The sequence below is a fragment of the Lycorma delicatula genome, chromosome 4 (genome assembly GCF_047948215.1).
Source record: "Lycorma delicatula isolate Av1 chromosome 4, ASM4794821v1, whole genome shotgun sequence".
NCBI classification, from domain to species: Eukaryota; Metazoa; Arthropoda; class Insecta; order Hemiptera; family Fulgoridae; genus Lycorma; species Lycorma delicatula.
In genome coordinates this window covers 153,337,674-153,626,031 of record NC_134458.1, presented here as the reverse complement: position 1 = coordinate 153,626,031, position 288,358 = coordinate 153,337,674, and the positions used below count along the sequence as shown (strand labels likewise).

Genomic DNA, 288,358 nt, shown 5'->3' with positions numbered 1-288,358 from the left:
GTTTCATTATTGTGTTGTTATTACTAAATGAGATACAGTAACTGAATATAAAAATATTTGAATTATTAGTTTTTATAAATAGATTATTAATTTTATTTATTATATTTTATTAATAATTATGTTAATTAATTTTTTATATGTTTTATTGGTTTAATAATAACTGATGTATAATAGTTATATTAAGTGAAATATTAAAAACAGATATCTGGGATGAAATGTGTTATACAAAATAATTATACTGCAGTGATATTTCAAAAGTTTAAAATAAAAATATAATCGTTTTAATATGTCTTGTTAAATAATAAAAGTGTAAATTATTGTGGATTGTGGATTTGTTTATATATTTTCTGTAATTGGATTATTAATTTTCTTTAATTGAACTTTAAATTTTTATTTTAAATGTGTTTAAAATAATTGTTGTTAGTTATGAGCTTTTAACTAAGTCAAGAAGTTGTAGTTTTATTAAAGGAGTCAATAGTTTTGTAGTAAAGAAAAAAGGCTGAAATATATCCTAAAAAAAATATAATGTATAAAATAAAAATACCATAAATTAAAATATCATTAGAATAAAAACTAATAAAAAAATATCAGAAAACAAAAATTTACTGAATAATGGTTTTTTTTAAATTTATTCTCTGAGCTTTGATGTTTCAATGAATGAATTGCACCTGTCTTTTGTTACTATATAAAATACAAACATTTCTATTATATAAATAAATTTTAATGTATTCTTTTTTTAACAACAAATGCAAGTTAGTACTTGTAGAATAAAAATTAAGGAATGTTTGAAAGTTAACAATACAGCTGCTGAAAATACACGTTGTTTAATTTATTGAGTACAATTCAATCTTGAGTACACTGTTTCTTATTGGCTCTGATGAAAAAAAAAAAACATGTAGCAAAACTGAACCTGTATTCTGAACTGTTAACTGAAAACTGTATTTATTTTGGTGTTGGTTTTCTTACAGTAAAAACTGGGTTTTTAGTATTGATGTGTGTATGGTAGATGTTTTTATTTTATTAGCAAATCGTATGTACCATCAATAACATAGCACATAGTATTTGCTAATAAAATATATTTTTTTAGATTGACAAACAATTTCAGATACAATTAAGTGATAAAATCACTTAATTGTATTGTGATAAAATCAAGTGATAATAATAAAGAATGTAAAAAAGTTTAAACTTTATTTGACCATAACATATTAAGATTATGGTAAAGAACCATAGATTAATAGATTTTTTCTATAACTAGATCCTCGTCATCACATTTCCATTTTTTAATTATTTTCAGTTACAATACATATTATTATTGTTTTCCTTGACATGATGCAGTACGTGTGAAATTGTCTACTTCAGCACAAGAGTTTTATTCACAAATCGGTAATGTTGGATGGTTAGCTATTTTATTGTAATTAATGACGTGTTCAGGTGATTTGATTTAATTAATTAGCATGTTAATAGGTGAACAAAATAGATATAAAATTATTAATTGCAATAACACTCCAACTAAACAGATGTCGAAGATTTGATTTGAAACAAATTACTTTCATAAGTATTTTTTTCCATACTTGTTAGAGAAGTGTAAAGTGAAGTGATTTCCTTTTCCTTCATTAAAATGAATAAATATTTTGTTTCACATCAGGCTTGTCACTGTAGGCTTGTCTGTTTTACATCACTCATGTACTACTACACAGGCTTGAAATGAAAATGTTATTCAGTTGTATGAACACTTTTACTCTTCTTCACATGAACTAATTGCATCAAGAATATCACTATTTCTAAACTCTAACAGAGTTTAGATGTAAAGTACCCCTTTTTGTTGGTAAGTTTTATGCGCTGTATTTACACAGGAAAGTTACAAATTGAACTTAAAAAACCAAATTTTATTAGTTATTGAATCATTTTACACACACTCAACCTATTATTTGAACTGAAATAACCAAATCAACTAAGTCAATGATTTAATTAATGGTGAAAGTTAATATGAGTAAGTAGATAAAAACAATGATTGTATGTTACTTACAGGCAGTTTTATAATTATAAACACAAATTATGATTATATAACTATTCATTACGCAAATTATGCAAAGCAAATTTTTGTTTAAAGTCAGTTATTTTTATTTTTGAGTAATACTTTAACCAGATTATCCAACTAGCCAGGGACATTTCAATTTACTTTATAATTTTTGAAAAAAAAAAGATATATTCTGATTATTTTGGAGTTTTCATATTGAGTTCTATACTCAGAATTTGTGTAATGGAGGTATTCTGCAGTTTTTAAACATAAACATTTTTTTAAACAGGTGCATGGAATGAGATGGCATCAAATCCAGGTGCTTATAGAGATCTGGTTGATCAATCTCTTGGTAAACATTCCACTGCAAATGATGAAATTGAAAGAGATTTACATAGATCGTTACCAGAACATCCTGCATTCCAGTCAGATGTTGGTATTTGTGCTTTAAGACGAGTGTTAACAGCTTATGCTGCTCGAAACCCTCAGATAGGTGAGTAGAAGTGATGTAATGCATTGTTGGTTGTATTACTGTTAAAAAATCCAACATTGGTTCATTTACATAATATTTCATTGATTTACCATGAATTTTAATATCATTGAACTTCCTTTTTCTAGATTTTTTTTTGAAACAGTTTTTGAAGGAAGTTATAATTCATTCTTTAATTTTATTTTTTTTTTAAGTAATCCTTTCACCATAATTCTGTTATGTTAGTAAGTATTGATTTAGATTAAAATTTTTATTTCTTATTTTATGAAATCACTGGTTATTAAGCCTGTCTGTTACAATAATATCACAATTGCTTTTATATATACTTGTTAGTGAATTACATTTTTAATTTCATTTCCACGACATCATTTGGAAATATTTAGTTACTCATCATGACACTACAATACGTTTTGGACCGTGGCCTTCTTCACAATTTGCTTCCAGTAAAGTCGAGGGTTATTGTTTGACTTTACATCAATGTTTTTTTTATAGGCTGGAGCTGTTGACACCACACCTATCCCTCAACCTGGAGGGCCAGGATTTTCTGTTGGGTTGCTTCTCTTTGTCAATAATGTGCTGTTTTGAGGTGCTGGAAATTTGTCTTTACACTGCTGCAAAGAATAGAATGCTGATGGTGAAAAACCTTTTTCTGTGCTTTCCTTGGAATTTTCTGTTAACATCATATTAGCACCAGTGTTAATTCTGGGAAATCCAGCCAGCCCTTTTCCTTACTTTACAGTCTAGTGGTTGCAGGCTGCTACTTTTTGAGGAGATATTTCAATTTTAAAGGAATCATCAGGTAGTGGGGGATAAAGTTTACCTTCTTACCAAAGATCATTTAGAAATATTGCATTTGATGATTAATTTTTGATACTGAATAACTTTGAAACATTAAATCGTCAAAAATGTTAAGACTGTCATAAACAAATGGTGAAATAATGTTCAATGGGGTCATCATTGTAATAATTAATTAATGGGTATGTGAAAAGAATTTTTGTGAATGTTCTGATTAAATTTATTTTGTGATTTCTATTATTTTGAAGTCTATACTTTTTCATGGAGTATATTAATAATATTCCGATTTCCTTGGCAGAGTGGTAGCATCTCAGCCTTTCATCTGGAGGTCCTGGGTTCGAATCCCAGTCAAACATTTCCATATTCCCATGTACAAGCTTCTGTTGTGAATTAATTCATCCAGTAAAACAAAAAATTGTCTATATAATCAATCATTTACTATTTTCTTTTACATGATGAGAATGTATTTCATTTCAAACACCAAACATATTGAAATATTAAATTTTTTAAAGATTTATTATTAATTAATAGTAATTAAAAGTTGATCTTGAAAAAAATATTTTGAAATCTAAAACTCAGAAATCAGTAACAATGGAAATGACCTTAGAATTTGTGGGTTGCTTAGCTCTTGAGAGTCAAATCTAAGAGATATGGTAATGATTTGAACTCTGTTCTGACAACTTTGATTTTCCATAAGACAGTAGATGGTAAATTTTCTGAATAGTATTTTTCAAATTTACATGTGCAAAATAATGCCATTTCCATTATTTATACAATTACAGTCAAACCTCTTTACACCAAACTTATTCGTCCAAAACATTTAATGTTTCTGAAAGTAAGAATTTTATTGGGCAAACACTTGAAAAAACACTAGTTTCATCCTTGTTAAATATATTGTTGGGGCTCATGTTTTTTTAAAAATGGTTTTCGGAAATGTTTTACCATTGAGAACATTGCTTGTCCAAACACAGTTACTTTAACCCGATATTATCTTTTCTTGAATGTCATGTCGCTTTTCAAATTTATTGAGCCATCCAGAGCTGGCTTGGAAGTTGGAAATTGCCAAATTTGCAGCATGTTCAGTTGCTTTATCCTTAATGAGTGGCATATTCTTCTCGTATCATTTTTACACTTTTCAGTACTGCATCATCAATCTTGTCAAATTTGAAGGATTTAAATAGTTTCTAATCTCCTCCACCACTTTCAAAGGTTTTAATAATTAAATTACAATTTTTCAAAATTGTTGATACTGTATTTGTCAAAATTTCATACATTGTTACCACGTCTTTATTTCTATCCCTCTAAGAATGAAGAACATATTGTATAAAAAAATCTAATTATTAAATTTCTAAAATCTACACTATAAAATGTTAAAAATAGTGTTCTAAATGATAATTAATTTTTAGATAAAAATATTGAAATTCTCATTAGTTGGAATGAAATTTTTTTTGTCTGTCACATTTATTCAGTGATATGTAGTAAGATTTTGATTAATTAAAACAAAAACGGGAAGGTAGTATTGTAATCAGAAGTAGTTTAGTGCTGTTACCTACTGAATAAAAATTGATTGAACATTATTAAAACAGTAGCTAAAAGTTTTGTGAATTTTTGTTATTTAGAGATGGAATAGTATACTGAAATGAAACGACCAGCACTATATAGGGAATCTTGGAGAGCTGCATCAAACCAGTCAAATGACTGAAGACAAAAAAAAAGAGATGGAATTGTGTCTTAAATTTGTTTATACATCAGAAGAGTATGTGCTTATGCTACTGGTAACATTTTATTGAGTTTTGTTTACAGGAAAAGTTTTATTAGCCAGAACATAAAAGTGCTTTAAGATTTTATATTGTAGATTAGGTATTTGAAGTATTAGATTTTTATGAACTCCACCTATTATGTTTTTATATCTATTTGTATTTTTTTTATTTTAGGTTACTGTCAGGCAATGAATATAGTTGCATCTGTGTTGTTAATATATTGTGGTGAAGAAGAAGCCTTTTGGCAGTTGGTCTGTGTTTGTGAAAATCTTTTACCTGATTATTATAATACAAAAGTTGTTGGTGCACTTGTTGATCAAGGTGTTCTTGATGATCTTGTTAAAGAACATTTACCTAATCTTTATACATTTTTACAATCACTTGGTATGATACAGATGATATCACTGTCATGGTTCTTAACTATATTTTTAAGGTGTGTAAATTTTGCATTAATATTAAAAAAAATTATTTAATTATTATTTTTCTTCACGATTACCAGGTGTTAATGACATGCTGTAGATATATAGACATACAATTTACATAATTCATTATTCAGTGCTATATAAAGTGACAATTGTTGCAACAATCCCTTTTATGAAATGTAGAGTTTTCAGAACAGTTAAATTTCTTTCTGCGGTTTTAAACATGTGCTACAAACAGGATTGCTTCTATTTTGTTTTAAAATCGCTAATCAAAGCAACAGCTGAACTCTATTTATTGCACCATTCAATTGGTGAGTTTTTCAGTTTTAGTGACTTTTTAAATGTATTAGTAAAAAAATTCCAAACCCTAAATAAAAAATTATATAAAAGTAAAAAGAAAAGGTTTGTTTAATATGAAAATATTCCTCTTCTTGAATCAATGCTACCAATTACTACATACTAAAAAGTGTGATAGTTATTAAAGCGTAAAGATTGTCTTTTTATTTGCAACATACAGCCTAAAATCATTCGCTCCTTTCCAAATCAACAGATTTCTTGAAAATACCTTCATCGGATAGTCTTTTCCTTTCCATACCTAAATATATATATATCAACCTTCACTTGTAGATCTTCAAAATGTTCTACTTCAATTTGGAGTGCATTCCTAATTCTTTGGTATTCTCTCTAAAATTTCTATAATTGCTGTTTTTGATTTTTAAGTACAATCCAGTACTGACTACTTCAAAAGACTTTATCTCAAAGTTAATCTGTGATTTTAAGGCAACATACTCCTTCAAAAAACCGTTTGTGTAGATTTGATCCTTTGTTTCATTTTAGATCATGAGTTTCAGGCTAATGGACATTATTATATGAATGTTTCAAACAACCAAGTTTTTGCTTCTGAAGATATTTCTTTTATTAAAAAGAACAAAGGACCATTACCTTTTTGGTAATCATCCTTTTTGTGTGCAGTGTAATGTTTAGTGAAAATATTGCATCCACTGATCCATCAGAAGTTGAGATAATGCTAAGGTATTTGTACTTCTTGAAAAACTTTACAATTCCATTTTTTTGCTAAGATGCCGTATTTATCATTTTTGAAAAAGGTGATTGTGACCTGATAGTTTTGTCTAGTGTGTAATGAAGTCAGTTATTTTTCATTGGTAGTAAATGATTTAATTGACTCATGTCTGTTGCAGATAAATAAGTTTGCAAATAATTTACATGTATAACATTCATCTAATGTTTCATAAATTGTTTTGTATATGTACTTTTGTTTCATGCAATAAAATTGATTTGAATAAAAATTAAGTCAACTATCTGCAATCTGGCATGCTAGTTATTCATGAAAAGATGTTCTTAATGGGTTGAGTCTGTATTTTGTCTAGAAGAAATTCATCATATTCTGTGTGATATTCTGTGGGTTCAGAAGGGCTCTGTGTTATTCTGACACATGAAGAAAGGGAGGTTTTAAAAATTAAAAAGTAAGATATAAACATGTATTTTATATATATATATATATATATATATATATATATATTGTTTTTGTATGTTAGCTAAGTATTTTCTTGTTAATCTGGTACTTATAGTGGTACAAGGAATCAATTGTAATAGACTGTAAGTAAAGACTTACTTTAGACTTACAAAAGAATTACTTTATAATTACAAAAGAATTATAAGTAAGTTGAGTCTGTACTGGATTCTTTATCTACTACCATTATGACATCCTCTGGAGGATTTATCTGTAAGCATGTTGATTAGATTGTATGTTGCTATTAATTATTAATTTATTGTTTAAATTAGTAGAAAGAATCATTTATAACTTTTGATTTTGAAATCTGAATATTGTGTTTTTTTTCACATTTTTTAAAGTAAATTTTATTTTGTTTGCAGTGTAATGCCATATACCAGTGCTGTAAATATTATAGACTGCTTTTTTTATGATGGAGCTAAAGTTATATTTCAGGTTAGTTGTGCTTTTTGAACATTTTTACGTAAATAGTGTTTTTATTTAAAAAAATAAAACCTATGAAGTTAATGTACGCTAGAAATTTTTTGATTACTTCTTATTTTATTCTTGCTTTTATTATAGAAATGTACTATGTTTAGAGAGCAAATTGTTTTTTTTTTTATGATTCTGATGCAGTATTCTCCTGAACAAAAGATTGGATACTTTCAAAGCTGTTTGGTGTTGAGGAACAGATCTGTTTGTGCTTTGCAAGATTGCAGCATGAACATTTTCATCCATTTCTGATGTCTTGTCTTTCGCTCCCTCTTGGTTTACAATTACAAGCGAATTCTTTAATTTAAAAGAATTTACCCACTTTGTAAAGGTGTGATCATCATTACAAAGTCATGGGAATATATCAGAATTCCCATGACTTCCCAAGTTAGCCTTAATATACGCTACATAGCAACCATAAAATCGTTATTTCTGTACAGTTTCCAGATGATTCTTTGGTTTTTGCATTTAATTTCTAACTTTCTCAACATGGGAATATTTTGTTCCTTTTAACACTATCAAATATATATTTTTTGTCTATTTTTATTTTTCCTCAGTATCTTCCAAGTAAGTCATGTTAGTGCTAGTCTGGGTTCTTGTGAAATCTTTTTCTAAAGCTAAATGGACCCTTATTTACTTAAGACTTTTGTATTCTTTATTATATTGTTGTTGAGGTCTACAATTCATAGAAAAGTTAAGCATGTGTGCAAGTAGTTTTTATGTTCATCTTAGTGTGCGCCTACTGTCTTTAATATTACAACTACCGTACACTTCTTAGAACCTTCTGATGTTTCCCCTGCCTAATATACTAAAGAAGCAAGATTTGTATAAGAAATATTTTAGTTCCTGCTGGAGTTTTCCATCTCTTTGATTTTTACCTTCTTACTGAATTTCCCTCTGGAGGACTTAGCATTTTCTTTTGCTTTATTACCTTTTTATAGTGCTAAGTGTTTTGAACTGCTTTTGTACTTCGTACACTTCTGATGTATACTTTCTTTTTCTTTGGCACAATTTTCGTGTTCAGACAGTAGATTTCCATCCTTATTTTAATGGCATGGCTTTAGTTTTTCATTCACCCAAGAAAGTTCTCATTATTTCATTTACGTTACCTGATTTTCTCTTCTTTATATATTTTTCAATGTATAATTTTTGTTTTATATTAATTGATTTTTCTTCTAGAAGTGCTTAATTGTTTGTATCTAGTGGTAATAATGTTATTGTTTTGTATTATCATTTATTTACAGGTTGCACTTATGATATTAGAAGAGAATGAAACAGATCTTCTTAATTGTAGAGATGACGGTGAAGCAATGCAACAATTAGCTACTTATCTTTCTGGTGTTTACAATGAAGATGATTTGGCTACTTCTTATATTAAAGATGGTCTTCCTATTAAAAAAGTAAGCTTGCACAATTTATTGTAGTAAAATTAAAAATAGTTATTAGATATTTTTAGAATAAAAGATTTAAAATTAAATAAAAGAAAATAAAATTAAATTAAATTAAATAAATAAAAAAATATTATTAAATAAATTAAATTAAATAAAAAATTTAAAATTATTATAAAAGATTTAAAATTAAGACTTAACTTAACTTTATTACTTAAGATTTAACTTTTTTACTTTATTTCTACTTTAAGGTTCCCTAATCCAAAAATGGTAAAATATTATTTGCTACAGTCTTTATGTTCGTGCACACCTATATCTTTTGTATATTTGTGCATTGATCTACATTGGTTGTATCATATTAATGGTTTAACTTTTAATGATAAAATTGATATTTTTTATATTTGGAAGATCAGTTCAGTCAAAGTTTTGAAAAAATAGAAAATGGAGTAGGAAGATATGTGGTGATGGGAGGGTACTGTAGTTTATATTATTGTGAGACTACAAGAAAACTCTTGCATGATTTTAACTTATAAAATTAAGTTATCAAATGTATTTTTGAAAATATATTTGGGCTTTTAAAATTTAAAAGCCCACTCGATAATTCAATTTCAATCATTTTTTTAATTTTAAACTATTTTAGCTTACCAACAAATATTAATTATTTTTCTCTTACTGTGACATTATTAAGCAGAAAAAATGTTCAGTTCTTATGAGAGGGTTAGGGAGTAACAGACCATCCCTAAAAATAGGAGTTCTCTGATTGTCTTGACTTGTCAATCAGTTACTTTTCACTCTTTCCTACTGACATGAAAACTTTTATTATTTTCCTTTAAATTAGTCTACCTCATCAAGAACTGATAAGGTAAAAGGTGAATTATTTTCTTAAAAATTAATTTTTAAGAAGATATCCCAGAATTTAGTTAACAATTTTTTTGTCTTATGGTTTTTAAGGAAATTACATCTATTTGAATTTTTGTACCACTTTATTTCTGCTTTACAATTGAGTAATTGTACACAAGGATAATAATAATATTCAATTTTGTCAGGGAAAAATCAGCAACGTTACTGACAGGTTTTTATTCTTCTAATTACCCTAAAGTGCCGTAGTTAATAATAAATGCTACGTAGTATCCGTGAGTGTGTGTGTGCATGCACGCCCACACATACACACATACCCACTTCTTTTTTGAAAATTCAAATAATTGATTAACTTATTGATATATTAATATAATATTTCCTGTGATTTTCATTGGCTCCCATATCTTCATTTGGTATTGAATTCTGTAACTCCATTAAAATACATTATTTTAATAGTTTGTCATTTTATTCTAAAATGTTTTCTGTTTTAAAATTTTGAATTATATTATGAATGTATATATAAATTTTGATGTTCAGTACTGAATGATTTAATCTTTAAAAGTAATATTTTCCTTTGTTGTATTGTCATTATTGCATTTTTTTAAAAGAATATAGAACATTTTAATAAAATGATAAATTATTAGAAGAATATATTATTTTAATTTAGTTGCAGAATTCAATACCAACTGAAGATGTGGGTTACTATGAAAATCAACTATTGGAGATTAATATATAAGTTTATCTTATGTAATTACTGTGTTTTGGTGGTTTATATCTCATATAATATATACATATATATATATATATATATATATATATATATATATATATGTATATTATTAATCATCGTAAAATTTTTACATTATTTTTTAGAAAAGTTTTCTCCTAAACTGAGATTCAAAACATTTTACCTGAAACAAAAAATGTGAAAAGGGAATTTATAAGCTTTAATTTTCAAAAATGCTAATTTGTTGTTGCCGCATATAAACACATTTGCATACTTACCTTTTTGAATGTATTTGTAACTGTCTAATGAAATTTAATTTTTTTATGAATATTTAAAATTTATAGGAGAAAAGTCAGTAAAAAATAATTTCCAAACGAAAAAAAATGATATTACATCTGCTGTGTGAAGTAGCTAGAAAGAAAGAAAGAAGTTCATTTGTTTCCTCTATAACAAATCTTTATATAGCATTGAATTCCTATAGTATTCCTCCTATGTAGTGTTTGTTAGAATAGCTATGTAGTATTGCATTACATTTATGTTATATTAATCTACTTTCCAGAGTATTTCAGTGCAGAAACTTTTGTATAATGCATACAGCAATTATGGAAAATTGACAGCTGGTGAGATTGAAAGGCTGCGTATAAAACATCGTCTTAAAGTGGTACAATCATTAGAAGATGGGATGGGAAAGAATGTGGTTCGAAGTGTTGTTAATGATGGATTTTTTAATTCTGATCAGCTCATGGTAAAATAATTTATTTTTAATATTATAGTTTTCTTAAATTAAGTTTTGTGTGTGTTGTTTTATTCCATAACATGAATGCCCATTGTTATTTGTTTGAAGTAAATAATTGCATAAAGATCTTTTTACAGTAGATTTAAAAAAAGAGTAAAACATATGACTGTGTATATAGAGAATCATTTTTTTAAATATTAGAAGTTGGAATAGATAGGACAACACTAAAGGACACTAACAAAAGTCTCAGAATTTAAATTCTTAGGAATTGTTAAAAGCATTTAAAATTGGGACAGGTGTTAGACAAGGTGATGGACTTTCACAGCTTTTATTCAGCTGTGTCCTGGAAAAAGTTATCCAAGAATGGAGAAAAGAGCTGGAGGAAAAGGTATGAAACATCTGCTCAATTACAAAAATAGGAAGATAGAAGTTGCTAAAAAGAAGGTTGCTGAAAAAGTTGGTCTAAAAATGTCCTTTATTGGCAGTTCATCGAAAAAAAAAAGATGTAAGGAGAACAGGAAGTTAAAAACAAAATTTGGAATGAAAAAAAAATTCAAATTCTTAGGAGAATGGATCTGACCGAATGACTCAGAAAAAGAATTGCTACAGAACAAGAAACATAGATTGCCACATAAACTGTCAAAAAACATTTTCAACAAAAAATCAATTTTGATCATACCAAAAATAAGAAATTATTGCACAGTAGTGAGACCAGAAGTATTGTACACAATAAAATGCCATTCTCTGAATGGCATTAGACATATTCAAAGGATTAAGAATATAAAGAGAATTCTAAGAATACTTCTGAAAGTTAAAGCAAATGAAAAGGGAACAGTAGAGATTGAGGCCTACAAAAAAATTATATAAAATAGGAGTGGACAAAATAGAAGATGCAATGAGAAAAGGAAACTCAACTACTTTGGAAACTTATATTAGACGGATGAAGGAAGGTTTCAACTACTTTTGTAACAAAAAAATAATCAATAAATAAAAAAAATAAAATCACTGGATGGAGAGAATGGTTAAGGATATTGAAGAGATGGACATTGATGAATAGTTAATAGGTTTATTCAGCTCTAATAAAAATAATAATTGTTATATTTTGTTATAAGGATCTTTGATACAATGGGATTTATTTTTGTTTATTACAAGAGATCCTTTCGTAAATAACGAAATGTAAATGCTTTATAAAGAGTGAAATGTAGTTTAAAAGTATTATTTTGTGAACCTAAGGTACTTAACTTGGGTAACTGTTTATATATGTAGTAATATATATAATGCATGTGTGTGTATATATATATATATATATATTTATTTTTTTTTCATATACTTTATTACATTTATTTTCTCAGAATTAAATTCTCTACCAGTTTTAATGATAGAATTTAAGCATTTATAAGTCATTTAACAAAGTTATTATACTGCAAACGTAAAAAAATTATTTTTCATCACCAGATTTTTCAGTTTTATGTTGAATATCGTGAAAATTACAGGAGATAAAGTTCTGGGACCTGTTTTATTCAAATTTTCAAGTCAAGAAATATAATAAACCATCAAGTTTATCCCTTATATAATGCCCTAAAAATTTCAGTACGACCTCATTTCATGGGAAGTAAAATTCGGTTGAAATTTTTCACTAGCCGTAACTCTATAACAAAGCATTTTTGGATGCAAGTTTGTATAAACTTTGTCCCTTATTTCAAGCTCTAAGATCAGTTCCTAAATGATTTCCCTTTCTTCCTGAATCATCTGTGTTCATAATATACACAGATATGTTATTGACATAAATATTTAAATCCACCAGATACAATTCAATATAAGTTGGAACACTTACTTATAAATGTATGTAATGGCTTTCTGTCTGTAACTGCTGATGTTTGAGTTAAGGCTCTGAGAGTGCTGCAGACAGATAGGATTGGTCTGCTGATGATGAAGTTAAAGATCTGAAAGCATCGCAGACAGATAAGCCAGTGTTCTTATATTTTATTGAACTTTTTCTGATGGATTTAAACTTTTATTTGTTAATAATTATTTGATACAGTGATGTATAATTTTCAAGAAAGAAAAATTAATCTGGACATTGGTGAGAAAAGATTATATTTTTACATTACATCATCTTCTAGAATTGGAATGATTACATTCCATCGTGCTGTTATTCACAGGAAAGGCTTGGCTAGGGATGTTATTAATCTTGAGAATTACTATACTAATTCTGGAAGTGTGTTGTGTCTTATTTCAGATCACCTTTATTACATCTCTTTCTTTTTCATTAAATCTTTGTATTATTTAGAAATAAAAAAATTCTGCTGCTGTGATTTTTATTGTTTGCTTATCACATACAAACAATTAACTAGTTTTTAAACATCTAGCATGATAAGCTTAAATCCTGATTATAATATTTAGGTTTCTATCTAAAACTATAATATTAAATATGATGCAGTCCTTGAATTAATTTACTCATAACAAGATAAAAATAAAATTCTGTAGAAATCTCTAATGAACAGAAAAACTACATGAATATTTTTTTGTTCAATAAAACTGTTGAATTCATATTTATAGTAAGTAATTAAGATATTTAATATAATCTTATGAAAATAAATGTAGTGAAACATTCATTTCAGTAATCTGTTACTTATGAGCTACATTTTATAAAGTTTTACTGTAAGCTTTATATTTAAAGTGAAATTGTTCATAGACAAATGGAAAAAGTAGCATTATTATTTAGATTGTTATAATAAACAGGTTCTTCTTCCTTTTTAATAGAGATATAGTATATAATTAATGTATTTGAGGGAAGGGGTATATTAATTTATTGTTTTACACTGCTTGTCACAGCCATCTTACAGGTGTGAAAAATATAAAGTATTTGAGAGGCACTAGTCAAGACTGTTGTATCTGAGAATAATAATGTTATACTACATGTTCCTATGCCGAACAGAATGAAAGTCTCTCTTGTAAGTTGAAAATCAGTGGGTTTGGCTTGCTTATATGTAACAATATGTTTGACTCGTTGAAGAGAAGAGCAAGAAGTCACTTTGCATCCCACTTTCCTTATTAATCGTCAGAATTGCTATACCAGTCCTGGAAGTAACTTAGGTCTTATTTTGGCTCACATACAACCTTTTTGTTTACGGCGCAGATATACAATAGTTATTTTTCCATCTGAATGGAAGGTAGTTTATAAACACACAGATTTTTCAACAGGGTTTCAATTAACTACACATCTCAGGAATGTTTGAACCGAGATTGTACAAGACTACACTTCATTTACACTCGTACATATATCATCCTCATTCATCCTTTGAAGTATTATCTGAAAGGTAATTACCGGAGGCTAAACAAGAAAAAATAAAACGAAAGATGATTTTTCAACAAAAAATATTGTATATTTATTGTTACTTTGTATTATATCTTCAAATCTGTTCTTTTAATACTTGCAAAGCATCTAAGGTACAAGCAACACTAGCTACAATAACTTTCTTTGAAAGTAATGATGTGTCTTTGTAGTCATTCCCATGGTGCAGTGAAGGTGTTATTACCTATAGGATTGAATATTACTTTTATTCCAGTAGGCATAAAAATTGTGTGTAATAGTATATTTGATTTGTGAGAAATAGTGACATGAAATTCTTTTCTCTAAATTGTCTCTAGTAAGCCATTTTTGGGTTGTTATTTTTAAAATACCTGAAAAAATTTTGGGATTGATTTTTGTGATGTGTACAGTTGCCTAAAACCATTTTTTTCTTGTATTCACAGATAAACATATTACTTACCCATAATCTATTGAAATATCCATTTTTCCTTTTGCAGACTTCAAAATTAGCAATATTATATAAGATATATTATAGTACCCTTTTTTTATATCTCTGGAACCACCATTAGGTATTGCTTCTGAGAATGTGATGAAATGGCAATTTTGTGTGAAAATATAGTAGTCATGTAATTTTACTTGCTTGTTGCTTTATTTCCATAATCATAAAATAGCACATTGAAATGTATAGCAGTCTTTGCAGACACCGTTCCTAGCATGTGCCAGCTCATCAGTTGATTGTGTTTATTTTATTTAAGGATTTTTTTCAGCATGTGATTAAAATGTGTGCTTTGTAAAACATATGTTTCTTGAAAACTATAATTTTAAATTGTATAGTTATTTATTAAAACTTTTTTTGTATATTAAGAAAAAAATACATTGCATTAAATTTATATTTTTAATGTTGTATTCATAACATAAAATATTTTTGGTTATTAATTTTTACTAATGAATTATTCATTTATTATTTTTCATGGTTTTATATTTTTTAAATTGCTTTAAGTTACAATGAAATTGAAAATTTTTATGTAATTCCTTACTTTTTACTCATACCACCCAATTAAGGACTACTCTAAAAAAAGTGAATGCTACAAATAATAATAATCTTTGTAAAAAAGTGACAATGTAGAAAATAGACTAATCATGAAAGACACACAGATGAAACAAAAACAATAGAGTATAGAAAATTATTAAATGTTATGTGTTCAATACTGATAATTTTTTTTATAATTTTGGGTATAAGAACAAATGTAATACATTTCAAGAAAATGAAAGAAGTAAATGGAAAATAGGTAAGGTTTAATAAAGTTAGGTGATATATAATAGACCCACCGGGTTGGTCTAGTGGTGAACGCGTCTTCCCAAATCAGCTGATTTGGAAGTCGAGAGTTCCAGCGTTCAAGTCCTAGTAAAGCCAGCTATTTTTACACGGACTTGAATACTAGATCGTGGATACCGGTGTTCTTTGGTGGTTGGGTTTCAATTAACCACACATCTCAGGTATGGTCGAACTGAGAATGTACAAGACTACACTTCATTCACACTCATACATATCATCCTCATTCATCCTCTGAAGTATTATCTAAACGGTAGTTACCGGAGGCTAAACAGGAAAAAAAAAAAGGTGATATATAATAACCCACCAGGTTGTTCTAGTGGTGAACGCGTCTTTGCAAATCAGCTGATTTGGAAGTTGAGAGTTCCAACATTCCTGGTACAGGCAGTTACTTTTATACAGATTTGAATACTAGATTGTGGATACCATTGTTCTTTGGTGGTTGGGTTTTAATTAACCACACACCTCAGGAATGGTTGACCTGAGACTGTACAAGATTACACTTCATTTACATTCATATATATCATCCTCTGAAGTAATACCTTATGGTGGTTCCAGAAGGTACCACCTAAACAGAAAACGAAGAAGGTGATTCTTCTTTTTCTGATTGAAATGAGATTATAATTACATTATAATCTCATTTTTTATACATCTTATATCATATGAGGAGAAAAATAGAATAAAAATTTCAAAGTTTAATTTTTGACCAAAAACTGAAATCTATACATGACCAGTATTATATGTAGAGGTTTTGCATTTTTTTCATGTGGTGAAAAATTCATCTCTCATTGTACAATAAAAGTATGGTGATTTTAATTTTGTATCAACCTGTGTAATTGTGAGCATAAACAAATAATTGTATAATAAATTAGTGCTTAAAAGGATAAAGTAAATTAAATTTGAAATGACCTTCTTCAAAGAATATTTTTGAAAATTTGAAGTGGAGTTTTCTCTTTGGTAATAGATAAAAAATAAGAACTGGTTTAACACTAGGTGACCCATCTTTTATGTAATAAAAACCCATCTCTTATAGTTGTATATATATATTTTTTTTTTTGTTGCAGGATTTGCTAAATTTTGTGAGAGAAGAAATACTGAGAAACACCCAACATAATAATAAGCCTCAGAGTTATGATCAATCAATGCCTTATTATGAAGCATATAAAGTCGATTATGATTTATTTTTGATGTTATTCAATGGCATATCACCTTGGGGAAAGGGAGAACATGCTGAAGACTTAGCTGCTCGATTATTTCGGGTAATTGTATCTTTTTATATAATTATCTTAATTGATTGTTGAAATGTTTATATTTTGTTAATATGGTTAAATTTCTCCTTTCAAAATGAATGAAATTTATATAGTTCATGTTTTACGAAAAAGATTATTTAATTTGCACTTGTGGTTATTTAAATAGTTTTTATTCAATTTGTATTACAACTAGATTTCTAGCTAAACTAATAAAGGACTAATAATAATAGTAATAAAATTGCATTTTAGTTTATTGTTGTTTCCCATATTGTTATCCCATACTATTGGTATATATTTTTACAGTTTGACATGTATAATTTTAGTGTTTTGATCAGGAATGATCAGTCTGCTCAATGTCGTCTCTGATCTTGACTTATACAGAGTGTTTTGAAAATGGTGGGCTAGCTATACTTTTTCAGATTCTACTTGTAAAATTAAACAAAAAGTATCCTAGGGAAAAATGGCGATTTCTCCTTCGTTCTCCTCCTGTTCGCCATTTTGTTATTTTTATATAAAAATTTATATCTCAAGTTTGGATGGACAAATCACATTAATATTTGGTAAGCATCTTGGTAATAAATTTTTAAAATTAGCAAAAAATCAGGAATTAAATACCTTTGCAAGTTAACAAAATGGCAGCCATGTTTATTTTTAAATCTATTATATCTCCGTCAGTATTAGTTTTATAAAAATTTATGTTTGCTAAAATATTAAGCCCTTTATTTTGAACAAAATGACATTTTATTTTTAAAATCAGTTTACAAATAGCTGAGTTATGGCAGAAAATTGATGTAATTTTGTGTCCATTTTCATGTCCACTATACATTCAATTCGATTAAATAGTAATTGTTTTTATTTATTGTTAAATATCAATTTTCTGCCATAACTCGACTATTTGTTAACCAATTTAAAAAAATAAAATGCCATTTTGTTCAAAATAAAAGACTTAATATTTTAGCAAATAACAAATTTTTATAAAACTAATATTTACAGAGATATAATGGATTAAAAATAAACGTGGCTCCCATTTTGTAACGTGTGAAGGTATTTAATTCCTGATTTTAAAACTTTATTACCAAGACGCTTACCAAATATTAATGTGATTCATCTATCCGAACTTGAGATATAAATTTTTATATAAAAATAACAAAATGACGGACAGGGTGAGAATGAAGGAGAAATCGCCGCTTTTCCTAATGATATTTTTTATTTAGTTTTATAAGTAGAATCCGAAAAAGTATAGCGAGCCCACCATTTTAGAAACATTCTGTATAATGACTAATTGTTAATATAAACGTAGGTATTTGTAAAGAGGTATTCTTGACAGAGTTTATAAATTAATGTCTGTTTCTTTTCTATTTGTTTGTATAACAAAGCAGTGATTACTGTTAATACTGATATATGATTATTTGATATATGCTAGATGTAGATGTAGATATTGCAAAATCATTCTTTGACAATTATCCTTGTAAGAATGTAAAATAGATTTTTTACATTCACAGTTTTACTGCAAATAGTAGTAGATAGATAATAGGTTGAGGTCTGAATAAAATTTTGGAATAGAGATCTGTTTGAGTGACAAGCTGTTGTGTGAGCTACAAGTGGCATAACTGCAATAATTGGGCTGGATTATATCTGGCTGCTGCCTCATAACTTGTGACCTTGTACATGATGTCATTTTTGTATACACAGGTAAAACAACTGGTAGTAATATTGGTGAGCTTTAAACTTTGTGTACAGACAGAGAAGTGCATAATGTCACATAATTTAAGGAAATGTTTTAAGAATTTTTAAGTAATTTCTCTTGACGTCTTTTTTTTAAGCTTATGGATCGTAATGCAGATGGTTATTTAAATTTTAAAGAATTAGTGACAGCTCTTGGTTTAACTTCTTATGCTGAATGTACACAGAGATTACGTTTATTTTATGCTCTTCATCTTCCTCCACTTCTTCCATCATCTGAAATTGAATCTATCTTCAAATCTGGTTTGTATTGTTATATTAATACTATATTTTTAATTTTTTCAGTAATTAATTCAGTTGAAATTGTATTGATTATTATCATCTGTTGATTATTATCATTCAGTTTTTAATTTGTTATACACAATTGGGATAGAGAACTCCATTTAATGTCAAATGAGTGCATTAGCTTTGCGCTACTGGTATTCTAAAGCAACATTGTCTTTTGAAAGGACATAGTTTTTTAATGTTATTATTAAAAATCTATCTTATATTTGATAATAGAACTGTTTCTGTATAAGTATAGATTACAGATTTTAAAATGGTACTTCATGATAAATAGTTGAATTACATGTACGAGGTGTGATCAAAAAATACGGTGAATGAATTTTTATAGCGGCAACTGCCAACGCTACATCCATATGCTGTAATTTGTCCAATAGCGTGATCAACTGAGACCTGCAAGGACAAGTTGTAACACGTTTGAGCTTGCCAGTCAGCTGCCAGAGCCACTAGAGTGAGGTTGTGTTTATCGTGTCTGTCGCGCTACATGGATTTTGAACAACGCATTAACAGTAAGTTTTGTTTTAAGTTGCAAAAGAGTGCCAAAGAAGCTCACGAAATGTTAGAATTGGTGTACGGCGATAATGTGGTAACTTTGAAGACTGTGTACCAGTGGTATGACCGATTTAAAAACGGAAATTAGTCTGTTGAAGACGAGCAGCATGCGGGACGTCCAGTAATCTCAAAAACAGTTGAAAATGTGCAAAAGGTGGAAACAATGGTTCGTTCAAACAGGCGAATCACTATTCGAGAGCTATCAGAAGACCTTAACATCTCGTACGGATCCATTCAAAGCGAAACGACATACGAAGAAAGCGACCAGAAAAATGGACTAATTGCTTCCTTCTTCACCACGACAACACGCCGTGTCACACCTCGCTTCTCATTCGCGAGTTGTTGGCCGAAAAAAGTGTTCCTGTCTGTCCACATCCGCCATACTCACCAGATTTAGCACCATGCGACTTTTGGCTCTTCCCAAAAATTAAAACTGTGCTTGAAGGAAAACGTTTTGACACCATTGCTGACATTGAGAGGGCCACGACTGAGCAGCTGAAAGCCCTTCCGAAAGACGCCTTCCAGAAATACCTCCAGTCATGGAGTCAACGTTGGGATAAGTGCATTCATAGCCAAGGACAGTATTTGAAGGAGATTAAATCGAATTCTATGTAACCTTATTACGTTTTTTAATAAAAAATTATTCACCATATTTTTTGATCACACCTCGTAACATTTTGAAAAAATAGTTTATATTTTGCTTAGTAAATTTAACGTATTAAATACTGTTGTGTAGTAATTACAGTAATAAATAAATACAATGAAATTCATTACAATAGCATTAAAGAGATTATCAATTTTTGTTGCTATAACAAAAGCCTCCTTATTTTATATATATATATATATATATATATATATATATATAGAGAGAGAGAGAGAGTTAAATTTGACAAAAAATTGCTGAATCTTTTTACTTATTTTGTACATTGGGATGTTTTACAATTTTAATATAAAGAAACTCAAATAAAGATTTTCATTATGCAAATAAAATTCATTACATAAAGAAAAGAAATTTATACTTACTCTTAGAAAAAGGATATCAGCTTCTAAAAAATTTCTTTTAATAGTATAATTTTAAACTTTAGCCAATAGCATTTAATGTTTGTTTATTTGATGGTGACACTATTTCTGGTTCGGTTTCACAATTTCCTTCACTTCCTTACTCTTTTTTATTCTGCAAGAGAATGCTTTCAATGAGAGCATCATCACCAAAAGCTGCCAAAGTAGCTAATTCATCATCAACCCTTACTTAAAGACCCAAATCTATTTTCAGAAGAAACTACAGAATATTGATCCAATCACTCAGTGGAAGGTTGTCTTCTTCAACATATATATTGTTAGTTTCTGGGTTCAGAACAAGGGCGGCATGTTCTGAACATGCAGCCCTGCACTGAATTTTTTTACTATTGTTGCAGTTATATTTTCCCATGCTTTTTACAGTAGGCATACTGCAATGTATAAATTTTTTTTTTCTTTTTTAAGAATGATTTTTTACCAAGATAAAGCTTCAATAATTATTTACTGAAATTAATATTAAGATTCATATTATTTTTCTTTACTGTAAAATTATATTTAAATTCTACTAAATGAACCGTCTACTTCAAAATATTGAGATAAGACATATCTTACCTTAATTTTTCATGAAATGAAAATTAAATCATCAAATCTTCAATTATATTTTATTCATTCAAATGACGCTCTAGTTCACTACCTGTAGAATACTTGTAATATTGACTGAGAAGAGTAAAATTTTAATTTTTCTCACTGCAGAGATATAAGTATGTACTGTTATAGTTATACATTGGTAACAGTTTTCCAATTGACCTTTCTTAACTCATTATCATATAAATGAGTTTACTGGTTGACTGTTTTTTAAACATGACAGGTTCTTTGACTTTCTGATTACTAAGATGTTTTTCCATTCCTAACATACTGGTATAGACTAAATTGCTTCTTTGATATTTTTCTACTACCACTGCCTTTAAATTTTAAGTTTTATATAAAAGGAATTTATGAAATATTCATGTTTCATCAACATTGAAAATGTCATCTTCCTTAAACCTATTACTTACGCAAGCTCTTGTAGTCTTTCTTCACAGACAACATCCTTATCTTTATTATTTATTTTCCATATGAAATGTGTTGCTTAAATTTTCCATCCAGTCATTAGAACATTAAAAAGTAAGACAGAAAATATTTTACAAAAATTTCAGTTTTTGATTTCATTAATATTTTGGTGTTTTTATTAATAATATGCACTTGAATATTTAAACTCCTCATTTGCCAAAACTACTGCAGAACAAACTGATCAATTTGCTTGAATTCTTGTCTGTGAATTTTTTTGAAGTTACTCCTTTCATTAAAGCTGTTTGAAGCGTTTTCCTATATTGTGCCTAAGCAAGTTAACTTTTAGTGATGTCAACTCTTGTTCAACATCCTGTTCTGGTTCACAAATTAATATTTTCATTCAAAGGTAAAATTTTTCTTTTGGAAGACTTTTGTAAAAAAATATTTATTTAACTACTAATATAAATGATAACTACAAACAACAATTCTGAAATTACTAAAAACACGGTAGGCTAATGCACAGAAGTAATTTATCTGTGTGAAGCTTATTTTATGCCAAAAATTGGGAAAAAAGCAGTTATCAGGGATAAAAAATATGGCCACTCATGGTATAAAAGAAAACTGAATTATATGCTGCAGTTTACAATTTTTTTTTTAAATTATGTGGTTTTCAGATTATTTTATTATTTAAAACAGGATGTTAATCAATATTTATTTGGTATAATACAGAAGAAGGAGCTGAAATAGCTTCAGAAGCTACTGAAGAAAGCCTTGCTTCTCTTGGTGTAATAGCCACATCGGAAACACCTACGTTAGAACGATCAAGCAGTACCAGTAGTGGTCATACGCCTAGCGGTAAGAGTATTATTCTCTTTATTATTTTATGAATGTTTTTACTTATCCTATCAATTAGACATTTAAATACAGGAAAAAACAAAGTATCAGTAAATAATACTTAAACTGTTTTTATGGAGTTTGTTTTCATAAAAAATAAAGTTATTTGGTTACTTTTCAAGAAGACACCCCCAGCTGATCTGTAGTTAGTCAGTTATCATTGCAGTTAGTCAGTTAGTTGTTGGATGGCGTCACTGAAAGGAAGAAATAAATAGTATATATGTTTTCTTTTAAAATATGTATATTGTACTGTAATATCATTAAAATAATACAATGATATTGTAATAATAATATAAAGTACAGTATTTTTTGAGTATAGTAATTTGCTGTATAACTTAACCTGTATTTCTGTATTAAATGCGAGTCTCAATTTATGTGATTTTATTATACACAGAAATTTTCTGGAGCGCAACACCTGCGTAAATTGAAGGTGCACTGTATAATAAATTTATATAAATAACTAAATAAATAAATGTTTATATAGATTTATATAATAAATAAATCTAAAAGTATAAATATAATTGAACCAAACTTGACCTACGCTTGCTTCGTTTGCTAGTCAAAGTTAGCAAGCGAAGTGAGCATAGGTTAAGTTTGGTTAAATTATATTTATTTATTATATAGAGTTAGATTATAATTTTAATTTATTTATTTTCGTGTTTCAGTGGCGCCATCTAGCTACTAAATGACTAACTACAATGACAATTGACTAACTAGAGATTGGGTGCAGGCATGTTCTTGAAAAGTACCATCATTTGACGCAACTATGATAAAAAAAATTGCTTTATTGGAACTAATGTTTCTAAAAATATTGATAAAAATTTTAATTTATGTATTTGTATAATTTTAGTTGAAACATATATTTTTATAATATTTATGAACAATTTTAGGTGGTGATGACATCCCTTGGGAAGTACGTAGTATGAGTTCATTAAGATCATTAGTAACCTGTGGTAACAATAAAATTGATAAAAGATCTTTACCGCATATGACTCAGCCACACTTTATTGCTTTATGGCGAACACTTCATGATATGCTTAGTTGTCAACCTGAAGATCAAGAAATGTATCATGCAATTGCATCGATTGGTAAGTTATTCTTTTACTTAGTGATAATTGTTATTAATTTTCCTTTAAATGATTCCTTACAGCACAATATAGTTTATTAAAAAAAGTATCAATTTTATTTTGACCTTACAAGATTGAGCTAGCCAATATTAGGAAGAATGAGAGTAAATATTTACAGCATATTAAAGAATATAAAATTTTATTTTAATATTATGTTTTATTTTTATTTTCATGTTTATAATTTAGATATAAATTTTTTTTTTTAGTTAGCATAATGATTAATTTGTATACTATATTATTTATTTTATATTTATTAAACTAATTTTTATTTAGCACACATTTTATTTACTGTTGGAAAAAATTTTCATTTGTATTAATGATGGTAAACATGCCACATATTTTTTTTTTCAAAGTTTGTTGTTCTAGGATTGTAAAACACTCATTAGCAATTCATCCAACAAAAAAACTGCTATTTACTGTAGAAAATACTTCTCTGTGGAGAAGTTATTCAGCTCTAATTATGTATTTTTTAATGTTTGTTATGTTTAATGAAATCATTGTATCTGTGCAAAATAAATACTTGTAGTTACCAAAAATAGGTTACTATAAAAAAAAAGATCAGCAGCTGGAAGTAATGATGATAAATGATGATACTCAAGTAAATTACATTGGTAGAAAATCAGTCTACTTATTGTGTAGTTTATAATATCAAAGATCACTGTCACTATTTTTGTCTAAGATAGTGATCAGTAGAAATTAACTCTCTAAATGTTAGATTAATAAATTGTACATTAAAAAAAATAAAATTCTCTTTCATCCCATCTTTCTTGGTTAGATACCATGGGAATTGTCTCAACTGCTTCCCTAGCTCTATATTGGCTTAATTTGCGGTATCATGTTGATACATTGTGTACAACTGCTCAGGGGAACCTCTACCCTTTATATCAGGCAATTCTACCAATGGATCTGCCTGGGCACTATGTTCTTATACGGGAATTTCATTTCATAAAAAGCTAAACTATACTCCTGAGATCATTTTGAAGCTAACATGTCATAATAATTGTAAAAATTCAAGGAAAGTCTTATTTTATTCCTCCATTCATATTAACTTTTCTATTAACGTATATAATTTCATTTTATTATTGTAACTTGTTTTTAAAAAAATAAAATTTTTCTTTAAAAAATTTTTTTAATCAAAAATTAATCTTGTGATCTTAAGCTTATGTAAAGGACATAAACAATAATTTTAAAATATACCCTAATAACACTGTCCTTGTCTAATTTGAGTGTTTTTAAACGTATACTTTTCTAGTTATCATCTTTGATAAGTAAACTGCTACAGGTTTTTTAAAAAAAATGAAAAAAAAAATACCAGTTTAGTTGACAAACTGAGTAAGTAAATTTATGAATAATTAAAGGTAATTGCAATTAGTACAGGGACAAAATGGTATTAGATAAATTAAAAAAATAAAATAATAACGTTTACATTAACTGTAAAGAGGAAAGAAAGTTTTGTAGAAATCATTATTATATAGCTTTGAAACTGTTTTTATACTGCTTATTAGACAATTTGTCAGTTTAATCATTTTCTTTCAAAAGATACTATACATTGTTTGCTTTTCTTTAAAAGCAAGTTAAAATTATAACTTTCAAAATGATCAGAGAAGATGTGTCTGGTAAAGTGTCTGAGGTGTCATTTGGTAAATTCAGACCTCTTATCTGTGCTTATTTCTAAATCTTTTTCAGTGATGTAAATTAATAATTTCTTAAGTTGTTTTGATATTATAGTTTTATAATTGTTGCAAATGAATGATTATGGATAAATTTATTTAAATACATTTTAATACTGTAAAATGGGTCAAAGTTGATGTATATGGTAATTTGATGCTTGAAAAATCAGAATTTTACAATAAAGTTTGTCAGCTTTGTTTCCCCAAATAGTATTTTCTCTCTGCTATCACTATTTTAATGTAGTATATACTATAATGGAGCTCAAAGTTATATATAGAGTATTCTACTCGCTAAATAAGTTATTTTATTTCAGGTACACTCTTACTTCAGTTAGGTGATGTTGGTAAACGATTTTATTCGATGAAGAGTGAGACAAACGAAAGCCTTTCTAGTTTATCTGATCCTACTAATGCTGATGCGGTAATTTCATATATTGGATTTCTATTTATTTATTTTTTGGTTAAGTTTAATGATTAGAAATTATAAATTTGATCATTAATATATTTTTTATTTTGAATTAAAACATTGTTACCCAAAAATAACTTCAGAAGAACAAAAAATAAGAGACTTAAGAAAAATCTGCATCAGACAAACACATCATTTGATATAATAACTAGATCTATCTTCTGTTAATTATAAGAAATACATTGAAATTAAATTTTGAAAGCCATAAATGTTTTGGTACTGTTTATTTGCTTGGTAGACCACCAAATAATGATGATTCAAAATTCTGAATTTTTAAAATTAAGGTTATTTTACAATCAGAAGTTTTAAATGAAATAAAAAATATTTATTTTCTATTGTCAAATTAGGATTTACATCAGATTGTAAATTCTTAGGAAGTAAAAAAATAAAAATGGATATTCGAAAATAAAAAACTGTAATTAGTGAAAAGTCAGTCATGTTATTTTATTTAATTAAAATTGTCTTCATTTTTATTTTAAGATTTAACATATTTACTAATGAAAATGATGATAGGTGGTACTTACACTTTAGGTGGTTGTGTGTAAAAGTGCCATGTGTAGTTCAATTTACATCATAGTATTTATTACATAATAATTGATGTCCTTATTGAAAGAATTTGCTGATTAGGTAAAGTTATTGCCATATACTTTATTTTTGTAAAATACTTTTAACAACGAATATTAATTTTATTCTTAACAAGTAGTTAAAGTAGTTATACGAAGTGTGACAATAAAGTAATGAGACTGATGTGAAAAAAAATGTTGCTTACCGTTTTAGTCATGTTTAGTGTTGTCTCCTTCAAAGTAGTTCCCCTCTGATTGCACACACTTATTCCAGCGCTTCTACCATTGCGTAAAATTTCTGGAACTTATCTTCTGTAATATCCTCCAAGACCCTCGTCACAGCTTTTTGGACATCTTGTGTTTGAAAATGGTGTCCCTTGACCGCCATTTTGACTCTTGGAAATAGAAAAAAGTCGCACGGAGCGATATCTGGTGAATAAGGTGGCTGTGGTAGTACTGAAATTTGTTTTGAGGTTAAAAATTGCTGTACTGACAGAGCAGTATTGGATGGTGCATTATCTTGATGCAGAATCCAATTATCAGCAATGTTGGCACAGACACGAAGAACTCGTTTACGAAGTCTTTCTAAAATTTCTTTGTAGAAATATTGGTTAACTGTTTGTCCAGGAGACACCCACTCTTTATGAACAATTCCCTTGGAATCGAAGAAGCACACAAGCATGCATTTCACTTTTGACGCGAGCTTTTTTTGGTCTGGGTGATCCCTTTGAGCACCATTGTGAACTTTGGCGTTTTGTCTCTGGATCGTATTGAAAAAACCAACCTTCATCACCAGTGATAACACGGCTCAACAAATCTGGATTGATTTCTGTTTGCTCTAACAGATCGGCTGCCAAATTTTTCTGTGTTTCTCGCTGTTGTGAGTTTTTTGCGGACCATTTTTGCACAAATCTTTCTCATACGAGTACCAAGATCTTCAGTTAATATTAGACGAACTGTTTCTCAATTGATGTTGAGTTCTTCTGCAATCATTTTTACGGATAATCTTCAATCAGATCATACAATTTCATGCACCCTGGTCAAGTTGACATCTGTCCGTGAGGTTGATGGTCGTCCACTGCGGTCTTCATATCTTCAACATTCGTTCTGCCTTCACTAAAACTTTTATGCCACCGAAAAACTTCACATAACCTCTAAAAACTCTTCACATAACCTCCTCTCCAAAAGCCTTCTGAAGCTTCCCATAAGTTGTCGTCCCGTTTTCACCCAATTTAACGCAAAAAGAAATGGCATACCGTTGTGCAATATTTTGCGGTTTCATTTCTGTGACGAGAGACACAAACACGTGTTCACTTATTACAGCACAACTCACGACTGAGCAGTTACATCAATGTGCCGCTTGGACTAGAAGTAGCTTACAGACAAAGGTCAAAGATGGTACGCCTATGCAAGCTGCAGGGTTGCCACATATTGCAAAGAAAAATCAGTCTCATTACTTTATTGTCACACCTCGTATGTTACTTAGTTTCGTATGTTATTTTGTATTGCACTCATAAATATATTATGATACAAATTATTAAATTCTTTAAGGTTACAATAGTTTTTAGAAGATCTATAGATTTTTAGGAAAAAATGCATTTATTTTATAACAATATCAGACCTGTCATAGTTTTTTAAAAATAAAAATTGGGGGTTTGAAAGAACTAAAGAAGTGATTATCAGTTAGTTGACTTCAGAAAAAACAATGCACAAGGAGCATGTTGGTTTAAAAAGAGTTAAGCATTTTTAAAAGTTTTAATAGTAATATCTTTGTTTTATTGGTTTTTTAAATAGATAAATAAATAAGCACTAATTTTATTGGGAGAGAATTGGTTTTAAAAGCTTATTAAAATTAGCTACACTTTTTATTAAAAAAAAAGAAAAATGTTACATGTAGCAGAATCGGCTGTTTAAAGTATATACAGGTTTTTTTCTGTAACTCATCGGGTTGGTCTAGTGGTGAACACATCTTCCCAAATCAGCTTATTTGGAAGTCAAGAGTTCCAGCGTTCAAGTCCTAATAAAGTCAGTTATTTTTATACAGATTTGAATACTAGATCATGGAAATCTGTGTTGTTTGGGGTTGGGTTTCAATTAACCACACATTTCAGGAATGTTTTAAATTAGACTGTACAACACTACACTTCATCTACACTCATACATATCATCCTCATTCATCCTTTGAAGTAACACCTAAACAGTAATTCCCGAAGGCTTAACAGGAAAAAGAAAAAAAGGTTTTTTTCTCTATTTTTTAAGGGGACAGTGATGTTAAATTGTAGTTTTTATTATTTTGTTATGTAATAATAAGTATGTTGCATATAATAATAAGTATAAGGAAAGACATGTTGCTGTAAGATGTGCTGCTCCTTAGGTCAGCATTATGCACAAACTGCCTCTACAACTCGGTTCCTCATTTATATTTGAGTATTATTCATTATATCTTTTTATGTTTCTTAAATAATATATTGCAGTTTTTCAATGATCTCTTTGGAATTATGAGAAATTACTGTATGCTAGAACCCATTCCCTTTATGACACTTTTCAGTAGATGTAGCCAATTAATGTTCTTTTCTTATGGTCTATTGGAATAAATTTTTCATATGTATTCTGACTATATATTGATTATGAGTGTGAATTAAATATAAACCAGAATATTTGATGTCATTGATGCATAGCTAATGGAGAGGGGTGTGGCTTCTCAGTGTTGTACATAGGGATGTGTGGAGGTGATTCCACTCTTAGAAAGCCAGCTCACTACATTTTTGTCGCCAGTATCACAATGTAAAAACAGGAGGTATCATCGTGCGTTGCACAACGTATTATCATTATTATTATTATTATTATTATTAAATTTCTCATGGCAGAGGGTGTGAAACCATCCAAAATTTTGAGAAGACTTCAGGGACAACACACTTAAAAAGACTCAAGTGTATGATAGGCATAAGCAGTTTTCGGAAGGATGAGAACCAGTTGAAAGTGAAGGTCACCATCACCCAATGATAAGTGCTACTGCTGAAAACGTTCTCATGGTTTGTCACCTTGTCGAGGACGACTGTTGATTAACAATTGCAGAAATTGCTTCTGAGATCAGAGTAAGCTACGGCAGTGCTCAGGCAATCATTACTGGCAATCTTGGATTTAAAAAAGTGACAGCATGTTGGATCCCTCGTTTTCTCACCAAAGGTCAGAAGCTCTATCACATACAGGTGTGCCAGCGGTTGTTGAGTCGTTACAAAGTTGAAGGAAATTTTTTTTTATCAAATCATGACTTGATGAAACTTGGATGCACCATTACACCCCAGAATCAAAACAGGCAACTATGGAGTGGCAAAAAAAGGGAGAAATTGCACCCATTTAAGCCAAAACTTGACTGTCAGCTGGAAAGGTTCTGATCACAGTATTTTTTGTTTTCAAAGGAGTTTTTCATGTTGATTTTCTCCATGAATGTCATACAGTGAATTCTGCGTATTACTACCAACTTTTAGATGAAGAAAAACTTGCATATCATCAAAAAAGATGTCAATTTCCAATCCAAAACAATATTCTGCTTCATGAACGCTCAGCCCATACTGCAGTTCAAACTCAGGAAAAAATTACATCCTTATTCTGGACTACAATGGAGCACCCTCCATACACCCCGGACTTGTTTCAAACAACATCGTTTGTTTGGGCCACTAAAAGAAGCACTTGGAGGACCGAAATTTGAAAACGATGTTGCTATTGAAGCATTCATGATTCAGTTGACATCATGCCGACCTTCATTTTATGATGGTGGGATCAAAAAGCTACCTGTCCACTGGGAAAAATTTATTTCAAAAAATAATATTGTGAGTATGTATTTTTATTATCCTTCAATTAATTGTAAAACAAAAATTCCGGTTTATATTTGATTTACCCTCGTATTTTATCCCAGAGATTTTTCAGTAGTTAAAAAACTAGTAATTGATAATTCCAGATTGCATTTGCATTTACTTTCTTTAATACAGTTTATTTATAAATGAATTTTGCAAAAAAAAATATCTCATTTCCTTTTTTATTTACATTCTTTGTATTTCATATATCTAAAAAAAAAAAATTAAAAAAAATATGGTCATAATGCCCTCTCCTCTTAATTTGTACATTGTGCGTTAACTAAATTTTTAACTTTTGGCTGTTTCAACTTATCAAGATGAAATTATTTTATTACAAAAAAAATTTAAGAATTAATTTTTTTTTCAAATGGCTAATGCCATTTGAGTGTTTTAAAATACATTTTTATTATCTTAACATTGAGTGGAGCTAATATACATATAATGCATTGTTTCTCATAGGAAATTCAATAATTTATTGTTTTAACATTTGTCCTAGTCTTTTTTTTTATGGCTATGAAACATGTAAAGCATTGAAGTATAAATAGTGCTAATCAGAGGTTTTTGATGCTTACATGTAGGGCTGAATATCTATCTGATTTCAGATGGCTTGATGTGCTGATATATGAATACTACAGTTCACAAAGAAGGCAACAGGAAACCACTTTACTCTCTATTTTACTTAATAAGCCTGGCTTGAGATACTTATTATCCCTGAGAATGGGTGTAACCATTTTTAAGGGTATCTCATGTCTGGTCATCTACAATCATTATGGTTAAGACACCTACCATAAATTTTGAGTTTCTCCACGAGTGAAATGGGTGCTAATTTATATAGTTTATTAGTGGTTTAACAGATTAATGAAAGATTTTTCTTTTTGGTTTGATTAGTTGAGAAGTAAGTAAATAATGTTATAAAGGTAGTAATAATAACGTCAATTTTAAGGTACATCTAAATGCTGGAAAATATTGATAAGCATGTATATTCAGTTTTATTAGAAATGACTTTGACCTAACTTAATAATTTTGCACTTTACAATGGTTAAAAATGGCTTGGTAATTGACATACAATCACTAGAAAAAGTGATGCCAGAGAAAAACAAATTAATAAAAAAGTAGCTTGTGCCCGGATCCTGTAATAATTCAGTTCAACAGTCTGTCATTTTATTAACTGAACTGTTAAGATGAATAAAAAGAATTCTTGTTTAATTCCTTTTTGTGTTTTTTTCAGGGTTCAGATCGTAATGGAAATCCAGAGGAACCTGTTTCACAGCTATCTTCATCTGATGGTTCAGGTGATAATTGGGCGATTGCATTAGAGCAGTTTGTTGCTACTGCTTTAACTGGTGATCCGATTGTTAAATTTTTTAGCCAGAAAGTTGATTTATCTGAAGCCGTTTCTAAACTGAGAAAACAAAGATTTACTACTTTACACTGTTTTTCTGATTATCAGTGACATTGAGCCTTTCTTTTATATTAAGGTAAGTTTCCTTAGAAACTTTAAAATTTTTTATCTTTTGTGTACTGACAGTGTTTTTTGTCTCCAGATGCTTATTGTTAGATATTATAACAAAATATTGTACTTTCTCATCCTTAATTATATGCTTAATTTATTCTAATTCTTAGTCTCCCAGTAAAGTTTTTATCTTACTGTTATTTAAGCCTATATGTTTTAAAATATAATCTATTAACATATTTACCCTTTTTACCAGATTTTACTACAGGCTTGTCTTGTATAATTCATCACAAGCTAAAATGACTTGAACTTTATCAAAGTTTTCATCATTGTCTTATAACAACACCACTTTCAGACTTTCTCCTCTCCCTTTATGATTTTGGTGTTAAGTCCTCAGTAAACTTTGTTTATTTGTTATTCTTCGCTTTCATTTCCCTAATTATCATTCCTCTATTACTTCCCCTTCCTGATACATAGTCCAACCAACTTGTTCTTGTCTTTTTAGTCTTCTTGTTCTCTTTTGCCTCTATTATTCTTAAAAATGTCGAAGAAAAATAACTGAATTTCTTCTAAATTTCCTTTTTTTATAGCAGTCCTGCTTTAAATATCTAATTTAAGAATTACTTTCCTTATCATAGAGTTTGCTATTCTCCTTAAATACATCATTTTTGCTACTATTACTTGGAATGCTGTGTTAGTTATTACTGGTCAGCTTTCTTTTCTGAACAAGAATGTAGGTTAGTATTGGGTTCTGTGGACCTCTGATTTTGTTTCATTTAATAGACATTTTTCAAAAATCTTTATTTTTTCTTTCAGGCATTGTTATTGGTTTTGTTACGTGCCAAAATTGTGCAGAAATAAAATATTATGATTATATTATTGTAAACTGGATATTATTTTACAATTTAGATTATTTACAATCATTTTACTGTTAAAAATTATAATCATTTTCAATTCGGTTTGTTAACCTGTTTCCTTGTTTTGGTGAGTAGGTTTATGGTAATTTTGAAAACAAAGTCTGGTATATTCTTCTTTGTTCAACAATGTAGCTCTAAATATTGTGTCAGGAAATAAATATATTTCCTGATATTTTTCTCTTTTTGCATCATTTCAAACTTTGTAAATATTTTAAGTCTTTCTACTATTAATTTTGTAGTAATATTAAATTAATTTACACCAATCATACAGTGGTGATTGATAATATATGCATTATATAACACGTAATGTAATCATGTGGTATGACAATGTATCTTAACATCAGTTGCTCAGAAGTAATTGATATTTTGTTTCTTCATTTATTGTGAAACTAAGTAAGTTTTATTATTTTGATTTTCTTGTAACTTGATAAATAAATTAAAAGTTTATAATTCTGTGGATTTTATGTTAATTATTTTTAAAAAAATAATTTGTTAAGAATTTCAAAATATTATTTGTTATTAGATTGCTCTAACAATTGTCCTGATCTATTCAAGAAACATTGTAAAATAAGATAACAATTTGCAATAGTAAGTTTTAATGTGTGGAGGAGGATTATTACCAATAAAAAACATACCATTATAGGTATATGTTTTTGGTAAAATAATGTGACAAACTCATGGTGTATAAGAAAAATTCTTGAGCAAATGGATTAAACATATAACTCACAATATGTTGTTACATTCCTCTTTAATATTCCTGAGAATTAGAAGGCGTAAAGGTGATGGTTATATATGAAAATCTATAGTTCATTGAAGAAAGAAATTAATTATGAGTATTAATGTATTTATAGAGATTATATGCTAACCAGGTGAGTACTTCACACCTTTTTTGGTATGTGGTGTGCTGTCTTGCCCTAGAACTGATAGGTATAAATATTAAAATGATAGACCATTTTTGTGTAATGGAATAAGATTTTTTTTTAAATCGCTAAAAAAATTAATTAGGAAATAATGTTTTGTTACATATCAATTTAAACAGAAAATTCTATATTTTATATTAGTTGGAAAATATTTATAGACTTACCTACATATAAATGAAAATCCAGATGATGAATTGAAAAAAAATTTAAAACAATTTTTTTCTAATTTTATTAGCATATAATGAAATCTAAAAATAGGTTGTAAAAAAATTATTATATACAAATGTCATGTTTTTTTTACTGTTAAATTCATTTAAAAAAAATACTAATTACACTGGGGAACAAAAAAGAATTTTTTTTGTCTCTGATTCTCCTGTTCAGAATATCTGATTCTGATAGTACTTTTTCTCCTGAATTCAAATTTGATGTCGATTTTCCCCCATCACGCAAGGTTTTCAAGAGACAGGTATTTGTAATTTCAAACATTTTAGTACTTCCTACATTTTAACTACACAATATTCAAACATTTAAATCACCTAGAAAGTAAGAAATGATGATTTTCTTCTATAATTCGCCTGTGGAGCATTCCTCTTGATGGCCCGACAATAATTGGCCAGCATATTAGGATTCCATTTGCCTTGATACCTCTTTTCCATAGCTGAAATCTCCTGATGAAAGTGTTCCCCGTGCCCATTGCTCACTGCTTGCAAAATTTGGTGTTATCTAGGTGTGAGTGCAGGAAGTGTACTTTTAAGGACATATTACAACCCAAATTTTTATAAGATGTTATAATATCGTTGACAGTATCACGATAATTTTCAGCGTTTCGATTTCTCAAAAAATTCTGAGTAACATTTTTTAATGCTTGCCAAACTGTTTTCTCTAGTAGATTCAATAGTTCCTCAGACTTTTCATCATGTATTAGTGATCGTATTTGTGGACCCACAAATATTCCTTCTTTAATTTTTACATCACCAATTTTAGGAAACTTCTGTTTTAAGTACATGACAGAAGTATTGTCCATGGCCTTGACAAAATTCTTCATTAATTCTAGTTTGATATGTAACGAAGGTAGATACACATTTTTAGGATTACGATATGGGTCATGTTTCACATTTTTCTGTTCAGGAATGAGTGATTTGTGTTTAGGCCATTCTTTTTTAATGAATTGTTTTTTCTGTCCCTAGTATCCCATTTACACAAAAAACAGTACTTTGTGTAACCAAGCTGCAGACCAAGAATAAGTGCAATTACCTTCAAATCACCACAAATATTCCATTCATACACCGCATATTGGTAGTTTTTCCAATATAAATTTAAAGTTTTCATATGTTTCTATCATACTAGCAGAGTGAGCCACAAGCACTGATGAGAATTTATTGTCATTGTGCAGAAGCACAGCTTTTAAAATAACTTTAGAGGAATCGATGAACAAGCGCCATTCTGTTGGGTTATGTTCATTACAAAGTGTCTCCATAACAGAAGAAATGTCATTACAAAACACTAAGCGATTTTCTTCAGAAAAATAGTCTTTAAATTCAGAATGACAATTATGATAAGTACATATCTGTATTTTTTTGAAGAGGATTCCATCCTTTTAGCCGGGAAGCAAGCATTTCAGACTGTTTTTGGATAACTTTAAATCTCATATGAGATCGTGAAGAATTTATTGAGTCGGTAAGTGAGGCTCAGATGAACTGCTTTGTTGAAAAGTTGTGTCACCAGAATCTGTTCCTTTTTCTTCGTTACTTCCATCAAACTGTGAGCTCTCTTCAAACGTCAGATGTTCTGGAGGCTTTGGTATGGGCAATTCTTTGCAGTGTGGAACTGGTCTCATTGCAGATTGCAAGTTAGAGTACACCACTGTATGTTCTGATTTTGATGTAATCTCTTTACTGTTTGTTAAGCAGAAATAACAGTCAGAAGAGTGATTTTTGGTTTTTCTCCAAATCATAGGGATATGAAATGGTATGTGGTATATGTCATTTTTCCATGCAGTGAGAAGCCTAGAACATGATAAACAACAGATATGTGGGGCCTGCGCCCTTGTTTGGTCCCTGATTTTACACCCAAAATAAAGTTCATAACACTTTTTTACTAATGGGGTAAGACTTGAGTGTCACTTCACCACATACATAACAAAAATTGTTAGGATAATTGAAACAAACTCTAGGCATTGTAACCGATGACTAATTAAAAAAAAAAAAAAAAGTTGTAAATATGTAATACACAATAATTCAGACACACAAAGCACTCACAATGATGTATTTGCTGGTTCGCTACTATTTCACAACTGGCATCGTTCTGATGAATATGTGTGCTACACTAGATCATGTTTGTACATGTCTATACACATCTGAATCTGCACAACAGCAGCAACGTTACTCTTTGAGTGTTAGCTCATTTGGTTCCATCATATTTACAATGTTCTAGGAGCTTTTACTTGACAATGGACGTAGGATGAAAAAATGTTTTAAAATATTTAAAAAAATAAAAATAACAAAACACTATGGGTGATGGAGAAATTCCAAATACATATTTGAAAACAGGATAAAAAACTGCATTAATACACCTATTGGTACTCATGAGACAAAAATCATGTTGACCATTGTATCAAAACAAAAATTTTAAATGTAATACAACTTAATTTATATATATATATAATTAATAACGTACGATTATATTGATATAACATTATATATATATATATTTTTTTTTTGTCGCCAAATGGCTTTGACGGCATGTAATTCATAACCTTTTGGTGACGTTGGTCGTCCTTCACCGACGTAGCCGAGGTGGTTGTCCCTGAGTGATCCCACACTGGGTCGGCTCCTGCTGGTGATGAGTCTGGCCAGGGTGATTGAAGCCCGGCGAGCAGGAGTGGGTAGGTAGCATCTGCATCCAGTGGCTCCCTCAGCAGGCCAGCCAGGGCGACTAAAGCCCAGTGAGCTGGAGCTGGAGCGGGAAGGTAGTGTCCGCATCCAGCAACTCCCTCGGCGGGCTGGCCAGGCCTGTTGCTCCAGCGGGGATGTTGGCATCCGCTGGGAGGTCCCATGTTAAGCCAGCCCGGGAACTTCTGTCTTCTTCTTCTTGGTCTTCTCCAGGTGGTGGTCAATGATGAATTGCCAATTTGTATCAGCGCGTCCGTATACTGTGAGCCAGTTCATATCTCGTATTCTGGCCGCTGATATTAAATTAGGCATATACGTGATAACAATACATATATATTATACTTCTAATGGTACAATAGACTTTAAATCTAACTTTATATATTTTACATTGATTAACTATCATTATAATTTAAATGACTATGATAGCCACCATAAAAATGAGAACAAAAAACAAAAGAAAGAAAGAATGAGAATGTGTTAGTTCAAAAGAGAAACGATTTCAACCAATTCTAGTGATTTTTCCAGTATGTTACAATAATATTTTCGGAAAAAATTTATTAGAATTATTCAGTATTACAGTCGTAATTTTGGCTGAAAATTCTATAATGGAAGGAAAAAGTACAATAAAAATTAAAATAATTGCCATTTACATCTAGTGTACTCAGTTTTCTTTTCTTTTTTTTTCTTCTTTTTTTTTTAGTAGGGTTTAAATTCCTCTCTGTATAAGTGTGAAGAGGATGAAAAATTTCTTCAATCTAATAAGATTGTGTTAACTCAGATTATATTTTTTCAACTAGTTTCGAGCTGTATGGGAATCTGCTGTGGTATTTCAGTCTATCACTGATTCTACTCTCAGATATTAGAATCTACAGATTTTAAGTAGGTGCAGTGATAGAGTTTTCCCCAGGACCTTTTGTAGTATATTTTGTTGCATTATTAATTTAATGTTTTTCTCTATTTTAATTTCAGGTTTTCGAGTCTACTTATATTAGTAAAACATTATGAAAAAAAATCATGTACAATAATTAGACAATATAGTAATATTTTAATTGAGTTGATTTAAATTTATTGAATTGGCAGGAATAATAGAAATACTATATATATATATATATATATATATAGTTTACAATGTGCAATTTTTTCAATAATTTATGAAAGATAAGTTATAATACTAATGTGTTTCATCTCCTGTTTTTTATTTGTTTTAGTTAATAATGTAGTGTTATTAGTTGTAAGAAAAAAATCAACATTGGTTTATTATTATTGTTATTAGTATAGTGTTTATTTGTAACACATTTTAATTAATTGATTATTATTGTATATTATAAATATGTGATTATTAATAAATTAAATGTTTTGATTTTTTTGTTACTTTAAAAATAATAATTTGAAATAAGGTATGTTACTTAAGTTCTGTGAATTGTATGCTACTCTGAATTCAAAATTACATCACCGCGTCTTATTTCTTTATACATTGATTTTTTGCAGTGGCTAGAATGCTGACAGCCTAGAATTGTTATTTATTTATTCATTTAACCTTACTGTCAACAACAGACTGATGTGCAATTACTGTTACCTTACATTTTTTTAACAAAAGATCAATTATTATAATGTATGAAAACTGTGTCCAGCCTGACTGGGATTTGAACCCAGAAACATCTAGCTGAAAGGTAGTGATGCTACTGTTATGTTATGAGGGTTGACAGTTTGTCTCTATTAGGATGGCAAATAGAAAATGTATATATTTAAAGTAATTTAATGCTAATTTTCAACTCCTGAATAATTACATTTTTACAGGAGCTCATGTTATTTGGTTATGCAGTAAATTTTTATTTTATTAATTTTTGTTGAAATTTATCTTGCAACCTGCTAGATTAGGTTGCTTGTATTGTGTTTCTTCCTGGAAACTAGTCAGTAAAATCTGATTAAGTTAATTTGTAAATATCCAGTTATCATTCAATAAATTTGAAAAATTTATTAGGGTTTGATAATGACAAAATTTACTTTTTCTTACAAAAAAGATCAGTGAATATTAAAAAAAAAAAAAGTCGTTTATCTGAATTTACATTGTTATTATAAATGCTGAAGTAATGTAACAGTTAAAAATCCATACAAAAGTTTCTTAAGAAATAACATAATCTCCACTAAAACTTTTTATTCAGTCACAAACCTTGTTTGTGTTATTTCCAAAATAAAAGTAATAAAAAAATCTCTGCCTTATTAAACATGTATTTTCAGATGCTAATAACAAAAAGGTAAAAGCACAATTAGTTACCCTGGAGTGGAATTAAACTGCCCCAGTCATATTCGGTGGGTTAATGTTTAATAGTTAATATTCAGTGTCTTGATGTTCTCATTAAAAATTACTGAGAAATGTCTATTTCATTCATCTGCTTGTTTGTTTATTCACAAAGTAGCGACAGGCTGTTATCCAATTACCATTACTTGTTTTCCTTAGATTAGGAATGAATTTTCAGCTTGTAAAAAATGTCATACCTGACTTACTTAAAAATTAGAATATTTCAGTTTTTAACTGTTGAAAATAAATTCTTTTATCTGATGAGGTCTGTTAAGTGATAAAAATTTGTTGTTGACAGGTGACATTAATTCTTTAGTCATGACTGCAGTCTGAATGCAAATTTCAAAAATGTTTTGTCCACTGAAAGTTATTTGGTCTGGGTTCATAAGGTTGCAGTAATAATTGGATATGTAGATATGTACATTTCAAATAGAATTGTATTCAGTGTTTTTTAACATTCACCATGTGTGATGACTTTATGCAATTTATTCAAAACAGGAGACACTAGTTTGAAATGTTATATAATTTTTTGAATGTAAATGAATGAAAATTGTGCCTATCATGTAAGATCAAATATTTGTTGCATTATTTTTTTTTTCTAAATATATTTCATAGTTGATGCCTGTTTCAGATCTGTCATCAGTTTTTTTCTGGTATATCTACTCTTTATTAAGTCAATTAATTGAAAAATATTGTTATTATAAATACAACTAAGAAGACTGACATGGGTGTATATTGATATATCAGTAGAATTGTTTAGACTTTGCAAGATTGAAAAAGATAGTGATAAATCTTCTTGTACTCGACTTCTATTAAATGATTGTTACATGCAATAAAAAATTTCAAAAAAATAGTCAAAGTAGTTTGCTTGGTTTTTATTTAGACTTTTCCGAGTGTTATTGACATGTTCAAAGCAATCTTGTGAATATTATTTTTGTAATGAGAAAATATTATACACTCCAGATAGGAGTCCAAATTTATGCCTGTCCTCAAATGGACATTTTGTTTCCTGGTAGAAATAAATGATCCCAATATTTTTTACAAAATGTTACTGTTATTTTTTACACTTCAGAATTAGTCATTGAAATGAACTAAGATCACTCAAAAGCTGAGTTAACATTTAAATTTTTTGGAGTTTTTGTTATGACTCAAAGTCTTGAGACACATGTAATTTAATAAACCTTGCTGGCATACCTCAGAATGAACATGTAGAATTTCATTGACCTCCCTATCTGTATTTTGATTTCTTTTTACTTAACTCTTTTTTTGTGAAATAAATGTACAGATTTAAGTTAAAATAAGCAATCTCAGGTAGATTGATACCATACTGCATATATTTCATAGTTGATGGAATGCTTATTTGTGTGCAATGTGAAACCATTAACTAGATTAGCATGTTAAAACCTGTTTTATGAATGATTATAAATCAATCAGTAACACTTTTTTTTAATGGAGCAGAATTCCCAGATTTTTTTTAACATTCCTCATTTTATATATATTTCATACAAAACAATAATTATTTTGTGTTAATTCTTTTAAGTTTTTGATCATAATGTTTGTTGTTTATTTGTGTATTTTAGAAATTTTTTTAATATCTAAATAAAATTAATATATATATATTATTTTTGTTTTATTTTATTTTATTTTTTAAGTCAATACTTATAAGACCCATATTCGTCTGTACCAATATATTGTATTTGTTATAATCAAAAACCAACTTGAACAACCCAAGTACAGAATTACAAAGTAAATGAAATGACACTTACCTTATTTTTCTTTTCTTTATTCCAATAGCACTTTAGCAGGATCCCGCATCAGTTGTATATAAATTATATAAAATTATATATCAAAACAACAATTTTTTTTAGAAAAAATTAAAAGATAGAAAGCATGAAGTTAATTAAATAAAATTATTACATATATTTAAATATGATGTTAATTAAGAATTAAAAATTAAAATTAACTTTAAAAATAAAATAATTAGAAGATTTATACCATTTAACCTGGCTGTAGTGTAACATTGGTTGGCCGGGTTACATGGTATAAATCTTCTAATTATTTAATTTTTAAAGTTAATTTTAATTTTTAATTGACGTCATATTTAAATATATGTAATTATTTTATTTAATGACTTCACGTTTTCTATGTATGATAATAATTCTAATATATTAATTTTTTTCTAAAAAAAATTGTTATGTCTTGATATGTAATTTTATATCATTTATATATAACTGATAATGCAGGATCTAGCAAAAGTGCTATCGGAATAAAGAAAAGAAAAATAAGGTAAGTGTCATTTCATTTATTTTGTAATTCTGTACTTGGGTTGTTCAAGTTGGTTTTTGATTATAAAAAATACAATATATATATATATATTTATATTTATATTTAAATTCTATTAAATAATCCACTTAGTACAGAATATTGAGATAAGACATATCTTACCTTAATTTTTCATGAAATTACTTTCGCGGGATCCTGTATCCTGAGTCATGATTGAAATAATTTTGTTATTTTATAATAAACATTTAAAATAAAAATACTAAAATAATGAAAATTGTATATTAATTTACACGAGTGTTTCTGTCTATTGCATTTGTAAGACCATCTCCCTGAAACACTCTGATGGTTTATCAAATTGAAATTTTGCTTGTATTTATATGTATAATATTTTTCTAATATATTTAATGTTTTGTCAACTTTATTAATTTCTAATATTTCTAAATTTGTTTTGTATTAAAAGCTGATCTTATAAGAACTGAAAAAGATAGCAGCTCTACTCATGTAAAATTAATATGTAATTTTTATTATTTTAGTATTTTTATTTTAAATTTTCAATATCCAATAACAGAATTATTTCAATCTTGATTGAAGATGCAGGATCCTGTTAAAGTACTTTAATTAAAAATTAAGGTAAGACATATCTTATATCAATATTCTGTACTAGGTGGTTTATTTAATAAAATTTAAATATAATTTAACAGTGCAGAGGAATAATATGAATCTTAAAAAAATTAATTTCAGTAAAATAAATAAATAAATATATATATATATATATATATATATATATATTTATTTATTTTTTAAATTAAAACAATTTATCAACATATTGACCACTATGCTAATTAAATTCAATATTAACTGACTTAATCACCAAAACAATAAAAAGATAAGTAACCATACCAAATTCATACGAATAATCAATTTTTGCAGATCATGCATAATCAGTCGGTATTCAATATTACAGTTACATCAATAATTATTTAAAAAAAATTATTTTGATGTAATTGTAGAATGGAATACCAACTGATGGTGCAGAATCCCATAAAAATAGATTATTGATGTTAATTTGATAAGATTATTTATCTGTTTGTTGTGTCCTGGTGGTTAAGTTTCAGTAAAAAAAAATATATGTATATATTATACATTTAAGAACGAGCTAAAAATTGTAGCTTTTTATATTGTAAATAGCTTTTTATAAATAGATCTTGTGTATAGTTGCAGCTTTTTAATCATGTAGTATATAAATGGAAACGTACATGTTTGCATCACACTTAATCATGTTTTCCACATACTTAATTACTTGTATATCCTTTATATATATTGTATTCATAATTTTATTGCATTTAATGTAATTTTTATTTTTTAATTCAAATATATATTCACTGTTTATTATTTGTTTATTTTGTTAAAATTATTTTAATGTGTTAATTTGGAGATTTTATTTTATTAAAAAAAAATATCTTTACTAACTGCAAGATAAAAATAAAATCGTAATCATAAATAATAATTAAGTAACAATCATTAATTTAATATAATGCTATGTTGTTAAGCAAGTGTCACATTATATAATAATACTGTGTCAGTAGAAAGCAAATAATTTATAAGTACAATAGCAGTTTTAATATTTTTTTATAAGTATGGATATGTGCACTTATAAAATAATATTCTTCCTGTGTTACTCAAATTCCTCATAATATTTTCTAATTGTTCACTATTATACTATGGCCTGCTCTCATTAATATTTTAAGGAGTTGAAAAATTTTGCTGTCATATAATGTGATGATATAAAACCTGATAATCAAATTAAATCCATTGAAAAGTGCCACAGTATTACTCTGTTATACCGAAGCCAAAAAGGTATGCCTTTAAAAAAAAAAGTATGTAATAAGCATTATTGTGGAAAATATTATTGTTACATTTTTATATTAATGTAGAATTCGTGGTTCGTGTTGCAGTTGTACTAATACATTTTTAAGTACTTCACTTCTTATATATCGAAAAAACTTCAAAAATCTATTGAAAAAAGGATATATAAAAATTTGTTTAAAGAAAATACCTATAAGAATTGGTACTCGCACTTATACTTTAGACATACATACAGATATTTCACACCCAAAGAAGATCTTCCCAACTGTTATGCAAAACTACTTGTTCTTCTTTAATCGATGCTTTCAAGAAGTTTATAGTTTGATGATTCTAAGATTACCTGTAGTTACTCTCTTATCTAAAGATAGTGGCCATACATAAATATTAATGCTTTTCTGCACAGTTTTAAGTTACTAAAAAGTAATATCATTACAGATGGGTGTATATTCAAATTAAAATGTGGGCAGGTCTTATGTATATTCTAACCTGGTATAACTACATTATATAGGGGAAAATGTAGAAAAATTTGTATATAAGTTGTTTAGGATTTTTATTGTTATTTCATTAGTGGTAATCAAAAACATCTTTTTTCTGTGTTCAATATGATATGCTTGTTTATATAGATTTTATAATTGAAAATAAAATTATGTGCATATATTTTTACATATTGATGTAATTCACATATCTGGAATACTGTAATTCCTATTCGCAATATTTTTTTGGTATTTTACTATATTTAAAATTATAAAATTACAAAACATAAGTTTAGTTATATAAAATAATTATTGCTTCCTTAGTATGCATAATCCACCTTCATCATGAGATGTAAAGTAGCACCGTCCCACCTAATTTATTTTAAATAGTAAACTAATATTTTAAATTATATACAGATTGTATATAATTTGTATATTTTATGTTAATTAGATGAGGTTAGCGAATGTTAGGTTTAGTTTGGAGAGATAACGTCATTTCCATGTACTGATCTTCATGCAGTATCAACATGTTCATATTGCATGTACTGTAGTGGTGGACCTCGTGGTGATGGTAGACCGCATACTAAAGTAGCACCAAATAATTTCCGTAATAATAATATGTGACTGATTTATCTTAAATGTATTAAACTTTTTTTGTATAAAGGTGTTAAATCTGTTGTTATGTTATAAATAGAGGTATAAATTATATGATGAATATTTATTTATTATTATAGAATTTTTTAAATATTTACAGAAATGCTATTTTAAACATATATTATTGTTTTATATTTTATGCATCTGCATTATTAGTAGTTAGATAATGTTTGAACATTTTATGTGAATATGATTAACCACTTCAAGATATAAGAAATAACGAGCATTCGATTTACATCTAAGTGAATGAATGAGCTGCAAGAAGAAAACAGTTCTTTAATACGAATTTGATTATTGAGCATTTTATTTTTCATTTTCTTGTACATTTACATTGTAATTTCCTGAAATGTTTAAATTATAATTGATTGTAAAGATGAATATTGTTAACTGTAGGCATGCAATGAGCTTCAAATTACCACTTACGTGTTGTATTACATTAAATAAATGCATAAGTTTTATCAAAATTTCTCCCTGTTCTTTTCTCTTAAAGTAACAGTATTCTTTTCATTTTAGAAATTAATGATTTTTTTGTAAATTTTTATGAGGAAAAATCATAAAATATGTTGTATCCTGTCTACTGAATGTTTTTAGTCATTTATTTTTACTTAAAAATTTACATATCAAAAAGATTCAGCCTGATTTCTAAAATACGTGCTTTTTTTATACACTTGCCTAGACGGGAAATCCATGAACCCTGTTAAAGGTGTGATTCTTAATGGTACAGCTGTTTTTACACTTTAGGCTTGAAATTATTGTCCATTTGGAATTGCGTTTCCCTAGTGAAGATGTAGAAAAATACATCTAGAGAAGATGATTTCATTTCTGGATAGTAATGTGAAGGTAGAGTATCAGGACTGTGAACTGCAGCTAAGTTTCTTGTGAATCTCTAATAGTTGTCAGAGAATCCACTTACTGCATACTTTTTGGTATTCTAAACAGATGTGTAATTCCATCTGAAAGATTAAATGATTCTTCTAATTTTTAAATGTTTTTGTTGCACTTAAGATACACACTCTCCAATTTCAAGGTCAAGATCAGCTGATATAAAGGATAACCCTTTTTTGTTTCATGAACTCAGTCATTATAAAATCAATGATACAATTTTTACCCATTCTTTACATTATTAGGGCTCATTAAAAATCACATTATTGTTATTAACAGTTTCTTTTGTACCTTTTGCCTACAAAAACTTCTTTAAATCTTATAATCAGACACAAGTATAGTAACCATTTTTAAACTGCCTTGTTCAAGAGATAAGCAGAGCTGGGTGTTGATTAGTAATCGTGGGCTTAACTATGTATCATGTAAGAATCATCTAAGTGTAATGTGTCAACAACTAAATTAAGAATGATTTTTCTCACATTCGTTATAATGTTTTTCACATCATATTATGATTTTACCTTTTTGATTTTTTTTTGGTGGGATTTCTTACTTATACTTATCTTTTATTTGTTTTGTATCTCCTAGTATTTTCTTTGGTAATTCATTAGAACTTTCTGCCCTGAAAACATCATGTCACAGTGTTTTATGTTATGTACAGATGTCTATACTTATTATAATAAATTATTTTTTTCTTTTTATAACCATAGTAAAAATGAAATTCATTCTTCCTCACATTTTTTCATCCCTATGATTTTTCTATTTTCTTATGTTTTTACTAAAATCTTTAAAATCAGACCATTTTTTTGATAATATTAGAGTGAACTTAGAATCAGTATGTAAAACAATGATGAATTATTAAATTATTTTCAGAACAAAAATGACATATTGACTATTAGGCATCCACTTCCTTTACTGGTACCAGCAATTAGATAATTGGATTTTTTTTTAAAGTTTTAAGTTGTATTGAACTAGTCATAATTCTATGATTATTTTCTTTTATTTGATGGGAATTAATTTTAATGAAAATTAAAAAAAGACTAATTAAAAATACTCTAATGTATAATCTGTATGAAATATTATGTTTAAAAAAGTACAACTATTTATTATTATTATTTACAACCATTTGTGTATCAGTTATCTTAATTGTTGTACTTCAGATAGTATTTTATTATGTTTTAGGTTTGTAAATAATTTCTTCTTAAAAAAAGGTGTATATGTATACAGATGCTATGTATATACAGATGTCAGTTGTTAGAATGCACATTAAGTAGAAAGAGATAGATATGGCTGAGTGAGGTAATAGTTGTAATGGGCTGATCAGTAAAAGCTTATGACTTATTTGCTTTTACTTGCATGTAAATGTGTGAACTAATGAGTTTATACTACTTGGTGTTTTTAACTTGTAACAAATAATGTTGAATATTTACATTCATTTAACACTCTTAGTGCCATTATAATTTCATGTATCATTTCATTCTGGCCATAACTGTTTTTGTTGAAAAATTATGACATTTGATCATATAATTAGTAATAATAAATGGTTTTATGTGTTTTTTGTTGTATCAATGGAATTAAAACATGAGTCAAGATTTGGTACACCTTTTGTAGAGGCTTATAAGCCAATCACAAATTTGTGTAGGCCTTGTGTACCATATGATGATACAGACGAAGGTGTATTATAGGTCATGTAAAATTCCTTAATATAAAAATCAAAACAAGTTTATTAGTTTATTACATAACATTACATAACTAATTATCTATCAGTCATAAACCTACATAAACTACATTGTGAGTATCTACAAAAATATTAAAAACTACAAATGAATAAAAATAAAAAGTTAGATATGTTTAGAAAATTAGAGTTCATCAAGCTACATTAAAAATTACATTTAAAATTTCATTTTGAATGTGTTTTGCAAAAAACATTTATAGCACATGTAATTTTCTGGGCAACCACTACACTTTAGCAGAACTCTTGGGCATTTTTTGACAGCATAGTTCCTACTGAACGTGCAAGTCATAACATGATCTTCCGCTGCTATCCTTATAAATGACAATATGCAGAGAAGGAACAAAATTATCTTGTCTTCCAGTGTTTTCAGCCTCAGAAAGGGACCCAATATTAACTACTGTGCATAAATTTCTCTAAATTCAGTAATGTGGAGTTTTTTCCAAGAATACAAATTGTATAATTCATGGGCATTAATCACAGCAGTTGTCAAGCAATTCTGTGGCAAACATTCAATACCATTTCAAACGTAGCTGTAAGATCCTATTTGATCAGAGTGGTCTATGAACTCCTTTGCTGTATTATAATCTAGAAGTATACTTGGTTTTTTAACCAGAGTCCCTCTTCTTGTCTGTACATCAACAAGGTCTGGAATGGATTTTATTGAAAGAAACTTAACTTCTTGCTTATCCTTCTATTTTTTCTACAACTACCTTTGTTTCACTTTGAAGAACAAACATGTCTCCTTTATTAAGTTCTGTCATGATTAACTGTTTTGGATTTAACTTCCTATTCATTCTAAGAGTACCAACAAGGTGAGTTTGCCTAGCATTTGTGTGCAAGACTGATACTTGTATAAAAATTGTCAGTATAAACTGTTCTTCCAGAATCTAACAAAGGTTCTGCTAAGTTCAGTATAACTGAAGTCGCCACATTACCGACCGTTCCATTTGGCGTATCCTTCTTCCCAGCATACATAATGATGTTCCACATGAACCCCCATTCACTACATAATTTAAATAGTTTTACACCATATTTATGTCGTTTTCCTGGAATACATTGTTTAAAGTTCAAACGACCTCGAAAAGGAATTATTGTTTTATCAGTCGTGATCTTTTTACCAGGAGTTAAAATATACTGAAATCTGTTGTTATTCAATGTGATACCAGATTATTGATTTTGAACAATTTGTTATTCCCTAGATCCTCTTCATTATCAGAGAAATGTAGACAATTCAAAAGAAGTTGAAATCTATTTCGGGACTTAACTTTACTGACATTATTTCTATATAAAGTATTTTTGCTCCAGTAATCCTTGATAATAGGTTTTTTATTAAGTCCCATCCACATTAATATGCCAAGAAATTTTTTATTTTCATCTTCAGAAGTCTCTTGCCAATTACTTAAACGACTAGAGTTAGATATAGACTCATCAAGAATTGCCGCAACAATTTTTTTTAAGATGTATTTGTTGGTTTCTTACATAATAGTATTTACAAAGCCACTGGTCACAAATAATTTATAATAATCAATAAGATTGTTTAACTCACCTGTATTTATTTCTTGATTTATACCTTCTCCTACTATATTACATGGGAAATTGTTTATCAGCCTTGGTGTTGGCAAAAACCACATCAAATCATTATTATGAGCAGGCCTTGCTGCTACATGTTGATTCCATGCAGCAGGAATTATGTGAATTGGTTGATCATCTTCTCTTGGGTTTAGTGGATTAGCTTCTACTGTAATATTATCATTGGGAGGTTGTAGATTTTCCTAAACCTCAACAACAGCTCCATCTGGTGAATTGAGATTATTTTCCATTGCATCTTGATCTTGTTAATTGGCTAAAGTTATTGGAAGAAATTTATATGATCCTTCTACTGGTGTTGGTAATATAACCTGTGTGCTTGTGTAATGTTCTTCATCACTTGAACACTATTGCCTGATTCACATGAACTTGATGATTCTGTTTCAGAAGAGCTTAGTTCCCATTCTGAATCACTTTCGAACAAAAATATTTCAGTCTTGTCAATGTCTATAATTTCAGTTGAAGATAATTTTCTTTTGGGCAAGAATCTGTCCAAAAAAATTCAATTCAAGAATATTGAAAATTTTAATGTAATAGAATATTAGCAAATATTAATAACAAAAAAAAAGTTAAAAAAACAGGCTTTGTATGACTACAACTAAAAAAAATACAAAATGTTTTTATGCATAATTAACATTAAAATCACGCAAAATTACACACATTAAACAAAAAAAGTAAATTTTTCACACCATATAATATATTTCAAACAAAAAATAACATAAGATACCATAACATAAGATCACAACAAACCAACCACAATCATATGCGTTGTATAACCTCAAAAAAGGTTAGTTTTCACTTACATTTAGAAAGCTACAGTGCTGCAATCTACAAGTCAACAAATGAATGCTACTAATTCATCAGGGCCATCAGCTGTTATAAATATATTCAGTTTCATTGAAAATGTGTGCCAGAGTTGTACACAGAGCATGAAACGAAGTTATAAATCATGTACAATAATGGTATACATGGCCTCACTGGAATGTTGTTTTGTGATCACATTTGGTACACATGGCACTAAGAGTGTTAATCCATTTACATTTTAGACTTCCTCTTGCTTTTCATAATTGGTTCAGTGCCATGTCAGTTAACTTTTAAAGAATTTGTTTGATCACCTAGTCAAGTTTCTGAGAACAATGAAATAAAAAATAAGACAATATACAATGAACCACACAAACACACACATCTCGATTCCCCCCCGATGGGAGAAGATCCTGCCTCGTAGCGTGTCCGGTCGCTATACCACCCCCTCCGTTCCTAGCCAGTAGTGGCATTAACGGAGGACACAAACACACACAGAGGTAATCATGATCAGTATTTCTAAGAATATAAATTAATATCAGTACTGATCGATACATCATTCCCAAATGTAACCACTCCACAGCCTAATTGTGACCATTAACTGTTTATTTTTAAGTGATCACTAATGTATGTAACTTTTTTGCTTTTCTACATCAAACAAGAGGTAAATTTGGTGTTAAAAGTCAGTAATTAATTTTCATTTCAGAAAATTAATTTTATTGGTTTTAAGTTATGTAAATTATCTTGTAGGTCTAGGAGGAATAGATGTTTAAGATGCTGTGTTGACTTGGGTCAATAATTTTTTTAAAAGTTTTGTGGTGTTATCAAGTGACTTATCTATGTTATTAATCTATTATGTTTTTCTATCTAAGATAACTACCAATGTTATTTTTTTAAATTTTATTCCTACCTTTCAGGGCTGGATCCGCTTATCCAGCATAACACGGTCTGAAAGGTGCCTGTGCCTCAAACCCCGTGGGCAGTTACATTGAGCCTGGCTATGCTATTGCCAGCATCACACTCCAGGGGGCCGGGTCTCGGTCTTTTACTTCTCGTGCCTCACTTCAAACCATCTGAATGACACGTCAGGTACAAACCAATTACACTTATCACAACAGGCTCATCCAGATAGCTGGGTCTCGGTCTTTCTTTCTTAACATCCCCATTCATCCGCAACCCATCAGGCCCAGCAATGACATCCCCAGCAGAATCACCTAGGTGGCTGGGAACTCTCCACCTTGCTGATCAACCCCAATCCATCCTAGGACGTTAGACCCTCTTCTTCTTCTTCCTCTTGTACAAAGAGTCTTTCTTATATCGCCTTCACCTTAATAATACCCATCCCCCCAATCATACCCATGATGATATCTCAATTTCTTGTTCCATGTAATATGGCTTCAACTATGTTCTCGGGCCTAACATTTCCTACCACCACGTGAACCTCTCTTCTGTTTTCCTCCCACCTACTACAATAGAACACAGCATGCTCCGCTGTGTCACTATCTCCACAATAAAAACACTGCTCTGTTTGCCTCAGCTACCTTTCACAGAGGTATTTATTAAAACAACCGTGGTTGGACAAGGATTGAGTTAGCTCATAAGTCAACTCTCCATGCTGGCTTGCCAGCCATGGCTTCAAAACAGGAATTAATTTCCACGTCCATCTCCCGACTTGGGCATTATTCCACATTGTCTGCCATTTCTCCAGTAATGACTGTTTGGATTGGCTCTTATCCAATCATTCTGCTCTACTAATATTTCTTCTGCAGCAATTGAAGGGTGGTACCGCCGCAATCACAAATGCTGCCTCTGTCGACACTGTGCGATACGCCCTGCATACTCCCAGTACAAGCAGTCGCTGCAGTCTAACAAGGCTATTTCTAACCATCTTCTCAAGCACTCTTTTCCATGACTGTACCGCATAGAGTACTACTTTTCTTGTTACTGCCACCAATAGACACCTCTTTGAAGAGCTGGGGTCACCAACTCTCACCATTAAGCTCATGACTGCCATTACCATTCTCTTTGCCTTACATACCACCTCTCTTACATGCGGCATAAAGGATATCTTGCTATCTAAGTAGACTCCTAAATACTTTGCCGTAGGCACTGGTGTGATTTCAATATCCCCCACCGTAAGTGAAATAGGCCCTATGTGTCTTCTTCCCACCATTATTAACAGCTGTGTTTTTCCAACTGCCAAACTTAGGCTCCTCTCACTGAGCCATTCATTTAGTTGACGCATGGCAGCATTACCCCTGGCGATAACCTCCTCTTCCATTTTACCTGCTACAGCCAATGATATGTAATCAGCAAATCTGGTGGGATACACCTCTTCTGGATAACAGAGCCACAGCAGTCCATCATACGCTATGTTCCACAGGACTAGCGTTAATACCGAGCCCTGTGGAACTCCGGCCTCCATAACCACCTCCAACTGTCTACCTTCGGTGTTCCCCACCACCAACCTCCCCTCAAGATAGTCCACCAACAGTCTGGTCAAGTACGGACTTATCTTATGTCTTTGTAACTCCTGACTGATCCCCCTGAATGGGAGTGCATTAAATGCTTTATTGATGTCCAGCAGCACCACTGCCAGGGTGGACCTCTTAGACCCCGGGGTATAACCCACCCCACCCAACGGTGGTGGGCTCAACCCCAGGGGTTGTACCTGCTGCCTCTCTGTCCACCAGATACATGACTATCTACAGCCATTGCTGTAGTACAACCTTTCCGAAAACCATACTGGAATCGGCTAAAGCCCTCACCGCTTTCAAGTTCCTCAAGAAGCCTCTCCTTCAGCAATTTTTCAAACAACTTTGTAACACTGCTAAGCAAACAGAGAGGCCAAACCCCCCTGGATCATCAACCTCTCTCCCCGGTTTCCGCAGGTGTACCAACCTCCCCCACTTCCACTTTTGGGAAATAACACCCTTCAATAGAATAATATTAAATGCTGAAAGCAGCTGATTTGGTATCACCCTCGCCGCCAGCAACATTACTTCATCCGGTATCCCTTCCAAGCCAGGACTGTTTATAAGTCTCACTTTGGATGCTGCCTGCAACAACTCATTTTGAGTAAACAGTGGTATATCTACCGCCAGTAACTCATCTCTCTCCATTCCAGGCATCCTTGGGAACAACTGAGCCATACACCGTTCAAAGAGCTCCACGGAAAGTGCCGGCAGTGCTCCCAAATTTGCCACACACAATCCTTTATGCATTGCCCCACATATCATTGTTCAGGCGCTTGCACAACTCTATCCATTTCATCCTCTTAACTTAAAAAATTACATGCTTATACTCTTTCCTGTATTTTTGCAGCTTCTGACATGCCATCAATACCTCCTCAGCAGTGCCTCTCCTATTTGCCCGTTACTAAACATTCCTTCCTCTTCTCTGCCACTCATTCTGTCCACCAACAAACTTTCTGTAGACTACTAGATAGTTTCATCTCATATATCCTTGATAGCTCCTCCATTAGAAACCCAGGAGATATCACATGCAGATGCCCTAGCCTTTCTCTCATCATTTTTTCACTTTCACAAGTCCTTCTATATTAACAATCTTTCTACTGGGTCCTGCCACTCCCAGTTGTCATGAAGCACCTGTTTCATAACTAATTGCCTCATGGTCACTGATTTTCTTTCAACAAATCATAGTAGCATCAAGTAACAATGCCGTTACACAAATCAATCGTTTACTCTAAAGCCATGCCTTTTGTAGTAAAACAAATCATCTGGGACTGAGGTTAGTCATCTTATATATATATATATATATATATATATATATATATATATATATATATATATATATATTTAAAATAAAAATAAAAATCCATATATATATGGATTTTTTTTTTAAAATTAATCGCCGAAAATTTAAAAGTATTAAAGAAAAATGAACTTTTTACTAATTTAAATAAATATTAAAAATTAAAAAATACGACTGCAAAAAAAATTGGTTTTTAATATAGAATAATTAAAGAGCACATGTGGTCCTGACAATTTTGTATATAGTATAATTTTTTTAATTTATTTAAACATATATATATATATATATAGTCTATGAACTCCCAGTAATGTATGGATTACAATGTGGGGTCATACATCTGAATCAGTTCAGTCATTGAGCTGCTATGGTGGAACAAATATACACCCTAAATACATTACACTCCTTTTAGGGCAGTCGTGTAAAAATTAGTTAACTTTTCACATAACAGCAACTTCAGCAAAACTGTTACAGGAAGCAGTTGCATGCAAATTAATGATCTATTTTGAAGTAAAATGTGCAATTTGAAGATATTTAACATCAAGCTTTGTTGCAAATAACTTTATTAACAGGAAAGTAGGCTAGAAGGAAATTTTGTTGTAAATGTCTGTGTTTGTATTATAAAGAGAAAAATTTTGTTTGCTCTTTGAGGCAAATTCGTTAATTAGTAAGTTATAGAATATATCATTTATAATGTACACCTTACGAATGGAATATAGACTTAACTAAATTTATGATTATGCCCAAGTTAAATAATTTTGGTTTCAATTAATGTAAAATAAAAAGTGTACTAATTAATAATCTATATCACTTGTGAATTTATTATTAGTTATTTAACACTAATCTCCTTAAAATGGAGATAGTTTTTCTAAATAAAATGGCTACTGCTTTTTGTAAATTATGCAATATAATTTTTTAAACTTAAAGTTACAAAATGTTTGTATACAATATATCAAAACAAATTGTCAAATTATCACTAGAAAAAAAGATGTTTAGTCTTCACTATCTTTTTATTTTTATTTTATTTTTTTTTTAGATGTAAATAAGTAATATTTTGTCATAAATGATCTGATTAATACATAGTTTTTATTATTAAATTATTATTATTGTTATTATTTTATTTGATTTTATTGTATTAGTAGCATAGAATTTAGTTTAAAATTAATAAAAATTTAATGTAAAGTGAATTTAGTATGAAAATAATAATTACATTATGGTTAATCTTTATTAGATTTAAAAATTGTATATCATTATAAATATCAACATTGATTGTAATTATCATAAAATTAAACTGTAATACGTGTATTGTTCAAGAAAAATATTATTTCATAAATAAATTTCTTTTTTTTATCATTGTAGTGAAGATTGCATTTATATTTTATCACTTTGTATTTCACTTATTTAAAATTGAGTGCTTCATTATTTATAATAGTTATAAGCATTGATTTTGACCGAGTTGTAACATTTATTAATTAACTCTTATTGTACCTTATATTTTGCAATGTAAAAATTTGTTTAATTATGGTTAATGCTGTTAACCATTGGTTAAATGATTAATGGGTGGGCCAAAAATAGCGCTGGTTTTAAATTGCCCACCGTTATCGTCTAGAGGGGTTGTCAGCTTTGAATGTCTTACTTATATTATTTTCATTAGTTTCGATTAGTAGCCATGAATTGCTATACAAAGGAGAATCACATTGTTATTAAAACTCACTATAAATTTGGTGAGTATTTTGCGGAAACAGATTGTAAAGTTTGGGAAATATTTGGTAAAAAAAAGCACACTGAATGAGCCAACAGTTGGTGATTGGTAAGAAAATTTGAAGAAATTGGTGCTGTTTTAAACATAAAACAATCTGATCATCCTTGCACTGGCTGGTCTCTTGATGACATTGAGTCAGCTTGCAAAGTGCTGCAGCAAACCGAAGAGCATCGACTTGCTATTGTTCACAAGAACTTGGGATAACTATAACAGCTTAATGCACCTGTACAAAATACAGTTTACGCAACACCTTATCCTAAGGAATCTTAAGCGCAAAGAGTTTGCTAATGTGATACAGCGTTAACCAGTAAACATTGATTTTGCAAACAGGATAATTTTTAGTGAGAAGCACACTTCCATCTTGATGGGTATGTCAACATGTAAAACTGTTGAATTTGGGGCCGTTTAGTTTGTGAGTTAATTTTAAATTATTTATTTGTTTATTATACAAGTATTATATCCGAACACTGATGATGACACTTTGTTGTGTGCCCAGGTAAAACTTTTCATGTGGTTCAGTTATATCCACTGAAGTTTACAGTTTATGTGTGGTTTTTAGTCTGGTGGAGTTAGTGGCCCATTCATTTTTGAGTATGAGGTCAGAAATGAAGTTAATTGTGAACAATACCGTTATATGGTGACTGAATTTCTTTTCCCATAATCAGACTCAATTGATGGCAATAACTTGTAGTTTCAACGTGATGGTGCAACATGCACACTACAGGAGAAACACTCAATTTTTTGCATGAGAAATTCCCAGGCCACAGCCTGGGAAAAAAAGCACAGCCTGGTTTGAAATTACACATAATTTCAAACCATGCTAACCAAGTGCAGCCACCTAGATCATGAGATCTGTCACTATGTGACTAATTTCTTTTGGGATTTTTAAGTTAAAGGTTTATGAAGACTTTCCACAAACAATTCCCGAGCTAAAGGGGGAGATTCAATGAATTGACTGCAGAAATTGAACCAGACCTATCTGTGAAAGTGATGGAAGACTTCAGGAAAAGACTGACGATTATGCCTTCAGAGCCTTAAAGGACATTTGTCTGACATTATATTCCAATGTAAAAATAATGTTGATTTTAAAATAAATTTTGTGTTTGGTTAAAGTTTTAAAACCAATGTTATTTTTGGCCCACCTGTATATTATTTCAAATTTCACAATCATTTTAAGGTGTTTTTAGCCACATACATAATCATGGTCTTCAGTTTAACCTCATAATTTTTCTATTTATTTATTCATTATACTTAATCATATGTATAAAGGTATATACTATGTATATAATATATGATTATATCAGACAAATATTTTTTTCTTCTCGGGCTTTTTATATATAACATTTTAATTATTTCTTGTGTGCAGGTTATGAATGAAATGAGGGTGAAGTAAATGAAAATTGAAGAAATGTAGCTTTTTAGAAAAATTTAATTTACTAATGAATTTATGAGAAAAGAAGTATTCAACAGTAAAATTTTAAGAACGCATTGTTATTTTAAATGATTTTCATTTCTAGTTTTTATACTGCTGGAACATTTTCGGTTTGTTCTTCACAAATACTGATTGTATAGTAAACATTATTACTATTGTTCCTTGTTTGCACGCATCATGTATTTTAATAAAATAACAGTGACTGAGTAATTTAGTAAGTGTCCGCACCTGAATTAGAGGCTGCCAATTTGTTCCATTAATAAACATCATGGCTTCATAACAGAGGCAAGATCTCATTCGAAAACCTGTATGTTTGAATTTTTGTCTAAATAAATTAGAAAAATTAATCCAAATCAAAATTAATATTGAACATTCATTTGGATGAGTAACTTGATGGATATTAAAAAGAAACAATTTTGGAATATTTTATGATATATCACAGGAACTGGCTGTCCTAAAGAATATCTTTTAGTACTGAGAATGTAAGAAAATTGTTTCCATTAATTATTGAACAACGTTAGAAATAGCATACAGTGATCAGATTCAATGATGGAGGAAGCCAATTCTGGCTAAAGTTTCCATTTCTTGGATGATTGATGAACAAACTGGTTAGCATATCTGTTTGTTTTTATATGACATGGTGCAAATTCCCAAAAAATATTACTTAATTTATTCTACAACAAATTTCTTACTAATATCTTGTAACCACCTTATCATTTTAGTTCATTCAAAAATAAAAATACAAGGCATATTTTTTTTAAATAAGGTTCATTTGAAATAAAAACGAAACTGAAAAATAAAAACCACACTTATTTATTATTTTTCTACATGCTTCCTTCAACTTATACACACATTTCATAGTTTCATTAGCTTCTTCATTCCCTCTTCAAAAATTCCACCACCAGTGACTTAACACAGTAACCCTATTTTTTAATTCATTGTCATCATTAAAACTATGGATTTAGTCACTGTTAAAGTAAAGAAAAAGAAAATAATCACTGAGAACTGTCAGGGCTGCAGGGTGGATGATATTGCAACAATTATTTTCAAATTTCCCCACTTTCTGATTTTGTTAAGAAAAAAAACCTACAGGATAGCATCCCGTGGTTATTTTTTCTATTCTAAGATTTTTTAACATTTTTCAGTACATATCCGTATTCACAACCATCTCAAAATTTGTCAACTATGAATAGTTCTATGATCTTAAATTTGATCAACATAACAACCTTTTTGTCCCAAAAAACAGTATTAATAAAATAAGTTTCTTTACAGAACATTCTTGTTTGAATTTTATCAGAAGATGATGAAAAATTTTGTCAAATGATGAATGCTGCCATTGCATTAACTGCTGCTTTGTCTTGACATTTGAATAAAGAAATCCAGGTTTCATCTATGGTAGCAGGTATCGTCAAATAATTCATCACTTTCATTTTCAAATTCATATGTTGCAGCAAGACTTTTTCTTTTGTGTGTTAAGATTTTTGACATCCATATGACTCAATTTTTTTTACAGCCCAATTTTTCAGTCATAACTTCGTAAGTCAAATGAAACAGTTGAAACAAATGAGACAATTGAAACAGGTGAAACTCCAGTTTTCCTGAATCTTTGAATCTGTTCAATTTTTTCAATTAATACATCTGTTATCACAATGATCAGCTTTCTCATAAATGTCACAGATTTGTCCATCAGTTGGATTTCTCCTCATACTCTATGAATTGTAGCACTCAAAATTGGATGAACAACTACAAAATGGCTAAATTATTGTTCTTAACAGCTGGCTATTGATTAAAATAACTGAATTACGCAAGCATAATCCTGTTTATATTCTGTATGTAGGTGGCAAATTCAAGTCGAACCGTACTTTAAAAATGACATAGTTTATTTAGGATCACAATTTTCAACAACTTTCAGAAGGTAACAATCCAGTACTCATTCTTCTTACTAATATACTATCTAATGTTTTCCAGTTAGGTAAGTAAGTAACACCATGATTCTGCTAAATCAGTCTGTCCGAACAAGTCAAGTGGATGAGTGAAGTAAAGGTTCTTCTCTTTACAACATGCATTTAAATCGCTTGAATAATAAAATTACTAAGCTACTGTATTAAAATAATTTGATGCATGCAAACAAGGCATTACACGAAGTAACTTTTCATTATTGCTTATATTGTCTTTTTATGTCTTGCAAAAATAAGAAAGATGAATTGTATGTGTGTAAAACCTATCACTTTTCTTTTTGTGAACAATGAATAATTTGTATAATATAATGAATAATATGTTATATTCAGTATAGGGAGCCATTACCAGTTTATTAGCTATCATTATACATTAAAACTAATAATAAATTAAAATATTGAAATAATATTAATAAATAATATATATATAATAAATATTGAAAATAATTATATAAACACTGAGGAATTTAACTCATAAAATTTTAAGTGTGAAACATTTCAGAAAATTAATGTGTAAAATTACAATTGTCTGGTAACATTCAGAACAATGTGATTCATTGATATCTTATATAAAGTATTTGTTACCAATATATCCGAGCTGTGTTATTTCAATTGAGTTAAGAATAGTTCTAGTGTCTTTATTTAAAAGCTGTAAAATGTAGTGTAAAAAACGAAAATAGAAAATATATTTTAATATTTTATTTATTAATTGATAAAATTACATCCAATATAGTATCACGATTTTAATACTACTAAATTCATTCTATTTAGTTTTCAGTTATTGCATTTATATATTTGTCGCACTTTTTCAAAATCTCCATCAACAGCACCATCACGTTGACCAAATAATTCTTTTGAATTTTTCTAAAACATACAACCATAAATTTTCATTAACCAATTTAAAAGAAAACAATTCACTTTTTTACATATTAAACAGTTAAAGCCAGTAATAATACCCAATCAATGATAAAATAAATTATGAATGGATAGAATGATAAAATGATTTTAAAAATTTCTTTTAATGAGTTGTTTTAATCTCTTCAACAAGTAAATTAGTCTCATTTACTTTCGTGAAGTGATTCATCATGTTCCAGTATTTTTTGCCATTGTATGAAATGACAGCAAATCATCTTTGAATGTTTGTTTTTATTTCAAATTTTCTTATCGCATTACTTCCATCACAGCATGTTTATGAATATATGCAAGTTTATTTTTTTATCAAGTGCTAAAGAATTTTTCAAAATGACTGACATCTGGAAGCATAGTTGTTAGATTTAGTTATCTTGGGACAGATAGCAGGCGATGATGCATTACTCTACATAGCGGCAAGTAATTATATTTTTTTATGTTAAAATATGAATCGCACTTAAATTATCAGTGGTTATTTTTGTGGTAGTCACTGCTTTTTTTCATGTTTGTAGTTGATTTGTAGCCATGGTGATATAACGTAGGTGATGTAACATCTTTGAAGACAAATGAAAATAAATTATTTGTATATATTTGTTTTTATAAATAAGATTAGTCCTGCAGGAGGTATTATTTACTTGTTTGCAGACATAATTGAAATTACAAACTTAAACTTGCATATATCTAACTTAAAACTAAATGTTCACAACCATATCCCTGTTAATAATTGTCTGCTTACATTATTTACAATTTTTGTAGTTATCTTAAATTTACATTTTATCATGTATCCCCTTTTTTAACTTGACAGTTTCATTTTCTGTTTCAAATTCTTAAGAGTTACTGGTAGCTCGTTAAAATATTATGGCATTGAATAGAATCTTTTTTGCCTACATTTAAGTCTTCTTTTGGTGTAGATTAAAATGGTTTTCTTTCAGTGTTTATTTTGTATTTTTCCATATTAATTTAACAAGTCTATTTTGTAAATTTAATAAAGCCATAAGTACGTTTTTAAACTTTGATCCCCATTCCACGATCCCACAGTTTTCTCTGCTATTAAACAATTAATAATATATAGATAATAAAGTCAACATTTAAAAATTTAGTGAATTTGTAAGAACAAAGTAAAACTCTTAGTTTCTGTGTTATATTTTCAATATACTGGTTTTAATTCATATGCATATCAGTAGCTATCCCTAGGTACTTCCTATTAGTCACCCTTTTTGTTCTAGAAGATTTTCAATTATAACATTGTTATGTGTAATAATGGTAATTTCGTTGCTAGTTTTTTTTTTGTGCGCTAGTACATAATTTATAAAAATGATTGTATTTTTGAAAGATTTTTAATCTACATAATGAAGAAATTAAATTAGAAGTAAATTCCTAGTGGGAGAAAATTAAAAGACAATATAAAAAAAGATTTTTTTTTTATATATTAGAATTAAGAGCCTCATGTGATTTTTCAATTTTTTAATGGAAGCCATACTTATTAGCCATTTTTAGTATTTTTCTTGAAGTTTGTAAATAAAATATAAGATTAAAAGATATGGGGATACAGCTTTTCGAGAATAGTGTAAAACTATCACCTTATCAGAGATGTTCATTGTGGTATTTATGTAGATGTTATGTGGACTATGTCTTATTATGGAGTTAGAAATATGATTCATAAAAAGCAAAATAGATGTACTAGTTTTAATTTTTGTATCCTAATAGAAATTATTTGGATAGAAGAGTCGCTGTAGCAGTGATCAGTATGCTTTTGTGGTATGTCTCTGTTTTTGTCATATTTGTAGTTGATTTATGGGCATATTAACAATATTGTAAAAACTATGATACTAAGTTAATAAACGTTTTTTCAATAATGATCTTCATATGCTTTCATTCTTCTTAATTAAAAATAATTATAAAACAGTTAGATAAAAAATAACTTACTTTGGATATCATTGTAGGTTTACCATTTTTAGAGAAAGCCATATTTGGATAATGCATAACACTATTTAAATTGTATGAAACATTATATGTTGACACAAATGTGCTTGGAGCTTTACTGAAATCTCTTCTGTGCCCTAAAATGTAATAGTTATAAATGGAATTAAATTATGAACATAATTAAAATAAATTTACCATATAAAAATTTAATATGAATTAATTGAAAAATTAAATACCACAAAACTTGCATAATATTACATAACATTTAAGAAAAACTCGCTTTAAGGAAGAAATAAATAATTTAATTGATATAAAAATTATTTGTTCTTTTGAGTGATAAATTAATGTTTATTCGTTATATGAAAAATTAATAGTTTAGCAACAGAATAATACTATACTTTATAAACTTAACTCTGAATGTGAATGAAATCAGTTATGTGAAAATGAAAACTATTTTGATTTTATTAGAAAGTTTAATCACAAAAGCCTGGCTATGAGACTTCCATTATTATCAATATATACAAAATATACTGTGCGTAGCCTATCATAACCATCATGATTTCAGGCAATGTTACATCAGTCACAAATCATTCCAAAAGTAGTATAGTGATTCTCAAGAACTACAAAATCCTATGCCAAGTTTACATAGGATGGTAAGGAATAAAGTGGTTTCCCATTGTATTCTTTACCAGTGCAAACATGTATTTGCTTATCAGAATGTGAAACCCACAAAATGCAAGTGATATACACATCTACAAGTGATCACTTCACTCTGTTCACCAAAGGAAGAACTGATGTCTAGTGAGTATAATTTACTCTCAAAGAAAGAAAATCTTACTAGTCACGTGTTCGTCAGGTGTTATTTATGCAAAACAGCTGTTGAGGGGGGGGGGGGGCAGATACGACTATCAAATTTATATACTTATTCTGTTATGAAACAGTACGCTAAATACACTGCTTCAGCTCAACAGGGAATAGAAATTATATTACATAAAATTATAAGTTAAAAAATTAATATTAATTACATAAAATGCCATAAAATTAATGTTAATTACAGTCACAAGATAAAAATATACCTCTTTATGTTATGAAAACAATGTATTATGTATATCACTTCAGCTTAATAGAGGATAGAAATTATATCACATGAAATTATTTTTAGTGTTAACTGTCTAATTAACTTAACAAATTGCTTTGTAGTAGCAGTATGTAATAATTTTGTTAAAATTAATATAAAATATATTAAGATTATGAACAGGAATAAATCTTTCTAATTTTTTCAATGAAAGGCCAGGGTCTGTTGTAAAGTAGAATACAGAAAACAACATTTAAAAATATTACACATTGGAATGATAGCCAGAAACATTTTCCAGGGACATTTATAAATGTAAGAATACAATTGGCAAGAAATTTAATTACAGTGATTATTATAAGGAAAATCAAATCTAGAAAATGTCAATTTTAAAAATCAGTATTAACAAATTTAAATCTTGCACTTGAAAAAATACATGTTAATAAAAACAATGATAAAAGTGAATCAACAAGTAAAATTTGAAAATGATGGCATACAAAAATTATAAGTTTTATTTAAATTTTTGAAAAATTTAAATTTTTATTTGATATTTGAGTATGATATCAAAACCATAGTTTCATCAACATCTGCAGATTGTTATAACAGAGTTATTAATTTTATCTCAATAATTGAGGTAGAAAATGTATTTTTCTGTAGTTTTCAAGTTTTAATTGTTTTTAATTTCTTTTTTTTTTTAATAAAAAATCCATCCTAAAGCGGCTCAGATCTCTATATAAAAGTATTTATTGGAAATTATTTAAAAAACAGTAAATGAAAACCCAAAAAGGAAGCTATTAGAAATTTAGTTACAGGATGTATCACATGTAATTAAAATTGTCACATTAATGAAAGCGTTAGGGTGACATTTTATTTTTAATTAAAGAAATAAATTTGTTCACAAAAAAACTTAAATTTTCATATAAAAAAATAGAAACTTTTGACGATGCCAAGACTGAAACAGATTTTTCCAGAAAACATGAAACTTACTTATATTTTACATACTGTTCTCATAAAAAGCCTATTGTGGTTATACTCATCCTTATTTGCTGAACTGAAATCAACTCTTCAATGGCAGCGAAAATCTTTTTTATTTAGAATTTAAAGTATTTATTTAACTTGTTTTTTTATAGATTCTTTGTTAGACTTTTAACATACAAAATATTAACATTGAAAAATTAAATTCAACAGTGTGAAATTCTAAGCAATGAAATTTTTTTTGTTTTGGGTCTCGCCACCCTATCTCACTTCAGTTAACTGAATTTTTATATGAAATATATGTTACTCTGATACTGTATTAATAATGGGGTTGTGCTTCTTGTAGATGTATATTGTTGCATTTTGATTAGATTAAAATATTAATGTTTATATAATTTTCTTATATAGTATAAGGTATACAATGTTATGAAAGGTCTATGATTCATAACTCTGTGTATGAATAGTATAGAATAGAAGGTACCTGTTACAAATATCACTGTTTTGTCTTACCTGACTGCAGTTTTTTTATAATGCTTACATTCAGGCGTACTATTGAATGACAAGTAATTGCACTGTTGTAGCAAACACATCCCTGAGTTCATTTTTTAATTTGTATAGTCAGTTAATTTGCAACTGATAAATACTGAAGACTTTTGAAGGGTTTGTTCCGTTTTGTTAGTATGAAGTATGAAAGTGAATTATAATATAAAACTTTTTTTTTTTTTTTTTTTTTTTGTCTTCAGTCATTTGACTGGTTTGATGCAGCTCTCCAAGATTCCCTATCTAGTGCTAGTCGTTTCATTTCAGTATACCCTCTACATCCTACATCCCTAACAATTTGTTTTACATATTCCAAACGTGGCCTGCCTACACAATTTTTCCCTTCTACCTGTCCTTCCAAAATTAAAGCGACTATTCCAGGATGCCTTAGTATGTGGCCTATAAGTCTGTCTCTTCTTTTAACTATATTTTTCCAAATGCTTCTTTCTTCATCTATTTGCCGCAATACCTCCTCATTTGTCACTTTATCCACCCATCTGATTTTTAACATTCTCCTATAGCACCACATTTCAAAAGCTTCTAACCTTTTCTTCTCAGATACTCCGATTGTCCAAGTTTCACTTCCATATAAAGCGACACTCCAAACATACACTTTCAAAAATCTTTTCCTGACAATTAAATTAATTTTTGATGTAAACAACTTATATTTCTTACTGAAGGCTCGTTTAGCTTGTGCTATGCGGCATTTTATATCGCTCCTGCTTCGTCCATCTTTAGTAATTCTACTTCCCAAATAACAAAATTCTTCTACCTCCATAATCTTTTCTCCTCCTATTTTCACATTCAGCGGTCCATCTTTGTTATTTCTACTACATTTCATTACTTTTGTTTTGTTCTTGTTTATTTTCATGCGATAGTTCTTGCGTAGGACTTCATCTATGCCGTTCATTGTTTCTTCTAAGTCCTTTTTATTCTCGGCTAGAATTACTATATCATCAGCAAATCGTAGCATCTTTATCTTTTCACCTTGTACTGTTACTCCGAATCTAAATTGTTCTTTAACATCATTAACTGCTAGTTCCATGTAAAGATTAAAAAGTAACGGAGATAGAGAACATCCTTGTCGGACTCCCTTTCTTATTATGGCTTCTTTCTTATGTTCTTCAATTGCTACTGTTGCTGTTTGGTTCCTGTACATGTTAGCAATTGTTCTTCTATCTCTGTATTTGAACCCTAATTTTTTTAAAATGCTGAACATTTTATTCCAGTCTACGTTATCGAATGCCTTTTCTAGGTCTATAAACGCCAAGTATGTTGGTTTGTTTTTCTTTAATCTTCCTTCTACTATTAATCTGAGGCCTAAAATTGCTTCCCTTGTCCCTATACTTTTCCTGAAACCAAATTGGTCTTCTCCTAACACTTCCTCCACTCTCCTCTCAATTCTTCTGTATAGAATTCTAGTTAAGATTTTTGATGCATGACTAGTTAAACTAATTGTTCTGTATTCTTCACATTTATCTGCCCCTGATTTCTTTGGTATCATTACTATAACACTTTTTTTGAAGTCTGACGGAAATTCCCCTTTTTCATAAATATTACACACCAGTTTGTATAATCTATCAATCGCCTCCTCCCCTGCATTGCGCAGTAATTCTACAGGTATTCCGTCTATTCCAGGAGCCTTTCTGCCATTTAAATCTTTTAATGCTCTCTTAAATTCAGATCTCAGTATTGTTTCTCCCATTTCATCCTCCTCAACTTCCTCTTCTTCCTCTATAACACCATTTTCTAATTCATTTCCTCCGTATAACTCTTCAATATATTCCACCCATCTATCGACTTTACCTTTCGTATTATATATAGGTGTACCATCTTTGTTTAACACATTATTACATTTTAATTTATGTACCCCAAAATTTTCCTTAACTTTCCTGTATGCTCCGTCTATTTTACCAATGTTCATTTCTCTTTCCACTTCTGAACACTTTTCTTTAATCCACTCTTCTTTCGCCAGTTTGCACTTCCTGTTTATAGCATTTCTTAATTGCCGATAGTTCCTTTTACTTTCTTCATCACTAGCATTCTTATATTTTCTACGTTCATCCATCAGCTGCAATATATCGTCTGAAACCCAAGGTTTTCTACCAGTTCTCTTTATTCCGCCTAAGTTTGCTTCTGCTGATTTAAGAATTTCCTTTTTAACATTCTCCCATTCTTCTTCTACATTTTCTACCTTATCTTTTTTACTCAGACCTCTTGCGATGTCCTCCTCAAAAATCTTCTTTACCTCCTCTTCCTCAAGCTTCTCTAAATTCCACCGATTCATCTGACACCTTTTCTTCAGGTTTTTAAACCCCAATCTACATTTCATTATCACCAAATTATGGTCGCTATCAATGTCTGCTCCAGGGTAAGTTTTGCAGTCAACGAGTTGATTTCTAAATCTTTGCTTAACCATGATATAATCTATCTGATACCTTGCAGTATCGCCTGGCTTTTTCCAAGTGTATATTCTTCTATTATGATTTTTAAATTGGGTGTTGGCAATTACTAAATTATACTTCGTGCAAAACTCTATAAGTCGGTCCCCTCTTTCATTCCTTTTGCCCAGCCCGTATTCACCCACTATATTTCCTTCCTTGCCTTTTCCAATGCTTGCATTCCAATCTCCAACTATTATTAAATTTTCATCTCCTTTTACGTGTTTAATTGCTTCATCAATCTCTTCGTATACACATTCTACCTCATCATCATCATGGGCGCTTGTAGGCATATAGACGTTAACAATCGTTGTCGGTTTAGGTTTTGAATTTATCCTTATTACAATGACTCTATCGCTATGCGTCTTGAAATACTCCACTCTCCTCCCTATTTTCTTGTTCATCACGAAACCTACTCCTGCCTGCCCATTATTTGACGCTGAGTTAATTACTCTAAAGTCACCCGACCAAAAGTCGCCTTCCTCTTCCCACCGAACCTCACTAATTCCTACTATATCCACGTTTACCCTATCCATTTCCCTTTTTAAATTCTCTAGCCTACCAACCTTTTTTAAGCTTCTAACATTCCACGCTCCGACTCGTAGAATGTTATTTTTTACTTTTCTGGTGACCCCTTCCTTAGTAGTCCCCACCCGGAGATCCGAACGGGGGACTATTTTACCTCCGGAATATTTTACCAAGGAAGGCGCCTCCATTATTGCTTTTGAAAATGCAGAGCCACATTTTCTTGGAAAAAAAAAACAGCTGTAGTTTTCCATTGCTCTCAGCTGCGCAGTACTCAGAGGACTGAGTGATGTTGATATGGCCGTTTAAGTCGTTGTGACTTACGCCCCTAACAACTACCGAAAGAGCTGCTGCCCTCTTTCAGGAATCAATCCTTAGTCTGGCTCTCAACAGATACCTCTCCGATATGGTTGCACCTTCGGTCCAGCTGCTCTGTATCCCTGAGCACTCAAGCCCCCTCACCAATGGCAAGGTCTCATGATTCATAGAGGAGGAAATATAAAACTAACTATATAAATTACAGTGAAACAATTAAACTCAATAAGTAGTTACAGAACATAATGGTAGGAGGGGTCCCTATTTTTAATCCAAAATGGCAGCTTTTTAAATTATGACCATCTAAAATCTAATAAAGTTTAAGATCCTTTTCTTAAAATTGTAACCTTTCTGTGTAATATGCTCTGGAACCTTCCAGATGTCATACAAACAATCTAATATTCAAGAAATTAAAAATAAATAATGTAATTAGTTATTCATAAACAAACTAAATACTTACGTTCATCAACATTTTGCCACAAAACTTGAACATATTCATCTCTATCCGGTCTAGCTTGTTCATGAAGTAATCCTAGAACATGTAATAATTCATGCTGAATTGTACCATTGCTTTTAAAACATTCTGGTGACATAAAATTCACTGGAATTGGACTGATATCTGATCTATAACCAACAACAGCATAACAACCACGATTCTGTATCTTGTTTATCAGAATATAATTATCATCATGCTCATTATCATGAACATCAGCCGTGTAATCTGTATAAGGAATAAATTTTATACATGTTTGAGATTCAATTATGTTCATATTTTCTCTAACTTTATCAATTTCATCATTACCTGTGAAAAATAATAAATGAATGAGTACTTATAAAAAAAATTGATTTAATACATTTATTAATATGTGCGACAATAAACACTGCCAAAGAACTAATATAGAGACATGTCATAGGTGCTCTAACAAACACCATTGCCACCAACTTGTGAAAACAGCAGGTGCAACCAACAACTGTATTGATGCTCTACTTTTAACTGGTTTATAGGCAACTAACACAGGCATATGGTTAGGTTACAACAGAGTTTATTGATGCCCTTTTGCAGAATGGTAGGAGAGGTCCCTATTTTAATCCAAAATGGCAGCTTTTTAAATTCGCTCCAGTTTGGAGTGAACACTATTTAAAGATTTTTGAGTGATTCAAGTAGGTTATATATATATATATATGTACAGCAGTTATATCAGCAACATTAGCGGATTGGTAAGTATTCCATTCTGATAATCAATGTTGCTTTATTCTCAAAATTTACTTTTAGTTTCTTTTATTGCTTACAATGTGAATGACAGCCATTTAAATATTTGCCTTTATTTTTATATTTGTATGTCTTTATAGATAAAGACATTCCAACAGCCATCTAAAAACTTATGTAGCTTAAACTGGATAAAACAGGTTGAAATAAATTGTAGCTGTTTTTTTTAGTATATCTTGTCTGTTGGTATATTTTATATGCTTTTAAGATGTGATCCTTTTTTGTATATGTGTAGAATATCAATGTTGGATTTTTCACTATGAGATTGTTAGCAAATTGTAGTGTTGGTAAGTCAAATATTGATAACTCATGTACACCAATATATACCTTTTCCCTGTATCTTAGAAATCCATGAAAAATGTAGTATTTCAGAATTTACTTTCATAAAAATTCAGCTTACTGCAAAATTGTGGTGTGACATATATACTTATTTTTAGAAATTCTCCCAACGCAGATATGATTGAATTAATTATATAGTTCAGTTGGATAACTACATAAGCCATATAATCCAGAAGTGGGGGAGGGTTTTTTTTAAGAAAGCCTAGACCTGCCTCAGTTGATTATACCTAAGCTGATCTACTTTATCACCAAATCTGATGCTTCCTTCCTGAGGAAAGGATGTTTACTGCCTGAGGGGTCCTGGATACTCTGTTGTGTGGATCTCTATAAGTTACTATGTCCTTGATATATGTGTTGTTTGATTGTAGGAATACTTCCAATATACCTACTTTGGGATTCATTTTTCTACCTGGTTCCTGTACAAAAGAGCCTGACTCAGGGATCAGGTGTTGTCATAAAATGCAAGGCTTCCTAATGCTTTCTAATAAAGTACAACTCAAAACAGTGCTTCCCTACTCTTGGTTAAACAATAAAACTATGGATGTAATAATTATTTATTATATAATTATTTTTTGTTTTTAAAAAAGTATAGCTGGAGAAAGGTTTAATACAGAGTTACCTCAACATTATTATCAATAAACTGTAAGTAATAAAAGAGGAAAAAATACATAATAAACTTACTATAATTAGATGTAAATTTATAAGGAACAGTTCTGTTTGGCCATTTATATTTATCCAGTGTTATAGCATTTCTTGTTTCCATTTCAAGTGGTAAAAAAATATCACCTTGGAATAATCCTGATGATAATTCTGGGTAATATCCTTTTCCTGCAAAAGAAATAAGAAAAGATCTTACTGTGGAAATAAAAAAGTAATTTTTGTCAATGATATTAATTTTCATAAAACAATACTTTAAAAAAAATTTTCAAACGTGGCTACCACTTTTAAAGTATGTCCTTAATAAAATGAACTAATACAAAAATGTTATATTAAAACTATATGGAATTATTTATTACCAATCTTTCATCAAATATATTTTTTATAATTTATTAATTTTTTAATATTTTATATAAAACAATGGCATAATTAAATTTATGGATGATTTATTAAATGATATTTAAATTTATTTTCTTCCTGTAAGGATAAAAATTAAATGGTGAAAATTTCTTAATGATTTATTTTTATGCTCCCTAATCCACTAACCATTAACGTAGTCAAAATCTGCAGACATTTTTATGGGTTGCACATGCACTTGAATAGATAACTGAATTTTTGTTATGATAGCTGATTAGGGCAAAGCTTATGATAGAATTTCTTTAAAGCACCATGCTCTGACTGATGTAATTTATTTTCAAGTAGTACTATCTGTTAAAGAAAGTTAAAGTTTTCATATTTTTCAAGATTGTTCTTTCTTACAATATATCATATAAATCATTCAATTACAAAACTGTTTAATTGAACCCATTGCTATTAATTAAACTGAGCTGCTAAAGTAAACTGGAAACACGAGAATTCAAATCTAATTTAAGTATTGTAATATAGATTTAATTTAATTAAAACCATTATAGGATACATTGCAATAGGTAATCAGTGCGATTATTTTAAAGAAACATGTATGTTTATCTTTATCATATATGTCTATCTTTTATATTAAAAAGAATTTTATTTTTTTTAATTTAAAGGTAAAAACATTTTACACACAAACTGTAACATAATATAGCAGTCTAAAAAAAATTTTTACTTTTTTTCAGTCTGTATAAAATAATTTCATTCTGGATCTGTCATAGTCAATAGTACTTACGGATTGAAGATTTTTTTTGTAAAATGAAACTTAATACATCCATTGAAAAATTTATGACTGTAAATGTTATTAAAAATCTCTTTGTTGGTATCATTTTTGTAATTAAATTGTCTACAGTAGATTAGTGGGTAGTAAAAATAATATACTCGCTTTTATAATTTAAACAATTTAAAAAGTAATGGTGTAAATGCTTTAATTTTTTATCAGTGGATAAAATTAAGTGGTAATGTTAGTATGTAAATTTGACAGGAAGTAAATATTTCACTTTTGACAAATGTATGACAAAATGTAGCTGGTTAGGTATGATTGAGATAAGTAAAAAATTTTAATGTGTATCTGTTGCATAATTAACAAATAATTATACATTTTATAATTGATTTTCTTTTTACAGTGATAAAACATTATGAAATATACAAATTCATTAAAACTTATTTAAATAGCCACTTTTAATGAAACAGTTAGCCATTCAAAAAATTAGATAAATCTAAAGTACATTTTTTGGAATTCAGAAATTAGTTTAAAAATCATTTCTAAATCGTACATTAATCTAATATGATTTAATTTGATTTTTACCCATATTAATTTAATATGTAAACACTTATACAAACACCTATCCATAAGTAAAAGTAAATAAAAAAAGAACAATGATTTTTTATATTACAAATTCTTCATTACATATTTACAAATTTCTTTAAAATTATTAATAATAAAAAAAAATTATTAATATTATTACACTTTTTTTTCCCATTATTTATAATATAAATTTCTTCATTGCAAATTTATAAGGCTTTAGTTTTTTAACTTCAAAAAAGATGGTTCTGAATTTGACTAGCATGTATTTGTTATGTCTTCTTAATCGTGAACAAGGTGCAAATTTGGATGATCTCTTTTTCATTTTGTTGAAAAAATTTCTCTGGTGGTTCTGTAGTATGTTTTAAGTTAACACAATTGTAAGTTATAAACTGAAAGCCACACACTATTTATTTAAGCAATTTGAAGATTTGTTTTTCCTATTACCTTTAATATAGTATTAGATTCTTATAAGATAATAATGTATAAGCTGAAAATCATTCTGATATTCAAAGCATTTTTTTTCATGAAATTTCAAGAAAATTAATTAGAAAGCTTGCGGTATAGAAAATAGTTCATGTTTCCTGCATTACAGACAACTTCACGTCACACTCTGTAGTACTTATTTTATATTGTTTCTCTGCATTCTTTTTTTTAATTTTTATAAGCACAAAGTTTTCTCTTTTCTTTTACTACTTGTGAAGTACTCATTCCTCATTGGCAGTCTTAGACACATTTTAAATAAATGTTTAACAAGAAAATTGAAAATAAAAACTTTTGTTAATAAACTAATACGTACACCAGACTGTCTCAGTTCTGTCTGGAGAGTGGTAGAACCAATACTGCTAGCTTGTTTTTATACAAGATAATTTACATTACCCTATGTGATGTCAGGACTGGATTAATGCTTGGTAGATTATCATGATGGCTCTTTTATTTTTCTGAAATCATAGAACTGGGCTATGTGTGTGTATAATCTCAAGTCACAGACCTTGACAGTTGAGTCTGCTATAAAAGCGTTTCTAAGTTGTAGTTGGTTGGTATGTTTGATTGATTTTAATGTTTATAGTTTTTTAAAGTCATAATGTTTTTTATAAAATTATTATTAATTTTATCATGCATTTATTAATTATAAAGGCAGAATAAATGACAAGGAATTAATAAAAATTCTAAGGCAGAAAGGGTTACTCCATTCTATACTCCCAACAATATGTTGAAAGAATATTATGACATGGAAATATCCACAGAATTTTCTTTCATTGTTGAATGATTAAAAAGTGAATTGGCTACAAGATTGTGGCCTCAAAAATACACCAAATTATTTTTTTTCAAGAATAGCCATAACATTTGTTTTTATGCCATTTAATCATATAAATTAACTTTTGTTTATTTCTTATTTATTATGGATATTACTTAAATTATTAAGTTCAGTTTATTTTTTAGTGTTATTATAGTATTTGAAAGAATCGTGTGTTATAACTCTGCTAGAGTTTTGTTGAAATTTGTTAACAGGAAAGGGATAAAATTTTAATTCAAGTTAACTGTTAAATTTATGAAAGAAGAGGCCAAAAGAAAATGCAGTTTCGTAACTTCCAGAAATACATATTGAATCTATTCAGAATTATGATTTCTTAATAATTAGTTTTTATGATGAACAGTCTTAATAATGAATCTTACACAAAATAAAAACATCTTTCTATGCCTGCTTCACTTAAATAATATTTAAATGAAAAAATTTGGTTCAAGTTACCAAGAAATGTGTAAATTGAATATTTATGTGTAATAGAGCAATGAATACATTATTTTCAGAACTTTTTAAGTTATCAAAATGGATGTAGACTTATTATACATAGATGAAACGTGTTTTGTAGTCAGTTAAATAGTGGTTAGTTGACAGCAAATATTATCCAATCTGGTATCAGAAGAAGAGTCTGATTATCATTAGTGGAAGGAAAGTTTTATATCAGATGCAGACCAAGTGACAAAGTACATTAAGTGGCTTAAAAAAAATATAGCAAATCTCGATACTAGATCAGATTTAATTTTAGAAAATGCTTTGCTACACAAAAATCATATGTGGTAACTAAAGTAATAAAAAGACTTTCAAGTTGAGTAAACAACTGTAGAAGTAAAAAAAAAAAAAAATTGTTCAGATATAATTAAAGATAGCCAACAAAGCATTCAATTCAGTAGACTAATTTTTTCTCTCACAATACTATATGTATGCATTAGATTATTAAACTGTTGTAATTTGTAACAGTAATAACCATATAAATTATTTTATTATGAGTATACTTTAATTGTATTGATGCATGTTACTATACGTTTTCAAAATTATTTCTTTAAGGCCTCATAGTTTGCTTAAAAATATAAATAAATGTTCATTATTATTATTATTTGAAATAGGTTTTGTCTGCAAATATGAAGTTGTACAATTTTTAGGCCTATGTTTATTTAAACAACTAATATACGTACTGATCTATTTCTTTTCATCTTATAACTAGAGTGGTTTAAACTGTCAACTAGTATAAATTAAATACCGATGGGAATAAAGATTTATTTCAGTTTGTACATGTTAAAATTCACCTAAGGAGTTACGCTTGATGCTAATTTTATCCTTTAAAACTGCGGTAATCAATTTCACCCCATCCGAAGTCGAAGTTGAGTGGCTATCCATTGGATTCCGAACTGACACAAACTCATTAAATAAATCTGACGAATCTTTTGAACTGCTTATTATTATTTTTTAATAATGTTCTAATTACTTCTGCTGTAACGTTAAGAGTTTCTTGTAACCAAATTTAACAAGAAACTTTTGTATACTCGTATCAGCTGTTGCGTTATGCACATGTTTATTGCGAACTATTAAACTGCAATAACACAAATGAGATAAAAGTTTTGAGTTCATTGAGGGAAAAACAAAAGTATCACTTTAAACTTTTATGATGGAAATACTTAAACTTATTTCTCGTAATGATTTGAGTGGAAGTATAGTCTGTGCTATTGTAATTGCCGGTTGTATAAGAATTGTTAGTTTTTTTTAGTTCTTGTTCGTGTACGTTGAGATGAACGAGTCATTTATGATGAATTAACATGTGATTACAGATAACCTCATTTCCTTATCTTGTTACTTGCATAAATTTGTGTTTAGTATGCAGTGACTTTATTGGCTTGCAAGTCTATGTAACTCAATATAAAAAAAACGAAAACATTGTGTTTGATTTTTATTTTATTAACGTCATATTTTTTCAAAATGGTAAAAATATACACGGTTGAAGGTTATGAAAACTTCACAGAAAAAGTAAGAGAACTTGAAAATTTAATGGGTGAAGATGAAAAAATCATAATACTTTTCAGCGGTTCACGCAGTGATGAAGGTGTTAGTTGGTGTCCCGACTGTGTCAAAGGTAAGTTAATATTAATTTATTTGCTAGAAAATTATTGAAATTAGAGAATTTTATATGAAGTATCATTTTGTAAACCAAATCAGCGTATGCGTAAGTCTAAACTATTATTGTATTTATTTGCACTTATGTTAAACTGGTTTTTACCATTTCTGTAATCATTCTGCCCACTTAAATGTTTGTGATTGGACTATTTTACAGTAATATTGATTTTTAGAATCGCGTTGATTGACAATCTGTACTTTTAACTTTATATAGTAACCACGACCTTTAGAATGTCAGGAATATTATTTGAAAAACACTTAAGTCAGATTGAAAACAAATGTTATTCTTGATTTTTACAGACTTATAATTGTTACTTGATGTCAAAAAAAAGTAAAAACAACATATCTCACCTTGTAGTGGAGTGCCATAGATTTGAAAGTTACATTGTTTTAACTTAATTTTTAATAGAATATTTATTTGATAAAAGTATGTCTAAACAGAATTATATGTATAAAAAAAATTTGGGGTCTTTTCTGTTTCTCTCCCACAATGGGTTTTTTCCTTACGTATTAGTAATTGCTCCTGTTTAAACCCAAGAAATACTTAACAGTAGATACTGGTGTACTTTGGTGGCTGGGGTTCAATTAATTGCTCGCCTCAGGATTGGTCAGCCTGAGTCTGTACAAGATTATACCTCATTTTCATATCATACGTGTCATCCTCTTTTCACTGGATCTTAGGGGGTGCTTATTGTTCACTCGTTGAACGGATTGCTGTGTACATATTAGGAAAATAATTTATTAGACGTTTTATTTTCTTATCATTAGACAAAAACACATGCCAGATTACAAATGGAATAACTTTTGATCCTAAAAGTACTGCAAATTTAGAAAAAAATGTATGGTATTTCGGTGGAAAATGGGCCGATATAGAGTTTAACATAGATTCAAAACAGTCTCTTTATTAATTTTAATAAATGGTTATTTATATTTATTTATTTTATAAATATAATTTAATTAAACTTAACCTACGCTTGCTAACCTTGACTAATTAACAGGAGTGTTTTGATTATTTAAATAATAAATAATTGCAATAATTACTGAATTTATTAAATAAATACTCACAAAATTACGGTATTAATTAGTCAAAGTTAGCGAGCGTAGGTTAAGTTTGGTTAAATTATATTTATAAAATAAATAAATATAAATAACCACTTATTATAATTAATAAAGAGACTGTTCATTTTCCACTGAAATCCGATTGACTACTTTGTTTTTAAATAAAGCTGTAGCTGCAGTGGCGTTAATACGTAAATATATTATAAATTGAAATAGATATGATTCCAGATTGAGATATTTTTTCTTTTTTTCTGAACACCAGTGTCCATTGTTACTCGCACAAAATAGAGCCGCAATTAAAGTATCACAAAATTTTTCACTCAACTTAGTTCACATTTCTTTATTGCTATATTTATGTTATTACTGTATTCTATTTAGCATTATACAAATTTTAAGTGTATTGTTTTTCATTACCCTAAACAACAATTTTTAATTATAAATTAACTGTTTTGTAATGTTTTAATTATAAATTACTTTCTGTCCTTAAAAGATCAACATATGGTTATGAAACTTCATTTTATCCTTAATTTTAAACAGGATTTTTAGTATTTATGATAATGAAACAAGAAAGATGGAAAATAGTAAGTAAAGATTTCATCCTGGCCTTGCACTTAGTTGGAAGTAATTTTGTATACTACTCAATTAACATCAAAAGAGTAACGTTATTGTTTTTCCAGCACAAATTTAGATTTTTTTTTTCAGAATGAAACCTGTAGCCAGGATTTTGTAATTAAAAGTTTGTTTTTAATATTACAGTTATAAAAAATTACTTCTAATTGTATAAGTTACTTTACTTATATCGGTTTCAATAATATTGATCTTAAACCTTATATCATTAGATAAATCGTGATTATTAAAGCAGGCGAGGTTGTGAAGGACATTATGTTGTACCCAGTGTTAGCTGGGTTCATTATACCCATTGTGACAGCTATATTTCTGGATAAACTTGTTACAAGCATATTAATAATACTGTCTATTGAAGATTGATGATACTAGTAAGAGAAAACCTTTTAAAGTTTTTGATGTTCAACTTTCGTTCTTGTTGTCACAGTTGAGAATTTATTGTTATAAGGTTTGTTTTTAGCTCCTGTTAAAAAAATTTAAAAATTGGAACAAATTGCAGCGATTAAATTTTGTATAAAGGCAGGGCAAATGGTTATCAAAATATTTAAAGTGTTTAAAGTTACGTAAGATGAAGAATATTTATTAGGAACATTAACTTATGAACTCAACTTAAGTACTTAACTTCCTGAACTCAAAAATTACCAGAACTGATTCAAAACCTTTGGACTGGTAATCAGATTTTGAATATTAGGATTCTAGAAGAAATGACAGGGATTATTGTACATTACGTATAGTAGATAAGACATTAGACAAAGATTTGAAAAAGAAAATGTTTGAATTTAAAAATCAGAAGCTCAAAAAAATGGTAGAGCAATAATTATTAGTGAAAATAATACTGATTGCATGTTTTGATACCAAACATATCATTAATCATGAATTTATACTGGAAAGAGTAGACTGTAAATTTTATTAAAAAAAAACATGACAGCATAATTCATGCAGTACTATGCCAGAGTTTGCGTAAAATGAGCCATGGTTTCTTCTGCATGACAATTCATCAGTGCATTGTTTGATTGTTGTATTCTCATTTTTGGCAAAACAAGGATCTCATCCATCCTTGTCATCATACTTTGTACCGACCAACTTTGTTTCCCAAAATAAAAAATGGTGATAAAAGGAATGAAATTTGAAGATGTCTCATTGATCTAGAACACTGATACTCAACCGTGTTATAGCTTCACGAACCCAAAAAATAAAAAAAATATATAATGAATATTTCGCGACCCCAACCCAATGAAACCTAGTTAAAACTATTAGCTGCGTTGATAGCGACGAGTGTGAACATGCATGTATCAAGTGTACAAACAGGCGCAATTTACAGGTTCCAACTTTGTGTGTACGTTATCCGTGTAATTTGGAATGCTTGCATTATATTCGCTGTGAGTGCGTCATGTTCGAACATGCATATGATACGTTTGTATACGTCGTGTTCTCAGCAGTATAAAAGAGGCGTAAGGAACTGCAGAGAGTCTGTAATTTCGAATGCGAAGCGTGCGACTATTACCTTTATTTAAGTTTTTAAAAGTTTAGTTTCACTGAAAACAACAGTAATTGAGGTTTCGGTTTTTTAGTGTGCAAACAATCTGTGAAACTGTTTTTTTTTTCAATTAGATTCCTATGCAAAATTTATAAATTTGGGAAAAAACGAAGGGAGCCAGTGAATGACCCGCCCGTTTGGGCGCATAGGTTGGATATGAATAGAGCACTTGTTCAAAATTTAAGGAGTGCCCAGCGCAGAGCCTTAATTGTATGCACTGGTGTTTTTAAAACAACTTCCTACGAGGATACCACCGTATTGGGAAAGGCTCTCCCAATCGATTTACTGGTGAAAGTTCGGGCAGCCATGTGGAGATTGCGAAGAGGCAGGGAGGCCGAGGTATTTGGGATGCGGTTTCGGGCCGGGCCAGTAGCGGAACAGAACGATGATCACAATGCAGCAGATCTAAATTGAGGGATGGTATGCTTCGAGTTCGTTTTTAAGGAGGATAACGGGGGGCCCAGGTGCTCACCAACCATGTTAATTTGAACCAATATCTGTTTTGGTTCCGCCTGACAGCTGATGAGCTGTGCGTCTGCGGGGAGGTCCAGTCAAATGAACACCTGATGTTTGACTGCCCTGCTCTCAGTCTCAGGGCGGGGGGGACAAATTTATTCGTCGCTTGGAAACTAAACATCCGGATCATAAAAGCAAACTTATGGAATTTCTCGAAAGAAAGTTACATACTTTGAAAAATCAAAAAGCTTCTATTTGTAAATCAAGCCTCATAAAAGTAATTGAAGCATCTTATCTGGTAGCATTAAGAGTAGCTAACAGGTCCAAACCCCATAAAATCGCAGAAAACATCATATTGTCTGCTGAAACTGATATGTTCTGTGTTTCAGTAGGTGTGGAAGAAGCAAAAAAATTCTGCTTTCTAACTACACAGTATAAAGGCGAATCGATGACATGTCTGCCGATGTCCGCGATCAGATAATTCAGCGAGCGAGTTCAGGTGAATTTTTTAGTATTCGATTTCATTAATCAATAGATGTGGCAAAAATTTCTCAGTTCTTATGTTTTGTGTGGTATGAATGCGATAGGGACAGATCAGTCAAAGGAAATATGTTGTTTTGCAAATACGTGGTTATGCAGGAGAACAATGTCTTTGATGTTTTTATGAAGCTACTAAAAACTATAACTTAGGTTGGACAAAATGTATTGCAGTATCTAGTGGTGGCAAAGGCGATAACATGAAACAATGGATTTCTGAAAAAAAAAAGTTAAAAGATCGTCTTATACGAAGGGCGGAATGGACGCACCGCACTGCTTCCTTCACAGATATGTTCTTGCCACAAAAAATATGTCAGAAAATCTCAAACAAATTCTTTGTAAAGCTGTAAAAATGGTTAATTATATTAAAAGTTGATCCTTACAGAATTGGCTGTTTGCGAAACTAAACGATGAAATGGGCGAAAAGAAAAAATCTCTTGTTTTCCATACAGAAGTCCGGTTTCGAGGATAAACAAACGCCATTCCCAATGCTTTTATAGAATAATGAGTATTTGTTGCTGTTGGCTTACTTAATTGATGTATTTTCGCATTAAAAAGGCATGAATGTGAATTTACAAGGACGTGATAAAAATATTTTGTTAATGACAGATGAAGCTTGATATCTGGATTATTCGCCGTCGTAGCAAAAATTTTGATATGTTTCCACTCGCTTCAGATTACATTGAGAAAAATTTGGATGAAGAAGACAGTATTATTCACCACAGTTGGCTAGCGTGAAATTGCATTTGTGTGAACTAAAAATTCAGCCGGCGGAATATTTCCTGTAAGATAAAAATGATTCTCGAAGAGATGGGTACTGAATCCACGTTAAGTGAGAACGTTGTTGCAGTAGCTAAGTTACCATTTGAGATTCATCGAAATGTCTGCTGACACAGAAGAATTGGAAATATTAATCCCTTTCGCCACGTCTTAGGTTTGTGAAAAGGGTTTTTCGTTTATGGCTGCGCTAAAAATTAATTACAGAAATCTTCTTTTGAAAACCTAACCTGGGAGTCACGACCCCCAGGTTGAGAAATGTTGATCAAGAAAATTATTCTCGAAGAAAGATTTCTTGGGCATTTGATTTATATGTGTTTTGTAAATGCTGTGTAGACGTATGTGGGGATTATTGAGTGAAGGTAAAGATTCATGATCTTTCTTTGAGTACTTAGTTTTTGTACTGTTTTAACATTGATATAGCAAATGACATAAACATGATTAAAAGCAGGTAAATTATTTTGTGTTTGTGTATTTTTTTTTAAGTAATTCGGTTTAGCATAATTCATAAAGAGACATTGTATTTTTGACTATGTTCATCTTTCTTTTTTTTTAAGTGATTGATGTAGTACTATCTATAATGTTTACCATTATTTTCAGTTATATTAGACACGTAGTTCTAATTTGGCAGCCGAATAATAGGACGTATTTTATTGAAAGTGGCGATTTATTTTGTTTGCAACAAAAAGTTAGCATTAATTTTAGCGTTAAAAATACAGTCTAGTGAACTAGTGAAGATTTTAGAGTAGGCTTTTAGCGAGGATGTTATGTTGATACCAAGGGTTTACGAATTATACAAACTGTTTTAAAAGGCCATGAAGGTGGCAGAATGGTTGGACGTCCTAACACATCAATAATTAACGAAAATATCAGTAGAATAAAGGACATTGTGATCGATAATCGTCAAGTCACTATAGAGAAGTTGGGGAAGAGCTGGGAATCTCTTATGAAACAATTTTGACTAAGATTTTGGGCTTGAAACAAGTAGCGGCAAAAATGTCTTCAAAAACTGTGATTAAATAATTCTTATATTTTGGTCCACGATAACACTCCAGCCCAACAATTCACTATTAGTTCTTGATTATTTAGCCAAAAATAATACTACTGATGTCGGAGCTTCCACATTCTTCAGACACAGAACCCTGCGACATTTATTGTTCCCATTGATTAAGATAACATTAAACAAACAACCATTTGCGACGATAGTTGAAATAAAAAAAATCGCCTAATGAACCATAATGCTGCACAAAAAAAATTATTTCCAAAAATGTTTTGACGATTGGAAAAAACGCTAGTATAAGTGTGTCACATCTCTGGGGACTACTTTGAAGGGTACGGTATTATTGTAGAATAAGAAATAAATTGTTTTTGATAAAAATTAGAATTCCTGTTATTTTTTTATCACATCTCATGTTTTTATTCTTTTTTACTTGTACGTAGTAAAGGAAGTATTGTGATAGCGAAAAATTTCGGTTTTCAGATTTCTACGGAAATATCCATTTTGACCATCCTTGAATCCATTTTGACTAGATTTGGCGTCACGTCTTTACGTACGTGAGAATATATGTACGTACTTACGTATTTATCTCGCGTAACTCAAAAACGATTAGTCGAAGGATGTTGAAATTTTGGATATAGGACTGTTGTAACAACTAGTTGTGCACCTTCCTTTTTGATTGTACTCGACTGCAGTAACAAGCTCTCATTTAGAGCTCTTCAACGATGTATCATAGCTGGTACTTATTTTCATTGGTTCCAGAGTTATAGCCAAATGAAATTTTAATTAATGAAATATTTGGATCTTAGAATGGGAAGAAAGACAATCGGTCTTAATCTCCTTTTTTAACATTTTTTTTAATTTAAATATATTGATTTATTAATGAAAACTAATCTCTGATTGTAAAAAAAAACTGAGAAAATATCTGTAGTTATTAATGAAATAAAATTTTATTTACTTTCCATTTAAAAAAAAAAAAATGTGTACATGTAATTTAATAGGCGTACAAAGAATTCAAGTGATGTCCACATCATATTTTTTAAAAGTAAAATATTGAATGCCACCAAAACAGAGAATTGAAAAATGGATTCACTTTATGAACAAAAAAAATATTTTCACTAGTATCCAGCATCAATTACCATTAAATAAAAGAATTTGGCATTTGTTTATGATATATTACTTTTTAATAATTTAATGGTATTTAATTTGTTAGTTTTGAGATAAGTTATTTTTGTGAAAAAATAATTTGTGGGACTATACTTTTCTTTCAGCATCAATTACCATTAAATAAAAGAATTTGGCATTTGTTTATGATATATTACTTTTTAATAATTTAATGGTATTCAATTTGTTAGTTTTGAGATAGTTATTTTTGTGAAAAAATAATTTGTGGGACTACTATATTTTTCTTTTAATGGCAGTTTAGCTTACTAGTGTTATTGATTAATATCATAATAGTACTTGTACGTTTGTTAAAAACTAATCAGTAAGTTTATGTTTGATTGGTTTGGTGTGCAATTAAAAAGCCATAATTTTGTATAATTTCCTTGATAATTTTGATTGATTTTAAATGTATTGTTTTAATTCATAATTTCATATTTTGTTGTCTGATGAATTTTTGAAATTTTTTAGCTGAGCCTGTTATTGAAACAATATTAAAAAAGTATGAAGATAATGAGTCCATTTATTTTTTGCATGTTTCTGTTGGTGAGAGAACAGTGTAAGTTTTTAAAATTATTGTATTTTATTATTTTTAATTTAATTAAACATCGTAATATTGCAGTCCATTTTAGTTACTGAGTATTTATAAGTTTACAGCAGTTATACGTAGGAGAATTTAAATTTAAATATTTATATTTAACATATTTATACTGACATTGATGGATTTGTTTAATATTCTGAAAGCTGGGAATTTAGTGGAGATTACTGAATTGGATTCTTTAGTAGCTACATTCTTTGATGTAATGAGAATACCTTTAATTTATTATATCCAAGAATCATTAGATCAGACTTTTAAATTAGAACCCATCAACGAAATTGTAGTAGTTCTGAATGGACAGTATTGAGGGACAGGTAAGGTTAAAATATAACTGGTCTGGTCAGCTCTTGAATGGTTGATGTTCCATTAGAAAGGAATATGCTAAACTACAAAGGTGTTGAATATGCATAGAGGTGATGCAATGCCTTTGCACCATCTTTGTGCATAGTCAAAAAAATTTAGACTGAGATTACAAAAAATTCTTATTTATATAATTTATTTCTAGAATAGAAGAATTTTTCTTGAATACCTTACCAGAAAGGTAAGGTACCTTACTTTTCAGGTACCTTACCAGAAATAATGACTGAGAATTAGTCAGGACAGAACAGGGAAGACAATAAATTATTAAAGTGCAACATCATTATTCCATTTGATAAATGGATATTGCCTGCATCTTTTTGATACTCAGTGTGCTTCATTTAGAAATCCCACTTTCACACTATTTGATTGCAAAATTGAAATTATAGTAATGCAAAAACGTAGGGCTGGTAATTCTGCAGTGAAAAATTGTTTACTACTCATTTATTTTTTGTAGTGTTTTACAAATTCATACATTTTTTATTAATTTCAAATCTGTCTATTACATTAGTCTAGTATAAGCTGGGTTTATTTTAACATATATTAGGATAGAATAAAAATTAAAAAAAAAAAACAAAAACATTCATTGCTTCTCTATGTAATTTCTTAGTAGAGGTTGAGACCTTGCATTCAACTCCTGGTTTGTGATAATGGAATGGGGACTTCGATGACCTGATACTGAATTTCATGGACCCTAAGCAATTTATGGACTCTAAGATGCAGATTGTCATTGGTGAGGCCACAAATCAGTGAAATGTTTCATCCATTACACTTGTTCTTGAATGCTCATTGTGACTCATTTTCTACAGCTTCATGGCTTTCTTTAAATTTGCCAGCCTGACCTACACTGGGATAAATGACAATATCATATCTCCGAATAGTACAGATAATATGGTCAAAATTTTGGAGTGTTTGATACCTTCATTCATAAGAAATTTGACAATAATATGTTTTCAATTGATGGCGAAACATCTTGCCCTAACATGATATTACTGACCAGAGAGACATGTATGTTGAGGCAGCTGAAGCATCCATCTTCTCACATTTATGTTGCTATTATTCCTCTACATTAGTCCACCTGTGTTTGAAAGACAGAAGTATGGTTTATATTTGACTAACTCTTGTATTATTTAAGGATTTCATTAATTTTCAGTTATATGAAACCAACTAAAATACCTCACCGTTAAATATGTAGTATTCAAAATATCTAAATCATTGCCTATAGAAGATATATTCTCTACAATAGTTGTAATTATTCACAATATTTGTGTATGCTAAAATATTTAATTTAAAACTTTAGTTCCTCATTTAACAAACAAATGTACCAAAACCCAATTGAACAGTTATGTGGTGGTTGTGATGATTTGTTTACATCTTTAAACAGTCATATGCAATTATTTTCTGCCTTCTATTCTTGACTTCAGTTGTTGCAGCTTCATGATAATATTTGATGAGATCATGTACAAACATTTTTTAAGGTTTACATTGTTAATTAATTGAGCTCAAAAAAATTTCTCACCTTTATTTGTATAATTTATTTGTAAATAAATTTATAGAAGTGTGTCCTTGAAGTTCTTGTTATAAACTTATGGTTGAAAAACCTTGTATGGTGATTTATTATTCCTTATCTGAAAGTTTAGTAATTAGGAGGTGCAGAGTCGTGATCCAGCAACTTGCTTTTAATACTTTTGTTTTTAATATTTTTACATCTCACCTCAATAAATCATTAAATTGCAAGTACAGGTATATTTTTTTGCACCCAATATAAAATATAATATACAGTTTTCCCTGATTATTTGTAATCTAAAGAGGGACTTATTGAACCTGCAGTTGTAATATAACAGGGGACCTTTTCACCAATCAGCTGTATCTATTATATTAAATCAATCAGTAGTTTTCAAAAGTTAAAAAGTGTGTAGTTTTTAGCTAGTTTTACTTTTCTGAAATATGCCAGCTAATAAAAATAAAACTAGGAAATCCATATTTTTTTTACAAAGAAATATGCATACTTTAAAAAAAATAATGCCTGTCTTTTTGTTTACAAGTGTTTATTTGCTTGCATCAGAATTTTTTTAAAACATTCTTGAAAAAATATTATTTATATGAGTGCTGCAGTATAAATACAATTTAAATCCGTATGGAATGAATATCTCTAACCAATATCACTTAAAACAGCTTTAATGTGAAGTGATATAAACTGAGAAAAGTTATTTCATTTCTAACACTTGAAATTGGTAAAAATATATGTAAAATAGACATATTCAAATTTTGTAACGAAAATTATTAACCTTTTTTTAGTAAGCTTTAAAATGTAATATTTTAAGACATTCAAGAAATAATTATTCAGTGATTTTTTTTACAAAATTTTTGTAGGCATTAATAGTATGTTTAAACATAATTACCATTTTACAGAACTAGCAAAGATTTAGGGTTTGAATAAATTTATATAATTAAATGAAAGCCCAGTTTTCATATCACCGTTTTGGTTATTTGAATCTGCATTCCAGACCATTTTTTTGACAAATTTATTAGTTTTTTCTTAATAGGAAAAAAAATTTAATTGTGAAATTCTCATTTATTGATAAAATTATTTTATTGCAGAATTATTTTCTATTCTGTAAGAATTGGGTTGGCAATGATGTTAACTTCTTCTCTGGCTTAAATAAGTAGCAGCTATAAGAATCTATGATTTGAATTACATTATATTTTCTGTGTTGTCTATGATTTAATATGATTCTTCTCATCTATTTGTTCTTTTATATATGCAAAATGTAGGTTTTCTATGTTCTATAGGTTTTGGATTATAAGATTTACAAGATAGTATATGAAATGATAGTTAGAAATGTTATAATGAAGTAAAACTTCCTATGATCACATTAATAATAAATTAATTAAACATTTTAAATGATTACTGGAAAATAAGATTACTTGTTCATTGTATTTTGTCAAATAGTACAAATATGTAACATTTGTATTTAGTAATATACAAACAGTAGTTATTCAGGATTATAGATTACAGATTTTATATATGATTATTACATTTTTTTTTGCTTTTTACAGCTGGAAAAACCCGCATTGTGAATTTCGTACTGACCCTAAACTTCGTTTGACTAGTATTCCAGCATTGGTTCGTTGGAAGGGAGGCCAAAGATTAATTGAAGAAGAATGCAGTGATGAATCACTTGTTGAACTTCTGTTTGAAGAAGAATAATCTTATTATCATTGTTATTACTGATATTATTTAAAAATTATATCTTTAAATAATACTGAATTTAGTTTTTTTATGTATCTTTTATTATTTTAATTATAAAGAATTATATTTCTGATGTAATTAATGATTTTTTTTTGTATCAAAAACTAAAACAAGCAAGTGGTTTTAGCTGAGTTTGTGTTGTGAAAACCACCCTAAACATATCTTTTGCTCATCACAGATTTTTTTCTCAATTATTAAGTGTTTCTTTTGCATTTTTTCTAAAAACTTGAAGGCTCTGCATTGCTTATAATTTTCAGCTACTGTGTTTTCACTGAAATCAGAAAATAATTCGGCATTAAAAATTCACTGTGCTTCTGTATACCTCTCCATATGGTGTTGCCTTGCATACTAACTTGAAAGGAATCTTCCAGTGGTAGAAGCATGAATACAACTTTGCTTCCTCTCCCACAATACAGTTCTTGTTATTTTTGAGTCCCTCCCTCATATATCTAAATTAGTATTTGCTGGTAAATATATATTTTTTTCCTGATAGGGCAAAAAAAACAAGCATCAAATATATTAATGTTTGGGTTAAGGAATTGGTAATACAAAATAAGTGTTGGTTCTTGGAGTGAAAAAAAGGTGCAAGTAAATATTAATATTTTTCAGACTTAGAGCAGGTAAAGTTATTTAGTTACATTGTTTCTTTAGTTAGCACTAGTGTTAAGTTAAAAGAAGATATTAACATCATGTAGAAGCATTTATTTTGCTATAAGCAGTCTTTACTAGGAGAAAAAAAATCTAAAAATATCAGTAGGTGTTTACTCACATATTATTATAAAGTGTGGATCCTATCAGTGAAGTTTTAGGGAAAAATTCAGATGCAGGAAGAGTGAGTGAGATGTGGTTTATAATGACGGTTACATTCGTAGCTATCATGAAAGAAAGTACGATGTACTTTTTATGTTCGTTATCATTAGTTGAAAGAGTTTTCTTTGTTTCTGACTGAACAAGGCCTTTTCTTATATCCGGTAGAGAATTCTTTAATTTATAAATGTATATTCAATTGTTTTATTAGTGTCATATTCTGATTTTGGTATTTATTTATTTAATTAATTTTTGCTGAAAGGTACATTTTATCGAAAAAATGATAATGTTGAAGATTACAAACTCTTCAAAGGGTTCAAGTGTTAAGGGCAAAAACTTCCTTGAAGCTGTTTTTTTTTGCTATCTTTATGTTCTTGGGTTCTAATTAATAATACATCATAACGTGACATTAAACTACAAGTACTCTTGCTTTATGAACAAAGGACACAGATGTCTCTAGACTCTGAATCACCTTGAACTAAGAAACAGTTATGTATCCTATGCTCGTTGGCTATGCTTGTTGGAATAAATGAAGCTAAAAAAAGAATGAAATTTGATTTTTGGTTAAAAAATGTTACTTATGCAAAATAATAAATTATTGACAAACCGGACTAAATCTTAAAGTGAATTGATTTTTATATTTGTTTTTTTCAATTTTTTCAGTGACATTTGTTGTCATCAGCCCACCTGGCTGGTGGGCTGATTTTCAAAGTCAAAGGTTCTGAGGTTCAAATCCTAGTAAAAGCTAGTTGCTTTTATACAGATATGAATATTAGACAGTGGATACCAGTGTACTTTGGTGCTTGGGGTTCAATTAACCACACATCTCAGGAATGGTTGGTTTGAGTGCGTACCAGACTACACATCATACATATCATCCTCATCTCATTGAGCTGTGGGAGGGGTTGCTTATTATTCACTAATTGAACAGATTAACATACACATTAGTAAAATAAAACATTTGTTGTCAATGGCGTTAGATGCAGAAATAAACATATTTCATAATATATTTACTTATGAGAAATACAACATACATTGATGTTTTTTATGGGTGTAACATTCAAATTGAATGCAGTCTTTAAAGGTATCCTTATTCCTTTTTTTCCATTAAAAAAATTCCAAAAATAATGAAATTGAAATTGAAGTAAACTTCCATTGAAATTGCAGTGTAACAAAATATTGTCAGTAATTGTTGCTATAGAGGATATTGATTACATTGACCAAAGTAAATAGATTATGAAGTTAAAAATTTAATTTTTGTTAGTAATCAATCATTTCATGTAATATTCACCCTTGATTAGGATGGGGAAAAACATAAAAATAAATACACATCATTAAAAACTATAAATCATTTTTATTTTTATTTTATCCAACATTAAAAAAATACATAAATATTTTTTTATAAACTATAAATCATTTTTTATGTATTTTATGCAACAATAAAAAAATATAAATATTTTTTTTTAATTTACTAGTAGGAAAATGGGTCTACTAATGTAGAAAAAAGAGATTTTTTATATTTTTTGTGTAAGTTCAGAAGTAGGTTTAATCGTAACATTTTGTAAATCTTTTATTCTTAAATACAATGAAATTAAAATATGTTTGCCTATCATGTTTATTTTATTTTATTAACATTTAATTGACTATAAAGACTAGGATATAAAAATACAATATTTAAATCGATATCATTACAGCAATAATGGATGTTTTCAAAGAGCAAACAAAACAATTATGATGCATTTTAATAACAGAAAATAAAAGATAAAGAAAAAGAGTTGTTTTTATTACATATTTAATGGGTAATAATTAATTTCTAGTACAAATTGATTTGCTAATTAGACACACTTGATAGTCATATTCTGTTCCCATAAATAAATTGTCATCTTTTTGATAAGAACTAATTTAATTTTTGCTGAGTAATGACAGAATTATACATATGGAATTACTGTAAAATATAACTAATTAAAATGGAAATATACTCGGTGATAAAATTTTACATTAATTAGTACTGATATTAAAAAACAAACTATTATCTTGAAATTTTTATATGATTTTATTTATGAACTTATGTAATATATTTATCTTAATTAGGAACATTTATTAATTTTTTTTAATTTTTGTCTTTTATCTCTGTTTTAATAATTATTTACCATATTTTTTTTTGCTTTTATATATATATATATATAAACTAAGCTTTTTTTGCCTATTAAAAAAATATATATATATATATCACTAAAATAAGTTATCAATTATTAATAAACTTAACACTATTGGCTGATTTCAATGGCATAAAAAGGGGAGGGGTCATATCAAATTATATACGTTGAGCTAAACATAAATGTACATACATATACTAGCCTACATTATATTTTAAATACATTTTGTTCATTTTAAACACAGATTAATATGTAATTATCTATTTCATTTAAATTTAGAAGAATTATACTTGTACTTTATTTAGTAAATATTAACAGTTTATTTTAAATGGCTCTGTTTCTGTTAGGAAATTTAATATTAGACTATTGTACATTATAGTAATGCTACCATAGGATTAATAGATTGATCTTTTTAAAAAATTATAAATTAAATACTGTGTTTTTTCACAATATTATTTTTATTATGTTAATGAAGTATTGTGATCACAGTAAATGGTTCCTGTAGAAATACTTTTTTTGTGTTTTTACAATGATATATATATATATATATATATATATATATATATATATATATAAATCGTGTCATGATGTATGTCTGGGATAAACTGCGAAACTATTGAACCGATTTTGATAAAATTTCGTAACTATCTGTAATTTGGCCCAACTTAAAAGATAGGATAGTTTCTATTTCAATTATTGACCTCAATATTTGTTGTTGCAAATTAAATGTTTATTATACGACAATATTGTGTATTTATTGGCTAGTTCTATGAATTCCTAATAGATGGCGGTGTAAGTTAATTCATCGATACAATTCTTTAACATCATTTGACATCTAGGTTGTGTAGACATCCGGTAGATGGCGTTGTTTCGATTTCTAGATAATACATTTTATGCACGTCGTATTTGTTTATGTTGACGACATAACCGTACGATTTTAATTTCTCGTGAATGATTTTTATAATTATACTGTGTATTGTGTTATAATTGTGCAGTGTATCGTTTGGATATTATTATAATTTTTAACAGAAAAATAATGACATAAAACTCTATAGATAACTTTTTTTGTCTGTTAATCTTCATACTACCTCAAAAACGTGTAAGTATTTCTTGCTTGCATTTTATTTTGATCTTTTTATCTGTTAATTGTTAATTAATTCATTCATTCATTTTGATCTAATTTATTTAAATAATAAATATTATCAATTTTTTTTCAATTTCAGTGTAATGCCGCAGAAAAAATCTAACCTTAACAATGCGTGTAGCAAAGATGCACGACGCATGCTTGTTAAGAGAGCTCATGAATCGGAAGAACAAATTGCAGCAAGAAACGCAGCTCAACGAATCAGAACAGCACAAATTCGTAGACAAGAATCTCGAGAACAGCATTATGAGCGTCTGTGACAAAATATCTAAAAACCGTGTTCGGGTTTTACTGGGTTTTAATTTTTTAAGAAGGGCGACAATGACTCTACCAACACAGCCCCTGCCATTATTACTGTATATGTGACACGACTGGCTGGACCAACCTCTGGGTTACTAAACTAAAAAACATAAAATAAAAAAACAATTGACTGCGACGGGAAAGGCAAGCAAACATATTTAGCGAGCGAAGCCGCTACGGGGATGCTGGTATATATATCTTTTCTTTTATAAAAAAGAAAGTAGTATTTATAGTATTAATATAGTAGTAGAGTATTTAATATGAAATATAAGATATTTAAATCTATAATAAAAAATGTTTAATATCAATTAAAACTGAACACATATTTTATAAGTTCTTTTCTTTAGTTTTTAATATCAGTTGAAAAAAGGTTTGATGATTCCTTTTTGTTTAATTAAATTAATAAACAAGAAACTATTTTTCTTAGTAAACTTAGATGTGGTAATAAAATGCTAGATTAAAACTATAGTTATTAATAACGAAAGAGATAAAGAAAATATAACATTTTAGATTAATATGAGTAAATAATGATGAAAATAAAAAATTATTTTTAGTAAAAACAATTTATATTAAAACTTACTAAGATATAATAACATTAAGGAAAGCAGTTCCTATAATATTAGTTGGGTTATAAGTTAAGCTGATCAACATCATGAAAACAGGGAAGTTCGGGTGTTGATAAGCTCTCAAAAATATTCTGCAACTTGTTTAAAATGTTAAAAATTTAATTAATGGTACAATATATCAAATATCTTCCTCTAGGAATAGGCTTTGCCAATGTTTAAATAACTTCGTGTCTGTAAGAAGTAGATGTATCTAGATGTTACTGAAACAGATAAATGCTAGTAGACAGGTTGGATAAAGGAAAGGTTCCTGAGTGAGGTCAATAACACTTTCTATAGTTTTTAGGGTGTTAACTGGTTGAAACAACTTAAAGTAATGGAAACCTGCATGTGTAATTTTAGAGGAAATGTTCTCATTCAATTATCTTTTATAAAATATGATGTTCTCTCAAGTAAATCAATGTAAATATAAAATAAAATATTCAATTCCTTGGAATATTTTACAACTGGATCTCAATGAGAATTAATTAAATAAAGGTGGGAAATAATACTTGTGTACTTATATTTTTCAAGGCTTGGAGTGCCAGAACCTTAAGTACATAAATAGCAAATTAGAGAAGTAGGATCTAACAGTTATGTTGAAATAAAATTATTGTCGTAGAACAGAACGTTATGGAGAATAAATTAACTAATGACAAAAACCCAACAGAGTATATCAAATCCTGTATTACACCTGTAGTTACATATAACTACATACAATGTGAATAAAATATTGTAATATTTTATTTAATCAAATTAAGTTTTTAACTGATTTGCAAGTGTAGATTTTTAAAAAAATGATAGAATTTTATCAACCAAAAAAATATTGGATAATGGAATAAAAATGTTTGTGTTAAATTATAATATCCAAAATGGTATAAATAAAAAAATGTGTGGTAAACAGGTTGTTAAACAGAAATCATTAACCTTTATAAGAATTATGTGAAAAACATAATTACATTCTTATTAAAACAAATAAATTCTGAATAAGATTTTAAACAAATGGTTTTAAAGAAAAAATTCAAATATTTAAGCCATGACTCAGTTTCATTAATGTAAATTTTTTATTTGTTATTATTTTTTTATTGTGCATTAAGATATTTGACTAATTTGTTACAATTTCATTTGTTAATTAAATCTCTTTATTTGTCAGACATTAGATTAAAATTTTTTAATTTTTCTACAATACTGTATTACTTGAATTGAATGTAGTAGTTCTATTTAAGTTAATTAGAGCAGGTGTGAATTAAAAATTGAGTGCCAAAATGGACTAAAATTATTAATAAAACAGCTAAGATTCAAATTTTAACTTTTTTTGTAGTTTTGAAATAAAAAAAAGAAGAAAATTTTATTTAATTTCATTTATTGTTCTTATCATGGATAACAGATATAAAAAATACTTTAGCTATAGTAAAAAAGTCGCCACTGTAATCAATTTGTACCTCATTAATTTCCTAACATACATGACCCATTTGCCTAACCTTTATTAACTAATTGGAGCTTCTTTTATTTAGTACAAGATATTAGATGTTAATTCTACATAAATCAAATTTATATGTAAAATAAGTTTTACTATTTTTTAAATACTGATTAATTGGTGTTTATATTTTTCATGAGCTGTTTAGGCTATGTATATATACAGGCGTAAATCATAATTTAAACTTTTATTAACTAATAAAATATAAACTTAAACTTATGAGTATTTAAAAATAAACAACAGTTACAAAATAACAATAATTATAATGAAAAACATAATTTTTACATAATTTATTCCTCAATCGCATTATGGAATTTATCTTCACTACTAGTGCTACTATTGTTATTTGTTATTGATTTACTAAGTGGTGGACTTAATGTAATTGAATAATGTAACTTTTTACTACGAAGGTAACTATAACTGTTGTCAAATATTATGGTATCTGAAACATAAAAAGTAAAACTATAAATAAATACTAATACACATTTTAAAAAAAGCAATTTAATCGTACATATTTCTATAAGTTTGGACCAATATGCATTCAGGGTTTTATGTTATCGGCTTTTTTTAAAAATTAATTGGCAGAGTAACATTGTTTTTGTAAAAGAAAATCTTTTTAATTGTATTTTAAATAAATTAATGGGGAAAATTACTTAAATGGGGGTTCAGTAATTTTATTAAAAATGGCAATGAAACATAATAATTCCCTTCTGTAAGCTGAAGTAATGTGTTAACATTATGAATGTGTTGTTTGGTTTGATAGTGGTGGATGATATTGTTATTTTTTATAAGAATAAGTGACTGCTATTTTTAGCAAAAATTTCACATTCTTAAACAAGGATAAGTTAACATTTAAAATTTGTTAAATATTTGTTGTAATTCATATTTACGGGTGCCAAACAATGATTTGATTACATGTTTTTTATCTAGAAAACTCATTTTGAGGAAACTCCAAGAGATGACATACATTTTAGATGGGAATATATGTAAGCGTAACAAATATTTAATAATAATGACTAGCTTAGCATTTTATTAAGGTGATTCAAAGCAAAACAGTACGGTTTGAGTGTGTTGCAAATGTAATAAATTTGAACATCCCAAGAGAATTTGTCATTAATGAATTCCCAGAATGTTGCTTTACGGAGAGTAGAAATACTATTATCATTAATGGGAAACTTATAGGGGTGGAGAGTTGGCAAGTTTGTCCAATGGTGGAGGTTGAGGTAATGTTTATTCCACCACTGTTATGAATTAGCTAATTCAATATATTAATCGCATCACAAAAATGTAAGTCAAGTGCCAACTAGTAGCAGCTTTCTTTATCTGTATATTGATTATAGAGGTGGTTGAAAATCTCTTGCTTGAAAAAATGTATAAGTAAAGCTCTACTGTATGACTCCATATTACATTCAAAAAGGGGTGTATGGATGTGTACCCTTTTAAATGACTGCCACAAAGTGCTTGTAGTGCTGTCACTTATAATATTATTAGCATAAACACAATTGATAGATCTCATTAGCATTGTGTGAACTGAAAAATTAAATATTATCATGCATTTCATTGTTGGTGGAAGCAACAATGAGATTGTTTGCTGATTGCTGCTGACAAACACTCAACTGGTATGTTTTTATCATTTATTCCAGACAATTTTTGGACTAGGCCTCATATGGATTTATAGGTAATTTGACTGTAACTAAATTGAATTCAATAAAAAAATTTATATGATTTTCGCTTTCAATTTTATCTTTGATTCAAAAACCAGTAAAAATTATAGTGATATAAATTGGTTTTAAATTTTACAATTTGTTGAAGAAATATTAGTCGATAGATTTAACAAAGAACGTATTTGTGGCTGATCTGGTAGATTAGGAAAAAATTTAATAGATTATCCTTTTTTTTAAGAATAGTTTTGTGATTATTTTAGTTCGTTCTTCTGTGTGTTAAATCTGTTGTTATAGTTATAACCATCTAATTTACAATTACATGACATTGTATTTCATTCAGCATTATTGTAAGCATCCAGGTATTATATCTCTTCTGAAAGGTTGTGAATGAAAATTGTTCCTGAAAAATGTTTGTTTCCATTAATATTTTGTAATGGTTTTTTACTAACCAAACTGAGTGAACAAGATATAATTATGCTATTATAAGTTATTAATGACAATGATGAAGGCATTGATGCAGTAATTAAGATAAGCTGAGTTGCAGTTAAGTGGCAAAAAATTTAAGTACATAGCTTGAAAGTGAACAATAGTAGGAGGCTAATGTTGCGAGTGCTTTGTTCAAACCATACTAGTGTGACATAGCTATCTAGCTAGTCTTATCTAAGTATCTAGAAACAATTTATTTAAAGCAAAACAAATTTATGTAAGATTTCAGTGACAAGATTACTACAGTTGAATGTACGATTGTGTAAGTACAGAGCGTACAATGAAAATAAAAGCTTGTGTTGGAAGTCAATACTGCATTAGTACCAAACCTGAACACATTTACACCCTTCTAATAGGGCAACAATAATAATCATTGTACTCTTATTTATGCACGTTTTAATTTATTACCATTTTCATGTTTTATTAGTTATAATTTATTATTACATAATTGTTAATAATTCAATAAATGAAGATTGCAAAAAAAGAATTTTAATTTCGGTGTATTTTTAAATTAAAAAAATCTTAACTAATGCTTGAATATATTTTGTATTCATAATTATACCAAATTAGATGTACAATATTTAGGATTTTTAAAATTTGTTTTTTCATTGTTGGTATTATTAACACTTATTGAAATTTGCATTGTATGTCCAGTTCCTGTGCAAGTTCACCATTTTCTCTGTCTTCATCAGAACAGTTACTTTCATTACCTCTGTCTATGTATGATAGATTTATTTATCATTTCATCAATTAGCGGTTCCATCTTCTTATATCAGTTTCAGCTTATTTTTCGTGTTTGCAAATGGTTTCCAATCATCCTTATTCATTTTTTTCATATTTTCCTCAGCTAACTTTTTAATATATGACATTAAAATGTTGTGTTATTACCAACATATCTTTTCAAAGTTGACCGTACCATCTTAATTGGATTTAAATCAGGATGGTAAGGTGAAAGTCACAGAACCTGATGCCCTTTTTTTTAATAGCTTATCAAAATTGTACTTTATTTTTGAATTTGTATATGATTTAATTATGTCATACAATTATGATTTTAATACTGCTTTAGTAAATGGAAATTTTTCTTTTCTAACCAATTAATCATGCCATTTTTCTTATCATTTGAATTCAGAGGCTTCTTTAGAAGTGAACTGTGGTATGGTGCATTATCGATAACAAACACTGACTGGTGGGGAAGGGCAGGAATTAATTTTTCAGATGCCCACTTATGAAGTTGTTGTAACATCACTGTAAGTGTAACATCACTTGTAAGTGGTAACATCACAACAGTGATGTTACCACTTTTTGAACTCGTTTTCCAAGTTAACACTGAGTTGATGTGAATCCTATTTCTCCTCCAGCGTAGATTATGATTAATTGACAACTTTATTAATCGGGACTGTTACTCTACACTATCATCTGACCATGATTTTGTCATCAAATGGAATGTTAAAATATACAATTGGTCAAAATAAACAATCAAAGAATTTTCTTTTTTGAGATTGGTAATTTTTCTTAAATATTCTATCCTCTTTCACCAGATGTCTTCTTTCTCAATCAAAGGTTTCCTATTATCATCATTGTTACACCACTTAAACTCTAACTCTTTCATGATAGCTGCTATTGTAGTTCTAGAACCCTTGGATTGAATACTCTTTTGAAGTTCTTCACGTAATTTATTTAATCTAGGCAGTTCATTATGTTTTGTGTGAAACTCATTAATTGCTCTCCTTACAGCACCTTGATCAAGATTGTATAATCCACTGCCTAGTTTTGAATGTTGTTTATACTTTTTTGGTATGCTGAATGAGCATGACTGTGATTTAGATTTAAGGAGATCCTTCTTTTCTTTTTCGAGTTATTGAACTGTGATCTTGAAATCCCGCAAGTTGTAATGGTTCTTTCTTCACATTTTTCAATACATCAAATTGAAGTAAATCAATTTATTGAAAATAAAAAGTAAACATTATTGTTAAATATTAGTAAACAATGTGATACAAAAATTTCTTAGCTATTCCATGAATATTTACAAAATGACTAAGCTATTAATAAATTATTATAACATGTAGGGTAAACAAAATGATAATAAATTTTAGTTGTGGAAAGAATCTTTACTATTTATTAAAATAGTTAAACACAATATATGGCATGATACTCAGTTTCTGAATGAGCCTGATGTTACTAGAAAAGAGAAATATAATGCTTGCACAATGACTGTCTGCCTCGTGCAAGCAAGCTTTTATATTTATCATATGCACTATATATACATATATATATATATATAACATTATTTTTCTAAAATCAATCCTTTCAAGACCCATTTCATCTCTGTACTAATAAATATATAATGTAAATCAACTTGCATGTTATCCAGTTGACTGCATATTCCTTGAATTTGTTTGTATTTTAATCTTTTAATATTAATATTTTATATGTTTAATGTGTAATTATACAAAAAGTTTTTTGCATACAACTGATGATGCATGAACCCTTGTAGTACTCTTGTAGAAAAATAACAAAATAAGGTAAGATGTTTCTTAATTCTGTACTTGGGTGGATCAAGTTGATTTACATTATAAACATATATATATATATATTTCTTTTGTCCGTGTGTAAGTCACTGAACTCCTCCTAAACGGCTGGACTGATTTTGATGAAATTTTGTGTGTGTGATTAAGTTGATTCGAGAATGGTTTAGATTCACAATTTGATCCGATATAAAATGTTTTTTTTTAATTAATTTATTTATGTGTTGATCTTGGGATGGTTAAGGTTCACAATTGGATTCGGTAGGCAGCACTGCGATCGCGTTTTAGAAATTTTTTTATTTATTTTTGGCATATCAGTCAGACCCGGTAGTTGGTGGTGCGATTGGATTCTAGGAAAATATTTTATTTTGTTGCTTTTTCGCATATCTGTTACTTGCGTCGTAGCTTAGTGTTGTTATTACATTAAAATTCGTATTTTTAACGGACTACTGTGTTGATTAGTTTGAATTAAATCCGATAGGTAGTGCTGTTATGACAATTGGATTTATTTACATTTCGACTTTTATAAAGTGAAAGGTTAAATTTTATGATGTTCCGTAATGTTTTGTAAGTTTCTTAATGTTCAGTATTAATTGTAATGATTTTGCAGCCACAACCATTTTCGTTAAAAAATTATTTTCCACCGAATACTGAGAGTGGTGTGAATTAAATCTGATAGGTGGTGCTGTTGTTTTGCCATTTGGATTTGTTTACATTCTGATTTTATAAAGTGAGCGGTTAAATTTTGTGAAGTTCCTAATATTCAGTTTTTTAAGGTTTTATGAAACTTTCAATTGTGTTCATTTAATCTGTATGTATACTCAACTCTAGCAATAGCGAAGCATTGCAGAGTCTGCTAGAATTGCGCGCTGATTGAGAATATTATATTATTATTTATTGAAATAACGTTTTAAAGTGTAATTAAAAAAACATACATTGTGCAAATTTGTAAGGTGCAGTATTGAAGTGAGTATTTTACATGATTTTTCATGAATTTTAATGATGTACACACGTGCATTCAATAATAATCAACTTAACCTACAAATTTAAATTGTCAGTTCTCATTTGATTCTCTGCAACTTAGGAAGTATTGAACGGTTCTTTGAAAATAAAAATTAAGTTTGTAAAATAAATTATAACATTTATAAAATTAAAATATAAGTTACTTATAATAATTATAATTTAAAGTATATTTAAAAAAATTGAAGTTATAATTTTTATAGCTGATTAATTTTATAAAAAATTTTCTATAATTGTTCTTAATTTACAATTTTCAAAAATTTAGTAAAATAGATGTTAAAATAAAGAATGAGAAAAATGACAAAAATTTCTACTAAAATTTTAAGTGTGTTGCTTTTTTTCTAGTGCTGTAATTTTTTTATTAATTGATTAAGCTATCACATGGTTATGAAACTTCAAAATTATTAAATAAAAAAAATTACACTAATTATTAATTTTACAACGTTTCGATTTTTTAATTCAATTTTCATCAGACATCTCAATATTTAGTGAAAATAAATATTAACCGTACTACACATAATTAATCAATAATACAACAATCACAAACTGATAATAGTCATATTAATGAAATTTCATCCACATTCCTGCTAATTTTAATTTAAATAAGTTACCTATATTTATGTGTTGTGCATTTATTACAGAACAATGCCACGTCAGAACAACGTCTGTCCACTAGTATATATATATATATAGGTAATTCATCTGTACTCCCTCTTAAAAGACGACAGTACACATTACAAGAGAGAATTTCTAATCGCTGTGGACATTTGCATTAGGGAAGGGATGTCACAGTATGTGGAGTTCAAGTATATAAATAATTCTTCTCACTCGTACTCTTCTGAATTTGTTCCATAATTATGGCATAGATTTGGTAAACAGATTGGAAAACACAAGCGGATGTAGGGAATGAAAAAAATTTCAAATTAATTCCTTTCTTCCAGAAGATCCTAGGTTCAAATCCCAGTCAAGCATGGCATGTGTTTTCATATGCTAAAAAGTTTTCATTCTATATTCTCATATACAAGCTTCAAGCTTATGTAGTGAATAAAAAAAAAAAATGAAGTGCTGGCAACTTTATGAACCAATAAGAAAATGAGGTTGTGCTATTTACTTCATGAGGACACATCACCAAGTTGCTCTATGTTTGTGAGGTGAAGGTTCAAAGATTTCATGTAATGGAAAGAATTTCACAAATAAATTTTAACCCACTTTTAAAAATATAATTGTTCTAATTTTAAGTTCAGAACCTTATGTAATAAAGGTGGGTATTAGTAATCATTAACTAATTATTAATGTATCCTTTTAGATGTTTGTTATGTTCTTGTTGTAATTACAGTGCTGGTAATTTTAGTTCCATTATTCATCTAGAAAAATTAAAATTTCTTTTTTCTAAACTAGTTTCAAAAGTATTGATGTTTTTAATAATGGTTTAAAATACTTTATAATTAGAGTTTATTTATTATAGTATTACTTTCTATTCACATGATTTTAAAATTGATACTAATTAAAAATCCATTATGAAGTTCAAAAATTAAAATACAGAGAAGATAATATTACTATGTAATTCCATTTTCAGGGTAAAAAAATTGTTTAAATGTGTGACTTATGTGGAGAACTCTACTATTGTAAAGTAGAACTTGAGTAAATAATTTACCTAATTAATTTCTTATAAATCATAATTCCATTCATATTTTAAACAAAAAAAATATTCTGACTGTATTTCACGTACTTTTTATACTTAAGCACTACCTTTGAATAAAGGGATAGCAAGTGATGTGATTTTTTTGATCAAATCTCCATAATAACAGCCGTTTTTGGTCCCTCTTCACCACTGTTTTTTCAAGTGATTTAATCTAATATAACCTTACATAATAGTTTGTATGAGCTAAGTTGTATAAATTGCCAGTTTATTTTTTTTGTCTTCAGTCATTTGACTAGTTTGATGCAGCTCTCCAAGATTCCCTGTCTAGTGCCAGTCGTTTCATTTCGGTATACCCCCATGCTATATCACTGACAATTTATTTGACATATTCCAAATGTTGTCTGCCTGCACAATTTTTCCCATCTACCTATCCCTCCAGTATCCAAGTGTCTATTCCAGGATGCCTTAAGATGTGACTTAAGTCTGTCTCTACTTTTAACTATATTTTTCCAAATGGTTCTTTCTTCATCAATTTGCCACAACACCTCTTCATTTGTCACTTATGCACCTGTCTGATCCTACGGCACCACATTTCAAAAGCTCCTGATCTTTTCTTTTCAGGTACTCCGATCATTCAAGTTTCACTTACATATAAAGCTACGCTCCAAACATATACTTTCAAAAATGTTTTCCTGATGTTTAAATTAATTTTTGATGGAAGCAAGTTATATTTGTGACTGAAAGCTCATTTTGCCTGTGTGATTTGGCATCGTATATCGCTCCTGCTTCGTCCATCTTTAGTAATTCTACTTCCCAAATAACAAAATTCTTCAACTTCCATAATCTTTTCTCGTCCTTATATTCAGTGGGCCCATCTTCTTTATTTTTACTACATTTCATTACTTTCATTTTGTTTTTGTTTATTTTCATGTGGTAGTTCTTTGCATAGAACTTCATCCATGCCATTGCAAATCCATGCCATGCAAGCCCAAATGTACGAATATCTTGTTTAGAATAATCAGGATTGGGAAAATTTACAGTCATTGTTCAACGTTTTTTTTGTCTTTCTTCACCTCCTTTCAAGTTCGAATTTAAAAAAAAAATAGAGATTGGGTTTTTTATTAATATGAAGATTACACTCACCAAAAATCAGGTTGATTTCTTGATTTGTTACTGAGAAATTAAAAAAATAGCAGGGTTTCAAAAAAAATTCAAAAATTTATTTTAACCCTTGAAACTTGGAATTTCAAAAAATCTAGAAATTGTTTATTAGGTACTCACATAAAGATTACACACACAAAACAATCAAGCTGATATCTTCATTTGTTACTGAGAAATTAAAAAATTAGTAAATTTCATTATTACTCCATTTTACCCCTTTAAACTTGGAATTACAAAAAATCCATTGTTAGTGTGTAGTTACTCTGTAAGAAGAACATGTATACAAATTTTCATCAATTTATCTTTAGTTTTTGCTTGATGTTGATTATGAACAACTTATGTTGTTATAACAACAATATGTTATCTTCAGTATTAATAAGACCTCTATTGAAAAAATATCTTGGGTGCAGTTCACTGTAAGAAAGGCGCATGAGAATTTAGCGGACCGCCACCTAGCGGTCTGAATGAGGAGTGCAGCACCATAATGGATTATTTATTATTTATACATTTTAATTAATAATTTTTCAGTTTTAGATAACATTTCCAAATAACTGTGAACTGTTATATCGAGTGTGTACCTGATACATGCAAAAGTTAGCCTTCAGTCAACTAACAAATACCCCATTTGGATTTTGAAAATTGGACGATTGTTTGCAGAGATATTGTAAGAGCACCCCATTGCACCTCCCAAAACAGCACCCCGTTTGTTACCAGCTGATGGTGATGATTGGTCTAGCATCCCATGTGGTGCTTGCATACCTCACCACTTTAGCCTCAAACTCAAACCCAGCTTACACAGTGATTGAAGCTCACAGTTCATTAAAGTTTGTGCTTCAACTGGCAAATCTCCACTACTACATATATATTTATTATCTTTTTTTTTTTGTGGAATATCCAAAAACCTTGTCAGTTATGATAAGAAACATGGGTAAAAATTTAGTTGCGACTGATCGAGTAGTTTTTTTGTTTATCCCACACAAAGAAACAAAAACCCTCTTCCTCTTTATATAAGTATAGATTACCTTATCACATTTGACTTCTATTTAAACTTTGAATGACAATTGGATGATAAAAATCATACAAAACTTATAACTGTTGTATGTTTGTAATATAATTACATATGAATAATTATAATCATTTTTAACAGTAATTATATTTGAGATTGCACAGAAAATTTTCTTATACTACTGAATTTATCAAAAAACCATCTTTTGCTTCAAAAAAGTGTACACAAAAAAAAATTAACAATATTTTATGATAATAAATGAATGAATACTTACATGTAGCAGGCTGTGGACATGTTATTACTCCAACTTCTTCAGCTTGGTGGCTAGGAACCCTATGTATTGGAATTATCACAGTTTCTTTACCATTTTCATCTTTGCTAACTACTCCAAATTTTATATCATGTCCATCTGAATAAAATCCCCATCTGAAAATTATGAAGGTCAAATATTTGTTGAATTAATATCTAAAAAAATCAATCTTTTGGCCAGATTTGGAATTTTTCATACAGTATAAAAATAAATTTATTATTAAGAAGCTGTAATTTAATGTGATGCTGTTTCTTATTATGAAAATAAATATATCAGTGGGTGAAAAGAAGAGTAGTTTACTTGAAAGTGAATATGCATTTAGTAAATACAATTATGTTAGAATTTGTGAAATTCAATTAAATAAACTTACTTTTAGCAACAGAAAACGGATTTTGGATTAAGTATCTCTACATTTAGATATAGGATAAGGTTACATCAAATAATTTATTTGTCCACCAGGGACAATAGTAGTCACCTCACCAAGGGCAATGCAGTTACAATCACTTGCTGATAGATAAGAATTTTAGCATGTGAAAGCTGCCATCTGGGATTTGAACCTAGAACCTTCTTGATGAAAGGGTAAGATACTACTGCTCAGAGTAATAAAACTGTTTTGAGAATAATTTCTGGTTTTTCCGATTACTTTCTAACCTGTAATTATATAATTAGGTACATATTATAAGAATAAAAAAATAAAGGACATTATTATTAATTAATAATAATAATAAATAGTGTTAAATGCCTTAAAAGTTAAATATAATGCTCCATAAAATAAAAGGATTTGGGGCAGGTAATAAAACACTGGAAATAACTTGACAAACACCAACAAATATGATTAAAGTTAAAATTTATGGGAAATCTTTCAAAACTGTAACTGAATTTAGAAAAAGAGATGAAGTACTTCCACTTCTTTTTGACTGTGCTTTAGGAAAAAGTTGAAAGAGCATAATGTCAGTAAATATATAACACTGGGAAGATTAAGGAATCTGTAGGGTGTCTAGCTTTTGCAGACGACTTAGTTATAACAGATCTAGACTTATAAACCACTAAAATGGGATTAGAACTTCTCAAAGAAAAAGTGGAAACAGCAGGTCTGTAGGTTTCATTAAAAAAAAAAAAAAAACAGAATATGTGCCCAATGATAAAAGTGCACCAGAAGTACTCAAAATAAGTTAGAGAAACATTAAGAAAACTAAAAACTTTAAATACCTTGAAGAAAACATCAATCTCAAAAATGAAAAAGAGGCAGTTAAGGTAAGAGCAGAAAACTGAAAAAAGCTTTTATGAAAGATAGAGTTTTTATAACAAAAAATGTTTGTCTAAAAGGAGTAAATTAAAAGCATTATAATGCAGTACTAAAATCAGAAATTCTTTACAGCTCAGACACAATTACTTTTAATGGGATAAAAGAGTTACAATAGAAGATTTAGAAAAGAAAGAAAAAATGCTGAAGAAAATATTAGGTACAATCTGAAAAGTTAGTAATTATAGAATAAGATCAAACTGTACAGTTTTTATTGAAAAACAACAAATTAAATTACGAAAAGAAGCGTTATTTTTTATGTTCAGAGAATGGATAAGAGATTATCAAAAAAAATTTACAACTTTTTTGAAAATAGGAAAACTGACCAAAGTTTGAGTAGATAAACTAGAAAAGATCTAGAAGAAATATTAATTAAAGATTTAATATTTTACAGACCTAACTTCAGAAATAAAACTAAAGAATTTAAAAGTTTTGAGTAAGAAAAACTTTTAAATAGTTTTTAATTTTTATCTTTTAAAAAAAGTTCCAGGAAGAAAAAAAGAACATCTAAAGAGAATTAATGGTCAGAAGAAAGGAAAAATGCCTTCGAATGCACGAGAGAACACTGGAGAAAAATTAAAGAGAAATAAGAAATAAATTTCATTTTGAGATACAGAGCTGATTGGGAAAAATAAAACAATATGTTTATGTAAGAGTTTGAAAATGAGCATGAGAGAGTTATATAATATTTTTTTTTATAATATATTTTATTATAGAAGATATTAAGAGGCATAGCTTTAAGCAATTGCCATCTCAGTTATTATGCTTATTTTGTAGCCAGTAGACATAAAATTTTGAGTTTTCAGATTCACAGCCAGCTTCCAACAGATTCATACAGTGTAACAAAGTAAATTCATACTTTTATTCTTATCCATTTGAATAATTATTATAAGCAAGTAAATTAAATTAAATTTATTTCTGTATTTATAACAGTACAAACAAAAATAAATCAGTATATTTGAAATGATTGTTATTATATGCTGATGGTTTTTTATTATTATTAAATTGTTAGGTTCTATGCAAGACAATAAACTAATTGAATGCAGGTTCCCTGTGGGTTGTTCATCTCCTTCTGCTTTCCTTATCTGTCATTCCTGTTTTCTTAGATGAGTACCACAGTATTTGGATAAATTGCTGCTGTGGTTTAATCTGCAGTGTCATGCTAATACTTTTCAGTATTAGCATCTATTTCTAACGTAGCACATATTGGTGGAGATACTTTGTGCTTATAGAACTGTCAAAGGACTCTGTTTTCTATCAGAAGCTATTCAGAAAGTAAAAGTAATGATTAGTTTCTATTGAATAAATCCAGGCCTCCTGTTCTTTGTAAAACCTATCTCATCTAATGTAATGCTGATTTATTTTTCTTACTTTAGAAAACTTCCTTCTTCTGCAGCAAGGTAATCTATACACAATTTGTCTCCCTTCTTTACTGTAGTGGCTGTATAACTTTCTTTTGTATCTAATGCTAACTTTTCCATTCTTTTTTTCATGTAAAATGTCTTAGGAATTTTACCACCTTGAGGAATCTGAAAAAATAGAAATAAAAAAATTTAATATTTTTTAATTATAACATTACTTTATTTAATAATGAAGATTATCTGCCCATGTACTCTAATGAAAACCTAACTCTACAGTAATTTTTCACAACACTCTATAAACTTTTAACTGGATATATTTTACAGTTTATCAGATTTTAACATATGATAAATTATTATTCAAGGCAATCCAGGACTTGCATTCTAAGTAAATTTTACTGTAACAAATCCTGCAAAGGAAAGTATTATTTCAACATTTAATTATAACAAAATGACAGAAATTGTCTTGACAACTTTTTTATTCATAAATCAGTTAATACTCATGAATGTATTTCAAAAGTGTAACAGATCACTAATAACAAGTAAATAATACAGTATATTTGATAACATATGAAAAAGATGTTTTTCACTTAAAATTTTAGCATTACATTTACTGAGAGCAAAGAGTAGGTGAACAACACAAGAAAATAATTAATGTACCATCAATTAATGTTTATGCTAAAAGAAGATTTAAATTTAAGTATTATAAACTAACTATAAGTCTATATGTAAATATTTTTTTGATGATTCCTAATAATAATAATAAATATAAAAAAAAAATGTTCCTATTCTATTATTACTATAGTAGAACTATTATGAATTATTTTTGATTTAATTAGTAAAGGAATTGAAAACGGGCATGAACTTGTCAGACTGCATAAGTTTTCTATCAACTTTAATAATTTCAGCCATATCTCAGCTGATTTGAACAAATGAGATATCCTTTTGTTCACAATGAAAGGCTTAAAATTTATGTTATAAAATATGTGATAAAAATAATATTTACAGAACTATTACTGATTACAATATATTAATCCCTTCCATTTTGGAATTTTTGAACTTATTTATTTTTTAGACATTGGTCGGGTAGATGTGCATCAAATTTCATTAAAATATTTTGGTACTTTCTGATTAAACAGAGGCCATTCTAACACAGCACGCTGCAACTGTTTGGTTGAGGATATAAATAAAGGCCTATACTGTGTGTACATGTTTGAGTTTTTTTATATAATAAATAAATAAAATTATAAATATAATCTAACCTCAATCGAGGCAACGTCTTTTAGGCGGTTATTGGTTGACCTGGTGCAGTTAAAAAAAGATAGCAAAAAAAAAAATAATCTAACCAAATGTTGGAGTTTTTTTAAAAAAATATCATTCTTCCATCTGGAAACAGGTGGCCTCTGTTTAATCAGAAAGTACCAATATTTTAATCTATTTTGAAGATATACATTTTTATTGAAAAGATATAAAATGGAGGACAGAAAGAAAATGAAACAAACCCACATTAACTTTTTTTTATAAATTTGATGTGCTGAATCAGTCCTATGAATTTGGCCACATCCCGGATACTCTTTATTTAGTTGTGGCTAATGATCATAGAAAAAGAAAAAAAAATTATTGTGAAGATTAATTAAAAGTAAATTTTGAAAGTATACTCTTTATTTCAATGTATTTTTTACCTGGTAATTGCTGTGAATAGTAGTTGAAAGAGAAATTAGAAAAGGGATCAGAACACTTAAAAAATTAAATGGATGATAAACTGTTGGAATAAGTCCCCATTTTTTTTATAAAATAATTGTAAATTAAAACATATTACACAAGCTCTTAATAATCAGTAACTAAATACCACTTAAACCTTTTTAATTTACAGATTAACTGGTTCTCAAAATCCTTCAGTAAGTCATCTAATGCAGTAGTGCTGAAATAAAGTTTTATGTTAATAAAAAAATTTTGTAAAATCTGTACTTGCCTTCGAAGGACACCGTGGATCACCATCTGGATCTACCATTGTACCACCAAAATGCGCAGGTAATTGATCAGCAGGAATTTGGTTTAAGAGTACTGGTTGCCATTTAGATGGATCTGCTTTAAATATTTGTATTTTACTGATTGTATATTCATTCAAAAATGTCTTTACTACAGAAAATGCTAATGCAAAAACTTTAGGTGCTGAAAAAAAAGAAACTTTATTATAAATAATAAAAAAATGGATAATATGGATCTGAACTGAGTAATCTAAATCTCCTAGATATTGGGACTGGGACTTAAATTTTTTTTAATTAGTGAACAGCTTTACCTAATATTTTATTTTAATTTATTTTGTGTTAATTATCTTAAATTTAAGTATATTATGTATTATTTTTTTATTGTTATTAGGGTATCAACTATTAAAGTGTGACCAGACACTAATAAAAGCCAGCAGCAAATAAGTAAACTGTACTCATCATTGTATAACTTAGATAGCCTGTGGAATCTGACTTATGAAGCGTGGCTAATTGCTGGGATTTTATCCTTACGTTGTAATTTTACTGGATGATACTTGCTGTGATGTTTCAGGAGGTGTGAAAAATAATGTAGAGAATATAGTTTTCAATCTTACTCTGGATCTTTCTTTAATATATTATTATTATTATTGATATTATTTAATCTTGTAACAGGATTACTGTGGCCACATTGCCTAGTAGTCTTAATGATGCGATAATCTCTTCAAAGCCCCTACTCTACTCTCTCTGCTCTGGGTTTTTTTATACAGCATTTTTTCAGTTCCAACATTTTTAAAATGAATAGAACTACGGATGTTCAAATGTTCTAGCCATCTGTCACAAACAGACATACATGGATACCTTAAGGATTCAGCCCCTCTATTGTACTATGAAATATATGGTAATCCTTCTCAACATTGAAATAAAAATGGCCAAAAAAAAAAAGATAGAATTTTAGACTACAATCATAATTTTGAAATGGAAATATACAATCCCAGTTTTCAAAGCATTTACAAGTATTATCTGTGAAAGGGATTGAATTAATTGAGGCAATCAAGAAATACAGGCATTTGTTATTTTGCTCTATTGGAGATGAAAAGAAAAACAGGGGATGTCAAGAGGTAGGCTGTATTCTATTCTGTAGTGGACTAAAGTACCTGAAAGTAAGAGAGCAGCAGCTGGAATGGCTGAATTAATACATCCAGGGATAAAATAAAATAAAAAAAGATGAAATTTCACAAATGAGTAGTTAATGTCAAGGAAAAGGCTTGTACAACTGACTGAGGTGTGTAAAAATGACTGTGGAGAATGTGCTTTGACATTCAAAGATAGTGATGATATTCCCTACAATAATTTGGAGAATATGCTGTGAAAAACGACATTATTTGATTTGATTGATCCAATCAGAACACGTAATTGATTTTTCAACGATCATACTACCTCCATGGTTGTGTCCATTGAGAATCTATAGAATAACTTTAGTGTTTAGAGAAGGGCTAAGTTGATTAATTTAGTCAGAAGACTTTACCAAGTCTTGAACAAAGAGTTCAAAGAAAACAAAATGCGAAAATAAAATAAAAATATGAGTATTTTGTTCAGTTTTTATTTCCACTTCAATAGAATAGATCCTAACATTACAGCATTGATGCAGTTTGCAGGCCATGAAAAGGAACCAGGCAATAAACTGAAAAAGTGGTTTTGGAAGAAGTATATAAAAAATATATACATTTTTAGGTCATTACGCAAAAAAAAAGATAAAATGAACAACCATTTTTGAAGTATCAGAAAACAACAAAAACTGAACTAACCGAAGTGAAATGATACTGAAATGAAAGTGCACATTAAGAGATTTCATTACAGAATGCATTAACAAAGAGAAAAAAAGATAGGGATGATTTAGGATCATGGCACAGAACCAGGAGGAATACGATATTCTACACTATTATACCTTTTGGTAAAAGAAGAATGGAATTAAAAGTAAATAAAAAAGCTAGACTTTATGTACACATACATAAGCAAATTGAGATTATTATTCAATTGGTTGTCACTGGGCAAGCGGACTTCAAATGGTTGGCCTACATTTCAAGAAATTTATGTTTAATAGCCAGAGCCCTATATGTTCTCTTTGTCGTATAGTAATCTGCACACTTCATTGATCTTCATTTGAGTCAAGAGGTTATGAGTTCAGAATCAATTTCGTGATATGAATAGTTTTATTTAATAAAAAAAATAATCACTTGTTTTTTAAATTAACATTTTATTTCATCATTTTCTGATATTCTAAATCCTTAGCTGGCTAACCAGCCTATAACAAAGAAGTATAAAAAGTGTGATTTTTGCATATAATTATAAAAATACCACACATTAAAATTATAACACTATTGTAATATAGAGGGAGTAAAACATATCTCTGATCATAAGATAAAATAATATAACATTACCTTATAGTGGAAAAAACATAAATAGAAGTAGTCTACTAATAATTTTAGTTGATTTACATCTTGGCAAAAAAAAAACGAAGTATATAAAACATATGTTGGACAACAAAACTTTTTTTAATAACAATTGTCAAGTAAATGCAATCAAAATAACAATATAATGAACTTACCGTTAATAATGTAGCAATTTTTTAATATTTCTGGATAATTTGCTTCATACATTTGAACTAAACTCAATACTACTTCACCAGCTGCAAACACAAGAATAAAAAAAATAAAATAAAATAAAAAACCAGTTATTATATTAACAAATCGTTTGATAAGTAAACATTAATATTTTATGCAGCCCCTCGGTTCATAATTGCGTCTAATATAGAGCGTGTCAGAAATGGGTAGATGAGATACGCTTTTGATAAAAGGTACACTAATCTAGCAATTCTGCAAAAGGATCAAGGAATACCATGATTATAAGTTTTACAAAATATAAAAAGTTAAAAAACGTTTAGTTTGATACATAAAAATAAGCATTTTAATTAATCCAGTGAAATCAAAAATAAATTTCAGGTATAAAATACAAATGTATGAAAATATTTTACAGACTATTGTGATATCCTTTTCATAAAGCTTTAATATTATTATATAAAGGATTATATTTTAATATTGATCATTACAAGAAATTAAATTCATTCTTTTACAGCTGTACATCTTTGTTGAGACCACAACTAATACTTGATCTGGATAGCCCATTGGTTAAATAATGTTTTTTCAATCAAAGGATTAAATTCAAGCTCAGAAAAATTAAGATTTGTTATTTTATATATGAATCTTTAGCCACAAAGCTGTAAGGAATACCTCATCTTTATGATAGGGAAAGTTACAAGTAGCTATACCACAGTGGTTGCTGTGATGTTAGGCAACCGTACTACTTCAGCCTTGTTTTATGGAATGAGCATTTAATTCAGAACAATTTTAATTTTAAAAACTAATCATACAAACCCATATCACGTTTTTAATTAGACAAATAGACCAATTTATAATTATTTTATAATAAGGTGATTTACGGTGCTACAGAGTTAAGGTTCAAATCAGTTAAGTGAATATTTTTTCTCAGATCACAACATAATTATACATTAATTAAATTACTTAAGGCACAGTAGTGAACTATTTCATGGATAACGAAAGAAATTACTCCAGCATTTACTTGGAAAGATCAAGGAAAACTTTGATCAGCAGCGTTATGAGGAACAAAATTACTAAATAAAAAAGAGCAGTGGTTATTATATGTATAATTAATAAATAGAAAAAGATAATAATAATCATATGAAATAATAGTGATGCAACTATATGAATATAATAAATGCATAAAACAGAAATTGGAGGTTGACCTGCTTGGCTAGACTTGAATCTTCAGATAAGAAATCCATTGAGCTACCCTAATCCATTAGTCATTATCAAGGTCATTGGAAATGTATAATTGGTGGAAGATAAATATTACATTGCTTTGGTCTTTCTTCTTTATTAATAATGTAAATAATATTTAATTTCAAATAAATTTTTGGAAAATTTTTCAATTATAAAAAAGTTTGTTTTATAATTTTCTTACTCAGTCCTCTTACAGTGTACAAACAAACTGACTTAAATCAAAATAATGGATTAGTTCATCAATTTTGTATAAAATAAAGGAAAAAACAAACAAACTGTTTTAATTATTAAACAATGTAGAGACAAAATTTCCATTTTATATGAATATTTAATAATCAATAAAGTAATAAATTAACTAATTAAAACAATAATTTATTATATATATTTAAAATAAATTATTTATATAAATATATATAACATTTATATCACTTATATATATAGTTTTATATATAAAACTACATCAGACATCCCAGGTAGAACAATTAGGCATTTATTTGTGTATGTTTCCTAAACTGTAACAAATAATACATTATTTTTTCTGAGAACTCTAATTGAGTAAAGATTACTTTAAATAGAGGTATATCATTCATTTTTATCTAGCTAATACATGACGTACAACACTATAAATCTTTTACTATTTCACATTAATTTATTCAATAAATGATATCAAATAATAATATTGTTAACTGGTTTTCGTATTTATGCCAGTTAACTCTGAACAAAAGTAAAAAAAAAAAAACATAAAAAAAATGTTGACAAAAGATTAATTGATAGAAGTTTAGTAAATAAATAAAAAAAATATTAAAAATGTTAAACTAGAATAGTTGTAAAACTGGTATATTTCACCTTTACAATTAATTACCTTGTGACTTTTATCTAAACTATTTTATATTTAAACTTGAAAAGTAATAATTACATTAGATTTTATTACAATACCAACTAGATTACTTTTTTAACTTTATAAAAGTTTATTGAATAAATTAATAAATTCTTAGTCCAGTTTATGAAAATGGTAATTATAGACTGAGATATAATGAAGAAATTTACCAACACTCAGAAAATTTAATAACAACATTAAAAAAAAGATTATTTTTCTTTGGACACCTTTTTAGAATGGCCAATAATCATGTTGCAAAACAAATATTTAATTACTTTTATAAAGGGAAAACTGAAATTAATGGACGAAGAGGACTGTATTAAATATGTTTTTGCACAGTACTCCTGGCATTATTGTGTAAACCAGTTATTTGTAAGGGACATACTATTTTTTTTTTAATGGGTCACACATTCATGTTAAATTTCAGTTTGTATGCATGCAGTTTTAATTACAATTTTTTTATATCTGTTAAATGCAGAATGTTATTTGGTCACAAAGTTTTAGTTTTTCTAATTCTGTGGAAAATGGTAATTGCAGCCACTAAAGGGTGACGTTTTGTCTAGTTTTTGCATGAATCACATTAATTGGCAAATTATTATTTGCTTTGTTATTGATTATATTCTTGTAATCACTACTTTTATGTGTTAATAAGTTTTATATTACTTTTATTATTTATTCATGTGATAAATTACACGTTAGTGGTTCATATTAAATGTTGAGGCACTGTAGGGCTTTACAGCTTGTAGTAAGTTGGTAAAATCTTAAACAAAGATTTTTACATTCCTAGATCAGGCTCCTGGTTGATTACTAATAAATCTTAAGTTGGTGAAGGTTTATTTATTTCTTCATGAATAGATTTGTTTAATTAATATTTTTAAATTATGTGACTGAAAAGGAAAGGTCTTGTCCCAGTATTTTTGGACTAATCCATTCCAAGTGCTGTTTAGTCTTTGTGTAATAGTTTCTTGGTGGTAATATTAGTTCATTCATACATATGTAATTCATTTTTACTATAAAATTATTTATTTATTGTATATTTGTTAAAGAATTAATAATTAATATAATAAAATTTATATCTTTTCTTGAAAGTTTTTTCTTTTAAACATTTTTCATTGTTCCATTTATATTTTTTTCCAACTTTATTACTTTTTTTTTTTTTTTATTGAATTTTTGGTCCTTCTTATTTCTATTTTTATTCATGAATTTAAATTATTAGTCAAACATAACACCTATGTTATTTTTTTAATTTGCACATGTTCACTTAAACAAGATTATCATTTTTATTTCTAGCTCTATCTATTCATGTTTTTATTAAATAAATATATTAGTAATTTTTGAAACAGAAATTTCACAAATATATGTATAATAAAATATAAATTGAAGTTTGTTATAAGTACATGTATATGTATTTCTCATAAATTTAATTACTAAGAAATATGAAAGTTTTCTAATTTTACAAGAAAAATAAAATCTAGGAAACATACTAACCAGGTCTCCATGCATACTGACGAAGATTAAAATCTGTCATATCAATGACTGCTACCAATTGGGCAGCTTGTGGGCCGTGTAATTCAGCTTGACGCCTTGCAATAGACAAATATTCTTCTAATTTTCTTATTGTTACTTTCATAAAATCACTTTTACTAACTGAATGCATAAATCCCCACATATCTAATCCAGCAAATGGTAATACTATTACTGGTGCACCTTCCTTATCGTAACCACAAATTCCACTTGGAAAATACTTTGAAAAAACTTCTGGTGGTTCGTATGATTCCAAACAATCAGAATCCCACTCTTGACGCCATTTCATTGACTGCAACATATAGGTTAAACTAAATTATTAAAGTTTTTTAATATCTATTAAGGCACCCATTATTACATACAGTAGAAGTTAATGACTACTTAATATTAAGAATAATTGAAGAACACTTCCTTAACATCCATTTTTTAATTTTATTATGCATAAAAACAGTGTAGAAATAATTTAAATTTATTTAATTACAGAGGTTGGTAAATTATTTTTAAAATCCATTAAAAGGCTTAAAAATGAGATGCATCAAAATAAATTTACATTAATATTAAATTTTTTTTAACACATTCTTCATTTTATTATAAATTTAGTAGGTGTGTTGTAACAAAATATTTAAATTTAAAATTATTAAAGGTTGGGAAAAATGTTTCTTTGCATTTTAAAGCAAAACTAAAACAAGGTTTTTTATATTTTTTAAATTAAGTTGATTAAGCCAAATATGAGTTATTTTGATTGACCATGTTTTGCCATTTTTGAGGTAAAATCATAATACCATCACTATATAAAGCTTTTGTGTTTTCTGGACGAAAATCTGTGATAAGTGATTTTCATGGGTCTCTTTTGAAGCTAATTTTATACTGTTGAGAGAGATCTGTAGAGACTGAAACAAATAATAGTCTGATGGTGCAAGATCAGCAATATAACGGTAGATGTTCAAAACTTCTCAGCCAAGGTCTATCAGTTTTTGAGGGGTCTGGTGTTGTGATGGAAGACTACATCTTTCCTACTGATCAATTCTAGTGCTTCATTTCAATTACTTGGTGTAATCTTTCTTATTGTTGTCAGTACAGGTTAGAATCAATTGTTTCACTCCAACGGCTCATTGTGAACAATTCCTTTCCAATCCCACCACATACTCACACAGCATCACTTTTCTTGGGGGTTAGTCTTGGCTTTGCCACTGTTTGTGGACCTTCACCTTGCTTCCACCACAGTTTTTTCTGTATTTTTGATTGTGATCTTGTTTTCGTTGCCTATAATGAGCTTTTTTAAAAATTGTTCGATTCTGTTACATTTTAATAACAATTCGCAGATGTTTTAATCCATTTAACTTTTCATTATAAAATTAAATGGCCCTCGAACATTGAGTTTTTCTCTGTAACCAGCTTTCTTCATACAGTTTAAAATTTATTTGTGTTTGATGTTTAGTTCATTACTGATATCACAATTACAGTCTTACTTAATTTTTTCCATTATTTTATCGACTTTTTCAGTCATTGGATGTCCAGAGATGCATCATTGACATAAAAATTTCCAGATTAAGAATGTTTGAACCAAGCTTTGTGCTACATGTACTGACACTGCATTATGTCCATAAACATTACAAATTTTTTAAGCAGTCTAAGTCGTATTCTTCTCTTTTTTGTAATAAAATTTTAAAATATACAGAATTTCTTCTTTATTTTCACTCATTTTCAAGATGCAGTAACTTTTAAATAAATAAACTAATATAATCGTAACCTTTCTAAAATTAGTCACTGATATGTATCTTACAAAAGCACATAAGCGTTGCCAGATTTGATTAATATTACTAGAGTTATGCAGTCCTAAAACCATCTACTGGGAGAATATGAAGAAACTTCTTCTCCAACTCCAGTATTATGATACATTTATTTTTGTCATTGAAACAAATTTTATTATTAATATTCTATGCAGTACATTATTAATCCAATTAATAATCATGCAATGTGAACAAAAGTTTCCATCAATCACTTATCTTTTTTAAACAGGCGATCAGATCTCATGTTAGATTATTAATGTGAAGTTTGTTATTGTATAAAGTAATCTCAGATTAAAAAAAAAACTTTCAGCTATGTACTATGATATTTTATCAATAAAAGAATTGCATACTGACGTAAAAAAATGAGGAAAAGCAATTTATATGACGGGCAATGTGTTAATGAATTTGTCTCAAGTTGTCTTCATTTAGGCATAGTATAACTGGGAAGCATTGTATTTATTTTAATAATTCATAGTATTACTTGCTTTGAACTTTGCTTGAGTGCCCTTGAGTGGTTTTTTTTTTAGAAGTTTCAAAACTATTATCTCAGAAAACTAAAAAGTTATTATGCCTCTTGATCAGATCCAAAGGATTTGTGTAGATAAACAAATATTTTATTTTGATTAGTAATATATTATGTAGATAATATCTGGAAGAGGTAAACAAGATAGATATAAAAGAAACTATTCCATCATTTGCCTGAATGGATTGTAGGTAGTAAAATACCATAGTAAATAGTGCCTTAATCAGAGCACTGTCACAAAACAGCTGATTAATTTATATTTTAAGAAAAAATAGTTTTTCTTTTAATTAATGGAAATTTTTTCACGTAAAAAAATAAAAAAATAAAAGTAAAAAGAAATTGTGTTAATAAATTTGTTATTATTGTTAATATCTGTTAATATTGTTTGATTATTGTATTTATAATATTGAATAAATAAATCTGTTATTTTGATTGTTACACAATAATATATTATGTTGTAGATCAAGTCATATATTTGCCTAGATGAATCAAGTGATAACATGGTAAAACCTTGATCATAGTAACATCACAAAATACATAATTATAAAAATAAAAGTGGTTAAACTCAGTCTAGAAGACATTAATGCTAATGATTTAAGCACATATTAAATATAGAGATGCAAAACATTTTTATTAAATTGTTTTTATCAGAATAATTAAAAAATCATCAAAAAGAAATATTGTTTTCTCTTAAAGAAAAATATTTTAATTTTATTTTAAATAAATTGGTGGGAAAATCTTTTAGATGGGTCAGTAATTTCTTAAGTAATGCAATGGATGGATAATAAGACCCTTTCTCCCTCCTAGGTTGCTACTCCCAGAAATATTGAAGTTCTTTTATAAAATTAATGTTATTAGAAATACAATTTATCTTGGGTCCAAAATATAGTATTAGTTAGTACAGCATATTCAGGTTGAATTATTTAAAAGAAATTATTATTTATTAAGATACTTATGTAAATAAGTTCATATAGATATAAATTTATGCATAATAATAAGAAAGTTTAAGGACAGACTGAGGAGAAGCAGCTCTCTTATCTTTCAGTAATAAATGATAAAAGAGAATTAATTGTAATTATTCAGAATCAGTCAGTTAATACAAAAACAGTTTTGTTTGGTGGCATCCTGACAGAGGTCAAACTGATGACCTTCTTGATGATGACCTTTGTTAAAGCCTATCAGGACTAGGAATGGAGGGGGAGGTGTGGCAACCACCTCTGTTCCCAGATCAAATCATCCTCACCACCATGGTGTGGTGGGGTCAGGAAGATCTGATCTAGTAGACATAGATGTTTTTTTCTTACAAATAAGTGAATATAATATTTGTACATTAGTTAGTAGTTTTACTGTACTTAATTATTATACAAATTCTGCACTTCTTACTTTATTAATTTATATTTTTTTTGTTTAAGATTTTATATTTTATAACTTCATTGAAATAATATATGCTCTTATTTTGTTAACTGTAATGGCAATTGGGTCAGAGATTGATACAATTGTCAAAATATTGTTGGCAGACGTATTAAATGTTAAGAAACATATTGTTGGAAATTTTAAATAATAAGTCAGTATGAAGTAATGCAGCAATTGTACATTCTCTGTATCACTAATAACAAATAACACTTTTCAGCAATCATCACTGGAAGAAATAATAATAAATAAAAAATTTAATTTGTCGCTACTAATTAATTATACAAATGTTTTATCACTTTAGAAAAAATAGATACAAAATGGCAAAGTTGTAACAGAGATCTTAGTTTAATTATGAGGGATATTTCTAAAGTAATGACCGCTGGGAAATTTCTCTCATGGCCACACTAGTAATGCACATACTGCATTGTTGTCTGTAAGTTGTCAAGTTGTAGTATCTTTGATTACGTGTGAGTTATTATGTTATAAAATGAATAGGAAAATCGATGTTGCCACCAAATGTGAAATACCTGGAATCATACGCTTTTTAAACCATCAAAACGTTAATCTGGCTGAAATTCATAGGCAGTTGGTTGCTGTGTATGGTGATACATGTTCATGACCATTTATTCCTCAGAAAGGCTTGTGCACATTAGGTGCCGCACGACTTAACGGGACGTCACAAAAAAATCCGAATGGGATCTGCTTTGGAATTTTTGATGCGGTACACAGAAAAAGGTGATGAGTTCCTTAATGCAATTGTTACCGGCGATGAAACATGGATCTCGTATTACACTGCAGTCAAGTGAATGGCATCATCCTCAATTACCAACCAGACCAACAAAGGTCAAGCCACAGCCATTTGAATGCAAACTGATGCCCACAGTCTGTTGGGATCGTTTTGGCATACTGCTGATTGATTTCATGCTACGTGGAACGACTATAAATGCAAAAGCCTTCTACGAAATGCTATGTAAGTTACGGCGCACCATTCAAAATTGGTGATGTGGGCGGCTGACCAACGACGTCGTCCAGCACAGTATGATGTGCTGAAGGTGTTAGATGTTGTACACCATGCTTTTCTTCATCTTGCTATAGGTGCTTGTAGATCGAGCCCTGTCTTAAGCATACTTGTTGAGTGCGGTAAACCATCACTTTGGGATAGATGGAACCAACTTCTAGCATCTTACATTGCATGTCTTAAAGGGCAACCAAATCACCTGGCTTTTAATGCAGTCCTTGTGAATCCTAATTTACAAAGATATGAAGACCGATCTATGTTATGCTGCACCTATGGGTGGTTATACCCGGTGTTTACTACACCTTTTAAATGTTGACACACCTATTTTTTCAACGTATCTCTGTTCATATCCTCCATGGAGAATCAACCTTATAAATTTTATTTTTAACTTTATGATATACAATAAAGAATCAACACTACCTATCGTTTTGAGCAAATGTTTCACCATATTCTCTCCCAAGATAAACCCAGATGCAATAGTATACACAGATGGATCAAAACAGAATGATACTGTTGGATGTGCACTTATTGTTAGTAGTAGAACCTATATGTTTGGTCTACCTAATACAAGTGTATTTACTGTTAAACTGTATACTATTAATAAGGCTTTGAATATTGTTAATCCAAAATACAGTCGTATCCTTTTTTGTAGTGACTTATGAAGTGCACTCCAAGCTTTAGAAGATTTGTGTTCTAGACATCCTACGGTCACTGAAATCTATAATACCATCACTGAGTTGAACCTTCGTAACACACATTAGACTTTAATAATCGAATCCAGATTATTAAAGTCTAATGATGAATTTACAAAAACAGAAAAATATTTCACGAAGTATTAAAAAGTGAAGATTATGTTTTTACAGATACATTATTTCAATGAATAATAATAGATTAATTAAAAAATTTTTGATTTTTATAGCAGCAAAAAGTTAACCAAACTGGCTGATGGAAACAGAAAAAAATTATAGAAGAATTAATTATTTCTGCTGATGGTATTTTTGAAAGAGACTTATTTAGGAAAAGTTTATAATTTTAATTTTAGAAAAATTGAAAGAAAGAAATTAACATCATAGAAAAACTGAAAATTAGAATGTTAGCAATGCACTGAATGCACTGGAATAAGGTATCTAAAAGTCCATAGTTGGCCATAAAAAAACGGAGTGGTTACTGAATGTAGTCTTCCCTGGATAACAAAGGAGAATGTTATATAAAAGGTAAATGTTGATGTATCAAATGGACCTCATAAGGCAATGTGTCTGTAAAAAAAATATGTTCAAAGAATGAAAAATCTATATTCATTAAATTATTGCTTGAATAATTTTCATGTAAATTTTGTTATTTCTCTATGTTTTAGAGTCCATAAATTGTTTTGCAGAGACAATTTCTAAAAAAAAAAATGTAAATTTCATTCGGAAACTAATGTGATGATATCCTTAAAGTTTACATGATTAATAAGTAATCTGACAATGATTTGGATTGTTTAGTTTTTGCCATAGTATGTTTCTCCAAATTTCTGAAAATATTTAAGATTTTTTTAATAGAGTAAAATGGAATGTCATGAATCAGAGCTAATTAGGATTGAAGTATAGCAATGTTTCAAACTGAAAGATAACATGTATGTATAATACTTTGTTATGCATAGAAAGGAATATATAGATTTGTTGCTTTAGCACTCAGGTGTTAGGTGCCACCCATTATGTTACTTTATAATTAAAGGTAAACAGTAATACTACATAACTGCTCTGCAGCAAGCAAGAATTTAATATTTATATAGCTCATTAGTATTTATTTAGTACTCAACGTATAACTTTTTCATAAAAGTTTTATTAGAAAAAATTAAGCTTTGATCAATTTTTATGTTCCATTAATAACTTACAAGTTGATAAAAGTTGAATTACAGTATTTTGCACATTTTAAAGCAGTAAATTAAATATGATAGGAGGAGGTTCACCTTACCCAACTTTAGCTGAATACTCTTTTGAAACTCATGCGGGAAATTAAGCCTTAGCACAATCCATAAAGTTTCAATAAGAAAAAGAATCGGCTTTATTGGCTTCTACCTCCCCAGCCCCAGAGAGAGATCTTCCAGAAGTTAAATCAGAGAGAACTGACCTAACTTCTAGGTATAGAAGAAAAGAATAAGTATATAAAAAAGGAGAGAGAAGAAAAAGGATATGATCAAATCATGCAATTACTGTGAGCAGCCAGCCTTCATGGCGTGAGTGGTAGCATCTTGGACTTTTATCTGGAGGTCCTGGGTTCAAATCCTGGTCAGCCATAGCATTTTCAACACTACAAAATTGTCATTTCATCTTATCTTCTTAAGCAGTACCTAGTATTGTGAGCATGATTGAGGTTGTTTACTGTTTTGCCTAAGGCTAAAAGCTATTCTACTTTTGTTTGAAACTGAAATAAAGAAACACTATATTGGTTATCAGTGGCTTTGTTCTTGAGCTCAAATGCTTAGTGTGCCACATGCCAATAAATTAAAATTATATAATTGTTAATGATATTACTGAAATATTAAATTGTTGATTAAATTTATTAGTTGATTAAATTTATTTTATCATTGTTGACAGTGATAAGTTGTATTAGAAGACAGATAATATATACAGAAGTTTGTTGGTCCAAGTCTCACGTCTGTTGGCAGAAGGAAAAGTTTTACAAGTCCAACTTGTAGTGGAACCATTTGTTTATGTCAGTGCAACTGTAAGTGAAATAAATTATATTCTAAGATTTAATTTTGTAACCTAATGACTTGTCAGATTAAAAACACGATATTGATAACACCTTTCTAATAGATAATACAAGGACTAAAATATTTTTTTTTTTTAGATACATTTCTCTGTTAAACTTAATTTTAGGCACAGTAACCTTTTTCTTGTATGTTTAGCCCTTAAACCCCTCCAATTGGTGGATGATATCTTTTGTATTTCTACGATGTGTTAATAGACAATTTCTTACGCAGTATTTAATTATGATGATAAAAATAGTCACTGTGAAATTACATCTTCTACATACATGAGAACTAATACATGTGATTTTAGATGTGAACTGATATAACAGTTTTTTACTAATAAAACATATTTTATGATTTAAACTTATAAATTTGCCTATAATTTGTATTTTCAGATTTTCCTTATATTGTAAAAACTAAAAACAAAATACAAATGTGAAATTTAAAAAATACAAAATAAACAAATGTACAAATACGAAATATACAAAATTAAAAAAAAAACAAAATGAAAATTATTACTTAGACAGTTGGAGTGATAACAATGGAGTGATACAAATATAATTATGACATTCATTACAAGTAAACAGACAAGTAAACTTGTACATTAAGTACATTACAGGTAAACTTCATTATGGTTCACTTTTGTCATTTGCAATTTTTTCAAAGTTGGATAGGAATATTGAGGCTCACAAGTTAAAAGAAGAAAACATTTTGAATCCCTGAAAACAAATTAGTAGAGATTGGAACATTAGAAAAGAAGAAAATAAATTTGTTGATTAATACCTCTCGAAGCATTTTTTCAGCAGCAGCTGGATCAAAATTTCTGGCTGAAACAAATGAAAGGAAATATTAGATTTTTGGAATAATTATTATCACTTATGATTATTAAGCAAAATACAATTTATCCATTTTTAAATTTTTTTTAAATACCACTACATTAAACTAAAGATAAAATTTTAAGTTAAGCTTAATTTTGGTTTTTTTTTAATCTTTAGCAGTACAATTCATCTCTCTTTTGTCTTGAAGTTAATTATTACAAGTACAAAAATTACCACAAAAATACATTTGGTAGGGATCATTAGCAAATAAACTGGGTCTCTAGGTCTAACTTTGATTAAATTCTAAGATAAAGCTTTTTAGTAACTGGAGGCAGTAATGTAGAAAAATTGAAGTTGAATTGAAATTGAAGTGGAGTCCTGTCAGGTCTCCACTACCATTAAAAATTCTAAGCTTTTATAATCTGGTGCAAATTTTGAAAAATAGATCAATGATGTATTAAAAAAAATTTAAACATGGTTCTTAGAATAATGCAATGTACTGGTAAATCTTGAATATCTATCCCACCAATACAAAATTAGATTAGCTCAATTTTAATTTTGTAAAATTAATTCAGTTAACATGATATTAATAATTTAAAATAGGAATATTTGTCCCGTTAGTATTTTTTGTCTTTTGAAATGGAAGTAAATGTTTATTTGTCCCTATAACTTATACAGATGAAATTAACGGCAACAATTTACCCTTGGAATTGAAATTGTTGCTAAGTTTGTAGTTGATGACTAAACTTGATAATATTTTTAAATTATTAATTGAAAATAATAAACAGCTCACTTTCTTAATGAAACTACTGTTAGTTAATGTGAGTCATTCAGTATAATTAGATAAGGCATTTATATTTTTTAATTCAGTAATACGAGTATTATAAAGTGGATAATCTGTTGCTCTAATATTCATCATAAAAGAAAAATCATACCTTTGAAAAACCTTTGGAAAAAATTGAATTTTATACTGTATTAAGACTTATTCTTTGCTTCACATTGGTGTGATTAATTTTATTTAAGAAAGCCTTTAGGAATTATGGAAAATCAAACGTAAAATGTACCTCATTTTCGTCTTGTTTCCCAACAGGCTAAATTCATTGGTCTAAAACTTTGTAGAAAGATTACCTAAAATCAGTTAATATTTAAATATATGTAAAAAAAATGTTACTATTAAGAACATGTCATTTATAAGTTTAAAAAAATGGTGGTTTGAAGTTGAAACAATCCTTTTTTAATATATATATTAATAATATTTTATATTTATTAATTATTATTAATATATTTATTATTTTATATATTTAAGTTCTCGGTAGAAATTGATAATTTTTTTGAACTGGACAATGTTTTAAACACATTGTTATATGTGCATAGTTTTACAGTTTACTGATAACGTGTTGAGAAGAGATATTTTAACAAATATAAATATTATTTTGTTAATTTTAAATACCCTTATTTTATCTTCTAATGATTTATTTGATAATTACATAGTTGATTATTTTCACTTGGATACTTCATGGAGATTTCTTTTTTCATTTTTTGCAGGATCAAAGTCAGATAGTGATTTGCATAAAAAATACTCATTCATTAAATCAGTTCATAATTACCATGGAACACACATAAAAACAAACAAATGAACTGATTTAATGCCAATTAATAAAATTAAAACAATCCAATTTAGCAATTTTTTCAAGTGCTGTAAATGATATGATTTAAGGGATCGTTTCAGTTTTCCATTGAAATAGTGGATTTTACTCTTTAACCGTTACAAATTTGTATGATTTTTTAATGAAAATTTAAACTTACCCTAATCACTATTGATACAGTTCTTAATGAAATATCTCTTACATTTTTAATTTATAAAAATATAACAAAGTAAGCTAATTCTTGCAGCTATTAATGAGTTTAATTATTGCACTTTTATTCTGTTTGGATTGTTCATTTTGAAAACCGCATCAACTGTGTTAAAACAAAATTTGATTACTAGTAGAATTTTAAAGTAAATATAAAAAAAAAAGAAAAATCATATAAACACTTTACAGAAGTAGCAAAACATCATTGTTTATTTCAGTGGTATGATGTTATTGGTGCACCCATTAAAGCCTTCATGAAATTAAATTGACAGTTTTTTTAGAGCAAAAATTTTTTCTCATTTCATACTCACCAAAAATTTGTAAAAAATTACAACTTATTTGTTCACTTAAAATAATTATCTTACTAGCTAAAATGCCAAACAGCTATTAGTTAGAGACTTAGTAGATAGACTGATATGAAATAACAGTAAAAAACAATCCATAATGCAATATTATCTACTAATATTAAACAAGTACACTGCCGCTGAAAAAATTAGAGTGAGATACAGATCTGCAAGTTTTTGGAAAATCAAACAACTCATTCTTACTTAATAACAACATAAATATATTTTAACATCACATTAGTGAAAATGACATAGTTTTACAAGTCTTTGGACAGAAATGGCTCTTTCTCATTCAGAGATCTATATCTTCGTCTGAAAACAAAAGTGAGGGAAGGCATTTTTGATAGCCTGCACATTCACTAGCTCATTAAGTATACTGGATTTAGAAACATTATGAGTAATTTAAGACTTCAGAAATAAGAATCAGACAAGGATGTTATTAAGAAGTTTTAATGTTAGATAAAGATGTCAAATGTTTAAAGATGATCAAATTGATTAGATTGTAAAATCCGTGCTTGAAAAGTTATAAAAACTTGGATATAATGAGCCTGAGGTTACATTTTGCACTCTTTCATCTAGACTAGACTATTTCTCAGAAAACATGTTGGCATTAAGTAAAGAATAGGGAAACAAATTTAGCATAACATAAAAAGTAGATATCAGGGTGTAAGGATCTATTGGATATCTCCATGATGGCAAACTAATGCTGCTATTTGAAAGAGATAATTTTCATCAGGACCACGGATGAAAGTCCACTAAACATCATATACAATGAAGTAAAAAAGAAAATAATTTGCTTAAAGTATGTTTTAAATTTTTTAGGCATTTATGATTTATTTTAATATTTGATACCTGCATCACTGAAATTAAATTACACAGGCCAAAAAATCAGATTTTTATTTTTTCATATGCGTTTTTACCAATCTCCCATATCGCATAAAGATTTTATAAAAAATGAAAAAAGTATATTTAAAATCTTCTAATTCATATTCCATAGAATTTACACTACACAATGAATGAAATTTTAAAATAAGGGAAAATTTCAGGATTTAGTCAGGTCCTGCAGGTTTGAGAATTCTTACCAGGAGCTAAGTAATTGTAATTACTTTAAAAAAAATGTAATTGTAAAAATGTAATTCCTTTTAAAATGATAATTACAAAAAAAGGGGGTTTTAGAGAGGTCTCATCAACAGAAGAAAAAAACAAACCAAGATTGGTACAAAAATTGTCATTCAGAAAAATTAACTAACAAAGAGTTACAAGAAATAAATGTAAAATGTGTATGTATGTGTGCATATGCACAAGTAGTAAGGCTGATGATTTGGACAAGCAGGCAGGAGAGCTTTAATCAGATTCACAAGCACACTTGCTAGTGAGTAAATTTATTTATTATTATATCCTGTTCTGTGAAATTACTTCAGAATCCTTTACATGAAATTTAAACTTATGTTAATATAGAGACACGTAGGTTATGAAGTAACCTGTAACTGAATTTTTTTGTGATACTATAGGTTTATCTGTTTCATAATTAATGATTGCTGTTACTTTATAACACTACAGATTTTATATCATATAAGTAATTAAATGTTGGATTAATAAAAATGTATGTTTACAAGCATGAAACTGTTGGTAAATAAAACTGAAAAAATCTAGTTTTAATGATTTTCTCTTACTACTCTTTATTATCTATATATACTTTTTTTAAATTATAATTATAATAAAATGAATACTTAACTATACTAGCTGAAATGTAATGTACTTACTGATGACAATAATTAATTATTTTAAAAACTGAACTTCGTTAAAGATAAAGCACAATGGTTTGAATAAAATAGGTTTAGTAAAAAATGTGTAATAATCTGCTCTTAAATATAGTCATTACTATAGTATGGCCTGTATTGATTTTCATTGTTGCATTTTATCTTATCTTTTGTAGTACATAGTTCACGCACAAGTACTTTTTTAAAATCTTAATTACCATATCTAATTAATTGTAATGTTTTACATATAATAATGTTAGATTCTTTTTTTCTTCATTTTATTTTCTTTGTTTCATTTATGCAGAGATACTAAACAACCTTTGTTTGTTTAGTATCATATCTGTTCTTTATAAGTTAATATTTTCTTTACTAAAGAAAAACAGAGTCGATGATGGATGCCTGAGATTCACAACATAAAGTTGTGCACTAAAAGTATCTATATTTATATATATATATGTATGTAAAAAAACCTTTGAAGAGAATGGTATAAGTAAAAATTATTTAATTATGACAAAACAATGAAAAAAAGTGGGGTTGTAGAGAGGTCCCATCAAAAGAATAAAAAAGAAGATACAAACAAACCAAGATTGGTGCAAAACTGTCATTCAGAAAAATTAACTAACAAAAAGGATTATAAGAAGCAAATGTTAAATGTGTATATGTGTGTGTGTGCACACATGTGTGCACACACATCCAGAAGTTGATGCTGATGATCTGGAGAACAAGTGAGTTTCAAATGAAAAATAATTATCACTTTTAATTCACTATAAAATAATTTCCACTTGAGTTTCTGTATAAAATAATTTTGACTTTGAATTCTCTTAAGATAATTTCTAGATAACTTTATCTTAAAATTATTCTCACTGGATTTTTTCTTAAATTAATTATAACTTTGAAAAATCTTAAAATAATTTCCACTTTGGTTTTAATGAACCACAACCCATTCAAAGCATTATGCCCTTATTAATAGCATACAGCTCCACAACAAAAATACTGGCAATGCTGGGAAGGCCAAACATGTATGTTCTGTTGCAAACCAAAAAAGCACAAGCAACAGAGTTAACGTTTCTAGAGCCATCCGTATAAACTATTGCATCAGGATTCATGTTATTTATAATACTATAAAATTTGTTTCATAAGATAACCGAATCTGTGTTCTTTTTATGATACTGACAAAGACCAAAGCACTAATTTATGAGAGAAGGCCACCAAGGGGGGTAATAACATGGAACAACACTAAGGATTGAAGGTAATTGTATATTTAGAGCTGAAGCCTGATGCTTAGCAGAACAGTATATCTCGGCTGTTCCTGGTATTGATTAACATGTTGGCTGGAGAATACCTCATCAAAGGTTGGATGATTTGGTTGTGCTTTAGTGCGAGCCACATAGGAGCATATCTGTTTTTCAGAATGAGACTATCAGTAGGGGTGTACTGAGGTTATAACCACATCAAAATATTTCCAGCTATTCATAGCTTTTATCAGTGACTGATTGTGTTAAGTGTTGCATTGTGTTTCCAAAAGTAGAAGTTGTGTCTGGAGTTTGACTTACAAAAGAAGACATCTGATTTTGCATCATAATAGTTTTGTGACAAACAGTAAAAGTAAAAGAATAAAATTAAACTGATAATTTAGGATGACAGAAAATAAAATTGATTTTGATCAAAATAATATGCACTGAAATCAATCCAGAGGACAAAAAGTAAAATTGTGTAGATTCACAGATGTTATTTTTATTTTGGCAAAAATTAATAAGTTAGAAAAATCTATTGAAAGATGAGGGACCTATGATCAGGTAAAATTTAAATTTGAGTGAATACTAGTAAAGAGTAAAAGAAAGATAATAAGTTGCAGGAAGAATGATACTGTTGAGAAATATTAAGGCAGGAGAAGAAAATACATTAAAATAAAAAAAAAAGAATACAACATACCAAGTTAAAGTCTTTATGTAATTCTATTAAGAACTTGTTTAAGTATCACTTACATCAAACAACTCAGGGAAATGTGGTTTTTACTTTTTTTTTTGGTAGCAGTTTTAAATTTTATAATTTTGACATAATATATATACCGAACATTTCTTAAATTATGGATTTTTGTCTTTATACTCATCTAAATTCTGGTCAATTTGGTGGTAATGAGTGTTTAAAAATAAAATATCTTTCTTATTAACAGCTCATTTTTTGCTGTTTAAATGAGTTTTTAGGAAAATAATGTAAAATAAATATGGAATGAAACAATTTAATGTAAAATTCAGTACATGTTATGTATTTGTTTTTTGTATCTGTTGTTACAAAATTAGAACAGCTCAAATGCTAATCTTCTGTTGTTAGATCAGCCTGTAAGATCTATCCATTGGAAGGTCAGACTATGTTGTGTTTTTCATCCGATAAAAATTGATTAGATTTGAACTGAGTTTGCCTATTTATATATTAGTAACTAAGCACTGGTTGAGGTGTATTTTTTTTATACATCAAATTTCAGGTTAATGTTATTATATTTACAACCTACAACATTAATACGTTTATTAATGTTGTTAATATGTTTATTAGATTCTAAATTTATTCAGATAGTAGTCTATTCTGAAAATGAAACAAACGTGTAAATTTTTTTGGTCTAAGTTAATTTCTTGATAATTAGTGAGAGAATGGTGAATAATTTTTCTCTTTAGTTTTCCTAATTTGTTTAAAAATGTTCACAGTAAATCTGATCTAGTGAAACAAAGTTTTTACTTTTATAACTAATCAGTAGCAGGAGATGAAAAACTCCGGTCACACTATAAACACATTAAAATTGTTATAAAAAATGAAATGTTACACCCATCTACCTAAGGCTGACTCATAGGAATTAATAAAGTATTGTTTTGTAATCAAAGGAACATAGAATGCAAGTCTTCATAATAATTATATTTGGAGGATTGAAATTACAGTGCCTAAACAAATGTTGAAATGATTAACAGAAGTAGGAGGAGAATTTAATTTCAACAACAGATCAATTTTAAAACTGATGGGGTGATTTGGTGTCTCATTCTCCTCTTCCAGGAAGGAAACAAGTATTTTAAGTTATAGAAAAGACCATAAATGAAAATGGAAAGCATTACCAGTAGTCAGATAAATTAAAAAAAAATTAATATATAAAAAAATTTAAATATAGTAAAAATAGAGAAATAAGTTGTTACTAATGGATCAGGGCAGTTGTCTTTGTATAGCAAAAGGAAAAAAATAGCAGTAAACCTATTTTAATATTTCCTGAAAAAGAATAATTTTATCACATAAGAAAAATTGTATTCTTAGATCTATGACACCTAGTTTTTTTTTAACTTTCATAAAACTTTGCATGTTATATATTAATAGAAGCTTCCAAATTTAATATTTCAATAATTTTTAGGGTAATCATAATAATAAGTTTTGCTATAATTGCATGATTATTCTTAAACAAAATTAGCTGCTTTTTTAATGTTATAATACTCAATAATTAATTCTAAGTTAGTTTTTAACAGTTATAATTAATAAATAAATTAGAATTAGTTTTAAGGTATTATCAAGACAAGTAATTTTCTTATGTGTTTTCACCCCTAATAACCATTTAGTAGTAAGGGTGGACATTATTTAAGATATTTGATATAAGGAGATATTAAAGATCTTCTTCAAAGATTTTATTCATAGTGATTAAAAAAAAACAAGTCATTATTATTCAGTTTAAGCCAAAAGTAGACACCTGTAAAAAATTTTAAATTTGTATCAATATTTTCTATGTATGTCATAATACATGGTTTGGTTATCGGTTGCTTTATCTGTTTTCTTCTTTAGCTGTAATTATGCTGAAGAATGTATCAATATATTATTAATCCACATTATTTCTTATAACAGTAACATAATGTAAACCTCTATGGCAGTGTTACCATTTCTACTTTCATCTGAAAAGCCCAGTTATGAGTACGAAAATATGTCAGGCATAGCTCATTTAATGTGCTATAAAATTAATTTTTTTTCAAAATAAAAAAAGTTGTCATTATATTTGGTTGTCAGTATGTTGTTACTGGAAGAAATAAATAAATAACATACTTCCATGCTCTAAAGCTTGAAACTTGTTCGTGGGATGTGGAAATGGAATTTTGTAGCATGTGAAAAATGCCATGCCTTACTGGGATTTGAATCTGGTTTATTTAAGAAAGAACTTTATGTAATGAATCATTTGGTATTTTTTAAAAAAGATGATCCTACACTCTTGATTCATTACAATAATGACTTAATACTAATCAGTTTTAAGGTACTCAGTTTTTTTAAAATTATTTTATTATGCATCTATTTAAATAAGCTTCCACTATTTGCCTTATTATCAGATATTTTCATGAAATTTTTTGTACATCATCCATTTCATGGTAGGCCTAATAATAGTTTGATCATCTATTTCTAGTTTCTATATTGGTAAAGATGTAGGAGAGGATTTTAACTAAATTTAGAATTTTCATTTATCTTAGACCAAGAAAGGATGTAATCTTTCTTTTAAAATTTTGTCCAAGGAGGTTGTGTTTTATCTCTTGGATAAAAATAATACTGCTTAAAAATGTGTCAGTCTAATAATTATAATATATTAATTATAAAAAAAGTAATTAATCTTTATAAAATTAATTAAAACATTTGTGTCAAAATGTTTTTTTTAATTTGACACTTTTGTTTGATAGGGAGTTCAAAGAAAAGCAAGGAGGTTCCAGAAGTACCATCCTGATTTTTTCTTTTTTTTGATAAATTACTTACTAATTATTTTATTTTAAAAAAGTTTATAATAATAATATTAATGTCTTAATAAGATCATATTTTCTTAGCCAGTATGTCTATTGAAGCACATATTTTTAAACATATTATTTATTTTGAAAAAAATTTACATATTTATCATTTTCTACTATGATTGCCTTCCTTCATGATGTAAGGCAGCATTTTTGCTTTTCACCTGACAGGTTCTGGGTTCGAATCCCAATCAGACTTGGAAATTTTCATACACTATAAAATTTATCAATCATTAAAAGACTAAAATTGGATGTAGCCAGTTGTTGCTGGATAATAAATAAATAATAACTACATTAAAATTAAAAATTATTAATTGATATTTACCTTCTGTTTCATCAGAAGAAAATTTTTCTTCATTGTAAAATTCTTCCAACAACTTGTACACCATTTTAATATTTTGTAATCCAATTATTAAGCTAAACATCTGTTCTGAATTAATTTTATTTTATCAAACTATTTTATAAGATTCTTAGATTGATTTTATATCATTAAATATCTAGTTAACAGCTAGTTTTGTCAGCAATTAAACAGAATGACGTTCTATATACTGACAGAAAGTTTGTGCATATGTTTGAGTTTTATGTATCGTACTCATTTAATATTCTTTAATAAAACAGGTTAATTAGTAATTTGTGTTTAATATATTACTTGTGAATTGGTTGAATTTTATTTTTATTATATGTTTCTATTTCTGATTGTTTGTTTTTACTTTTTATTGTTACACAGATTACATAAAAACCAGTTTTTATTCCCTTATGTAATCTCAAAGTGTACCATCACACAGTACTTACATTTACACACATTTTGATTCACTATTTTTTTATTGACGTGTTCATGATATAATGAATCACTTGTTTTTTACTGTGGTACACCTTGATTTTTTTAAGTAGTGTTATATGTTAACAATGGTGCATACCTTCTCTTAGTTAAGTATATCATTTATGCATCACACTTTATTAAATGATGGGGAAATTTTAATTAGGTATTCATAGTATTATTAATTCAATGTCAATAAATAATTTAGCAATTGAATTCTAGAAGCAGAATAAGATTATATTCTTAAAATTTATTTTTTCCCTACTGGGCTTTTTTTGTTAAGTACTTTTGTAGAGGTCTAGAAATTTTCTAGAGAAGATTTTTTTCAAATAAATAATTAAAACATAAGATATATACTGAAATAGAATTAATTGTTCTGATGTATTCACAGATAGATAATAAAACTACTGTTTTGATACCGTAATTAAATATATTTTTAAATTTCAGTTATAATTTTGTTAATAATTAAAATGAAATATGTTGTATCTCTAAGACAATCATTGTATTTGAATTTTACTTGATCAAAATATTTCATGTGCTGTTTTTATTATGTGCATTTTTTAAAAATCTTATCTGGTTTAAATTTGTTACTATTGATTTCTAATATTGACATATTCTGTAATTATGCTTTAAATTTGTGTTATTTATTTTATTGTGTTTATTTTCCTTAATATTATCAGAAAACTTTCTCATTTATTGAATTTAAATGCTTATATATTTTCCTGAAAGTGGGTTTTTAAATTTTGTTATTTCTATATAAAATTTTTATTGTTTTGCTCTTCACATTATTATTGTTATTATATATATATAATACTATATATATAATAATACATTACTATATATATATATAATAACACATCGTATTCATCTTATATATATATATATATTTATTTATTTATTTATATACACATCTTATTTTTAAATCCTTTTATTTAAAGTCACATCAATAATTAAAGTCATTAGTGACTTATCAATGTAATGCAACCGTACCAGTAAATTTGTAGTTTTGAACAATCTCAGAATGGCTATTGCTGAGACGTGTGGTTAATTGAAACCTAACCACCAAAGAACATTGATATCCACAATCTATCATTCTATTTTATATATACTTACTTATAAATACTAAAATTAAATCTGTTTTTATCAATTATTTTATTACATTTTTTTATATTGGTTTTAAAATCAATTTTATAGTTAAATGTTTCTGAAAAATTGATATGTCAGTATTACAATTTAAAAGAGTAAACAACTATTTTTTCTTTCATTTAATTTTGTGAATTTGTTTATTGTATCTTTTAAACTGAAATTTATTTATATCTTTTATTTTACAACAATTTACGATTGTTATGAATTTTATTAAATTCTTCATTTAATATTACCATCTGTCTAGTTTAAGGTTCTATTAATCATAACTGTTTATTACTTTATGATGCTGCAGGTGCATAGAAGGTTTATTGTTAATTTTTATTATTATCAAAATGTTTGGTTGAGCCAGTATTAACGTTTTATGTTAACATCTAAAAATTGAAATGTATTGTTTTTTATTTTTAAATATGAACAATATTATTATGAAAATTATTTATTTATGCTTATATCCGTTTATCTCAAGAATTTAAAAATTTTAATTATGCAGTTTAGTAATTTACTTATAATAAATCTGTTCTAAAGGAGCAGAGATCTTCGTAAAAGTACTAAACACAGATAACAAATAAAGCAGTTAACAAAAATTTTTTTTAACAAAATAAAAGTTTTTTATTAACGCACAGTGTCCTCTGTATAATATTAAAGACACTGTACTGATTTGGTGGCAGAAATATCATACTATGATTGCTTAGCAATAAGCATACTTGGTAACATTTAATGAATGTTATCAGTTCTAGTTGATGGTGTGACTAAAGATGTCATTAAATGTAAAAGAATATGCTATTTCAATATTAAGGGCATAAGCTGAATAAAATTTAAAGTTCTTAGCAAAATTACAAAATTTAATAACTTCGATTTAATTCATGTTCAGGAAATTTGTATCAAAAATGAAACTAGTTACTATCTTAAAGAGAAAAAACTTAATATAATTGAAATAACCATTTAAATCACAATAATTACAGAATTATAATGCATGCTAAACATTATTTAATATTAAGATTGTGTTGAATAGTTGTGAAAATGATATTTTCATATCTGTAATGACAATTCAAAACCCGATTATTCTCAATTTATGCCCCTGTCAAAAATTTGGCAATCTACAGTATTGGCAAATTTCCCACATCTAACAGAATATATATTTCCTGATAGAGATATTATTACAATTAACTTTTAAGAAATATCATTTCATTAAATAATATTTTTATTAATCATTATTTATGATACTTTTATGATGGAGGGTGTATAATTCTGTTTTTATGTTCATTGTTAAGTGTATTTCTACTTTTTTCAAACAACAAAAAAAATTACATTATTTTATACATGAAATTAATATGTTTATTAATGCTATAATATAAATATTTGACTGCCTTTGTGTTTAAAAAATTATTAATAAAAATACCTCTTAGCCACCGTAGCAAGAACTGATCGTTGTGGTATGGGAGTGTACAGATATCAGCTACATTTCTTTTTAACTGCAAAAAAAATGAAAGAAAATATTAACTATAAATTAAAATTTCATTAAGCGATATCTTTTCATTAATATACCATTATAACTATTACATAATCTTACATAAAAATTGTTTTATAATTATACTACTGATAACTGGAAAGATAATCAAAATAAAACATTTTATATATATAAAACTTTTATACATAAAATTATATTTACTTTATACAAATTATTCATTTCATGGTTATTAAAATTACAAAAAATAGTAGTGAATTAATAATTGGTTGTAGAAAAAAATAATCTAGCCTTATATAATGAAAAATAAAAAGCCATCCATACTGTAAAAAAAATCTAGCTTATAACTTAATGATTTATTGAGGAATTAATTATATTAAAGATTCAGTATTATTAAAAGAAAATGGATTCAATGTTATTAAATGTACAGAAAAAAATGAATATACAGAAATGTCGTATATTGATAAACAAATTACTAACGTGAAAGATTCAGAATCACATTTTTATGTGTCATTAACTAATGTTAGAAAAAGAAATGAAGATAAATAGAATTTATGTATTACTCATGATAAAAATTATTGCCACAAGATCAGCAAATATATTTAGAAAAAAAATAATTAGAAAAAAAACTAATAAATAAAACTTACAATACTAACTACAATAAAAAAAAAAAAAAAATTGGAATATACTTAAAGAAATAAGTACACCTAAGTAAAAAATTCATAAGATTGTATCTGAATTTATCTATCTTTTCACCCAGTACTGGATACAGAGTTGCATGTTTGTCTATAACAAAATTCAAGATTATAAAACTTTAACAATTACGGTAATTTTCAAAATTTTCTAAAAAACAATTGATTTTAATGTAATTATAGAAATAAATACCAATTGAAGATGTGGGATCTCGCAAGGTCTTAATATGGTAAGTTTAACTTATCTGTTTTCTGTATTTTGTGGTTTAAGTTTCATTTAATATTATATACATGTTTTGGTAAAGGTACATTTAGTGTTAAACCAGCTTGCCAATCAGCTGAAGCTTACTAGAACTTCTCCCTAAAATAATTGTTTCCCTGGTGATAGGATAAGAAGTCTGATGAAGTTTACGTTTACAATTCTGGGTATGATAATTGCAAGGACATTACTATATTCTAAAAGAATGCTCACCTTTCAATGAATGTAATATGTTAAAGAATGTAATTTTTAATTTCTATTATCCATCATATAAGTAAAGCTCTTATTACTTAGTTCCGCAAATCATTTATTATATTTTGTTTTTTAGTATTAGAATGTAATTAATGCATCATATTATATTGTGTAATTTAAAGAAAAATAATAGAGTAATTTGAATATATGAATAATCTTCAAAACACGTGTAACTTAGTAATAATGGAAGGTCAACTGTTATATAATGAAACTTAATGATATATTTTAATAATGCTATTATTCTATTTATATATTATTTTTATTTTTTGTTAGTTGAAGGTTATACTTTTCATTTTGATATTTAATTCTAAATCTTGCTTTGTATTATTTTATATTGTTAATAGGACTCTGTGTGTATAACAAGAGGTATACAATTATGTTTACACAAGCAGGAATATGAATGGATTTCATCATAATTCATACTTTCTGAAATGGATTTAATCATAACGATTTAAAATAGAACAAACAAGTAATCTGTTAATAACAGGGTTCACTCTTCGTGTATTAAATTTAACATATTGAAATTTACAATAAATTGAATTAATAAGGTAAAAAGATTAAGATAAAGTATGAAACTGAATTGTTGATTATGGTTATCGAAGGTTTAGCTAATGCCAAAAGAAGTCTTTCTGTACCAGCAATATTGTAAATACTGTTCAAACAGATAACAGATATCAGTGACTAATGATTGTTGAGGAAGTGTTTTCATTCTATCTGCTCTTCATTTCATTTTTAAAAATACTTTTCAATTATTATTTTTAAATATTACAATCTAATCATGTAACAAAGTTAGTATTCAAAAAATAGTATGCAGAAACAGCACGTACGACTCAAGTAGTGATTCAGTGAGTAAAAATTAACAGTCGGTACTCTTTCTAACAGCTGTACTGGTTATCATATTCAAACAAAATTTTATGAAAAATTATTTCAAATACATTGTTCTGCCTAATATCCAAAGACTTTATTCCAAAAGTTCTGTAATAATTTTACTGCATTAAAAATTGAAAATGTTGTCCCATGTTTGTGGTTCAGTCTGGATATTGAGAGATTGACAATTGAAAATGATTATATAATTACAATTTATTGGTTTAAAAACATAATTAAAACAAGACAAATCAATAATAATAATGACAATAGTAATAATAATAATAATAGTAAATGACAATAATAAAACAAATAATAAAAATAGTAATCACAACCACAATAATAACATTAGAATAATAATAATGACAATAGCAAATAATAATAATAATAATATTATAATAATAAAAAACAGAGATTGCATACAAAACAGAGTTTAAAGTAATAGTCAGGATTTATTTAGACGTACTTAAATATAATTCCCATTGACAAAATACATTAGCCTGATCGTTAGTCTTAATACTTTTAACCACTAGTCTTGTATTGACAACAGTAGTACAATAGATAAGACAAGTATAAAGTTCTTTAACTGCAAATACCTTTGCTTTCACAAATAAAACTACCCTAACAATATTTATGATTGAAATTTAGTATATTATCTCTTTCACTTATAGTCTAACAGTAACTCACTGAACCATTTCTTGTTTTCATGTACTGGAATTACTTGTAATGTCACCCTAATCGCATTGAACTTAATTCACTAGGAATTTATTCCTTCACTGACCTCTTGCGTAGTAACTCATCATAGCATTCTCTCGCAGACTCGCATCTCACAGACTGACGTCATAATGTCTTGCTTAGACTGATTGTCAAGTGGTCTTCCCCCGGAGTATTTATACTCTTATCCTCTTTAGCTACTGGACCGGACCCAACTCGAAGCGTGAGAATGATCGTTCACCCTCACACATTCCCATGAAATTCCAAATATGGGTTCGATAACTCTTCTCACAGAACATCTGTTTAGGTGTATCAGTGGGGAGTATTATAAAAAATGATTGTTAAACGGATCTGTTACTTTTACTAAAAGGGTTTATTCTAGCCCCTTTCTGGATTCCCTCCCATTATTATATTTTCTATTACTTTCTTCTTAAGTGGCAGGAATTCGTTACTGAGGTCCGTTATACTGGTCTTGGTACAAATTGCAACTACAAATCGCCAAACGTTTGACTAAAAATAGGACCTTGTTTCATTCAATTGTATAATAAATATAAATATGTAATAAGTAAGGTATTAGGCTTCAACAAAAAGTAATGTATTAATCCTTTCATTATTTTACTTTTACAATGAGATCAAACTCTCTTTATATTCTCCTGATGAAAGTTGTAAGAAAATCACTTGAAAAACAGTAAAACCTTTGCCGCCGAATGGCTTCGACGGCACGTGGCACTTAATAACCTTATAGTAGCCCTAAGAAGGGCTGTTGTTGTTGTTGTCGATTGGCTTTGACGGCTCGTTGTAATTAACAACCTTATGTTAGCCCTGAGAAGGGCTGTTGTCGTCCCTGTGCTATGTGTGGTGACCCTGATAAGTCGTCCTGTGTGGTGACCCTGAAAAGGGCCGTTTTTTGTGTTAGCTCTGAGAAGACTGTTGGGTCGGGAAGCTGGTCTCCGGCGAAGTTGGGGAATTGCGGCTCATCCATTGAAATGAGATCGCTCTTCCCCTCAGCAGCAGTTGGGTCCCCAACTATTAAGGTAGTTAAAATAGTTTTGTAAATTTGTTTTTATTTCTTCTTTTCTATGAGATTTAATGATTTCTTTGAGGTACCCAAACAAAAAGAACAAAGTCAAGCATTAAGGTTAATTTAACAGAACCTCCCAGGTTAACTTTTGATCGGTTTTAAAGTTTGAATGGGCATGAATATGTATCCATGAGAGTCGTCTTATGGATCTCCCCGACTAGTATATGACTCAGTTACTTTTGGGGCATAGCACATTTCAGGACAGGCTGGCTCAATTTGGCTTGACTGACTTGTGTCAGTGTCCTCAATACTTAGTAGTGGTTAATACATATCATGTGCTGTGCGTCTGCTCAAAATATGAGTTTAGGCAGGCAGAGGTGGTCAGGGAGCTTGAGGGTATTGGTTTGAGTCTAGATCTGCAGGCTAAATAGAAAAGTTAAGAGACGAGTGGCACATTGTTCAAAGATTTTTAAGGTTTCTGGCGCTCAAAAGGACTGTAGAGGGTGTTTAGAGTAAAATAGTAGCCTGGGTGACTAGGAACTTGCTTGGGTGTTTTTCTGTCAGAGTAGACACATTCAGTAATTGTGTGCCTGGTTGTTTAGTATGTTCATGTGCTAATTGGTCATTTTAGTTGCTTTAGTATGGTAGGTTAAAACTGTGATGTTGCGAACAGTTTTTGAGGGTATGAGATTAATGCTTTGTTGTAGCTCACTTTGTAAATTTTTATTGGTTACCAGTTTTTAGATTAGTTTAGGTGAGTTTGGAAAATATCTTTTGTTAGTTGATCGGTTTTAACAGTGATGGAAATTTCTTTTGAGGCATTTGCATCGGTGCCATCCTGATAGAGGCTGTACTGATAACTATAACATGTAATCAGGTGTTAAGGATCTACAAGATGATCTCTAGTAAAGCCCATCTGGGCTAGGAACAGAGAGGTGGTATGGTGATCAGGTTCATCACAAGGCAGGCGTCTTCCCTGAGGTCAGGATTGGTATGGATAGATTAGGATTATCCTTAAGGCAAAGCACTTTTTTTCTGTGTAAGCCATAATCTTTTTTAGTTTACAGGCTTCTCTTAAACTTAGAAATATAGAATATTTCTATAGAATTGATTATTGAGTGTATGCTAGCTTAAAAAGTCACAGAAAACTGGATTTTAATATCCAATATTGGTATATATACCAATAATAATCATTAGTGTCATTAGTGTTTTATCGGCTAATGGCCCTGACTGAATGTAACAAATGTCTTTAATTCTTTTCTGACTGAAGAATCACTGCATGCTTTATCATATAGATTACAACAATTAATGGTGAACCTAGGTCTAAAAATAAATCACTGTTCTTTCCAAAATTTTACCCACTTCAGTGAAATAGTTTTGACTTGAGTTCTTTATTTATACAGAGTCTAATTTTATTTATGATTATCGGAACACTGAAACCGATGTTGTATGTATAAAATCCAAATTTGTAATGAATAATTTATATTGCCATACCAACGGTTTTCAGCTTTCAGCAATTAACTTGTCTGTCTCCTTAATAAGTTATATATATATTAAAAATCCATAGCAAGATTCCAGATCCATATATATATATATAAAATAGAGCCATATTTAATTCAGGTAAGTTTCTTTTCTACAGGAAAGTTCTGCTTTTTTATCCCAGTCTACTTTTGATGTCTGTCTTACTTTCATGTATTTCCTTGTCCTAATATTTAATCATTGATTATCATCCTTTCTGTTATATTTCATTACCTTTATTATTTTCAGACTTAATTTCTCTCCTTGCAATATATCCATCAGAATCTGATAGAGGTGTAAATATAAGTTGCAAATAACTGGGACACTATAATTCTGGCCAACGTCAAATACCCACGTTTGGTTATTGGCACTCTATAATAATATTTTTAAAAACAAAATGTTTATTTAATTTGTATCATTTCTGAAAAATATTTCTTTCTAAACAGAACAATATTTCTAATGGTAAGTTCTCTAACTATTTTATTATAAAAATGTATGTAAAAGAATCTAACTTTTCTTAAAATTTCTGTTTTTAATGAATATTCTAAAAAAAAAAATAAATTTATCCTTGATGATTCAGTACTTATTATAGAATAAATTGAAAGATTAATTTAAATTTAATGATAACTATAAAGCTGCAGTACCTAAAGTGTTAATTTATGTGGAGGAGAGACTCTTCAACGGATTAAAAACTACTTTGGTCTTTGTATAATTTTTTTATTCTCACTGGTAGTAAAATCGTTTGGTAATTTTTTTATAAACCTTTACTTTTTAACCTACATAAAATACATAAAATAGTTAACTATCACGTAACATAGGCGTGTGATAATAATCTAATTACATTCTGTTTTTTTTTAATATAATTTTGTCTTTTGCATTATAATCTTTCATTAAAATAAAACTAGAGATGTATTAAATCGTACATTGAACTGTTCTCTTGGTGTAAGAGATGATGTGACAAAATAAGTGACAAATGAATTTTACTTAAAAAAAAGTAAATTGAAATTATGTATAATAACATGATAATACCAGAATAAGAAATTCTTTTAAAATATTTAATAGAGAATTAATATAATTTTTCTGAAAATTCTATATTTTTTCAGGTAAAAAAGCCACCCTAACCCATCGGCTTGGTCTAGTGGTGAATGCGTCTTCCTAAATCAGCTGATTTGGAAGTCGAAAGTTTCAGAGTTCAAGTCCTAGTAAAGTCAGTTATTTTTGCACGGATTTTCTGAGACTATTCAAGACTAGACTTCATTTACACTCAAACATAATCATACTCATTCATCCTCTGAAGTATTATCTGAATGGTAATTACCAGAACCTAAACACCAAAGAAAGAAAAAGGTAAAAAAGCCAATCATTTATTTCATTTTGCTTATATTATGTAAGTTCTTATAAACATTCAGAATATTTAAAAAAACATTTTAGGTAAAAAAATTGTATGGGAGATATAGACTTAAATATGCACAGAATTGATCAATTTATTCCATGACCCAGTTCTTGTACAAATAATTAATCTAACCAGTTAGACGGGGTTAAAACTATAATGTATATATTTATTTAATTTACTAATTATTAATCAGTAATGTATTTTACATAGGAAGGAAATGAACCTATTATTTTCCTATAATTCTTAGTTGGAGACACCTATAGATGGTTAGACTATAGAACTAGTACTGTATAAGAGAGTTCATGGGAGCACTGGATTATAGACTAACTAATTAAAGAAGAAAACTAAGTTTGAGCTTTTACACAGTTTTATAACCAATAAGCCAAGAAAAAAGAAAAAATCTAAATCTGTTCATTTCTGTGTTATTCAGTTTAGAACTCATTTACTTAGCAAGAAACATATAGATTAAACTTAAATGTAGGAAAATGCAGGTTTTATGTCCTTATTTTGTTATATGCAAATTCCAATGCCAATAAATCCATAAAACATGTCTATAAAACATGAATTTTTATCCTCATTAAATTTCAATTAAATTTCACATTATGATCTTTTTAATAAATCTTGATTCTGATTAGAATATACAAATATGTTATATATATGACCACAGAATAAGATAAATTGTAAAATAAAAATAGCTTTGATTAAAGGCCTTATTATTTCTTTAAAGATAAACACATGATATAATATTAAGGTATATTAAATATAAAAAACACTACAAAATAATTCACGATTCAGAAGTAGCTATTGAAAATTATTTTGATATTCATATTTATGTTCGTGTTAAACAGGATGCAAATAAATAATTAAAAAAAAATTTTTGTAGTTGGTATTATCTAAAAACTCATTGTTAGAGTATATTTCTGTTAAGAAAATTTTTTTTATCATATTTTAAATACACTGGCTGTACGATCTTTTAAATAGTTCGGTACTTTATTAAAAATGACAGCAGTAGCGTAATAAGGCTCTTTCTTGTAATCCGAAGTATTACGTTAAGTTGAACGAAAACAGTTCATTCATTGTCTTATTTGATATTGTTATTTTTAAAAAAAATAAATAATTATTCTTATTAACAAAGATTACACACTCATAAAATATAAACATAAGGGTAAGTTGATATATTTAATCCTCTAATTATAGGTTGTATAATTCGTAATTATGGGCACTAGATAATGATCTGACAGCCCATTTTTAAATCTTTTAATATTTTTTAAATTGTTATTAATCAAATGTAAGAAGAATAAATTGAGTTATGTACATGTGTTCTTTGTATTATAGGTATATAGTAGTTTACTGAAATTTGCTTAGTACTTACAACAGGTTTATCAATTTTCTTTCAACTGTTTCTGAATATGAATTATCTTGTCAATCTTATAATTCATCTGGATAGATAAGAGAAAAAACTTAATTTTTTCTTTATAGTTTAACAATTTTGAACTTAATTTAGTTGTCTACATCAAACAAAAATTCCACGGTATATTATTATTTTTTAAATTTAATAATAGCTATTTTTATAATGAAATACATTTTTAAAAAAAATATATGAAAGCATTATTTTATGTGATCCTGTTACTTAGAGATATTTTACAAAATACAAGAAGTACACAGTATTCTAATTTTACTCTACTTTCCATAGTTCTGTGTCATATTGAGAATGTTACACCATGAAGGTAGAATCACCAGGCCTTCTTCATAGTGATATCAGTAGGCAATTGTCATTCATTTTCTTTTCTTCTGTAAACCATCTTGTGATACATATTGAACTTCCTATTCTCTATCCTATTTTTTTTTTTTTTTTGCTTATGTGATTCTTTCTTCATATTTATTAAATGTTTTTCTTTTGTGATGTTTTGTAGGATTTCAAATCTTCCTTACTTCTTTTTATTTCAATTGTTTGATCCATTTGATGGTAGCGGCTGTTTAAACCAAACAAAAAACTTTCTTGATTTTTTTCCTGTCCATCTATTTCATTCTGTATTTTTTTTTAAATCAAAACTTTCCGAGTGCTTTTTTTATTTAAAAAATTTATTCTATGATTTTTCTTCAAATTTTGTGTAATTTTTGTTAATTTTATATCCAAGAATGTTGAGATTTTTGTTTTTATGTACTAAATGTAAAATTTACATGTTGTCATTGTTGTTAATGCTTCTGTTAAATAAGCATCTAGTCCATTCAAATTATTATTTAGTGTGTTTACTGTATTTTAATTTGTATATTCTTTGGTTCCTGTCTGTGACTGATAGCCATTAACAATGATATTACTACTATCTAGATTGAAGAAGATCTTGCTAATTATCTTTATAAAAGAAAAATCCAGTGTCTTGAAAGTGTTATCGTAGTGTTTAAAACAAATTAAAAATAACATTACTGTATTTATTTTATTTTTTAATGGTAGAGCATATTTTTACAAGGAATTATTATTTTTTTCATTAGTTAAAGAGGATAAGGGTCTTGGGGGAAATGGTTCTGAAATTATGATATAATTTTTTTCTTAATTTATCCTTGAAGATAAAACTACATTGGAAAAGGAGTAGAGTATCACAGTATTCTATCTTTCTTTAAGTGAAGATCAAGGATGCCCCCAACCTTTTTGACATCATTATGTGCCTTTGAAAATAATATATATGTGAAAAAAAAGTGGTTCTAATATCGCAGTATATAAATTTTTCAAGTTAATTATTGAGTTCATGAGGAGTCCAATATTGTTATATCATATGTAAAAATCTACTACATTTTTTTTAGGTTTATTGTGATGTAATCAAAAATATTTGCTCTCAATTTTTCAAATATACAGGAGTTTATTTTGAACATGTATTTGTTTGTACAGCACTGAAAATATTAATCCCTTTCGCCACGTCTTACCTCTGTGAAAAGAGTTTTTCATCTATGGTTGCACTAAAAACTAAATATAGGAATCATCTATTATCATTTAAAAACAATTTGCTTTTGTGTTTCTAACATGGAACCACGTATGGAGAAAACGTTTAAATGAAAAACAAACGCAACCATCTCATTAATTTATTTTCTTTACTTGTGTACTTTACTTATAAATGTAAATAAAATGTTTATAATAAATCATTTCTTTTCTCATATTATGATTTCATTGTTGTAAGCTAATTTCATGATCCCCGTGGGGTTGGCGACCTCCAGGTTGAGGATCATCGAACGGCTAAATATCAAGGTCAATGAACAAGTAATAGCAGAAACAGATAGATTAAAGTACTTGGGGGTCACCTTTCAGAGAAATGGTGCATTTACGGAACACATACATGAGGTTTGCAATAGGGCTGATAAGATGACTAAATCTCTCAATATTATTATGACTTCTCAAAGAGCACCTAAAGCGTCTAAAAGGAAGGTTGTTGCGTCCTCGGTTATGTCGTCGATATTATATGCTGTCCTGGTATGGTGGCGTTCAGTACGGATAAAGAAGAACTTGGCACGCTTAGTTAGGACCCATAGGAGACTGTTGCTTGGCGTGGTTTCCGCGTACAGGACAGTCTCCTATGAGGCGTTATGCGTTTTATCAGGAGTGCCTCCAATCGACCTTATGGCTCATTTCAGAGTCGAAAGAGATCAAGGTGTTGAAGTTCATGAAGCGAGGCATAGGCTAATAGAGAGATGGCAGGAGAGATGGAGCACAGCAGGCCCTGGAGACAGGACCAGAAGGCTAATCCCCAATCTAAGGAACTGGATATATAGAAAACACGGGGAAATAAACTTTTACACGTCACAGTATTTTACAGGACACGGTAGTTTTAATTACTATCTGCATAGAGTTGGTAGAAGGGAAACTGCAGCCTGTATGTACTGTGACTGTGATGATGATGTTGAACATACTTTCACTGTATGTCATAAATGGAGGGAAGAGACAGACGGTATTGACCTGTCATCTGATGGAACTGGCAGACTAATCAATAGCATGTTAAACAGTGAAGAAACTTGGAAAAAAGTTGAATTGGTCATCAAAAGAATACTTATGCAGAAAAACAACGATGAGAAAAGACTAGGATTTTAAACTTTAGCATAGGGCAGGGTGGACAGCCTCAGTAGTGAGGGCTGACATGCCGAGGTGTGTCAGTTCCGACGATCCACTGGGGACTCCTAAGGGTTTTTTCGTTAGGTTAATATCAAGATCTGAGAAGTCCCAATCGCCACGTCACGACAATACATGGCATTGACGTGGCGATATACGGATGGGGCAAAAGAACTCAAAAGAACTGACCGGTGGGCCGACCTGCCATGGCGGACTTATAGCCGGTAGGTAGGAAGGCCCATTAGAGTAGAACAGGCACTCCCCTGGGTGGCGCAATACCAACCAGTCGGACCGGCCCAGGAGAGTAGAGTTCAAAAAATCAAAAAAAAAAAAAAGGTTGAGAAATGCATGTCAAGGACCTGCTGTACGATACTACAGAAAGAGAAATCAAGGAGGCGATCGAAAAAGTACTTGGAGTTGGTGAAGGTTTTCAAATCACATCCATAAGAGAAGCGTATGGCAATACAAAAAATGTCACTGTGGTCACTAACCAAAGAAACGCTACTAAGCTAATTGCATCAAGGCTGAGGGTTGGCTGGGTGTGCTGTAGAGCATAAATACGCACAGAAGTCAAGAAATGCTATCGTTGCTGGAATACAGGGCATGGCAGGAGAGAATGTAGAGGTCCGGATCGTTCTGAATTATGTTTCAATTGCAGCAGACCGGGACACGTTATTAAAGATTGCAAAGAAGCAACGAGATGCCTTGACTGTGGATCTACGTCACATAGAACTGCTAATACAAGTTGTAACAAAAATCATGTGTAAGATATTTCTAATCAATAATAATAGGAGCAGGCTATCGGTGGATCTGTCGGTAGAGATGGCCACAGAGGCAATTTCAATTTTCTGGTGGCCACAGAACCCAACATGTACTCGGTGGCCAGGGGTCATTGGTTGCCCGACAGAAACGGGGACGTGGCCATTAGGAGAATCGTAGGCAACGTGGATCATAGTTTATACCATAGAGAAGATGGCATTGTAGCCATAGAACTAAATGATATAATAATTATCGGAATATATATCAGTCCGAATTGCGACATGGAGTTTTTTCAGCAGAAATTACTTAGCTTACAACAACTTATGATACGCTCCCGTAAAAGAACAGTCGTGTTGGGAGATTTTAACTGTAGGACTGCATTGGCTGGAGCCACCACCTCCAATGCTAGGGGACGAGTTCTTGAGGAACTACTGGAGGCCACCGGGGCGTCCTGCATGAATGAAGGGACTGCCACGTACTGTGCGAGAGGACATGAATCGATCTTAGACTTAGTTTTAGTTGACGGCAGGTTGAATATTAATACAATTGATTTCGCAGTGAGGAAATCGGCAGCGACCATAAGGCCATTTCAGTCACTATTGGAGATTACCCTATAGGAACAAGACAGATACACATCAACCACCGATTGACCGACTTCCAGATCCACCGCGTAATCAGAAATGTGGCAAATAAAATCATGAACTGCGCACAAATAGACCCGGTGATATTTCAAGACATCATCAAGGAAGAAATGGCCAAGATACCGCAAAACAACAATAGACACCTTCCGGTATACTGGTGGTCACCGGAAATAGAAGACCAAAGGAAGATAATGCAACGGTGTAAAAGAATTGCACAACGTTTACGAGCTAGAAACGGCATGATAGAGGAAGGCAATCTAGCTGTAGAAAACTACAGACAAGCCAGAAAGAAATTGAACTTTCTTATAAAGCAAGCGAAAAGAAATAAATGGCTGGAACTGTGCCATGAACTTAATGCTGACCCCGGGGCAAGGCATTTAAAATCATCACTAAACGTCTGGGCAGGCATGTGCCGACATTGAGTAATGAAACGTCGGCACAACTAGTAAGAACATTATTCCCCAGAGCGGAAAATCCTAACAGATCAGTGATTGGTTGCGAAGGAGGCAGGTTTACTCAGCAAGAGGTAATGGAGGCTATCGGCAAATCTAAGAATAAAAAAAGCCCAGGGCCTGATGGCATAACAGCTGCCATCATTAAAGTTCTTGCAAAAATAATACCCTGGGAAATGGTGGACATTGCCAGCTTTGGCCTACAAAACAGGTGTTTTCCTGACTGCTGGAAGGCAGCCAGGACGGTCTTTCTCCCCAAGGCAGGACCAGCCAATGAAACAGGAGGTTATAGATCAATTACGCTAATTAACAATATGGGGAAGGTCGTAGAAAGACTTATTGAAACCAGGCTTAGGAAAGAAATTGAGGAGAGGCAATGCTTACACCCAGAACAGTACGGGTTTAGGAGAGGATGCTCTATTATAAGTGCTATTGAAAGAGTTAAAAGAAGAAGTTAAGAGAAGTGGATCCTGGAGAGTCAGAAAAATTCCCCTCATGATTATGCTCGATATCAAAAACGCTTTCGGCACAGTACCGTGGATAGCTATAATAGAGGCCCTACAAAATATGCACATAAGTGACTATCTGATTAATCAGATTAATCATTACCTCCATCTTAGGTTTATCGAAGTTAAAAAGGCTTGAAGGTAAAGCTATATATCAGGTGTTTGAAGGCGTTCCTCAGGGATCCGTGCCTGGACCTACCCTGTGGAACGTCTTCTATGACGGGATTTTTAGATTAAATTACCCGGAAGGGGTATCAGTGGTCGGCTATGCGGACGACATAGCGGTTCTAGTGGAAGATAGAAATGTAGATATCGTAGAGGACAAAGCCAATCGAGGCGCTATGTCTAATTGACGAGTGGCTGGAAAGAAATCAGTTGCAGATTTCCCTTAGGAAATCTTGTTGCATGGTTCTTGCAGGTAGAAGACCCATCAGAAACATAAATATAAACATCAGAGGAGAAAGAGTCATCGAAGTCAATGAAGCAAAATACCTTGGTGTTCTGCTAGACAAAAGCTTAAAATTTAGTAAACATGTCGATATGATTTGCAACAGGGTTACCCCCACCATTAAGGCCTTAAGGGGGCTTTTTCAAAATCATGGCACAACTACGATGGAAATCAGGAGGCTGATAACGGCGGCCACCACATCGGCGCTATTGTATGCGGCCCCGGTATGGGGAAATGCAATAAATACACAGAGAAATAAAACTAAACTAAAATGTGTTCATAGACTCGCTCTACTTAGGGTGGCTGCAGGCTACAGAACAGTGTCGTATGATGCGTTGTGTATAATAACAGAAGTTCCCCCTACAGATTTGCAAATTAGAGACAGGACATTAAGAGCCACGAGACTTCCCAGAGGCGAGACCATAGAGCTAATACAGCAAGAGTGGCAGAGTGCGTGGGCGCACTCAAGAGTTGGGGATTGGACGAGAAGGCTAATCCCCAACATAAATACATGGCTTGGTAAGAGACTGGGTAACGTGAACTTCAATAGCACGCAACTATTGACAGGCCATGGTTGTTTTGGTCAATATTTATTCAGAATTGGGAAGAGGGCCACCCCACTATGCGTTTATTGTCAGGAGATCGACAATGTAGAACACACCATCTTCGCATGTCCCAGATGGGTTGATAATAGAAGGGAAATTTTAATTAATAGACTGACCCCTGACAATTTAATTAATTGGATGGTGTATAGTCAGGAAAATTGAGACTGGTTCAAGAAGTTCGCGGGGGAAATTCTCCGTATTAAAGAAGACGAAGACAGAAGACGGGGGTCGTAGTTAAAGTAGGGAAGGGAGGACAGTCCCTCCGTGGAGGGCCCGCATGCTGAGGTGTGCGGGTTCCTGAGAAGGGAGGGAACTGTGGGGTAAAGTTAAGACCGAGTCCCGGCCGGCGGTGTCGGCCCTGCGGGTGCCTTGGTGCTTAGTGGTGTCGGTGTCGCCGGTTTGAGGCATGGCAAAAGATAAAGACCGAGACCCGGTTCCCTGCCGAGGAGCTGAGGGACGGCGTTGCCGGACCTTGGCCATGAGGAGGGGGATTAGAGGCATGGCAAATGGAAAATAAAAGATCCGAGACGGGGGAGGCTAACCTGCCGTGCCGGACGTGCTGCCGGTGGGTGGGGGAGGCCTCCTTTGAGTATATGGACACTTTCCCCGACTGCGTATACTTAAATGAATATCCGGTCGGGGGGAGAAGGGGGAAAAAAAAGGTTGAGAAATGCTAACCCACCAGGTTGGTCTAGTGGTTAACGCGGCTTCCCAAATCAGCTGATTTGGAAGTCGAGAGTTACAGCGTTCAAGTCCTAGTAAAAAGCCAGTTATTTTTACACGGATTTGAATACTAGATCGTGGATACCGGTGTTCTTTGGTGGTTGGGTATCAATTAACCACACATATCAGGAATGGTCGAACTGAGAATGTACAAGACTACACTTCATTTACACTCATACATATCATCCTCATTCATCCTCTGAAGAATTATCTAAACGGTAGTTACCGGAGGCTAAACAGGAAAAAAAAACAAAGTTGAGAAACGCTGGTTGAACTGAGACCATACAAGACTGCACTTCATTTACACTCATACATATTATCCTCATTCATCCTCTGAAATAATACGTGAACGATAATTCCCTGAGGCTAAACAGGAAAACGAAAGAAAGATACTGTACAACTGTTATCATGTAACTGTGACTTACTGATACAGCACTGTTTTCATGTAATTCAGTATAATACTTTGGCTTACACAGGAGGGCCTGTGACATTTTTAATAAATTACTGAACCATCTAAAATTTATCTTCTCACCAATTTATTTAACATAAATTAATTTAAAGAAGTAATATTACTATGTCGAGTAACTTTAGAATAATACTAATTAAAAATTTTTTAAAAAATCCGAAATTTTCTGCATCCATTCATCGTGTACTTAAATATGTGCTCAAATAATTTTCATTAACACCAATTGAATTGTCAATTATATTGTAGTTATTTTTATATTTAGAACCTTAATATATTTACCTAAAAATTATTTCATATGTTTATATTTTAAATAATATGAATTTCAATCACATCATTTTTTATCTTGTAATTAACTGTATATTTTGTGGTTCTGATATGGATGTTTTTCCCACGGTTTTCCTTTATTCAATTCAGTTAAATGTTGGAGCAGATCTTTATTTGTCCATTGAGTAGCATATCAATACAGTTCTGACGTGATTAGGAATTACTTATGAGTAGTGAATAGTTGTTAATAATACAAAGATTATTCAACGACAAAGTTATTGTAATTAGTAGGTTTATTTCTCTTAAATGAGTAAACTAACAAATTTTTCTCATTAACTACACCACTTATATAATAACAATAAATTTTTTTATATTCCAAAAACATTTTTACTTCCTTGTACGAAGTAAAGGAAGTATTGTGATCGCGAAAAATTTCGGTTTTCAGATTTCAATGGAAATATTCATCTTGACCATCCCTGAATCCATTTTGACTAGTTTCGGCATGACGTCTGTATGTACGTATGTATGTATCACCGAAAAAACGATAACTCAAAAAACGAAAAAACGTATACGTTAAAAAACGAAAAAACGTATCATAACTCAAAAACGATTAGCAGTAGGATGTTGAAATTTTGGATTTAGGACTGTTGTAACATGTAGTTGTGCAGCTCCCCTTTTGATTGCAATTGACTGGACCAAAAGTGTTCAAAAAACCCAAAATCCAAAATGTTTTGATTTTTTACTTTTTCTTAACTGCAGTAATAAGGCCTCATTGAGAGCTTTTCAACAATATATCATAAATGGTACTTATTTTCAATAGTTCCAGAGTTACAGCCAAATAAAATTTTAATCAATGAAATATTGGGATCTTACAAGGGGAAGGCACGTCGGTTCGAATCAGATTTCATCTCCTTTTTTTAACTTTTTTTTTTTAATTTAAATATTTTGATTTATTAATAATTATTAGCCCTGATTGTAAAAAAAAAATTGATAAATAGTAATTCAATAGCAATAAAAAATTTAAAAAATGAAAAAATATCAGAAGTTATTAATGAAATAAAATTTTATGTACTTATAATTTTAAAAAAATGTGTATATGTAATTTAATAGGTGTACAAGGAAGTCATGTGGTCTGATTTTTTTGTATGGATTTTTTTATTATTAATAACTAATAAATAAACCTTATGTAAAAGCTCAGTTTTTTTTAATGCTAACAAAATCAGTGATTTATATATGGGTTTGTTCACTTTTCGAGGGAAATCTATATATATATATATATATCCAAAGTGTATCAGGAAGTTCTTCTGCGACTTCAATAACCTATTCTACTTGTGAAAATAGTGGCAAAAGTTCATATAAACATATGTCCTAAAATGCTTCATTTGCGAGTTACTATGTGAAAACCTTCGCTCGAATTTCAGCTTTGAGGTGAAATAACGTACTGAAATTTTTAGAACGTTAATGAAGGGACAGAATTAGTGACTTATAGTTTTTGACCAAAAAATCGAATAAAGTAGGACTCAAAACCGAATATGCAGTAGTTTTTGAGAAATCTGGGGTGAAAACCAATAAATTGAGGTAAAAAACCCTGTTTTTTATGTTTGACATACAATAACTTTGTTAAACGGGGTTTTTTTTTTTGTCTTCAGTCATTTGACTGGTTTGATGGAGCTCTCCAAGATTCCCTATCTAGTGCTAGTCGTTTCATTTCAGTATACCCTCTACATCCTACATCCCTAACAATTTGTTTTACATATTCCAAACGTGGCCTGCCTACACAATTTTTTCCTTCTACCTGTACTTCAAATATCAAAGCGACTATTCCTGGATGCCTTAGTATGTGGCCTATAAGTCTGTCTCTTCTTTTAACTATATTTTTCCAAATGCTTCTTTCTTCATCTATTTGCCGCAATACCTCTTCATTTGTCACTTTATCCACCCATCTGATTTTTAACATTCTCCTATAGCACCACATTTCAAAAGCTTCTAATCTTTTCTTCTCAGATACTCCGATTGTCCAAGTTTCACTTCCATATATACAAGTGACACTCCAAACATACACTTTCAAAAATCTTTTCCTGACATTTAAATTAATTTTTGATGTAAACAAATTATATTTCTTACGGAAGGCTCGTTTAGCTTGTGCTATTCGGCATTTTATATCGCTCCTGCTTCGTCCATCTTTAGTAATTCTACTTCCCAAATAACAAAATTCTTCTACCTCCGTAATCTTTTCTCCTCCTATTTTCACATTCAGTGGTCCATCTTTGTTATTTCTACTACATTTCATTATTTTTGTTTTGTTCTTGTTTATTTTCATGCGATAGTTCTTGCGTAGGACTTCATCTATGCCGTTCATTGTTTCTTCTAAATCCTTTTTACTCTCGGCTAGAATTACTATATCATCAACAAATCGTAGCATCTTTATCTTTTCACCTTGTACTGTTACTCCGAATCTAAATTGTTCTTTAACATCATTAACTGCTAGTTCCATGTAAAGATTAAAAAGTAACGGAGATAGGGAACATCCTTGTCGGACTTCCTTTCTTATTACGGCTTCTTTCTTATGTTCTTCAATTGTTACTGTTGTTGTTTGGTTCCTGTACATGTTAGCAATTGTTCTTCTATCTCTGTATTTGAACCCTAATTTTTTTAAAATGCTGAACATTTTATTCCAGTCTACTTTATCGAATACCTTTTCTAGGTCTATAAACGCCAAGTATGTTGGTTTGTTTTTCTTTAATCTTCCTTCTACTGTTAATCTGAGGCCTAAAATTGCTTCCCTTGTCCCTATACTTTTCCTGAAACCAAATTGGTCTTCTCCTAACACTTCTTCCACTCTCCTCTCAATTCTTCTGTATAGAATTCTAGTTAAGATTTTTGATGCATGACTAGTTAAACTAATTGTTCTGTATTCTTCACATTTATCTGCCCCTGCTTTCTTTGGTATAATGACTATAACACTTTTTTTGAAGTCTGACGGAAATTCTCCTTTTTCATAAATATTACACACCAGTTTGTATAATCTATCAATCGCTTCCTCACCTGCACTGCGCAGTAATTCTACAGGTACTCCGTCTATTCCAAGAGCCTTTCTGCCATTTAAATATTTTAATGCTCTCTTAAATTCAGATCTCATTATTGTTTCTCCCATTTCATCCTCCTCAACTTCCTCTTCTTCCTCTATGACACCATTTTCTAATTCATTTCCTCCATATAACTCTTCAATATATTCCACCCATCTATCGACTTTACCTTTGGTATTATATATTGGTGTACCATCTTTGTTTAACACATTATTAGATTTTAATTTATGTACCCCAAAATTTTCCTTAACTTTCCTGTATGCTCCGTCTATTTTACCAATGTTCATTTCTCTTTCCACTTCTGAACACTTTTCTTTAATCCACTCTTCTTTCGCCAGTTTGCACTTCCTGTTTATAGCATTTCTTAATTGCTGATAGTTCCTTTTACTTTCTTCATCACTAGCATTCTTATATTTTCTACGTTCATCCATCAACTGCAATATATCGTCTGAAACCCAAGGTTTTCTACCAGTTCTCTTTATTCCGCCTAAGTTTGCTTCTGCTGATTTAAGAATTTCCTTTTTAACATTCTCCCATTCTTCTTCTACATTTTCTACCTTATCTTTTTTTCAGACCTCTTGCGATGTCCTCCTCAAAAATCTTCTTTACCTCCTCTTCCTCAAGCTTCTCTAAATTCCACCGATTCATCTGACTCCTTTTCTTCAGGTTTTTAAACCCCAATCTACATTTCATTATCACCAAATTATGGTCGCTATCAATGTCTGCTCCAGGGTAAGTTTTGCAGTCAACGAGTTGATTTCTAAATCTTTGCTTAACCATGATATAATCTATCTGATACCTTGCAGTATCGCCTGGCTTTTTCCAAGTGTATATTCTTCTATTATGATTTTTAAATTGGGTGTTGGCAATTACTAAATTATACTTCGTGCAAAACTCTATAAGTCGGTCCCCTCTTTCATTCCTTTTGCCCAGCCTGTATTCACCCATTATATTTCCTTCCTTGCCTTTTCCAATGCTTGCATTCCAATCTCCAACTATTATTAAATTTTCATCTCCTCTTACGTGTTTAATTGCTTCATCAATCTCTTCGTATACACACTCCACCTCATCATCATCATGGGCGCTTGTAGGCATATAGACGTTAACAATCGTTGTCGGTTTAGGTTTTGATTTTATCCTTATTACAATGATTCTATCGCTATGTGTTTTGAAATACTCTACTCTCTTCCCTATCTTTTTGTTAAACGGGTAATAATCCCATAAAACGTTAAAACAAAACATGAAGAGAATTTAATTTTGAACAAAATGGTGTAACATAATTTGAATAAAACAAAGAAAATTTGTAAAAATTAGAATTTTATTTAGAAATAGTACATTATTACATTTGCCAGAAAAGTATTTATTAAATGTAAACAAAAACCAAATTCTTTTTTTGGTGATGTAAAAATTTGTAAAAACAGAATTTACAGTTAAAAACTGCTGTTAAAATATAAAACAAAGCTGGAAATTACGCAACAATTGTAAAATAAAACTAAATACAAATTACTTAGATAATTTTTTTATTAATGACAGAAATACAATAAATTATTTGAAAAATTTTTATTTCAATGTTTGCAATAAAATAACAACAGCTGATCAACAATGCACAATACTGTATTAGTGTTTAAATCATTCTGTAAGGTACATAAGTATATCGGGTATGTGAACTGTGCTTTGTTGAAATGGTGAGCTCAGTTTTTAACATTATTATAAACTGGTACATAAATGCATTTTTTGGTCTATTGTACTGTTTCTAAATAAAATTCGAATTTTTTTAACTTTTCTTTGTTTTATTCATTGTTTACAATTAAATTCTCTACAAGTTTTGTTCAAACGTTTATGTGTTTATTACCCATTTAACGAAGTTATTGTACGTCAGCCATAAAAAAACAGGATTGATTACCCCAATTTATTGGTCTCAGAAACTACTGCAGATAAGGTTCTGGGATCTATTTTATTCGATTTTTTATGTTAAATACCATAAGAAATCACTAATTCTGCACCTTAATTAACGTCCTAAAAATTTCAGTACGACTTCATTTCACCTCGAAGCTGAAATCCGAGCGAAATCTTTTACTAGCAGTACCTCGCAAACGAAGCATTTTAGGACGTATGTTTATACGAACTTTTGCTACTATTTTCACGAGTAGAATATGTTATGAAAATCCCGGGAGAACTTCGTGATACACTCTGCTACGTACAATCTGATATATATACAATCCTGTATATAATCTGTTGTATATATGACTAATTATACTGTATATAATGTGTTGTATATATGACTAATTATACTGTATATAATGTGTTGTATATATGACTAATTATACTGTATATAATCTGATTTTTGTATATGCAAAAACGGTCGTATATTTTGTTTCATAAAATTATCTCGATAATGTTCAAAGTTACGTTGGTAATGTACTCGTACGTTATTACGGGTGGAAAGGTTCTGATCACTACCTTATAAGTTTCTGCCAAGATTACCTTAAGCATTGCGTAGACTTTATGTAGAAGTTTTTACAGTATTGTACGAGTTAATTATACTCGTACATGCTTTTGGTTAATGATCGTAAAAACACGTGAAAAAGAGCGTTCTTTATTTAACACATAAGCTGTATTTTGAGGTTTGTTCAATAATTATATACAAATGATCTAGGAAAATTATTATTTATTCTGTCACAATGAAACTAATACTACTTTTAAACATAATACCCGGCTAAATTAAGCACTTTTCCCATCTTTCTGTTAGCTTTCTTATTCTCTGAGAAGTGAAAAAAAATCTGATAGTCCGGAATTAGGCTTCTCGACTGATCTTTTGAGTAGTTTCTCATGACTTTTGAGCGGTATTGAGGCGGGCGTTATCATAGTGAAGAATTCACCTTTTGAAAGAGTCATGTCGTTTCCTCCTTATTGTGAATTTCTCTTACGTTCTAGCATAACATCGCAAAGTATTTGCGATATTATTGTACGTTGTCTTTCCAAGTAATCGCAATAAATTGGGCTTTTATCGTCTCAAAACACTTTAAGCATCGCTTTACTAGCAGTAGCATAGGTTTGAATTTTTTTTCTAACGGGCGACCTCTGATGTTTCCATTCCATACTCTTGACGTTTGGATTCCAGCTCAAAATAATGAATCCAGATTTCATTACGAGTTATTATTCGATCTAAAAAAGCAATATCTTCCTTGATGTTAGACGGAACGTCCGTATGTGCAATAATTTATAATAACATTTCCCGTTCCGAAACGTCAGCTGCTATTCTTCTTAGATTGGGACAATAATGAAGTTTGTGGCTGGATATTTAATACAGCTTGTTCAATATTGACTTTCAATCGTTCAAGTGGTTTGTTGCTGTAGGCTTTTTCTTTGAGGTAACCCCATAGAAAAAAATCCGCCGCCGTCAAATCTGGAGATGTTGGTGGCCACAAGCCTCGACCGATAACACAATTACCAAAGAATTCCTCAACGAAATCAGAAGTTGAACCTGCGTAGTGCGATGTCGCACCGTCATGTTGTAGCCAGCAGTGTCTGTCTTCCTCTTCCAAGAGTGCAATGAACTGAAATAAAATATCCTGATATCGTTCTGCATTAATGGTGTACTCCACAAATAGGACCGATTATTTTCTTCCGCGATATCGCGCACAACACGCCCAACTTCTGCCGGTGTAATTGTTTTTCGTGATAAACGTGAGGATTTTCAGCACTCCAAATTCTACTGTTTTGGCTGTTTACGTAGCCATCCAAATGAAACCGTGCTTCATCTGTGAAAAATAACGAATCCATAACATTAATTCCCTCACGCAGAAATCGACGGAACCGTTGACAATATTGTAGCCGTTTTTCTTTGTCGGGCTCAAGACGTTGATGAACCGTTTGAATGCGATAAGGTCGTAATTGTAATTGTTTGGTCGCCCGATGAACGGTTGATTTAGACAAATTAATTTCAGCAGACAAACGTATGATCGATTTATTTGGCGAGGCGAGTAATCGGTCTTTGATTTATCTGTATTTGTATCTGTATTTATCTGTATTTGTATCTGTATTCAACACTGACGCAGATCTTCTGTGTTCCTTGTTATTAACAGAACCGGTCTCTCTAAATTTTGCGACTAACCTTGATACTGATGTTTTGTTAGGAGCTGGTTTATCTGGGTACTTATGGCGAAACAAATCTTGCACTGCAACCACTGATTTCGTACTGAAGTACGACTCGACAATGAAAACACGTTCATCTAGCGAAAACACCATCTTGTCTCTAGCAATACACTGAACGTTATGATTGCATTGTTGTTACTATCGGTAGTGTTCTACTGCGTCGCCGCGATGTTCAGATGTTGGACGAGTCCATTTCAGTAACGAGTAGGGGAGTAAGCTTGACTTTTGAAATTTCATGGATGAGTGATTGATGGGTTACATAGGTTACGTTTTATATGGGACACCCTGTAAATGGGGAATATAATGAAAGTACTTTTTCGTCAATCAATCCTGTGTCCCTGGAAATAGTATTCACAGTACTGCTAGTGTAAATATTGATTGTTAAAGTTTTAATTTAGTATCGACAATTTAATTTTATTCTGTATTTTGATTTTAATTTTACAAGAATTTATTCAATTTTATTCTAAAGCTCAATTTGTTCAATTAATTACCAAATTAACAAAGTCAACTTTTTACTATTACTTAGGTTTAAAATGTGCTTTATTGGGGTTGGAAAGCCTGATCAGAAGGTAATGCATCTATATCCTTACAAAAAGTAAGTAATTCTATTAAATGTATTGAACAATATGACAAAACGTTATAACACGTTTTAAACATTAAACGACAATAACTTATAAGACTTTAAAACATTAAATGTTTTTTATATTAATGAATATCTTCTTCAAAACACACGATTATATGGCACATATCCGTATTATAATCAATTATAAATACAGAAGAAAACAGATACACACTGCATTATAAATATGGATCGACCTACGAGTGTGAAGTCATTAAATGTCGTATTAGTGAACAAAGTTTTCTAATTTCTACCTCTCACCTATGACGTCACAACATAGCGGATGACTACAGCATTAGTCCGTCCGCTAAGTGGGATGTGGGGTGTGCAAGGAGGGGAGTGGTTCGGTTAAGACCCCACTTTGATAGGAAACAAATTTGTGGATTCAACGAGATGCTAATAGAAAAAACAGCAACGATAAAGACCCGCTGTACTGCCTTCTACAACGTTTCAAAATTATTACTATTTTTTGGAGTGGGGATGCAGTATAGCTAAAACATTTTTGCGAAATGTACACGAAAATCACCTCTTGTACTGCCTTCTATAACTCTTCAAATTTAAAACCATTTTTAGGGGTGGGGGTATAATTTAGCAAAACCTTTTTTTTGTATAAAAGTTGTTTATTAATATTCACAAAATAATATTAAAAAAGATATAACCTTAATTATGCAAAATCTGGACACGATTTCGTCCCCCCCCCCCCCAGTGCCCCTCGCCCCTGACATTTGAATTGAAAATTTACTAGCATCAATGCCCCGTATATAGTAGTAATGTAACCAAGTTTGATGAAAATCGGACCGGTAGTTACCGGACCGGTGGAGATATACACACCTACACATATACATAAATACGTACACAATTTTGTCGTGGAAATTTCGATGCAATTTTTCGATTTTCTGGGTTCTTAGGGGTCAATTCGTGAAGATTCGGTGAAAACCGAATATGCCCAATTTTAACCGATCACCATACTTTCCCTTCTATTTATCTATAGCTGCTATATAGACGGGAAAGTAAAAGATTATAATTTTTGATGGTATTTATTGGTAAGGTTTAAGATATAAGTTTCAATAAGTTTGATACATTACAGAATTATTTATTTATATTCGTTAAAATTAGTAAAAACAGACACAAGTTAAAATAATAGTATCTTTTTCGTTTAGTGTGTTTATTTAAAAAAAAATTAAATTTTCTATTAACGTTGAGATAATTTCATATTGTTATTTTTGTAACAGTAGGTTAGTTGTTATTGCACAGTATATGAACAAACTGACCAAAAATCCAAATTACAGGCTAATATATTTGAATTTATATTATGAAACGTTAACTAATGAATTTAAAGATATTTCAGTTTTTATATGTACATAGGTAAAAGAGGTACATATGTACGTGGTAGAGCTTTTGTTTGTCAAAAAAAGAAGCATTTAATTTAATTTTTATATAAATTTGTTCTCGAATCGGTAAATTTATTAAATTTCTCTTCCCCCCTTCCTAGTACGTCTCTTTATCATTAAAAGTCCTAAGCATAAATTATTATTTTTGATTATTAGGTGTAACGTGATATGCCTTATTCTGATTTGGGCTGTAATTTTTCACTTTTTACACTATCTTAAATAGATTTTTTTTTGTAACCACATTAATATAATATCTGTTATTTGATGCAGTTGAAGAAATCGGCGTAAAAACTTTTGAATTCAACTTTGCATTGATTGCTTTTTTCTTTAAAAAAGCTTTTGAAAATTATTTGCAAACTAAGTATAATTTAAAAAAAAACCCTCTCAACAGTGGCCAATAGTCCTATTCAAAAATCACTGAATAAAATTTTTCTTTTACAAATATTTACACCTTAAAATAAATTGCATACATACTGGTAATATATAACTAGCACGATATCGGTACTTCGCTACTATATATTAATAAAATCTTAAGTTTAGTTTTCGTTCAATGTTGGTTCCTTACATTTACTATTTTTTATGACTATTGGGTTCCATGACGATCTCGCTGAGCACATAAAAAAGAACTAACTCATACTATCCGTTTGCATATTTTATACCTCTGGTTTATTCTTCTGAAGTGATTCTCAATAAATTTGGTTTAATTTTCATCTCATGTTTTAACTATTGGCTTAAGAAAGTCTATTGATTTTGAACTCAATCTCTCTTTGAGATTTTAGACCCTCTAACGGGTTGAAAGTTTCAAAAAGGTTTCTAAATATGCATATAAGTTTCTAACAAATCCTCCATCTTAAAAATACTAGTTACAACAGGTTATCCGTACTTCGTATGGATAAAAATGAATTTTTCCCGGTTGTGAGCGTTACCCGACTAACGCCACTATGAGGTAACTCGTTTCTCTTTTCTTTTTAAATTAATTACTTATTTTTTATGTTTTTTAATCAAATCACCGGAGGCAGGTACAGCCAGTCGCGTCTTATATACACACATATATATATATATATATATATATATTTTTTTTTTTCCGTTATGGTCTCTTTGGACCGCGTTGAACTTTTTGCACAACAGATGTCTTCCGTCTGTTTTCCCAGTACAATTTCATTTCGTCTCGTTTAACTTGTTTTTGTTCATCAGTCCACTGCCTCCCAGTTCTAGTCTTATCTGTAAGTTTCCGGAAAATGTGTTTATTAATTTTATCTCTAAACTCAGTTCTGTTACACTCATCGCCTTCGTTCAGTTTTAGTTTGCTGAGATCCTTCTTAACTTCGACTACCCAATCCGTAGTCGCTTTCATATTTGTTAAAAAACTAAAGACGTGCTTCGTTAACCTACCATCCGACATCCTGAGTATATGACCGTAGAACTTGACCCTTCGTTTTCTCATCGTCGACGTCAGCGGTTCGTTGTTCCCTTTATAAAGTTCTTCGTTACTTCTTAGTTTGTAAGATCCGTCTTCTAGTTTTCTTGGTCCCAATATTTTCCTCAAGATTCTTCTTTCACGTATTTCCATTTCCTTCAGTTCATTCTTCTTCCTGAGTATCAAACATTCTGATGCGTAGAGTGCCTCTGGTTTGAGCACGGTAGTGTAGTGTCTTATTTTTGATCCGTATGATATACTTTTTTTGTTGTACATATTCTTTGTTATCCCGTATGCTCTTTCTAATTTCCTTGTCCTTTCCGTGTTAGCTGCCTCATCGAGTCCATTAGCTTGAATAATTTCTCCAAGATATTTGAAACGATCGACTCTCCTGATATTCCCTCCTTTTGTTTTTATTTCTTTCTCTTTGTGATGTCGGTATTCCATGTATTCCGTCTTCTCGTAAGATATCTGTAGTCCTGTCCTTATGGCTATTTCCTCTAGTAACTCTGTCGATTCTCTAGCCTCTTCAACATTTTTTGTAATTATTGCTATATAATCTGCAAAGGCCAAACAATCCACTTTTATTTGGTTTTTACCAGCTCCTAGTCGTATTTCTTTTAATCAGTTTTCCTCTTTCTTCTTCCGCCATTCCCTTATTATTTTCTCGAGGACTAGATTAAACAATATTGGCGACAGCCCATCTCCCTGCCTCAATCCCGTTTTAACTTCAAAGGGCTCTGATATTTCTCCCATAATTTTATTTTGGACTGCGTATTTGTCAACGTTTGTCCTATTAACGTTTGCGTCTTCCTGTCTACTCCTTTTGTTTTCCTGTCTACTTTTAAATTGAATTTCGAAAAATCTAGAAATTGGTTTTTAGATATTTACATGAAAATTACACACACCACACATCAAGTTGATATATATTCATTTTTTACCTAGAAATTAAGTAAATTTCATTGTTACTCCATTGTTAAACTCGGAATTTCAAAAAATCATTTATTATGCATTTATACTGTAAGAAAAACATGTATATAAATTTTCATCAATTTAGCTTTAGTAGTTTTTGCTGGGCGTTGATGAATCAGTCAGTCAGGACAAGGTGCAGATAACGGGTGAATCTAAAACGACTTAAAAATTTTAAAAGCATATATAAATTGAGAAAACGTATAGTTTCCGTTGAGGTCTCATTTCATAGAAAAACACTTCAAGTTTGTCAGCCAACATTCACTTTGGTTCAATATGGCTTCCATTTGTAATGCGACATACATCCCACCTGAAGTCGATTTCATTTTAGACTGTAGCCAGCAAATCGAGCGTAACCTCTGTAGCTGCGGCGTTAATTCGGAGTCTTAACTCAACAAAATTAGCAGGCAATGGTAGTACGTAAACCCGATATTTAGCCGGGTCAAATCTGGGGAGCGAGGTGGCTATGCAACTGGATCTTCACAACCAACCTACCGACCTGGGAATCGAGTATCAAGAAAATCTCTGATTTCTAGGCGGTAGTGAGGTTATGCCCCGTCTTGCTGACAGAAATGGCATTCATATTGGTCATCATCGTCTAGTTGAGAAATTAGAAAATTTTGAAGCATGTCCAGATAAACGATAACATTTACGGTTGCTTCGTGGAATAAGAACCAGCCTTTCTGTCTGGAAGAAGAACAACGAAGGTTTGGTGCCAAGAGTAAATTGTATGCCTACTAGGAGATTCCTTACCGTACTCTACGAAAATTCCGTTGAACTGCAGTTGCTGACTGCAAATCGTGAAACCAAAGCACCAGGACTGCGTTCCGCACCAATGCGGAACGGTGGTGCGCTTCCGCACAGCACTGGTGGCTGATTTCGGTTCTAATGAACTACGCGAGTCAAAACTTGATGTGTTTTGCTATGAAATGAGACCTCAACCGAATCTGTAGGTTATCTCAATAAATTTTGATATGCATTTAAAGTTGTAAAGTCCTTTTGGAATCACCCGGTATATATGTGTGAGTGTGTGCGCGCGCGTGCGTACATACATATAATTTTATTTCATTAGAATCATTCGATAATTTAGGAAAATTTTCCTCTTTGTTTGTCATCTGTCAAATTAATTAAATATAAAATTACTCTAAGGTATTATAATAATAAAAGTTAGTATGTATAACTTTCCAGCAGTAAAACACAGAAAACTGAAATTTAGCATTCACTCATACCTTGAAAACTGTTTACTTTTCAGTATGAGACCACCTCACCTTCAAAGCCAGCATGGCGTGGGAAACTCGAAAATCGTAAAGGAAATATTGTGAAATCATTTTAAAGGGCATTGAAAAGAAATAAAATGACGTAAATTACACCCAGCTATGATAACCATAACAAAAGTGACAGCCTTTTAATATTTGTTCGGTGGTAATTTAAAAAGTAATGATCTCAAATAAAAAATCTATCAGTTTTTAAGGTAGGGACATATATTAAATTTTTTTATTGTGTCGCTGTAGAACAGTTACTAAAGAGGTACTGGACACTATTTTTTTAATTAGTTGTGAAAAATATTAAATGATGCCATTTTTGTTAGTATTATACCAGCCCCAAGTCTTTTTGACAAAACGTTTTTTTAATATCCTTAAATTATTAACCGAAAAATAATGCTCCCTTTCCAGGTAGGAGCATTTTCTAAAATTCAGTTTTACATGTTTGAACGTAGAAAAATTGTGTAAGAGTTCCCATACTTTATGAACACTGTGTGTGTGTGTTATATTTATTTTAGCTACGAACGATCTGTCCAACACGATGCTGTTACTAATTAAATTGATAACGTATTTTTGAACATTATAAACTAGTACGTATAACGCAATTTGGTCTAGTGTACTGTTTCTGAATAAAATTCGAATTTTAAAATTTTTCTTCGTCTTATTCAACTTACCTTATACAATTTTATCCAGAATTAAATTTTCTACAAGTTTAGTTTAAAACGTTTTCTGTTTTTTACCCATTTAACAAAGTTGATTTAACAAACATAAAATGGTTTTTTATCCCAACTTATATGCTTTTACCCCAGATTTTTCAAAAATTCCTAGAGATACGGTTCTGGGACCTAAATTATTAGATTTTTCAGATCAAAAACCATAAGAAATCACTAATTCTTCTTAATCATCCTCCTAAAAATGTCAGTACGACCTCATTTTACTGGGGTAGTTGAAATCCGAGCGAAATATTTCACTAGCAGTAACTCGCAAACGAAGGATTTTAGGAAATACGTTTATATGATGAACTTTTTCCATTATTTTCACCAGTAGAATAGGTTATGAAAGTCTTGGAAGAACTTCATGATACACTGTATAATCTCTGTTTCCCTTACTGTTTTTATCACCTGTACAAACTTCTATTTCTAAATAAACTAAAGCTGGATTTCTTTATAAATCGCCATCAATCTAATTCTTATTTTTTCAAAATTTCTTCCAAACAGTTTCTGTTCGATCCAATTCATTCCATAACCTCTTTATTTCAAATTTAATGATTCAATCTAATTTTCAAGATCTGTAGGACTATCTGATAAAAACAGATTTCTGAATGAAGTTCTCCTTGCGTGTATTTTTTGTATTAAGGAAGAATCCTTGGTACTTCTTCTTTTCTCCCCCCAAAAGTTTGCAAGTGTTTCAGCCGGAAATCAAAATAGTTGGAAATATTGATATTAACAATAATCAGGTTGGAGAAATAACCTAATAACCGATAACACATAACATGCTCTTTTATGCTGGTCATTTTAAACATTCTCCATTACTACCAATTACTCCATTACTACTAAATTAACAGTAATGTTTTGATTATTTAAATAAATAATTGCAATAATTACTCAATTCATTATTTAAATACTCAAAACATTACTGTTAATTAGTCGAGGTTAGCGAGCGTAGGCTAAGTTTGATTAGACTATATTTATAAAATAAATAAATATAAATGGTTATAAAAATGGTAATATAAATGGTTATATCCGGTTTTTTCTTCAACCTGGTTATTGTTAATATCAATATTTCCAACTATTTTGATTTCCGGGTGAAAAACTTGCAAACTTTTGGGGAAGGGGGGAAAACGAAAACGTACCGAATCCTTAATACAAAAAACGTGTACAAAATGTTAAATATTAAATTAAGGAAAAAGGGTAAGGTTTCCTTAATTTAATATTTAATTCCATATTGCCCACCTAAATGTAAGGTTCATTTTATTCTTATTTATTTCCAAATAAATATGGCCGATCTCCGTGGCCGACTGGTAGTGTTTTGATCTTTCCTCCGGAGGTCCTGGGTTCCAATTCCAACTCACACGCTACAAATTCATCTAGAAACTGTGTGAGGGATAAGCATGTTGTTACTATGTAAATAAATAAATTATATTTCTCTCCGAATATCATATAAATTCAAGCAATTGTTATTGTTCTTCTTTTTTTTTTTTTAATTTCCGCCAAAACTATTTTTATCAGGTGATCATTAATACATCTTTGAAATATCATTAACAGACTTCTTTATAATGATTTATTAGATTTTTATTAAAGTTTTTCATTAGTATTTTTAATTTTGGGTAAAAAATAAGAATTTAATTGTTTCCGACGAGTCAAAAATTATGAGGTTGTTATATTTTTTTTTTTTGTAGTAAATACAAGTCTTTTTAACAAGAAAACATATATGGTAGTTGATGTTTTTATAAAAAAAGGAAAAGAGAAATATAAATATATTTATATATTTTATTATTGCTAAAAATTTCCGGTAACCTTGAGAGTTCATGGTTAATAATTTATTTAATATAAGGTATTAATTTAACTACTCTAATTGACTACATTCAACGTTTACCTATAACATGAGTTGTAGATTAATTCCTAAATATTTTTAAATAATCTTATTTAGCTGTGGACAAAATATTTAAGCAAAAAATAGCTAATTTCTTAATTTTTTTCCGATTATGAATTATCTTTTGTCACCAGGACAAGAATTCTTCCCTTATGGAAGGAACAAATCCAAAAATTAAATTTACATAAATTAATTGAAAAATTTTGGTTTAATTTTTTATGGTAAAATTTATTCTCTGAATATATATTAGTAATAAAAAAAATAATAAATGAAAAGACACTATTTATAGCGTTATTTTACAGTCACTTTTATTAGAAATTTAAACTTTTATAACATTATTTTACTGTCACAGCTGTTACTCCCATCACAACCTGATGGGTATAAAAGCTATATCGTCAAGTTATAGTATTTACTCAAGAGATTAATCCTTCTTAACGAAAAATATTTCTTTCACACTTAGATTCTCTATGTAGATTTTTTTTTTTTGTAAAAAGAGGTACTTCGGAATTTCAAAGCCAAGAGAAAGTACCTATGTTTTTTTTTTGCTGTTGTATGTTAATTATTTAATTTAGATTAAATATTACTAATATTTTTGTTATTAATAAGATTTACATAATTTGTATATTTAACGTTAATTAGATGAGGTAAGCAAACTCACCGGGTTGGTCTTGCGGTGAACGCGTCTTCCAAATCAGCTGATTTGGAAGTCGAGAGTTCCAGCGTTCAAGTCCTAATAAATCCAGTTACTTTCATACGGATTTGAATACTAAACGTGGATACCGGTGTTCTTTGGTGGTTGGGTTTCAATTAACCACACACCTCAGGAATGGTCAAACTGAGACTGTACAAGACTACACTTCACTTACACTCATTCATATCATTCTCATTCATCCTCTGAAGTAATACCTGAACGGTAATTTCCGGAGGCTAAACAGGAAAAAGAAAAAGAAGACGAGGTTAGCGAGCGTAGATTATATTTGGTTAGGTTATGTTGATATACTTACGATATACGTTAACATATTCGTACGATTCGTCAGTACACGGAATCAACATAATCTAACCAAACATAACCTACACTCGTCTGATTAACGTTAAAAGTAAAAATTATATTCAATATGTAAAATTACGGCTGTGAAATTCCGAAAATATCTCAAAAAAGAATAGGAGAAGGTAAATTATATGCTTATAATTTATTTATCATTTTTAGCGATATTTTATTTGATTCTTTAACAGATTGCACACCACAACAGTAATATTTGATTACTAATTTAATTAATTTTTTGCACAGCTTTATTTTGTTTTTAATCATAAAGATCTTCATCGGATCGTTTTTATACATAAACTTTAATTAAAACGTAATTTAAAATGATAGAGAGTAATGTTTACTCATTTTTTGTGTGCTTGCTTCTTTTACAATCAGTTTCCTGAACAATGAAACTAAGTAAATTGTACAGTATGTTAACTCATAAATCTCCAATGTTTAAAATTGCTGCTGCTATCTATTGGTAGATGATGGAACTATTGTTTTTAAAAATAATTTAAATATATTATTTTCCCAATCTAATCTTTTTGTTAAGTTTTGATTTTATAATTATACTATATTTTCGTTACTGGTTTTTTATTACGTGTATATTCTCAAGAATGCGGGATTTAAATTTGTTTATTATTTATTTATAATATTTATACTATTGACTTTAAAAAAATATTTGTCTATTTACTACACATGAAAATGCGTATATATTTTCTGTAATGTGAACAACGAAATTAGATTTTTTTAGATTTTATTAGAATGCATGTAAACTTTCCTGAAAACATTAAAAGGTTAAAAAAAACTGTAAACTTATAATACAAAATTATTGAAATTTAAATATGAAAATATTTATACTAATTGTAGTGTAAAAGTTTCATTATTTATCAATAGATTGCAATAGCAGTAGAAAAGTTATTTTGTATCAGCGATTGAGAGAGTAAGCATATTTCTCTTTAATTTTAATATTTTTAATTATGTAAAACACTCATATTTACTTACTAACACCCAACCTCACTCATATTGTAGATCTCTCCTAATTTAGTAGATCTCTGCTAAAATACTAAACTGAAGAAAAAGATAAAAGCAATAAGTGCAAAAAAACTAATTTTAAAAATTGTTATTTCTTTAGTCCATAATATTTACTTTAAGCGGGATTCCTACATATTGTTCCGCATCTCGATCTCCATACTTCCTGTCCATCCAGTCACCCTCCACTATTCCTCCCTCCGCCATCACTCTTTGCACCGCTTCACTACTTGTCTTTCTGGATCTACCTCTTCCTTCTTGCGACAGGACAATAATCTAGCACCCTTTCTGGCCATCTCTCCTCACTCATCCGTTGAACATGTCCATACCAAACTAATTGTTTTTCTTCGTTTTTTTTTTCATTACGGAAGTTATGATTTTTGCCCTGTCTCTAATTACCTCATTACTTATTCGGTCCAGTTTTGAAAGTCCGCACGCTCTACGGGCAAATACATTTCCAAAGCCTCCCTATTCCCTTTGTTCACCTGCCAGCACTTTGAGCCGTAAGTCACAATAGGTTCAACTTCCACAATATACAATATCTGTTTATTTCTGAATGTTATCTTTGATGGCCAAAGCTATTCAATTTCCAAAATGCCGCTCTTCCCTGACCAATCCTAGCTCTGATATCAACCTTACACCCTCAAACCCGCTTAATAATAATTAGACGGGATAATTATTTATTGTTCCGTTTAATAAATTATTAATAACTAGCTGTACCCGCCACGCTTCGCTGTGGCACACTGTGGTTGCATGGATGAGAAATGAGAAACAAAACAAAGCATACGTTTCATAGAAGTTTAATTTTGCAATACTTGTGGATATACAATTTTTTTTTTTCCACTATCTGCGTAGATATAAAGGCTATCTGGTTTGCCGACTCGGGAACACGCACATACAGTTGTCCATGTGAGAAGCAATCCGCATCTAAATCTAAACCACACAATTCTAAAGATTGACCTTGAGCTTTATTGATTGCGATTGCAAATGCCAATCGAATTGGGAATTACAATCTTTTAAATTGAAATGGTGTATCGGTCGGGATCATGGGTATTCGAGGAATGAGGATATCTTCACCTTTGAAAGGCCCCGTTAAAATCGTTGCTTCCACTACGTTATTCATCAATTTCTTAACTGCAAGTAGCGTGCCGTTGCAGAGTTTTGGCTGATTAATATTCCGCAACAGGATAGTTGGCACACCTATTTTCAATTTTAATATGTGTGGTAGCATCCCGGCTGATCAAGTGAGTTTAAAAATTCCGTTGGATAATTAACTACTTCATCTGCTTCCACAACGGTGTCTATCGACTTATATGTAATTTCCTCACTTTGAATGTTGGATTGAATAACATTATTAAGTTGATAGACATCTTTATTCTTTGCGGCAAGGATAGCTCGTTCACTGAGCCAATCGTGATTTCTATGATTAATTTGAATATCAGGAAATACTTTTTCGATCAGTTCTTCTTTCGATGTTACTAAATTACAAAAATTATCAGGAAATGATATTCGTCTAGACGTCTCATCGACTGGCAGCTGTCCGTTTCCAATGTCCAGTAACTGTCGTGAGAATACCTCAGCTGATGGATCATTCTGCAACAGGACACGCATATTCGTAGTCAACTGCAATGTACGTACGTGTCGCCACAGTGTTGAATATTTCAGGTAAGCATTTATTTCGTCTGCAGGTGTCGATCGAGAAATTACAGGCAATTTTTGCCTAAACTCTCCTGCGAGCAATATCAAAGCATTCCCGAATGGTTGAACGTTTCCACGCAAATCTCGTAACGATCGATCAAGAGCTTTAAGCGATTTTTTATGTGCCATCGTGCATTCATCCCGAACAATGAGTTTACATTTTTGTAATACTTTTCCCACACAGGATGCTTTGGAAATATTGCACGTAGGAGTCTCGATGATTTGCATGTTTAATGGCAACTTCAGAGCTGAATGCGCAATCCTTCCACCTGGTAACAATGTCGCAGCTATTCCAGACGAAGCAAGAGCTAAGGCTATGTCATTTTTTGATCGAACCGTTGCTAGAATCAATCTAATGAGGAATGTTTTCCCAGTTCCTCCTGGCGCATCCAAGAAGAAGGTACCCCCAACTCCGTCATTTATCATTTGCATTATGCGATCATAAATGCCTTTCTGTTCACGCGTTAATTTGGGAATGTTTGATTGGACATATGACTGAAGATCACCAATGTTGTAACTCTGTTCACGGCGTAAATCCACATCAAATGAAGCAATCGCAGGTCGGGTGGGTGCTGGCATTCCCAATTGACTAAGAACTTTATTTGCATTAGCTAAGCACTTATCTTCAGTATTTATCAATGCTTCGTTGTAAATGCCTTCTGTAAATTCGGACAAAAGTGAATATTTAACCTAACAAAGGATTTTTTGGTCATTATGTAGGAATATTATTTTCTGTGTATTTGGTTATTTCGACTTTTTTTGTTTGCATAGTCTTAAGTCTATCTGGGCTATAAGAAAGTTGGGTGTTTTAATTTATTTACTGTAATTCATCCTTCTTGGTGGCTTTTCTTTTTGTTTTTGTGTTTTTTGTTTTTTTTTAATAAAATACAGATGTTTTAGCTGTTAAATATAATTCAAAGAATTTGCTACTTAATCAGTTGTGATTTTGTTTACATTGGCAACGGCCATACGGGCTCTTTGTGATTAGTCGTTGTGTATGACAGCGGCCATCTTGCATTGATCTGATTGGTTTTGCTTTGTTTACATTTCCATCTGATTTATTAGCCTCTTATTTATTAAAAAACTGTACAAATTAAAAATAGATAGATAGATTTATTAAAAATAGTTGAAAACAATCTTTGATGCGGGTTATATATCGTGCTAAAATTTTTTTATCGTGTTTTTTTTTTTTTTTTAATAAAATACAGGTGTTTTAGCTGTTAAATATAATTCAAAGAAATTTGGTCGTTGTGTTTGACAGCGGCCATCTTGCATTGATCTGATTGGTTTTCCTTTGTTAAATTTCCAAATTAAAAATGTACAAATTAAAAATAGATAGATAGATTTATTAAAAATAGATGAAAATAATCTTTGATGCGGGTTATATATCGTGCTCTAATTTGAGCTCAATCGGTGCAGAACATTTTGAGTTTTTGAAGCGTACACAAACGAACTTAACATTTTTATATATATAGATATTAGAAACTATTTTTTTAAATTCAATTAGTGAAGGAAGTGAAAACAGACACAAAAATTGCCAGACTGCATCATTTTTGCGGTAACTTTAATAATTTCAGCCATATCTCAACTGTTTATCAATCGATTTGGACAAATGAAGCTATTTTATTAAAATAAAAGGCTTAAAATTTTATCTGATAAAAATATAATTTTACAAAACTTATATTTACGAAGCTATTAATAATTAAAAACTTTTATCGGCCGCTGTTTTGGCATTTTCAAAGGTAAAATTTTCAACCTTATTTATTTTGTAGAAGATTGTCGGGATCAAGTACACTAAATTTAATTAAAATATTTTAATCCGTTCCGTTCGTAAGATATACATTTTATTCAAAAATATAAAATGGCGGACAGAGCGAAAATGAAACGAGATAGGGTATTTGTTCACTTGAACGTTTTTGTTTATTTTGATGTTATGAAACAAGCCCTTAGGTTAGACCAATATCTCTCAGACAACTGTATATGACTGAATTGTCACACAAATACCAATCGATGGAAAAAAATAATTTTATATATCGTGTTAAAAGTTATTGTTTTCTGCATTAATGAAATTTGTTTGAAAAAAAAAATATGGAAAATTATCCATAAAAACTATTTTTCCAGGTAGTTCAATTACAACGCCTCCCCATATTTTTTTAAGTCCTTAAACATGTAATTTCCGATGGCTAATAATATTGGACCTCCCCTCCATAACCCCCAAAATAAAGAAAATAAAAACAACCATCGACTACAGTAAAGATATAGGATTATTTTTTCAATTTAAACACATATTTTTTAACAACTCATTACGTAAGTAGTTTACAATTTTTAATTTATAATGGGGTAGTAAAATAGTTGTGAAATATAAAGAGACAGAATTTCCAAATAAAATATTTAAATAATCCGTTCAAATTTCTTTTTGAAAATTTTATCATCGTTTCTTAATACTATAAATAAGTCAGGTATACTTCGATAAGTAAGGAGATTTAAAGCTGAAACAATCTAGAGCTACTTATTCGATTAATCAAGGTTTTTCAATAATCATGTAATATACAGACTATTGGAAATTGTAATTTAATTCTTAGACTGCAGATAAGAAAACTCTGTTTTTAAATGTATTTAAATAATAACATTTTTAAAATTTAAAAAATATTTCATTTCCAAAAAAATAATGGGTTCATTTTATGACCGATTTTCTTTCAGGTTTTTTTAAAATTAAATTGACATTTAAAATTGATTGATTGATTTGTACGATATTCAGAAACTTTTTTCCAGATAATGCAGCTTTATCGATTCGATGCCCGTAAGCAGATGCGTTCTTCATTCGTTTATAAGTGTACTCGTAGCTTATTTTATCCACGGATTGTCAGGCCAGGATCTGTTATTAATTAAAAACCCAATTAGAGACTGGTGGCCAAAGACCTTATCGTGAAAATATCTACATTAAAATATATGACATTTTCGGCCGGTAATTCGTAATGATATTATAAAAGAGAAGTGATAATACAATATAATAAAAATTAATTTTTTAGCGATTTCTAACATAAAACTTTGGAAAAAAAGAAACTTTTATTTCATGATATTTACTGTAATAAAATAGAAACCGAAGAAAATTAAAAAAAAAAAAAAACGAAACAGCGTTCACTGAAAAGCAGTGTAACTAATTATATAATAATAATTATTATCTTTTTTTTGGATGTTAGACCGGACCTGATGTAGCATATTCCATAATCCATTATCATAGTAATTAGAAGTGATTACTGCTTAACAAAAAAATTATCTTGCCACCATCATTCGCTATGTACAATTTCGGCCAAGGCTATATGATAAATTACAAGAATAAAAAATAATAGACGTAAAGAAACGGATGATGACACTAATAATGAAGTAGATGATAAAAATGACAGGTCTGCCAATACGATAGTATTATTATAATATACTTAGGTAGGGAGTAATTTAACTGTTGTACTCACCTTGATGAGGTATACGTGCATTGAGTTTTACTAATATTCTTTGTTTTATTACACATGCCTTTCCTTATTTGTATTTTTTACTTAGTATATTAAACTATATGTAAGTTCCGTATCCTATTCACTGCTCTATCTTCATTTCAATACTGACAACAGTAATAAAAGCAATAATTTTTTGTATTTTGTTCGTTATTAGATTACTACTTTATTGTGTTTTCATGTATATTCATGTAAAAAAAAATTAAATGCTTTCATAAAAAATGTATCTAATTTGTTTAAATAAGTTAAAATAATAATTGTCTACTATTATTATTTACTTATTTAAAAAGCAATAACTGATGAAATAATGAATTTTTTAGCGAATTAAAAATACCGTGTAGAACTCGAATCCAGAATCTACGGATAAAAGGCAAAAGTGCTACCGTTTCCCATAGAGATAGGCATTATTTTTTTACTATGTAAAAACAATGAAAATAATCCGTTATTGCTCGACAAAAGAGGAAGGTTAATCTGTTAATTTACGCTGCTATTTTTCTTGGAACTTGTGACGCAAGGTTCTAGTAACAGTAATCTAAGTTTTTTTCTCTAAGATTAATGATGTTTATTCTCTACCGCTTTCGTAGAATAAAGCTGTTGCAGAACAACGATATTATTTAAGTTAAATGTCATTTGCCGAATATTTGTCAATTGTCAAGTAAGAATGTGAATTCGGGTGTCTTTGAGATTTTTTGTCTCGAATCCTAACTTGAACACGTTTCGCGGTAATCTAGCTTATTATGGATATGAAATGGGTAGTTTCGATACTTTTTCTCTATAAATTTCAGATATTTCACAAATTTTTATGCGTCAGTCGGTTTTACAAAACGTCAGTCGAAACTTCTACCGGTATTCCGCTTCGATGAAAATCTATGATATTTGTTCTGCTCGATTTAAACAGTTCGATCCACTTATAAAAATTTGAACGGTTAATACGTTTTTTAGAATATTATTTTAACGTCCGCGAATGAATTTCGACCAGTTTTACACCTTCAGAAAACAAAAATTGTATCACAGCATACGGTATATGTTTTAAGTGGAGCAGACATTTTAAAATAAATACAGACTATAATAATGGAAATTCTTCTCAAACAGCTGATATTTTCTACATCAGGAGTAGCAAATTAAAACGTCAAACAGTTTCAGTTTATTCTAATAAATTTGGTACTTTTCGTTGTATGCCTCCCACTTTTTTCGCATCTTTCACATAAAAATTATTTAATATAGCATGTTTTATAATAATTGATGAATAAAACATTAGAAAAAAACACACTTACAAGCTGCATTATACCGGTCATTTTAAACATATTAATATTTTACATTTTAACATGTCTAGTGAAGAAATAACGGATTGGAAAATGAACCTGGGAGAGGTGTGTGTGCTGATCATTTATTTAAAATCCCCAAAATGGTAGGTGGTCCAGGAATGACGGTAGAAACAGACGAGATCTCATTTTCAAAAAGAAAGTACAATAGCCGCAGAATTCTTCCATATTTGCAGAGAAATTATAAATATAGTCTAACCAAACTTGACCTACGCTCGCTCATCTTGACTAATCAGCAGTAATATTTTGATTATTTAAATAATAAATTCAAACCCACCGGGTTGGTCTAGTGGTGAACGCGTCTTCCCAAGTGAGCTGATTTGGAAGTCGAGAGTTCCAGCGTTCAAGTCCTAGTAAAGTCACTCAGTTATTTTTACACGGATTTAAATACAAGATCGTGGATACCGGTGTTCTTTGGTGGTTGGATTTCATATAACTACACATCTCAGGAGTGGTCGAACTGAGACTGTATAAGACTACACTTCATTTACACTCATACATGTCATCCTCATTCATCCTCTGAAGTATTATCTGAAAGGTAATTACCGGAGACTAAACAAGGAAAAAAATTCACTATCTATTGCAATTATTTATTATTTAAATAATCATATTACAGTTAATTAGTCAAGGTAAGCGAGCGTAGGTTAAGATTGGTTAGAATATATTTATAATCTATATCTATAATTATAAGCAATAATGCTTACATTTTTAATTTGTAAAATATGTTAATATGGGGAATGTTTAAAATGACCGGTATAAAACAGCATGTTAGTGTGTGTGTGTGTTTTCTGTAATGTTTTATTCATAAATTATTATAAAACACGCTATATTAAGTAATTATTATGCGCATAAATGCGAAAAAAGTGGAAGGGGGCGAAAAACGAAAATGTACCAATAATTTTTCCGATGCTGCCATCTTTATGCTAAACGATCTTCGTGGCGGAGTGGTAGCACCTCGATCTTTCATCCGGTTGTCCCGAGTTTGAATCTCGATTAGGCATGGCATTTTTCATCGCCTTTTTAAATTATCACCGCTTAAGGTTACATCTAAACAATAAGAAAAATTCCTAGGTTCACACTTGAAGGAGGGGAATTTATTATATAAACACGGCAAAGGTTTATTGTATAAAAAATAGAAACCAAAATTTAACGAAATAATTTATTTTGTTTTATATTTGAGTGCATATTGAATCCTAATGAACATGGAAAATGAAAATTCAAAGAAAAAGAATGAAAATAGTGATTTGCTAACAATAAACTCTTAGTGAGTCACAAAAATTTAGGCTACAGAATATTATTCTAAATTAATTTTTTATTTTTTCATCTTGACTTCTTCCCTCTGAATTTCGGCGCTGTGAAAGAACAAAAAGAAAGTACAGTTAAAATATACTGTAGAAGAAATAGGCAGGCCATTATCAAGGCAGGCGAGATAAATCTATGATGAATGACAATTGCTGATTTTTACAAAGAAAAAATTTCTCAATACATCAAAGAAAAATGTAATTTCTTAGAAAGCAATTTCAACAAAATACAGATATAAATTTAAATTTTATTTATTTTTATCGCTTCTGAAATGATATTTATTACAAATAAATATTTGTTAAGTGGTTATATCATAACTTATATAACCTTGAGTTCAATTATTAGAATTTTCCTGTTATTTTTTAAGGGTTGTAATTAAAAATCTGAAGGTGATTAAGAAAAATTAATTTTAATTTAATTTTTTTAATGATTATTACAATTTATTGTATGGACATGAAAAATATAATAACTTAGGACGTAAGAAATTCAGTAACTTGGGACAGTAACAGCGTTACTGTCGAAACGAATGGTGGAAAAATCAGACTTTTAGTCTAAATTTTTTAGTCATATATTTACATGGCAGATTAAATCTGTCATATTATTATTCAGTTTTCACAAAAATCTAAAAAAGATGTAAATTTTGCGCTTCAATCTTAATACTGTACATAAATTATGAGTTGTTTTTGTAAAAGTTCTTCGTAGCAAGAGCGGCTGTGCGTTTGTCACAGAGCGACCATGTAACCAGGCGTCTATATCTTGTAGTGTTTCTGGTCCTCTTTTCTTATTTTTATCAAGAAGTAGATCTTTTTGTTTTCCCCTCAAGGAAAACATTTTTCGTGAGCTTTGTCCATTATTTTTTTTGTTTTATAGATGATTAATTCAGCACATAATCTTTAAGCTTATGCTTGGGAATATGAGATGGATATTTTGCAGCTTATGCCTGGCCGGGATTCGAACTTCCGAAAAAAAGGCTGAGTCAGTACCACTCTACCGTAGAAATCAAACTAATAAAAAAATACATCAAATAAAAAAATTACATTTTTTTCAATAGTTACTTAATTTTTTTAATTTTTGAACTCTGTTAATTATTAACGTTTTTTATTAATGCACTTATCTAAGGGCTATAAAGTATAAAGATACTTTTAACTTAGCACCCATTTTTAAAAGAATTCAAAACGTTTTTAAGATAGATGTATTGACATACTTATTTTGTAAAGATTAAATGCAAAGTGTGTTTTTTCGTGGTCCGGTTTTTTGCTATTAATTTTAACATCCTGGTTATTTCTTTATAAGTTTTATATTATTATTATTTTGATATCTTTCCTTTTCGTTGTAAATTATATAGTAGCATAATGATTAATTATATGGAAGTGTATTGAAAGTAAATCTATTAAGTTTAAAAAGTGAGAGTGTAAATCCAACTTTAATAATAATCGGTTTAATAAATACGCTAATCAACATACTTAAAAACGTTTATGGAGTTTATTATTTTAAGACTTTCATTGGCTATATTAAAGAAAAATGAATGAAATATTTTAATCCGATCTATGGCAGCAGTTAAAAAAAATTAATTATATATCTTGTCATACATCTATGATTGGTAACAGGTTATACTCGACTGAAATTTGTTTATTATACTCTGCACGGAAGCTTTTATTTTTTAATTATCGTCAACAACTTTATGTGATTATAGTATTGAATTATTTATTATTTGTATTGATATGAGATTGTAATTAAGAAGTATTAAGCAGTTAATTGATATGATTTTATCAATAATTTGTCACCTTAATTAATCGGTTTTTAATTTTTTTATATAAAAAAAAAAGAAAGTTAAATTATTATTTACGCGTATTTTATTAGAAGGTGAATATAAAAATAGTAGTAAAAACGAGGTAAACCTAATCCATTTTTCCTTTTACTCTTTCATCAATTTCCTCTCGTTCTTCATTACTGTTTTTACTGAATTTCATACCGGTTATGAAATAGATATTAAATTTACATGAAGATGATTTAATAAAGAAGTTATTGAACCAATCCTAATTGCTGTAAATTTAGTTTCCTTTTAATTATTACTTTATCCTAGTTTAAAATTTATACTGAAGTTAATTCCATCTTTCATTATTATTATTACTATTTTAAAATAGAATTCAATAGAATTATCGAGATTGGTATCGATTTTGGTAAATGACACGTTATAATTCCCAACCGTTTTAAGAAGTAACAATATCTTAAGACAAAAAAAGAAGAGATCACAATTTAATTAATTATTCTTTTTTTTTTTGATGCTATGCTTCATTCTTTTCTGTTATGCGAATCTCAATATATTTATCACATCCTAAATTATATGTTTTATTTGCTTCCTACAATTTTTACTTTCCGGCTATAACGATAAATGCTACTATAGCAGATGGTATATCTGCTATATACCATCGTAACAGGTATTGTAACGATGGTTTTGTGCCTTAAGGAGATTTTGAAAAATAATTTAACAGAAAAATAGATTTAAATAAATTGTAAAACATTTGTGAAAAAAATTGTTTATTCCAATACACAAGTCAAAAAAAAATCTATTTTTGTTAGACGGACGTTTGTGCGTATGTATGTTTGCCTGTATTTGTTCTTATAACTGTGGACCGCGTTCACAGATTTTTTTCAAACTTTGTAGAGGCACTAATTTCGGAGGAGAAAAATGTAATAAAATAAAAAAGAAGTGGGAAAGTTTTGACCGAAATAAAATTTCAAACCTTTATTGAGACAAACAATCTTTGTAGAAAAGTTGAAGTTTTTTTATCAAGATAACAAATTAACAAAAAATCTATTTAGTATTCATTCCCTTCACAAAAAATGACTTTTTATGTTTTCCTTTTTACTTCCTTGTACGAAGTAAAGGAAGTATTGTGATCGCGAAAAATTTCGGTTTTCAGATTTCAACGGAAATATCCATTTTGATCATCCCTGAATCCATTTTGACTAGTTCGGCGTGACGTCTGTACGTACGTACAGATGGATTTAAGATTTAAATCCATCTCGCAAATTACCCATCTTAAATTTTACCTGACAAAATCTTAATTTTTGATAGCTTTACTCTTCTGTATTTCTTGAAAAAGAAAAAAAGAACAGCCAAAAATTTTAACCCCCCCCCTTCCTTGAAATTTACAACTTTTTTATTTAGAATTATGGTTGTATATTTCTATTTCTTAAACAATTTTAAAAAGTTCTTTTTTAAACTTTATTATCATCACTTGGGGATTATTTCTTAAAAAATAAATTTATCCGAGTGCTTCCCCTTAAGTATGGAAGCCCCAAAATGGAAAAAAATGTTTTTTCGCAATTTAAAATTCTTAATGTTCAAAACGTATTTAGTTAAACAATTAAGTCGTAGAACCTTTCTCACTGATGGAAGAACTCTAATATCTCTAAAAAAACGAATTTGTTTTTTTTAAATTTCGATTTTAATTTATTTAAAATCAATGGTAGCGAAGATTTAAAAAAATTAAAAAACCCTTATGCATGACCCCCAAATTTTCAAAAAGTTGAAAACATAATTTTAGAAATTGTGATACTAATATACTAACATTAAAAATTATGGTTATTGCTTTATTTGTCGTTAAAAAGTTTTTCAAAAATGCATAACTTAACAGCTTAGCTGGGAAAGTTACGCGATTCAATTCCTGCTTTTTACTTTCTGTATATCCTTTCTTTTAAGAAATTACTAGTAACTGAGCCTGGGTACATCAATATATGTCCGACCATTCTAATTTTAAATTGTATTAATTTATTTAAGTTTAAATTAATTGACTTCAGAATAATTTTGTTTATTTTTATTATTATTTTAGAAAAAGGATACACTCTTCTCTTGCTACTAGTTTAAATGTAGGTAAATTCCAAATACACGTACATTCTTCATCAGGGATTTGTTCGTAATGAATCTTATTTAATAATCACGTACGAATTCAGTTATGAAATAACTGTTTTTAAATTAAAAAAAATATATTACAATAATAATAACAGTGGTATTATATGACTGAAAAAAGGACAGACAAATTATTACAATCGTAGCTTAAAAAAAAGTGAAAGACGTAGAGTGATTTACAAACGTAGTATTGTACAGTTACGAAATTAAATTTAGTATTAAGCAATCGACGTATAAGTGATTATACCACTATAATTAGATCTACAATATACGTTACAGAAGTTATTCAAAAAGAAAACAGAAAAAACATTTGAGACCTTTCTCTTGAATCCAATAACATGCTCTTCTACTAATATTCTTTGAATGGTTTTGATTACAGTTCTGTACCTTATTACTAGTTACTGTAATTTATTACTAATAATAATAATATTACTGCTAATATCTCATTTTTCTTTTTTATTTATAACTAGACAAATTACCTGGCGTTTTAGGAGTTATTATCTACCTTGCTTTTGTTTTGATGAAAACATTATCAAAATTCAACAAATGTTTTTAATCAAATCAAATTGATTTTTTAATTTAAAACTTTGATAAAAAACAGAAACGCTGAGTGTTAAGTATGTTGATATCTATACACGAGTAATTATTATTATTTTTTATTTTTTTATAAATAACACATATTTATAAAAAATGTAAATACTATATCAGGGAGAAGTAGACAAAATAAAAATTAGCGAGTGAAAGGTGTAAGATTACAAAGGGATCCGTAAAGAGACAGAGAGTATAGTAATTAGAAATTGTTTGAAGAGAGAAAATACCAACACAACTTGAAAATGAAGGAGATTGGAATCGAGGTCCTACAGTGACCGGTGACGATACAAAAAAGAGAAATGAAAGACATTTTTAATTTATCATTTATAGACAGTTAAACAGGGAAAAATTAAATTTCGTAAGTGTTCCTGTCTCAAAATGATCTATTTTTTAGTATGAGACTATTATTTGTGGTGTACTTTAAACCACTTTTGAAATTAGCAGTGAAAAATACTTAATAGTTATCGTTTTTGTTACGGAATTTGTGACATGAATTTTTTTATATCAAAATGTTTATTTTTAAATATTCGGAAAAATAAACATTGTGATTTAAAAAAATTCATGTCACAAATTCCCTAACAAAAATGGCAGCTATTTATTATTATTCACTGTAATCTTTAAAGTGGGTTATAGTACACTCTAAAATGGGTGTTTATAACCCTTGCGACTGAGCGCCAATTACGTTATGATGCTAAGAAGATAGGCCAACTTATCTGTGGGCGCATAAAGTAAATAGACGACCAAGGTTTCCATTTATGGAAGGTCAGGTGGATTGAATCGTCCGATGGCCGTTACACGCATGGTATTTTTCTTGATGTGAGAAGTATGCAGATAGTTTGGTGGATTTTCCGCAATCGGTATATTACCAAGTTTTTTGTTTCTTGACATCGTGCTTTTCGAGATAAGTTGGTCAGATTTGTTTTAATGAATTTAGGCTTGTGTCCGGTGCTTGCTTGTGAATAATGCATATGCAGTACTTATGAATTCAGGCTTGTTTCCGGTCTGGGTGCTTACTTGAGAAGGATGATTCTCTCCTCTCTCAGTGAGCGCAAATTGATTTGCGAAGTGAAGGACGGAGCGGTTGAATGGTGAATAGCTAGAGGAGTTACACAAGGGTCGGTCCTTGGACCGACCCTTTGGAATATAGTGTACGAAGGAGTATTTCGAACTCCTCTACCGCCTGGCGACACTGTTGTAGGTTACGCAGACGACTTGGTCCTCGTGGTTGATCGAATACCCTAAGAGAGTCCACTGCCCAGATACAAGATTCATACACGGTAATTAAAACCTGGATGACTGGATTCGGGTTAACTATGGCTCCAGATAAGACGGAGGTTGTCGTTATTACAACAACCAAACGAAGGCCAACATTGAAAATGGTGCTTGAGGGCTAAAGGATAGTTTCAAAAACTGCGATAAAGTATCATGGAATATGGGTGGACGCCAGGATGCGTTTTGGCACTCATGTCTTGGAGGCCTGCTCGAAGGTCGAAAAGGTGATGCGGCTGGTTGCCAGATTATTGTCGAACAGTGGGGGACCCAGGCAGCAGAGGAGGCTGCTGTCGGAGTGATATATTCCGTGTTCCTTTACGGTGCCGAGATCTGGGGAGAGGTCACAAGATACGGCAAATACAGACGTGCCCTTGATTCACTCACAGAAGGAACTGTCTCCGTATTATAGCTCCATATTGTACGGTTTCATGCGAGGCAGCGGAAGAGTTGGCGGGAATATTACCTGTCGATCTGGAGATTATCCGCAGGAAGAAGATAAAGTAGCGAGGCGTGTCAATACCTGCGGAAAAAAGGAGAGTGGGTAGTTCCATTATGGAAGAAATGAGGAGTGAAAGACAGATGCGGTGCGACGCTAGTGAGAGGGGCCGATGGACACACCGCATAATTGGGAACCTGAGGGGTTGGTGGGAGAGGGCCCATGCCTCGCTAGATTATTACCTCACACAGTCTCTAGCGGGCCATGGCGGGTTTATCCGGGTGCTTGTTATCCGGTGTATGAAGACGAGGAAGAGACAGCATATCACGTCTTTTTTTGCTGTCCCCGATTTGAGGATGCGAGGAAGGAAATATTGGATACCATAAACAGAAGGAAAAGCGTGGAAAATTGGACGGCTGTTGGAAGGTTTGCTAGGAAGATCATGGAGAAACTGTATATTTGGGATGAGTCCCGCCGGGGTAGAAGAAAAAAGGGTCTTCGGAAAATGCGAAGGCGGACAGGTCCCCGGTTAAGCGCCTAGGGGTCCCCAGTACGTGTGGGGGTCGCCTGGGTGCGTTGAGGTCGTGGGCACTCCGCTCGCGCGTCTGATGGCGACCTGGGTGGTAAATATGTTTTAAGTGTTTGATGTGCCTTTGGTGTGTTTTTCGATGTGATTGAATGTGACTGATCCGATGTGATGTGAGGTGTTGCGTGTGTGGTGTGAGATATGTATTCTGGACTGATGATTGTTGTATAGTGTGTGTGGTGTGACTTAAGTAGTCTGATGTGATGAATGTATCTGTATGTGTGTGAAGCTGGATGTCTGATAGCCTGTGGTGTCTAATGATGTGTGAGGGCGTATTATCCCTCCCTTTCTGATGGAATGCACACCAGCAGTACCAGGAAGGAGGTAGCAGAAGTGGAGGCTTAGTCGGTAGTGCGCAGGAATACATACCACCTTATAACATCTTGCGGAACCTGTTAGCGACCCCGACTGCCTCGGCGTCTGTAAAATGGATTCCTCCACTTCTACAAAAAGAAAAAAAAGCCTTGTGTCCGGTGGTAGGGCCATTGATAATGTGTACCATATCTTATATGTTTGCCACAGGTACGAACGTACCAAAGTAGGTAGAGAGCTTGCGAGGATCAATTCTGGTTTTGAATCTGAAAGTTAATTGGAAAACCGAAAGGGAATGGAACATAATTTCCGGCTTCCTGATATTCTTGGCTCTGTTGAAGATGGCTGAGGGGGGCTGATGCTGATATAGTTGTATAAACGTTCCCTAGCCACCCGGGTGGCTAGGGAACCGCCTGGGTACTTACAAAACGCCTATCTTGGCGTTTTGACATCGAGCCCCGGTTAGCTGAGATATTCGCTGTTAGTAATGGATACGCTGAGAACTCTGTGATTGGGCTGCGGTGTGGAGGGTGTAGGCATTACCCCGCTCCCAAAAGTGGACCAAGGAAGAAAGAGATAGGGTATGTTTTCATTAGAGGCTTATTAAATTTGTGAACCTGTTTCTTGACATTTAAATAAATCAAGAGGACTTTGAGTAAATTGAATTGTAGGACAAAATTGTCATTGATCTGAGTGCACGCTCTAATTGAAGTTAGATATAAGAAACTTGAAAAGTTATTTCAGGTTCCAATAATTTAACACTGTACTCGTATGTGAATTAAACTATATTATATCCTATAACAGAATAATTTAGATAGTCTTATGGGTAATTTTTCTTTTAAAAAAAATTTATTATTTTCTTTTTTTACACTATTTTATTTTCAATAAAATTCATGAACACGACTGAATAACGAGATTACATCGGCTGCAGGGATAATACGCGATAAATGTTTACAATAATTTAGAATTTATTGGCATCTTCATACTTATCTTGCTCTGTTTCCACGATCGATGCCTGTTAAAACCAGAGTCGTAGTTACATTGTTATCGATACCAACATTCTCATTTTAGGAAATTTAAAAACATTCAATGAAGTTAACACGTGATGAAAAATCTTAGAAAATATGGTGTCAATTAAGTTTTCTTCTTCAGTTTTTAAACTCGAAGTGAACTCGGATGAACAAAATAATGATTTGGAAACGTTATACGGTTCCATGATGTTTGTAACCGGATACGAGCATTTAAAGTATAAATATTGGTGTTGATTTTTACATCAAAGCGGCCAAATTGTGTTGCATAACCGTATATATGGTAACGAGGGAGAGGATTTCTCGTAATCCTTGTTAGACTATCTAAATACAATTATAAGAGTATTACTACTATACTCATTTTCAATCTCTCAGAAAAGATAAGTGGATTCCTCTCATTTTTACAAATGTTTACTGGTATGTATTCATAGATTTATTTACGCATTTACGTAAAGGCAGGAAAAATTCTGAATATGTATTTTTTACGTTAATTGACTGAAGTAATATTTTATATTTTTTTCTTATTTTTTAGTTATAAATCTGTTGACTATGCTCTTCTCGCCCATTACTTTTAGTTGTAAGCTAATTTTTTAACCTATTTAAACAATAACATAAACTTCAATTTCTTATACTTGCCCGCACGTGTAACCTCGTACCTAACGTAAATTTATAATTTCAGCCATTTGATTTTGTTTATTACCTTTTTCTTTTTGTTTTACCTCCGGGACCGCAGTCAAGCAATTTATTCCGCAGAGGATGATATGAATGTTTTTGTAGTGTGTGTGAAGAATGCCATGCCTGACCGGGATTCGAACCCAGAACCTCCGGGTGAGAGGCCGAGACGCTACCACTCGCGCCATGGAGGCCAACAGATTTTGTTTATTTCTATTATTATTATTAACGTTTTAAACGGATTATACCTACGTATTATCCTTTAGACATTACTTAAATAAATACTTTCTAAATAGGAATTATACGATACTAAAAACTTCTTTATTACGTAATATCATTATTATTATTTTTTATTTTATGTTTACAATTACGTTTTTTGGAATGGAAAAAATGAGATAAAATAGACAAAATTGCATGTGGTCACTAAACAAAACTTAAAAAAATTATTTTTTATTTTATATTATACATTAGTCTATAATAATAGTAGTAATTATTTTTAGAAAAAATGAAAAGTAAATGAAGTAGACAATTTATTCCTTATATCTTTGTTTGTTTATTTATTCTTATATAACATAAAACATTAATGCTTTTATTAAACTTAATCTATGTAATGTGTTATATACGATTTTTTTTCTTAATATTTATGATTACCGTTATTAAAATGATTTTCTTTTTTTTTTGTAACAAAAAAAAAAAAAAAACAATTAGAATTAATCCAGTACGGATGTGAAGTATATATTTTTATTTCATGTTCGTAATACATTATGTTATAATATATAATATTGCTAGGAATGGATAGATATCCACAGAATACCTGATAAAAAGGAACCGTGGCAAAATGATAGTAGTTTAAGCCCTTGTTAATACTTATAAATAAAAAGTATACGAAATTAAAAAAAAAAAAAAACAACAAATCTGAGAAGATAGTAAATAAATAAAATAAGGCATTAATGAAAAATATTTGAGGGATTGTTTTTTGCCCATGTAAAACGGAGGTGAAGAAATTCAGGGTTTTTTAAATTAGTATTATTTAAAAATGTGTAACTGTGTTTCTATTATTTCAATAAAAAATAAAGTTTTAATTTTATCTTTAATAAATTGGCTGAAATATCTTTTAAATGAATGGATAATTAATTAAAAATTGGAAAGGGAAGCTTAATTAAATGAATTATTTTATTTTTGATAGATTTGGAGGTTATTATTTTTTTAACAGAAGTTATACATTCATTTACAAAGTGTTCCACGAAGAAACGCAGAAACTTTCAGGACACGTTCTACTGGTGAAAATGAAAAACGCTAATGTAAACGTAAGTCTGGAAACTATTTTGTTTTCTATTTACGGCTAGCGAAAGACTTCGCCTGGATTTCTGCTCTTCTAATAAAATTAAGCCCTACTATAATTTTTAGGACCCAAATTTAGGAGTAGAGTTGGTGGTTTCTTACGTAATTTGAGCTGAGAAATAGGATAAAGCAGGTTCCAGAACTGTAATTCCAGTAGGTTTTAAGATATCCGATGTAAAACACAAAATTCGGTTCGAAAAACAAGTTTTTTTAGGTTTCTAGTACAGTAGCTTTTAAATGACTAATAAATGTGGAAGATTTAGTAACAAAATTTGTCGAGTATTTAATTCTAAGGAAATTAATGCAAATACACCCCATAAAAATTAAATAAAAACTTTTAAAAATTGGATTTTTATTGAAGCAAAACAGACAATAAAAACAGACAGAAAATTGTATTATTTTTTCTGTACCTAATAAACATTATTCTTAATATAGCAAACGAAAATACATGAAATGATAAATGATAACAGGATAACAAACCTCAGTTACAATAATCGTTCGAAATTTCCTCCTTCACAATGTACGTATACAACATTCTGCCCGCGGTAAAATATTTCCGGTGGCTTTCTGTATCATATCAGGATCGTTTCCTATAAATTCAGTAGCACTTCGTATTTTAATGAGTAACTCTTGTTTAGTATTAACGTTTTGTTTGTATACTATTGTTTTCATATGGCCTCAAATGAAGTAATATACTGATGTTAAGTCAGATGATCGTGGTGGCCAATCGATTGGTCCACCGGGTCTAATCCAGTTTACGAAATTAGCATTCAGGTGATTTTTAGCTACTAAAGAAAAGTGTGGCGTTGCATCATCATACTGGAAAATCATTTGCAATCTAGTTTGTAAAGATACATCCTCCAAAAGAGCCGGCAAATTATTTTTTAAGAATGAATGTATGCATCTCCCGTAAGGTTTCATTGAAAACCCATGGTCCCAGAATTTTGTCATAAATAATGCCACACAAAACATTAATATGAAATTATGTTGGAAATTAGTTTCCACAATACTATGTGGATTTTCTTCGTTCCATATATGATTATTTTTATAATTGAAGACTCCATTCTTGTAAAAGTGGCTTCATCAGTAAATAAAACTGAATTTATCATATCAGCGTTGTCTAGAAGCCAATGACAGAAGTTTATCTGCTGCGGATAATCTGTTGGTCGCAAATTTTTGACCTTCCGCAGGCGGAAAGGATAAGAACTTTCTTTCCGAGAATACGCCACACTTTGTTTTTTGACAAACCGCTGCGACATGAAATTCGCCTTGCACTAGTGCCTGGGCTACTCTGAATATCCTGAATCACACTATATTCATCATTAACAAGATGATTTACTTGGTGTTCAACAGAAAATGACCACGTTGGAAATGACCCTTCCGTTCGTAAATGCTGATACACCGAAGAATCTTTTAAAAGAATGTTTATTAGATACAGAAGGACTAGTTGCTTTTTCACCAGGCAAAGAGATCTGAGACCTTCTTCGATGTCTTTGGTCCGGCGGCAGATTCAAACCGAACGAAGTGGAACTTGGAAAATTTTCTAAGTTTCACGAAAGATTTTCATAGGGAAACAGTTGTTTCCCTATATCTAGTTGCTAGGGCCCCGGCCCCAAAATCCTTAGGGTTCTAGGCCAGATCCCCAAGGTACCACCCCATCACCACCCATCATTTTCGCGGGCGAACTCCCCCTCAAAAAAACTCTTTTTTCACCACTATCACCTCCACTCACAAAATGTTTGCACTTTTGTCCAAGGTGTCTACGGACTCACTAAGAGATGTAGAACAACATTTTGAGAGTTTAAGATCTCTCTGACAACAAAATGGTAGAAGACATGGAATCCAACATATTGACATGGAGGCCACATCTACGAAGATCAGTACGGATGCACCGATGCCTGATCCAACACCTGACGGACATAGAGGAATATAAGGAGATGTTGACTATCTTACTGACAAATCGGTGCATCAACCGGCCTTACTGGCGGGCGACTTTAATGCCTGGTCGACGGACTGGGGTTCGATCAGGACAAACAAGAGGGGCGCTGCACTGATGGACACAATCGCAGCCCTGGACTTGGTGATGCTCAATCTTGGGAGAGAGTACACCTTTAGAAGAGACAACTCTGGCTCCATTGTTGATGTTACCTTTGCGTCTCCTGAGGTTGCAGCTGGGATCTCCGACTGGAGAGTGTGGGATGGCTACATGGCCAGTGATCACCAGGAAGTTCTGATGACGTTAGTAGGCAACGGACCAGATGGTGTCGGGCCACCCACGTTTTAATGGCTGGTGCACGAGAAACCTTGACCCAGCAGTATTTAGGGAGGGACTCAACCTACGAAAGGACTACGGAGACGCTACTACGGAGGATAAGGCTACCAGACTCTGGAAGAGGCCTGTGCCGTCCTACCACGTAAATACAAGAGAGAAGGACATCCACCTACGTACTGGTGGACGGAGGAAATTGCGCTCAAGCGAAACGAATGTCAAAGGCTCAGGAGGCGGGTAACCAGGGCGTACCTGCACTCTGTAAGATCCGTATACACAGAACAGTATAAGATGTGTATGAGGGAACTGGTTAAACTCATCACACAATCAGAAAGGAGATGCTGGAGCCAATTGATACAGGAGGTCGACTCTGACCCGTGGGGGAGGCCTTAAGCGATACTGGTTAGAAGTGTCATTAGACGTCTGCGCATGAGACGGTGAACATTGTGGATGGGCTTTTCCCTCATGAAAACGAAACACTGCTTGAGAACAATGATGGCGCTGAGGCTCCTCCACTCTTTACTAATGAGGAGCTGAAAGCGGCGATCGTATGAACACCATCTGACAAGGCTCCTGGCTCGAACCTGGTGATCGAGATAGCGGCACGGGTGGCACCAAAGGTTTTTCTCGAGACGTATAATACGTGTCTAAAGGAGGGGGTCTTCCCGAGTAGATGGAAGCGGCAGCGGCTAGAATTAGTACCGAAACTCGGGAAAGATCCTGCAGTTCCCTCCTCGTACTGTTCACTGGCTATGATAGATGCTCTGGAAAAGGTGCTTGAAAGAATGCTTCAGGCTCGAATTGCTGGAGTGCTGGAGGAGCATGGCGGGTTCTCTGCAATCCAATTTGGTTTTCGCAGGGGCACGTCCACACTTGACACGGTGGCTGGCGTCTGTCAAGCGGCCGGAAGAAGATTGAGAGAAGGAAAATATGTGCGCCCTTGTCACTCTGGATGTCAGAAATGCTTTCAATTCCATCCTTCGCTCGACAGTAATAAGATCGATGGAAGAACTGGGGGAAGCTGGATATTTGTGCCGGATGGTGAGATCCTATCTCACCAGCCGTAGGCTGATATGTCGGGTGCAAGATGGGATAGTTGAGAGGAGTTTGGATAGAGGGGTCCCGCAGGGGTCGGTCCTTGGACGGACTCTTTGGACTACCGCATATAATGGCGTATTCAGAAAAGACGGAGCTGGTTGCCATTTCCGCTACTAAAAGGAGGCCAACACTGAGAGTGACACTAGATGGCAAGGAGATAGTCTCCAGCCTCCAATTAAATACCTGGGTGTATGGGTAGACACTAGACTCCGGACACGAGGGGACTGATCGCACTACTTTTACCGAACACAGGGGTACCCCCGCAACAGAGGAGGAGGCTGCGATTGGAGTGGTGTATTCAACCCTCTTGTACGGTGTACAGCTGTTGTCGGGAGTTTTACGATATGCAAAATATAGAGGAAAAATGGAGTCCGTCCGAGGAGGTGTTGCCATCGGGTAATACTGGCTTATAGAACGGTTTTAAGAGAAGCGGCGGAGGTCCTAGCTGGACTCTCGCCCATAGACTTCATCATTATGCAGCGTTGTAGGCTAAAGAAACTGGGCTCGCTGCCTACAGACGAAAAGAAGCGTCAGACCCAGGAAATACAGGACTAGACGACACAAATGGGGCAGGAGCGATGGGATCGGGCCACAAATGGCAGATGGACACACCAGCTTATAGAAGACATAAAGGGGTGGTGTTGTAGAGGCCATAGATCGCTAGGATATGAACTAACACAGTTCCTGGTGAGTCATGGGAGCTTCCAATCGTGCCTACATTGATTTAGACTTGACCACACTGACACCTGCCCGGAATGCGAAGAGGAGACTCCTTTACACGTCTTGTTCGTATGCCCTAGATTTGCTGATATATGAAATGAGATGTTGGGCAAGCTAAACCGAACACGTATGTTTCGCCCTGACGAAACGCAATGGATACTTTTGCAGGACGAGTCAAATTGGAGAGCAGTGGAGGACTACACCAAAACTTTCATGCGAATGTTTATGAAGGTCTCTTCATGTTTATGAAGAGACCGAAACAGAGCACGGCACCGGAGAGCGCGTGTGAGGACAGGCTCTAGGCTGAGTGCTTAGGGGGCCTCCGTGCATGTGGGGATTGTCTGAGTGCAAAGAGGCTGAGGGCACTCCGTTCACTCAACTGATGGAGACCGTAGAAATAATATAAAAAAAAGTTAAGTACCTGTCCTGCCTGATGGAGAATGGGTGATATTTTGGATGAGACGGTAATGGGCTGATTTTCTCATGTATGTTTGCTATTTTCACTTTAATATATTTTGTATGTAGATATACATAAAATATAGAGTATGCAGATACTCTTTTCATATTTGCTACATTTTATTGTATTCTTGCTGTGCTTTGTTTTGTGACTTTGAGATGTCTCCTGTATAATTCTGATACCTCTATTGTATATATGATTGATCTGATTAACATGTTCCTTTGATGTATTATGTTGATGTGCTATGATGTTGATGTATTATGTTATTTTGATGTATTATATTATCTAATTTTCTTTGTTCCGGAACCTTGTTGGGATCTGTCTGGATTATCGTGGGATTTTGCACATATGATGACCTCTGAAAGGGGCTGATTTGATATGATATGTTTGATGTACTGTCTGAAATTATGTTTTTTGCTCATGTGATGTTTGATGTGAACTAGTCTGAGTTTTTTTTGTTAAATTTGTTGTATATATGTTGTTTTGATTTTGTTTGATCATGATTCGCACTGTCTGTCGTTGGATGCGTTTTCTTGGCGTAATATGTTGTTGCTGTGTATTGTTTGGACGGTGTTGTATTGCATTGTGGTGTCTGTGAGTATCATGGTGTGGTATCATGTGAGTGAGAGCGTATTTCCCCCTTCCTGAAGTAATGCACACCAGCTGTACCAGGAAGGGTGGGTAGCCAGGGGTGTAGGTTTAGTCGGTAGTGCGCAGGTACATATACGCATTTAACAACATCTTACGGAACAGCGTCCCCGACACTGCCATATGGCGTGTGTAAAGTGGATTCCCCACCTCTACAAAAAAAAAAGGTACAGAAAGACTAATACGATTTTCTGCCTATTTTTCGTCTGTTTTGCTTCAGTAAAAAAAAAAACAGATTTTTAAAAGTTTTTATTTACTTTTTATTGATTGTATTTACATTAAATTTCTCAGAATTAAATTCTTTACAAGTTTTGTTAGTCAATCTTTCGCATTTATTAGTCATTTAACAAAGCTGTTGTACTACAAACCTAAAAAAAAACCTTGTTTTTCGACACCAAATTTTGTGTTTTACGTTGGATATGTTAAGAACTACTGGATTTACAGTTCTGGAACCTGTTTTATCCTATTTCCCACTTCAAATTACATAAGAAACCACCAATTTTACTCCTTAATTTGGGTCCCAAAAATTAGAGTAGGGCTTCTTTTTATTAGAAGAGCAGAAATTCGGGTGAAATCTTTCGCTAGCCATAACTCGAAAACAAAGCGTTTCCCGACCCATGTTTAAATAAGCGTTTTTCATTATTTTCACCAGTAGAACATGTCCTGAAAGTTTCTCCGTTTATTTGTGGGACACTTTGGATATAAACAAATCTGTAAATTAGCATTTTATCTGCAAAGATTAAATCTGACCAATGCTGGTCGTATTTTACAATATTATTAGGTTAACAACAGACGAGGGACTGGACGTATACGGTACGAGACGTTGACCATACTTAGTAATTCGAAGTCGGTGGACGGAGATTTCGAGCTTCTGATTCAGCGCGTTCAGAATTCTGTAGTTCTATTGGTTAGCCACATAATTCGGCTCACCGTATTCTGAGAAATCTCGTAAGGCCTTCAGTTTAATAGAAACAGACGATAAATTAATAACACATTACAAACTCATTATTTTATTATATATTTTTTTATTTTTTATATGAACTTTACTTTTTACTTTATATATTTACTCGCAATTTTTGAATTTTCAGGTTCTTACAGTATTTATTTTATTTTGTTTATAATATTGTACAAATATTTACAAATTTAAAACTATTTTTAAAATAATTGTTGCTCATTTAATAAAATGGAACACGAAAAGTTTTAAAGGAAACATTTATTTAAATGACGCGATGGAATAATAAAATAATTTACAAATTTCTTTTTATCGGATAAAAGTTCCAGTTGTAAGCTATAACTACTTTCTGTGGCCTAAAAATCAGTAATTGAATGAATCATTTCCTATTTCTCTTTATATGTTCTTTCATCATTTCGTCCAGAGAAATATTTTCTTGTGGTTTCCATAGAATTTTCAGTATAATTTCTTGTGGTTCCATATAATTTATAGTATTTTACTCGAAAATACTTTAGCAATATTAAAAAAAAACTTAAGTAAACACACAAAGAATCATAAAAAATATATAAAAATCATAGGAAGAAACGACAGATTGACAAATCCCATATAAGAACTACAAAAAAATCTGTTTAAAAATTAATAAAATATGACTGACGTTAGAGACACTGGAGTTTCTGAAGTGAACGAGCCAGCTAACGGAATCTAATACGACCGCTAACAGTGTACCGTATACACGTGTCTTATTTGTTGTTACTTTTAGCCGTAAGAAAAAGCGTAGAGTGTAAAACAAATGATTAATCTTTTTCTGAGAAAACAGTACATTACGTACATTGTCTCTATAAAATAAAAATATTCTGAGTTATTAATTACTGTACTGTGTTATTAATTACTGCATTAGTAAAAAAAACTAACCTTTTTTTTCACGAGTTCAATAATTCATTTTTAAAGAAAAAATAGTAGTTGAAATAGGCCAATCCAGATGGTCTTTGGGTATAATAACCAGAATCAATTTGTACTGCAAAATAAGTAAAAAAAAATTTTCTTAATTATTTTATTACTAAGTAATTTTTTTAACGATTTTACAGGTAATCAAATTGTTAACTTTGTTTTAAGTAATTACATTATATTAAGACTTGTCTGAAAAATAATATATATTTTTATAAATTTTACCTGCGTGAAACAAACTAAACTAATGGAGGTACAATTTAGTCGTATTGAAAATTACTTGCCGCCACTAAAACACAATAGGTGATTTATACGCGCTATGAGTTAGCCGATACCTAGATCTAGTTCCGGAATGTAAGTGTACTGCACGCACTGCGCATACTTTTTACTCATTTACTACTTGACAAGCCAATTAGAGAATATCGCTCTAGAACAGGATGTAATTAAAAATAAATTAGTTTTTTTACAATAAAAATATTAATATACAACAAACTTAATACTTTATAAATTAATAAATACAAAGAACACCCACCAGGCGGTGATTTATCGGTGTTTTCTAGTCTCGTTGCTCTTCCTTGATACCAATTTTGTTGACTACAATTTTGAATACTTTTATGAAATTTATTGCATGTAAGTTCTTCTGTTTAATAACAAGGAACCTTATAAAAAAATTGATAAAAACGGAAACTACGTTTGATCGTAATTTTGTCAAAAAGAGTTAAACAAAACTAATTGATCGTGACGTAAAGGAAAATCAAATAAGAAATTAAATATTAAGTGGTCGTAATTAAAAAGATTGTAAGTAACCTAAGAAGAAATACAGTTTATTTTAGAAACTGGTATAATTATTTTTAACATAACAAACATCCCATGTCAGGTTTACTAGGGAACGTAAGGAATGAAGTAGTCTCCCGTTGACTTCTTCATTGAGCCAAATATACTTTTGAAAATCGGCGTACTAAATCGACCGAAATTCAGATGTTCAACCTCTAGCGACCTTCACTCTCTTAAATACAGAAATTGATTATATAATAAACATAATTAGTTTCAGAAGAAGGAAAAGTATTATTAGTATCGCTTGTAACTTAGGTGCTTTTATATCAGTCACGAACATAATAAAAATTGGGGTAAAAAGTGCAAAGCAACAAATTAATGTACCCGTTCTGTAGAGAAACAATGTATTTATTTATAATGTCTTTGGTCAATAATGAAAATTAAAAATTCCTGATAACTGTGTACAACATAAAAAGTTAAATCGTGTAAATTAAGAAGTACTTTTTCTTAATTAACTTTATTATTTAAGTTATTTTTTAAGTTTTCGTTATGTTGTTACAAAGCAAAAGAAAACCTTTAATGTTATAAAAATAAAATTAGTTATATTGAAATGAAGTGTATTATACATATACGAATATACTGATTGCCATGTGGTCGCTCAGGATATTGAAAGATTGACAATTTAAAATGCTTATATAATTACAATTTATTAGTTAAAGAACATAAATAAAAAAGACAAATCAATAATAGTAATAATAATAAGCGACAATAATAAACAACTCACAATAATAATTGGAATAATATCGGAACGGTAGCATCTTCGTCTTTCATTTGAATGTTCCGTGATTGATTCAGACTTTTTCACTAGCCATAAATACTTCTCTCATTCTTTCTCAAATAAATAAATTTATATCAAAAAGGATGTACGATCGTGAAATGTCTTACCCCTCACCGGAACCACAAAGCTATACTCAGTGGCGATTACCTCTTAAAATCAGTTAAAAAGCCGAAAATCCAAAAAATTTGGATTTTGGAGTTATTCTTAATTGCAGTAATAAGCCCTCATTGAAAGCTTTTCAATGAAATATCATAAGTGGTTCATTGGTTAAAGCGTTATAGCCAAATAAAATTTTAATTAATGAAATATCTAGACCTTACAAGGGGAAGGCACATCGGTTCGAATCCGACTTCAATTCTGTTTTTTTTTTTAACTTAAATATATTGATTTATTAGTAATTATTAACTTCATATTGTAAAAACATTTTTACTATAAATAATAATTCAATAATTAAAAAAAACTGAAAAAATTTAATAAAAAAAATATATGTAATTTAATATGCGTACAAGGAAGTCATGTGGTGTTCACATCAAATTTTTAAAATAAAGAAAAATGTTTGAAATAATTTAGGAAAAAAGTAATTTTGTATTTTAATAAGGAGGTCTTAAGATAAGTTACTACTAAAAACTAAATTTATGTATCTTTTTAATAAATTGTTAACAGGATATATTACTAACAATAATTTGAAGTTTGGACTGTTATAGCTCCAAGCAGTACTTATTTACAAATTTTTTATAGATTTAGAATTTTTTCTTAATTTTTTTCACTGTCGTTGTTAGATATTGTAATCTTCAATTTAATTCGATCGTTTAGATTTATTGATAAATAATAAAATAAAATTTTAAGTAGAAAAAAAAGAGAAGTTTTCATAATGCAGTATGTTAAAATTGTTTTAAATTACACGACAAAACGTGAAGGAAAATATTCAGATAGATTTAATAAGCTCGATCAATTGTGTTTGAAGGATATTTTATTTATGTTTTCAATAAAAGTAAGATAATGGATTCTAAGCAACGGGGAATTGAATCCATTACTATGCTTTATTTTTATTTATCTATTCTTTCACACTTACGTAATGAAATTTATGTTGTTAAAAAATTAAATAATGTGTTCATTATTTCTACAAAACATTTAAGTAAAAAATTATTATGAATAAATAATTCCATCATTTTTAGTATAGATTGAAATACAATTTCATGAACTAGAACGTTGTATTTGTCTCGTTATCGTTAATTGTGAACTGTTCACACAACTTGTTGAAAAAAATATATAAGCCTATATAAAATACACATCATAGTAAGTACAAAATTTTCCTGTTGCTTCTTGCTTTTGTGTTGTTTTTTTTTTTTGTATTTTGCCATCGCTATTAACTAACAATGTCGATTTAAAAAAAAAATAATAATAATTTTTCCCGAATAGTACTACTCCAAGAAGTCAATGTGTTTGGAAATTTCTTTATTTTTCCCATTTTACCATCATAGCATAATGACAAATTGATGGTAATTTCCGAATTCATGACGATTTTTATACGTCTGAGAATTATAAAGAAAAGTAATATAGAAAGCATTATGAGTTCTGATTACTATTTACGGGACATATTACCTCGTTAAAATTAAATCGTTAGTAAATCATGGAAGTATATTCTAATTAACTATTTAAAATTTGTATTTCAGTTGCATTATTGTGTTATTTGTATTGTACTTGAATAAAAATCTTATTGTACATCACCTAGATGATTTCATGGTGTTAATGAAAACATCAGCTAGTTTCGGGTTCGATTCCCGGCATGTTTTCATATGTTATATCATCCATTTCATCTTTGTTAAAATAGTTAGGCAGCGTATCTGAGATCTTATTAAAAAAAAAAAGAAAAGAATTTATGTATGGCAAATAAATTTATTGTAACAATAAAAGATGTAAGTAGGAAAAAAAAAACGTTACTTGACCAGAGGATATATTCATGTCTTCATTTTCGATAAAAAAAATTTAACTGTAAAACAATAAAATGACTGTAGCCGTTTCTTTTATACATACTGACACCCGATAAAGGATGAATTTTTTCTACATATTTACACTGTCACTGATGTACTTACGTACAAACTGTGTTTGAATCTGAGTGATACTTAAAAAAATCTAAACAAATAAGAGTGTTATTAGTAATAATATACTTTATAAGTAATAATATTATTTATAATTATACCAAGGATGGTAACATAAATGTACTTACAGTTTTAACCCGCTCTGCTGTTAGACCATACTAAACTAATACCAGTTCCTTATTTAATTAGTACGTAATATGCTATTCATAGAATTCCATTAATATATGCGCATTAAAATATAATAAACAAGACGTAGTTTGATTATTACTGTAATGGGCAGCTGTGTTTTCTAAGAACAATTTGTTTATACTCGTATTTGATTTGGCAAACAGATCTTTTTAACTAAACAAAATGAACAGCAACGGTTTTAGTTTAGTTGCGTTGTCACAGTTTGTTTTTTGTACATGATCTCTTTCAATGCTTTTCATTTATTTTTAATTTACATTAGTAAAATTATTAACTATACGATCACATTATTAATATTCAGAAGCACCATGTATTAAATGCAATTATATAAAAGTTATTTTTTTAAATGAAGAACTTCGTTATTATATTATTTTTTAAATAGTTTGATAAGTCTAACGTGTACTTTTATTATTGTGATTAATAATCTGCTAAAGTATTCTGAAAATAAAGATTTTATTTATTGCAATAATTTATTTTGACTGTGATGCTAAAACTTATTAAGACAATCATTATACAAATGCAATAAAAATCTAGAATAACATAAACAGAACCGGCGTTGTTCCTTAGTAGGGTTAAACTGCTCATTTTGTGGAGTAATATTTACTGCCTGGATTATAAATAATTTTTTTTCTACGGATTTTCAGTTTAATATTGAACGTGCTTTGACTTTGTTTCTACTTAAATAAAAATAGTGCAATTTGAGAAAGAATTTTATATTATACGTTTATTATCACTTTGGACTCGGTTATTAAGGAGGTACACAATGGATTACTACAGTAAACGACATATAATTTTGCAGGTGATTTTATCGTTTTGCTGTATCGTCAAAAAATATTGTTGAAATTACTCATAATTAAACCATCAATTGTTTCTGCGTTTAGAAAGTCGCTGTGCAATATGCTTTAGAATTATGTGTTACATTCTGTTCTTTCGGCGTTAGGTTGGTTGCCCTGCGGATTCGTTGGGCGTTGCTCAGTTATAATAAACCAAACCCACCGGGTTGGTCTAGTGGTTAACGCGTCTTCCCAAATCAGCTGATTTGGAAGTCGAGAGTTACAGCGTTCAAGTCCTAGTAAAGCCAGTTATTTTTACACGGATTTGAATACTAGATCGTGGATACCGGTGTTCTTTGGTGGTTGGGTTTCAATTAACCACACATCTCAGGAATGGTCGGACTGAGAATGTACAAGACTACACTTCATTTACACTCATACATATCATCCTCATTCATCCTCTGAAGAATTATCTAAACGGTAGTTACCGGAGGCTAAACAGGAAAAAGAAAAGTTATAATAAACCAAGTCGTCTGTTGTCGAGTTGAGATTGAATGTGCTTAGTTTCGTTTATTAGAATCAATAATTACAAGAACCGTAACGGTTCTTTCGCTAGAGGAACGCATTTTTCTCGTCGAACGTGTCTTTCGTGACTGTGACAAGTATTACTGATTTAGTGTAGCGTAAGTTTTTTTGAAAAGTTTCTAAATACTGCAATTTCTTACTGAAATATAGTTCTAACTTTAATGGAACAATTACGGGCAACAGGCTCTATTGAAAAAACAGCCTGGTCTTCCCCTTCGCTGATCGAAGTGGAAGACCACCTAAACTAAAAAAATAGAAGCCGCTTGATATTCCGGATGTTATGGCCAAAAGCCCATCAAAGTCAACGCACAATTTAGCACGCAGCAAGATATCGGACTTGCTACCGCATATAAAGCTGCAAGAAAGACCTGAAACCTTTTCCCTTTTTCCCTACAAAGTAATGCGTGTTCAAGAACTCAAACCTACAGATCGTGCCAAAAGACTAAATTATTGGCAATGGTTTAAACGTTTTATCGACCAATATTCCGTAGGTATCCTCGACATTACGTCTTTTTACAGATGAAGCGTGGTTTCATCTGGAAGGGTATATTAATTCACAAAATACACGACTGTGGTCGACAACTAACCCCCATAAATTACACGAATTATTTTTACACAAAGCGAAAATTAAATTCTGAGTTTGTGTGAGTAGAACGCTCATTGTGGGGCCAATCTTTTTTGAAAACACACTTAATAGTGATTGTCATTGTGCTATTTTAATAAACTTCATTAGTCAGTTAACAGAAGTGGGAATCAATCACGGTTGGTTACAACAAGATGGCGCCACAACGCACACATTTAACAGATCAATGACTGTTTACGAAATGTCTTTGGTGAAAGAATCATTTCGAGGGTTTTCCCCCCAGATTACTTTCTGTGAAGGGCAGCGAAACAATCAGTGTATCGCAACTGACCACGCGCGATTAACGAACTAAAAACCTCAATACCGGCATTCGTTCGAGACATTTCAGTATATCGGCTGATTAAAGTGTTTGAAAACAAATTGAAACGTGTGCAGTATTTTATCGTTGTTGGAGGAGGTGATTTTGAACACCTTTTATAAACTGATCCAGTTATTGTAATAACCGTTTTTATAAAATAATGACATAAAAATACAAACTAATAATTAAGAAAACTTCGATATTACATTTCCATAATTCTAGTTCACACCAACTTTCCGAACGCAGTGTATATAAATAATACTTGGCGTGTTGTTTTCCGTTAAAACAAGACAACGTTTTATTGGCGTAAATATACAGGGAGGGTGGAAACACGAATTTTTTTACACACAGTATTAGATCTATATTATAAGTATTGACGGTATGAACAGAGATGTAAATATCTTGTGATTGTCTTGCGCTTACGTGTTTGTATCTTCATTCTAATTAACACTATTTAGAAAAATAATGACAGTCTATTGCATTAATAAATTTTGTATTTTGTAATTAAATAATACTTTTTATAGTATTTGTGTATATAATATAGTATATATTTTATGTATTTTTGATATATATTTTATAAAATGTATGATTTTAAGGCAAGTACATTGTACTGGGTATAAGGAATAATTATTCACCATATAAACTCGAAGGCTTGTGCGTGGAAGTATGATAAAATATTTAAAAATTTTAAGTAAAATTTAAATTACCTTTTTGTGGATGATTTTATTTGTAGCATGTGAAAATTGCCAAGCGTGATCGGGATCTGAACCCAGAACCTTCTGGGTGAAAGACGAAGCCCTACCGCAAAACGTAGACCGCTACAAATTGTGTATGGAATATATAACAGATGTTTAAAAAAAAATTTTTAAAGTGATATGGGCATTTATAAAAAAAACGGATAATGTTTAAGTAAAAAGCCACAAAAGAATAATTTATCAGGTTGCAGTAATAAAAATAATACACAATGTGTGTCAGAGCTGTGTAAGCCATTGTCTGTTTTAGCAAGTAGCCGGTACGGCAGCTAATCCACGTGCGGAACTATTAGATTTGTTTGAGAGATTGTGTAACAGAGAGAGAGTGAGTGAGTGAGTGAGTGAGTGAGTGAGTGAGTGAGTGAGTGTGAGGGGGGAGTGTGTGTATGAGTGAGAAAGTGGTACTGGAATTCCCACATCACGACAGTAAACGGTTTGTTGTGTCCTTAGTACCCCCAACTCGCTGTCTAGACAGCGTTCTTTGTTTTAACACTACGCTATGATAATGCTGACCAGCAAGAATATTTTATTCTTTCATATATTCACGTTCAAATATTTACACAGTATGTCTAAAAAATTCCCGAACTAAATTAAATAAAAATACAGATATAAAGATAAATGAATTCATTTACACCAGCCCTCTACATAGAACCCTTCTCTAGTTATACACTCGTTGCATCGTCGGTAGAGCCCGTCAAACGCTCTGGAGAAATCACTTTGTGGGATCGCCTTCAACTGCTTGGTGCAAGCCCGTTGGATGGCCGGAATGTCGTCGAAAAAGCGGCCTTTCATCTTCAACTTGTGTTTCGGGAACAGAAAATAGTCTGCTGGAGCCAAGTCGGGTGAATAGGGCGGGAAGGATAAGACGGTGATTTAATTATAACGTGTTAAAACTGTTGCCATGTGTGTCGGGGCATTATCGTGCAAGAGTCCAGCTGCTTGGATCCCGGTACTCGGGCCGGTTTTTGTTATTCGGTCAAGAAGTGTGGATCAAAACGAAAGCACCCTTTCGGCGGTTCATATTTTCTGTTAGAATTGTACGTAACCCGTATTTACCGATGTTTAGCTTTTCTGTTATGGGCCGAAGGGTAAGATGAGGTTGTTCGAGCAGGAGCGCGCGCACTTTCACAACGTTTTCGTCGTGAACAGCTGTTGATAGCCTGCCGCTTCGTTAGTCGTCATCCAACGACTCTCTACCGTCTTTAAACCGCTTCCACCACGTACGTGTATGTTGTAGTACGAGATGCGGCTTCATCACCGAATGCTTGCTGTATCACAGAATAAGTTTCAACAGAAGATTTTTGAAGTTGAACACAAAATTTTATTGCGCTTCTCTGTTCCATGTCGCGAGCTCGCACAAGGTCACATGAACATTAAGTATGCGAGCGAATATTACACAAGACAGGAGTGACAAAAGTGAAGAAATTTTGTATAAACTCGTCAGACATCGTACTACATAGTTCCTTGGTTGTCCGACAGATGGTGGCGTGTTGGGGGGGGGGGTGGCCGCGCCGCCGGGGTATGTTAACCGTGTGACTGGGGGCGTGGCAATGGGGGCGTGGTTATTTCCTGCAATAATATTAAACTAAAATAAATACCTAATAAATTAATTTAACAATATTATTAATACAAACAAATGGAAAAAATAATAAGGAAAATATAATGGAGCTAATAAAATTGAAATTCTAATAGTCTGAACACACAGTATTTACATTGAAAACTCCAATTCCATCAATACTAAAATAGACACTGTAATACTATGAAGAACAGACATTTTATATGGAGCAAAATGTTTAAATATAAATGTTAAAGGTGAAATGGAAAAAAAAAATCTTAAATAAAATGAAATTAAATACTTGGCCCATTTATTAAAATAATTTTACAATTCCAAAAAAATAAATTTATAAAAATAGGCTAATTTCAATCAGGCAGCCAGTAAAAGAAGACTGAGTTTCTTTGATCATAACTTTAGGACGAGTAATAAAATAATATTGAAAAAATTAACAGATTTCTGCAGGAAGAAAAAAAGAAAAAGTATATATATTGGAGAGATTAAAAAGTACTTCCAAGAGGTCGTAGTTGCAGAAAAAGATATTTTAAGCAGAAAGATAATTTATAGTGATGAGTTTCAAGAAATAGAAAAGACAAGACGGTCGTGGAAAGAATTAGGACCAAAAAAAGGAGAAAGAAAGTGAATCAAATTATAACTCAAAACACGAAAAAAACGTTAGAATAAATTGTTTTTTAAAGTTTAGGATCATAGATGGCCTAAACAAAAAAGACTGGGAATTCAAATCTTTATATTCTATTTCGTGATGAACTTGCATTGTTACAAATAACCGGACGAACTTTCTTGATATAAACATCGGCAAGAAATTACTTAAAACATTTAACCTGATAATATGCTGTATACATTTTGAAGAGCAGTTCCGAAACAATGATACGATATATAAAGATTTTACATTTATAACTTTTTTTTAGCCTCTGAAACCGTCGTTAGGTATTTTCTTCAGAGAGTGAGATGAAAGGACAATTTTGTAGCGTGCTAAAATGCCATGTCTGACCGGGATTCGAACCCGGATCCTCCAGATGATAGGCCGATTCGCTACCACTCGCGTCACGGAGGCCGGCTGGGGATATTTCAACATTACAAGTAATGTCTGTTGGTTGCCTTACATTTAGCAACTTTGGCCTTATTATAATATATTGTTCAATTATTGTGGTTAGTTAAAAAATTGCTGCAGCAGAGCTTATTTAAAAATATTTGGGTTTTATTAAAAAGTATATTTTGAAACGACTTTATTATTAAAATTTTAAAACATTAAGAAATTCAAATATAGTAATATTAAGAAATAGAAAAACCCTGTTGTAATTAGATTGTTATATTAATATTATTTTTATTAATTTAAGAAGCACCGGTAACTTAAAACCGAGCCGCTATAGACTAAATAAATAGAGTTCCAACGTGTAACATTTTGTGGATGAAATGAAAAAGATGAAAAGAAAACATAGATTAAATGACATTCTATATTTACATTACAAATGTTTACATATTTACCAAATTATTACGAAAAATGTCGGAGATGAGCGCCCTGAGCAGCGATCCACTTTTGTCCTCGAACGATCATGTTGAGAGTCCTGAGTAAAACGTTTTACTCAATGCCGTCGACTCTTTTTAAATGTTAGCTTTCAGTTCATGGATAGTCTGAGGATTTGATTTATAGACTCTATTTTTTAAATATCGCCTAAGGAAAAATTAACAACTAGACAAATACGAGGAACGAGGTTGATACCGTCCTCTACTGACTGTTCGTTCTTCTGTAAAAGAACAAAGCATAAACGCGTGCTAATTAATCGTCTTATGTGTGACACTTTGCCCCGTCTTGTTGGAAGAAACCGTACTCTATTTCACGATCTGTTACCTGACCGTGGAATTCTTCGAATATTAACACTGTATATTTCTGTATTAACAGTTTGGTCAACAAATATTAGCTCCACTACACGAAACATAAACGGCACACCATACACCGACGTTTTCATCGTGAAATGGACGCTCAAATATCTGGAAAGGATTTTCAGTCATCCAACACTTGGCGTTGTAACAATTAACATGTCCAAATAAATGAAACCGTGCCTTGTTCGACGTGAAATATAGGATCGGGTCATCTGTCCATCGAGAATGTTTTTGAAAAACCAGCCGCAGTAATTAAGACGTTTCGTTTTGTGTGTTCTGTTAACTTGTTACACGATACGATTTCAAATTTAATCGTACGGCAAGATGTATATTTTACACAGATTTTTTTATGATAACTTATGTATAAATTTTTTTGGACCAACAGAAATTCTTTGAATGTCGGCTGCAGCTTCTGGAGTCCTAAAGGAAGGTACTATTTAGTTTTTAGGAAGGAAGGGTATCTAATTTTGCGTTTGATGTAATTTTTTAACCAAAACATCTATGCTACTCTTTCCTGGGATACTAGCACACGAAAATGTTTCTGTGAATATTTGACGTGTTTTTTAAAAAGGATCCAGAATGCAGATACGCTTCTACTATTGAAACTTTTTTCTCGAACGAATAAGCCGCCATATCTGCACTGACCATGAACAGTTTACAACTGAAAAAGAAAGTAATAACACACACAACCAATATGTCGGTTCCGTTTAAATTTGCTTTAGTAGATACAGATGGTATCGAGTGGGTACTGCTTGATTCGGGTTCAAATGTAGCGAAATGTATGGTTTAATCGACTTTTAAAAAATAAGTAGGTTCTCAATTTTTTATTTAACAAATATTCAAATTTTACTCATGACCGAACCCACCGATTTCGATGACTTTTTATTTATTTATTTATTTTTTTTTTTAGAGAAAGCTGCGATACCTGTAAAATCTTTTTGAATATTCATCTAAACATTTTACTATAAACCTTTAGAGTCATTTCTTGAATAGTTAAAAAAAAAAATTCAATCCGTTCTAAGATATAGATTTTTATCGAGGGGAAAAAATGGCCACCAGATGGAAAATAAAGCGAGATAAGGAATCTATCTTCGTAAAGTTTTTTATTTATTTTGATGCCATGAATTGGTCGATTAATTCTGGCCAATACCTTCCTCGACACCATATATAGCTATTTACGGGAAGGGTGGAATATCGGTCAGAAAGAAAATGAAGCGAGATAGGACATTTGTTCACATGAACTTTGTTGTTTACTTCGATGTGCTGAATCAGCCCCTTAAGTTTGGCCAACAGCTCCCGGGACAATCCTGTCGGAGAAAAAATAAAAGAATTACGGGTACTTTGATGCAGATTTTTCGGACGGGTCGAAGATCAGGTCAAAACTGGGATGTGTATATAACCAAATATTTGTATCAAATTTCAATTTTTTTTAGTTAACGGTCTTTTGAGGTATGAGGAGAAAACTATTTAGAAACAATGTTGATTATTCTCCCACCCGCAATTCAGATTGACTTAAATTTTTTGATTTTTAACTAACTTAATAAGTACTTTCTTTTTACTAAAGCTCAATTTTCTACGATCACTTTAAACAAGAAGTAAAAATCCAAATTGGCGAAAACTACCCCACTTCCTTTTTTAATGTGGTTCAAAATTTAATTCCACCAATGCCTCATAATAGAAATGTTTTAAGTCATTTTCGAAGAATTTATGTCAAGTTAATCTGGAAATAATAATAAAAATTAAGACCAACACATATACGGATGAACATACATACATCTTCCGTAAATTCTACGGTTTGTTATACGTTTTTCTTGGAATTAAGAAATCATGAAACGTTGAAATTCACAAAAAACCTGACATCGAAATTTTGGACCGATCTATATACTTTTCCTTTATAACTGATATGTAACAGCAGTACAGCTACAATTGGAAAAGTAAAAACACAATTTTTTAATAATAAAATTTTCCTCATGGTAGAGAATTTTGAGCTCGGATAGTAAAATGGACACGGAATAATGAGATCTTTGAACGATTGAAGACTGCTTTTTATTGTTAATGTTTGAAATTAATTTTTTTTTCAAATATGTTTTTCTGGATAAATAAATCTTAATGTGCTGCTCGTATATATAAATACTGGAGAAAGTACAAATAAATTTTAATATAAGTAGCTTTATTACTAAATTTACTTCAGTTTTATTAGAAAATTATGGTAAAGATCCTTGATATTTTTCATGTTACTGGTTGTTAACATTTAATATTTTATGATATCGTAAGATGGAATTAAATTTCTTCATTACCATACCGTAGATTAGTAATTTTATTGATAAATAAGGAAATAATTATATCTCGTAATTTCTTTTTTTTATTCTCTTTTACTTTTTAAAAATTTTATTATTGTATTTTAAAAAAAACACAAAGTTCACATTATTACGGATATAAATCCGTAATACTTTATAATGTTTCTTAATAATTTAAACAAAAAATGTTTGCTCTCTGACAGATCCCTTACCGTGCCGAAAATTTTGAATAAATCTAGGTTAGTCAACTCATTAAAAAGGAAATTTATAATTGTGTTCAGTATGATGTAGGATTAGGACATTTTTATGATTTATTTTTAAAATTTCCTAAGTTATTAAAGAATATTTCATAAAAGAAGTATCTGGTGATATTATTTCTACCAATGAACGTAAAACAATGAACAGCGGTAGAACAAAAGAATACGGGTTGGTGAAATATTAAATTTATCCAAAATAGGTGGTGAAATATCTTGTATCAAACAAAAAAATTAATTTACGTAAACAAGATATAAAATAACACGAAAACGTACTATATTTTGTAATAACATATATATATATATATATATATATATATATATATATATATATATTATTACTCTACTTCTCTATCTCTAGCGATTCTTTTACTTGTGAAATAGATAGAAAGATAACACAGCGTTGACGTCAAGGCTATCTAATATTGTAATACAGTATTAACATGGGTAAAAATATACTAGGAAACTTTGTTACTTGTTTAAAAAAGTATTTCCCGTAATAAATATTCAAAGAATAGAATAAAATTCAGGCAATAAGTGTATGCAATTTTCATTCCATGCCATATTTTTTTGGCAAATTATTTAATTTCAAGGCAAAATCATAATATATTTTGTTCACATATATCTGTAAATAAATTACAATTTTTAATATATATATATATGTGTGTGTGTGTGTGTGTGTGTGTGTGTGTGTGTACCAATAATCTCTAAAAATACATAATTAAAAACCACAGAACCGAACTGAATTGCAGATATTACGGTCTGTATATGATTTTTGCAAGTTGAATTTATAAAAAATCAAAGAATTTATTTCAGTATAGGGTGAGCAACTTAAAACCGAGATGAGCTTGCTTGAACTGCGTTGATGTCACCTTTAACGCTGTTACTATTAGCGCCACTGTTAATTGTGTATGTTACTACTCTCGTCTATTGTTGTCATTTGTAAACTGTTCATGCTTTAGTGCAGTAAATTATTTTTTGCAGTTGTGTTTTTCTGTTTCTGAAATGATTAATTGGATCCAGGAAAGGGTTTGTGCAATGGAAACTTACGTGTGATCTGGATCCTTTCAAGAAACGCGTCAAAAAGAAAACGGCTGGTTTCTAAAATCATTCTCGATGGACATATAGACCCGATGCTGTATTTCATATCGGACAAGGCATAGTTTTTTTTTTTTATCGGGGCTTGTTAATTTCGCAACGCCAGCTGTGAGATGACTGAAAATCCTTACCGGATGTTTGAACGGTCACTTTACTAAATCTGTGTATGGTGTGTTGATTCTGGTAATTGTATAGCGGGGCCAATATTTTTTGATCTGACTATCAATAAGAAGTGTACCTAACAATCTCTGAAGAATTCTAAGCACAGTTAACAGATCGTGAAAAAAGTACGACTTTTTCAACAAGACGGATTAATTAGCACGCTTTCATGAGTGCTTCTTTTACAGAACGAATGCCCGCAGTAGCGGTGGTCTACGCATTCCCCGTATTTGTCTAGTTGTAAATATTTCCGTCGGAGCTATTTAAAGAATAGATTTTATGATAAATCTTTATACAGATCTGAATGAAATGAGACAAGGTTTATCGACCCGTGCTGAACGTGGCAGAGCTGATTTATAACGGGGAATTGCATAACTAAGATGTCCCTATTCGGAAAATAAAAACAAAATTATATTTTTTTCTGTCCCTTGCTATCTGGAGATATGTGACTTACAAATTCATCTAACGGTAACAATATTAAAATTCCACGCAATATGACTCTTCTTTAAGGAAATTATTAATAAACTATAATTATCATTTTTTCATTTCTGTATTGCTTTAAATACAAATTTAACGTATTTCAATACTTAATCTATATAAATCGAATCCTATAGTTTAGTTATAAAAATTCAACACTTAACTAGTTTTTAGCTGAAATCTACGTCAGAGTTTTAGTATATAATTTACAAACTGAACTAACCGGAGCTTCTTCGGGTACAAAATATTATTAATACCTGGAAGGGAACCTTCTTTCAAAATTAAAATAAAATATTTCGTACGAAAATGACTTAAATTTTATTTTATTTAATTCTTAATCTTCTGAAATGTTCCACTAAAATTCATATGTAGTGAATATATAAGAAAATATATCAATGCAAGGAAGGAGAACTTCCTTGCAAATTTCGTTTGAAATTTCAAGAAAGTTTCTTTAAAAATGATACAAAATGCTATTTTTCTTCAATTTCAGCGTTAAGAAAACTTTTTTTAATTATTGTGCCCTGAGTGTGTAAATTAAACAAGAGTTTTTTTTTCTCAAAAGGAAGCGGATGTAATTTTTTATCGTACTACCACAAACTTAATTTTTATCTAGTAGTTTATTGTGAACATTTCAATTAACAAATAAATAATATAATGAAAAAAAAGTAATATAGCAAAAATATATGTAATATAATACAAATAATTAAAAAATAGTCATTGCTAAAATTGTAATATGTACTCAAAATAATATGTTTATTATTCAAGATTAGTGAAAAAAAAAAACAAAAAAAAACACTGATGTAATCCCATGCGTAATACCTTATAAACAGTAGAACAGATATATTTGAAATAATAGGCAGAATTTGAAATAAAGTGATTTAATTTTGTATAGAACATCAAGATAACAAAATAAAACGAATATTACTATCGTTTACAGATATAACTTTAATTGTATGCATACTGCATAGGTAACGTACCAATGGAAATTGTAAAACAATATTTTTCTTTTTTTATTAAATGACTGTTGTCTTTAGAACAGAACTAATTTTTATAGATGAAATTCTTTTACCTGTTTGGATGATGAAATTTGTTTTGCTTTGAAGGGCGTTAATAAAACATTATGATTATGATCATCATTAAATTTGTATTATGCTTAAGTATATTCTCGTCTAAAATACTATATTATCTCTTGGGGCTTCCTCAAAAAGAGGGAACGAGTTTTTAAGATACAAAAATGGATTATCAGAACATAAGTTGTCGGGCGTTCATAAGTATGAGTCGTATAGACAGATTTTTAGAAAATTAAATATGTTAACTTATTCTTGTGCTTATTATTAATGTGCAATCTTTTATAAAAAGGATGGTTACTTATTCTTAAAAAAGATCAATACCCATCCTTAGCAAAGCGAACAACCGAGCTGTTTTCGTACAACTCAACACAATATTTCGGCTAACGCGAAAGAGATATGCTTTCGTAATCGTTTTTAATAAATTACTGAACCGTTTAAAAATATCATCCCACCAATTTATTTAAAATACACTTAAACGATTTTTTTTTTTGGGGGGAAATAACTTTATCTTGTCGATTAATTTTTAAATAATCCCAGTTAAAAAAAAAAAAATCAAAAAACCCTGATTGTTCTGCACCCTGTCCAACGTGCACATAAATATAAGCTCAAAATAATGTTTAACAACGCCTTCAGAATTGTAAATTATTATGTTGTAATTCTTTATATTTAATGTTTTTAACATTATTTCATGTTTTAGAAAAGGCATTTGATAACGTAAACTGGAATTAAATGTTCAGCATTTTAAAAAGATTTATGGTTCAAGTATAGGAATAAAAGAATAATTTATAACAGTTACAGGAACCAAACTGCAACAGTAATAATTGAAGAACTTAAGAAAGGGAGTTCGACAAGGATGTTCCTATCCCTGTTACTTTTTAATCTTTACATAGAACTAGCAGTTAATGATGTTAAAGAACAATATAGATCCGGAGTAAGAGTGCAAGGTGAAGAGATAAAGAATCTACGATTCGCTGATTATATAGTAATTCTGGCTGGGAGTAAAAAAGATTTAGAAGGAACAATGAATGGCATGGATGAAGTCCTACGCAATAACTACCGCATGAAAATAAACAAGAAAAACGAAAGTAATGAAATGTAGTAAGAATAATGTAGGTGGACGACCGCTGAATTTAAAAATAGTAAGAGAAAAGATTATGGAGGTAGAAGAATTTTGTTACTTGGGAAGTAGAATTACTAAAGATGAACGAAGGAGGAGCGATGTAAAATGCCGAATAACACAGGCAAAACGAACTTTCTGTCAGAAATATAATTTTTTTACATCAAAAATTAATTAAACGTCAGGAAAACATTTTTGAAAATATGTTTGGAGCGTAGCTTTATATGGAAGTGAAACTTGGACGATCGGAGTACCTGAGAAGAAAAGATTAGAAGCCTTTAAAATGTGGTGTGTGGTGCTATAGGAGAATGTTAAAGATCAGATGGGTAGATAAAGTGACAAATGAAGAGGTGTTGCGGGAAATAGATGAAGAAAGAAGCGTTTGGAAAAGTATAGTTAAAAGAAGAGACAGACTTACAAGCCACATATTAAAGCATCCTGGAATAGTCGCTTTGATATTGGAAGGACAGGTAGATGGGAAAAATTTTGCAATCAGGCAACGTTTGGAATATGTAAAACAAATTGTTAGGGATGTAGAACGTAGAGGGTATACTGAAATGAAACGACTGGCACTAGATAGGGAATCTTGGAGAGCTGCATCAAACCAGTCAAATGACTAAAGGCAAAAAAAAAAAATTATTTTTTAAATAATTAATATGAAATTCATTTTCATCCATTTTTAGTTTTCCGCCAGTAACTCTATTGTTATAATATATCTTTAAATAAATCTGCTAAAAGCGAGACTAATTAACTGAAATATATTTGTAATTAAGACAGACCACGAGCTCGTAATTATTTCAAGTGAGAGATCATAGATATTTCTAAGGTTGCAGTCGTATTTATGTTCTAATTATGTTCAAATTTTATGTTATTTTATTTTATGTTTAAATTATTTTCTAATTTAAATAATTCCATTCTTAATGTTTTCTTATAAATATTAAGGCTGATTTTGCTTTGTACCGTACAAACTGTACAACGGAAAGATAAAGATGATTTACTAAATTTTAAAAATTTTAACCAAAAATAATTTTGAAATAGTTTTGTACGCGAAATATATATTTTGAAAAATGTTCTGTATACTAGCTTACACCTGGAGTACAGTGAACCGATTTAAAGAAACTAAATACTTAATTAAATTCTCAACAGCTAAAAGTAGAATCGATTATTTCTGAGCGAGCTTGATTTATTTAGGTTTTAAAAAAATTACTACAAGAGAAATGACCGCTGCACCAAACAGATACCTACATTAATAAAGTTTCAATTAGAACTTTTGTAAAAGAACTAGCCAGATAGGCGAAGCGTTTCTTTTGCTTTAAGCCGACATCATTCTTTAGATTTACAAAAACACGCTCAGATATTAACGTTTGGATTTAAATTAAATCGTTTTTTATTAAATACTGGTATACCCGGCAATGCTTCGCTATTGCTAAATTTGAGTGTATTCCTATACATAACAAAATCTCATGCCAGACTAAGAAATATATGGAACTAATAAGATGTAAACATTCCCGGGACAAATAATGATAAATTGTGAAATTTTCAGCGTTATCGGTAAAGTAGTTTTTGAGTTATTAGGGCATACACAAAACGAAAATTGTCTTTTATTTATATAGCTTACTCATATTAATTTAGTTTTTAAATAATAGTTCTGGAAACGTTTGCTTTGAATAAAATAGTTCGTCTCCAATAATTTCCATTTAGAAACAATAAATGATAAAAAAAAAAATTTTATGGGAAAATCATACGCAGTATCAAATCGGTCTGTTTATACTTAAAGTCATCGACTGTATAGTGTTAATGTACGTGTTAAACAACTACATAATGTCTTTTAATTATATAGACGGATCGTTTATTTTTGCATTTCAAGTTTCTGCTTTTTACAGTGCAATGCGGTAGTGTTTTAGTTATGATTACCGGTACATGATTTTTTATTTGTTAATGCTTTATCTCTTTTCTTATATTATACAAGGTCGTACATGCTTGTAATTATAATTAATACGTAGAAGGGGTGTAATGTGTGATTATTTGCGTTGTTTCTCTGGCTAGTATAACAAATTATTGTTGGATGTTAATTTTAAATTGAAGTCTTGTTAAGTGACAGTAAGTCGATCAACATATCACGTGTTGCATTTTATAGAAAGCATCTATAGGTAGGTAGCAATGTGACAAGGTCATCGACTAAATTTCTCGGCTTTAGTTGCTCTGTTCTCTTTGTTATATTATATTATTTTTTACATAAGGTGGTTTTTCTATTTAAATTTAGTTTTTATAAACTATTATTCATTTATTTTTTTTTTGTTATAACTCTTTGTTAAAAGTTTAATTATTTTTTTAAGTTCTTGACTTTTTTATAGGTTAGTTTGTTTTCTATTGAATTTTAATTTGAAAGAATTTTTTGACTGCATTTAAGATAACTGGTTTTTCTCACACTTTTCAGTAGATAAACCGGAATACATACTTTACGTAACCGTAATTTTTTCATTTTAATTATAGAATTGATAATATTATATTATACATATTATATTAAAGACGTAAAAAAAAGCCACTTTTGTTTTTACGTAACATTATACGATTTTCCTTCTTAAGTAGCATTTATAATCAGTTAATTTATTTGTTTCAAAAGATTTTAAATTTCACTAATTTTTGTTTTACTTTATCTGTACAAGGGGGAAATATAGGTAATTATAGTTTTAAATATCTTTATACAAATATTTTCCCATATTTCTCAGCCTCATCGGAACTGCTCTACTGATAAAATAGGTACAGGAACACTATAGCTTTATAGAACCGGAAATACAAATTTTTTGACTTACATTACATTATAGACTGAATATTACCTAAATTAAATTATATTTGTGTCTGATAATATCCTGATTTATAATGGTATAATCGACTCAGGGAAAAAGTAAATGAGTTTTCTCATTTACTTCATTCCTCAATTTTCCTATATAGAATACAATTATTTCATTTTTCACCTTTAGGCTACACTCCTTTCTTAATGGAAAAAGGATTTTTATTAGCAAAATAAACGCATGAACTTAAATAATTTTAAATTAAGCGTTACTCCTATATTTGTAAATTTTTTATCGCGCGAGATAAATTTCAGTAAAAACTATTTAAATTGATAATACAGTTTTACCTTTAGTTATAGAGATTTAAGCTGATTTGTGTAAACTTTCTTTGTCAGTGAATTTCTTTCACACCAAAAATAAATCGATTAAAACAGCAATAATGAAATTAATTTTTTTTTTTTTTAAATTTACCTTCTCTATACTAATAAAGAACTATGATAAAAGTATTCTAAAACAAGATTGCGTTTAAATACCGATACAAAAATAGTTATTTAAAATTTTAACTTATTTTTGCTTTGTCTAAGAGTAATAACTTCCACTTTATAACCAGTAAAATGTAGCGAACAGAGTGAAGACATCACTTTAGGATTTAAATATCTCCTTTATTTTGATAGATTTGACATGGCTATGTGCAACAGTATATTTGACAATAAAGAAGGAAGCGGGAAATTACTTCATTCTTCTTTTTCCTTAGAAAACATAGAATGAGTTGCTTGTAATCTTGAGAATGGCTATGCTAATTTTAGGAAAGATTTGTAGCTTTCATCTCAGATTGGCTATAACCCTTATGTTTTCGTTCATATAATATAGAATTAGATCATCAAATACAAATATGAATTTTGTTTTTAACATTTATTATTACAGAATAAAAATACAAAACATATTTAAACTAAAGAAAAAGTTAATGTTAAATGAATGTTGTTTTGTAAAAATTAATGTTATGTTTGTGTTGTTATCAATGTTTACTACATTGTACTGGTTATACAGTGGACTTTATCACTCTCAGAGAAAGCAAAACTAAGTTTAAATTTTAAATAATTTTGTAAACGGTATTTAAAAGTAATCTTGTTTTAAAAGAGTTTAATCATAGCTCTTTATTTGTACAGAGAAGGTAATTTAAAAAAAAAATTAATTTCATTATTACTGTTTTAATCGATTTTTTTTGTGTGAAAAATCAAGTTTTATTAGTAATCTATCGATCAATTGGCAGATTAAACGTTTATATTTTTTTTAATAATTTATTCCAGTTTGATCAATCTTTCTTATTATTATAATATTTTCACTCTAGTGCAATACAAGCAAATTTAATGTACATTTTTTGTGTTTTAGAATTGGCAAATAAGCTTGGTGAAAATGAAGGACTATTACTGAAGTCTATATAGTAATAATCAACGTTGAAAAAAGTGGCCAGTGAAAGGATTAATCCAATCTATTAAGTTTAATTATAACTTTAATAATCATCCACTCATAAATTCTTCTATTTTTATTGTTTAACCTTGAAAAACTTTTAGGTTACGAAATTACATTAACCTATATAATCCGTATTTATTAATTTTTTCATAAAAGTAATTGCAAACAAAGTATTAATAATTGTACACTAAAAATACCCTTAATGCTATTTCACATATTTTAATTTATGAATTATTTATTATTCTCTGTTAAAGAGTTTCGTTTATTTTAAGAGCGAAAATACAATGGCTGATTTTTACTTACTAGGTGTTATTTATTTTTACTTATTAACTACTTTTTACTTAATAACATTACTTATTGAGCATCATAGTACTAAAACGAATATATATATATATAAGGTATTTATTAAATGGCAATCCTTAAAAAACTTTTCAGCTATTAAACATGAAAAATTAAATTTAACAAATACTCCTATGTCGAAACTATTTATTTTTTCGGTATGAAACCACCACAGTCCAATTACTCCGGGAGCGCCCATACTAGGTTACTCAAAAACTTTAATTAGAAAAGATATGGTAGTGATAATTTTAAAGGGCATTGAAAACAGAAATTTTGACATAAAAATCTTTAAATATTTAATTATCGGATTTAAAAATTCCATAGTAACGTGTAGAGGAAAACTGACTATCGGTATGTATTGGCCTTACAAAAATGTCGATGTTTTTAGTGCGTCTAGTAGTGTACTTGTATTGGTCAGTCTGATATAAGGGGTAGAATGCTAATAATTACGATGTCTTAACTATATTCCAACTGTCGTGTCACTTCTTATAATAATTTAAACATATAAATAAATCTTTTATCCTGATCGGTGCATAATATAATAATTAATATATTTTATAAATTCTGTGATTATAAAATAAATTATAAATAATTACATATACTCGTATTAAACATACAAAATAGATATAACTAATGTTAATATTAATTAATTAAAATATAAACATATTCAACAGTATTAAAATAAACGCATGAATAGAAAAAAATGACTACAAAATAATTCATACTTCAGAAGACGTTATTGTAAATTATTTTGCGTTCATATTTATGTGCTCAAATCCCTGGATTAATTTTCAGTTTAAAAGGAATTGAAAATTGTACGATAGCAGTTCAAAAAATTATTTACTGGACAGTAACCGTCGAACTAAAAACATGGATAAAATCAGTGTATTATACTTTTCAGGTGGACGTAATCGCTTGGATAGAATTCCCATCAATGATAACGGTCAAATTCCTGTTATTCATAAATCGAAATATCTGAATAACTAATGTTTTATTTGACAACAATTTCTCGTGGGATGATCAAATTAGTTTCGTTTGTAACGATATAAAACCGTACCGTTTTGTTTTGAAAGCGCATTAATAAAACACTAAGATTTTCTTCATTAAATAATGAAGTTTGTCTTTATTAAAAGTATTGAGTACAAGATAAGTTTGTCTTCACTATTTATTATGCTTACGTAAATTCCCGTCTAAACCGTAAGCTCATCTCTTGAGGCTCCCTCAAAAAGTCAGAACGAGTTTTTAAGATTAAAAACTCATATATAAAGAATGTATTCAAGTGTATTTTCTTTCTAAAACAAGGTCATAAAATTAATCGCGAAACAACAGAAGTGAATAAAGAATAGAGGTTTTTATTTGGAGTTTTTCGGAATAGGCTGCTAAAGAGAATTTTATGTTGAATAGCGCACGCGCACGCGTGCACACACACACACACACACAAAACAAAAAATAAGATTAAAAATTGAATGTCAAATCACTGTTGATCTGACAGATCAAAAAGAAAATTCAATAATCTCATTTTAATCACTGTTATTTTAAAATTTATTCTCTTGAGCATTATTGTTCCTGTAAAAGAAAATCTTTGTTGTGTTTTAAATAAATTTGTGGAATGATTTTTTTAAATGGTTCAGAACTTTATTATAACTGAAGCAATAATAAGTCTCTTTTTCGTAAATATAAGTACTGTATTGAGTTATGAAAACGGTTCTGTTGTCTGGTTTCTTAAAACTAGATATTGTTATTAGTTTACTAGCACCATAGCTCTAGAACTATGCTGCGAGAAGGAAAGTACGGTAATCGGTTAAAAAATGGGTTAAATGGGTTAAAAATGTTCGTATGTACCCTGTGCTGGCGTGTTTGAAGGTTAATTAATAGCTTTTGACTGGAGAAACTGATTTTGATGAGATTTGGCACAGATTAGTGTATATGAGGCAATTTGTTTGTAAACGTTTGAGGTCGATATCTTCAACGGGTAGGGTTGATAGTTTCTTTGGGGTTTATTTTCTCAGAGTTTTTCAAACATAATCCCACTTTATATTAAGCACAGTACATGCGTACAAGCTTATCTTAACATTAAAAAAAATTTACCCCCAAATTCTTTCCTTCTCCAGAAATCGACAAAAGTTATACTTTTATTTATTGCATATTTTTTTAAAAGAATATTTAATATATTCCTAAGCATAGTAGTAGTGCAGTTGGCTAAAAAAAAAAAGAAATACTTTGGAGGTAATGTTGGGACTGGGGAAGCCCATAAAAGTATAAAAATATCGATTTTTTTTAATTTTTCAAACTCTTTTTGGCACAGTTTAACTTTTAATAATAATATTACAATAAAATTTCATTATAATTCATCCCTAGCCCTAAAAAGAGGATTACAAAAATACACGAATGGCCACGATCAGCCGTCGAGTTCACCTCATAATGTCCGCCAAAATTAAAATTTTGTAATAATCATTACGCAATAATGGTGTAAACTATCAGGTAGTTTCAAACGGAATAATATAAGATTTACTAAAATGCATAAAATTTATAAATTTTCTAAATTAAGTGTAACACCTCAAAATGGCGGAGAAAATAGTATTAAAATGGCTTTTTAATAGTTGAAAAATCATGTCATAAAATCGCCAAAACACGAGAAAAATAAATTGTATTAACTTAGCGTACGTAGGACCCCAATAGAGATTTATTAAAATATAACAAACTCATTTGCGCCACCTACAGATTTGAAATTTTCTTTTTAAATTTAAAATCAGAAAAAATGTGTAAAATTTTAATTATAACAGATACTGAAAACGAACCAATATCATATTTGATTATAAAATATGATTACATAATATGTGAGTACTGATTTGATCGACCGCCAAATAATGTCACGTGATCTAAGAGAACTTTTTTTTTGTTTAGCCTCCGGGAATTACCGTTCAGGTATTACTTCAGAGGATGATTGAGGATGATGATTATATGCATGAGTGTAAATGAAGTATTGTCTTGTACAGTCTCAATTCGACCATTCCTGAGATTTGTGGTTAATTGAAACCCAACCACCAAAGAACACCGGTATCCACGATCTAGTATTCAAATTCATGTAAATGTAACTGGCTTTACTAGACTTGAACGCTGGGACTCTCGACTTCAGAATCAGCTGATCTGGAAATCTAAAAGAATTTAAAACATAAAAATAATCCCTTAAAGATTTATATAACCCTAATATACAGTAATGACATTATTGAATTATTAAAATAAGTATATCATAATGACAGATATTAAATTTTATAATTATATATACATTATATGCATATACTACTCAGATGTGTATTATATATACACATAAAATTTATAAATAGCAACTGCATTAAATCAAACAATAATACTCAAATATATTATACAAACATGTAATATGTAATAATCTGAGTTAAGTAGAGGTTTGAAATAATAAATAACTTTGTTAGAAATTAATTAATAATTGAGAAAAGAGTAATAATAATAATAATAATAATAATAATAAGAATATTCATTCCGGAAAATGTTACTAGACTTTTCATTGATAACTGGTTTGAATTGCTATCGTATTTTTTGCAATTCTTTTTAAATACTTAAGGTTTGCTGGGATAATTTGATATTATAACTATTATTGCCTGAATTTGATGACTAAAATACATATCAAACATTAGTTATTTATTTAAATAATGAAATTAAACACTAAAATAATGAAATTAAATTTTATAATGAATTTAAACACAAACATTTCTCCCATATACAACAGAGGAGATTTATAGCTATTTATATATTCTAAGTTAATATATTTATTGAAAGATATTTGACGTACAGAAGCAGTATATTTTATTAATATTTTATTGGTTCTGTGTGCGTTTGCTACTTTCTAACTCTTTATGTTCATGTCTGTAACTAATACTGATTTAATGTTCGATGTGGTTCAATATGTTCACACCCAGATGATTACGTAATAGATATTGAAAGTGAAGGTAGGTAGATCGACGTGCTCATATTTTGACTTAAAAAAATTATTGTTCTTTATGGTCAAATTGCGACTTATTCTTCGGTGATTTAACTCTTGAATAGTTTTACTAGAAAAATTAAATAATTTTTTTTTTATATAATCTGCTTACTAAAAATCTATTTTACATTTTTCTTTTTTTTTTAAGCAAATAAATATATTTTTAATAATAAGAACGTAAAATATTCATTTACTCGTACCATTTTTTTATCTATTCATTTAACGAGAATTAGATAAAAAAAGTTACCAAAGTACTATATGACTTTCCCGCTCACATCGGTCAAGTCATGATTACCAAAATAAGATCTAAGCATCCAAATTTCAATTTGTATATATATGCATGGTAGGTAAAAAATTTGCTTTATTTTCTTTAAAATCCTTCCACTCCTGAAACTAATTTTGAAAAAAAAAATTAATACAATCAATGCCTCATATTTAGAAACATTTGAGTTATATTTTAAGATAATCGGTTAGGTCAATCCTAAGGTATAAGATCAAAAGCAGTGCGGCACATGTACGTACGTTTTTTTGGTCTAGATGAACTAGTTAGACCCTAAAACGTAATGATTTGCAAAACACCCGATACCCCATCTTTGATATGACCACCATACTTTCCCTTTTAATATAGCTATTCTAGCTACATTCTCTGGGAAAGTAAAACATTCTAAGACCCTTACCGTGAATAGTATCTGAGATCGCCTGATTTAGCTGCCGATTAAATACTAATAAAATAAAAAGCAGCAAACTGTTTATACTAATTAGTTAGTACTTCTAACAGAGTTTTAAAAACAAAATGTACTTAATACGAACCGACTTTTTTTTCATATGTTTAAGTTTGACTTTTGACTAAATAAATCTGTTAGGGTTTAATTTTAGGGGAAGTCAGTTGTCTTGATATCAAATTCATTTGAAGTTTAGGATTAATTTGAACAGTTGGTAGATCAATAGATGTTTTAAATTTGGATTTCTTCAATTTAATCTGTCAGTGTGTGTGTACATTAACTCGATTTTATGTAATTAAAGTTGAAGTGTTTTATGTTAATGAAATATTAACAGATTGTAAAAGGATTTACACAATCCTGCTCTAGTTCAGATTATAGTATAATAGTTGAAAACCAAAAGTATAATACGTGTATATGCACTCATTGCTTCATTATTGGATTACTTTCTATACGATTTCAAAAAAAGGTTTTTTCAAATAAATACATCATTTTCGATTATTCTTTCTTTGTTTTCTGGAGGAAGCACTACGATTAATTTAATAATATTTTTCTATCTGATGATCCTGTAGTGAGCTTTTTGGGTATAACTTCAGCGGAGAATTCTTTAAACAAAAAGTTACACAGGCTCGTAAATAATTTAATAAAATGCGTTTGTTTATCGTCAACGCTACCTAACATTGAATTGTTATTGCTTGAAATTTATCTTATCATTTTGATATTCAATATATTTTCATGTGTTCTTCAAGAAAAGTGGTTAGAAAATAAGGATGTGTGTGTGTGTGTGTGTGTGTGTGTTTGTGTTCGAACGAGTTTTAACTAAGTAGTAGTTACGTCGTTTATCTGCCCAAAGCTTTTATAATATAAAACAGAGGTTGCTCTTTTTCTTGAAAATAGCTCATATTTTGTGGACACTCTGTGCAATAACAGTACGACGAATTATAGAAAGCATGCACCTAGCTAAAGAGGGCTCATGTCACATGCTGCCCATTTCGTCCTTATAACATCACAATACTTGCGTAGGTTTGAATGCGATCTCTATTTTTTCTGGCCTCGCAGCGTTAGCTGTGACTTCGACAGCTTAATGATGTTTTATTATCCATTTGCTCTCTGAGTCGCGGAATATGATTTAATACTGATTACCCGCCGGCATTACTGTTTACCATTCAACGCACTAGTACACTTTGGTTCGAAAAATCCTAATCCGGTGATCGACTCAAATAGCGCAAGTAGGAGCTGTCTCATCGATGCGCGATAAGTAATGTTATCTGGTTCCAGCCACGGCCGACTCGACTTACCGGGTCGGTCTAGTGGTGAACGCGTCTTCGCAAATCAGCTGATTTCGAAGTCGAGAGTTCTAAGGTTCAAATCCTAGTAAACGCAGTTAGTAGTTACTTTTATACGGATTTGAATACTAGATCGTGATACCGGTGTTATTTGGTGGTTGGGTTTCAATTAACCACACATCTCAGGAATGGTCGACCTGAGCTTGTATAAGACTATACTTCATTTACACTCATACATATCATCCTCATTCATCCTCTGAAGGAATACCTGACTGTGATTCCCGGAGGCTAAACAGAAAAAAAAGCTAGGACCCATCCGTATGTATCGAAGTCTAGCCTGTAGAGATAAAAGCAGAAGCCATCCATAATTAGGTTGAAGTACGAAATGACCAGGACAGTGATGTTACGTCCCGGGTTTCAAAACGTAACTTTCTGGCTGCTCGAAACCATAAAGGCTACCCCAATTACGATGAGTCCATTCGGATGATACAGTGAGTGTTTTGGCGTTATTACCACTTTATTGGAGGCTATCAGCCGAATTTGTTTGCAGCCTAGCCACCTAGTCCCCGAATTTAATCTCTTGTACGGAGTAGAATCCGGGTTTCCCTACTTTTGAACAGGGAGAGTTAAATAATCACTACCCACATTTTTAAGAAAAATGTTTTTTTTTTTAAATAAACCTTTACAAAATTAATAAAAGAGAATAAAAAAAACAAATTACAAAATAAACTGTACTTTACAATTTTTCTTTAAATTTCGAATTTATTTAAGGCGCCAATTACGTAGGTTGTTGATAATAGTTTTTAATCTGGTTCGGACTTCGAATGTATGAAAGTAATTTTGGTGATGGGGAACAGAAAAAAATAAAAAATACTTTTTACGATTAATTTAAACATACTGTAATAATTTTACAATGAAACTTCATCATAAAAAGCTTCCACAAAAAAGAAATCTTAGATAATCTTTTTCATGTACAATTATTTTTCCATTATATAAGAATAAATAACCGATGCCAGGAGAGTATAAAAACTTTGTTGTCAGCCTTTTACTTTGTCATTGACTAAAAGTCGTAATTTAAAGATGAATTTTAGCAAAGCATTATTTTGTATTTTTTAGTTGGTCTTTTTTTCAAATAGCTTTATTGTATTTTAGAGAAGTTTTATTATCTGTCTTTTATATTTCTTTATTCCTACTTTTATTTGATTGTTTAGTCAATCAGTGAAACTTAAAAAAAATTAGATCTACGATACAATTTAATTCTATTTTGTGTGTGTGTGTCCTTATATATATAAATTGAGTGTTAATAAAAGAAACAGGTTTTCTCTGGGTTTTCCAGTTACGTAAATATACATTGTTTATTTTATTTATTCTGAAGTATTAGAGGTTGTTTTCATTTTCTTTCATAAAAATGTTGGTTATATAAATGACTTTTTTTATCTTCAATCTAATCACATAGCTTGCTAATTATAATTATTATTTATAACTACTACCATTATTATTATTATTATTTGTAAATTTAAATACATTAAAATCTACTTACACTAATCTTTAAATATAGTATGCTTTGTCTAGCCAGTTAATTGGAAACTTGTATTCAAGTATTTTTTTTTGTAAAACAAGACCGTAAAATTAATACCGAAAAAATATTAGAGGTAAATAAAGACTAGAGTTTTTTTATTTGAAGTTTTTTGGAATGGGCTGCTAAGAGTATTTTTTCATTGGAGTTTATATTATATACGCATAAAAATATTATAGATTTAAAAAAAATTAAATACATTTGAGTTACTGCAATACTTAATCCTGTATTATTTATTTTAAGTACAATGAAACAATGTGGCGACTATTACTTTCTTTTGTTTTTGTATATTTGAAGAATTTTGTATAAAAGTAGATATTAATAGACTAGTTAATTTGATTATATTCTTTTTGTGTGCCTTTTTTAAATCCTATTGACCTTCCGTCTGATAGAAGTTGAACGTAGTACCATTTGGACAAAGCCAAAAGTACGAATATGAGATAAGATTGGTGAGTATGATATAAGATTGGAGTGTATAAGATAGAATGAACACGTACAGTCTTTTACCGATGCAACTAGTACCTCATCTTTATATATAACAGGAAGATTTTTAAGACTTTTAATTAAAAATATATATGTAAGTCCGTACTTTAATTTTAAGGAATGTATTAGAAAATAAGAAAAAGGAATAAGTATAAGAGGGTAAAAAATAAGATGCGTAAGGTTTACTGATGATGATGTGGTAATTAAAGCTGATGACACACGTGCACTTCAAAGATTGTTAACAACCCTGGGGGAAGGAATGATAAATACAGCAAAACCTTTAAGTAATGGAAGTAAAAAAAAAAAACAAAGAGGATTTAGCGGTAATAACAAATGAAGGAAAAATAGGAAAAGTAAAAAATTACAGATATTCGGGAACTATGGGAACAGAGGATTGGAAGAGCGCAATGGAAATAAAAGGACGAATAAAATGGCAAAGGAGGCCTTCAGTAAGAAAGAGAAATTACCATCTAGAAAAAGTCTGGTGTTAAGAAAGAGGCTGGTAAATGCTATGTGTCATATTGAATGGAAGTGGATGATGAGGGAAAGGGAAAAGAAACTGGATTGAGGCTTTTGAGAGGTGCGTATGGAGAACGATGGAGAAAGTAAGATGCAGATGAAGTGAGTCATCAAGAATTAATGAATAAAATCAACGAAGAAAGAGAAGTTATGTTGGAAGTACACAAAAGAAATGGAACACGAATAGGGCATATGATTACAGGAAATGATATTTGGACAACTGAATTGGAAAAGTCAGTATAAGAAAAAAAGAAGAGAAGAAGAAGAAGAAGGATGAAGTTAATGGATGAGGTGAAAACTGAAAACTCCAAGGGGACGTTGGCGAAGGCTTGGGACAGGGATGAATTGAGATAGTTCTGCCGCCAGCAGACATCAGATGATGATGATGATACTTTTAAAAGATATTAAATTTAAAGAGTAGTCGATTATAATTTTAAAACTTTTTTCAATTATAAAAATAAATATGTAATAAAAGTTATAATTAATAAAAAAATAAGATTGTAATATAAATAATAATAATTTTCAGCTTCATCACTGGATTAAGGATTAAATTTTAAAATCTCCAAAAAAAAGCTGGGAAAGTTCAGTAACATCGTTTACATTTTTTTTTTTTGCATTAATATATATATATATATATATACAACTTGTTCTCATTCAGTTTACGTATTTACAATGTAATTTATGTTAGTATAAGAGAAAGTCTTGTCCAAGTATTGTCAGAACATTAATTTTTATTTTATTTTACATCCGTAACTCCGTCTTTGAATTAGATTAGTAAAACAAATTTATTATACTTGTATATACTGTACATATACTTTTTTTATTACTTTAAAAAATATATTAAAGAAAATAAACAGTAATCAGGATGATAAATAAATATGAGTTATTTAAATGACAATTGAAAGATTTAGAGAGTAACTCTTGTCTAACTCCAATGGGGCTAAAGAAAATTATACAGGTGATTCCAAATTGCACGGAAATTTCTCGGAAGGTGATTATAGTCAAAAATAAGAAAAAAAGGTTATATAAACATAGGTCAGAAAACGGTTCGTTGGTGAGTTTCGGCTCGCGAAACATTTATCCTTGCTTTCCGCTTCCTCTGTGAAATTAAACCGTACTGAAATTCTTGGGGTACAAATCGAGGGGTGCTTCCTTATGGTCTTTGATGTAATAAATCTAATAGAAGTATTCCCAGGCCTCTATCAAACTTAGGTTTTAAGAAAATCGGGGTAAATTACGAAAAGGGTTTGTCGGAAAATACAGTTTTTTAGGTTTAAAATAAAATAACTGTTAATTTTCCAATAAACAAATAAAAATTTGAATTAACCTTGTCGAGAATTTAATTCTGAGAAAATTTATGTAAATAAAGTCTATTAAAATTAAACACAAATTTGAGATGTTAATTAAAACTTTAATTAGAAACAAAACACAAACTGGATCGGAACAGTGATATTATTTTAAACAGAACAATTTTAATCAGTATTTGAACAACATAATGTAAATGAAAACGAACAGAACTGATTAAAATATTTTAATAAAATTTGTACACGTATACATTACAACACTTTCTACAAGATAAATATGATTGAAAATTGAAAAGTGGCGGCCGTTAACATTTTTTAGACATTAATAGCTTCGTAAATATTAGTTTTATCGAATTATATTTTATTATATAAAATTTTACGTCATTTATCGCGAACAAAAATACACCTCATTTTTTTCAAATCTTTCCGAAGGTGGTTGGAGATTTTTATAGAAACATCTTCAGAAAATTAAAATTTTACCACAGTATACTGTTCTTCTGTGGTACATGTTTAAGGGATAACAGATACTAATAAATAAACAACAAAAAAGTTATAATAATGGAAATTCTTTTTGACAACTGATATTTTTTATAGTATGGGTGCTAACTTAAACATCGGACAGTTTCAGTTTTTTATAATAAAGAGCTTTTCCGCTGCTCCATTTATTTCTTTAATTATTAAACAACATTTGTAAAATGATGTGATGAAATTCTGAGAAAAATAAACTTTTGGAAAAATTAAAAAGATAGATTGGAGATGTACTGACATATCGAAGTAAAATAAAACTATGGAAAGCTATTTTGAGGGAAGAGATCTAGGCAGAGAGAGAGATTCACCGAAATTAACAAATTTAAACCTATAAAAAATTATGAAAAAAGATATGATATGTGAAAAACTGTAAGGAAAAGAAGAGAATGTCATTAGGTGAGCAACCGGGCAATCTTCCGACGCATTAAAAAAGAAGAGTAAAACAGGATGTAAATTCATTTAAGAATCAACGATTCTCTGACTGCCAGAAGTGTTATTAATAGATGTTAAATCTAATCTAGTTCAACAATAATTTTACGTGATACGATTTGTATTTTTTTTTTCTCTAGGAAGCCTGTTTTTACTCTTGTGTAACGAATTATGAGCGTTTTCGTACTGTTTGTTTATATATTATTTTGTGATTATATAATTCTTTAAACAAAAAACATGAATAAAAATTAAATAAAAATATATATCTGTTATATTTAATTCGCCCCATTTATAAATACGGTAGTAATTTAAAATACGTAACGTTCCGGTAATAATTCTTTAACTATTAAACTAATTAATTAGGAAATAAAATTAGAATAGTTAAATTACAGTATTTAATTGTGATCCTTGTTTTTAACGTGAATTAATTTAAATGTTTGTATCCACTTATTTAATAGTATTTTATTTATTTATAATAAAAATAAATAAATTTATCTCAATAAAAGATTTTTTCATATCCTAGATGATCAAGTTTTCTTTAATTGTTCATAATTAATTTTCGGAATTTAGAAAAAAATTTCTTTATAGTTTTTAATTTCCGGCTTTAACTGTATTGCTGCTGCTACAGCTCTATAGCTATAAATGGAAAGTATAGCGATCGGCCAAAAGTTTGCGTATCAGGGTTTTTGTAAATGTCGAAGTATCAAGACCCTTTAGTCAAAAAAACTAAAAAAAAAACAAATTTTTCGGAAGATGCATGTAAGTACAGTGTTGGCTTGTATTTTGATTAATCTCTCTATACTGGTTCAAGATAAATTTCCCAAAAATTGGTCAAAAAAGTTCTATCATTGGTTGTAAAAGTTCTACACAATTAACATATTGGTTATTTGGCTCTAAAGTTCTTATGGTATTGATAAGGATTTTCACCATTTTTTATTTTTTGTATACTACCGTAGAAAACTGAGCTTTAATACGATGAAAATATTTATTTATTAAATTATTTAAAATTCCAGTGTTTTACGTCAATTGGATTTAGACGTGAAGAGATATTCAACATTATTTTTTAAACAGTCTTTGCTATCGAAAAGATGCAGACCAAAAAAGTTGAAATTTGGTTATATACATATATATATATATCCCAGCTTTGGCCGGATTTTCGACTCCATTGGGCAAGGGGGCTTTATGATATCACTTTGTTTTTTTATTAAACTATAATTTTTTATAGTCTTGTTGAATAACATTTCACCTAATCGGTCTAACTTATTGAAGTAAATAATTACAGCAATAAATAAACTTTTAAGCCCCAAACAACAAATGGGTTGAATTGGACAGTAATTAAAATATCAATCTTCTTAACTGTCATTTTCAAGATTGAAAATCCAATTGTATTTAGCATTAATGTAGACGACGTGACAACTACCTTTTTAAAAAGGGATCCGATTTAAACATTTTGAAATATTTTATAATTTCTGATACTTTATCCGTTTTTTCAAATTAGGACTTATTAGATATGTTGTATGAGGTAAATATAGAGCAAAGGGATCAAACGGAACCGAAATTCTTTTACTAAAAATTTTGATTTTTTTTCAATTTTACATTACATACTTCTTAATTTGTAAAGTAAAACTGTCATTTTATCAAAGGCGTGAGATCAAATCCAAATATTTTTACTGAACGTTTTGATATTTTTCTCAATTGTATTTTTAATATTGTATAATTAAGACATTAATATTAAAAACCATATGACAGACTGGAGATAAAAATCTGTCAAAGTTATACAACCCTTTACCGGCTTTTTTAAAATGTTTAATTTTTAAATGGGTAATTTAGAAAAAAAATACATTTTTAAATTATTTTTTATAAAAATTATACATTTCACAAAAATTAAGTGATTAATTAAAACGTTTCCTACTGTAGGGCCTTCGTAGTATTAGATTAATTTATTATATCCTGCAGGTGGTTTTTAAACACATACGAGTAATTATTGGTTATTTATCCGAAGGTTGATTTGAAGGCTCCTAATTATTGTATCCTCATCTCATTGGGTATGAGCGTGGTTGCTTATTATTCGCTAGTTGAACAGATTACAACATTCGGAAAAAAATCTGTAAATTTCAATTTTTTTAAATCCGCTCAAAATTAACAGTTAATGAATTGTTAGTAATCTTTTTACTTCCTTGTACAAAGTAAACGAAATATTGTGATCGCGAAAAATTTTGGTTTCCAGATTTCAACGGAAATATCCATTTTGACCATCCCTAAGTCCATTTTGACTAGTTTCAGGGTGACGTACGTACGTATGTATGCATATATGTATCTCGCAGAACTCAAAAACGATTAGATGTAGGATGTTAAAATTCTGGATTTGGGACTGTTGTAACATGTAGTTGTACATCTCTCCTTTTTATTGCAATCTACTGAAGCAAAAGTGTCCAAAAAAAGCCCAAAATCCAAAAGAATTTGGATTTATGCCTTTTTCTTAACTGCAATAATAATCTCTCATTGAGAGCTTTTCAATGATATATATATCATAAGTGGTACTTATTTTCATTGGTTCTAGATTTATAGTCAAATAAAATTTTAATTAATGAAATATTTGGATCTTACAAGGGAAAGGCACATCGATTGAAATCAGACTTCATCTCCTTTTATTTGACTTTTTTTTAATTTAAATATATTGATTTATTAATAATTATTAACCTCTCATTGTAAAAAAAAAAAAATGATGAATAATAATTCAATAATAACAAAATAAAATATGAAAAGATAAAAAGTTTTTAATGAAATAAAATTTTATGTACGTTTAATTTTAAAAAAAAAGTGTAAATGTATTAACAGGCGTACAAGGAAGTAATGTGTTGTCCACATTGGTTTTTAATTTGGCCCTTACTTCAATTAAAAAAAAAAAACTTTAATTGGAAAGCTATTTTTTATTTTGTAAGGCAGTTTCTTTAAGTTTGTTGTTTTATTTTTGTTTTTAAATTGTTTATGGTAATAACAATTTTCTAGCGTGTGAAAAATGCTCAGAGCGAAAGGGATTCGAATCCAGAGTAATCCAAATGAAAAGAAAAAAAATGTTACTATTCAATAAAGGAAGATGGCATTAATGACTAATCATTTTCTATATTAAAACTATAATCAGGGTAAAACTTGGTATTTTTTCTTTCTTTTTGATTTTTTGTTTAATAACCTCATATAAAAGTTGAAAAAAGTAGCTCTCTCTTTTCAGATAAGTAATCTATAAGGAAACAAATATTGTTCTACAAACGACAGTCCCAGTCGTAATACTAATTTAATTTTTAATTTTCTGGTTATTCATAGCAGGCTATAAATGTAAAAAGTATGGCGACTAATGGCCGAAAAAAATGAACGACTTCCCAGATGTTTGTATTTTTCTACATTTTAACGTCTTTAAGTCTAAAAATTTGATTAAAATATTCTTTACGTACCTCTCGACTTCTGTACTACTACATTATTTAGTTCTCAATAATAGGAAGATTTAACCAGCAGTTAAAATTTTATGGTTATCGTATTAGGAGATTTATTCCACTGAATTAAAAAAAAAATGTGGATAAAAGGTTGAGAATATATTGAAAGGATATTATTTTCAAAAGGGGATTGGATTTCATGTAATTTTTTCTTCTGCTACGTTTTCCTTAAAAAAATTTACTATCGGGAATACGTTAGGAAATTCCTTAAATTTAAAGATTTAAAAACACTTTTAATACACTTTTTGGTACAGCCGCTTCTTTATTGCGAGTCAGTGGGATGACACCCCGTGTTTCGCCTTTAAAACCATTAAAAAAAGGTCTCCTTAAATTTGGAGGGGGGTTATTATAAAAAAACCCAAATTAGCAAGTAAGTGCCCACTAAAGTTAGGCTTCTACTCCTAATAAAATTTAACCTAATCCCTGTACTTACCTATGAATTTTGGTTGTGTTAGCTGTTAAAACAAGACCACAGAAAATGGTTGTTAACCTTTTAGGTGGTATATGGTTGTGAAAAATATTTACAACCTCTGTATTTTCGAATCTTCTAAGTTTTTTTCGTCTGGGGGGCGAAAGTGTTTAATTCCTTCGTGAATCATGTAAGAATTTGTATCTTTACGTTTATGATGTTAGGTTTATGGCTAGTTAGATTTTTTACTGAAATCTCTGAAGCATTTCAACGCTGCTGTTGTATCGAAGCGTAAGACCAAAGGTCAAAGACAGGAAATATAAATAATTGCTTGGCCCAAAAATCAAATAAAAGACAAGAGGAATACTACTACTGTAAACCTTGACGTGTAATTTGTATTTTATTGTAATATTATTATTATATATAGATAAATATAAAATTAAAGATATTTTTGAATATGTATATATTAATATTTAAATTTTAAAAGTCAAATATTCAAAATACCACCTTTCGTTATTCAAATTTTTTATTTTTATTTTTTAAAATAAAATGGATTTTTATTTTTTTTTTTTCTTTAGAAAAAGATTAATAATTTTGAGATAATAATTTGACTTCACCGATTGAAATGTTATGTATTTAAAAAAAAGAATTAACAGACCTTTTAAATACAAAATAAATATAAAAATATACAAAATGTTAACTCAAAATGAATAAGAAAGTAATAATTTTTTTCAAAATTACAGCAATTTGAAATTGGGCATTTGACCAATTTCTGAAAATATTTACGAGTTTCTACTTTATAAAACTCATATATGCATGCTTATTTTGTTTCATGGTATGCCTCAGCCGTAGTCTTGAACCCGTTTTTATAACGCTTCTGAAGTTATTACAACGCAGATATATAATTTTAATAAAACCAATTTGCAAAAGTATTTTTAAATAATTTTTTTTTGTTAATGTGTATATTAAAAAATTGTCATCCGAAAAAAATTACGAAAAAAAAATGTTTTCATCTTCTCCCATTAGCCTGCGATTTGAAGAAAATTAAACTATTTGGGTGGTGGAAATTTATAAAACGAGGAATCATATAAAAAAAAAAGAGAGCTGGAAAGGGGAAACCAAAGTTCAACGTCCGTGGTAGACGACCGCACGATTATATAGTAAAAAAATGCTACAGTAAATTTTAATTTTTGAAGAATTCAAAGAAAATTCTAAAAAAAAAACATCACCTACAAAAATAGTGCAGGGTTATAAGTTTACAATATATCATTTAAAACTAGAATAATACAATTATTATTTTGTATTGGTTTTACTAAATAAGGCATTATTAAAATTATTTTAATTTGCAAGGTTTATCAAAAGGCTGAAGGATTAATTTATAATTTTTTAATAAAAAGCCCAATAATTCTGTTAAACCCCATTTTGTTAAAGATACCATGCCTGACCGGGATTCGAACCCGGGATCTCCACACAAAATGCCGAGACGCTACCTACTCGACCACGGAGGTCGGCCCAATAATTCTATTACGATGTTCTTAATTACATATTGACAGAATCCTAAACGAAAGATTGATTTTTCTTTAATATTTATAAATTTTGTTTTCATTGTTTAAAAAATTAAATATGTAAAATCGTAAAGGTAATAATATGAATTTTAAATTTTATCAATAAGGAAGTGATAAAATATTTTAGATTTCATGAAAGTTCTAACAAGTTTAACATCGTCGTAGTGAACTTTTTTTTAGAAGGGAAGATTTCAACATAGCCCCATTATAGTTTTTTATTTGTCATAATAATAAAGTAAATAAAATCAAAAATAATTCGCTTGTAGTAGTAGTAGTAATAATAATAATAATTGCATAATGTATTTTAATAACGGTTATATATGAATAAGTATATTTTGTATTTCCGTATTTAATATTAATGTTAGGCCTATTTTTTCCTTGGTACTAACATGTGCTCATAGCAGCACTCGCTATTAAGCCAATATATCTTCCTCTATTGACAGTAATACTTTTCTATGAACTAAAATAACATAAGTTAATTTTTTATAGTGATTCAGCATTTTATGGATAATAATTTACCATTTGCCATCTTTCACTATTGTTATTTCTTTTTAGATTTTAATAACCGACAGCAAGATTAATAGAATTTCAAATAAATGACGTTCAACGCTCTCTATATGACGAATTAATAATTAATATTTTTATTACAATATTTTATCGTGCTTTTCCTTGTTTCTGTTTCATAGATTAATTACATATTTTCTATTTTAATTTTAATCACGCTTTCTGTTTTTAATAATAATTATTCATCATACATTATTTATAAAGGTGTTGCACTTAACGATTTAATTTTTAAAATCTCTCGCGCAGTTCTGCTCAAGATGACCGAATTATCGTTTCCGACGCTCTAACTATTCGCAGTCAGAATCGCCCTGATCTTAAGACTACAACGCACTACATACGTTCGATTAACGAGTAGACCTACATACAACCATCAAGTTTCCACTCAATCTTCACTGTGACTGACGCATAAGCACGTACGAAAACAACACCGCTACACAGTCAATACAACCTGAAATTGAGGTTGTCTTAACCAATCTTCATAAAATTTTCACAAGCACAACTTCAGATACTACTAAGCATATGTAAATTTCGATGGAACTAATTTAGTAGTTTAGGAATTTTCGGGCTGCAAAATTTACAGGCCGGTAAATTTACATTTAGGCCTGCACAGAGTGTCTCACGAAGAAAGGGAGAAACTTTTAGGATATGTTCGAATAGTGAAAATAATGAAGAAGGTTCATATAAACGTAGGTCTGGAAACGCTTTGTTCTCGAGTTACGGCTAGCGAAAGATTTAGCCCGGATTTCAGCTCTTGTAATAAAAAGAACTGTAATTTTTGGGACCCAAATTAAAGAGTAAAGTTGATGGTTTCTTATGTAATTTGGGCTGGGAAATAGTAACTACTGTAATTCCAGTAGTTTTTAAGATATCTGACGTAAAACACAAAATTCGGTGTCGAAAAAGAAGTTTTTTTTTTGGGTTTGTAGTACACAATAGCTTTGTTGTATGACTAATAAATGCGAATGATTTAGTAACAAAACCTTTAGAGAATTTAATTCTGAGAAAATAAATGTAAATACAGCCAATAAAAAGTAAATAAAAACTTTTAAAAATAAGTCTTTTATTGAATCAAAACAGGCAAAAAATAGACAGAAAATCGTATTATTCTGTGCCTAATAAAAACTATTCTTAATGTAGTAAAACAAAAAAAATAAAATGCATAAAATGATAAATGGTAACAGAATAACAAATCTCAGGTACAGTAATTGTTCGAAAGTCACGCTAATTGTTTCGGGATCTGGAATCCTGCGATTAGGAAAACATATTTCATATTCTACTGCAGTACCTGTACCATTACCATTACACACACCCAAAATGAATACTGCATCAGCATATTCCTCTGTTGTAAAAGTACGGCATTACTTCAACGGCAAACCGAACACGTTCAAACTAAAATTCACAGAAAACCTTACTAACGACCGCATAGTTCCAGTACCCGATATACTTAATGTACCTTACAGAATGATAAACACTAATACAGTATTGCGCATTGTTGATCAGCTGTTGGTATTTTATTGCAAACTTTGAAAAAACAATTTTTCAAATAATTTATTATATTTCTGTCATTAATAAAAAAAATTATTATCAAGGTAATTTTTATTTTACAATTGTTGGGTAATTTCCAGCTTTTTAAAAAATTTTTACCAGCAATTTTTAACAGTAAATTTTGTTTTTACAAATTTTTAACATCACCAAAAAAAGAATTTGGTTTATGTTTACATTAAATAAGTACTTTTCTGACAAATGTAGTGATAAAATATTTAAATATTTCTAAATAAAATTCGAATTTTTCTAGATTTTCTTTGTTTTGTTCGGCATATCTTACACCATTTTTTTCAAAATTAAATTCTCTACAAGTCTAATTTAAAAGTTTTACGGGCTTATTGACCATCTAACAAACTTATCTTACGTCAAACATAAAATCAGGGTTTTTACCCCAATTTATTGGATCTCACTCCAGATTTCTCAAAAAAGCAGATACGGTTCTGGGACCTATTTTATTCGATTTTTCGGGCCTAAAACCACAAGAAATCACAAATACTGCACCTTAATTAACTTTCTAAAAATGTAGTACGGCCTCATTTCCAACAGGTTAGGTGAAATCCAAGCGAAATTTTTGACTAGCCGTAACTCGCTAACGAAGCATTTAAGAACATATGTTTATATTAACTTTTTTCCATTATTTACACGAGTAGAATAGGTTATGAATGTTCCGGGAGAACTTCGTGATATAATCTGTACGTAAATATATAAGGAAACCTCAGTTTTAGTGAATGGTATTTTCGTACATTTCATACCTCAAACCGACCGGAAGTAATACCGTACTTTTCTTCGAAAGGCTGGTAAAAAGAAGACAACTGCAATTGAAGATCTTTAATTAAATTACGAAAGACTTTGCTCTCTGGATCGATATACGTTAAAAAATTCATAATAACCAATGGATAAAAATTGAAATTTGATTCCTTTTAATACATTTCATTTTCTTGATTTTAGGCTCTTAATTAACTGAAATACTTTTCCGGGTATTGTTTATATTGCTATACCTTTTTACTATTCTTAGATCATAAGTATTAGATAATAAGGATTAGAGACAAATAAGATGCGGATGCGGATAATGTTTAACAAGTAGATTGACTTTTAACAGCTTTATAATGTTTTATCACAAGTTTATTTCTATTTAACATACAATACGTAAATTTTTTAGTTTTAACAGATGGTAAAATAATTCATCAGTAAAATGTTATTGCAATATTATAAGCATTCTATAAAGTAAAATATTACATAAATATAAAACTAACAACCACGACTGATATTCTAAATTGTAGTGCGAAGTTCTTACGTAAGAGAAGTGAAATTTTAAATTGTACATCCTATTTAAATTGTGTTTTATCTATTATTTTATTTTTACATTACATATTTAATGAGTTTGCTTAGTCATAAATTTCTCGTTATGTTCAGAAGTTATTAGAGTACAACACACACGTTATATTTTTTATTATTTACGAACCATTTAATCTAAAATTCAGTTTCTATATAATTGTATTTTTTTCTTCTTAATGTTTTTAGCGTATAAATAATTGATGATGCGGCAATTGCATAACGCTGTTTATTAGTGAAGTGCATTAAGATACAATGATTTTTGCTTTCTTACAAATAAGATATCTAATAGAAAATCCGAATGGTTCTTTTTGGATCGTCTGCGGATAAGTTTAATAGTTAATCTTTGGTCGGTCTACTATTCTTCCAATTATCCTTCATTTTCAAGCTGTGTTCTCTCTCTCTGATCATTTCTTATTATTACATTCTGTTTCTTTTCTGGATCCCTGCATAGTCTTGTACTATTTTCTGAATATGTTTCTGTTCTATACATCTGTATGTTTTATATTGTAAAAGAACCGTTATAACGGACCAGTGTAACGGATTTCTTCCAGTTTTCTGACCAAAAGTCTTCTTGGTCGTCTGTTAGAGCTCATATGAAAGAGAAAATAATAATGAAAAGAAGAATCCAGAAGGAACTAAAAGGGATTCTTTTCTCAGACTAATAGGTCTGTTTAACAATCTGTTCTCTGTAATACAAACAATGGCACCTCCTGGCTGTTGTTTGACCACAAGAGTTACCGAACCGGAATAAGAATTTATAGAAAAACGTAAGGGCGTGGAAAATGAAAATTATTACGCTTCAACAATTAAAGGGATGATACGAGTACTGGTTCTATAGGCCAGGGAATATAAGTACTGCCAGGGACCAGCGGAGAATAGTCAGTAGTTCTGCGAGGCCGTGTTCGGCGTAGTCGTGATAACAAGCGAAAACAGAGTAATTTCACAAGCCCGAGTTCGACGCGGTTGCGGTGACGGCGATATCAGCAAGCAGTACTAACAATCAGTAAAGAGTAGGTCATGAGCATTCCAGCGTGGACAGTGGGTGAATGCAGGAAGTTGTTAGGTGAGTAATTTGCAAGCAGTAGTGAAACTGACAGTATTCTACTCATTCATTAAGTGTAGGGTAGTTCTATTGTAAACAGAAAAGTAATAATATTTGCAGAAAGTTGAATTGTATGTACTTAAGTGTTTTCTAGTGTTACCTTGTTGTTAACGCAATATCAGGTTCTAGCGGTCATTATAACATTTTTACTAAATTTGACTGTATTTTGATTTTTATAATTTAACTGTCTTTAAACAAATCTTGTCCTTATTTTGAATTATCTTGAATAATCTTAATTACTATTTTGTATGTCATATATGTATTATTATTGACTATTATTACTACTATTATTATTATTGTAATTTTTATTTTTATTATTTATTTTATTTTCTATATTTTTAGAAATTATAGAAAATCTTATAAACTGCATTTATAAGATATTTTTACGTTTGATATTCCCTTAATATCTTTGTCGAACCGCGAACACGCGACAATATCTACAAGTCTGAGATCTTCTTTGATTTGTTTGAACCATCTTACGCTAGTTTTGTCAACAATACATCTATAAGAAATCCTCTTTATCAATCTGTTAGAGCTCATACTTGTTAAATGTCCATAAAAGGCTAACTAATGATTCATTTTTGTACGGCGTCAAATCTGTTTCGTCTGTCCGTTTTAAGGTAGACTTTATTATTTTTCGGTATTTTCCAACCGTCATCCGTTTTCTTTGGTCCAAGTATTTTTTTTCTTGCTAATTTCTATTTTGTCTACTTCTTCCTTATTTAGTATTATGCATTCTGCACCATACAGAACTCCAGGTTGGATTTCTGTGGAATAGTCCCCTAATCTTATCGGTCTTAGACATTCTTTTTTTTTGTATACACTCTTTGTCACAATGCTTTCCGCATTTTTCTGATTCTTACTTTATTTTCTTATCTAATCCATTTGGTTGAATGATTTCGCCTAGGTATTTGAATTTCATATTTTCTTGATTTCTCCAAATATTTGGGAACTTGTGTATAAAATAATCTAAATTTTTTTATAAAGGTAAAAAGTAGTTAAAAATAATCAAATTTGCGGTATGTATCTTGTATAGTGAAAACTATTCTATAATCATTATATTTGTAAATGGATAAGATTTCGTAAAATTTCTTTTGTAGTCCCGTAAGATTATTGAGAATTTACTCTAAATTAAAACGATTTGTTCTTGGCTTGCGATAAGCCATAAACGACTGGTTCCTTTTATTCACGGGCCACTTCAAAATATAATCAACACAAAGTAAACAAAAGTTTCAGAGGGAAAATTAAAAAAAGTCATTAACTTCTTTAATAACTCTAAAGTATATTATAATTAATTAATTCCGATCAAGAACGTCTCATATTTTCATTTACCTTATAAAATTTTACACTATAGAAAAAATATATAAGTTCAGGAAAAAGTTTCAGTTAGCTATGTTTCATCGTTTACAGTGTTTTTAACTAACATAGTTATTTCTCTTTCAGCTAACAATTTAATTATTTTCTTTTGAAAATGGGAAAATGTAGTATAATTAAAATTACTTATAATCTTTAAATAGTTAATTGTTTTATAGTTTTTTGGTCATTGAATCACTTTCAACTAAAAATTTACATAAATTTAAAAAAATAATAATTTAGAACATTATTACAAAATTACATAAATAATACGACCGGTAAATATTATTTTATAAGAATTTATTTTAGATTTAACAAAATATTACGTCTAAAACACTGAAGTATTGTAACCGTGAAAGATTTCGATTTTCAGATTTCAACGGAAATGACCATTTTGACCATCTCTGTATCCATTTTGACTAGTTTCGGCGTGACGTCTGTACGTACGTATGTATCTCGCATAACTCAAAAACGATTAGCCGTAGAATGTTGAAATTTTGGATTTAGGACTGTTGTAACAACTAATTGTGCACCTCCCCTTTTGATTGCAATCGACTGTACCAAAAGTGTCAAAAAAAGCCCAAAATCCAAAACATTTTTAACTGCAGTAATAAGCCCTCATTGAGGGCTTTTCAATGCTATATCATAACTGCTAATTTTTTTCATATGGTTTCAGAGTTATAGCCAAAGAGAATTTTAATTAATGAAATATTTGGATCTTATAAGAAGAAGACACATTGGCGAGAATCCAACTTCATTTCTTTTTTTTTAATTTAAATATATTGATTTATTAATAATTATTAACCTCTCATTGTAAAAAAAGTTTTACAATAAATAATAATTCAATAATAACAAAGAAAAAAAATGAAAAAATTATGTAATAAAGAATATAAATATATAAAAACATAATATGTAATTTAATAGGCGTACAAGGAAGTCATGTGGTGTCCACATCAGAATTTTTTTAATTATTATCTTTTTAAAATAAACATATAATTAAATCAATAATTATTTAATTATTGATATTATTAATTATCAATAATTATTTATTATTAAATTTGAAATATTATTATTTAGTTAATTTTAATTCTGACCTTTTATGGTTTAATACAATAAAATTTAGTTTATAATGCTTTTTATTTTATACAAGAAATCAAATTATTTAAAAAATAATAGCCAATTTTAAGTTGATTTCAAGGAGAAATACACGGAATAAATTGTGCCACAAAACAAAATTGGATTTATTATTTCATTACTGATAAAGTTATTGTTGTTTCCCACTATTTATTGTTATGTAATCTACCGGTTCATTTTACTGATTCTCCTGAATAGACAATGAAAATGGTGCATGTATAGTTTTAGAGGTTATAAAATGTTTTGTTTATTTTATTATAAATTTGTTTAGATAAACGTATTTATGTAGGCCAGTTTATAGTTTATCAAGCAAGGTCAACTGCATAAATGATATTATTAATGTCGCACATTTACTGGTTTTTTTTTTTTTTTAATAGAATGCATTTTACTTTAAAGAATGTATGTGTGTGCACGCAGGAACGCGTACATATCCTAAACTTACGTCTAAGGTATAAAGCGTCTATATTAATTTAGAGCACTTTAATCACCTGATTTCATAACGGTTCAAAATTTCTAAATACTCGAAAATGTGTTTTTACGAGCTGTAAAGTATATAAATAAAAAAAAATAATAATTTCGATTTGTCTATTGTTTTGCCACAAAATGTACGTGCTGCTCTTGGTATATATAGTAAAGTTTCCAGATAATTTTTATTGAAAAAAAAAACTTTAAAGTAGATTTATAATTTCAATTAAAAAAAACAGACACAATTCATCTTCTAAATTTATATTATATTATAATTTTTTCTCAATCACTTCGGTTTCACAACATCATCTGGTCAATTAACAATTTCTTCCAATAAAAATGATATATTTTTTTTAATGCGTGCCCTATAATCGTTTTGTTCAAGAACGAAACAATAATATTATAAAAATATAAACAGCTTATACTATAAAAAATGTTTATCTAAAAATATTAAATTAAGACACTATAACGGAGTTGTAAAACCAGAAGATTTTTTTAGCTCAGAAACATTACTTTGTATGATGTAAAGGGGTACAATGGAAGGTCTAGAAAAGAAAATTAAGAATTCTAAGGAAAATATCGGGTTCAATTATTAAAGAAGATGAAAATTACGTGATAAGATCAAATGTTGAACTGTACAACTTTTATCAAAAATATAACCGATGAAATTGGGAGGAAAAGAATTACATTCTATGGCCACCTTCAGAGAATGGATGAAGAAAAATTAAATAAAAAAAATAGGTAACCTTTTTGAAAGTAAGAAAACCGACCAAGATAAAGGTCAAGAGATAATATTAAAAAAGATGTAGAGAAATAGGAATTAAACATGACTTAATATTTAACAGAAGCAACTTCAGAAAGAAATTTAAAGATTTTCAGGAAGAAAAGCCCCAAAAAACATCTTAAGAGAATAAGTGATAAAAAGTAAGTGAAAAGGCCTCCGACATATCAGAGAACATTGAAAAAATGAAAGAAAACAGAAACGAAAGGAAATAGTTATCGTTTTGTGGTCGTTAGCTGGCCGCCAACAAAAAAAGAATATAATATTTTTTAAAAATATAAAAATTATATTTTTGTTAGAAACAACATTATCAACGAAATTTTATATTAATTTTTAAGTAATTGTAAAAGAACATACAATAAAACGAAAATAAATATACAGTACATACAACATATGTACATGTGTATGTTTATGCGCGCGCGTTTTTCTATGTCCTTTAACATAATACATTTATTTGGTTTATAGTACTTCCTTAAAAAAAGGGGGGAAAAATTGTTTTAAAACAATTATGTAGGCTTCTTTATTCATATATCTTCGCGAAAATTTATTCGGCAGCAAAACGAACACTTCTTTAAAAAATAATAGTTATAATAATAATCATTACTAAATAGAATAGCTATTATTTGAAAAACAATCCATCATTGGAGAACTTTTGGTCGAATCGTTAATAAGAAGGTTGGGGAAGGTTAATATAAAAAAGATTAGTTATTAGGAGGTTAATAAGGTATAATTTTAGTTTTTTTTACGTTTTTCACAGGAGCATAAAGTTTTGTTTAATTTAAAAGTAGTTCAAAACGGGTTATTTTCTTTTGTTTATAATCAGGTTTTTGAAAATAATTTTTATTAATGAAATTAAATTTTTATTAATAAACTATTTTAGCTTTATTTAAACGTTTAATATACGGTAGCCATCAAAGTTATTTAAGTTAAAGTATCAATAAGTTAAAAGTTATTTAATATTATTTTAAATAAAATTTGTAGAACTTAAATACCTTAAATCAAAATTTAAAGAATAGAAAAAGATTTTGTTTTTGTTTTTTTATATTTTAATATTCATTATTTTAAAGTCAATTTTATTGTATTTTTATACTACTTATTTATTAGTAGAATAATTAAATATTAGTGAAGCAAAAAATTATCCTCGCATACATCAAAACTCAAAGAACAATAAATGGATCTATAAATGGACAATAAACAATAAATGGATGCTGTATATGCATAAAGATATCCAAGAAAAACTTTAAAAAAAGTCTAAAACTTGGCATGATTGGAGGAGAGAAAACAGCTCTACAAAATATGAAAAATTATTTAAGTAAAAAGATTAAAGCCATACGTAAAGTTCTTTAAGTGGGCTATAGATAGCCTAAATCGAAGAAAAAAAATCTATATTCCGCAATCTAAATATCGTAACTCACGCTCGTTAGGAATCTCTTTACGTCGTTTTCGTTCTTTTTTTTTTTTTTAACAAAATGATAAAATTCACCCATTTACACAAGCCGGAGTGACTTAATCGTATTTAGTGGTACTTTTTTCACGTAATATAATTTTCTTATTTTAATATCAAAACGCAAGTCTAGTTTTTAGGAAATTTTTTTTCTTATATGGACAGCGTTTTTTTTAAGCGTATCCTAATTTTAAAAAAATATGAAAAAATTATAAATTTTTTTAAGTGAAATAAAAAATTGCCTACAAAAAAACACTGAAAAATTAACTTTTTCAATTCCTCTCTAAACTTTTGCTTTTTGAAAATAATCGACATGAGTAGATCTAACTTAAATATTCGAGTCGGTGAAGTGAATCGTAAATATTTAGTATAGCGTGTGGTGCTTTTACGTCCAACAGATAGCGCTGTTTTTTAAAAAAAACAACATGTTTTTACCTATCACAGGTGTGATATCTTAGCTATATAAATAGTAGGCATATAAAAACACGCGCGTATTCGAATGCAATGTTGTGTCAAAATTTCAAAGCAATCGGTGAAGAACTTTCGGATATTTAAGATTTTGAACAAACGAACATTTACGTTTTTATTTATATAGATATTCATTATTATCGAAAATCAGCTGATTTTCTAAGTTGAGTTCGTAATTCGAGCCCTTGTATAGGCAGTTCCTTTTATATGGAGTGGTAGACCGGAGGCTTAACAGAAAAAGAGAGAGAGTGCTAGATTGTGGATACCGGTGTTTTTTGATGGTTGGGTTTCAATTAAACACCACACGACTAAGGAGTAGGGTCGACCTGAGTCTGTTCCAGACTACATTTATACATATAATACATTTGCAGCTACGTCAAGTCTGGCTAGCCGGTAGCGGTAAATGCATTTTCCTATACAAACACACCTAGAGCCGGAAGAAGCGAGAAAATAACAATTATTCATTTTAAAGTAAATTTTATTATATTTTCAAATTATTTATTTTATTATTTGAATAATTTAATATTAATAAAGCAAAAATAATGCTTTCTGCGCCTTACCTCGAGAAATTTAGATGCTAAAACTTTCTAATAATACGTGATTTGTAGAAATCTTTCAATAATTTGGAAAAGTTAAAAAAATGTTCTCTTTCAGTTTTGTTTCCTTTATATAAATCCTTTTTTTTTGTACTGCATTGCTTTATTTGTCTATACTTAAAGGATGAGTTTCTAATTTACTTACATCAGATATGATAATTACGCCAAAATTGTTTTTTGTATTCAAGATTCATTATTACTTTTAACTCCATAAATTTAATCATCGTCAAATTAACTTTATTATAATTCTTTAATATATTATCAGTTAAAGTTCCGTAGTTAAAATAAAACACCTAGAAGGATGACAAAACACAATTCGTAATAATCGTAAACAGCTCATCAGTTAAAGATCATAAACAGCTCATCAGTTAAAAATTATTTTATTTGTGTATATAATTTTTAAAAATCATTAAATTTAATTCTTAAAGATTAAATTGTAAAAAATATATATACGTAATTACTTTAAACATTACGGATCTCATTGGACATTAATTATTGTCAAAAAAAAATTAAGTAATTTTATTCTACTCCAATGAGTTTTTTTTTTAATTTAATGGTAAATTAATGCGAATAATAAAGCATTTTAAGCTGATGCATCGTTCATATTTAATTCGTATATTCCTTTGAATATACAGACAATTTATTTTTTATCTTGTTAGTTATTAATTTAATCTTGCAAACTGTAATAAATGTCATATCATTTTTGGGAGGGGGATGACTTTGCCTTGTTAGTACGTCTTCAAAACAAATCGTATAAAAAACATCTAATTACACCATTAGAATCGTCTATCTTTTCTGCGTAATATGAACAAAATAACGTTTTCATGTTTTTTTCTGTTTTATATTTATTGGAGTGAAAGTATTTTTAAAAAAACAATTTTTTCATGAGATTTTCTTAAAAGTAAAATTTAACTATCTATAAATAAATAGCTGTCAAGGATAACAATTTTACGTTCTAATATTTTATTCAATTAATCACTTCAAATACCACCAGTTCAATTAAACAATTTTTAAACTTTTTTGTGACTATTTTTTTTTTTGCAAAAGTGGCATAGTTTGGGTTAATATCTTCATCATTTCATTTCATTTGCAAATTGTTAAATTCGAATTACAATAAAATTATTATTGACAATTCCAATTTTGTAAATTTTCACAATTTCCAACGATACTAAATTTAAAGTAAAACGCCCTCAGATAAACCGATACAAATCAGTCCACAAAGAACGAAGACAATGATAAAAAAATACGAGGTCATTCGATAATTAATGAGATAAATTGCTCTGGAGCAAAACGAGTTATTAAAGCAAAGCGACATTTTTTCACTTTTCAACATAATCTTCAGCAATAATAATAATACAGTTGTCGCATCTCTGAATCAGCTTATTTATGCTTGCTGCAAAGAAATCTTTGTCTTGACGTCTCAGCCAATTTAGTACATATTCTTTGACGTCGTCATTGCCTTAACTTTCTTTCTACGTAGCGTCTCCATGAGTGGAACAAATGGATTATAGAGAATCCAGTTTGATTATGGAGAATAAAATAGTACTTTCCGATACTTGTCGATAGATTCTCGACTTACCTTAGCTGTGTGAGGCCGAGCATTATCTTAAAACAGAATGATGCCTTTGCGCTGAAATCCAGAGCGTTTTTTACCGATAAGCAAGTCACAGTAGTATGCGCTGTTTATTGTTAGCTTATCTTTAAGAAAATCTACAAAAACTGGGCCTTTTGCATCCCAAAAGAATGTCATAATGATTTTTCCTGCTGATGGTCGGGTAAATAGATTGTATAAGGTATGAAAACTATTAGCTAATCCGGGATTTAAATCTGGTACTTATTATTTGTTACTGAACTGACGCTTAAAGATAAGCATATTATTTAATTTACGCTATAATTTGAATATCTGTGATAAAATTATGGAATTAAGAAACAAGTATATTGAATGATACTATTATAACTGTTCTTTAATAAACTTTAGATGCCTACCGTATGATTTCCGAAATTAAGATTTAGTAATGATTAGATCACGTGATTTTACGGCGGAACGAATTACTTCTTTCCGCGAACATCTTTTATTTTCTATATACTGCAGTAACAACTTTTCTTATTATCTTATCTTTCTTAATTAATTAAAAAATCGAATTTTTAATTAGAAAAATTCTACTAATAGGAATTAGGACTTACTTGTAGGTTATAAGTTAACCTACATAACGATAGAAAATATTGGTGTAAAAGAGAGACAGAGAGCGAGAGTGTTGTGTGTGTCGCACACATACCACACGTTTTAACGTGTGGTGTGTGTGGTAAGCGGTGGACGTAAATGTAATTTGTATATAACTGAATTTCACTAGTAAATTTCTTCCGCTCTAGTTAATAGAAAAAACAACACTAATTAAATAAAGCATATTGTACAGACTTCACAACCGGATTAGATTTTAATTTATGTTTAATTATCACCTTTATTTAATAACACACTTGTACAACAATATTCGATTAAATTCTTTAAAATGATTATAAATTAACTGTAAAATAAATTAATTTCGCCAAGTCTTATTTTTATATTTTAATAATTTCTATATTTATCCGATCTTGTTAGGATAAGGTTTATAAAAAATAAAAATGTTTTTCCCTAAAACTGGATTTAAATAAAGAAATCAAATTATATCTAATCATCAAATTAATAAAAATAATCTAAAAAGAATTTAGATAAAACAATAAATATCGTAGAAAACTTAATGTGAAAAATAGCACTGCATATTTAAAATTTTAATTAACGATTCACGTAACTAATTAATCAATGACATTTAACATTCATTTAGTTTGGGTGAAGGTAGTTAACTCTTAGATTTAGTCAAGGTTGAATTTTTACTAAAACAAATTTAATGGATTAATTTTTTTTTTAGTAATAACTTCGAAATAACACTTTGTTTTTTTATAAGAAAAACCAAATGAAATATTTAACTCAAGGGGCATTAACAATTTTAAGTTTTGTTTAATTTTGGCCGTTATGGATTATAGATAATAAAATAATTAGTGAACTTTGATTTTATTTGTTAGAGCATAATTAAAAATGATAATAATAAAATTACTAATTATTATAAAAAGACGGATTATCAAAAAAATATCCTTCATTTGAGTTAAGGCGGTTAACAGTGGCACTGTTAATGGCGTTCGTCTAAAAAAAAGGCAAGGAAAACTCTTTATTATCTAATCGAGTAATATTCTTATTGATGTGTGTGCGTGCGCGCGCGTATATATATTTATATACAGGTGTATCTCGTCGTACCTGTACTCTGTACGTGTATCTGCATCTGTACCTCGTACCTGAACGTGTATCTCGTAAGTGTACTCGTACCGCACGGACGTGTTGTTGTGCTGCTCCGCGATTATAATATTTTTTGAGTGGTTTTTCCGGCTTTTTCTTGGGGACGGACAATAGGTATTGTTAGGTGGGTGTTTACTGGATGTGTTTTGAAGTGTTTACGGTTTTTGGTTAACGGACGGATGCTTTATAGTGATTTTTGTCGTTTCGACCTTATTGTCGCAGATTAAAGTGGAGCGTCTCTTCGCTGTTCGTGATTATTCGGTTATCTCCAGCTGATAACAGATAACATACCAGTAAGCGGTAATATAATTAATATAAATGTTATTTACGATAATAGATAACATCGGTATCTGAGGTAACATTTCCCTACTATTTTTTTTTTTTTTTGAACAGAAAGGATGGAACAAAGTACTTCGGGCACTCAAAGTGGACCTGGCGCCCTACAACGTATGGTGTCGGACCTAAAAGGAAAACCGTATCAGACAGTCCTCTTCTGAGGAGGAGATGGAGCCAAATGGCCTCAAAGAGATTACAGACCGCTTGGGAGCGGCCATGATGAAATATAAACAACATTTCGGGAAGGCCATGTTAAATTGCACGCATGAACATGAAAGGATGCTTAAGAGCACTTACATGTCTCTTAAGCAATTACAAGAAGTGTCGACACCGTTACAGATGTCCTCACAGTCCACCCAGACTGACCCAGTACTGGTCTTGAACCATGGCAATATTTTGAATCAGGACAGATGACGAATACTTGAGCACTGCCTAAGAGTTGGTTAACTGGGCGATGGACAGGGCTAAAATTGTCACCCTTCCTGTGGAGGGGGCGGGTGATATATGTAATTTTGTCGACGTTTCCAAGTCCAGGAGAGCTGCGCTGGAACAGATCAAGGCGCGCAAGATCTCGCAAGATATTTCCTCGTTTCAATAAACGAGGAAATGATCCTCAATAGGATCAAGAAGAGAAGACGATCCAGAGTCGTGTATTTACCGTATTCTACGACTCATCTGAGGGCAATAAGGTGACGGCCAAGTGTGCTCTCGGCTCTATAAGGAGGGTCCTAAAGAGATCACCTAGTGTGATCTTTCTTCTGCCCACTGGTCCTTTCGAGAACATCATTCGAAAGATAGTGATATACTTGTACAGGACGAGCGAGGAGCCTGTTGCCTTGTTGGTACCCAGGAGCACGGACGCGTTACCGCTCAGCTTCGGTGCGTCGTGCAACACCTCCTGTAGAAGGAAGTAGAGTTATAGTCGTAAAGGCGCAAGGGAAGTCATATGCTGACTTATTCCGGACCTTCAACTCCAACGTAACAAGAGAGGAGGCTGAAGAGGTTCTATCCCTAAGAGGGGGTAGAAATGAGGAGCTAGAAGTCCGAATAAAAGGGACGCAACAGGCGGAGAAGTTTGCAACTACCCTGAAGGACAGGGCGGCCGAATTACAAGTTGGCGTTCGTACCCGAGGTGATAGGCGGGCGGTGGTCCACACCAAGGACTTGGATGTGGACACCACTGAGAGTGAGGTCAGTGACGTCATCGCTGAGGTGATTGATTCAGGGGAATCTTTCCGAATCTCCTCATTATGAAAAGCGTATTGGCTTGTAAAGTCGCGGTTACGACTAGTTACCGCGCCGCTAACAAGCTAGTAGCCAATAGAATAAAGATAGGGTAGGTCCATTGTCGGGCCTGCATTCGAATCGAATCTATCAGGTGTTATAAGTGCTGGTCAACGGGGCACAGAAGTGCCGAATATAAGGGGCCCGACAGGGCAACATTGTATTACAACTGTGTTGTACACGTTATTAGAGATTGTAGAGAGGCCACAAGATGTCTCGATTGTAACTCAACCGAACATCGCAACGGAGGCAGGACATGCGTTAAAAATCAACATGACTAAAATCATGTTAACAAATGCAAATAAAAGCATCCTGTCACACGATTTGGTGGGGGAAGTTGCGAGAAGGCATGACGTCGATATTGTGGTCACGTCGGAGCCTAATCGATACACGGTGGCCAGACATGATTGGTGTGCCGATGCAGCTGAGGATGTCGCTCTGTACAACGTTAGTGGTCGGCACCGTTAGCAGCTTCTTCACCGGGAAGAAGGCATAATTGCGGTGGAAACGAGACATTTCACAATCATTGCAGTATGTGAGTCCCAACATTCCTCTTGAGGACTATGTAACCATTGTCGGCGCTATGCATGATGTCATTCTGAGTTCCGCCAGAAGATTTGTCCTGCTCGGCGACTTCAATTGTCAAACAGTGATAGCTGGTTGTTCTCATAACAATAGGAGGGGCTTAGTATTGATGGAGATGCTCCAAGCAGTGGATCTTAGATGCATTAACGACGGAACTCCGACGTATGTAGCGCGTGGCCACACCAGTGTACTTGACGACAGATGGGGTAACGACTGTTTCCAAATGACGATACTAAATGAAGAAATAGCTAGCGATCACTGTGCTGTATTGTTACAACACCACGTTCTGCTGCTTCAGAGACTTGACACAGGCCACCGCGACTTATCGGGGCACAGATACAGCTCGTGGTTAATAGAGTGACTACAAAACTCTCCGACAGTAGGGTTGTCACCCCGGAGGTTCTTTAAGACCTGGTCATTCAGGAAATGGCACAATTCCCTGTTACATGTAGGCGCTTCCATCCGGTATACTGCTGGACACCGGAAATTGCCGCTTTACGACAATCACTTCAGGCTCTGCGCCGTAGAAAGCAACGATTGAATGGAATAAATAGCCCTGCCTACGACTAGGTAGCTAACAGCTTCGTCATGCTAGAAGGACCCTTAACTTCAAAATCAAAGAATCCAAGAGATCGAAATGGCGACAACTTTGCCTTGACTTGGATGCAGATCCGTGGGGGCGGGCATACTAGGTGGCGACAAAGAAGCTTGGAAGGCGTCTACTTGCCCTCAAGGCTAAACAGGCGAACGAGAAAATTAACATACTTTTTTCCGGAAGGTGACCGGGATGTTGTAAAACATATTGAATGCGGTCGTGGACGATTCACTCAGGACGAGGTGGCCCAGGCAATTGCCAAACTGCGTGATAGAAAGAGTCCGGGTCCTGATGGCATTCCGGCGGCCGTTCTTAGGAGGCTTATGGAGGAGAACCCTTGCGAAATGACAGACGTCGCCTGTTTCGGGCTACAGAATAAGTCTTTTCCACGATGTTGGAACAAATCCCGGGTTATTTTCCTCCCGAAGAAACCTGGTGGCATGGATGAGATGACCTACCGGCCCATCTGCCTCATCAACAACATGGGCAAAGCGGTGAAGAGGTTCGTAGCCGGCAGATTGATGGAGGAGGTTGAGGATGGATTCCATACTAACCAATATGGCTTCAGGCGAGGGCGTTCCACTTTACAAGCGCTCAGGTGAGTAGTCTCCTGGGCAAGAAGAGTACGTAGTGAGACATGGCGAACGCGGCAGATTCCGCTCATGATTTCACTGAACGTTCGCAACGCGTTCGGATCGGTGGAGTGAGAAGCCATTATGGCGGCTCTCACAGTTAAGGGGCTTAGTGCTTGCATCAGAAGGCAGATCGGAGAATATTTGTATGACAGGCAAATGAGGATTGAGACTCTGGATGGCCGATTAACTGTAGTTTTGGCCAGGGAGTTCCGCAGGCATCAGTGTTAGGCCCCCTCCTCTAGATTCTTCTTTACGACGGTGTATTGAGGCTTCCCATGCCGGAGGGAAACTGAACTAATTGCTTATGCCGACGATCACTGCATTCTTGTAAGCGGAGCTATGGAAGAAGAAGTGAAGGCAGAAGGAAATCAAGCCCTACAAATGGTTTATACATAGTTGGATGATCATGGTATGGATCTATCCGTACATAACTGCGAATACATCATGTTTACTGGTCGGCGTCCGGTAAGGAACCTTGTCTTAAGGGTAGGCGGCCAGACTATAAATAGGCGGACGTGTATACGCTACCTGGGGGTCCTGTTCGACAAAAACCTAAAATTCAGGGACCACGTCCTGTATTGCTGCGAAAAGGCCGGAAAAACGGTTCGGTCAATCAATGCCTTGTTGGCTGGCTAGAGGGCGCCAAGGACATCGAAGAGGAGACTCATCGCCTTGGTGGTGGCCTCTTCTTTTTTATGGGGGGGGGGGGCGACCTGCCGTGCCGGATTTTTAGCCGGTGGGTGGAGAGGCCTCCTTTGAGTTAAAGGACACGCCCCCGGGCCGAGTATACTTAATTGGATTTCCGGTCCGGGGATTTAGGGATATAAAAAAAAGTATATTACTAAGTTCTTCCGTGATTTTCATAACTTATTCTACTCGTGAAAGTAATGGAAAAATTTCTGAAATGCTTCGTTTGCGAGTTACAGCTAGTGAAAAATTTCGCTCGGATTTTAGTTATCCCGGTGAAATGAAGTCGTACTGAAATTTTTATTATATTAATTAAGGGGTAGAATTACTGAATCAATAAATCTTACGTACGAAGTATATATGAGAGAATTCGGATGCAAATTAATGATGAATATCATTTTTACTTATTTAAGTCGAAACGAATGTTTTTTGTTTTAAATAAAAATTTGTTAAAAACTAATTGTATATTATCTAATAGTAGCTGTAAATTTATAATTACTAAATCATTCTTAACAGGTACATCGGTACGACAGGATACGATTTTAATAAATCAGCTTATCAATCGATATCCGGTTAGTGCTTTGGTTCTTATAAAAAGAAATTCATTTCGATAAATTTTCCGATAAAACTTGGCCGAAATTTAATTGAATTGAAAGCATTATTGCACTCTTTTAATAAGTTTCGAAAAGATTTAATATGCCATAAAGAACAAGAAAGATTAAGAAACAAATTGATTAATAGATGAATCGGATAGTCAGACGTATATTTATTCTTATATTAAGCTTATTTGTATTCGTTGCGAGATATACCTATGTCCTCTTCTAACCGAGTCTCGATTGGCTACAGAGGATGTATTTTTAACCGATAGCGGAAGTAAGGTAATGTGTCTGAATAGTGTAAATAGAATATCTCTGTTTGTGTGTGACATTGTAGATCCAGTACAGTATAGATGTAAATTATTAATATACGTATATTAATTATTAATATTATTAATATATTTATACATTATTATTATTAATATATTATATACATTATTAATATTATTAATATAGTCAGACAGAATTTTCATTAGTAGTCAGCGGATCAAATCATTAGTAGGATTATTTAGTGGCAGTGTTGCCAACCGACATAAACTTTATGATCAAGTAACATAATGCTTTTGGCAGGTACCAGACCTAACATTATAAATATATATATATATATATATATAATGTTCAAACGGCAAACAAATATCGACAATGAAGGAACAATGAAGCAAATAAATATTCAAATCAAGAATATGACCATTACATTTTATGCGGGTCAGATCGAAATACTCTGATTGCAAAAATTAATTGTGTATCAAATTAATTTACATCGTGCACGCTAGTTAAATACAACTGTATACCAGATTGCATGTACATTGAAACTTAAAAAAAAAGTTTATTTTAAAATATAAATAAAAATACTATTGCTGGCTGATTTCGTTAATACACCGTATTTTGTAAACTAAATATAGTTCATCTAATATGAAAATTTTATAATTTTCTTTTACTGAAACGGTTTATTTGTTATTTACAAACTTTTCTGTAATTTAGTGAATGAAATTAAATAAATTATCCATTTTTTTGACATCGTCATTGCCAAACAAGTAGAAATCTGATGGGGCCAACTCAGGAGGATTGTATGGGGTTGAGGTAATACCTCCGGTTGCAATTTATCGATGATTTCTCGAGTTAACAGAGTTGTGTAAAGCCGGGCGTTTATCATGAATCAGAATGATGCCTTTGCGATGAGATCCAGAGGGTATTTTACTTTGTTGATAAGATGTCACAGCAGTAAGCGCTGTTTATTTTTTACTGATCTTCTAGAAAATCGAAATAATGAAAGGGGACGATAATTGGTTCTTTAAATTTATACTTGAATTAAAGTTTTGTGACTATAGTACTTTGTTCTCCCATTTTTAACGATTTTAATAAAGGTGAGTTTATTAATTCGACTAAACGGAAAGTATATTAATCAGGTAGAAATTTACTTGTCAGGAGTTTTGCAGATCTTGACATTTTATGACCTTCTCTAACCAAAAATACAATTTAGCATTGAAAAATTCAGGAAGGATGTATTTATTCTTTACCTGTTTTCTGCTTGATATTCCCCATGCTGGATGGACTAATTTGAGTGAAATTTGTTACGATGATTTCTCTATGTGAGGCATTATGCCATTTAAGTTTGATTTCTCTCTCTATTATATATATATATATAATATATATTAACTTAAATGTAATTTATTTAAGTTTATTTTTCTCTTGATTGGATAGAATTAAATATAATAAAAAGATATATTTTACTTATAAATATTACCTTTATTAATTTCTTGTGTTAACCAATCAACTATACAAACTTATAAATTAAATACACAACGTTTCACTTAGAATTCTCTAAGCTTCCTCAGGTGACGATATACATTCATACACACATCATACGAAATTCTCTTACATACTAAGAAATTCACTGGTGTACCCTAGATAACAATATTTTATCCCCATCCTTGTTAATTGATCACCCTACTCATTTTGACTCATCTTATCTTTAAATAATAATACGTATCTCTTTATATAATATGATTGCTATTTCGTGTGTATTGAAACCTTTACGATGCACATAATTTTCTAAAAAATTACAAACGTTAAACATTATTTTCCTTAAAACTAAATTTACATAATAAATATGATTTTTAAAATTAAATTAACATATATGTTGCTTAATCCGGCCATGTACATTTTATTGTTGACAGCGTTTGTATTTTTCTTGATGTACATCATTTCTAGAGCGGTCATTTTAAATGTATTTTGTTCTTTGTGTAATATTTTGGTGCTGTTGAAATCGAACGATGTTCATGTTCTATTGTATATTTTCTGAGCGCTGTCACTTTGTTTTTTCTATATTTATGGGCCTCCATTCTTTTTTGTAAGGTATTGAGATGTTTGTCCAACTTGCAACGCGTTAAAATCTTTACACGGAATGCTGTATTCTACGTTGATTTTTTTTATCGGCGATTTTAATTTAGCAAACATACTATTCAGATTGTTGTAATTTTGATGGGTTATTGCGAAATCCTTTTGTAGCAATTTTTTAATCTTTTCTGACATCTGTGACGTATGGTAATGCGACATAATTCTCTCTTATTATTTTTATTAGGATGGTTGGCTGATATATTATTATAGTGTTTATGAATTGCATTTTTAAATATTTTATTTATGATATTTTCCGGATAATTATTATTTATTAATAGATATTTGGCTTTTTTTAAGTATTCTGGTCTATCTTCGGGGTTTGTAAATTTTATTACTTTGTTTGCAAGATTCGTGACTACTGATTTTTTATGTGATATTGGTTGTGTGGATAGGAAATTTAGGTATCTGCCTGAAGATGTTGGTTTTATATACCACTTTGTTGTATGTGTACCATTTTGTTGTTTGTATATATATATATATTCCTATATATCCCAGATTTGACCTATTTTTCTACTCCTATCAAATAAGGAGGCATTACGATACCCATAATCTTTTCTTTTAGTAAATTAATTTGTATAGCCTTGTTGAATAACACTGCACCAAGTTAGCCTAAATTATTGAAGTAACTAATTACTCCAATAAATAAACATTTCAGACCCAAAAAACCAAGAGGACTAATGGGTCTCTTACTTAGAAATATATAAATATTTTGATTTATTTGGTTCAGGGGGTCAACTTCTTAAATTATAAAGGAATCATTTAAATCTAATTGCTTCATTAGATTTTTAATACTTCCAAATAGTTTTTATTCAAATGAGTTAGTGTTTTATAAAAAAAGATTGTATTGCATTGTTACTAACTAGCCTTTCTGGGATCGCTTCGCTCGCCCGTCTGTCTAAGCAGATCTACGACATGTGTTTGTTATCCTCATGATTATGAGAAACTTTTGCATTTATATGCTCGTTCAACCTCCAGGCGCTGATCTCTTTCCTCTTTGGTTTCTTGTTCTCGTGAAACCCGGCTACACTTAGCGGCATTTGATTGTCCTAGATTCGATCTCTTCTAAGAGGGCAAAATGAAAAAGATTGAATAAACTACATTAAAAGAAGAAGAAGCAAAATGAATAATAAAAGGGAACGTTATGTACAAAAAAAGAAAAGAGAAGAGGAAATGACGAAGAAGGAAGTATACAGAATTTACAAATACGTGAAAAAGAAAAACTAAATTACAAAAAGCAGAATAGTAGTTACCATAGTAGAGTGAATATTAAATATCTTACAGATATTTATTAAAGAAAAATGTATTAATCATTTTACTTCATTATATTTCTGTTGTCATGGTGACAGAAATATAATGGAGTAAAAGGATTAAGTTTTATTTCTTTAATCCACAGTTTACTCCCAAGGGGGCTAGGGCCTCGATCTAGGTCTTAAAACCTTCTCTGGGATAACACGAATATATCCTGAAAGTGTGAAAGCAATCAGTGTTTTGTTCTCGCGTGGTGCTGATGCAAAGAAACAAACTTTCGCATTTATAATATATAAGAACAATTATTAAACCTTAATATTATCATTTAACCTGAGAATAATTTTGATCTAAGATAGATGGGACTGATATGAAATACTGTGTTTCTTACTGCATCCTGAAAATTAAAAAAAAGAAAAAAAGAAAAAAAATTGTAGTGTATTGACCCTAATATTACAATACAAGTATCAATAAATTCCTTTATTTTTTACTGTTTTTTTTTTTTTTTTAATGATTCTCTTTGTAAAATTAGCTTGACAGAAAAATTGAAAAGTTACTGAGACGGAAAAAATAAATATATATTTTAAATATTTATTTTCGAAGAATTTTGCATGCATGAAAATAAATAAAACTTAAAGAATAAATAGTAATGATAAAATTACGCTCTGCTGCTAAAGTAATGTATAAGGAATTTTTTTTTTAAATTTAGCCATAAAAAGTAGTCAAGTGTTGTAAAATAAAGTTATTTCATCATACTGTTATTTTTCATCATCTTTGTTAGTTTTTATAAGCAATAATTATTATTTATTTTTTTAGTTTTTATTTCTATGATGATTCTTTGGAATTTTTTTTTAAGTAACAGTGAAAGTTTTATTTACTGTCTACAGTAATTTTCTTACCTATTAAACATGTAATGACTTCTATAATTAAAATTTTTACGTGCTCATCAGTTCTGCATTAAATTCTTATTACCATGTTTACATTTCGCGAAATATAATGAGCCAAATCAAGCCTACGTAGGTCAGCTCTAGAAAACTAAAAAATAAACCTCTCTGTCACAAAAGATATACAACTGGGAAAGTATAGTAGTTAGTAGTTAGAAACTTGTATATATCCATTTAAAACATTATAATGAAAAATTCTGCAAAATTGCAAAATTTTAAATAATTTAGTTTTGAACTTTAAATATATTATGTTTATAAAATATATATGTAAATGGTTGTACATATGTATATACGTGTGTTAACGTGCTTAAAGCTTAATAACTTTTGATTGGATAAACTGATTTTGAAGAAATATTGTACAGACTCGTGTATATAGGACAATCTATTAGTAACATTCTGGGATCAATATCTCCAAGAGGTGATGTAGATAGTTTTTTGGGGTCATTTTCTCAAACTTTTTCAAACATAACTGTCACATTATATTAAGCTCAGTTCATCGTACATGGTTATCTTACCGTTAAAAAAAACCAGATTGCCCCAATATTCTCCCTCTCTCTCAAAAATAAAAAATAAATTATTTTTATTTATTGTGTATTTTTTAACGGATTTTGTTTAATGTTTTCCTAGGCTTAGTATTAGTGCAGGTAACCCCCAAAAATACTTTGGGGACAATATTGGGAGTGAAGGAGTCGATCAAAGTTTAAAAATATCAAGTTTTTTTTATTTTTTAAACTTTTTTTATTTATAACTGTTGATTTATAAACTATTTGATTACTTACTTATTTGATTACTGTTTGATTATTTGATAAACTATTTGATTTATAAAGTTTTTTTCAATAATAATATTACAATACAATTTTATCATATTAACCCCAGCCCTCAAAAAACAAATCATGGTAACTTTTTATTGATTCTACATTTCAAAGGTTTTTTTTTATTCCATTTAACATAGTAAATGTAGACAAATCAAAATATTTTCTGGGGAGGTAGGAGAGCAGAAAAAATCGAGTTTTTTTAATTTTCTAAACTTTTTTCATGTATAATTATTTTTTCACTGTATAAGAATAAATAACCAATTCCAGGAAATTATAACAACTTTCTGACAGATGTTTTATTTACTTCAATTTTCATCCCTTTGTTAAAATTTTTTTAAACAATAAAAAAAATTTGCTTGAAATGAGAAGAGCCACATTTGAAAGCTAAAAAAATATTTCCTATGAAAGGTATTTAAAACTTGTTTGCTTTAATCTTTTTTCTCTAAAATCCATCATCAGGTTGTTAAACCTAAAACAAAGTCCATCTGTATGGAAGTTGATCTAACCATTTAAATTTTAAAAAAAGTCATATATAATGTTAAAGAAGGTTAATTATGGTTTTGTTTATGGCTTTATTTACCATAAGTATACCACTTTCTTTAGGAAACAATGCGTTGTATACATTTTCCACTTGGTAGGGGAACTAAATATACTAGGGTAACTTTTTTCATTTATCGATATTATCAGTGAACAGAAAATCTTTGCTTTTATACCTAATGTATATATAAATTTAAACTGATTTCGAGTGTACTTAATAAAAAAATATTAACCATATTTGGTATCGATTTATCGCCCCGCCGTTCGATGCATGTTATTTTTAAAAGTTCACGAGCATTATAAATAACTAAAATGAAATTTAATATCCTTGATACTTAAAAAAACTTAATATGTACATCGGATTTTTTATGAAGTTTAATTTCGAAAAACTTGTGCGTTCTGATTACTTTAGTAAATATGCCATGAGAAGATTTTTTATACTGTTGTTCTATATTAAGAAGAATTTTATAACGTCATTAACATTAGTTAACATTAATTTTACTACTTTTTTAACAAAAAAAAAAGTAAATAAATGAAATAAAACAGCATAAATATAAAAATAGTAGAAATTATTTCAGAATTGAGATAATGTGATGTAAATTACTAGTATTATTTATATCTTTACCGTTGAGTTTGATATTTAATAACTCGTTTCATAATAACGGTAAAGATTCTAGGCCGATCTACATAAATAATTTCATTCCCTAAACACGTTTATGTTAATTTCACTTGATTACTATAATTTGACTTATAAAAAAGTAGGGCTGAAACGTGTTTTTTACTAATTTTAACTTAATTATTTTTTAGTATGAAGTATGAAATACAGACATGAAATAATGTACAAATTCACGGGTACAACTAATAAAAAAAATTATGCATTTATCTTGTTGGTTTAACTGTTTTTTTTCTTTTTTTTATGGCTATGATATCTACATTTGTTGTCTATCGTATTAATGACAATTATTTTAATCATGATTCAGTAATATATAAACGAAAATAAAAACACAATATATCAATTATAATTTAAACATAATAATTTTTTTTGTTAAAAAAACTCGTTTACTTTTCCTCATAGCAAAATACAGCCAGAGCCAGAACATATAAATAAAAAGCTTTAAACAGATTAAAAAATAATAACTATAAAATGAATAACATAAAATATATACAGAGTGATTCACAAAGAATTTAACAAACTTCGAGGACATGTTTTGCTGGTGAAAATATAGAAGAAATTTTGTATAAACATAAGGTTCGGAAACGCTTCGTTAGGGGGTGTCAGCTGACGAAAGATTTCGCCTTGATTACTGTTCCTTTGATAGAATAAAGTCGGGTTCCAAAGTTAAGGGGTAAATTTAGTGTTTTTATATGAAATATGATATGAAAGATTGAAAAATTAAGTCCCAGACTGTATTTTTAGTAGTTCTTGAGATATAAACATAAAAGATTGGTGTTTTCAAACTATGCTTGTTTTTAAACATGTTTAGTTTAAAATTTTTATGTTTATTTCCCATTTAAAAATTTTACGTCAAACATAAAATAGTTCTCTTCGATCCCACTTGTTTGTGTCTTTTATCCTAGATTTTTCGAAAACTACTAAAAATACAGTTTTAAGATTTTTTTTCAATTTTTCTGGTCAGATTTTTTAAAATCACTAAATTTACCCCTTCTTATTTTGAGTTCTAAGAATCACAGTTTGACTTAATTTTACCGAAGGCGCAGAATCAAGGCGAAATATTTTGCCAGCCTACACTTGTTAACGAAGCGTTTCTGAAACTATATGAACTTTCTTCTTTATTTTCGCCAGTAGAATATGTTATGAAATTTATATATATATATATATAAAACACTTGCTGACCTAAGATGTATTCTTGTAAATAGAATATTTCACTATGTATTAAGCTTCATGAAACAAAAATTATTTTAAAGATTGAATTAGTTATATATCTTTTAACTTTTTTTTTTTTTTTTTTTAGAGTTTATTACGTAGATTTAAAACAGAATATTTTTTTCAAAACTGGAGTTTAAAAACTGTTTTAAATTAAAAAAAACTGTTCATAAGTAATAAGTACTGGTCTTACACTGAAAAATAGATTCTTATGAGGTAAGAGCATTTCCCAAATATAATTTTTTTTTTATATTTTACTGTTAAGCAGTTATTTAGTAAACTGTAAACCACATTTATAACTAGTAGTGAATAACCGTTAAATCGTTGCCATTTTTATTAGAATTTTCGTAGTCCAAATTTTTATGTTAATCTTTTATTTCAGTACCTATTAAAATCTCTCACAACCTTCCCCTTTTCATTTAAAATTCTTGAGTTGCCTCTCAATGTGGCTTAGGTTATGGTGATCTCGTACCGAAAAATAGATCGTTTCATAATGGAAGAATTGCTAAATATAATTTTTTTATATTTAAGTTTGAAAAGTTTACGGGTTGCTTTAATTTTATGCGTTTATGTAAGTGTGTTTATATTTTTAAGGGGAGTATGTGAGCGCGCGCACGCGTGTGTGAAAGTAAAAAATTAAAGTTCTTAATTATTTAAAAATTGACTTTATTATTTCTAGTTTCTTCAATTTCATCATTATTCGAACCGCTCTTTTTTTTTTAAACAAAACGTCCACATAAACTCTTTACAGATGATTACTTCACACTATAATGCAATCTAAAAAATTAGAATACAATGTGATAATTTATTAAACAAATTTTTATATCACAAAATGCCGACATACAATATACGAGTGTATAAATATTAGATAGTGAATATCGGTAAACTTTGGTGGTTTTATTTATTTATGTTTTATTTTTTTCCCCATCCCCCTAGGCCCGGAACCGCCGTGGAAGCACACGATCCTAGAGATGCCATTGCCTCTAACCTTCCGGGCGACCATTCCGGAGGCGGCTATGCCGTCCCCGGTATGGATTACCACCCGGTCAGCCGGGACTAGGTCCTCTCAATCGCCTGCCTCAAATCAGGGGTCCCCTAACCGGATCTCGGTCTTTATTTGCCTGCCTCAAATCAGGTCCCCCAAACAGGGGACCTCCGATCGGGACTCCGTCTTTTCGCTTTCCTTTTACTGTTTTACTTTGATGGTTGGGGTTTAATTAACCACACGTCTCAGGAATGGTCGAATACATGTCATATATATCATCCTCATCTCATCAGGGCTACCACTCCGCCACGGAGATCGGCACTAAAAAAAATTTATAATTCAGTAAAGAAGGAAACGAAAAACCAGTTGACTTCAAACTTTCTCGTATAAGTCTAACATAGAATGCTTGTTATTCTTAAGAATGGGAATACCAACTTTTTAGAATCGACTATTACATTATATCAGATCCTCTAAAAGTTATTTGTTACGTTATCTACATCATGTTATTAGATTAATAACAAAAAATTTAATTTACAAAATTATGGAATCATGCAGTTATTTTTTTTATTTATGTAATACAGCATAACGAATTTAAATTAAAGAAATATATCTTTACAGTGTAAAAATAATAATTCGGTAATTTTATTCGGTATGATTCTGATTAATTGTGAAAGAATGCGTCACACGTTAACTGTTTTGTACTCTAACCACGAAATAAAATACAGTAATAGCAATTCTATTGTACTAAACTAACGCTTCGTTATTATTATTAGTTATATAGTGTGACTACAGTATTCAAGGTGTTGGTAGAGAAAGCAAGGAAATGTAGGAGAAATGAATATAACAAAAACGAATGGGTGCCAATCCGTTTATTACACAATTACAATATCAAACTACAAGTTTGTTACTAATTTTTATTACATTGTATTTTACTATTTTCTTCTTTTTTTTATTAAACCAGAAATAGTAATAATATAAACTTCTTTCTCACTTACATTATAATATCCTGAAATTAGAGCATGGAATATTATTTTTATATCAATTAAAATTCCTATATGTATTTAATTATATGAAACTATAATTAATTATACTTTATGAAACTAATTCTATTATCACTAATAATTACTATATAATTTTCAACTTATAGATGTTTTTATGGAGGGGGAGGAATAAAAATAATGTTGCGGTGATTGTGCAGTCATTAAAACTACATATTTTTAGAGAAATACAAATAAAAAATCTGATGTGGACACCACGTGTCTTCCTTGTACGCCTATTACATTAAATATACACATTTTTAAAAGTACATAAAATTTTATTTCACTAATAAATTATGATATTTTTATTTTTTATTGGATTATTATTTATTGCAAAACTTTTTTTTTAAATCAGATGTTAATAATTATTAATAAATCAATATATTTAAATTTAAAAAAAAAGTTAAAAATAAAACGGGAATAAGGTCTGATTCGAACCGATGTGTCTTCTCCTTGTAAGATCCAAAAATTTCATTGATTAGAATTCTATTTGGCTATAACTCTGGAACCAATGAAAATATGTATCACTTATGATATATCGTTGAAAAGCTCTCAATGAGGGCGTATTACTGCAGTTAAGAAAAAGTGGGGTTTTGGTCTCGTTTGAGCTTTTTAGAACACTTTTTGTCTAGTCGATTGCAATCAAAAGGGGAGGTGCACAACTAGATGTTACAACAGTCCTAAATCCATATTCGTAACATTCTTCGGCTAATCGTTTTTGAGTTATGAGAGATACATACGTACGCACAGACGTCACTCCAAAACTAGTCAAAATCGATTCATTGTTGGTCAAAATGGATATTTCCGTTGAAATCTGAAAACCGAAATTTTCTTTCCCATAATTTTTTTAGAGTTGAAAGTTACATTCTGTCGAGAGGGAACCTAGATTTCTTATAGCCATCGGCTGTAGTCATAACAACAAAACTACCATTACCACACAACTGTGCTCAATATTGACAAATCAACCGATCGCTAATTTCTGCAGTGTATAAATTGGTATGAGATTCGCAGCTTCTCTTATCGTGAGTGATAAATATTACGAATATGCAGATAAATAAGTAATTTTCAGACAAGAACTTTTCTATCTCTCTCCCAGTGTTCAGCTTCGAAAATTATACGAGTAATTACGTAAAAAAAAAAAACAGTTCATTTTTCATCAGAAAAAAATCAAAATTATCGTACGTAAGATTATAAAGTACATCTCCTACAACCCGATAGTTTCGCAGCACTTAGAAGGTTTCAGTTAGTCATCTTAAATATTAAGGGTTGGCCATTAAAAGGTAAAATGCAAACGGCTAAAGCCATATTCAATTAACCGGTTCTAGGTGATTGTAAAAGTTAAGAACCTTTAAGTGCAGTCCATTACATGTTGGTATTTTTTTTAATGGCTAATGATCATACTCAATTTAAATACAAAAAGAAAAATCAAACCATATTATTTCGCTTTGAACATCTTAATAAAAATTAACCTGGTCATTTTATTGATTATTTATTGTTTATTATTATTATCATACCAAAAAAAGGCAGTAATAAAATGGGCCTTATGACATTATGCTTCACTTATCCTTTTTAATAATTTATTAATCTATTTTAAAAATCACTTCCTACACATTTATTTAATATTAAAAAAAAACCGTTATCATAATTCTGAAACTTTCACGGCTGTAGATAATTCCAAGATGGGTTAAAGAGGAAAAGAGATTTCTCCCGTTCCCTTATCCAATTTTCATTAAAATTAATATGCACCAATGGCTCAGGTAAACGAATAATCAAATTTTATAATTTTACATTGATCTTTTCCTGACATACTAAACAAAATAGCTAATACGCCCACACATGTATAAAGTAATTTCGTTTTACTGTAATTTAAGTAATTATTATGTGTAAGAAATTAACTATTGCTACACTGACATCAATTGAGTTGTATCATAATAACGCGATTAAAATTGTTATTTGTTTATACTTATACGGCCTTGAAACATATACTTTTTTAACGATTAATTCGTAACATACTGTTATTATTCCCCGTAAATTACTGTATTAGTATTCGGTTACATAATTTGTTGCTCTTATGTTAAAGGTAGTTGAATAGTTAGTTCCACAATTAAATATTATGTATTATAAAAAAAAAGTTATAAATACGTAATTTGTAATTTCAAAAGAAAGAAATTTAATGTGTTTTGTTTTCTGAGTTTTGATTGTTGTAGTAAATAGAAATATTTAATTAAATTTAAAAAAAATGTTTAGCAATATCTCATGTTTACATTTGTTTATGTAGTATATCCTTTCTCACGTATTGTTTTGTGAGTTGCATCAAGATAGATAATTTTTTTTCAATTTTATTTTACAGTAATGAGTATTTTTATCGAAATTTAAATATGTTAATTGATTTAGGAGCAATATAATGGAATTAACTGCAAAAGATAAAACGAACGATTGATTAGAACAGCGATTCCCAAACTGTGCGCCGCGGCGCCCCGGGGAACCGCGGCCTCTTCACAGGGGCGCCGCAAAATATTTTAAAAGCTTTACAATTAATTGAACGAAGACATTTATAATTATTAATTTAATGTTAATAAAGTAAAAAAAATAATGAAGATACCCCAATTTTATTTATTTTTATCTCTTAGTTACGAGTAGTCATATTTTTACTTAGGGTAGGGCGCCATAAAAAATTTCAATTGAAAAAGGGCGCCGCGACTGGGAAAAGTTTGGGAACCATGGATTAGAATATTTGTTTTATGCTGTACTACCATCAAACATTAAGCTACGTAGGTAAATATCATCAAAACGACGACTTTTCATAAAGTATACATATGTATCCTGTTTAGTTTTATGTTTGTTGATTGCATTTTAAAATGTTTCTGACCTTTTGACAGTTATTTTAGATTAATTCAAAGATGAATCTGTTTTTTAACTTTATTTTCAAAGGCATTACATTTAGCACTATAACTCGAAAAATCCATAACTAGATTTTTCAAATTTCGAAGGCTTATTTGCCATTCTGTATAACTAATTCAACTGAATCTTTAATTACTAATTTAAATATTTTTCTATTTTTTTATGATCTTTAATTAAAATTCCTACAGACATCGTATTTCCTTCGTTACAAATTTTATGTAATACATTTAATATTAAAATTAATATATGATTGGTTCATAATTAATGGTATCGGTTTTTTTATAACGCTATAAATTTTTTAATGATTTTCTTAAAGATTATAAGATTTGTTACACATTTTATTATAACTTTTACTTTCCTACGTATTACTAGGTACTTTCCTATTGCTACTAGGTAAGAGCTTTAGCTATAAAGGGAAAGTATATATTAATCCCAAACTACGATGTGGTTTTTTTTCTAATATCGACGTTTCACAACCTCCTGAGTCAAAAAAAAACAACAAAACACCATACAAATTCCCGGAAGATGTATACTTAAATACGTAACGTGTTGGCCTGTATTTTGATTAATATCTCGGAGTGGTTCAACATAAATTTTTCTAAAATGGCTCGAAAGATTTCTGTATATGAAGCACTGGTGGCATTTAATTTTTAAAAAGATTAAAAAAGGGAGAGGGGCAGTTTTAGTCATTTTTAATTTTAGACTTTTGTCTAGTGGAAATCCACTGTATTTTCGAAAAATTATAACATATTTAACACATTTAATAACATATTTTCCACTATACATATTTCAAAATTCGGTTGTCCAAAAATGTTGAAATTTGGAACAAATATTTGGCTATATGAGCATCATGATTCTCATATTTTTAAAATGAGCATGTATTTGAGATTTGTTACGTTCAATTTGCTTAATATTTCACCGAGTTAAAATTTTTTATAAAAATTCTTGTTTCACTTCTTCTGAAAAAGCCATTATTTTGCTTATTATTTTTGAAATTTACTTCAAAATTAATATTCTTATCCAAAAAATTCACGACAAAGATAATGCTTATTTTAAATCTCTTTAATTCCTAATCTATAAAATCTCTTTCAGTCCTAAATTACCCAGTTTATGATCATAAAAGTATAAAGATTAATATTAAACCTATACCTTGATAAATTAATACCGTTGATTAATTATAGTTTAAAATACAAACAATTTATTGTTGTGATAAATAAATGTAAATACAGTGCGATCATTATATCGCGCAAATCATGATGTATCGCGCATATCTTGCATTGTACAGAGTGTCCCATATAAAATGCAAACCCATCAATCACTCATCCACGAAATTTCAAAAGTCAAGCTTACTCCTCTACTCGTTACTGAAATGACTCGTCCAACATCTGAACATCGCGGCGACGCAGTAGAACACTACCGATAGTAACAACAATGCAATCATAACGTTCAGTGTATTGCTAGAGACAAGATGGTGTTTTCGCTAGATGAACGTGTTTTCATTGTCGAGTCGTATTTCAGTACGAAATCAGTGGCTGCAGTGCAAGATTTGTTTCGCCATAAGTACCCAGATAAACCAGCTCCTAACAAAACATCAGTATTGAGGTTAGTTGCAAAATTTAGAGAGACCGGTTCTGTTAATAACAAGGAACACAAAAGATCTGCGTCAGTGTTGAATACAGATACAGTCACTGAAATCAAAGACCGATTACTCGCCTCGCCAAATAAATCGATCAGACGTTTGTCTGCTGAAATTAATTTGTCTAAATCAACCGTTCATCGGGCGACCAAACAATTACAATTACGACCTTATCGCATTCAAACGGTTCATCAACGTCTTGAGCCCGACAAAGAAAAACGGCTACAATATTGTCAACGGTTCCGTCGATTTCTGCGTGAGGGAATTAATGTTATGGATTCGTTATTTTTCACAGATGAAGCACGGTTTCATTTGGATGGTTACGTAAACAGCCAAAACAGTAGAATTTGGAGTGCTGAAAATCCTCACGTTTATCACGAAAAACAATTACACCATTAATGCAGAACGATATCAGGATATTTTATTTCAGTTCATCGCACTCTTGGAAGAGGAAGACAGACACTGCTGGCTACTACATGACGGTGCGACATCGCACTACGCAGGTTCAACTTCTGATTTCGTTGAGGAATTCTTTGGTAATCGTGTTATCGGTCGAGGCTTGTGGCCACCAAGATCTCCAGATTTGACTGCGGCGGATTTTTTTCTATGGGGTTACCTCAAAGAAAAAGCCTACAGCAACAAACCACAAACACTTGAACGATTGAAAGTCAATATTGAACAAGCTGTATTAAATATCCAGCCGCAAACTTTGAAAAAAGTTGCAAGAAACGTTGTAAAAAGAATTGAAGCTTGTATTCAAGAAGATGGCGGCCACTTCCAACATTTACTCTAAATGTAAGGTAATGGATGGTAATAATAAAAATTACATTTACATTTACACATGCCTTTTTATTATTTCAATGCCTACCAATACAAGGTTGGGTTGCGTTTTATATGAGACACCCTGTATTTGATATGCATGTAAACCTAATTTCTTTGTAGTCTTTTGTGCATTTCCGGACGATATTCCTATCTGCGATGATGATTTACACCAACTTATCCTTGAGGACTGTTCAAGTAATGAAGGCAGTGCGAAATAAAATGATCTCCATTGTATTTTTGTAATTTTCAGATATCTAGTTCAGTGCTCTCTCTCTCTTTCTTACATTCTCTCTTCTCTACATATTTTTATTATATGTACAAAGTTTGTTGTTGGAATAGATCACAAATGGCGTACTATTACATCCTCCCTCTAAATGTCATCAAAAGTTAAATTAAGATTTTTTCCATCTAATTCACCTTGAAATAGATGAAAAAAATTATTTTTTACAAATATTTCGAAAACAATTTTACAATAACATTTTACATCTCATCATGGAGATCGACTAATTTAAAAAAGTAATATTGCAATTTGTAGCATTTTTTCGGTATTTGAACTTAGCGGGTATGTTTCATCCTGCTAATAAAATAGAACTTGTTCTTGAACTACCATATAAGCCAAAAAGTAATAAGTGCAACACAAATAAAATTTTTTCTGTTTTTTCTTACATTACGATTAATAAATTTAAATTTATACGTGTTAAAACTAAGTATTTTTTTTTAATAACCTTTATTATAGCCCGTGATTCCCGTAAAATTTATTATTTTTTTCATTGCTTATATATTAAGACATCAAGTTAAAATAAACGTTCATAAATGTAATTAAAATTATAGAATCTTTACAGCAACTGCACAACTATTTGTAAATAATAATAATATTCCTTCTTAGAAGTAAGTAATTAAAATAATAATTTATTATTCATTATTGTAACTGTTAACTTGACTTTATTACCTTTCAGTTATTAATTTTAATAGCATTTTATTACTAACTAAAACATTATAAACGGTTATAATTTTTTTTTACATCTTATTTAGTATTTATCTTGCAATTTAATAGAAAAAAGGGCATGAACTTTAATAATATTATTAACGCCTTTAATGATACATTTTTTCGCTGTTTATCATATTTCAACATTTTTTAATTTTATTGAACATGTTTTTCTACCTATATCTCAAAAAACTTTTCCAAAAAAAGGTTACACCGTAAAACTGTAGTTTAAAAATAGATTTGTTATTAAAATCATTTTCTGGACTTTTCACCTAAAAATAATTTTTTATCGGCTTCTAAGTACATAAAAAATGTTTCATTAAGATTATCAGTCTTTGTCCTCAGTAAGGATTATTTTGTGTTGTTTTATTTTTTTATTTTAGGAGGGATTACCTCCGCTTAATTAAGTTTATTGAGAAATTATTAAAGAACCACGTAGGAAACAGTACCCGGGTCAGGATCGGTCAACAATTCCAAAAGCATTGGTTCGGATCTAGAAGGCCCCCCATAAACCCGCGTAACTAAAAAGGAGAAAAAGAGATTAAAGGTAAGTTGAGAAAAAAGCTTTGTGTAGAAAGAAAAATCCATTCAAAAAGGAACCGTGTATTATGACAAAAAAAAACAATCCTATCCATTAAGCTCAAAATCTTCTTTATGCAGATGGATCCCATTTCTTTCATAATCCCTGGGTTTTTACATTTACCCAGATTAACGATTTTGTGTTGACCTACAGAAAAAAGTTTATTTTCCACCAAAAAATAAAAAAAGATTCACTCAAAATCTGTTCCATAATCCATGTTCTTTAAATATCAAAATTCTCCAATTTCTTTACATTTGTTTTTATTTTATTTAAACATTTGCCCTTGGGTTGCGGTACATCATTTGAAATATCATTAATTTCCTTATTTCTTGCAAATAAAATCTTTTTGTTTCAATATCCCTAGATTAGTAATTTTTATATTTTTTAGATAGGTTGAAAATTGTTTTTCAGCAAATTTTTTTGCTCTATTTTTATTTCTATCGTTTTTAGATTAGAAAAAAACTTTTTTCAAGCAAATTCTTCTGCTTTTCATTTATTTCTACGAGCTCTGATTCTCTGCTGCTCTGCGGATGAAGGGTGCACCGCCAAAACAAATGTTATAGGTCGGTGCTTGTTTCTAGGTATCCAGCAAGTCTTACGGTGTTTTTTTTACATTGATTTTCCGTATTGGATAGATCTAGCTCCATAACAGGCCAATATAATATCGTTCCCGTAATCGAAAATAGTCAGAACGCCGAATATTTTAAGGTAAACTATTGCACATACGTTCTTAAAATTTATATTCATTTAAATTTAATAAAGATCTTCAATAAAAAAATGTAGAAGAAGGTACAGTCAAAATTGCAGTCCATATTAACGAACCGTTACTTAAATATCAGAAGCTACACCTAAATCTGAACCAGCACCTGAATATTCATTTTAGGTGATATGACCTAGCTATTTAAAACCGTTGTGAGTAGTAAAAGCTACAATTAAAATTTCAGCTCGATTGGTTGAGCCATTTTGGAGATATCGCTGTGACATACATAAAAACAACCAACCAAAATTGGACATTCTAAATAATAAATAATTATTATCTATTAAATGTAGCTATTTATTTCTTTTTTGGAAACATGAAAATTGATTTTTTTTTTGACTTAAAAATTAATAGCAAACAACAGGTTTCTTAAAATAATTAATATCAATTATTTTGTATTAAGGGAAAGCTAATAATCAGTTATAGTTCTTTAAAAAAATATATATATACAAAATTATATGTTCTCGTATATATATTTTTATAATAACTTACAAGTATTTATTACTAGAAAACTTTAAAACTGGATTTAAATTTTTTCTACGAGGAATGACTATATTATCGTACAATTTTAAGGTTGTGAGTCTTAGAAAATATTACGATTTTTAACGAGAGGATATGAAATTTGTATCATAAAATTTGTGTCTGATCCCCGAGAATGTTTATTGTTATTATTAGGCAGTATTATTTGTTGCCTAAGGTGATGAAAGTAATGACTAAAGAATTACTGAACTTTTCACTAAATACTGATCTTGTCTGTAATTGCTTAAAAATAGAAATCTGACTTTGCATCTAACATCACATATACTGATCTCATTGTAAATGTACATTAAGGAGAGTTTTTTATCTTCTCAGGTCAAAAACTCTATTTTATAATTTTCTGAAAGCATATATTTTCAAAAAAATACCTCTATAAATTTTCAAGTCGAAACTCGTAGTGTTTCGGAATGCAAGGACGTCGGAATGCAATTACCCTCCTGCCTATTGCAGTATACGGACCTAAATTTTTTGCTGCTGGGTCTTTCTGGTGGACTGGCGGGTTGTACATAGGAAACTGACTGATATTCATGGTTTATGCGAATTTTGGGACTGCGTTCCGATCCAAAAACATTTCCGGTGGCAAAAATCCGACAGAACGATTTTCTTGTAAGCTTATCTTCCGTGACGCGCTTCCTTTCCGTTCAGAGTGGGCAGAAAGAATTATAAGTAGGAGTCACCCTCCCTCCCGGGGTGAATGCCAGAGGCGAATTTAGGGCCCAATACTATGTGGCACTCTGCTGCAACTAGTTAAAAGTTGAGTGCGGGATGATTGGGCTGTCCTAGGATGAGACACGCTAGACTTAGCTCAGTAAGGAAAGAGATGAGCATAATATTTACGAAGTTACAATGAGTCAAAGTAATAGAGACTCAGAACCCACCGGGTTGGTCTAGTGGTTAACGCGTCTTCCCAAATCAGCTGATTTGGAAGTCGAGAGTTACAGCGTTCAAGTCCTAGTAAAGCCAGTTATTTTTACACGGTTTTGAATACTAGATCGTGGATACCGGTGTTCTTTGGTGGTTGGGTTTCAATTAACCACACATCTCAGGAATGGTCGAACTGAGAATGTACAAGACTACACTTCATTTACACTCATACATATCATCCTCATTCATCCTCTGAAGAATTATCTAAACGGTAGTTACCGGAGGCTAAACAGGAAAAAGAAAGAATAGAGACGCAGGTAGATGTCGGAGGGCGGTGAGTGAACTAGTGTCTCAAGTTTCTGGTCCCTATTGTTTAGGTTTGTAACTGTCCTGTCCTTTTCAAAACTGTTTTCTATTGTGAACAGAATATATTCCAGAATGTGGAAGTGTTCCGAAGTTTTTATTTCAGTGTTTCGAAACGTTAGTAGAGAAAAACTCTCGTTAGAAGTTTTATTTTTTATCAAGATTACATAGCATTTTTAATCGTGTCTGCTAGTGCGGAAGAATAGAGAGGAAGTAGTTCACTTCCGGGACAAAAAAAAACTTTTACGGAAATCGATATACGAAAGAAGCAGAATCGTCCTTTACGTGTACTTCTGAAAAAAAATTAAAAACTAATAAAGATTTCTAGATCAGTAACATAACATGGGTACCGAATTATACACTTCTTATTTGTTTTTAATATATTGAAAACATTACTGAAGTAAAAAAAAAAATGTGACAGTGACATCTCACTGTAACATTTTTTAGAAGAAAAAGAGAAATTTTAAAGAGACTATTAAAAGATGAAAATTAAAGGTTCCTAGAAGCCCCAAAACTCAACATAACAGAGGTGAATTTTCTGAAGAACGAAGGAAAGAGATATTAGAAAGAATGAAGAGGTACTGGGCAGATAGAAAAACAAAACAAAAAAAAAGAAGAAACAACCGCAAATAAATAAATGATCTAACGTGTTCCAAGGTGAAGTATTCGGAGAGAAAAAAATTACCAGAAAGTTTGAGGAAAAACTCAATATTTTTTGAAGTAGCCATAACTCAGCCAAAAATTATTCTTTTTATTTCATTGTAGTTTTCTTTACGCGCTGATGTTTACTTATAATAAAACTGCTCGAGTTTTTAGTTTTAGTTTCGACCATCACGTTCAGCAATATCCCCGACCTTGGCCAGCGCTCCGTTGGCCAAGGTCGGGGATATAAATGTAAGGAGCTTACATTTTCATTGATAAAAAAATGTATTATTATTTTTTTTTTACTCAATAAACATATAAGTAAAAAAATTTCATTTATCTATTTTTATTAGTTTGTTTTATAATTTTTGGAAAATCGCCTGTTTTTGAGGCCTACAGAGTAAAAAACCCCACAGATATATATTTTAACCCCTCTATTAGATTAGCTGTGGTAAAACAAGAAATTCAAAAAAGAATTGTCAAGGTGTATATATAATTTTGTCCGTGTTAGCGCGCGGATGAGTGTAGAGTGTGAACCCGCGTTGTTAAAATGAAACTGGTTTTGATACATAAATTATTTTCAGTTAAAGTACAAATCGTATAAATTACTATACTTTTATTTATTTTTATATATATTTAAAAACGAATAACATATATGCAAGCATTTGTATACTCGTTTGATCTTTTATAACAAAAAGAACAACGTCCAATCATAAACACGTTCAAGTCAGTGACCTTCCTTACAATGTGAACGAACTGTCCTTGCAGTTATTAGTTTATATTTGTTTAGATTCCTTTTTCCAGAATCGAAAATAATAAATATAGTAGTCTATTATTTTTATTTAAATTGAATCGATCGAGATAGTTTATTATATCTACGGTTCAATATCGATTAGTTTTATTATATAAGTGTTTTATTCTTTTATTTAAAAAAATATATATATATTAAGTTCTACGGAAAATAATACTTATCAATTTTATAAAATCGATAAGTGGATGAAATACTTAAAACTGAAATAATTATTTTTTAATATAACAGGTGGTGTGATAGATTACAAGCCTGACCAATAGTTTTAATTTTTATAAGTTTTGAAACGTTATTTGTATTCGGTTAAATTTTTTCGGAAAAAATCTTATGATCATCTCTATGTTATATATTTATACTAATGCACATGTAATTAGAAATTTTGTTTATGTATGTAGCAGTGGCATTTCCTAGCATAAAAAACATCGCATGCCAGGTTTACTAGGGAAAGTGAGAAGTGGTTTACAGTTGCCTTCAAAACTGTATATTACGTGATATTTAATTCTACAGGTAGCTCATTTATTCTGTTCTTGATGGGCTGTATTGTGAACATCATTAGATTTAGAGAAAACAACTGTGATTGGTGTATCTCGTACTTCAGGTAATTAAATTACAGTACAATCATAAAGAACTGGAATAGTTAAGTTACAGGAAAAATTATACTGTCAGTATACGACAAAATTAAAGTATTGATTTAATGAAAAACTTTGCTTCGGGAGTTTTAAAATAGATCTTTAAAAATTAAAAAAAAGAAGTTTTATTTTTTAAATACCTAGAATTTTAACTTCAAAACGGCCGGGAAGTTTCAATAACTTATTTTCCGGCTTTCTTTTTACAAATTTTAGTTGATCCTTGAAAAAAAAACGATACTTTATATTTAAATGTTGTTTCTCATAATGTCAAATTTAATTTTCTCGTAAATTCACTGAAAACAAGTTTATTAGGGACTAATGAAATTTAATTTTATATAAAACGACAAAATATAATGAAAAAGATTTGGATAATTTAAACAACATATTGATAAGATTTTCATATTAATAAAATTATAATTTTTATTTACTTTAATAATTGAACACTTCCTTTTTAAAAGTCAGTTAAAAAGTGTTGCAATGTTATTTGAAAGTGAAGTTAGAAAAACGAATTATATTAATGTGTGTGTAATTTGATCTTAACATAATTTATTCAAGTAAATATATAAAAATTATTATTATTATTAAGTTAATATTGTGTATGTAAATTATTACTATTATAATTATTATTATTATTATTATTATTATTATTACATAATATAAAACTTTTAAAAAATTTCTAAATAAATCAACTACATATGTTTAATTGTACAACAAACAAACAAAAAATCATCAAGAACCTTATTATGTTTATATCTTATACTCTTTCTGACATGCATTATATATTGTATACTTATATCTAAGACGTATAGAAAACTTATTTTTTATAATAACATATCAATTCAGCAATATAAAAGGTGTGTACTAGTGTATTGCAGTAGATAAAGAATACACATGTTATTTATTATGTATGCCGACGCAGTATGTACAGTCATTAATTTCACCGTTAAGATTCGAAATTTTATTTAAAGAGTAGATATATATTTTGCTTTTTATTCTGTTCAGTTTATTATTATTTTTTTTTATTGTCGCTAATATTACATAATAATTTACATTAGTAATTCTGAATACCGTATTACATAAGTGATGAAACACATAAACAATTAATCAGTTATATAATACTGTAATATCTTTAAATAAAAAAAATATATTATGAGTGCATGTAATACGATGACCTTATTGTTCGGTAAAAAAGTATTTACCGAGAGATTTATTGACATATTGTTAACTAAAATAAAATTTTGATTTTATTTATCTTGTCTTCAGAGTTGATGTAATACCACAAAATTACAGAATCGACTTGTATTTTCTAACAAATATTTTGATTTATACCTGTTCTCAACGATATTAATTAACAGAAAACATCTAAAAATGTTTACTTCTTGACCGGCGAATCTTCTTGTGTGGAAATTTCTACTTCCACACATTCTGTGACAGAGGGTCCACATAAAAGTCCTCGTCCTGGTGAGCCTACGTCCTCGCAAGCGAAGCGAAGGAAGAGCGTAAAATTTACGAATGTAGAAAAGACGGATGGAATCAAGTTTAACCCGAAAGTCGGCACAGTGATACCAAAATATTTCGTTATCAAAAAGAAAGAAGGAAGTTTTGGGAAGATTAGTCTATTCGTTATAGCTCGAGGCATCTCGAAAAAGCTGCTGGATGACCTGTAAAGCAGGTTAGAAAGACGGCTATTGGACTGTTTGCTGAAATCGTCACGGTTACTCAAGGCGAATAAAACTGGAGTGTTGGACATTGAAGTTATGCCGTACGGTGCGCTAAACACCTCAAAGGATGTTGGTGTGCGCAAAGACTTGCTGAACTGCACCGAAGAGGAAATCGTCGAAGAGCTACATGAACAAAGAGTTGTTGCGTGTCGACGATTAAACAGACGACGAAACGAAGTTGTACCCTCCGCGTCGCATGATCTTACCGTCAACAAACCGAAGTATCCGGAGAAAATAATGGCGAGATTCCATAAATTGAATGTACGTCCGTTTATCCCGACTCCTTAGCGGTGCTTTGAATGTCAAGGATTTCGACATTCATGGGCACGTTGTACAAGAAAACAGATCTATGCTTATGGTGACACCCTGATTCCAGAGTATCCTTGTAGGAATGCACCTATTTGTGTAAATTGTCATGGCCATCACGTGGCAAGAGCGCGGAACTGTCCGACGTGCAATGAAGAAATAGCAATTCAAAAAGTAAAGACCGTTCAAAAAGTCAGCTACTTCAAAGCGAAGAAAACTGTTCAAAGTAGATCGCCACAGGTTACTGTAGCTCCTGCAACATCTTTCAAACCGAAAGATATGAGTTCAGAACTAGCACCAACTTTAGCCAGTATGGTTGAGTGTATTGTTGATGAGAAATTTAATAAATTACCAACTAGAGAAGGCAAACCAAAATCGGTAAAGAAGACAAAAGATGTGAACAAACAGTTCTTCTCCGCTGAGGACTAAGTTGAAAGAAAGTGAAACCAAAATGGTTAAACAATAGATTGAAAAACTCCATTTCAGGGAATTGAAAAACAAGAGATATAGATATTAGAAAAAGAGGATATTGAACGACTAACAATAGTGCCTCCGTAGCACGGACGCGTTTAAGCGAGAGGGCGAGACCTTCAGCGGTATCATACACTTTAGCGGTGAGTGCATCAAGTCTCGTCTCTGATACAATGCTAACCCCACCATCTAGGCCGATATCATTTGATACCAGCAGAAAAACATCTTCCGTGATTTATTGCAGAGTACCATCTCCGAAACCTCAAACATCCTAGAATTCGAGGTGGAGGCCGTCAGGAAGATGGAATAAAGAAGAAGAAAAAAGGATGGCCTAATGGTAAACCTAGGGGTTAGATAATGTGAATGTAGTTAATGATTCTAAAGTTGACAAATATTCATTAAGGATGGGTTTTTATTACGGGATTATTACACCAGTTTTAAAAAATATAACAACATTTCTTTGAAATGGAATTATGTTTTTAAGTGGCCAGCGCCCTATACACCCTCGTCATCTTGTTTTGGAATGTTTTATGAGAAGCGTATCTTTGGATGATCTGTCTGACAAGATAAGTCTTCTGACTAGGTCGCTAGTTATTTTACCAAGGAAAGAAAGGAAAGAATGTTGTTCTTTTTTGGTTTAGCCTTTTTCCCAAAAAAAAAAAAAAAATACTGAATAATACTGATAAATAACAATTAAAGCCTGTTAAATTTATAAAAACTATTGGTTCATTGTAATTTCTTTAGAACAACAGTTTGGTCAGCAAAGAATTTGAAACTTTGAATGATCTGAAGTATGCGGGTTTCAAAATGGTCGGCACCCATCTTTAAATAGTAATTATAGCCGGTTACACATCCTTTGTAGGGGTAAAAAAGTATTTTGTATGGTTCATAAATACCACGAGGAGTTGGCCGCGAAACTTCGTCTCTCATTTTTTGTTTGTTTTTTATTTTATGTTTTTTAATCAAGTAACCTAAAGTAGGTGTAGCCAATCGCGTCATACACACATTAACGGTGACAGTGGTTGACCGCCGCACCGTGCACCGTTACACCTTTAAATCGACTTTTGTCGATAACCAAAAGAGATATCGAAAAAGATGAAGAGACCTTTATTGTAGAAACTTTAATTTCAAATATTTCAAATGGTCCCTGAATTCAATTTGATAAATGGTTTGGTCATAGTAAAATGTCGGTAAGGAACATAATCCGATTTTTACTGCATGCCATTTCACAATCTTGAAACGGTGAAATATTTCGTAACGACAATAATCCTTTATTCTTCCCAGGTATTAAAACTATATACTTGCAAAATTTCAGCTCAATCAGTCGAGTAGTTTTTGCGTTGAAGAGGAACCGACTCACAGAAACCATAAGATATGTCGTTTATACATATATACTCGTATGAAACTGAATCGAATTGAAAATTTTCTTCCTTATTGAAATCGGGGAAAAAATAAAGATCTTTGTGTATTCTTTTTTTTTGTTATTATAAATTTTTGCTATTTATTTGAAATTTACCTATAAATCTAGAAATCGTCACGGGGTTTAAGTGTAAATTGACAAATTTTGTTGACGTACGATTTTTTTTTTACGCCACCTACCCATGCTGGAATATAAATTTTTACATTAATAGAAAAAAATTATATAAATTTTTGATAATATATTCACCATCGTGGGGGAAAGAAGTTCAGCTGAAAAGGCTTTAATTAGATTGAATTCTTTTACCTCAACCAATTCTGAGAATGGAAGAGAATTTTCTTTGCCTATTTGTCCTCAGGTGGCTGTCATGTATTTGAAGGAAAACAATTTCTTGTAAAAAAACCGTTGATCAGTAATATGCTGCTCCCATCCTGCGTAAAATTAACCTATTGCCAGAAGGAGGCCTCGACCCAAACCTTAAGTTGTGGTTATTTCACGGGTCCCTCTGTGGTAAGATCTCTGCAATTTAGGAAAACGTCTTTTATTGGCGCTTTGCTAAAAGATAAGAAAAAGAATTCAGTGAAATCACTGAGACTGTTACATAAATGCACTGGAATGCGGAAATTTATATTGTTTTTTTATCCTATATTTTTTAAGAATTACTAACTAACGAAGTTTTTCTAAGAAAACTAACAAATAATAACGGATACAAATATGCTAAAACTGAATACAAAAAAATTCAATAAAATATTTCAATCTTTTGAATTAAAAACTGCATATATAACGAATAATAAAATAATTAACTATATAAATAACAGAATAATAAAACATAAAAATAAATTTAATTTAGATAAACAGAGAGTATATAGTTTAAAATGCGCAAATTGCGATCTGGAATATATCGGGACGACAAACCGATCTTTTCGATTAGAATTAATGAACAAATTAATTGTATAAATAAAGGAAACAAAGGACGATCCAGTTTTACTAGACATATCTTAGAAAATAATTATAATTACAACGCAGATAATTTTATTAATATTCTTTAATATTCCAATGACCTTCATAAAACAAATATTATAGAAAAATATTATATATGCTTAAATAATAAAAATTTGATAAATAAAAAAACGAAATTTGAAATGATGTATTATTCAAACAAATATTAAACAATAATTTTGATGCTTAGGTTGATTATACCGCTTCATACTAATGAACATAACAACTGAGACCTTCATACTGGCATGACCGTTAACGTTGACCTTATTTTACCTTTTGACGATCAATTGTTATATTTATATTTTTTGTATTTAAAACTCAAGTTAGTGTAATTAATGATATGTGAAATAAATAATTATAACATCAATGTTCCTGAGGATGGGTTACTAATCTGAAAGCGTTCGAACATACTATTAAATATTGCTGGTAAGTGGAAACTACTATATAAATAAATTATATATCAATACCTACGGGCCATGATGAATTTTCTTGAAATTTCACATGGAGATTTTTTTTGTTGACATCAGAATGACATACTATTTATATTTTCTTATAATATTCCAGTAACGCAATGATAACAGTTATTTTTATTTAAAATGTATTACATGTAAGAAAAACGCCCGTATGAAACACAAGACGTTTACAAGAAAGGTGAGAAAAGTTTGTTTTTATAAAAATAAGAATAGGATACAATGAAACGATTACTTGAATAAGGAAATAATATTTTATCACAAATTTCAAATTAATTTTTTTTCAGTTATCGCATGTTTTGTAATCAGAATGACATAAGGTCATCTATCATTACGCTATAACAGTCCAATACTATGCAATGATGATGACGACAAAAATATACATATATATCTTTAAATCATCAACATAATCGTTGAAATTTTTCTTTAAAAAAATATTCTACTTAAGTAAACTGACTTAACTTAAGTAATTTATATTACTTTATTTTTACTTAAGATTACTAACTTAAGTAACTGACTTTTTTCCAGTTTACTTAAGTAAACTGAAAAAAATTACACTAGGACCACCAGACAAACTTCTTTTACAAAATTTTTTGTTTTCTTTTACAAAAGCATTTTTTGGGGTGGGAGGTGCGATTTTGCAAATTTTTTTGTTGTAAATATTGTTATTTTTTAATTGTTAACAAATATCCCTAAGAAAAATATGACCTTAATTCGGCGAAATCTCGAGATACTGAGATTTGTTCTACAGCCTCACCCCCTTGACCTATTAAGTTGAAAATTTAATGACATCAGTGTCTCATATATAGAAATAATCTGACCAAGTTTGGTCAAAATCAGGTAGTTCTGGAGATGTAAGGTGATTTAGACCTTACACATGCTGAACACACACACGTACCTACGAACATTAACATCCGGAAAATTTCCATCTGGTTTTTTGGGTTCCTTAAATGTCAAAACATCAAGATCCGGTGAAAACCGCATATGCCCAAATTGGACCTATTATAATACTTTCCCGTAAAGAGCTACAGCTCTGCTATAGCACTATCTAGACGGGAAAGTAAAAGAAATTTATAAGTGTTTAGAAAACACAAAGATACAGCAATAATTTTAAATAAACAGAATTGTAATTTTCTAGGAAGGAATTTTGAGTAATTTTTTTTCAAGTAATACTAAAGTTACCAAAAAATTAAGATTTTTTATTTTAAATAAAATGAAAAATGAATAACTTTAATTTTAAAAATTATTTAAAAATTTAAAAAAATATATATTTTTTGTTACCGCAGACCACTGGACTGGGGTAGGCAAAATATTTTTATAGTAGTTTCAAGGCCTATTGATGTAAAAAATATAGATGCAAAAATCTTCCATTAACTCTTTTTCTGAAGCAAAATATAGAGAAAGAAAAAAGACAAATATATCGGGTAGTGGATGATTATTAAATAAAAGTTTTTGGTAATTTATGATCTTGATAAAAAAAAGTTAAACTTTTCTAAGAAAAGCTTTTTTGCTATAGCGCCCCAGTGAAGATTTGAAATCTTATTTTGGCCAAAACATCCTCACCCCTTTTTCCAATTTTTGCAAAAATTTAATACATTATTTCCTCCCGAAGGTAGTACCTGCCTACTAAATTTGAAGAAAATCGGTCAACGGGGTCTAGAATTAATCGGCCATACAAGTCATACGCACATGTCTGACAAAAATAAACTTTTTGGATTTGGCAGCATTGGAATAAAAAATATTTTTTACACATTGTTTACAATTTATTTAAATATCTTTTTTTATACAAAACATATATATATATATATAGCTATTATACTTTATATATTGTTTATAAAAGAAAGACCAATTTTTGCAGATTTTCTTTTACCGAACTACATATTTTCCCGTTATAGCTATAGCTGCATACGTCGCTATAGCCGGAAGATTAATAATCATCAATAAAATAGAGATGTAGTACTTAGCAATGTCGTGACAAATATTGAATTGAACAATCTATGTAAATCTACACAAAATAAAAAACATACCCTTTGAATTTAAAATTATAATTTCTACTGGTTTGTTCTATTTACAGGTAATTTTGTAATATTTTCCAACTCTATGTAATGCAAAAATAAGAAATTATATTGTGGTTAATAAATAACAAGAAGCCGAGGCTTAGCTTAATTACATTTGGTATGCAAAAAAATGTATGAACCAAGTCGGGAGAATAGTGTGATAAAACTGGTTGTCTGATGTTTGTCTGTGTTTGATGTTATATGCAATGATTATAATTATGTTGATTCGGTCAGTAAATGAAAAGAGATAACTTTACATTACTACTCATTGGGTCAAGGACGATTTATTTACCTTGGGCAGAATCTACTATCCTCAAGTTGCAACATAAAAACTGGGCTTTCATTTTTTTTTTTTTTTTTAATAATTACGAGTATATTGGTCTGTGCTGTACTATATTGTATTTCACCGACTTATGTAATAGTATTTATAATCAGATGCTTATTATCACATGGAAAATATCAAAACTATATTACGTAAACTTATTTTAGAAATATAATTAATTATAATTTGAAGTCTAATACGCTAATTGATATTAAACAGAAGCTACTAACGGAGAAAATTGGAAATATTTTAATATTAAATATATTTTTATTAAAAATGTGCATCTCATTAAATTTTAGTGTTTAATAGTTCTAAAGAATTTTATTATAATTATTATTACATCAAAACTACATAATTCTTCAAATATTTCATTATGATTAAATTTTTTTTTTAATCGTCAATTGTTTGACTGGTTTGTCCTTGGTTTGATACAAATTCCTTACTCCTCTGTACTAATCATTTAATCTGAACATAATTTTACATCCTACCCTAAGTTATCTGTTTTATATAACCTAATTTTTATTTTCCTTTAAATTTTCAATCTTCTACATATCTCTTTATTACCCAGTTAACCAAACCTCGATGTCTTAATACATGGCCATATGTGGTTGAAAACCTAATTTTCTATATTCTACCATAAGCTACCCTTTTCCTATACCAGGATATTAACATCGACAAAGCAATCCATTTATTAGTTCCTCATCTCTGATTAATGGAAATATCAATGAAGCTGCTTGCTTCATTGAACCTGCTTGCTGGTTTGTTGTACTTTACTAATCATAAATAGTTAGTAAAAACCCATCTTTCATTAATAACACATTTTAACGGTTGTTATATTAGTGGATTTTTTGTTTAGAATCTTTCTTTATGTAGAAATAATATATAAATAAGGATTGAGAAGTATTATGATTTTTTACATTTTTTAAATTGAATTAATTTTTTTAAAGTTAATTATTGTTATAAGTACTATTACGTTGAGTAGAAATCATGATCTACCGAATATTAGCTGCTTACAGCTATGTGATAAATTTATGTTCTTGCTCATCGTTCGTCACGTCAATCACTCTCTCCCCTTTTGGAAGTTAAGTTAGAGAGATAGAGAGAGAGAGACAGAGTGAGAGGACTGACCGGTCCTTTCTCCTTTTCTGATGAAAACAAAACGACATACTTATTGAAATCTTCTTTTCTTCTTCCGTGTTACGGAACAAATGAAAGTATTCTGAAGTGGCAAATCTTGAGTTACAAACAGATACGTGATTTAATTTATCACAGTTAAAAGGTTACAAAAGATACTTTATTTATGCTTCAGAATAAGTACATAGACCACCGAATAATAATGAAAACCTTAAACAATGGTAGCATCAAGTTATTGTTAAGGGAACAGTTGATAAAATATCGTAAATTTGTTTTTTTTCTTTTTCTGTTTAACCTCCGGAACCACCATAAGGTATTACTTCAGAGGTTGATATGTATGAATAAAAATGAAGTTTAGTTTTGTACAGTCTCAGGTCGACCATTCCTAAGATGTGTGGTTTATGAAACCCAGTCATCAAAGAACAACCCATCGGGTTGGTCTAGTGGTTAACGCGTCTTCCCAAATCAGCTGATTTGGAAAGTCGAGAGTTACAGCGTTCAAGTCCTAGTAAAGCCAGTTATTTTTACACGGTTTTGAATACTAGATCGTGGATACCGGTGTTCTTTGGTGGTTGGGCTTCAATTAACCACACATCTCAGGAATGGTCGAACTGAGAATGTACAAGACTACACTTCATTTACACTCATACATATCATCCTCTGAAGAATTATCTAAATGGTAGTTACCGGAGGCTAAACAGGAAAAAAAATCATCAAAGAACACCGGTATCCACGATCTAGTGTTCATACCCGTATAAAAGTAACTGTCTTTACTAGGATTTGAACCTTAGACTTCGAAATCAGGTGATTTGCGATGAGTTCACCAGTAGACCAACTCGGTGGGTTATCATAAATTTGTTTAATTAAAACCAAAATAACACCGATTAAAACTTACTGTAACATCATTACAGCTTCTACTTGCAAAGTGTTTCATGAAGAAACGGAAAAAATTTAGGATTTCTTTAAGTTAAAGAAAAGAAAAAAGTTTGCAAAAATTGTATATACTGTGTAAGAATAAGCCCGGAAACGTTCCATTTGAGTTATAGCTTAAGAAAAATTTTGCTTTGATTTCTATTCCATGAATAAGATTAAGCCAAACTAGAATTCTTGAAACGTAAATTTGATAGTTTCATATTATTTTTTATTTGAAAAGTTGAATAAAACAAATCCCAGAATTGTATCTTTCTGTTTGAGGAAATTATTATAAAATCACCAAATAAATTTTAAATTGAGCGGACTATTGTGTAAACAGTGAAATATATTTTTGATAAATTACTGTAAGTCTAACTAAATTTTAATTTATTTATTTTTATATCAATTTTATTTTAATTTTTCCCAATAATGAAATGAATCTTATTTGGGTTTAAAATGAACAATGATTAACGTTTGTTGACGTAAAATCGAATTATAACAAAGTAAAACAGTCAAAAAACAAAATAGAAAAGAAAAAACACAAAACAAAATTAATTTACAAAGTTTCATGTACAAATAATACTTCCACATATTTAGTATGACCGCGAGGTTACCTGGTTGGCTTCAAGAATACAAAGAAAACCCAGTTTATTTCTATTAGTTCTGCAAAAAGTCAAATCGCATACAAACTTCACAAAACATATTGGTTTTTCCTAATTTAAAATTAAATTCATTGACTCAGTACCCTCTAAACTTTAGTGCGTACCGGACATAATTAAGCAATTTAGTCCTAATTTTAGAACCTAAAATTCCTCTAAATTCTAAAAAATGATTTAAAATTATCATAAAGCATCTTTTTATACCACGTTTCGATCTATATTATTTTTAATAAAAATCAAACTTCTTAAACTTTTTTATATTCAGTCGACGTTATTCTTACGTAGATTTCTAAAAATTAAATTCTCCACATATTTTATTGGCAAAGTTTTCATTGTTTACTAGCAATTTAATGAAATTATTATATTTAAAACCTAAAAATTATCTTTTGTGAAATCAGTTTTTTGTGTTTTACAATAATTCTCTAAAAATTACTAGAGGTATAGTTCTGAAACTTGTTTTATTCAATTTTTCAGGTCAAAAACCATCAAACCCCTTAATTTTTGTTCTGAAAATTTTAGTAAGGGTTCATAATGAAATTCTCATCCTACTCTTGAAGCGAAAATGGAATAAAACAAGTGCCAGAACTACATTTCTAGTAATTTTTCAGAAAATTATTTTGTAAAAACCAAATGAAACCGTAAAATTTTACAATTAAGTTTTTCATTTAACCCTCTATTTAAAGTTCCAAGAATTTCTGTATGATTTATCATTTTATTATAGTTATTTTGATGCCTGAATAATTTTATTATAGTACCTTGGAGCAAAAAAAAAAAAAATGAAACCTTTCGCAAACAACTAGAAAACAAAGAATTTTCGGTTTTATTCATATAAACCAATATTTATCTAAATTTTTTTATTTTCACTTGTTTGTAGAACATGTCCTGAAATTCACTCAGATTCTTTGTTATTTAATATCTTTTCTGTAATGGTAGAAAACCTACATTTAAATCTGAATTAAGATAGTGTTGGCTTGATTTTAACTGCATTGGAATATACGTCTTAAAGGTACACGTCCATCAAGTGAATTCATTTGTTGAATTGATTCAGTAAATCGTTATAAAAATATCTATATATAACCAACAAAAACTTCATAAATTTTCATATTTATCTTATCAAAATCGAATACCTGAAATAATTGCCTTGGTCGCTATATTAACCGGGTAGCTATTAAATTATTCAGTACATTTTTATTAAAAGTTTTCAGTTATTTCCATTCTGTACCGGTCAAATCTTGCAGTGTGAATGCAGATGTAAATTACTAAATTTAATCTGTTTTCTTTAAAAGTTAGATAAGTATATTTAAATACTAAACAAAATACGTATACTAATTACCTTCTTCACAATTATTATTTATTATAAAAATATCTACTACATTATTATTTAAATTAAAAATAATTTTTAAACAATTTTTATAATTTTAAAACAATTTTTTTTTAAATAGAAAATAATAATAATTGCACTGTTATTTTCCAAATATATACTTAAAATTTAATTATTTCCCTTACAATATATTGAAGGTAATATTACATTTTTCTAAGTATTTTATATTTTATTTTTGTATTATTCATTTCTGAATTATTATTCAGAATAGTTTCTAAAAAAAGCATCACGACTGATAAATTATAAAATATATACTTCAATAATGAAAAAAAAATCCAAATTAAATTCAATGTTGACTACTATCTAAACAATAAATAAATTTTGTTATTTTGTTTTTTGTTTGTTCTTTTTTCAATAAAATTAGTGGAAGAGTAAATTAATGTTTACGGTGAGATTTTCTAGAAGAGAAATAATTTAAAGATCTTTATAATTTTTTTGTTTGTTAGTTTGCTTTTTTTATAGATGTATTTGTACACGACGATTTACAAATTCTGCTCATAATTTACACAAGCAAATCTTACTAAGAACGATTTCACTGTAAGCAGGACATTATAAAAACTATCACATTTGACTTCAATATTGAGACTAGGTATTGATTGGATAATCCACCATAGAGTTAAAAAAAAAGTAAGGATGTTTGAGACAGCGGCAATAAAATTTTAATTAAACAATAATTCACTTAATATTATCCACTGAACATTCCATATTTGTATGTACAGATAATTAATGTAATTATTTGAAAGTTTAAGTCGACGTGTGATATCTTTCTTTGCGTCATATTTACGTCATTCATTTTACCTTTAGTTTTTTAGCAGATGTTTTTAAGAATTGGAACAAAAGTTTCATTCAAAACGGTTTACAAAATTATCTATATGTATATAATTTACAGAAATAAATACATAATGAAAAGAACAAGTTTTGTATATGATTTTACATATAAAATAGACGAAGAATTGATAGGTTACTGATCTAAAACCAATCTTCGTTTAATCTCTTACAGTACTCAAAAAGTCAAACGAGATTTCAAGATACAAAAATGGATTATTATTGAATCATGAAGACCAATGTTTAGAAAATTAAAGATTTTAACTTACCCTCGTGTTTACATGTCTGAATGTGCAACCTTTGCTAAAAACAATGGTCATTTATTTAAAAAAAAAAACAAAAATAAACATTTTATCCGCCTGTATCTAACTACCGACACCAAGGCTGGTTTCGTGCAATTCAGTACAACACTGCAGTTTATAAGAAAGGGCTTTATAATACTTCCGTTGCCATTTTTAATAAATTACTAAACAATTTAAAAATCTTCCTGCTAATTTATTTAAAATACTTTTCTTTTAGTAAAAGATTTTCTTTAAAAAAAAAAAATTAATCTGTGGATGAATAATGATAATTAAAATCTTTTTTTAAAAACCCTGAATTTTGAATTTCTGCATCCCGTTAACATAATAAATTTTCATTAACCGCTTCTGAATTGTAAATTATTTTGTAATTTTTTTTTAATATACAATATAACATTCACATAATTACCTAAAAATTATTTTACGTATTTATTTTTTGAATAAGTAATGGAATTTAATCACATCTGATTTTTTATTCTATTTGTGCATTTTGTGTTGCTGCTCTGAATTACCATGGTCTCCCTTGATCCACCCAGGTAAATCCGTGAGGTGGGATTTTATTATGTACGATCAGAATAAAATATTTATTTAGTTAATATAATGGAATATATATTCATATAATATTTACTTATAACACCTAGTTTTTTCTTTTTCTTTTATTTTTATACTTTTTCATTTAGTACTAGCTGCAGATGCGTGCCGCAGGCACGCCCTCCGGGCGGGTTGTCCTCGCGAGCGGCGCCAGGGTAACCCCCGCCCCGGGTTAAATTAGAAATTTAACTCGATAGAAATTGATACTAACGAATCGTGATTTTCCGCTAGAGATCGGGACATTCCGGTGCCTACGTTTTGGTTGTTGTTCATTATTTTATGAAGAAAAACAATCAAATAAATAAAAAAATATATTATTAATACATATTTCACATATACATGCGATATATAATAATAATATAACAAGTAACCTGACCACCACAAGACATGTACTAACGAATCGGAATTTTCCGTTAGTGATCGGTACATTCCGATGCAAGCTAAGGGGGACGGACATACACACAGACCCACATGCAAATGCGGACCCACATAGTATGGTAGGATGAAATATTTTGGTAACTAATTGCCAAAAGAATTCCATAAATTAAATTTAATATAAAAAATAATAATTTAAATATGTATATAGTTAAAATAAATAAAATATAACTACGCTAAACGGCCGTTGAATAAATCGGAAATCACTCAAAGACGTTTTCAAAAGAGAAATTATTTAAAATCTAAAACTAGTTGTTCATATCTATTAATTAACAATTATCTTCAATAGAAGATACTCAGGAAATAATAAATTAAAAAAGTAATAAAATTGAAAAAAATAAAAACAATAAATAAATGAAAAAAATAGAAATAATAGGTATTAATTATATAAATAAAACAATATTTAGGAAAACACAACAAAACTAGTATTTCTGACAATTTTTATAAAAGAATAAAAAGATACATGTATACGGTAAAAATATGCAAAAAAAATGCGTTATAAAATTAAAAAATGCATATGCAGTGTTCATAAAGTATTTTCAAGAACTCTTAAATAACGTGTACACACGGTTAAACAGAAAAATTAAATTTAGTATATTTAGATCCGAGGGCTACAAACTATCCAGGGGCTTCCCGTAGAGGAAACTCCCGCCGCCACCTTTGCATTCCGTAGAGGGAGTAGCTTAACACCTGTAAATGTACGGGACAAACTGTAACTTATTATATTAAAGGGATTGGAAAACAAAAATTTTTAATTAAATAAAAAACTTCGGAGCCAATCTTAACCAAAATGGCGGTCATTTAATATTGTTCACAGTTTCAAAAGTGATTTAAAACAGTTTAATTTTAAAAAGTTTAGGTTAAGGTTAAGGTTTAAAAGTGTTTTTTTAAATAACAGCTGGACAGTAAAATATTATAAAAAATGAAAGTTACCTAATTTTTACCTCATAAAAATCTTTTTTCGGTATTTGATTATCTTTGTTTAGGATTGTAAATCGAAGATTTTTTTAATTCAAAATTTTTGTTTTTCAATTCCCTTTAAAATTATACATCACACATTTCTACCCTTTCCATTTCCACTTTCTTTTTTAAAATTTCTCTCCTACGATAACAGGGGTTATGCTATAGAATGAACAGGAATAATACGCGATTTGGAGAATGTTGGTCTCAATTATCCGAACAAAGAGGCGGAAGAAATTGAGAGATGAAAATCCCCAGATCTTCCCTTGGGGTTAAAACAGGTCCGATCCCAAGGAGATGTAGCAAAATAAGAGTCTCTATCCTATGGGAGCCTCCCTGGGAGCTTAGTACGATGGCCTCATACCGATAAATACACTGATTCGATAACATTTTTAATAAATTTAATTTTGTTATATTTAACGGTTGAAAAATTATTTAAGAATTCCCATACTTTATTAAAATTCTGCGTAGATTTACTCGATTAAATATATTCTACAACACGCGTATAATGCATAAAAAAATAATCTGGAAACATTATTGAGTTCTTAATCTGTACATCTTTTATCCAAAAACAATTTATAATAAAATGAATTTTAATTAAAATGTGGTCTAAGCCAACGGTTACCTTGGTAATTAGCGTAATCGTTGATCGGCTGTTAATATAGTTTATAACACTGTCTCATTTCAAATTCATTTAAATTTGGTACTTCTAACTGGAATTATATGTCGATTATGCCGGTGTACTTTAATCATTTAGGTTTAATTAACAAAACTATCTCGCCTAAGATAAGCTCAAGTGTTGATTTTAATTAGCGTTACAACCTATTAATAAAAGTAAAAGAGGTATTTCATAAAATATACATTTTTTATTATTATAATATTTTTTTTATTAATATTAGCTGCATTATATCTTTACCGATGACTTTGAAGATAATACAAAAGATTAAAACGATATTCAGATTTTTTGATAAATTGAATATCGAAAAGTGCAATTATCCACCAACCATATGGACCAGTTTCACAGCTAGTTTTGGTTTTACAAAATCCAACCGTGTTCTAATAATTTTGTAAATATTCTTTCAGAATTTCAAACAAATACGTGTATCAAATTGATAAGTGTAAAGGAACCTGTAATAATTAAGTATCCTATAACAGAAATCGAATCCTTTCAGTTATTTTAATAGACAATTATTTTAAAAATACAAATGAAATTTGAATTTTAAATTTCGTAAGTAAAGTTGTATAATTTTAATGTATCGTTTGTATTCTTATAACTTTGTATTAAACAAATTTTTGTTTTCGTATTATTGCAGTATTACCTAAATTTATATTTATTCTTTATTTAACTCGCGTTAACGGTGCGCAGTTCTTCTATTACAAAAAATAACCTAATCAGAGATCAAATGCTCCGTTCGTGGCAGCCGGTGTGTTTTAGAATGAAGTGTTATAAAATAATAATATACTGATTATGGAATGCAGTTAATTAAATAATTTCTTAATGATTACTAATTATTTTGAAATATTTTATATGATATAATCCGTATCCTACTAACAATAAAACTTTGCAATGCGCTTCTCAGTTAGACGTATAGACATCGAGTAAATTTTATTTCCATTGACAATAATAGCCGTATTTACTTTGTCTATAGTATGAAGTCTTTTTAGTGTCTTAGAAGTAAGATCCCATAGAATAACCAAATTTATTTCGTTTACAGAATTAAACTCTCATTATTTTTTCTAATTTAAACCATATAAATAAAGCGCAAAGTTTGTCATCATTAAATGTTTATCATACCCATGTATTTTAAAATACGATATAACATTTTTGTACTTTGCGCACTCTTTAAAAATTTCATAATGATTTTTCATTATAGGCCTACATAAATTATCTTTATTTAGTGCAGGTATGAATAAATGTTACTTAATAATCGATCTTCAAACATTATTTAAACAATATTTTAAAAAGCTGAAAATCTCATACAAGTCATTTAAGAAATTATTTAAAAATCTAAAAAATATTTTCACCAATATATTAAAAATTAAATTAAAATATTTTCTTTTACAAAAACGGCTATTTTATTGATGTGGTTTTAAGTAATATAAATTAAATGAAAAAAAAAAAAACATTCTACATCCTTGTTTAACATCAACGTAAATATTTTTAAAATGAAGCCTTAAAAGTTTATTATTTTATTATTCTGTACTGTTTTTATTTAAATTTTATTATGTAGTCGTTAATATTAAACAATATATATATTTTACAAGTAAATAAAATCTTTTAATTTTATTATTAATTTTATATTTTGTTCTACTTCTTTATTATAGTTTTTCTTTATTTTTATTTTTTTTGAGGCAACTACGGAAGAATATCCTTTTTGTTACCCATGAAGGGTAACAAAGGGTGCAGTTTCCTTTCTAGTCTGATAAAATAAAGACATTTTCGATCTGAATAAAATATTTTTTTTATTTTAAGATTAGATGGTATTTTCATCTCTAAATAATTTTCTGTTTTTAAATTATGCGATTTGTATGTTAGAAAACATATTCCGAAATGTTTTTTATTTTTTTTATTTCTACACTATATAGTACAATACATATTATGATTAAAAAAAAAGTAATAATAGTAATAATAATAAATTGACTTACCTTCATTAGTGCAAATAATTGGTCATCAGAGAGGCCTAATGCTGCTCTTCTGGGAGCCATTTTTTGTTGAACTTTTAAAATAAAAACTCAAAATTAGAAAAAAATAAATGTGTAACTGAACAAAATATAAACTTATAACCGGTCTTTTAAAATTAAAACTTGACGATAAAAAGATTTTAAAAAACAACAAACTCGTAATGGACAGAGTATAGCGGAATGAGTTCCAGCGACCGGTTCACGCACAACACTGTGAAGAAATAACAGTCAAGTCTCCAGACCCAAGCACTAACCTGTATTTGATATAAAATCTGATGTGACGTCGCGGCTTTCTCCCACTCTTTTGGATTCTTTTTATTCATTTTTTGTTTATCAATTACTAAGCAATGTCATCATTGTGATAATATAATTTACGTCATAATAGAATTTGTTTGTAAACAAATGGAATTTATTATTTTTCCATAAAATTACTAGATTTATTTACTTAGCAGTTTTATTAATCTAAAAGACGCTACTTTATAAAAAAATTACCGTGTACACCCATACACTATGCGCACCCGGATTTGAAAATTAAAAAAAAAAGTATTGTTACCTTTACGCATTTTATTAACAACTTTGGTCAAGTTTAAATTACTAATTTAAAGTTATCTATATTAATATCATATGTTATATGCTACAATAATATCTTACGTTTTTGTTGTTGTTAAACATTGTGTATTAAAAACTGTTTTATCTGGTTTACTAAAAATTATTAATTGTTGTTCTGCTTGGATCTATTTCATCTTGCTTTTATTTATAATACTTTTCTGGGAACTCGTTGTGATAATAGTGACGATATCAGTACTTTATTAAACTTATAAACTTTAAACTTTGTTAAACTTATAGCTTTTATAAAAATAATAAATTCAGATTCACTGTTAAAAGGTTATGCCAAAAATTTCAATTTGAGTGACGCGGATAAAATTAACGAATTACGACGTAAACTAGGATACGTTAAAAGTAGACTAACTCGAATTAAAAACTTTGTTGATTTGTTTAGCCTTGATACAAACGCATGTTTAAATTTAAGCAACCGTTTAAAAAAAAATTGAAAATTTTAGTCGGTTGTTAACGATGTTCAGTCCGAAATACAAGCCATTATTACCGATGAAGAAGTCGAATCAGAAGAAAACGAAATCACTACTTTCTAAATAATTAGTAAGCTAAAATTAATAGCGTTCTTTCCAGACAAAATTTAATTCCATCTACTCCAAATCAAACCACTTCCGAGCAAGAGGCTGGGAACCCCAACCACCAAAGTGCACTGATATCCATCGTCTAGTATTCAAATCCGTAT

The 288,358-nt window shown here is 29.8% G+C and overlaps 4 protein-coding genes and 1 long non-coding RNA gene across 17 annotated transcripts in view; 3 read left to right on the top strand and 2 right to left on the bottom strand.

Moving 5' to 3' along the window:
- Positions 1-39,642, top strand: part of Tbc1d8-9 (TBC1 domain family member 8/9) — a 131,539-nt gene extending 91,897 nt beyond the window's left edge. The window contains exons 12-23 of one of the 4 annotated variants that reach the window (XM_075364417.1): positions 2,307-2,510; positions 5,237-5,495; positions 7,378-7,450; positions 8,731-8,886; positions 11,019-11,204; positions 16,906-17,100; positions 18,915-19,077; positions 22,465-22,590; positions 23,520-23,717; positions 25,741-25,847; positions 31,538-31,787; positions 39,421-39,642. In XM_075364417.1, the coding sequence (XP_075220532.1) occupies positions 2,307-2,510; positions 5,237-5,495; positions 7,378-7,450; positions 8,731-8,886; positions 11,019-11,204; positions 16,906-17,100; positions 18,915-19,077; positions 22,465-22,590; positions 23,520-23,717; positions 25,741-25,847; positions 31,538-31,762 (1,892 nt within the window). In that variant the 3' untranslated portion in view covers positions 31,763-31,787; positions 39,421-39,642. Of the gene's footprint in view, positions 1-2,306; positions 2,511-5,236; positions 5,496-7,377; positions 7,451-8,730; positions 8,887-11,018; positions 11,205-16,905; positions 17,101-18,914; positions 19,078-22,464; positions 22,591-23,519; positions 23,718-25,740; positions 25,848-31,537; positions 31,788-32,578; positions 33,137-37,459 lie in introns of those variants that run through there. The other 3 variants (XM_075364419.1, XM_075364416.1, XM_075364418.1) reach the window with 3 other exon arrangements.
- Positions 39,643-58,629: 18,987 nt separating this feature from the next.
- LOC142323967 (seminal metalloprotease 1-like) lies at positions 58,630-73,618 on the bottom strand. 2 transcript variants are annotated; one of them, XM_075364414.1, is made up of 5 exons: positions 73,251-73,618; positions 68,975-69,121; positions 67,148-67,408; positions 60,823-60,956; positions 58,630-58,851 (listed from the first exon to the last, which is right to left on the bottom strand). In XM_075364414.1, exons 1-5 carry the CDS (start codon positions 73,339-73,341, stop codon positions 58,762-58,764), a joined length of 723 nt encoding a protein of 240 aa, XP_075220529.1. In that variant the 5' UTR covers positions 73,342-73,618; the 3' UTR covers positions 58,630-58,761. The 2 variants fall into 2 exon arrangements, with proteins under 2 accessions (XP_075220529.1, XP_075220528.1); XM_075364413.1 differs by having other exon boundaries at positions 67,148-67,489; positions 73,251-73,617.
- A 147-nt stretch (positions 73,619-73,765) lies between these two features.
- Positions 73,766-85,546, top strand: LOC142323968 (thioredoxin domain-containing protein 17-like). The gene is made up of 3 exons (XM_075364415.1): positions 73,766-74,071; positions 81,732-81,819; positions 85,276-85,546. The coding sequence occupies exons 1-3, from the start codon at positions 73,918-73,920 to the stop codon at positions 85,424-85,426; spliced, it is 393 nt and encodes a 130-aa protein (XP_075220530.1). The 5' UTR covers positions 73,766-73,917; the 3' UTR covers positions 85,427-85,546.
- A 6,277-nt stretch (positions 85,547-91,823) lies between these two features.
- Positions 91,824-287,255, bottom strand: LOC142323966 (SEC14-like protein 2). 9 transcript variants are annotated; one of them, XM_075364403.1, is made up of 10 exons: positions 287,026-287,255; positions 133,075-133,147; positions 130,041-130,145; positions 120,940-120,983; positions 112,640-112,967; positions 109,023-109,103; positions 106,402-106,601; positions 104,443-104,600; positions 101,733-101,884; positions 91,824-92,396 (listed from the first exon to the last, which is right to left on the bottom strand). In XM_075364403.1, the coding sequence occupies exons 1-10, from the start codon at positions 287,083-287,085 to the stop codon at positions 92,245-92,247; spliced, it is 1,353 nt and encodes a 450-aa protein (XP_075220518.1). In that variant the 5' UTR covers positions 287,086-287,255; the 3' UTR covers positions 91,824-92,244. The 9 variants fall into 9 exon arrangements, with proteins under 9 accessions (XP_075220518.1, XP_075220525.1, XP_075220519.1 ...); XM_075364410.1 differs by lacking the exons at positions 130,041-130,145; positions 287,026-287,255 and adding exons at positions 122,781-122,933; positions 195,265-195,387; XM_075364404.1 differs by lacking the exon at positions 287,026-287,255 and adding an exon at positions 194,979-195,014.
- LOC142323969 (uncharacterized) lies at positions 125,239-212,684 on the top strand. Its single transcript, XR_012756185.1, has 3 exons — positions 125,239-125,656; positions 139,564-139,807; positions 212,481-212,684. It is a non-coding gene; the product is annotated as an uncharacterized LOC142323969 (long non-coding RNA).
- Positions 287,256-288,358: the final 1,103 nt, after the last annotated feature.

Coding starts and splice junctions, on each gene's coding strand:
- LOC142323967 (XM_075364413.1), bottom strand. CDS start 73,341: ATGGATAGCCACTCAACTTCGACTTCGGATGGGGTGAAATTGATTACC. Junction 67,490..68,974: donor TAAATTTACATCTAATTATA/GTAAGTTTATTA, acceptor TATTTTTCACAG/GTAATGATGAAATTGATAAA. Junction 58,852..60,822: donor AACCTACAATGATATCCAAA/GTAAGTTATTTT, acceptor TGTATGTTTTAG/AAAAATTCAAAAGAATTATT.
- LOC142323968 (XM_075364415.1), top strand. CDS start 73,918: ATGGTAAAAATATACACGGTTGAAGGTTATGAAAACTTCACAGAAAAA. Junction 74,072..81,731: donor GTGTCCCGACTGTGTCAAAG/GTAAGTTAATAT, acceptor GAAATTTTTTAG/CTGAGCCTGTTATTGAAACA. Junction 81,820..85,275: donor TCTGTTGGTGAGAGAACAGT/GTAAGTTTTTAA, acceptor TGCTTTTTACAG/CTGGAAAAACCCGCATTGTG.
- LOC142323966 (XM_075364403.1), bottom strand. CDS start 287,085: ATGGCTCCCAGAAGAGCAGCATTAGGCCTCTCTGATGACCAATTATTT. Junction 120,984..130,040: donor TTCTTCTGATGAAACAGAAG/GTAAATATCAAT, acceptor CATTTGTTTCAG/CCAGAAATTTTGATCCAGCT. Junction 106,602..109,022: donor AAATTGCTACATTATTAACG/GTAAGTTCATTA, acceptor CTTTTTTTTCAG/CACCTAAAGTTTTTGCATTA.